Source organism: Hypanus sabinus, chromosome 4, assembly GCF_030144855.1.
Source record: "Hypanus sabinus isolate sHypSab1 chromosome 4, sHypSab1.hap1, whole genome shotgun sequence".
Lineage (NCBI taxonomy): Eukaryota > Metazoa > Chordata > Chondrichthyes > Myliobatiformes > Dasyatidae > Hypanus > Hypanus sabinus.
The window spans coordinates 84,124,594-84,411,760 of NC_082709.1; the positions used below are offsets into that span (position 1 = coordinate 84,124,594).

General features: G+C 49.1%; 2 protein-coding genes across 3 annotated transcripts; both read right to left on the reverse strand.

The window, feature by feature from the left end:
• Window positions 1-12,550: 12,550 nt before the first annotated feature.
• On the reverse strand, window positions 12,551-115,656 carry tmem198b (transmembrane protein 198b). Of its 2 annotated transcripts, XM_059967599.1 has the most exons (9): window positions 115,508-115,656; window positions 75,944-76,085; window positions 67,338-67,441; window positions 62,722-62,887; window positions 35,958-36,156; window positions 33,820-34,055; window positions 28,122-28,697; window positions 21,579-21,736; window positions 12,551-14,044 (listed from the first exon to the last, which is right to left on the reverse strand). In XM_059967599.1, exons 6-9 carry the CDS (start codon window positions 33,980-33,982, stop codon window positions 13,910-13,912), a joined length of 1,032 nt encoding a protein of 343 aa, XP_059823582.1. In that variant the 5' UTR covers window positions 33,983-34,055; window positions 35,958-36,156; window positions 62,722-62,887; window positions 67,338-67,441; window positions 75,944-76,085; window positions 115,508-115,656; the 3' UTR covers window positions 12,551-13,909. The 2 variants fall into 2 exon arrangements, with proteins under 2 accessions (XP_059823582.1, XP_059823584.1); XM_059967601.1 differs by lacking the exon at window positions 62,722-62,887.
• Window positions 115,657-141,915: 26,259 nt separating this feature from the next.
• LOC132392959 (desmin-like) lies at window positions 141,916-171,796 on the reverse strand. Its single transcript, XM_059967591.1, has 9 exons — window positions 171,219-171,796; window positions 159,633-159,693; window positions 154,677-154,772; window positions 154,162-154,323; window positions 149,176-149,301; window positions 147,887-148,107; window positions 147,037-147,080; window positions 146,847-146,932; window positions 141,916-146,072 (listed from the first exon to the last, which is right to left on the reverse strand). The coding sequence occupies exons 1-9, from the start codon at window positions 171,740-171,742 to the stop codon at window positions 146,031-146,033; spliced, it is 1,362 nt and encodes a 453-aa protein (XP_059823574.1). The 5' UTR covers window positions 171,743-171,796; the 3' UTR covers window positions 141,916-146,030.
• Between the last annotated feature and the right edge of the window lie 115,371 nt (window positions 171,797-287,167).

A 287,167-nucleotide genomic window follows, 5' to 3' on the forward strand; every position in this document is an offset into this window, starting at 1 on the left:
GCCCTAATGAGATCCCACCCCATGAATGAAATGATCTGTAATGGATGACATGGAAACTCTATGTCAGTATAAATGATTGGTTGTTGGGCATACCTGACAATAATAGATTTGTGCAGTTCAGATGATGTGAACTGCACCAAGAGACTTGTTGGGGAGAGTTTTTAAAGTGGAAAAGTGGTTACACTGGGGCAGTTCCAGTACCTTGACCACACAATTCTGGGTCCAGAGTTGCAAGTAGTTGTCACAACTGGGGTCTTCCTTGGTTGCCACAGATGACCACGACTTCCTGTGCCCTATCATGTCCTTTGTCCTCCTCAAAGCTTGGCAGAAACGTCTTCCTGGCCATCGAATCCCAAGATTGATCTCATCCAATCGGTCTGCCAGAGCTGACTTCACATGCTAGGTCAAGCATGCCCCTATATCACCTGGGCACGAGATCTGCCAGCTACTGTTTCCTGACCTAGCCTGCCTGTCAAAGAGGTTTACACTGGTGTGCCCACTGTCACATGTAAACAGCAACTTGGAGCCACAGGTGAGAGCTGACTGTCCAGTGGGGACTAAAGGTGAGTGAGCTACCCCAGAATGGACATGCTAAGCCACATCACCAGAGTTGCTACCCCTCCCTGGACATCCCAAACACGTGACAATCCAAACCTCACTATAAAACCTGCCGATAAGGGGGGAATCTGTAGTTGTCTGGCGTACTGACCTCTACCTGGCCTTGCGTGTGTGTGTGTGTGTTGTTCTGGATTCCCAGTGTCTGAAGAAGTTGCCATAGGTGCCGGAAGCAGGGCAACACTTGCGGGCTGCCCCCAGCACATCCTCGGACTGTGTTGGTCGTTGAGCACAAACGACGCATTCCACTGAATGTTTTGATGTATATGTGACAAATGAAGCTCATCTTGTGTTTAACACCAGGACATTGGCTGGAGGATGGGTGTTTCAGTTATGAAGAGACTGGATAGACCAGGATTGTTTACGCCAGAGTTAAAAGCACTGTTCCCTCCAAGCTGTGTGGGTGTGCAGCTGCACAATAACTAAAATACTCGTGCACTCACGGCCTTTGTTGTCAGGCAACTGGAATTTTCTTTTATATAAGTGCTAATAATACTTTGAAATGATGCTAATATAATTTTGAAATCTAAGTTAATAGAATTATGAAACATCCAGTAATTATGTGTTAATGAATATAATCCATGAATTTTTAAAATAATAAATGTACCACAACCTTTACTTTGAAACAACATAGAGCTTCAATGTATTTACATTGTCAGTGTTTCAAGTTACAACACTGTTACAAATTGTAACAATAAACACAGAATGGGAGTTGGCAGCTCATTGTTAATAAACTGCTGGCCCAATGAACACCTAGTCAGACCATTTTACTTTTGCCATTGCAATTGTTTTGACTGCCTGACATTGTACTTGTGTTCAGAGTTGTGCTTTGTGTTTGTTTGATGTGAAAAAATTTATATTCTGACTTTGTTGTTAAATAATTTTTCAAAAAAATCATAATCTAAAAAGAATTTTTAAATTAAAAATTGTTAGAACAAGGTTAAAAATTCATTTCTATAAAATTGTTTGCATAACTGTTATTTTATTATATTTGTAACATTTTTGACTTACCTTCTTAAGTTTATCAAATGATCATTTTTAGTTTTCTCAAATAATAATGATTACTATATTTCGTATCCTAAGGATGTCAAAATGAAAAGCAGAAGAGTTCAATGTTTTGAAGAACAAAGCTTGTACAAAATTTAAGGTAGAATGGCTTTTCCAACTCATGCTGAACTATTGTCTTTGTATCAAAAAGAAAAATTAAAAATTGATGATATTTTTACATGTCAAGATACTGACAATTCACCATTTGTGTGGAAGTGAAAGTTGGGGGTGAGATCAGTAGTAGGGAGAGAAATGGAAGCTAGATTACCTAAAATAACATCTTAACAAGAGAATTCATATAGATGCATTGACCAAATTAGGCAACTGTTAGAAGTGTAGATTTTGTGCATGTTAACTGAAACTCCAAAAGAGTGTGAAGCAAGATGAAACGAGATGTGTGAAAGAAGTCCAACTCTGATATGGTCAATGTGGTAATTGATAACACTATCTTAGCAAAATTAATACTTCTATGCAGGAAATTCACTTACATGTGGCCAGAGAGTTGTCACAGCAAGAACTTGAATTTGTTGATTGTATTAGATTTGTGCTTCACAAACAGATAATGGAAGAATTACATGAATCTGCTTTCCAAACACTAATTTCTGTACAGAAACTGTTAGTGTTGTATCTTAAGTTTCGACTGGAAAGTGAAGCTTCCTTTCAGACTGTGTTTGTGGATAGTTTGAAACTAACTGCATATGACAGTATCAATATGGTTGAAGCAATGAAAAACTTTTATATCAACAACAATCTTGATATTCAAAAGACAGTGATGTTTACATCAGACAGGGCAAATATAATGCTCAGGAAGAATAATGGTGTGGCAGCAATTCCTCGATGAGAAAGAAAGCATCTATCTGAGCAACATTGCGTTGCTCACAGAGGAGATCTGGGATTGGATGATGAATGGAAAAATGTATCAATTATTCAGGATATAGAAACACTGCTACAGTGTACACAACATTCAGCAGGTTATTGGTTAAACAAAGGAAAGCTGGAGTAGTTAGCTACTGTCACAGAATATGATTTTGTGTCATTTAGACCATAAAATGTAGGAGCAGAGTTAGGCCTTTCAGCCCGTGAAGTCTGCTCTGTCATTTCTTCATGGCTGATCCATTTTTCCTCTCAGCCCTGTTCTCCTGCCTAAGAACGTTGACCACTAAATTATGTAAAATGGCTGTCATTTTACCATTACTGCTTTACTAAGGAATTATGAAGTTTTGATCCAGTACTGCAAAGAGCAAGTTTGATGAACGTAATGATCCAATCAGCAATATGGCCTGAAGTTTTTGACCAATCTACAATAGTGATTAGCATTAACTGTCCTTAACGATGTTTTAGAAGATCTGGCATCCCCTTTGCAAGTTCCTTTCAAAAAAGCTGTTATTTCTTCAGCGATTTGTTCGGGGCACGACTGCACAAGCGCATGGACGTCAACCAGTGAGAACAGTGAGAAGAATTTAAAAGGAGACAAATTTATAGAGCGGGTGACGGAGTAGGAAAGCTTTGGCGATAGAGTCAAGGCGAGGCAGGTTGCCCGTGTAGAAAACAGACAGGAAGCGTGTGTTGAGACTGGTGTTCTGTGCTCGGTGTCAGATGTGGGAGGTCCCGGAGATGCCCAGCCTCCCAGATGGCCACATCTGCACCAAGTGCGTCGAGCTGCAGCTCCTTAGGGACCACGTTAGGGAACTGGAGATGCAGCTCGATGACCTTCTTCTGATCAGGGAAAGTGAGGTGATAGAGAGGAGCTATAGAAAGGTAGTCACTCTGAGGCCTTGGGAGACAGATAAGTGGGTAACAGTTAGGAGAGGGAAGGGCAGGAGTCAGAGGCTAGAGAATACCGCAGTGGCTGTTCCCCTTAACAATAAGTACTCCTGTTTGAGTACTGTTGGGGTAATGGCCTACCTGGGGGAAGCAACAGTGGCCATTCCTCTGGCACAGAGTCCGTCCCTGTGGCTCAGAAGTGTAGGGAAAGGAAGAGGATGGCAGCAGTGATAGGGGACTCTATAGTTAGGGGGTCAGACAGGCAATTCTGTGGACGCAGGAAAGAAACACAGATGTTATTTTGCCTCCCAGGTGCCAGGGTTCAGGATGTTTCTGATTGCGTCAACGATATCTTGAAGTGGAAAGGAGAACAGCCAGAGGTCATGGTACATATTGGTACCAATGACATAGATAGGAAAAGGGAAGAGATCCTGAAAACAGACTACAGGGAGTTCGGGAGGGAGCTGAGAAGCAGGACCGCAAAGGTAGTAATCTCGGGATTACTGCCTGTGCCACGTGACAGTAAGTATAGGAATAAAGTGAGATGGAGGATAAATGCGTAGTTGAGGGATTGTAGCAGGGTGCAGGGATTCAGATTTCTGGATCATTGGGACCTCTTTGGGGGCGGGAGTGACCTGCACGGGTTGCACTTGAATCCTAGGGGGACCAATGTCCGGGTGGGGAGGTTTGTAAAGGCTATTGGGGAGAGATTAGGATTGCTGGGGGGTGGGAACCAAACTGAATAAACGATGGATGAGGCGGTTGGCTCACAAATAGAGAAAGCTTGGGGACTGTGTGAGGGAGGATAGGCAGGTGACAGAGAAGGGATACACTCAGACTGATGGTTTGAGATGTGTCTATTTTAATGCAAGGAGTATTATGAACAAAGCGGATGAGCTTAGAGCGTGGATCAGCACTTGCAGCTATGATGTTGTGGCCATTACAGAGACTTGGATGGCTTGGGGGCAGGAATGGTTACTTCGAGCACCAGGATTTAGATGTTTCAGAAAGGATAGGGAGGGAAAAGAGGTGGGGACGTGGCACCATTGATCAGAGATAGTATCATGGCTGCAGAAAAGGAGGAAGACATGGAGGGATTTTCTACAGAGTCTCTGTGGGTGAAATTAAGAACAGGAAAGGGTCAATAACTCTACTGGGTGTATTTTTATAGACCACCCAATAGTAACAGGGATATCGAGGAGCAGATAGGGAGACAGATTCTGGAAAGGTGTAATAATAACAGGGTTGTCGTGGTAGGAGATTTTACTTCCCCAAATATTGATTGGCATGTCCTTAGAGCAAGGGTTTTAGATGGGGTGGAGTTTGTTAGGCGTGTTCAAGAAGGTTCCTTGACAATATGTAGATAAGCCTACAAGAGGAGGGACTGGACTTGATCTGGTTTTGGGAAATGAACCTGGTCAGGTGCCAGATCTCTCAATGGGAGAGCATTTTGGAGATAGAATTGTGATCACTATCTCCTTTACCATAGCATTGGAGAGGGATAGGAACAGACAAGTTAGAAAAGTGTTCAATTGGAGTAAAGGGAAATTTGACACTATCAGGCAGGAACTTGGAAGCATAAATTGGGAATAGATCTTCTCAGGGAAATGTACAGAAGAAATGTGGCAAATGTTCAGGGGATATTTGCATGGAGTTCTGCAAAGGTACATTCCAATGAGACAGGGAAAGAATGGTAGGGTACAGGAACCATGGTGTACAAAGGCTATTGTAAATCTAGTCAAGAAGAAAAGAACTTATGAAAGGTTCAAAAAACTAGGTAATGATAGAAATCTAGATTATAAGGCTAGCAAGGAGCTTAAGAAAGAAATTAGGAGAGCCAGAAGGGGCCATGAGAAGAGCAAGAGGATAAGACGTGAGAGAATGGGACCAATTGAGTGTAACAGTAGAGAAGTGTGTACGGAACCAGAGGCAATAGCAGAGGTATGTAATGAGTACTTTGCTTTAGTATTCACTATGGAAAAGGATCTTGTGATTGTAGGGATGACCTACAGTGGACTGAAAAGCTTGAGCACATAGACATTAAGAAAGAGGATGTGCTGGAGCTTTTGGAAAGCATCAAGTTGGATAAGTCACTGGGACCAGACAAGTTGTACCCAGGGCTACTGTGGGAGGCGAGGGAGGAGATTGCCCGAGCCTCTGGCGATGGTCTTTGCATCATCAATGAGAATGGGAGGGGTTCTGGAGGATTGGAGGGTTGTGGATGTTGTTCCCTTATTCAAGAAAGGGAGTAGAGGTTGCCCAGGAAATTATAGACCAAATTATTTCAGTGGTTGGTAAGTTGATGAAGATCCTGAGAGGCAGGATTTATGAACATTTGGAGAGACATAATATGATTAGGAATAGTCAGCATGGCTTTGTCAAAGGCAGGTCGTGCCTTATGAGCCTGATTGAATGTTTTTAGGATGTAACTAAACACATTGATGAAGGTAGAGCAGTAGATGTAGTGTACATGGATTTCAGCAAGGCATTTGAAATGGCTAGCATGAGAAGGCATAGTTTTAAGGTGCTTGGAAGCAGGTACGGAGGAGATTCCAGGGGTAAGTTTTTTCTTTTACACAGAGAATAGTGAGTGTGTGGAATGGGCTGCCAGCAACAGTGGTGGAGACGGATATGATACGGTATTTTAAGAGACTCCTGGGCACGTAAATGGAGCTCAGAAAAATAGAGGGCTATGGGTAACCCTAGGTAATTTAGAAACATAGAAAACCTACAGCACAATACAGGTCCTTCAGCCCACAAAGTTGTGCCGAACATGTCCCTACCTTAGAAATTACTAGGGTAATTTCTAACTTAAGGAAATGTTCGCCACAGCTTTGTGGGCCGAAGGGCCTGTGTTGTGCTGTAGGTTTTCTATGTTCTATGAATATAATTGAAGTATCGCAGTATGCAAAATCAAAAATTAACCAGTTACAGTCACAGTATCTTGGTGATACTGTTTATTGGAGTGACAAAGTGAAAGATCTGCTTGCATCTGTAAGTTCTGACGTCAATACTGTGCTATTATTTGATTCAGTTCAACGTGTGTGTAACCTCTTGGATAATAAGATTTCTTCACATTGACCCTGTTACTATTGGAAATGCAACTAATTTTGAATTTGGAAAAGAGAATGTTGTACAACTAGCAAAAAAGTATTCAGCTAATACAGACTATGATGTCAGAATTGCCTCAAAAATATTGCATCAATACTGTGATTTCAAATATGTTATTTCTGAGAAAGTTGAGACTAGCTCAGTTAAGATGTTCACTGATATGGTGAACTACCTGCTGAGAAATGAAGAGTTTGAAGAACTGTCCCTCCTTGTTGACATTAGAACATTTCAAGCTTCATGTGCTGATTGCGAATGAACGCACATTCAATTTTATGAATTCAATCAAATGCAGATCCAGAAAAACTATAAGTGGAACATTTGGATGGTCTAATAAGGATTAAGACAGATACCTTAGGGATGTTCAAGAGACTCTTGGGTAAGTCCATGGATGGTAGAAAAATGGGGGGCTATGTGGGAGGGAGAGTTAGATTGATCTTACGAGTAGCTGAAAAGGTTGGCCGAAGGGCCTGTACTGTGCTGTAATGTTTTTGTTCTTCCTCCGGATAATGCCTCCCTGAAAGTGACAAGTGGATAGGATGGTTCAGGTGGCTTGCTTGTCTTCACAGCAAGGGGCGTCAAGTATAAAAGCCAGGCGGTCAGGTTCCAACGGCAGAAAACTTGAAGTATTACATCCATTTCTGGTTGCCCTGTTACAGGTACGATGCCGAGGCTTTGAAAAGGGTGCAGACGATAGGGGTGGCACAGTAGCACAGTGGTAAACGTTACCCTATTACAGTGCTAGCAACCCAGCTTCAATTCTGTAAGGAGTTTGTGTGTTCTCCCCGTGATCGCCTAGGTTTCCGCCTGGTGCTCCAATTTCCTCCCACATTCTAAAGACGGGCAGGTTAGGAAGTTAATTGGTCACGTGGGTGTAACTGGGTGCTGCAGGCTCATTGGCTTGGAAGGGCCTGTTATTGTGCTGCATCTTGAAGTAAAGCAATAATTAAGTTTACCACGATGCTGCCTGGCTTAAGAGATGTCTGAGCTACAAACTTGGGTTGTTTTCTTTGCAGAGGCTGAGGGGAGATCTGTTAGAATTTCATAAGGTTATGAGAGGCATACAGTCTTTTTCCCAGGTAGAAATGGCAAATTGTGAAAAAAACACAAAGAAGTCTGCAGATGCTGGAAATTCAAGCAACACACACAAAATGCTGGTGGAACACAGCAGGCCAGGCAGCATCTATAGGGAGAAGCACTGTCTCAGCCCAAAACATCGGCTGTGCTTCTCCCTGTAGATGCTGCCTGGCCTGCTGCGTTCCACCAGCAAATTGTGAAGAATTTGTTCAGGCAGAAGAGATTTTGTTGAATTCAGTTTTGTGTTCAGCACAGACATGGTGGGTTGAAAGGCCTTGTTCCTGCCCTGTGCTCTATTGTATGGAAGCAGTATGGATAGGATGGCAGAGAGATGATGGGCTGAAGAGCCTGATGAAACTCAATTCCCTGCTTATAGTCTCTCATCAACCTTGTCCGCAGGGATAGCTTATTGATGGAAACACATTCCCTCCGGGAGACTCTGGAAAATGGTGAGGAGATGGAAGAGTTAAGCCTCCACCTCAGGGGGTTAAGGTGTGGGGGGGGGGGTTGTCTCCCCATCTGTGATATCACCCCTCACCCTAACCCCCTACCCATAGTCCCCACACCCTCCCCAAATTACCACCACAAGCTTCAGACTTGAGACAAGGAGGCAACAGAGTTCAAATAAATATTTAGTATTTTTCAAATGAATACGCAGCTAATGTTTTGCACCAGTTCCAATGTTTTGGCACATCCAAAAAGAGAAAGGATTCGAACACGGCTGACGGGGAAACGAGAGCGTGCAAAAACCGGAACGGCACGGCACGCCCTCAACAAGGAACATGCTGCTTTTGCTATCACAGTACCAGAGAGGTGGTAACTGGGCGGCTGGTCTCTGCACTGGGGGTGGAGGGGGGATTCTCCATTGTCAGTGGAAGGGGTGCACTGAACCACAGGGGCTCCCTCTCTCTCACAGACACACACAACCTCACAGTCTACCTCGTTATGATCTTGTCTGCACTTCCTTTGTAGCTGTTACACCTTATTCTGCATTGCTATTGTTTTACCTCGATGCACTGTGTAATGATCTGATCTGCATGAACACTTCTCATTGTACCTGTGATAATAATAAACCAATTCCAATACATGTACAGAACGAAGGGGAGAGATGGGGTGGCAGGAAAGACGCACACACACAGAGTCCAAGGGAGACCCACACAGGTGTAGGCACTCACATGTATACACACAGATGCTCACACATGCGTGCAGACACACACACACACACGTACACATACATCGCAATGTGAATAGCAGAGACACAGGAGACTGCTGAATCTGGAGCAGAAAACAAATTGCTGGAGGAAGTCAGTGGCCGGGGCAGCGTCTGTGGGCCCAGAGGGATGATGGGCGACGCTTCGGGTTGAGTCCTCGCTCCAGCGCTGAGCACATAGGGTGACGGCGGGTGAAAAGAGGTGGATGGGCAGGGTGAAGACAGGGACTGGCAGAGGATGGGTGGAACCAGGTGAGGAGGGAGATGATGGGCAGATGGAAAGGAAGGATGAGGGAATAGTTCGGAGATCTGAGCTGGTGGGAAACAGGTGGACACAGACGGGGAGAAAAGGTGCTGAGACCCACACAGCCAGTTGTACACAACACACACAGTCTGGTTAAGAAGTAAAAGGTTGAGCATAGCAAGTAGGAACAAATGAGAACAAGGAATGCAAGAGAACACTTAAAGCAATCAGGAAGGCTAAAAGGTGAGGGAGAACCCCAAGGGATCCTACAGTTACTTAAATACAGATAAATACTTAATACACATACTTAAAGAGCAAGAGACAAGTTGGTTTTCTGGAAACCCACGTGTAGAGCCGAAAGAGATGGGAGAGATCTGAAATAAACTTTTGCATCTCTATTTACTCAGGAAACTGAATCTACAGAAGTGAGGCAAAGCGACATCGACTTCATGGACACTGCTCAGATTACAGAGGAGGAGGAGTTTGCCACCCTGAGGCAAATCAGTGTGGATAAATCCCCAGGGCCTGGCAAGATGTCCCCTCAGACCCTAATGGAGGTAAGTGCAGAAACTGCCAGGGCCATAGCAGAGATATTTAAGTCATCCTGAGGGCAGGTACCGAGGATTGGAGGACAGCCGGTGTTGTTCCACTGTTCAAGCAAGGCTCTAAACAGAAACCAGTACATCATAGGCCAGCGAGTCTGACATCAGTTGTGGGAAGGTTACTGGAAGGTATTCTAAGGGATATACAAGTATTTGAACAGACACTGACTGATTAAGGATAGTCAGCAGGGCTTCATGTCTAACCGATTTTATAGAGCTTTTTGAGGAAGTTACGAGGAAAGTGAATGACGGCAAGGCAGACTTTAGCAAGGCATGTGACAAGGTCCCACGTGGGAGGTAGTAAATTGGAGTAGACATTGGCTTTGTGGGAGAAGGCAAAGAGTGGTGGTAGATGGTTACCTCTCTGACTGGAGGCCTGTGACTAGTGGAGTGCCACAAGGATCGGTGCTGGGTCTGCTGTTGTTTGTCATCTATATCATTGATCTGGATGATGGCATGGTTAACTGGACCTGCGAATTTGCAAATGTAGGGGAGAGTGAGGAAGACTATCAGAGCTTGCAGAGGGATCTGGATCAGCTGGAAAATGGCAGATGGAATATAATACAGACAAGTGTGAGCAGGACCAACCGGGTACACAGTGAACGGTAGGGCACTGAAGAGAACAAAGGGATCTGGGAACACAGGTCCGTAATTTGTTGAAAGTGGTGTCACAGGCAGCTAGGGTCATAAAGAAAACTTATGGCACATTGGATCTCATAAATCAATGCTATGAGTACAGGAGATGGGATGTTATGTTGAAGTTGTACAGGACTTTGGTGAGGCCTGATTTGGAATCTTGTGTGCAGTTTTAGTCACCGACCCAAAGGAAAGATGTAAACAAGGTTGAAAGAGCACAGAGAAAATTCACAAGGATGTTGCCGGGTCTGACGGACCTGAGTTATAAGGAAATGATTAAATAGGTAAAGACTTTATTCCTTGGAATGTAGAAGATTGAGGGGAAATTTGATAGAAGTATACACAATTATGAGGGGTATAAATAGGGTAAATGCAAGCAGCCTTTTTCCACTGACGTTGGATGTGACTACAACTGGAGGTCATGGTTAAGCATGAAAGGTGGGAAAGTTAAGGGAAACTTCTTCACTCAGAGGGTGGTGAGAGTGTGGAATGAGCTGCTGGCACAAGTGGTGCATGTGAACTCGATTTCAACACTTAAGAGAAGCCCAGATAGGTACACAGATAGTAGAGGCATGGAAGGCTATGGTCCTGGTGTAGGTCGATGGGAGTAGGCTGTTTAAATGGTTTTGGCATGGACTAGATGGGCCAAAGGGCCTGTTTCTGTGCTGTAATTTTCTGTGCCTCTATGACTCGGATTTCACACATTAGCAATGTGGGTGTACTATATATAGACAATAAGCACACAGGCATGTACAGAATACATACCGTGGCACATTTACGCATAGAACACACTCAGCACGTGTACATGTGCAATATCCACACTACAATCATGTGCACAAGCTTACACACGGAATTCAAATGCACTTACATGAGCTCTCTCTCTCTCTCACACACACACCCACGTTTGTTCATACAGCTGTCCCACACAATAATAATGTACCATGTGCACACAGCAGGGATGTGTGTGCAGTACAACAGAACACACTATTGCATCCAACACACATACAAAATGCTGGAGGAACTCAGCAGGTCAGGCAGCGTCTATGGAGGGGAACAAACAGTTGATGTTTCGGGCCAAAACCCTTCGTCAAACTGGCAGTGGAGGAGGAGGAAAACAAAATAAGAAGCTGGCAGGTGATAGGTGAGGGGGAAGGTGGGTGGGCGAGGGAGGGATGAGGAAATAAGCTAGAAGGTGATAAGTGAAGGAAGCTAAAGGCAGAAGAGGAAGGAATCTGATAGGAGAGAAGAGTGGACCATGGGAGAAAGGAACTGAGCAGAGGTACCAGAGGGAGGTGATAGGCAGATGAAGAGAAGGGATGAGAGAGGAAGCAGAACGGGGGAATGGAAAGAGAGAGAATGAGAGGGCGGGGGGTGGCAGCGGTGGAGAAATGATCGGAAGTTAGAGATATTGAAGTTCATACCATCACGTTGGAGGCCATTCGGAGTGAATATGAGGTGTTGCTCCTCAACCTGAGCTTGGCCTCATCCTGGTAGTAGAGGCGGCCATGGACAACTCCATCCCCAACTCTGCAAACCCCTCTCACAACCCTCCCCAACTCTGTAAATGTTCCCTGCACTCCTCCCCAACTCTACCTTCTCTGGCCCTTACACTCCTCCCTATCTCTGTAACCCCCTCCAGCTCCTACACCCCTGCCTGTTTCTGAAACTCCCTCTAGCCCCTACACCCCACACTAATCATAACAGTTACACGAAGCTCACTCTGGAAATGTTGGACCAACATTTCTCTGTCTTTTCCATCTTCATGTTACCTCACAGGTTGGATGAATCTCTCTACACCAACTTCTTCTTCATTTCTAGTCTCCTAGCAATGTTGCCTTCAGTCTGCTGGTCCCTAAACTATACAGAATTTAATGTTATCCCAAATGTCCTGGCTCCTTGGCCCCAAGAACTAAACTACCACATGGGGATTCATCAAGTCTGAAGTTGGAGGTTAAATTTTTCTGGGGAGAAGGTGGGAGAGTGGGGTTGAACAAAATCTGCCATGATTGGATGGAAGAGCAGACTGATAGCCGAATGGCCTATTTCTTCTGCTAGTGTATGTTCCTACGGTTCTAAACTATGTGACAGTAGTCCTGAGATGTCAAAGGTGTTTATATTAATGCTAGCTTGTTATTGGAAGCTGAGACCACCACAGACTGTGGAGATAAGCTCTATAATAACTCACATTAAGAGGAACACAGCACTGGTGCAGTGAGATTTGTCCCCCCCCCCCCCCCTCATTATGCACTCCACAGTTAGGCTAGTCAAGTTCAAGGATATTCATCCCATTGTCTCATATTGACCCACTCAGTACCAGTGGTCACCAAGCAGTTCCCCACCCTCCTCAGCCAACTGGAAACACAACTCTCTTTGGCTTATTGCCGACCTCTCTATCAGACAACTCCACACTGTGACCAATCTTCAGCTTCTTTCCAACTACTGACTGAAGTTCTCCAAGTCAAATGAAGAGTAAACCTGCTTCCCCCATTGTGATAAATCTTCCCATTAAGTTTCTCCGAAAGCAAGAGAGGACAGCAGTCTCCAATTCTGAAGAAAAACTGAGGTCAATCCAACCCTCAACAAAGGACATCTCTCCACTTCAGTCACAAGGTTCACATCCACACTCAACCTTCGGACAGTGACTGAGACATTAGGGTGAGGACTCTGGGGTTCTGATTAGTGTTCTAGTGTTAGAGTCAGGGTTAGGGCTTGGATTCAGATTTAGGGTTGTGTGTAAGGTTAGGAGTATGATCTTGGGTTCTGGTTCGGGTTAGGAGTGTAGGATTAAGGTTAGGGTTCTGGTTCGAGTAGGGTTCTCAGGCTAAGTTCAGGAGTAGGAGTGACAGATGAAGATTGCATCCTCTCCCTGTGCGAGACCAGCGTCATGACTAAAGAGGAATACATTCAGCAGTTTCTATGTAACGGTACGCGCTGCTCTTTGTGCACACACACACACAGCTCAGAAACATGCACAATATTGGCCAAAGGAAGGTTCACATTTCCTTCGAGACACTGCAGTGGGCAGCTGGTGTCTCCGGCTTGGTGAAGCAATGGCCCTGAAGAGGAAGGTGGCATTGTCCCAAGGGAAGTTTCTCTCCTTGTATAGAGCAGATGGTGACTGCAGCATCTCCTGGGAGGTGTGAAGCTAGATGGAAGTGTTTGAGAGGATTGTGTACGGAGGGAGGTGGATGTCTTAGGCACCACTTCCCCTCCCTCATCCAGCACTCCCTCCCCTCCCTCCATGAGTTTTTAACCATGAGTTAGGGTTATCATCCGCACCGAGTCCAAGGTCAGTTCCTGTGTAGTTGCTGAGAGTCCTGATCTCCTTCGCCAGTCACAGGATACAAGGGACAGTGGAATGAAATATCCCCTGGAAATGCATGTCGCCAATCTGGGAGCGTCAATCTGTAGGTTGGGAAAAGACAAGGTTGCAGAAGGGCCAAAGACCCAGTTCAGGCATAAATATATTAAATCTCTTCTGTAAATACAAGACCCTTCCCTGGGACACTGGGTTTAGGGAGACTCCCCTCCCCGCAGGTCTCCTCCTCTTCTGCTGCCCAGCAGACTGAGACCCTCCACTTTGCTCCAAAGGCCTCCCCAGTTGCCTCACACTCGGACTGCAGGGGTGGAGGAGGTGAGGGGCACCGTGGAGCCACAGTCATAGTCCACATCAATCATGGTCTGTGCATTGGCGCCTGGCGACGTTCCGGCTTGGCGCTCCCGGAAGTTCTGAATGTAGCTCTGTGAGAAAAAGGAGAGCAGAGAAAGTTGACACAGGGGGCTTCATTATTCCATTCCTGGCCTTCTCCCACCCATCACTGGAATCTCCTGTAAATACCAACACACTCCCATGAATCCCTTGTAAACACCAGCACCTTTCCCTGGATCCTCTGTAAATAGTGATACACTCCTGGGGAACCCCCGTAAACACAAACACACTAAGATCCCCTATAAGTAAAAGCACATTCCCTGAGACCCTTTGTAAATACCAACACCCTCCCTGGATCCTCTGTAAATATCAACCTAACATCTGGGACCCCCCGTAAATACCGACACATTCCCCAGGACCCCCCCCCCCCCCCCGTAAATACCGACACTCCAGGGACCCCGTAAATACCAACACACTCCCCAGGACCCCCCCCCCCCCGTAAATACCGACACTCCAGGGACCCCGTAAATACCGACACTCCAGGGACCCCGTAAATACCAACACACTCCCCAGGACTCCCCCCCGTAAATACCGACACACTCCCCAGGACCCCCCCCCCCCCCGTAAATACCGACACACTCCGGGGACCCCGTATATACCGACACACTCCGGGACCCCCCGTAAATACCGACACACTCCGGGACCCCCCGTAAATACCGACACACTCCCCGGGACCCCCCGTAAATACCGACGCACTCCCGGGACCCTCCGTAAATACCAACGCACTCCCGGGTCCCCCTCCCCCCGTAAATACCGACACACTCCCTGGGACCCCCCGTAAATACCGACACACTCCCCGGGACCCCCCGTAAATACCGACACACTCCGGGACCCCCCGTAAATACCGACACACTCCGGGACCCCCCGTAAATACCGACGCACTCCCCGGGACCCCCCGTAAATACCGACGCACTCCCGGGACCCTCCGTAAATACCGACACACTCCCGGGACCCCCTCCCCCGTAAATACCGACACACTCCCTGGGACCCCCCGTAAATACCGACACACTCCCCGGGACCCCCCGTAAATACCGACACACTCCCCGGGACCCCCCGTACATACCGACACACTCCTCGGGACCCCCCCTGTAAATACCGACACACTCCCGGGACCCTCGTACATACCGACACACTCCCCGGGACCCCCCGTAAATACCGACACACTCCCCGGGACCCCCCGTAAATACCGACAAACTCCCAGGCCCCCCCCCCCCGTAAATACCGACACACTCCTCGGGACCCCCCCTGTAAATACCGACACACTCCCGGGACCCTCGTACATACCGACACACTCCCCGGGACCTCGTAACTACCGACAAACTCCCAGGACCCCCCCTCCCCCGTAAATACCGACACACTCCCCGGGACCCCCCGTAAATACCGACACACTCCCCGGGACCCCCCGTAAATACCGACAAACTCCCAGGCCCCCCCCCCCCGTAAATACCGACACACTCCTCGGGACCCCCCCTGTAAATACCGACACACTCCCGGGACCCTCGTACATACCGACACACTCCCCGGGACCTCGTAACTACCGACAAACTCCCAGGACCCCGTAAATACCTACACACTCCCCGGGACCCCCCATAAATACCGGCACACTCCCCGGGACCCCCCGTAAATACCGACACACTCCCCGGGACCCCCCGTAAATACCGACAAACTCCCAGGCCCCCCCCCCCATAAATACCGGCACACTCCCCGGGACCCCCCGTAAATACCGACACACTCCCGGGACCCTCGTACATACCGACACACTCCCCGGGACCTCGTAACTACCGACAAACTCCCAGGACCCCCCCTCCCCCGTAAATACCGACACACTCCTCGGGACCCCCCCTGTAAATACCTACACACTCCCGGGACTCTCGTACATACCGACACACTCCCCGGGACCTCGTAACTACCGACAAACTCCCAGGACCCCGTAAATACCTACACACTCCCCGGGACCCCCCATAAATACCGGCACACTCCCCGGGACCCCCCGTAAATACCGACACACTCCCCGGGACCCCCCGTAAATACCGACACACTCCCTGGGACCTCGTAACTACCGACAAACTCCCAGGACCCCGTAAATACCGACACACTCCCCGGGACCTCGTAACTACCGACAAACTCCCAGGACCCCGTAAATACCGACACACTCCCTGGGACCTCATAACTACCGACAAACTCCCAGGACCCCGTAAATACCTACACACTCCCTGGGACCTCGTAACTACCGACAAACTCCCAGGACCCCGTAAATACCTACACACTCCCCGGGACCCCCCGTACATACCGACAAACTCCCAGGACCCCGTACATACCGACACACTCCCCGGGACCCCCCATAAATACCGACACACTCCCCGGGACCCCCCGTACATACCGACACACTCCCCGGGACCCCCCCTGTAAATACCGACACACTCCCCGGGACCCCCTGTACATACCGACACACTCCCCGGGACCCCCCCCTGTAAATACCGACACACTCCCCGGGACCCCCCCCCTGTAAATACCGACAAACTCCCAGGACCCCGTAAATACCTACACACTCCCCAGGACCCCCCATAAATACCGACACACTCCTCGGGACCCCCCCTGTAAAAACCTACACACTCCCGGGACTCTCGTACATACCGACACACTCCCCGGGACCTCGTAACTACCGACAAACTCCCAGGACCCCGTAAATACCTACACACTCCCCGGGACCCCCCATAAATACCGGCACACTCCCCGGGACCCCCCATAAATACCTACACACTCCCCGGGACCCCCCGTAAATACCGACACACTCCCTGGGACCTCGTAACTACCGACAAACTCCCAGGACCCCGTAAATACCGACACACTCCCCGGGACCTCGTAACTACCGACAAACTCCCAGGACCCCGTACATACCGACACACTCCCCGGGACCCCCCATAAATACCGACACACTCCCCAGGACCCCCCGTACATACCGACACACTCCCCGGGACCCCCCCTGTAAATACCAACACACTCCCCGGGACCCCCTGTACATACCGACACACTCCCCGGGACCCCCCCTGTAAATACCGACACACTCCCCGGGACCCCCCCCCTGTAAATACCGACAAACTCCCAGGACCCCGTAAATACCTACACACTCCCCAGGACCCCCCATAAATACCTACACACTCCCGGGACCCCCCGTAAATACCGACACACTCCCCGGGACCCCGTAAATACCTACACACTCCCCGGGACCCCCCATAAATACCGGCACACTCCCCGGGACCCCCCGTAAATACCTACACACTCCCCGGGACCCCCCGTAAATACTGACACACTCCCGGGACCCCCCGTAAATACCGACACACTCCCCGGGACCCCGTAAATACCGACAAACTCCCAGGACCCCGTAAATACCTACACTCTCCCCGGGACCCCCCATAAATACCGGCACACTCCCCGGGACCCCCCGTAAATACCTACACACACCCCGGGACCCCCCGTAAATACTGACACACTCCCGGGACCCCCCGTAAATACCGACACACTCCCCGGGACACCCCGTACATACCGACACACTCCCAGGACCCCCCGTAAATACCTACACACTCCCCGGGACCCCCCGTAAATACCGACACACTCCCGGGACCCCCCGTAAATACCGACACACTCCCGGGACCCCCCGTAAATACCGACACACTCTCGGGACCCCGTACATACCGACACACTCCCCGGGACCCCGTAAATACCGACACACTCCCCGGGACCCCCCGTAAATACCGACACACTCCCCGGGACCCCCCGTAAATACCGACACACTCCCCGGGACCCCGTAAATACCGACACACTCCCCGGGACCCCCCGTAAATACCGACACACTCCCCGGGACCCCCCGTAAATACCGACACACTCCCCGGGACCCCCCGTAAATACCGACACACTCCCCGGGACCCCGTAAATACCGACAAATTCCCAGGACCCCCCCCCCCCGTAAATACCGACACACTCCTCGGGACCCCCCCTGTAAATACCGACACACTCCCCGGGATCCCCCGTAAATACCGACACACTCCTCGGGACCCCCCCTGTAAATACCGACACACTCCTCGGGACCCCCCCTGTAAATACCGACACACTCCCCGGGACCCCGTAAATACCGACGCACTCCCCGGGACCTCGTAACTACCGACAAACTCCCAGGACCCCGTAAATACCTACACACCCCCCGGGACCCCCCATAAATACCGACACACTCCCCGGGACCCCCCGTAAATACCGACACACTCCCCGGGACCCTCCCTGTAAATACTGACACACTCCCCGGGACCCCCCGTACGTACCGACACACTCCCCGGGACCCCCCCTGTAAATACCGACACACTCCCCGGGACCCCCCGTACATACCGACACACTCCCCGGGACCCCCCCTGTAAATACCGACACACTCCCCGGGACCCCCCGTAAATACCGACACACTCCCCGGGACCCCCCGTAAATACCGACAAACTCCCAGGCCCCCCCCCACCATAAATACCGGCACACTCCCCGGGACCCCCCGTAAATACTGACACACTCCCAGGACCCCGTAAATACCGACACACTCCCCGGGACCTCGTAACTACCGACAAACTCCCAGGACCCCGTAAATACCGACACACTCCCCGGGACCTCGTAACTACCGACAAACTCCCAGGACCCCGTAAATACCGACACACTCCCCGGGACCCCCCGTAAATACTGACACACTCCCAGGACCCCGTAAATACCGACACACTCCCCGGGACCTCATAACTACCGACAAACTCCCAGGACCCCGTAAATACCTACACACTCCCTGGGACCTCGTAACTACCGACAAACTCCCAGGACCCCGTAAATACCTACACACTCCCTGGGACCTCGTAACTACCGACAAACTCCCAGGACCCCGTAAATACCTACACACTCCCCGGGACCCCCCATACATACCGACAAACTCCCAGGACCCCGTACATACCGACACACTCCCCGGGACCCCCCATATATACCGACACACTCCCCGGGACCCCCCGTACATACCGACACACTCCCCGGGACCCCCCCTGTAAATACCGACACACTCCCCGGGACCCCCTGTACATACCGACACACTCCCCGGGACCCCCCCTGTAAATACCGACACACTCCCCGGGACCCCCCCCCTGTAAATACCGACAAACTCCCAGGACCCCGTAAATACCTACACACTCCCCAGGACCCCCCATAAATACCTACACACTCCCGGGACCCCCCGTAAATACCGACACACTCCCCGGGACCCCGTAAATACCTACACACTCCCCGGGACCCCCCATAAATACCGGCACACTCCCCGGGACCCCCCGTAAATACCTACACACTCCCCGGGACCCCCCGTAAATACTGACACACTCCCGGGACCCCCCGTAAATACCGACACACTCCCCGGGACCCCGTAAATACCGACACACTCCCCGGGACCCCGTAAATACCGACAAACTCCCAGGACCCCGTAAATACTTACACACTCCCCGGGACCCCCCATAAATACCGGCACACTCCCCGGGACCCCCCGTAAATACCTACACACACCCCGGGACCCCCCGTAAATACTGACACACTCCCGGGACCCCCCGTAAATACCGACACACTCCCCGGGACACCCCGTACATACCGACACACTCCCGGGACCCCCCGTAAATACCTACACACTCCCCGGGACCCCCCGTAAATACCGACACACTTCCGGGACCCCCCGTAAATACCGACACACTCTCGGGACCCCGTACATACCGACACACTCCCCGGGACCCCGTAAATACCGACACACTCCCCGGGACCCCCCGTAAATACCGACACACTCCCCGGGACCCCCCGTAAATACCGACACACTCCCCGGGACCCCGTAAATACCGACACACTCCCCGGGACCCCCCGTAAATACCGACACACTCCCCGGGACCCCCCGTAAATACCGACACACTCCCCGGGACCCCCCGTAAATACCGACACACTCCCCGGGACCCCGTAAATACCGACAAATTCCCAGGACCCCCCCCCCCCCGTAAATACCGACACACTCCTCGGGACCCCCCCTGTAAATACCGACACACTCCCCGGGATCCCCCGTAAATACCGACACACTCCTCGGGACCCCCCCTGTAAATACCGACACACTCCTCGGGACCTCGTAACTACCGACAAACTCCCAGGACCCCGTAAATACCTACACACCCCCCGGGACCCCCCATAAATACCGACACTCTCCCCGGGACCCCCCATAAATACCGACACACTCCCCGGGACCCTCCCTGTAAATACTGACACACTCCCCGGGACCCCCCGTACGTACCGACACACTCCCCGGGACCCCCCCTGTAAATACCGACACACTCCCCGGGACACCCCGTAAATACCTACACACTCCACGGGACCCCCCCCTGTAAATACTGACAAACTCCCAGGACCCCGTAAATACCTACACACTCCCCAGGACCCCCCGTAAATACCGACACACTCCCGGGACCCTCGTACATACCGACACACTCCCCGGGACCTCGTAACTACCAACAAACTCCCAGGACCCCGTAAATACCGACACACTCCCCGGGACCCCCCATAAATACTGACACACTCCCCGGGACCCCCCATAAATACCGACAAACTCCCGGGACCCCCCGTAAATACCGACACACTCCCCGGGACCCCCCGTAAATACCGACACACTCCCCGGGACCCCCCGTACATACCGACACACTCCCGGGACCCCCCATAAATACCGACACACTCCCGGGACCCCCCATAAATACCGACACACTCCCCGGGACCCCCTGTAAATACCGACACACTCCCCGGGACCCCCCGTAAATACCGACACACACCCCGGGACCCCCCGTAAATACCAACACACTCCCCGGGACCCCCCCGTAAATACCGACACACACCCCGGGACCCCCCGTAAATACCGACACACTCCCCGGGACCCCCCATAAATACCGACACACTCCCCGGGACCCCCCATAAATACCGACACACTCCCCGGGACCCCTTGTACATACTGACACACTCCCCAATTTCTACAGGAAAACACTGTAGATATATACAAGTCTACTCGTGTAGATACCGATAGTATTATCTTGTGTCATACATCAGGTTCTTCGCGGTTAATGCTTACAGAGAAGTATTAAGGTGAGGTTTACTTTGAGTTTGATTCCTGGAGTGTGTGATGGGACAGTGTAGAGGGAGATTCACTCTGTGTCTGACCCTGGGAGTGTGTGATGGGAGCTTCATTCTGTGTTTATCTGTCCTGTTCCTACCCTGTGAGCATTGGCTTGTATGATCTAACTCTTATGAAGGTCATGCAGCCCCTGCAGATGGGATGGGAGAGGTGAACATTGGAAGATAAATCAGACTCATACAGGCCCTTCAGCCCAACTCATCTTTGCTGGCTAAAATGCCCATTTAAGTTGGTCCCATTTGCCAGCATTTAATCCACATCCCTCTCAACCTTTCCTGTCCATGTACCTGCCCAAGTGTCTTGTAGACTTTGTTCCCTTCGACATGGTGAATGAGTGAAGCCTGGAGAGGCTGACTCACCGGGGAAAGCACATCTCCATCGTAGCGGCGGACAGGGTTGGGTTTCCTGCGATACGCCTGCTCCTGGTACGTCCTCCGCTGTCTTCTCTGCTTTTTCTTGGCCTCCTTCTGTCGTATTCTCATCAGCTGTACCCGCCTCTGTCTCCTGTTAATAATGACTGGTGTGTCGTGGGATGCGATAGGAAAAGAACGGAGTGATGAGTTAGTGTCTGGTGCACTGCATCCATCATAGAAGTTAGCGTTTTACTAGGGTCACACACTCAGGGAGACCAATCCCACCAATCGCCCCGCGTTAAAGTGGGATCCCACATATTTAGAAAGTAAAACACTACGGTACAGGAAATGGCCTTTTAGCGCTCAGTGTTGTACTGAGCTAACTAAACCAGTTATTAAGCATCTAACTAAACTAATCCCTTCTGTCTCCATTTTCTGCCCAGTCGTGTAAGAGCCTTATAAATGCTCTATCATATTTGCCCGTTTCAGAAGGAAAAAAAGATAAGCTTATTTGCTACATTTACATCGAAAGCTACAGTGAAATGTGTTGTCTGCATCAAATCAAATCAGTGAGGATTGCGCTGGGCAGCCTGCAAGTGTTTCTGGTGCAAACACAGCAAGCCCGCAACTCACTAACCCTAACCTGTAGGGCTTTGGAAAGTGGGAGGAAACCGGAGCACTAGGAGAATACCCACGCATTCACGGGGAGGAAGTACAAGCTCCTTGCGCACATTTGCGGGACTGAGCCTCGATTACAGCTGGCATAAATCATTGCACAAACCGCTATGCTACCACATTCCAGACACCCACCACCCCCTGTGTAAAAAACCCTGCAAATCTCCTCCTCTTACTTTAGATGCATTCCCTGACATTTATAATAAGAAACACAATAAATACTTTGTACAAAAGTAGAATAGTGAGGTACTGTTCATGGGCTCATCAACTTCAGAAATCTGACGGTGGAGGGGAAGAAGCTGTTCCTGAATCACTGAGTGTGGGCCTTCAGTTTCCTGATGACAGTAACAAGAACAGGACTTGACTATTCTACTTAGATTAGATGAAATTAGATTCAACTTCATTGTCATTGTGTCGAGTACAGATACAAAGCCAATGAAATGCAGTTAGGATCTAACCAGAAATGCAAAGAATAGCGTTATTTACAAAATAACTGTGAACAAAAAGTAAGTGCTACAGCACACAAATATATAAGTACTGAGACAGTACAATACGGGTGCAATACCACTTAGCACTGTGATGTGAGGGTCAGCAGGGTCACAGCCTCAGGGGAGAAGCTCTTCCTGTGCCTGCTGGTGTGGGAGCGGAGGCTCCTGTAGCACCTACCGGATGGGAGGAGAGTAAAAAGTCCCCGGTTAGGGTGAAATGCATAATAACCATCTAAGCTTCTCATAATTTTATAAGCTTCTCCCTGATCTCTTTTCAGTCCCCATCACTCCAGAGAAAACAACCTCTCTTTATACCTCATAATCTCTAATTTGGACAGCATCTTAGTGAATATCTTGCACATTCTCTCCTAAGCCTCCATATCCTTCCTATCGTGGTGTGACTGCAACTGAATACAATACTCCCAAAGAGGTCTAACAATATAACTTGAATGTGAATGATGAAATTGATCTCGTTTGCAATCGAATCCTGAGGGGGAACTGACTCCTGGGCATTGCACTTTCTCCTGAACACCTTGGAAATTCAGCCAACTCCATCACAGGCACAAGCCTCCCCAGCACGGAGGACATTCTCAGGAAGGTGGCATCCATTAGTAAGGACCCTCACCATTTATGAAATGCCCACTTTTCATCAGGAACGTTAGGAAGGAGGAACAGGAGCCTGAAGAGACACACTCAAGGATTCAGGACAGATTCTTCTCCTCCGCTGTCAGATTTCGGAATGGTCCATGAACCCATGGACACGGCCTCACTATTCTTATTGTGCATTACTTCTTTATTTTATTTCTTACTATAATGTAGAAGCTGTGAAACCTGGGCCTCCATTACCCCCCCCCCCCCCCCCCTACAAATGGACCTTTGACTTTCTCACCGGGAGACCACAGTCTATATGGATCGCAAATAACATCTCCACCTCGCTGACCATCAACGCTGTTGCACCTCAGGGAGGTGTGCTTAGCCCGCTTCTCTACACCCATGACTGTGTGGTTAGGCACAGCTCAAATACCATCTCAACAACTATTGTTGGCAGAATTTCAGATGGTGATAAGCAGCGTACAGGAGCGAGATAGATCATAGACGCAAGAAATTCCAGATGCGGGAAATCCAAAGCAAAGCAGACCGAATGCTGCAGGAGTCAGCAAGACAGGTGGCATCCAAGGAAGTGAACGAACAGATTTGGGCCGAGACCCTTCTTCAAGACTGGGAAGGCAGGAGGGAGAAGGCAAGGGTAGCTGGAAGGTGATTGGTGAAGCCAGGCGACTGGGAAAGGTCAAGGGTTGGAGAGGAAGGAATCCGATAGGAGAGGAGAGTGGACCAGAGGAGAAAAGGATGAGGAGGGGACCCAGGGGGAGGTGATAGGCAGGTGAGAAGAGGTAAGAGGGCAGAGTGGGGAACAGAAGACGGAAAGGGATGGGAATTTTTTTTTTAAACCGGAAGGAGGTACTGATATTCATGCCATCAGGTTGGAGGCTAACAGAGAGAGTACAAGGTGTAACTCTTCCACCCCGAGGGTGGCCTCATCATGGACTGACATGACAGAATGGGAATTGGAATTAATATGTTTGACCATGGGTAGCTCCGCTTTTGACAGATAGAGGTGCTCTAGTCCCCCAGTTTACAACGGGTCTCACCAATGTCGAGAAAAGGCTGCATTGGGAGCGCCTGATACAACAGACAACCCAAGGAAATTCACAGGTGAAGAAATGCCTCACCTGGAAAGACTGTCTGGTTCCTGAGTGGAGGTGAATGGGCAAGTATAGCTTGCAGGGATAAACGCCGGGAGGGAGGGATTAGTGGGGAGGGATGAACGGACAAGGGAATCATGGAAGGAGCAATCCCTGCGGAAAGCAATGAGTTGGGGAGGGGGAGAGGTAAAGATGAGTTTGGTGGTAGGATCCCTTTGAAAATGGCAGAGTTTGTGGAGAATGATATGTTGGATGCGGAGACTCATGGGGTGGTAGGTAAGGGCAAGAGGAACTCTCATCACTGGGAGGATGGGTCGAGGGCGGATAGCTGGGAAATGGAGATGCAGGCGAGGGCAGCGTCAATGGAGGAGGAAGGAAACCTCATTCTTTGAAGGAGGAGGACATCACTGATGTCCTGGACAAGGGAGCCCCATCCTGGGAACAAATGCAGCAAAGACAAAGGAACTGAGAAATGAGAATGGCATTTTTACAGGAGACAGGGTAGGAAGAGGTACAAGATATACAGGGGACAGGATGGATCAGAGGAGTTCAGTTGCTCGAGTGCTGTTGCAGCAACAACCTTGCAATCAACCTCACTAAAAACCAAGGTACTGAAGTCAGGGAAACACACACCAGTCTTCATTGAGGGATTGGAAATGGAAAGGGTGAGAAGTTTCAAGTTCCTGGGTATCAAGATCTCTGAGATCCTATCCTGGGCACAACATTCTGGTGCAATTACAACAAAGGCACATCAGTAGTTATATTTCATTAGGAGCTTGAGGAGAATTGGTGTGTTACCAAGGACACTTGCAAATTCCTTTAGATATATTGTGGCGAGCATTTTAACTGATAGCATCAGTGTCTGGTATGGAGGGGCTACTGCACAGGGTTGGAAAAAGTTGCAGAAAGTTGTAAACTCAGCCAGCTCCATCATGAGCACTACCTTCCCCAGCATCCAGGACAACTTCAAAAGCTGATGCATTAAAAAGGTGGCATCTATCATTAAGGATTCCCATCACCCAGAACATGCCCTCTTCTCATTGCTACCATCAAGAAGGTGAGACAGGAGCCTGAAGACACACACTTCATCATTTTAGGTACAGCTTCTTCCTCTCTGCCATCAAATTTCTGAATGGACAATGAACCCAGGAACACTCCCTCAATATTTTTTGCACTACTTATTTATTTTAATCTACTATACAGTCGGCCCTCCTTACCTGCAGGGGATTGGTTCTGAGACCCCCCCGTGGATACCAAAAAACACGGATGCTCAAGTCCCTTATTTAACCTGTCTCAGTGTGGTGATCTTTAGGACCCAGTGAAACCCTGGACCTTATTTAACCTGTCTCAGTGCGGTGGGCATTAGGACCTGGCGGTGCAGCTCTGAATCCGCAGTGTTTCTGTTCACGAAAATAATCACGATTGAAAATAAGGTAGAAAATAAAGCGATCAGGAAGAGGTGAAATTGGAAATTGGAAAAGCGTTAGGCTACAGTCGGTCAACAATCGGCACAATTTTAATGGAGCATGAGAAAGGCCCTGCCCCGATGAAAGCTACAATTATTGCTAAGCAACGCAGTGGTTTAATTATTGAAATACATGTTTCTTAAGTGTTTTATATGCATAGAAAGGTAAAATATATACTATATACTAAGAAAAACATTTGACTCTAAATAATACCGGATGTACCTGTTCCGACTTCAAATCCAACTTAAAGATGGACTCAGGAACAAAACTAATTCATAACCCGGGGACTGCCTGTACTTTTAAGTCATTTCTAGATTGCTTATAATACCTAATACAATGTAAATGCTATGTAAATAGTTGTTATACTGTATTTTTTTTAGGGAATAATGACAAGAAAAAAATAGTCCGTACATGCTCAAACAATGAGCGCTGGAGAGAGAACTTCCGGGTTTTCCTGATCCGCGGTTGGTTGAATCTGCACATGCCGAATCCGCGGATAAGGAGGGCCGACTGTATTTGCTTTTTATTGTAATTTATAGTTGTTATTACTGTGTATTGCAATGTATTGCTGCCACAAAACAACAAATTTTATGATGTATGCAACTGATATTAAACATAATTCTGATTATAGTAATTATTTTTAATGTCTTGTACTATAATGATGCCATCAAACAATTAACTTGTGGCAGCAGTACAGAGCAAGAAGCAAAGGCGCTTCAAGTTCTGGGGTGCTGCGTGGCCTTGGTTGTGGCATGGACCAGACCTCATTCATGCCTCCGGGTTGCCTATTGTGGACACCGAGGACTGAGAGGCCAGAGCTGGCTGTGTGCCACTGGATACCATGCTGGATTGGAGGCTGGCCCGTTCCATCAGCGCTGCCCTCCGGTGTTCATTCAGTGGGACTGCATGCATGCGGCAGGCTGAAACGTGTCTCCACGACAACATCGCATGCACCATCAAACTACAAGCCATGACACTCAGAGACTTGGGTTATATTATTATTTAATTTTTTTGTGGCTATGTTTCTATGCTATTGTAATTATGTTTTGCACTCCAGCGCCAGATGAATGCTGTTTCATTTGGCTGTATTCATGGGTATGGTTGAATGATAATTAACAAACACAAGAGAATGTGCAAATACTAGAAATCCAGAGCAACCCACACAAAATACTGGAGGAACACAGCAGGTCAGGCAGCATCTATGGAAATGAATAAACAGTTGATGTTTTGGGCCGAGACCTTTCATCAGGGCTTGGAAGGAACAGGGAAGATGCCCGAATAAAAAGGTGGGGGAGAGGAAGGAGGTGCAGGTGGGTGGGAAAGCTGAGCCTACATAAATTGGCTACACTTTGTCAGGCACCTTCGCTCCAACCCGTCCACCAAAAGCAGAACTTCCCAGGGGCCAGCCATTGTCATTTCAAGCCCCATTCCTGTTCCAATTTGTTAGTCCATGCTCTCTTCTTTTGCCTCAATGAGGTCACACTCAGCGCAGAGGGGCAACACTTAATATTCCATCTAGGCCACTACTCTGTGAGCACACAAAACTGCAGAGATTTGGAGACGTGGCTCAGCACATCACAAGAATCAGCGTCCCCTCCATGGACTTCTCGCTGCCTCAGTAAAGCAGCCAACGCAAACCCACCCACCCGGCAAGGATGTGCTGGGCCTGCAGAGGGTCCAGAAGAGGTTCACAAGAATAAAAGTTGCCTGTAGGAAAGTCCACCTTGATAATGAATGTCGGATCTGACTCAAAGAACCAAATGTTTTCCTGCTGTCATTAAGTTTCTCTGTACTGTAGAGTGAAAGCCGTGATTACCCCAGACATCTTCTCTCCTCCCCTCTCTCATGAGGCAGAAGACACAAAAGCCAGGAATTACATACTAACAGGCTCAAGGGCAGATTCTATCCCACTCTTGAACCAGATGGACTCCTGGCTTCACAATCTACTCTGATGATCTTGTGCTTTATCATTTCCTACACTGTACTACTTAGGAAGCTTTTACACTTTATTCTGCATTCTGTTATCATTTTACTTTATCCCATCAATACACGGTGTCATGATTTTATCTACACCAACAGTTTTTCACTTAATTTGATAGATGTGACAATAATTAACCAATACCAAAACAATTTCATGATATACTGTATGCCAGTGATAATAAATTTAATTCCGATGCCTGGCTTGTGTTGGTTAGTACCTTAGGTTACAGCGCCTACCTTCTGTGTGTGAGTAGCCCTCTGCTGTAACCTTGAACTGCACCAGGACGCCAAGCGCTGTCAAGATGGGCCACGTGCCCAGGATCACCCAGCTATACCAGCACATGGGCTGCAGGGGGGCCACCTTGATCCTCTCATAGACGTACTGGACCAGGAGGAAAATCTCGATGAAGTAGTCCACAGTCACAGTGATGACGGCGGAACCAAACACAGACGTGGAGAGGACCGTGAAGAATCGCTGCCACTGGAGGGTCAGCACGGCGAAGAACATTCCGGCCCCCAGCAACAGTCCGATGGGCACCCAGACCGTGCGGGGGTGGTAGAACTGCTCCAGTACCACGAGGGTTGCCACGGCAACCAGCAGGCCCAGCAGCAGACCCACCATGAACAGGCCAACGCTCCGCACCAGCATGGTGACCAAGCCGCAGAGTACGCCGATGCCCAGGCCGATTCCAACGCTGGCCTCCATGCTAAGCTGGGTGTCCAGGACCCTCTCCTTGTAACACAGCATGAAGATGATGATAGAGCCAAACATCAATCCGGTGAGGAACATGATGGCTTTGAAACACCGATAGCCTTGGACAAAGAAGAGAGATGGCAACAGAGTTAGAGTGGTAGAGCAGAGAATCAGGTCCTTCACCACAACTGCTCCTTGCCATCTAAAACGTCCAACCCATCTGGTCCCACCTGCCAACATTCCTCTGAGAGAAAAATATAACAACATTGCCAGTATCTGAGGACCTGAGTTACAGGGAAAGGTTGAATAGGGTAGTATAGTACATTTTCACCTGGAATGTAGGAGAATGAGGGGAGATTTGATAGTGGTATGAAAAATTATGAGGGGTATGGACAGAGTTTAAGCAAATAGGCTTTTTAAACTGAGGTTAGGTGAGACTAAAACTAGAGGTCAGAGGTTAAGGGTGAAATATTTCAGGGGAACTTGAGGGCAAACTTCTTCACTCAGAGGGGGTGACAGCGAGGGACGAGCCGCCAGCAGAAGTGCTGGATTTAGGTTTGACAGCAACATTTAAGACAAGTTTGGATAAGTACATGGATGGGAGAGCTATGGAGAGCCATAGTCCAGGTGTGGGTTGATTGGACATGACAGAATAACAATTCGGCATGGACTAGATGGGCCTAAAGGCCTGTTTCTGTGCTGTAGTACACTGTGACCCCAAACCTCTCTGTCAATGCATCTTTTAAATGTTGTTATTCTACCCACCTCAACCACTTCCTCTGCCGACCATCCTCTGGGCAAAATTGTTTTATCTTGGGTCCCTCTGAAGTCTCTCCCCTCTCCTCTTAAACCTATACCCTTCAGTTTTTGATCCCCATTCCCTGGGAGGAGACTGCATTTACCCTGTCTGCCTCTCATGAGTTCATACACCCCAACATCTCCCAAAACAGTCCCTCCAGTCCTGGCAGCTCTCGCAAATCCTCTTTGCATTCTTTCCAGCTTGATGAGGTCTTTATGACACGCCGACCAAAACTGTCCACAATACTCCAGATGCAGCCTCACCACCATCTTGTACAACTACAACAGAACACCTCAACTTCTATACTCTGATGAAGACCAACATGCCAAATATTTCTCCGACCACTCTGCCTACTTTCGGGAAACCGTAGTACTTGCTCAGTCCTGGTTTAGTTATGCATGTAATGTGGGGAAAATGTGAAATAGTCCACTTTTGCAAGAAGGAAAAAAAAGAACTACATTGTCTATCTGGTGAGAGACTGCAGAGAACATAGAAACAGCAGAACACAGATACAACAGAGCACAGGTCCTTCGGCCCACAGTGCTGTGCTGACCTTCTAACCTGCTCTAAGATCAGTATAACCCTTTGCTCCCACATAGGCCTCAATTTCTCTTTCTTCCATGTGCCTACGAGTCTCTTAAATGCCTATAATTTATCTTCCTCCACCACACACCCACCACTCTGTGTAAAAAAAAAATCTACCTTTGACTTTACTCCAATCACCTTAAAATTATGCTCTTATGAATTAGCCATTTCCACCCTGGGGAAGTGTCTGCCTGTTCACTCTGTCTGTGCCTCTTAACATGTTCAACACCTCTATCAAGTCACCTCTCACCCTCCTCCACTGCAAAGAGAAAAGCTCTAACTCGTTCAACCCATCCTCGTAAGACATGCTCTCCAATCTAGGCATCAACTCTGCACCCTCTCTAAAACTTTCACATCCTTCCCATAATGAGGTGACCAGAACTGAACACAATACTCCAAGTGTGGGCTAGCCAGGGCTTTAAAGTGCTATAACCTTACTTGTGGCTTTTGAACCTAAACCTCCTGACAAATGTGTTGTAGTCTTTGATCCCTGATGAAGGCCAACACACTATGCTACATGACAGATAGAGGCTCGGAAGGTTAGCCTAGCCTTTAAGTGTTGAAGCTGACCACAATGTTTGTTCCGCCGTTTGCTCACTCTGCTCGTGTGTTCACACTCTCACTTGCAATTACCACAGCTCTGCGGCCAGGGCAAAATATGCACCCTGCTCTCAGCTCAGCTTCAATCGGTATTTCCCACTGGGAATTCGGGACCGCATTTCCGGGGTGGCTCCAATTAACAGCCACAGCACTGACATCTGCTGTCAGCAACACCTTCTAAACCATGCACCTTCCAGGAAATGATGGCAACATCCCGATTGCCCAATCCTTCATCATCCTTGACATGAAGGACTGGATACCAGAGAAAATAATCCAGGCTTAGAGTTATACAGCATTACAGCATAGAGAAAAGGCTCTTCAACCCATTTAGTCTATCCCTACCCGAGTCCCATCTCCACCCATACCCATTCCATCCTCGTATCTATCCGAACTTCACTTAAAAGTTAGAAACTAACCTACATCTACCACCTCCACTGGCAGCTTGTTCCACATTCGCACCTCCCTCTGAGTGAAGAAGTTTGCTCTCTGATGCACACAGCATCCTGGTGAACCTTCCCCAAAGCAGTCACACCTTTCATGTGTGGGGAAATGCAAATGCAGCCGAACCATACATATACAGCCGCACATTACACAAAGAAGCTTAACTGTTTATTCAGTTTGTCGCTCCCCAAGTTCAACCCGTTTCCCTTTCCAAACCGAGAACAGTACAGCAAGGTCTGGCGCTTGGAATCATGTACCAACCTATATCACAATCAAACTAACCCTTCTCTTCTTCATAGTCCATAATCTTCCTTTTCATCATTTATCCATGTGCCTACCCAAGAGATCTTTAAATACCCCTAATGTATCTGTCTCTCCCACCACACCTGTTCCACACACCCACCACTCTCTGTACTAAAAAACTCACCTCTGGCATCCATCCTTATACTTTCCAACACCCACTTTAAAATCATCTCCTTTTATAATAGCCACCACTTGTCTACTCTATCCATGCTTCTCGTAATCTTGTATACCTCTAAGTTGCCTCTCCATCCTCTGCCACTCTGAAGATAAAAGCCCTTCTCTGCTGCTCAGTCCAACTTGGTTTCTCCCTCTCCGGTTCTGAGGAAGGCTCTTTGCCTGAAACATGAACTGTTTCTCTTTTCACGGACTCTGCCCGACTTGTGAAGGGAACACAAACTAGGATAGAGTCTGTCCTACAACTGTACGGCGGAACATTGCAGAGCGAACTTCACAGCATCTAACTTGACCCCAGGAGTGTATGATGGGTTGGCATAGAGGGAGCATCACTCTGTGTCTAACCACGGGAATGTGTAGAGGGAGCTTCACAGTGCCTGACAGTGGGAGTGTGATGGGACAGTGTAGAGGGAGCTTCATTCTGTGTCTGACCCTGGGAGTACGTGATGGGACAGTGTAGAGGGAGTTTCACTCTGTGTCTGACCCTGGGAGTGTGTGATGGGACGGTGTAGAGGGAGCTTCACTCTGTGTCTGACCCTGGGAGTGTGTGATGGGACAGTGTGGAGGGAGCTTCACTCTGTGTCTGACCCCGGGAGTGTGTGATGGGACGGTGTAGAGGGAGCTTCATTCTGTGTCTGACCCTGGGAGTGTGTGATGGGACAGTGTAGAGGGAGCTTCACTCTGTGTCTGACCCCGGGAGTGCATGATGGGACAGTGTAGAGGGAGCTTCATTCTGTGTCTGACCCTGGGAGTGTGTGATGGGACAGTGTAGAGGGAGCTTCACTCTGTGTCTGACCCTGGGAGTGCATGATGGGACAGTGTAGAGGGAGCTTCATTCTGTGTCTGACCCTGGGAGTGTGTGATGGGACAGTGTAGAGGGAGCTTCACTCTGTGTCTGACCCCGGGAGTGCATGATGGGACAGTGTAGAGGGAGCTTCATTCTGTGTCTGACCCTGGGAGTGTGTGATGGGACAGTGTAGAGGGAGCTTCACTCTGTGTCTGACCCTGGGAGTGTGTGATGGGATGATGTTAAGGGAGCTTCACTCTGTGTCTGATCCTGGGAGTGTGTGATGGGACAGTGTAGAGGGAGCTTCACTCTGTGTCTGACCCCGGGAGTGTGTGATGGGACAGTGTGGAGGGAGCTTCACTCTGTGTCTGACCCTGGGAGAGTGTGATGGGACAGTGTAGAGGGAGCTTCATTCTGTGTCTGACCCTGGGAGTGTGTGATGGGATGATGTTAAGGGAGCTTCACTCTGTGTCTGATCCTGGGAGTGTGTGATGGGACAGTGTAGAGGGAGCTTCATTCTGTGTCTGACCCCGGGACTGTGTGATGGGATGATGTTAAGGGAGCTTCACTCTGTGTCTGACCCCGGGAGTGTGTGATGGGACAGTGTGGAGGGAGCTTCACTGTGTCTGACCCTGGGAGCACGTCATGGGATGATGTTAAGGGAGCTTCACTCTGTGTCTGCAATCATCAATGGGTCTGCAGTTGAGAGGGTGAGTAGTTTCAAGTTCCTCAGTATACACATCACCGATGATCTCAGCTGGACTGTACACACCGGCTTTGAGGCAAAAAAAGCAAAACAGTTTCTCTTCCACCTCAGGCGACTGAAGAAGTTCGGCATGAGCCCCCAAATCCTCAGGACATTCTATAGGGGCACCATTGGGAGCATCCTGACTGGTTGTATCACCGCCTGGTGCGGGAACTGCACCAACCTTGATCACTGGGCACTGCAGAGAGTGGTACAGACAGCTCAGCACATCTGTGGATGTGAACTTCCCTCCATTGAGGGCATTTACAGCAGCAGGTGGGTAAAGAAGGCCTGGAAGATCATCAGGGACACCAGTCACCCCGACCATAAACTGTTTCAGCTGCTTCTGTCTGGGAAATGGTACTGCAGCATTAAAGCCAGGACCAACAGGCTTCGGGGCAGCTTCTTTCTACAAGCCATTAGACTTAAAATTGACACGTCTGTACATTGTGACAGAGTCATAACACAAAGACTTTTATTTCCTCACATTGTGGGATGGATGTAAGATTTAAATAAATTCAAATTCAACCTCAGGATTGTGTAATGGGGTGGTGTTGGGTGAGTTCCACTCTGTGTCTGACCCCGGGGGTGTGGTGCGACTGGTGGCGCGGGGAGGGGTTTTATGTGATGAGACATTATTATTATATTATGGGAGTCCAAAGTGATGCTTCAGGAGGACACAGAAAGAAAATTAAAAGCACTAGGCCTCCGGTCCTTGCAGAGTCATCGAGAAATACAACACAGAGCCTGGCCCTTTGGGCCAATTCTTCCATGCTGACCCTGGTAGGCCTCACTCAGCCCACTTACCAAAGAAGCAGTAGATGACTCCGAAGAGGCAGCACATGGAGCAGAGCACAGAGGGCACGATGTCGTACTTCCGGTCGATCTCCTGGTCACAGGTGCGGAGTGCGCTCTGCCCCGCGCCGTGCGTCAGGAGCTGGAAGGGCAGGGTCTGCAGTGTGGACGTCATGGTTCCAAGTTGTCCGTAACAGCGCCCGTCAGAAGAGAGGTCACAGGACAGTTTCCATCCAGAGCCAGAGGAGCTGAAAAAAGCACAAGCTGACTGTGATCAGAGCTCAGAAACCGGCCCTTTGGCTCATCTCGCTGACGCTGACACTCGAATCACTGTGGATGGTCGGTTAAAGAAATTGTCACATTGCATTGAAACATACAGATAAATGTGTCATTTCCGTTATCAACCAACACAGTTCAAGGATGTGCTGCGGAGCAGCCCACAAGTGCCCATAACATATTAACACAGCGATTATTGTAAAATTAGGGACATTTAAGAAACTCTTAGATAGAAACATGAATAATAAAAATGGTCTATGTAGAAGAGAAGGGTTAGGTTGATGTTAGAGTCATTAAGAGTTTGGCACAACATCATGGGCTGAAGGGCACCAGTGTTCTCTGTTCAAGCTAACGCTTCACGTGTTGCTGTCTATGAGGAATTCTCCCCGTGACCGCTCCGGCTCCAGCTTCCTCCCACATTCCAAAGCTGTACGGTCTGGCTTAGTGAGTAGTGGGCTTGCTGCGTTGACACCGGAAGCATGGCAACGCTTACAGGCTGACCCCCCACCCCCGTACATCCTTGGACTGTATGGTTGACACAAATGATGCATTTCACTGCATGTCTTGATTTGCATGTGACAGATAAAACGAACATCTCTAATTTCCCACCTTCACTGATCCCAGTGGCTTGGTCACAGAGGGAGAGCTTAAAACCGTAGACAAAAAGACAACTGGCCCACCACTCAATCAGCGCTGATTTATTATCCCTCTCAACCTTATTTTCCTGCTTTCTCTCTCCTTCTCAATAAGCCTAAAGGAACATAGACCCACACAGTACAGAAACGGACCCTTCGGCCCACTGGATCCACAATGGATTCCAGACCTTGGATCCTTCGGTGGAGCGGTGGTGATGGGTAACGGTATGGCCATTAATGGTGTAGAATGAGTGTCCACCAGGGCAGAACTGGAGGTGCACGGAGCTCAGAGGCTCGAAGTGTACGTGCTGATAATAAATAGAACAATAAAGGTGACGAATGATGGCACAGTGGTGTCGTGGTTAGTGTGATGCGTTATGCACCAGCGATCTGGGCTCAGTTCCTGCTGCTCCTGTACCTTCTCCCTGTGACCGTGCGTGTTTCCTCCGGGTGCTCCGGTTACTTCCCACATTCCAAAGACATGAGAGTTAGTAGGTTAATTGGTCACATGGGTGGTGTGGGCTCGCTGGGCTGCAAGGGCCTGTATCTCCAAGTAAAGTAAGATGTGTTGGGTTCATCCAGGTTCTGGGCCTTCTGGCCTATGTCTTCATGCTCTCCTCTGATGCCGACCAACTTTCCCTACATTTCTCTTCCAGACAAGGAGCACTACAACAGCACAGAAACGGGCCCTTTGGCCCATCTAGTCCATGCCGAACTGTTATTCTGCTTAGCCCCATTAACCTGAACTGGGACCATATCCCTCCACACCCTTCCCATCCATGTTCTGATCCAAAGTTCTCTTAAATGTTGCAATTAAACCTGAATCCAGCACTTCCACTGGCAGCTCGTTCACCTTCTGAGTGAGGAGTTTCTCCCTCAGGTTCCTCTTAAATATTTCACCTTTCACACTTAACCTGTGACCTAGTCTCAACCAACCACAGTGGAAGAAGTTTGGTTGCATCTATCTATACCCCTCATGATTTTGTATACCTCTTTACGTTCCCTCCTTATTCTATGACCTTAACCTTTGACCTCTAGCTCCAAGAGTCTGAATATCTAGAACAGTAAATTCTCCGAGAGAAATGGGTCAAAGAGTTGGACTGTGATGAGATGGAACGGACAGCCTGCTGTACGATGCCACTGCTACAACCCGAGGACGAGTCTGACAGGAAACGCCCCCCGGGACGAGTGAGCGGCCAAGACAGAAAAGGGTCATCAGCAGTGTACATGTGCACGCACTTGTTCCGTGCCTCCAGCTGGTCCTGTCCTAGCCAGATGGCACTGCCCACTCTCACCAGACCACTGGCACGGCTCAATAGGCCTGATCCGTGTCTGCCCCTCCGTGGGCTGGGACTTCACATCCGAGAGAAAGTGACTGGGAGGGTCGAAGGTCCTACCAGCTGACAGATGCAATGGAAGATCTCAGCTCACTCCGTCCCTGGAAAATAGATTCAACAATTAGCCAGACAATCTAACATAAGGTATACGCACAGGCCATTCGGCCCAGGACGTGCCAACCTTTTAAAACTACTCCAAGATCAATCTAGCCCTTCCCTCCTACATAGCCCTCCATTTTTCTGTCAAAGAGTCTCTTAAATGTCCCCAATGTATTCGCCTCTACCACCACCCCCGGCAATGCGCGCTGTCCAATCTGTGTAAAAAAAAAACCCACTATACAGCCCTCTATACTTCACTCCAATCACTTAAAAATTATGCACTCTTGTATTAGCCATTTCCGTCCTGGGAAAAAGTCCATGGCTATTCACTCAATCTATGCCTCATATCATCTTGTACACCTCTATCAAGTCATCTCTCATTCTCCTTCACTCCAAAGAGAAAAGCCCTAGGTCACTCAAACTGTCTTTAAAAAACCTGCTCTCTAGTCCAGGCAGCTCTCTGGTAAGTCTCCTCTGCAGCCTCTCTAAAGCTTCCACATCCTTCCTTCTGAGGCAACCAGAACTAAACACAATATTCCAAGTGTGCAACACACAGAATGCTGGTGGAACACAACAGGCCGGATAGCATCTATAGGAAGAAGCACTGTTGAAATTTTGGGCCGAGACCCTTCGTCAGGACTAACTGAGAGGAAAGATAGTAAGAGATTTGAAAGTAGTGGGGGGTGGGGGGAATGCAAAATGATAGGAGAAGACCGGAGGGGGTGGGATGAAGCTGAGAGCTGGAAAGGTGATTGGCGTATGGGCTAAGAAGGGGAGGAGGGGCATTAACGGAAGTTAGAGGTCAATGTTCATGCCATCAGGTTGGCCTCCCCCTCCTACTTTCAAATCTCTTACTATCTTTCCTTTCAGTTAGTCCTGACAAAGGGTCTCAGCCCGAAAGGTCGACAGCGCTTCTCCCTATAGATGCTGCCTGGCCTGCTGTGTTCCACCAGCATTTTGTGTGTGTTGTTTGAATTTCCAGCATCTGCAGATTTCCTCCTGTTTGCTTTTTAAATTCCAGGTGTGTTCTTGTTGGGTATTGTAATTGGTGGAAACGTACATAATTCATAACCACTGACATTGAGTTGGGGTGTCACTTTAAGAGGCTGTCTGAAATTATCATATAATTATGTACCGTGCTTTGTCTTCAGTTTTTTTGGAGTTCAATAAATCAGTTGTTACGGTTTTTCTTAAACGTAAAGTGCTCCACATCTTGTTATCCGTGAAAACCTACATTGGTGACACCAATGCTCTAGCATGATTCCAGAGTTATTGAACATGTCAGCCAACGCCATCACTTTGAAACCGCTGGAGTTTTCAGAGCAAAATGCTGTTACTTTGTTCATACAGGCCAAGGCCCAATTTACACTGTGAGAAATCTCTGCCAATGACACCAAATTTTACTATGTGGTAGCATCGCTCAACACTCCACAGCTACAGGAATTCTGTAAACGCCAGTCACCTTTGACCTGCAAAAGCTGTGATTTGAGCTTCCTTGTAGGTTTGTGGATGTGAAGCAGCAAGTATTGGCCAGACAGGACGCATGGTGGAAATCCACATCAAGGAGAACGAGAGGTGTACCCGCTTGGGTTACCTGGTGAAATCGTCAGTAGCAGAACATTGCATTCGCAATGGCCGTAAGATTGACTTCCAAGGCACAAAGCTACTGTGCCTCACCAATGGCTTTTGAGATGGCCTGGTGAAGGAAGCCATTGAAATAAAACTAGAGGAAAGAATTTTAACAAAGATGATGGTCTCGCTGTAATTAAGAACTTGAATTCGATTGTAAATAAGTGGGACAGCGGAAACCTGATTGGATGAGGACTAACCAATCAGGAGAGACGGATGGTGAGGGTATAAATAGCATCGGACAAGACATGCCCGGGCAGCATCCCTGATTAAGATGGCAGAGTTTGTCATCGAAACGTCGGTAACTGTAGCCAGCTGGAAGCCCTAGACGAGTTTATTCATCTGTTGGAATTCTTTGAGGAAAGATAGCAGGATAGCCAAAGGAGGATCAATAGATGTTCCCTCTTTGTATTTTCAAGGCCGTTGACAAGGTGCCACACGAGGCTGCTAAACAAGGTAAGAGCCCACGGGATTACAGGAAAGATATTAGCATAGACAGAAGCTTGGCTGACTGACAGGAGACAAAAAGAATCTAAGGACAATCCTTTCGAAGAGAGATGAGGAGGAATTTCTTTAGCCAGAGGGTGGTGAATCTGTGGAATTCATTGCCATGGATGGCTGTAGAGGCCAAACCATTGGTATATTTGAAGAGCAGGTTGAAGATCAAAGATTACAGGAAGAAGAGAAGAGAATGGGGTTGAGATAAATCAGCCATGGTTAAATCGAGCAGACTCATTGGGCTGAACGCCCTCATTCTGCTCCTATGCCTTACGGTCTAACAAAGCTGGAAACACTGCTCAGTGCATTTAGCAGGGTTTTTTACAACAGCGTTAAATGGATCAGCAGCTAATTTTAGAAGGATGTACTGCTACTCAATGCCTGAATATCCGATTAACATGGAGAGCACAGGAGAGAGGGAGATTTACTTACTGTTTTCTTTCCAAAAGGAGAGGTTTATTTATACACACAAATTGCTGGAGGAACGCAGCAGGTCAGAGAGTACCTATGTAGGGGAACAAACAGTCAACATCTTGGGTTGACATATTTACAATCTGTACATTCCCTCAGATCCAAACTTAAAATCCAGCCACCCTTGTCGAGGATACACTCCACCCATCAGTCTCTCTCCAGGGATATCTTTCTTGTAAATATTTCTTTCTTATAAACACTGTGCATAATCTATGTTTTTCTTGTGAATGCTGTTTATATAATGCGGTGTCTGTGACACTGCTGCAAGGAAGGTTTTCATTTGCACTTGTGCATGTCACAATAAATAACACAGACGTTGATCCAGGTATAAAAATTTCTTTGGGAAAAGCAGCTGTCACCTTAGGTAGAGCCCTCGACAGCCTGTTTTCTAGCTCTGTCAATGGTTGTCCCAATTCTTCCCCCCAAAAATAAACTTATTACATGATAAAATAATCACTACTGTCCTAAATCTAGAGTCTACAATTAATCCATCTAGAAATTAAAACAAAGCCATTCTCATTCAGGACCCTCTGCAGAGGCTTGACGGAATTGTTATGATCCCAGTCCCCTCCTTTGTGAGAATTGCAAGAGCCCTAGTGAAGGAGGGGGTCAATGACCCAAGAGAAGAGAAAGATACGTGCGGTGTCCCTCGTTTCACGGCGAGGCAAAAGCTGGCGACTGTGGTCATCGTCTCTTGGAGACACCTTTGTGAATTGAGAACTGTACTACATGTATACCCTCAGGGCAACGTGGGTGGAGTGACGGAGAGAGATTGCATCATCCCAACCTGATTGACATTTCAGACCCCGTGAGCAAGGATAAAAAGGTGGACTGAAGCGGACAGGCCCTCAGCGACACAACAGGAGGAGACCCCATCACTCATCGCTCCCGTGATACCGGGAAGCTATTCGAAGCCACGTGTGGTTTCGTTCCCCTTTTGCCTGGGAAACGAGTGGCTGATAACATCGAAAAGGACTTCGAATTGACAACGGGGAACCCACGTTCCCGATTCAACGGTTTTGCGGCAAAAAGGAAGGGCAAGTTTCTTTTCTCACCACCAATCTCTTTCTCTCTCCGACACGTGAAACTCAGCGCCCCCCCCCCCCCCCAACAAAGGCAGAAAGCCTGCATGAACTCGAGAGACTTTTATATTTCCATCGGACAAGTTATTACCCCTAGACAACGATAGAGCTTATTTCTTATTGATTATTACTATACCTGCGCTTCAGATTGAGTATTGACGACGTATACTATCTAAATGTTTGCATTAACCTTATTTTTATGCCCCTTTATAAATAAAAACGTTTGAAAATAGTGCCATCAGATTTCAACGGACCTCTCTATCTTTGCTGGTAAGTGATCCAGTTACGGGATACGTAACAGAATCAATTGTGCTAAGGGGTTTGCTCATTCTCTCTGTTGTGTTACCGTGTGGGTTTCCTCCCATACTCCAAAGATATTCAAGTTAGAGCGACTGAACTGTGTTAGTGCCACAGTCATGGCAACACTTGCGGGCTGCCCCTTGCACATTCTCAGACTGTGCTGGTCAGTGATGCAAACGATGCATTTCACTGTACGTTTCAATGTTGTGATGTCCACATGACAACTAAAGCTGGTGTTATCTGGCACCTATGGTCTCAGATCTCCAAGGTGCCCAAGGGAAAGCTGGATCCCAGGAAGGGGCAGGGAGTCAGACTGAGCGGATCCCTCAATGGACTGCTATCTCCACTTGTGAATGGCCATTCCTTACCCTGGAACTGTGTGATAGGACAGTGTCGAGTGAAGGTAACTCTCTAACTTCAAGCAACACACACAAAATGCTGATGGAACACAGCAGGCCAGGCAGCATCTATAGGGAGAAGCACTGTCGACGTTTCAGGCTGAGACCCTTCATCAGGACTAACTGAAAGGAAAGATAGTAAGAGATTTGAAAGTAGGAGGGGAGGGAGGAAATACAAAATGATAGGAGAAGACCGGAGGGGGGAGAGGTGAAGCTAAGAGCTGGGAAGGTGATTGGTGAAAGTGATACAGAGCTGGAGAAGGGAAAGGATCATGGGACAGGAGGCCTCGGGAGAAAGAAAGGGGTAGTGGGGGGAGCACCAGAGGGAGATGGAGAACAGGCAGTGATGGGCAGAGAGAGAAAAAAGGGGAGGGGGAAATAAATATATCAGGGATGGGGTAAGAAGGGGAGGAGGGGCATTAATGGAAGCTAGAGAAGTCAACGTTCATGCCATCCCTCCTTTTTTTCCTCTCTCTTTGCCCATCACTCTTTGCCTGTTCTCCAGCTCTGTATCCCTTTTGCCAATCACTTCCCAGATCTTAGCTTCATCCCTTCAATGTCAACAGCACTTCTCCCTATAGATGCTGCCTGGCCTGTTGAGTTCCACCAGCATTTTGTGTGTGTTGCTTGAATTTCCAGCATCTGCAGATTTCCTCGTGTTTGCATTTTTAAATTCTGTATCTAACTTGTCCTGGTCCTGTCCCGGGAGTACAGTACTGCGTGTATATGTATATATACCTCAAACCAGTCCTCCCTGCTGCTTGAGGAGTACCCAACGACCTCGATGGCCGCATCTCAGGTGGCATTCTTCAGGTGCTCCCATTTCTTTCCCGTGTTGCAGTCTGCGCTCGGGGTGCCTTTGCTGTCTAGTTTCTTCCTCAGTTTGATCTGGACTGGTCTGATGAAAACAATGTTGAGATCTGGAACCTGCTTGAGAAGAAACACTCCTCCCATCAAGTGTTGCTGTCTGGACCCGATGACCAAGCGGCCAAGGCAGAATGCAGATCTGCATGCAGCACCCTCTGAGCCAGACTGACAGGGATCCAAAACTCCCAGTGGACTGCCCTAGCAGAATGAACGCAGAACTACACAGACACTGAGGCAACGTTCGAAACTTCTACAACTTCCTGCACGTAGTGTAGGGTCCGACCTGTCAGATTCAAGCCCATCTATGATCATCCAGCGGCTCCTGCCTGCTGACAGACAAGGAAGCCGTCACGAAGCAACGGACAGAGGACCACGAGGGCCCTTTCGAGGATAATCGTTAAGTACCAGAAGCTTCCACTGAAATGATACCCCAGCACGAGGTCGGGATTAAGCTTGATGGCCCGCCAACTCTGGATGAGGTCAAAGCCACTGTTTCCAAGTTAAAATGCCAGAAAGCTCCAGGCTTTCATGGGATCCCAGCAGAAATGTACACAATGGGATTAGGGCCATTTTCCCGAGCAAACTCACAAACCTGTTCACACTCTGTTGGGAGAAAAATTCAGTCCCAAATGACCTTCTCGACACTGTAATCTCCCTGTACAAGAACAAAGGGGAGAAATCCGATTGTTCAAACCACAGAGGCGTTACCCTGCTGTCCACCGCTGGGAATCATCCCGACCGTTACCGGTGGCAACCTCACAGAGAGTCAGTGCGGATTCAGAGTGAATAGAAGCACACCTGATGTGATTGATGCGCCAGATACAGAAGAGTTGCGAACAGACATGGGACTGTACGCAGCATTCATTGACCTGACCAAGGCCTTTGATACAGTCAGCCGTCATGGTCTCTGGAAGATTCTGTCAAAGCTTGGCTGTCCCCAGAAATTCCTAAGCATCCTGCAGCAGCTCTATGAAGGCCGAAGTGGTCAGGTTAAACACAATGGCGACCTACCTGACCCTTTCCCCTTCGGTACCGGTGTGAAGCAAGGCTGTGTTTTGGCACCAGCCCTCTTTGCCATTTTTTCAGCATGATGTTACGGGAAGCGAAAGAGACCACCTCAGGGAGCATCTACTTTCGGTTCTGCACTGACGGAAATATCTTCAACCTCCGCCGCCTTCTCACCCAAACGTAAACCGTGCAAGAGCCCATTCTCGAGCCACCATTTCCAGATGACTCTGCTCTTCTCACGCACAAAGAGGGCTACAGGCTACAGTCACTCAGTTCGCCAAGACTGAAAGGGCTTTTGGGTTCACGGTCAGTCTGAACAAAACAATGATCCTCCATCAGAAGCCCCCTCGTGGCATTTACAATCCACCCTGAACCACCATTGACGGCCACCTTCTCACCACGGTTAAGCAGTTCATCTGCCTGGGCAGCGACATCTTGAACAACACTACGGTAGAAAGGGATGTTGACAATCGATTCACCAGAGTCAGCAGTGCCTGTGGCCACCCCCAGAAACGTGTGGAAGAACCACCAGCTGGTCTGTCCACAAAAATCCAGGTGCACCGGGCTACCGACTTCACAACACCGTTATACAGCTCCGAAGCCTGGGTCTTGCACCACCAGCAAATCCAGTTGCTCGAGCGTTTCCATCAGCGCGGTCTCTGCTTCATCATGGGTATGAGCCGGTAGGATCGTATCCCCAACAATGGGGTCAACTTCCAAGCAGTGAAACCATTTTGCTGCTCAGGCAGCCCTGCTGGTCCCACATGGACAACTCCTGGTTACCGAAAGCAGTTCTCCACGGAGGACTCTCTCAGGGCAAGAGAGATCTTGGTGCCCCGCACAAGAGGTACAAAGACCAATTTGAACAGCAGCTCCCTCAGGCATGTAGAGGTCAACGAGTGGCAGCAGCCGGCCTGTGGCAGAGACCGCTGGAGAACACCGATCCATGGAGCAGCCAAGACTTCTGAGGAATCCAGACGAGCGACTGCTGAAGAGAAGAGGAGACACAGGAAGGATCAGACAACCCAAGCACCCGCATCCGAGCTGTCCCTGTGTCCCTGCTGTCGCTGAGAGCAACGGGTGTTGAGAATGTCGAGGGTAGAGAGCCACGAGAAGGCTGTGGGACAGGTGGAGGGCTGGCGCAAATGCAGACACACCCAGCCTGAGGCACCAGGCAAGGTCAACTGATCCCAAACAATCAGTTTATTGATCATTACAGAATGTCTCTCCAGTGTTTCCCATTCTCTCTCTCTCTCTCTCTCTCCCCTCTCCGTCTCCTTCCCATTCTCAGTCTACATCAGAATCAAGCTCATCATCACATCATGAAAATTGTTTCTTTTGTTGTACAGTACAGTTGAAAACAAAATTATTACTGTACTGTGCAAAGTCTCAGGCACCCTAGCTATATATATGTGCCTAAGACTTTTGCACAGTTCTGTATTTGATGGAATGTTGTCGAAGGGAGTTAGCTCTGTGTGTGACCTCAGGAGTGTGTGATGAGACACTGAGGAGGGAGTTTCACTCTGTGTCTGACCCCGGGAGTTTGTGATGAGACACTGAGGAGGGAGTTTCACTCTGTGTCTGACCCCGGGAGTGTGTGATGGGACAGTGAAGAGGGAGCTTCACTCTGTGTCTGACCCTGGGAGTGTGTGATGGGACAGTGTGGAGGGAGCTTCACTCTGTGTCTGACCCTGGGAGTGTGTGATGGGACAGTGTAGAGGGAGCTTCACTCTGTGTCTGACCCTGGGAGTGTGTGATGGGACAGTGTAGAGGGAGCTTCACTCTGTGTCTGACCTCGGGAGTGTGTGATGGGACGGTGTAGAGGGAGCTTCACTCTGTGTCTGACCCTGGGAGTGTGTGATGGGACAGTGTAGACGGAGCTTCACTCTGTGTCTGACCCTGGGAGTGTGTGATGGGACAGTGTAGAGGGAGCTTCACTCTGTGTCTGACCCTGGGAGTGTGTGATGGGACAGGGTAGAGGGAGCTTCACTGTGTGTCTGACCCTGGGAGTGTGTGATGGGACAGTGTAGACGGAGCTTCACTCTGTGTCTGACCCTGGGAGTGTGTGATGGGACAGTGTAGAGGGAGCTTCACTCTGTGTCTGACCCTGGGAGTGTGTGATGGGACAGTGTGGAGGGAGCTTCACTCTGTGTCTGACCCTGGGAGTGTGTGATGGGACAGTGTAGAGGGAGCTTCACTCTGTGTCTGACCCTGGGAGTGTGTGTTAGGACAGTGTAGAGGGAGCTTCACTCTGTGTCTGACCCTGGGAGTGTGTGATGGGATGGTGTAGACGGAGCTTCACTCTGTGTCTGACCCTGGGAGTGTGTGATGGGACAGTGTAGAGGGAGATTCACTCTGTGTCTGACCCTGGGAGTGTGTGATGGGACAGTGTAGAGGGAGCTTCACTCTGTGTCTGACCCTGGGAGTGTGTGATGGGACAGTGTAGAGGGAGCTTCACTCTGTGTCTGACCCTGGGAGTGTGTGATGGGACAGTGTAGAGGGAGCTTCACTGTGTCTGACCCTGGGAGTGTGTGATGGGACAGTGTAGAGGGAGCTTCACTCTGTGTCTGACCCTGGGAGTGTGTGATGGGACAGTGTAGAGGGAGATTCACTCTGTGTCTGACCCTGGGAGTGTGTGATGGGACAGTGTAGAGGGAGATTCACTCTGTGTCTGACCCTGGGAGTGTGTGATGGGACAGTGTGGAGGGAGTTTCACTCTGTGTCTGACCCTGGGAGTGTGTGATGGGACAGTGTAGAGGGAGCTTCACTCTGTGTCTGACCCTGGGAGTGTGTGTTAGGACAGTGTAGAGGGAGCTTCACTCTGTGTCTGACCCTGGGAGTGTGTGATGAGACACTGAGGAGGGAGTTTCACTCTGTGTCTGACCCTGGGAGTGTGTGATGAGACTCTGAGGAGGGAGTTTCACTCTGTGTCTGACCCTGGGAGTGTGTGATGGGACAGTGTAGAGGGAGATTCACTCTGTGTCTGACCCTGGGAGTGTGTGATGGGACAGTGTAGAGGGAGATTCACTCTGTGTCTGACCCTGGGAGTGTGTGATGGGACAGTGCAGAGGGAGCTTCACTCTGTGTCTGACCCTGGGAGAGTGTGATGGCACTGTGTAGAGGGAGATTCACTCTGTGTCTGACCCCGGGAGTGTGTGATGGGACACTGCAGAGGGAGCTTCACTCTGTGTCTGACCCTGGGAGTGTGTGATGGGACAGTGTAGAGGGAGCTTCACTCTGTGTCTGACCCTGGGAGTGTGTGATGGGACAGTGTGGAGGGAGCTTCACTCTGTGTCTGACCCCGGGAGTGTGTGATAGGACAGCGTGGAGGGAGCTTCACTCTCTGTCTGACCCCGGGAGTGTGTGATGGGACAGTGCAGAGGGAGCTTCACTCTGTGTCTGACCCTGGGAGTGTGTGATGGGACAGTGTAGAGGGAGATTCACTCTGTGTCTGACCCCGGGAGTGTGTGATGGGACAGTGCAGAGGGAGCTTCACTCTGTGTCTGACCCCGGGAGTGTGTGATGGGACAGTGTGGAGGGAGCTTCACTGTGTCTGACCCTGGGAGTGTGTGATGGGACAGTGTAGTGGGAGCTTCACTGTGTCTGACCCTGGGAGTGTGTGATGGGACAGTGTAGACGGAGCTTCACTCTGTGTCTGACCCTGGGAGTGTGTGATGGGACAGTGTAGAGGGAGATTCACTCTGTGTCTGACCCCGGGAGTGTGTGATGGGACAGTGTAGAGGGAGATTCACTCTGTGTCTGACCCTGGGAGTGTGTGATGGGACAGTGCAGAGGGAGCTTCACTCTGTGTCTGACCCTGGGAGTGTGTGATGGCACAGTGTAGAGGGAGATTCACTCTGTGTCTGACCCCGGGAGTGTGTGATGGGACACTGCAGAGGGAGCTTCACTCTGTCTGACCCTGGGAGTGTGTGATGGGACAGTGTAGAAGGAGCTTCACTGTGTCTGACCCTGGGAGTGTGTGATGGGACAGTGTAGAGGGAGCTTCACTCTGTGTCTGACCCTGGGAGTGTGTGATGGGACAGTGTGGAGGGAGCTTCACTCTGTGTCTGACCCCGGGAGTGTGTGATAGGACAGCGTGGAGGGAGCTTCACTCTCTGTCTGACCCCGGGAGTGTGTGATGGGACAGTGCAGAGGGAGCTTCACTCTGTGTCTGACCCTGGGAGTGTGTGATGGGACAGTGTAGAGGGAGCTTCACTCTGTGTCTGACCCTGGGAGTGTGTGATGGGACAGTGTAGAGGGAGATTCACTCTGTGTCTGACCCCGGGAGTGTGTGATGGGACAGTGCAGAGGGAGCTTCACTCTGTGTCTGACCCCGGGAGTGTGTGGTGGGACAGTGTAGAGGGAGCTTCACTGTGTCTGACCCTGGGAGTGTGTGATGGGACAGTGTAGTGGGAGCTTCACTCTGTGTCTGACCCTGGTAGTGTGTGATGGGACAGTGTAGAGGGAGCTTCATTCTGTGTCTGACCCCGGGAGTGTGTGATGGGACAGTGTAGAGGGAGCTTCACTGTGTCTGACCCTGGGAGTGTGTGATGGGACAGTGTGGAGGGAGCTTCACTCTGTGTCTGACCCTGGGAGTGTGTGATGGGACAGTGTAGAGGGAGCTTCACTCTGTGTCTGACCCTGGGAGTGTGTGATGGGACAGTGTGGAGGGAGTTTCACTCTGTGGTTGACTCTACTTTACTACTTGCTTCCCTACCTGGCCCCATCTGCCCTTCATTCCCCCTCCATACCCGGCTCCACTTATCACCTGCCAGCCCTTGCCTCACCCTCTCTTCTACCACCTATTACCCCTTTACCCTCTCAACCAGAAATGTCGATCCCCCCTCTGCCTCCATAGAGACTGTCTGACCTTGAGTTTCTTCAACAGTTTGTGGATTACATAGAGGATTTTTCATACAATTTGGGTGTGCCTCCACATTAAAGCTTCTATATAAATGCAAGTTGTGGCGATAGTAGTCAATACATTCCCATAATTAGACCAGCTGGGCTCAGGACTGTTACAAGGAAACTCACCCAGGGTTGGAGATCACTGGTGTGAGGATGCTGAACACAGAAATTCTCAGTTTCTCACTAACAATAAACCTGGGCTCCCCACCACCAGGGACATCTTCAAAAGGTTGTGCCGCAAGAAGGGACCATCCATCAAAGAACCCTCACATTCTGGGACATGCCCTCTTCCTGTTACCCCTATCGAGGAATAAGTACAGAGCCCAAAGACCCACATTTAATGTTTTAGGAATAGATTCTTTCCCCTATCAGATTTTGGAATGGTCTGTAAGTCCATGGATATGACCTCACTGCTCTTCTTTCATGCTACTGATTTAATTCTTTTTATTGTAACTAATAGTAGTTTGTTATACCTGCATTGTACCCCTGCCACAAACACCAAGTTTCATGACTGATGTCAGTGACAATAGACTTCATTCTGATCCAGCCTCCCCACCATTACCTTCAGAAAACAGGCACATTCTTGCACCTTATGGATTCAATTTCCCTCCCACCTTGCCATAGGGTCATAGAGGTTGGCCCTCTGACCCAACTCATCCATGCCAACCAATAAACTTACCTGAGCTGCTCCGAACTGCCCAGGGTTAGCCCGTAGCCTTCCAAACTAGGGGTTTTTTATGCCATGGACCAATAGCATTAAGCAAGGGGTCCACACACACCCATTTGGGAACCTCTGCTCTAAACCTTCCCTATCCATGTACCTATCCAAATACCTTTTCAATGTTGTTAATGTACCTGCCTCAGCCACTTTCTCTGGCAGCTCATTCAATACACCGACCACTCATTGGATGAAGAAGTGTTTTTTTTTTAAAAAGAGAACTTGGCTTTTTTTGTCACAGGTACATTGAAAATTGAAGTACACAGTGAAATCAGTTGTGTCTCAGGGTGTACGAGGGGTGGGTTGGGGGGTGGCAGCCCCCGAGGGTGTTGCCATAGCATACCTACATAGTTGTCACTCAGGTTCCTGTTAAACCTCTCCCCTGTCACCTTAAACCTATGCTCTCTGGTTCTTGATTCCCCAACTCCGAGAATAAAACGACTGCGCAGTGCAAGGAATTCAGGTCACATTGTGCGCAATGCAACCTCTGGGAAGATAATTCATAAAGATTTGCATAAATCTGCACAGGTTAATTAGGTACCATAATTATCCAGTCAGAGTGTCTCCTGTGAAACTGCAATAGAGATTAGCTTCCATCCACTTAATCCGCACTCTTTTCAAAGAGTAATCTTCCTGAACTCTATTTTCCTAATTTCTTGTCAGTATTTTGCGCCAGTGATCGGGGTTCAGTTCCTGTTGCTGTCTGTGGGGAGTTTGTAGGTTCTCCCTGTGACCCAATGGGTTTCCTCCCATTCTCCAAAAATGTACGGGTTAGTGGAGTAATTGATCACAAGGTTGCAATTGGGCAGCGTGGGCTCGTTGGGCTGGAACCATACTGTATCTGAACATAAAATAAAATAATTTCTGAAGAAGATTGGCGTTGCATCTCCGCTCAAAAGTCATGCAAATTAGGAGCACAACTAGGCCATTCAGCCCCTCGAGCCTGTTCCACCATACTACAAAGACTGAAGCAACCACTATGCAAAAAATTAAATAAAACAGATAAACAAATAATACAGAGAACATGAGTTGTAGAATCCTTGAAAGCGAGTCCACAGGTCTTGGAGGCGGTTCAGAGTTAAGGCGAGTGAAGTTATCCACGCTAGCTCATGAGCCTGATGGTTGAAGGGTAATAACTGTTCCTAAGCCTGGTGGTGTGGGACCCAAGGCTCCTGTACCTCCTTCCTGATGGCTGCAGTGAGAAGAGAGCATGGCCTGGATGGTGGAGGTCCTTGGTGATGGATGTTGCATTCTTGTGGCAATGTTTCTTGTTGATGCGCTTAATGGTGGAAGAGAAAACATCCCCCTCACATCTGCCGCTTCAATATCCCTTAGGACCTTATGTTTCAAGTCTCAAATAAGAATGAATTGGAACACGAGGAGGAGATAGAGGGCCCACCGACGTGGTGTCAAGAAACAACCCGTCCCTCATTGTTAACAAAGCAAAAGAGCAGGTCATTGACTTCAGAAAGGAGGGAGTTCTACAACAACAGTGTTGAGGTTGGAGCTTCAAGTTCCTACAAATATACATCACCAAGTCTATTCTGGTCCAACCAAGCTCACCAATACCTCTCCTTCCTCAGGAAGCTAAAGGAATTTGGCATGTCCCCATTTACTCTTGCCAATTTTTATCAAGGAACCACAGAAAGTAATCCGTTTGGACGCATGAAGGCTTCTATGGCAACTGTTCTGCTCGTGAGTGACGTGGCCGCAAAAAACTGTGGAGTTGTGAACACAGCTCAGCAAATCTCGAAAATTCCAATATCAGTGGTGCAAAAGGACTTGAAAATCCTCGCGCCAGATTCCCTAAAGTTTAATTCGCAGGGCAAGTAGGTGGAAAGGAAGGCAAATGCAATGTTAGCATTCATTTCAAGAGGACTAGAATATAAAAGCAAGGATGCATTGCTGAAGCTTTATAAGGCATTGGTCAGACCACACTTGGAGTATTGTGAGCAGTTTTGGGCCCCTTATCTAAGGAAAGATGCTCTGGCATTGGAGAGAGTCCAGAGGAGGTTCACAAAAATGATTCTGGGAATGAAAGGATTAATGTATGAGGAGCATTTGATAACTCTGAGCCTGTACACTCTGGAGTTTAGAAGAAAGAAGAGAGAAAAAAAATCTATTGAATATTAAAAGGCCTAGATTGAGTGGACTTGGAGAGGATGTTTCCTATAGTGGGGGAGTCTAGGCCCAGAGACACATCCTCAGAATACAGGGACATTCATTTGGAACAGAGATGAAGAGGAACTGCTTTTGCCAGAGGGTGGTGAATCTGTGGAATTCATTGGCACGGACAGCTATGGAGGCCAAGTCATTGGGTATGTAAAGCAGAGGCCAATAGGTTCTTGAACAGTAAGGGTATCAAATGCTACTGAGTAAAGACAGAAGAACCTGGTTGAGAGGGATAATAAATCAGCCATGATGGAATGGCCGAGCAGACTCGATGGGCTCAATGGTCTAAATCTGCTCCCACTGAATGTTTTATTGAAACTAGCCTCCCCTCATGGACTCTGTCTACACTTTTCACCGCCTTAGTAAAAGAGTCAGCATAATCAAAGACCCAACCCGGACATTCTTCTCCCATCAGGCAGAAGAGACAACAGCCTGAAAGCACATACTGTACCTGCAGGCTCAAGAACAGCTTCTTTCCTGCTGTTATCCGACTCTTGAATGGACCTCTTGTATGATAAGATTGACTCTTGGCCTCCTTGATAATGATGTTGCACTTTATCATTCACCTGCATTGCACCCTCAGCAGCTGTTACACTTTATTCAGCATTATTATTGTTCTACCTTGTCCTAGCTCAGAGCACTATGTAGTGATCTGATCTGTATGAATAATATGCGGCACATTTTTCACTGCATTTCAGTACATGTGACGATAATAAGCCAATTACAACACTCAGTTTACAGGTCACATTGCGCGATTGGCTCCTTGTGCAGTCTCGGTAAGGCTGGCCAAAAAGCCATTTTCATTGGCATATGCAGGAATGTCCTTCATTGAATGCATCTACAACACCCTCTATACCAGGATGATGCCTGGATTAGAGAGCGTGTCTTATGAGGAGAGGCTGACCAAGATAGGGCTTTTCTTTTTGGAGCACAGGGGATGAGAGGTGGCTTGATAAGAGTGTAAGATGATGAGGCATAGATTGAGTCGATAGTCGGAGGTGTTTTCCAGGGCAGAAATGGTTGATATGGGGGGGGGGGGGCACAATTCTAAGGTGATTAATGGAAAGTAATGAGAGCAACGTCAGAGGTAAGATTTATTTTTATTCAGAGAATGGCGGGTGCATGCAACATGCTGTCAGGGATAGTATTTCAGGCAGATACATTAGGAACACTTAAGAGACTCTTAGATAAACACATGAATAACAGAAAGATGGAGGGTTATGTAGGAGGAAGTGGTTAGGTTGATCTTCCAGTGGGCTAAAAGATCGGCACAACATCGTGGGCTGAAGGGGTTGTAACATATTCTAAGTTCTATGGACTATGTAATGTTTTGATCTGCATGAACAGTACACAAGACAAGATTTTCACTGTATCAAAACAATGACAAACCAATTCTAATACTCAGTTTACAGAGCATGGTGTGAGATTAGCTTTTTGTCTAGACCAGACAAGACTGGCCGAATAGCCTTTCTCTTGGCGATAATATCCCCTTGACTGACTGTGGCACCTGCTGGAAGTTGATTTTAATGTGTCAGTGACCTTGGACAGGCAGGTCCAACAAGCCCAGGCTGCTCCCTGTTGCCAGATTGAACCCGGGAGCCCCAGGCATTACTAAATTACCAGAATACTGCAAATTGCTAAAGGCCATTTAGACTTTGTTTTATTCCCATCAATTCAAACAAGCCACTTTGTAAATTGTTGCTGTGGAACATTAATCAGACTCACCCGGTCTGACACATGGTGGGATTAATAAGATATATTCCTTTTTAAACAAGATGTACTTTGAAAGGTCTTGTCATCTATGCCTCATTTATCTCCGCCTCCTGTGTTCTCGAACATATGTTTAACAATGTCTGGATTTTTAAACTTTGTTTTCTTGGATTTACCTCTTCCTACCTCTACAACATCCTCCGTGCCCACAGCCCAACAGAAAAAGGAAGCTGCAAAGTCTTTACTTTCTTCAGAGGTTACGTAGGTCCAGCTTATCACCAAATACTTTAAGCATACGTACTGTTGAAAGTATCCTGGCCATGGTTGTATCACAACTGGTATGGCAATTTGAATGCAGCACAGGAGTATACAGCAGGAAGCTGCAGAGAGCAGTTCACTCAGCCCAATGCATTACGGGCACATCCCACTCCACAAGCGGTCCTATCTACCGGCTCAAGAATGCATTATCAAATAACCCCATCCTCTCACAGCTACCATCGGGCAGGAAATACAGAAATTTAAAGTCCCACACCACCAGTTTCAAAAACAACTACTTCCCTTCAACCATTCAGTTTTTGCACTAACCAGCACAACCCGAATCACTACCTCAGTTTAGCAACACTTTGATCACTTTCTACAAAAATGAATCAGAATTAGGTTTATTAAATTTGTTGTTTTGAAGCGGCAGTATGGGGCAATACACAAAAAAACTATGCCATAATAAGAAATATAACAAATAAGTAGTTCAATCACAAACCTGAGAAAATCTGCAATGCTGAAAATCCAAAGCAACACATACAAAAAGCTGGAGAAACTCAGCAGGCCAGGCAGCATCAACGGAGCATAGTCAATGATTCATCAGGACTCCTCAGCAAGTAGTGCTGTTTTTGTTCACATTGTGTGCCTTCTTGCAACTTATGTACAATTTATGTTTAATTTATGCATTTCTTATGAATGTTGTGTATCTGAAACTCTGTACCTGTGACAATGCTGCACGTTTTTCAATGCACCTGTGCATACACGTACTTGTGCATTTGACAATAAACTTGAATTTCACACTTCACGTCTCCACCAACCTTCATGTCAGCTGTCAACTTACTAACTCCACTTCCTCGTCCAAGTTCTTTATAAAAATCATGGTGAGCAGAGGTTGCAGAACAGATCCCTGCGGTCACTAACTTCCAGACAGAAAATGCTCCATCAACAACTATTCTCTGCCTTCTGCGGGCAAGCTAATTCTGGATCCACACAGCAAGGTTTCCCTGGACCCGTGCCTCCTTTGTGAATGAGCCTGCCACTGGGAACTGTATCAAACTCCTTTCTAAAATCCAGTGGATATTTATCATACCACTCGGTGGTATATGACATTCGGTCCATAGAGTTTGCTCTGCCATTTCATCATGGCTGATCCAATCTTCCTCTCAGCCCCAATCTCCTGCCTTCTCCCGTACCCCTTCATGCCCTGACCAATCAAGAATCTATCAACCTCTGGCTTATACATAAAGACTTGGGCCTCCACAGCTGCCTGTGGCAAAGAATTTTTGCCTGTGGCAAAGCCACTCTGTGGCTAAAGATATTTCTCCGCTTCTCCGTTCTAAAAGAACACCTGTCCATTCTGAAGCTGTGTCCCCTGGTCTTAGACTATCCCACCATTGGAAACATTCTCCCCACATTCACTCTGTCAAGGCCTTTCACCATTCGATAGGTTTCAATTAAGTCACCACTCATTTTTCTGAATTCTGGTGAATACAGGCCCAGAGCCATCAAACATTCTTCATGTGACAAGCCATTCAATCCTGGAATCATTTTCGTATGTTTCAAGATCACATGATAAATAAATCTGAATAAGAAACATTGACTGTCCATTTCCCACAGACGCTACCTGTCCTGACGATTCCTCTGTTCAAAGTAAGTTCATTATCAAAGTAAAAATATCACCATATACTACCTTGAGATTAATTTTCTTGCAGGCATTCACAGTAGAACAAAGAAATATAATAGAATGAAGTCTGACAAACAACCAATGTGCAAAACACAAACTGCAAATACAAAATAATAATAATAAATGAATAAACGATTAAGTAATCTTGAGAGCATGAATTGTAAAGTCCTTGAAAGTGAGTCCATAGGCTGTGGCATCAGTTCAGATTTGTTGGGAGTTCAGGAGCCTGATGGTTGAAGAGTGGTGGGGGACCCAAGGCTCCTGTACCTCCTTTCCAAAGGAAGCAGTGAGAAGAGAGCGTTGCCTGGACGACGGACACTGCTTTCTTGTAGATGGCAAGCCCAGTCTCTCCAACTCCCCCATTCCAGTAACCCTCCTCTGCACTCTCTCCACTATATAATCTTCATTTCTTTTTATCAAGTCTCCAAAAAAAAAAATTGGCAAGCGATGCAGAAAAGGCTTGGAAAATGTCAGAGTCTGATGGTTGTCATAGAAACTGGCATCTTTTGCCTTTCCTGAGTAACTATATTTTTCCACAGAATTAGTCACGACCAATCCACTGACTCATGCACCCCTTCTCTGACCTGTACTCTCGCAGACAACTCAAATCCAAATCGTTGGCCCCAAGATTGGAAAGTTCATAAATCCCTCTGTTCTTCTCCTCTCAAAATGAATATTCATACTGTTTAAAATCCAGTAACTTCTGCAGGACAGCAAAGCTCTCTCTTGGAGCACTACACTGTGGGATGGGCTGTATTGAGACAGCACCACACTGTGGGAGGGAGTACTGAGGGAAAATCGTACTGTGTTGTGCCGACCTTTCAACCTACTCTAAGATCAATCTAACCCTTCCTCCCACATAGCCCTCCATGTTTCTTTCATCTATGTCTCTTAAATGTTCCCGATTTATCCTCCCCTACCAGCATGTAGTGAGTTGGGGGCATGCTATGTTGGCATGGAAGCATGGTGACTCTTGTGGGCTGGACCCCACACAGTCAGACTGTGTTGCTATTGATGCAAAGTGACGCATTTCCTTGTATGTTTCAATGCACACATGACAAACAAAGCTAATAAGACCATGAGACTGATTTATCAACCCCCTCAACCCCATTCTCCTGCTTTCTCCCCAGAACCTTTGACACCCATATTAATCAACATCCACTTTAAATATACCCAATGACTTGGCCTCTGCACTGTCTGTGGCAATGAATCCACAGGTTCAGCATCCTCCGGCTTAAGATATTCCTCCTCATCTGTTCTATTCTGAAGCTGTGCCCTCGGGTTCTAAACTTTAATCTTCCTCTTTATACAGTCGGCCCTCCTTATCCGCGGATTCCGCATGCTCGAATTCAACCAACCGCGAATCGAGAAAACCCGGAAGTGCTCTTCCAGCACTTGTTGTTCGAGCATATACAGACATTTTTTCTTGTCATTATTCCCTAAACAATGCTGTATAACAACTACTTACATATCATTTACATTGTATTAGGTATTATAAGTAATGTACAGATGATTTAAAGTATACGGGAGGATGTGCGCAGGTCATCGTGGATCGGGATCGAAAAAAATCATAAGTTCTCTTACTAAGTAAGTCGGAACAACTACATCCAGTATTATTTAGCATCAGTTAGTCAAAAATTTGTCTTAGAAAATAGTATGTATTTGACTTTCCTATGCATATAAAACACTTAAGAAACATATGTATTTCAATAATTAAACCACTGCGTTGCTTAATAATAATTGTAGCTTTCATCAGGGCAGGGCCTTTCTCACTTTATCCTTTAAAATTGTTCCGATCGTTGACTGACTGTAGCCTAACGCTTTTCCAATGACGGATGGAGTTTCACTTCTTTCTGATCGCTTTATTTCCACTTTATTTTCCAATCGTGATTGTGCTTATCTTGGTGAACAGAAACACTGCGGATTCAGAGCTCCGCCGAGTCTTAAAGACCACCGCTCTGAGACAGGTTAAATAAGGTCAGAGGTCCCACTGGGTCCTAAAGTCCACCGCACTGAAACAAGTTAAATAAGGGACTTGAGCATCCGCGTTTTTGGTATCCGCGAGGGATGGACAGTACAGTGAAAAGCTGGTCTTGCATAGAGTTCATACAGATCAGATCACAACAGTTCATTGAGGTAGAACAAAGGGAAAACAATACCAGAATCTAGAATCACACGGATCACGTATCAGTCAGACCAGGTAAGAATGGTGACATACCCCCCCGAAGGGTGTTGGTGAACTGGATGGATGTTTACAACACACAGATAGTCATCATTCCTAATGACTAGTTTATTTTTTCTTAAATAGTATCCAAATTACTAATCTTGTAACTCCCGGTTTAAGATGGCACTACTGAAGGTAAGCAATGGCTTACTGGTAGTTTGAAAGGCAAGAAGTTATAAGAGCTTTTCCGAAGTAAATTGTGGTAAACCATCACAGCAAACAATGAAGCAAGCAAGCAAATGCACAGCTGATTGGAGGGAAGAGCCGTGCTGGTGCACTGCAAAACCGAAGGGTAACGTGTTCAATACGGGGCTGCAGACAGGAGCTGGAGTGAGCGACTGGGAGAGGACAAGTCAAAGCTGAGGTACACGCTTGTATTGCTCTCAGCGCTGAGCTGATTTGGAGAGGTCAAGGGTGGCTTCGGGCTGGGCAGCAAGGCCTGGGCCCAGAGCATACTGCTGATCAGCGAAGTCCGGGATCAGAGCACGTCACTGTGGTGGGGCATGTGTGAGGCATGATCCACTCTTTGGACAATTTAAGTGCCTGCCCATATGGACTGTTAAGTCAGAACGTCAGGACTGGAGGTGAGGGTCAGGCAATTTCGCGTGGAGGCTGAGAGACTGCTTCGTGCCTGTGAGCTTAGTGGCGATTTTCCCCAGTAATATGATGAACTGAGACTGAGGCTTTGGGCCTACTTCAGGGATTCGGATCCAATCTGGTTCAGAATACTGTTGCTTGCTTCTATTGTTTGCGTGATTTTTTTAAATTCCTCTTTCTCTGCATTGGGTGCTGGTCTTTATTTATTTTTAATTGGGTTTTTTTGGGTTTCTTGTTTTGTGGCTGCCTGTAAGCAGACAAATCTCAAAGTTGTATAGTTTATACATACTTTGATAATAAACGTATTTTGAATCTTTGATTGCTCACTGAATTATTAATTGTATTTAAATTCTATATCTGCCATGGGAGAATTATTTTATTTAGGGATACACACTGTAACGTGGGAGGAAACCGGAACACCCGGAGATAGTGAGGTAGCGTCCATGTGTTCATTGTCCGTTCAGAAATCCGATGGTGGAGGGGAAGGCGCTATTCCTGAAATGATGCGCTATTCTCATCATTTCATACACCTCTATCAGGTCACCTCTCATCCTGCGTCACTCCAAGGAAAAAAGGCTGAGTTCACTCAACCTATTCTCATAAGGCATGCTCCCCAATCCAGGCAACATCCTTGTAAATCTCCTCTGCACCCTTTCTATAGTTTCCACATTGAAAGATATAGTGAAATGTATCATTTGTGTCAAATCAAATCAATAAGGATTGTGCACGCATTTCTGGCTCTAACATAGCATGCCCACACTCACTTCTCCTAACCCATTAACTTTTGAAACGTAGAGGGAACCAGAGCCAAGGGGGCATCAAAGATTATGGAGAGAAGGCAGGAGAATGGGAGTTGAGAGGGAAAATAAATCAGCCACGATGGGTCACATGGCCTAATTCTGCTCCTACAGTTTGTCTCACGGCTATGACGAGGTACACTGAGATCAAAAGTTCATTTTCAGCATGTCAGAGTCCATTCAAGAGTCTTGCAACAGTGGCACAGGAGCTTTCCTCGAGTGCGGTAGTGCGTGCCTCATTGTTCACCTCAGGACCAAAGAGGAACCGATTCATACTCAATGGACCATGAAGAAACAGAAGCATTGTCCTTTACTCAGATTGGCTCACGTAGTACACACACTCACACACAATTCCCCCTGTTGCAATCTGGATACTTTCCTCTCTAATTTGAAATGAGCCAGCTCACAATTAGCACATCAATGCTTTCTGTGTGATTAATTCTTTTTATAGAGATTGCAGGAGCTTCTTGACACTCGCATAAACATCCAGAAATCATGTCCTGATTAATTGTTCAATGGCTCCACAGGAAACCGAGTGCAAAGTCTTAACCAAACACAGCACAATGGCAAAGAGGGCAGCACAGTACCATAGCAGTTAATGGGTTCGATTTCTACCCCTCTCTGTATAGAGTTCATACATCTTTCCCCATGACCGTGTGGGTTTCCTCCCACATTCCAAAGATGTACAGCTTAGGGTCAGTGGGTGTGGCCATCCTCTGTTGGCACCAGAAGCATGGCGACACTTATCAGCTGCCAAGCACAACCCTTGATCATTTGATTTGATGTAAATGACACATTTCACTGTCTTTACCTGTCCTTTCATTGGCTACATAGAACATGTTAACTACGTAGAACAGTCCATGTTCAAAGCCTTTCCTAGTAACGCTCCCCAACTCTTCCTCCGCTACATTCGCAACTGCATCAGACTTTGCCTCCAACTTCCACCCTATCCTTTAATTCACTTGTTCCATTTCTGAGACCTCTCTCCTGTTTCTCGATCTCTGTGTCTCCATCTCTGGAGACAAACTATTGACCGAGATCTTTTATGAACCTACCGATTCCCACGGCTAACTTGACTATACCTCTTCCCACACGGTCTCCTGTAAAAATACTATTCCTTTTCTCAGTTCCTTCATCTCTGCCACAGTGCCAAACGTTACGTGGATTTTCTGGTGTAGTCTGTTTTGTCGTGTGCTTTTGTGATATCATTCTGGAGGAACGTTGTCTCATCTTTTAGCTGAATTGCATTTGTGGTTTCTAAATGACGATAAACTGAAACTGAACTGATCTGTTCCAGAATGCAGCTTTCCATTCAAGAACATCTGAGTTGTCCCTCTTCAAAGAATGAGGGCTCCCTTCCTCCACCAGTGATGCTGCCCTCATCCGCATCTCCTCCATTCCCGAACGTCTGCACCCACCCCACCTTAACTGTGACGGAGTTCCTCAACTACCTACCACCCCACAAGCCTCCACGTCCAAGACATCATTCTCCACATCTCTCCAAAAGGATCCCACCACCAAACATGTTATTAGCTCCCCCACCCTGCCCACTTTCCACAGGAATCACTCCCTCCGTGACTTCCTTATACATTCATTCCTCCTGGCACTCATCCCTCCAAGCGGCCAAAGTGCTACACCCGCCCATTCACCTCCTCCCTCACCTCCATTCTGAGTCCCAAATAGTCCTTTCAGCTGAGGCAACACCTCACCTGTAAATCAGCTGGGGTCGTCTATTGTGTCCAGTGCTCCCGATGTAGCCTCCTCTACATTGGTGAGACCTGTTGAAAACTGGGGGACCACTTTGTCAAGCAATTCTGCTCCATCCACCAAAAATGGACCTTCCTGGTGGCCATATATTTTTCATTCCAATTCCCATTCTGACATGTCGATCCATGGCCTCCTCTTGTGCCGCGATGAGGTCACCCTCGTGTGGAAAAGCAACACCTTGTATTCCGTCTGGGTAGCCTACGTACTGATGGCATGAATATTGATTTCTCTTTGCCCCCTCTCCCTACCTCCTTCTATTCCCCATTCTGGCCTATTACCTTTTCTCACCTGCCCATCACCCCCCTTCTCCTATGGTCCATTCTCCTCCATCAGATTCTGCCCTCTCCAACCGGCTTTACCCGTCAACTTTTAGCTGTCCTCCTTCCCTCTCCCCCCACCATCTTATTCAGCCATCTTCCCCCTTTCCAGAAGGTTTCGGACCGTATCATCAACTCTTTATCCCTCTCCATTGACCTGCTGAGTTCCTCCAGCATTTTGTGTCTGTTACTTCACATTTTGTTGCGTGTTTTGATGTACATGTCACAGATAAAGCTAATTTTTATAAGGCATTTGTCAGTCCACATTTGCAGTATTGTACTTTCTCTAGAAACAGTAACCCAAACACTGTATTAGGCACAGGAGCGCAGCAGTTAGTAAGTTGTGCACATGCGGTGTTGGTGACATTTCCCTACTTCACCCAGCACAATCCTCGCTGATTTGATTTGACACAAGTGTCACATTTCACTGCATGCTTCAATGTAAATGTGACAAATAAAGCTAATCTCTGAAACAAAACTCCAAACATAGGCCACTTTGACAAGTATTGCCTTAAAAAAGTGACATCCTCATTAAGGATCCCATCACCCAGGACATACTCTTTTCTCATTCTCGAGGAGGTGGCACAGGAGCCTGAAGACATACACTCAGAGTTTCAGCTTCTTCCCCACCATAATCACATTTCTGAATGGACAATGAACTCATGAACACTACCTCACTCTTTTTGCACTACTTATTGAATTTAATTCATTTCTTATTGTAATTTATAGTTTTTATTATCCACTGCACTGTACTAATTGCCACAAAACAACAAATTTCATGACATATGTCAATGATACTAAACATGATTCTGTTTCAGCTCCAGGAACAGTCATCAAAAACTGCCCTAGTTCAAGCCCAAACATCCACTGCTTTTTGTTCCCGTTATAGGGAATCCTAATGAAGCAGCAACTTTACAGTCAATCACTCTTTTCCTGCTTAATAACCACATCCCAAATATCTCATAAATAACTGAGTTATCTCATAACCCTCAAATCACCCATAAACGACATCTGAAAGTGCTCATAATTCTCATCCCAAATTACCCATAGAAAATATCACAAAGAGATCTGCACCTCGGTGTACATATGCAGCTGCTTATTAGGCCATAAGAGACAGGAGCCGAATTAGGCCATTCGGTCCATCAAGTCTGCTCTGCCATTCTATCATGGCTGATTTATTTTCCCTCTCAACCCCATTCTTCTGCCTTCTCCCCGTAACCTTTGACACCTTTAGTAATCAAGAACCTATCAACCTCCACCTTAAAAATACCCAATGACCTGCCTCCACAGACACCTGTGGCAATAAATTACACAGACTCACCACTCTCTGGCAAGAGAAATTCCTCCTCATCCTTGTAATTTGAGTCTTGTGCCCCCGGCCCTAGACTCCCCTACTATTAGAAACATCCTTTTACATATCCACTCTATCTAGCTCTTTCATATTTGGGCGGTATCAACCTCTGCTTTAAATAAACCCTGGCACCTGGACTAAATCTTCTCTGTAGCTGTGACACTTTATTCTACAAGTCTGTTGGAGGAGCTCGGCAGATCTATCTAGGCCTTGATAAGTTTCAATGAGATCCCTCTTCTTTTATTCCAAATTTAGTGAGTACACGCCTGGAACTGTCACTCTTTACATGTTAACCCTTTCTTTCCCAGGATCATCCTCAGGAACTACCTCGGCACCCTCTCCAATGCTAGCACATCATTTTGTCGATAAGAGGCCCAGAACTGCTCACAATGCTCCAAGTGTGGTCCGACTCATGCCTTTTTAAGCCTCAGCATCACATCCTTGCTTTTATATTCCAGTTTATAAATGGTATCTGTTGTTCTCCCTACCAGCCAGTGTATCAGAGACAGTATTATACAGCACAATTGTGGATTGATTTGCTGGGGGCTGAATGCTTTCAGATGTGACCTCCAGAGCCTTGTAGCCATTGTTAAATATCTGATTAAATGACTCTTGGAATCCTTCGACCCAAGGGAGTTTCTCGTTATCAGAATCTCTTTTAAACGTCATTCCAGGACATTTGAGCTGCAGAGGAATCTAAACTAAGCCAGCTCCATCAAGGGCACAGTCCTCCCGAGTTTCGAGGACATCTTCAAAAGATGACGAGCTAAAGAAGGCAGCATTCATCATTAAAGTCTCCCATCACAAGAACATGGCCTCTTCTCGTTACTACTGTCAGGGAGGTGGTACAGGAGCCTGAAGGCTCACACTCAATTTAGGAACAGCTTCTTGCCCTGATTTCTGAATGGACATGTTCTCCCCCTTTTGCACCATGTATTTATTTTTAGCCATTCAATGTCTTTACAGTGATTGCTGCCACAGAAGCCCCATATTTCCCATGTCCGTGATAATAAACCTGTTTCTGAGGCAGTAAAACAACTCGAGGTGTTTTATGTTCAAGGAGAAAAAAATAACAACTCATTTACTGAGCTCCAAAAACTGATCACGAAATGCAGAACAGAACTTCACTTAATTATGTCGTCATGTCAGACCAGCCTCTTAAAGTGAACCCCAACCCACCATCTGTGGTTGTGAATTATGTACGTTTCCACCAATTACATTGCCCTACACAGCCCCCCGCCCCCAGAATTCATGAAAACTGGCATTGTGGGCCTGTACGGAGCTCAGATGAGCCCTACTTTCCTGTATAGGCTCAGGCCATTATGTTCCATGGGTGGAGGAACAGAAGCGTCCTCTGGCTCGTCCAGAGATGTGTGGACACGCTCATGGTCATGTCGTGATGGTAGGGGCATGGCAGCAGAATCCTCCGAATCTTAGTGGGCTGGTTTAAGGCAACCCACAGAAACACATTCAGGTTTACCCCACCTACGTCTTTCCTCACTGTTCCAAAACGTGGAACAGACCATCGTAAGGGGGCCTAAGGCGATGTTGGTACACATCATGGCGACAAAACCAAGCAACCCAGGTGCTGATGAATGCCCGAGCCACGTCTGCGCCATCATCGATGCTAGAGGGACAACCTCTGGCCACCTGGTGGTACGGTCCACCATGGTAAGGAGGTGCATGAAACCACGGGAGGGGTTTAGCCAGGATGAAGTCCCATGTGTAACGTCGCCCACTGTGAAGCAGAGTGTCACCTGTCATGTCCTGTTGCCCCTGGCAGCCTCCAGCGAGGTTTCGTCGCTCCTTACCTTCTCATCAACAGGTGAAGCCGGCAGCACGCTCACTGGAGCCCCCGTGTCACACAGGAAACGTCGCCCTGAAAGGGTGTCCGTAATGAGCAGTAGACAACCCGGGCAGCTGGAACCCACGGTGTTCACAGACCTCTGATGTCCTGATGCACTGGCACTGTCGAAGCTGCAAGGCAGTCGGCACTTCGTTTGTACTAAAGCAAGCACGGTAAAAACACAGGCCCAGCACAGACTGTTCTGCACTATCAGTTAGCAAGTTCCCTATAGTCCTTCCAGGGTACATTAGCAAGAGCTAAGCGAACATGATCAGGCATTTGCTGCAGGAAGAGATCTTTTAAAAGCAAAACAAGCATGGTGATTTCCCAGAAGGTACAGCAGGTATCCCATTAGCCTGACGGCTTAGCATTGCCAGGACCGGGCAAGGAGGGGGACCGTTTGGCGCGCCCAGATTCCAGTAGTCCAAAGGCCTGTACAAGGTGAGTTTTCAGCGCTCGGTATTTATCTTGTCCAGGCGGGTGTTCTAATAGACTCACCGCTCTCACAGCCACGGAGTTGCTGAGTGACACCACCATATTAAAAAAGTTTGGTTTCCCCTGCAGAGACTTCTCACAGCGCGGCCTGGGCCTGGGTCTGCATGAACCAAGCAATGGCATTTTGCTCCCAGAACTCCGGCCATTTCAAAGCGACTGCATTGGCCCACGTGTTCAATAACCCTGGAATCACCCTGGAGTATCGGGGATACCAATGTAGCCCAATGTTCAAGGAAAACCATAACAAGTCATTTAATGAACTCCAAAACCTGAACACAAAGCATAGGAACAGAACTTCATCACACCAGACCAACCCCTTGCAGTGAACAACTCATTGTCAATGATTGTGGATTCTGCATACTTCCACCAATTACATGACCCTGCAGACTTGTGTGGATCCCTCGATGGTCAGACTCTGACCTGGGAACAGCTCCCTCTGCCAGGTCTGAGAGCAGACAGACAAGGAGGATTCCCTGACTCACTCATAGCACAGTACAGGCCTATGGCCCACGATGTTCTGCCAAGCTTTCAGCCTGCTCTCAGATCAATCAAACCCATGCTTCCCACATTGCCCCTCATTTTCCAATCATCCATGATTGACATTTAATCTGGCCCTGCATCAACCTCCACCCCCGGTAGCTCATTCCACGCACCCACCTCTCTCCGTGTACAGTGGGGACTTGTTCCACTCTGCACAAGCCTGAGCTCACGGCAGCAGATGTCGGCAACCAGAAGATGGGGTGTACTATGAGCTGATGCAAAATGTCACTACTTAAGCTGGAAGTGGTCGTAGGGAAACGGATTCTGGTCTGATACAGGAGACAGCCCTCACCCATCACAACCTTGGACCGTTTCATCAAGACCTGTGCTCCATCTGCTGTGTCAGCCAGGATCGCCCAGTGGGCAGCAGGAAGCATCACCGCTGAAATACATGGGGAGGGTTCATGCTGTGCTGCTGTTTGTGCGTGGGGGGGGGGGGTGGAGAGTGTGGCTTTGGGGTTCGAACATTTTTGTCGTTCACTCTTTGGGGTTCTTTGTCTGGGAAAAGTAAGAATTTCGGGTTGTGTACTGTATACATTCTCTGATATTAAACAGAACCATTGAACTGCCTGTTGATGGCCTCTACTACAGCCAGGCTGAGACCATGGAAATCAGAGCAACAACACCTCGTATTCCACACGAGCAGACTCCACACTGATGACATGATCACTGCATTCTCCGCTCCCCCTTTAGTTATCTTTTCCCTCTGATCCAACTGGCCCCCATCACATCTACCTCTTTTTCCATACCCACACACTCCTCACTGCAGCCCCCCATTTCCCTCCTTCCATTCCACACTCTACCATCCTACCGTATTCCGTCGTTCACAGCCCTTTGTTGCTTGCTAGCTCTTGCTCTAATCCTCCCCCCCCCACCCACTCTATAACTGGCCGTCTCCCCTCTTTCTGCCAGTCCTGATGAAGGGTCTCGACTTCAAACATCGACTGTTCATTTGTCTCCACATTGAAGCAGAATTAGGCCATTCAGCCCATCAAGTCTGCTCAACCATTCGCTCATATCTGATTCATTATCCCTTTCAACCTCATGCTCCTCCCTTTTCCCTATAACTTTTGATGCCCTTGCTTTGTATCTGCACCTGTGTCTTATCTCGTACCTCTGCCCTCTAGTTTTGAATTCCCCAATATTGGGGATATATGAAGATATTCCAGAATCAGATATAGGGAGAGGTTACCCACACCAGGACTTCATTCTTTACAGCACAGGAGACTGATGTGATCTTTTAAAGGTGTATAAAGTCATAAGGGGTGTAACGATGTCCTACACACAGCGCTGAAATAATGACACGCAGTGGGTAAGCCGCTTCGAGACGAGTTTATTCAAACTTCGCGGCACTGGCATTTAATCCCTAGCGCCCGCCCTCTCCGGGCAGAAATGACGTCAGAGGCGCATTACCGAAGTCTCCACCAGCACGCTGGCTATTTGTCAGCTGGTTCGCCTGCGCAGAAAGTGGGTCGCCACAGGGGCCCATATTTTCCCAGGGTTAGAGAATCAAGAAGTAGGGGGCATAGGTTTAAGGTGAGGGGGGTTTGAGAGGCATTTTCTTTTTGTTGAACACAGACGGTGGTATGCACGTGGACCGAGCTGCCAGAGGAAGTGGTTGAGACAGGTGCAAAAGCTTTTGGACAGTTGGACAGATGTAGGGATAGAAAGGCTAAGGGCCAAATGGGACTAGCTAGGATGGAGCATCTTGGCTGGCATGGACCAGTTGGGCCAAAGGGCCTGTTTCTGTGTGGCCTGATTGTATGACATGCAGTAAATGAAAGCTGGTCCCAGGACCAATAAAATGTAGAATATTACAGCAAAGGAACAGGCTTTTCAGCCCACAGTGTGAACTAGTCCCCACAGGATTGAGGATATCTATAAATATATATATATTTACTTTTGTACAATTTACGAGGGGTGATTGATAAGTTCATGGCCTAAGGTAGAAAGAGTCAATTTTAGAAAACCTAGCACATTTATTTTTCAATATAGTGCCCTCTGACATTTACACACTTAGTCCAGCGGTCGTGGGGCATACGGATCTTGGACCTCCAGAAAGTGTCCACAGATGGGTGATTGATAAGTTCGTGGCCGGTGTAGAAGGAGATATTAACTTCAAACTTTCCACATAATCACTCAAAAAGTTGACCTGCATGTGCATATAATGAGAGCTGTATAACTCACTTCCTTAGGCCATGAACTTATCAATCACCCCTGCTGTGGACTTCCTGGAAGTCCAAGATCTGTATGCTCCACGACCGCTGGACTAAGTGTGTAAATGTAGGAGGGGACTATGTTGAAAGACTCTGTCTACCTTAGGCCACGGACTTATCAATCACCCCTGGTATTTTCATGTACTGCACTGTACTGCTGCTGTAAAACAACACATTTCACAGCCTACGTAAGTGATGTTAAACCTGATTCTGATTCAATGTTGTGTCAAACTAATTAAAGTTAGCACCATCTAATTAAACCAATCACTTCTGCCTTTTTGTGGTTCACATCTCTCCATTCTCTGCAACATTCATGTGCCCTGGCACCCAAGAGTCTCTTAAACACCTGTTATCTCTCCCCCTGTTCCAAACACCTACCCCTCTCTCTGTAAAAGCAGCTTGCCTCACTCATCTTTCCTCCCCTCACTTTAAACACACGCCCTCTGGTATTAGAAATTTTGATCCTGGGGAAAAGATAGCAGCTGTCCACTCTATCTGGCTGGGAGAATGGGCTGCTTTTGATACAGGAAGTTCAGCCAGCTCCATCACGGGCACAACCCAACCCACCCCGTCAACGTGGACAACTCCAAAAGGCAATGCCACAGGAAGGCAGCACCTATCATGAAGGATCCTCACCATCCGGCACATGCTCATTCCCACCATCAGGGAGGAGCTACAGGAGCCTGATGACACAAACAACACATTTCACTGCGTGTTTCGATGTACCGTACGTGATAAACAAATCTGAATGTGTACAACAATCAATATCAGTTGAGAGAAAGGACAGATTTTGCTTACAACTAGTTAGCTAAAGTTAACTGGTCAGTTTTAAGAACCCACGCCACCCAGGACATGCCCTCTTCTCATTTCCATCAGGGAGGAGGTACATGAGCCCGAAGACAAACACTCAACATTTTAGGACCCACTTTCCCCCCTCTGCCATCAGATTTCTGGATGGATAATGAACCCAGGAAACAGTTGAGGCCGGTTCATTGGCTATACTTAAGAGGGAGTTAGATATGGCCCTTGTAGCTAAAGGGATCAGGGGGTATGGAGAGAAAGCAGGTACAGGGTTCTGAGTTGGATGATCAGCCATGATCATACTGAATGGCAGTGCAGGCTCAAAGGGCCGAATGGCCTACTCCTGCACCTATTTTCTATGTTTCTATGAACACTACTGCATTAATTTTTGCTCTCTTTTTGCACTACTTATTTAAATTCTGTTCATATATTTCTTATTATAATTTGTAGAATATTTTATGTATTGCACCATACTGATGATGCTAAACAACAAATTTGGTGACATAATGAACCCGATTCTGACACTCACCTCCCATCAAAGGGTTAACACTGCCGACTCAGCTCAGAACTTCCCATGACCCTGTGTTGGAGAGTATCCAAGCAAATTTCCTTTGAATTACAATGGACGGAGGCCTGTTGAGAAAAAAAGAACTAAGTCCAATTGTTTCTGGGGTTGGAATCAAGTTCAAACCAGCCACTGTCCTATTTCTGCACTGTACCTTGGTCATCTCCTACCCCTGATGTTTGTGGATTCTCCCCAACAACAGCCTTCCCCTTCAGCAGTTCACAGCTCATGTCAATGATAAGTATTCACTGTGACCCCCACCTCCCACTGTCACACTCAGCTCCAGTGACCACCCTTTCAACTCAGCCCCAACTAACAAACCACAAAGAGCTTATTGACAAACTCCTTGTGATCAAGCTTGGGTCATGAGAGAGGCTCTGGGACAGACAAAACCATCCTCTATCTGGGCCTACGCTCTGAAAAAAAATCCCCCGCAGTGTCAACTTTTGCTTAACTATGTCATTCAGCTTCTTCGGGATCTGTTTATCTACATCGGGATGTCTCTCTCATTTTTTTGTTTTCTTCTCTCACTCTCTCCCCCTCCTCCACTTCACTCCTTGTCCACCACCCTGCACAGTACATTTTCAGCCAAGTACAACAGATTAGAAACTACACAAAGAGACTGCCAGTCAAATTATTAACAACATTCAAAAGTCACTTGGACTAGTATATGGATGGAACATAGAACAGTACAGGCCCTTTGGCTCACAATGTTGTGCCAACCTTTTAACCTACAAGATCAATCTAACTCTTCCCTCCCACATAGTCCATTTCTGTTTCATCCACCTGCCTCTCTAATAATCTTGTAACTGTCCCTAATGTATCTGCCTCTACCACCACCTCTGGCAGCAAATTCCATGCACCCTCACTCTCTGTTAAAAAAAAACCTACCTCTGACATCCCCCTATACTCTCCTCCAACCACCTGAAAATTATTAGTCATTCCACCCCCCCCAGGAAAAAAATCTCTGGCTGCCCACTTGATCTATCATCTTGCATACCTCTGATAAGAAGCCTCTCATCCACTTTTGCTCCAGAGAGAAAACCCCTAGCTCATTCAACCTATCCTCATTAAACGTGCTGTCGAATCCAGGCAGCATCCTGGTGAATCTCCTCTGCACCCTGTCTAAAGCTTCCACATCCTTCCTGTAATAAGCTAACCGGAACCAAGCACAATACTTCACATGTGGTCTAAGCAGGGTTTCATAGACCAGCAACATCACACCTGTAACTCAATCCTCTCACTAATAAAGGCCAAAACACTATACGCTTTCTTAACTAGATTAAATTTTACATGAAAGAATATTCCTTTATTTGCTTAAGTGCAGGCAAATGTGAAAACAATCTCCCTGCTAGCCACAGCTGTTCCGGTGGTTGTGTTGGAGGGGGTGGTAGGAGGTCAGGGTGAGTTTACGGTACAGGTAACACCTCTGATTTACCCAACAGCAGACCAGTACTTACAAACAGTTCACAGGTTCACTTAAACACAAGGCAGCAGACAACCTTCTTAGGTGTATTACATGGTACAGGATGGCTTGGCAGGGTAGCATCCTGTAGTATTTTGCGCAAGCTCCTCACTGCCAGCTCTAAGATCAGGGTTCGATTCCCAGTGACTGCGAGGGCTTCCCCTGTGTGCTCCAGTTTCCTCCCACATTCCGCAAGCTCCTCACTGCCAGCTCTAAGATCAGGGTTCGATTCCCAGTGACTGCGAGGGCTTCCCCTGTGTGCTCCAGTTTCCTCCCACATTCCGCAACAGAGAGACTCTTACTCCCCATGTTGCGGGACAGATGCAAGAATTCAACAAATTCTAATTCAAAGACGCACAGGTTAGGGCGAGTGAGTTGAGGGCATGCTACGTTGGGCTGGAAGCGTGGTGACACTTGTGGGCTGCATGGCGTAATCCTTGCTAATTTGACTTGACACATTTTGAAGTACGGTACACGTGACAAGTAAAAGCTAATCTTTATGTTGTGCTGAACAAATTAAGCGGATGTCACCCAATCCCTTCTACTTCCACCATGTCCAGGTCCCTCCATTCTCAGCATATTCATGTGTCTTTCGAAGAGCCTCTCTGAACTGCCCCCATCATACCTGCCTGCACCACCACCCCTGGCAGTGCACTCCCAACACCCCCATACTCACCCACCCATCTCTTTCGAACCTCCCCCTCCCCTCCAATACTGGTCATTTTGATCCTGAGCAAAAGATATTGGCCATCTACTCTATTTAGGCCTCTCATAAACTTGCATCAAATCTCCTGCCCCCCCTCCGCTGCTGCAAAGAAAACAACCTTAGTTTGTCCAACTTTCCCTTTTCCCTCTAATCTAGACAGCATGTATTGCAAAAAACTACTTATGCAACACAGTACAGCCAACAGCCTACTCAAATTAGCATAATATCTAACAGACTACAGAGTTTAGTTTACAGGCCTCTGTTAGTCTCGATAGACCATGGATTTGCACCTTGGAGAGTTTCCAGGGCGCAAGCCTGGGCAGGGTTTTTTTAATGGAAGACCAGCAGTTGCCCAAGCTGCAAGTCTCCCCTCTCCACACCACCGATGTTGTCCAAGGGAAGGGCATTAGGACCCATACAGCTTGGCACCGGTGTCATTGCAGAGCAATGTGTGGTTAAGTGCCTTGCTCAAGGACACACACTCAGCCTCAGCCATTGGTGGGTCCTTAGGTGGCTGTAGAGGCCAGTCCGGATCCAGTGGGAGGGGTCTGTGGGTGATGAACAAAATGGAGTGGGAAAGAAACACAGTCACAAACACCGGAGATTGTACGGATGCTGTATATCCTGAGCAAAACACAAACACACACACACTCTCTGGAGGAACTCAGCAAGTTGGTCAGCATAAATAGAGAGAAAAACATAGTCAACGTTTCCGGCTGATATAGGAAGAACTAGGAGAACCAGGAGACAAAGGGGCAGAGGGAGCCGGTTGCTTGAAGTTGAAGAATTCAACGTTCATGCTGTCGGGTTGCTGACTATCCAAGCCGAATACAAAGCGTTGTCCCTCTAGTTTTCATTTGGCTTCACCCTGGCAGTGGAGATGGTCGAGGACAGACAGGTTGGTGTGGGTATGTGGTGGGAAATTAAAATGGCTATATCAAACAGTCTACAGAGTCTAGTTAAAAAGTAGATTACGGAAATGGACTCTACTTAAATAACATGCCCAGTCTATTTAAAACACTGCAAGCAGAACCAAAGACCATAAGAAAAGCAGGGTGAGCAGCCTCTTATGACTATCAACTGGTCGAACTCATATATACCATAATGAAGTGCTTCTAGAGGTTGGTCATGGCTAGAATCAACTCCTGCCTGAGTAAGGACCTGGTCTTCAGCAGATGCAATATCTCACTGGATCTATCCAGGGCCCAGCACACCGAGAAAATCATGAAGGTATGCCAAGAGCAATACTTTGTGAAGAGTTTGAGGAGATTTGGTGCAGTACGTCACCAAAGACACTTGTAAATTTCTATATAGAAACTTCAGAGAGGGTGCAGGGGACATTTACCAGGATGTTTGGATTAAAGAGCATGTCTTATGAGGATAATCTGATTGTGCTCAGGCTTTACTCTTTGAAGCAAAGGAGGATGAGAAATTACTTGATAGAAGTGTACAAGACAGGAGAAACAATAGAGTAGGCACACTTTTTTCCAAGAGGGCATAATTTTAAGGTGATTAGAGGAAATTATAGGGAGAATGTCAGAGGCAAGTTTCTTACTTTTTCTTCACAGAGAGTGCTGGGATTGTACAGCATGCTGCCAAGGGTGATTGTAGGAGAGATAGATTGAGGACATTGCAAAGACTCAGATATGCACATGGAAAGAAAAATTGATGGCTATGTGGGAGGGAAGAGTTAGTTTGATCTTAAAGTAGATTAAAAGGTCAGCACATCATTATGGTCTGAAGGCCTACATTCTATGTACAGTGGAAAGTGTTGTGACTGGTTGCAACAGCACCTGCTGTGGTGGTTCCAGTGCACAGGATCACAAGCGTCTGCAGTCATACATTCAGCCAGGCATGACCCCTCCTGCCATCCAGGCACCTCCAACAGGCAGTGCCTCAAGGTGGCCCCTCACCATTCAGAATATGCCCTTTCTCATTACTATCATTGAGTGGAGGTACAGGATCTTGAAGACCCACACTCAACAATTCAGAAACAGCTTCTACCCCTCCACCATCGTATTTCTGAACATCCATGAACACTACCTTGTTACTTTTTATTTAGTTTTTATAATTTATAGATCTTGTCTTCGCACTGTACTGCCGCAGAAAAACAAATTTCATGTCACACAAGTCCATTATAATAAATCAAATTCTGCCTGAAGAAAACTCCTGTAAATTTTTCCAATAAAAGTTGCATCTTCTGTGATATACAGTGAGCAGAAGATAGATAATGAAACATTTTTAATAGTCATGAAACATTTACTTAAGGGTTTCAAGTAAAATTGCCTCAGCGTCAGAGTTAGGGCTGTATATCAGTGATTGTATCACTGTCTGGTACAGAGGGGCCACTGCACAGATTTGGAAAATGCTGCAGAGGGTTGCAAACTAAGCCGCTCCATCATGAGTACTAGGTTCCCCAGCATTGAGGACATCTTCAAAAAGCAATGCCTCAAAAAGGCTGCATCCAATACCAAGGAGCCCAATCACCCAGGAACTGCCCTCTTCTCATTCCTACCATCAAGGTGGTTCACTGGAGCCTGAAGTCACACACTCAATGTTTTAGAAACAGCTTCTTCCCTCCACCGTCAGAGTTCTGAATGGAAAATGAAATGTACACTACTTCACACATGCTGGTGGACCACAGCAGGCCAGGCAGCATCTATAGGAAGAAGCACTATCGACTTTTCGGGCCAAGCCTAGTCCTGACGAAGGGTCTCGGCCCGAAACGTCAACAGTGCTTTTTCCTATAGATGCTGCCTGACCTGCTGTGTTCCACCAGCATTTTGTGTGTGTTGCTTGAATTTCAAGCATCTGCAGATTTCCTTGTGTACACTACCTCACTAGTTTTGCACTACTTATTTATTTTTAATATATTTCTTACTGCAATTTATAGCTCTTTTATCATGCACTGTATTGTACTGTACTGCAGACACTGAACAACAACTTTCATGGCATACGTCAGTGATAATAAACCTGATTCTGATCCTGATTTTGATCCAGAAATCAAAGATCAGCTCTGTGCAGACAGCTTGCGAAGTGAAACAGAAATTCTTTATTTCTTTTCCCTTCCTAGAGATCGGATCAGTTTTAAAGCTAATTATGCTGCCAAATGTGTGCAAGGTGCTGAGGAGAAATCCATTAGTGAGATTCAAATGTCAGTAGGATCTGATTTACTGGACAGATGGAGGGAAGGGGTGGGATGACGGTCCATGCACACATGCCGACAACATAAGGTTCGCAAATTTTCATGGAGGATTCCTGGAAACAGAGCTGGGCCAAAGGATAAAACGTCATGAACAAGGGGCTTGTTTTCCACACACTTTTGGATTGTGTCTGAGCTATTTCAACTAGGAGAGGGTAGGGGTGAGAGGCAGAGAGGGAGAGTGGAGCCGGGTGTGGGGAGGGGGTGAAGAGAGAGGGGATGAAGAGAGGGAGGGAGGGGTGGGAAGGGGGGACAAGATGGGCCATGTGTGGCCAGAGGGAGAGAGGGTGGGGGAGGGTGTAGCGAGAGAAAGAGAGTGTGGAGGGAGTGAGAGGGAGAGGCTGGGAAAAGGGGAGAAAGGGCATGGAGAGGGGAGAGAAAGGGGAAGTAGAGAAAGAGAAGTGAAAAATTACTTGTTTCTGTCAGAATCAGATTACCTCAGGCATGTGAAATTTGCTGTTGCGTCGCAGGTAAATCCAGAAGGTGAAGCTAGCAGACAGGGAGGTTGCACAATGTGGGAGCATTAGTCACTGTTTAGAAAGTCTTCTTCACTCTGTGGGTGTTATAATTCTGGAACTCTCCATAGAAAAAGGAGTTAAACAAAAATTCTCAGAAAAAAGTAGCTGTCGGCATTTGGCTCCAACTCTATTCCATTATTCACCAGTTCAATATTTGTATTTTGATGTAAACATCTCCATCCAGGCCAGCATTTAGCGTCCATCTCCACCCCTGGGGAGGGAGTGATGGCCAGATTTCCGGCTGACATAGAAGAAAACCATTCAGTCCACTGAATGTGTCAGCTCAAAGTGAAATCCCTTCCCCCGGCAATTTTCCCTCCAACCCATCCACTCCAACTGGCCAGCGATCCTTCCTAGATTCTATCCCTCAGCTGCACAACAGGGGGACAATTTACTGTGGCTGAATAAAGGCTAAAACAAGTGGGACTGCAATGAGAGGAAATGTCTTCACACACAGAACTTCAGAATTCTCTGCCCTGGAGACTTGTGCATTGAATTTATTCAAAATGGGTGGACAGACATCTGCACGTTAAGGAATTCATTGGTTAGTGTGGTCTAACCAGGGTTATAAAACTCTGGTTGGACCACACTTGCAGTATTGTGTTCAATTATAATTGAATTATACATAATTATGTTTGACTCATTACAGGAAGAAAGTGAAAGGTTTTGACAGGGTGCAGAGGAGAGTTAGCAGGACTGAGGTGTGGGAGGAAACCAGAGCACTAAGGCAAAACCTACATGGTCACAAGGAGAACGTGCGAACTCCACATGGACAGTGCCTGAGGTCTCTGGCACTGAACTGTGTCACTATGCTGTTCTTTTACTTACTTTACCTCATTCTCCTCTCATTTCTTACCCTCCTTTTCATAAACAAACCCTCCAAAAGTTCAAAGTATATTTATTATCAAAGTACATACTTGTCACCATTTCCTATCCTGAAATTAATTTTCTTGCAGGCATTCACTTTAAATACAAAGAAACACAATATGAGGGGTGATTGATAAGTTTGTGGCCTAAGTTAGGAAGAGTCAATTTTAGAAAACCTAGCACATTTATTCTTCAACATAGTCCTCTCCTACATTTATGCACTTAGTCTAGCAGTCTTGGAGCATACGGATCTTGGACCTCCAGAAGGAGATGAGTTATACAGCCTCTCATTACATTCAAAAGCAGGTCAACTCAGTGATTATGCAGAAAGTTTGAAGTTAATAACTCATCTCCTTCTACCTTAGTCCACGAACTTATCAATCACCACGATGAGTTATTAACTTCAAACTTTCTGCATAATCACTGAAAGAGTTGAACTTAATGTGCATGTAACGAGAGCTGTATAACTCATCACCTTCTACCTAGGCCACAAGCTTATCAATCAACCCTGCTGTGGACATTTTCTGGAGATCCAAGATCTGCATGCTCCACGATTGCTGGACCAAGTGTGTAAATATAGGAGGGGACTATGTTGAAGAATAACTGTGCTAGGTTTTCTAAAATTGACTCCTTCTGCCTTTGGCCACAAACTTATCAATCACCCCTCGTAGAGTGAATGAAACAAAACTACAAAGATGGACAAACACGCAATGAGCAAAAGATAACCAATAATGCAAATACAAAAAAAAGAACAAAATAACATTAATGGATTAATAATACTGAGAACAAGAGTTGCAGAGTATTTGAAAATGAGTCCATAGATTGTGGAACCTGCTCCATAATTTTGAATGCCCCAATTAAGAGTAGGTTACTTGGTCTCTCAAGTCTATCCCACTGCTCAATGTGATCATGGTTGATCTACCTCAAGTCAGCTCCTTCTCTCTGCCAGATCCCCAAATCCCTCAATTCCCTGATCATTCAAATAGTTATCTAGCTCCACTTTAAATATTCCAATGACCGAACCTCTACATCTCTGGAACTTCACTGGAAATTCAATCTTCTCTGGTTTAAGGGTGTCCCTCACTACTAGTTTCAGGAACTGCTACCCTCCAACAACCATCAGGTTCTTAAACCAACTTGCACAACCCTAGCCCTACCTCAACAACAGGAACATAAAGAGCTTAATTTGTCACACGTACATCAAAACATACAATAAAATGTGTCAAGTCAAATCAGCAAAGGATTGTTTTGGGTGGCCTGCAAGAGCTGCCATCATAGCATGATCACAACTCTTTACCTTAACTCACGCGTATTTAAAATATGGGAAGAAAACTGGGGCACCCGAAGGAAACCCATGTAGTCATGGGGAGAACATAAAAACTCCGTAACAACAGTGGTAGGAATTGAACCCTCATCGGTGATCGCTGGCACTATTAAGCGATTGTGCCAACCGTGACTGTGTTGTGCCACCCAATGGAACACTATGGAGCACCTCTTGCACTACCATGGACTTTGATTGTGTCTTTGATTTTTTTTTTACACTAAGATCTTGCACAGTCTATTTTTGCTCTCTAAGGTATAATTTTTTTTTAGGTACAGTTTATGTTCTGTGTGACACGTGAACCTATGTGCCAGTGATACTGCTATAAGCCAGTTTTTCATTATAGCTGTACAAACAACAACTAACTCAATGGACTGCATTTGACACTACCTGCCCCAGCCTCAAGTCCCATATTCATGCTCCCAGACTTGTGAACAACTCTCCCCAAAATCAGTATCGTTCCTTTGAATATTCAAACATTTAATTCTTACCAAGTGCCTCCATTAACCAATGTCAATGATCTTCTCGGTCCCCTCCTTTAGACAGATGATGTCGCAGGGCTTGTCAGTGGCTTGGGCCAATCACATTTCTGTATACAATGCATGATGGGCAATAATTTTATTCACTTAAAATCTGCAAAACAAAAAATAATAAATGGATTACTACATTTATAAAAATGTACATTCTTAGAACACAGAACAGTCCAGCACACCTACAGTTTCTTCAGCTCACAATGTGTTACTAACAAATTAAATTAGTAGACAAATGGCCAACTAAAATAATCCCTTCTGCCCATACATCCATGGCCATGAACACATTTCCTCTTAACCTTCCTTGATCAGAAGATACAAAAGCCTGAAAGCACAGACCACCAGACAGCAGGACACTTCCTATCACACTGTTATCAGACTTCCAAACAGACCTCTCACATGACTAACTGCATTCTTGACCTCACAATCTACCTTGTTATGATTGTGTACTTTTATAGTTTGCCTGCACTGCACATTTCTATTAGTTTTTATACTTTATTCCGCATTCTGGTATTACTTTAATTTATTCTAGATCTCCCTCCTGGCACTTATTCCCACAAGCAGAAGAGATGCTACACCTGCCCATTCACCTCTTTGTTGATGAAGGGTCTTGGCCTGAAATGTCGACTGTTTATTTATTTCTATAGATGCTGCCTGACCTGCTGAGTTCCTCTAGTGTGTTGTGAGCATTTCAATGCACCATTTAATAATTTAATCTGTATAAAAAGAAAAACACAAGAAAACTATATTTGTCATATGTACATCTAAGCATACAGCGAAATGTGTGGTTTGCATCAAATCAAATCAACGAGGATTGTACTTGTGGCACCAACATGGGATTAGTGAGTTTTGGCCACACTAACTGATATGTCTTTGGAATATAGGAGGAAACCCCTGCAAACAAAGGGAGAATGCACACACTCCTTACAGACAGCAACAGGAATTGAATCCTGGTTGGTGGTTGCTGGCCCTGTAATGAATGCATTAATCACAATGCTACCGTATCTCCCCAACTGTGCACCATAATGAATATCAGTGCATGTGACAATAAAACAAACACTCATACCATTTCTTAACCTTCACATCTCCCTAACGTTTCACTGATCTTCAGCTCTAACTTCCTCCATCGTCCCTACCCCTCTGTAACTTCCTCCAGTCCCACAGTACTGTGTTCCTCTAATTCTGACACCGTTCCCCCATCGTCCTCACCCCTCCCCATCTCTGTAACCTCCTCGTCCCACAGTACTGTTCCCCCATCGTCCTCACCCCTCCCCATCTCTGTAACCTCCTCGTCCCACAGTACTGTTCCCCCATCGTCCTCACCCCTCCCCATCTCTGTAACCTCCTCGTCCCACAGTACTGTTCCCCCATCGTCCTCACCCCTCCCCATCTCTGTAACTCCTCCAGTCCCACAGTACTGTTCCCCCATCGTCCTCACCCCTCCCCATCTCTGTAACCTCCTCGTCCCACAGTACTGTTCCCCCATCGTCCTCACCCCTCCCCATCTCTGTAACCTCCTCGTCCCACAGTACTGTTCCCCCATCGTCCTCACCCCTCCCCATCTCTGTAACCTCCTCGTCCCACAGTACTGTTCCCCCATCGTCCTCACCCCTCCCCATCTCTGTAACCTCCTCGTCCCACAGTACTGTTCCCCCATCGTCCTCACCCCTCCCCATCTCTGTAACCTCCTCGTCCCACAGTACTGTTCCCCCATCGTCCTTACCCCTCCCCATCTCTGTAACTTCCTCCAGTCCCACAGTACTGTTCCCCCATCGTCCTCACCCCTCCCCATCTCTGTAACTCCTCCAGTCCCACAGTACTGTTCCCCCATCGTCCTCACCCCTCCCCATCTCTGTAACCTCCTCGTCCCACAGTACTGTTCCCCCATCGTCCTCACCCCTCCCCATCTCTGTAACCTCCTTGTCCCACAGTACTGTTCCCCCATCGTCCTCACCCCTCCCCATCTCTGTAACCTCCTCGTCCCACAGTACTGTTCCCCCATCGTCCTCACCCCTCCCCATCTCTGTAACTCCTCCAGTCCCACAGTACTGTTCCCCCATCGTCCTCACCCCTCCCCATCTCTGTAACTCCTCCAGTCCCACAGTACTGTTCCCCCATCGTCCTCACCCCTCCCCATCTCTGTAACTCCTCCAGTCCCACAGTACTGTTCCCCCATCGTCCTCACCCCTCCCCATCTCTGTAACCTCCTCGTCCCACAGTACTGTTCCCCCATCGTCCTCACCCCTCCCCATCTCTGTAACCTCCTTGTCCCACAGTACTGTTCCCCCATCGTCCTCACCCCTCCCCATCTCTGTAACCTCCTCGTCCCACAGTACTGTTCCCCCATCGTCCTCACCCCTCCCCATCTCTGTAACCTCCTCGTCCCACAGTACTGTTCCCCCATCGTCCTCACCCCTCCCCATCTCTGTAACCTCCTCGTCCCACAGTACTGTTCCCCCATCGTCCTCACCCCTCCCCATCTCTGTAACCTCCTCGTCCCACAGTACTGTTCCCCCATCGTCCTCACCCCTCCCCATCTCTGTAACCTCCTCGTCCCACAGTACTGTTCCCCCATCGTCCTCACCCCTCCCCATCTCTGTAACCTCCAGTCCCACAGTACTGTTCCCCCATCGTCCTCACCCCTCCCCATCTCTGTAACTCCTCCAGTCCCACAGTACTGTTCCCCCATCGTCCTCACCCCTCCCCATCTCTGTAACTCCTCCAGTCCCACAGTACTGTTCCCCCATCGTCCTCACACCTCCCCATCTCTGTAACCTCCTCGTCCCACAGTACTGTTCCCCCATCGTCCTTACCCCTCCCCATCTCTGTAACTTCCTCCAGTCCCACAGTACTGTTCCCCCATCGTCCTCACCCCTCCCCATCTCTGTAACTCCTCCAGTCCCACAGTACTGTTCCCCCATCGTCCTCACCCCTCCCCATCTCTGTAACTTCCTCCAGTCCCACAGTACTGTTCCCCCATCGTACTCACCCCTCCCCATCTCTGTAACTTCCTCCAGTCCCACAGTACTGTTCCCCCATCGTCCTCACCCCTCCCCATCTCTGTAACTTCCTCCAGTCCCACAGTACTGTTCCCCCATCGTCCTCACCCCTCCACATCTCTGTAACTCCTCCAGTCCCACAGTACTGTTCCCCCATCGTCCTCACCCCTCCCCATCTCTGTAACTCCTCCAGTCCCACAGTACTGTTCCCCCATCGTCCTCACCCCTCCCCATCTCTGTAACTCCTCCAGTCCCACAGTACTGTTCCCCCATCGTCCTCACCCCTCCCCATCTCTGTAACCTCCTCGTCCCACAGTACTGTTCCCCCATCGTCCTCACCCCTCCCCATCTCTGTAACCTCCTTGTCCCACAGTACTGTTCCCCCATCGTCCTCACCCCTCCCCATCTCTGTAACCTCCTCGTCCCACAGTACTGTTCCCCCATCGTCCTCACCCCTCCCCATCTCTGTAACCTCCTCGTCCCACAGTACTGTTCCCCCATCGTCCTCACCCCTCCCCATCTCTGTAACCTCCAGTCCCACAGTACTGTTCCCCCATCGTCCTCACCCCTCCCCATCTCTGTAACTCCTCCAGTCCCACAGTAATGTTTCGGAGCCTCAGTGCCCCCCAATTCGGTTGGGGTTTGAGGAGCAGATGGGGAAGTGTGAGGATGGTGGGGAGAGCAGCTCAGCTCAGTAATTCAGCAGATTACTCGTCTGACATCGCTTTGAACAGGACGCGGTTGATTATTGTCACATGTACTGAGGACAAACCTGCCTTGTGTACTGTTCACACAGATCAAATCATTACTCGGTGCACTGAGGTAGGGCCCAGGAGATAAACAATAAGGTGTACCAGCTACAGAGAAAGTGCAGTGCAGGCAGCAGTAAGATCATAATGAGGTAGGTTTGAGGTCAAGAATCTAATTTATCGTACTAGGGATCTGTGGTCTTACAATAGTGGGGTAGAAGCTGTCCTTAAGTCTGGTGGTGTGTTGTTTCAGGCTTTTGTATCTTCTGCCTGACTGGGGGCGGGGGTGGGGGGAGAAGAGAAAATATTCGGGGTGGGTGTGATCTTTACCGAGGCAGCAAGAAGTATAGACAGAGTCCATGGAGGAGGCGGCTGGTTCCCGTGACGTTCTGAGCTGTGGCCGCAACACTGCAGTTTCTTGCAGTCACATGCAGAAGCAATTGCCATACCAAGCCATCTAGATAGAATGCTTTCTATACTGCACTGATAAGGGTCAACAGGGACAGGGCAGATTTTTTTAGCCTTTGAAGTAAAGGCGTTCTTGGCCATGACATCTACAGTACGTGACTGGACCAGGATAAGCTATTGGTGATGTTCACTCCCAGGAACTTGAAGCTCTCAACCTCAGCTCTGTCACTGTTGATGTAAATAGAAGCCTATGTACCATAACTCCCCTCCCCACTTCCACATGCACAAGATGGTTTACAGGCTGCCTGGAACCTATTATTTAAACCTCCCTGCCGCTTGCTCGGTGGGATTAATCTGCTTGCAGGCAGAGATTAGCAGGTCACATCTGTGTTAATTTTGTGTCTGGGGAGCAGAGACTAGAAACTGGATCGCACACATCAAATGGTTTGACCATTAAATTATGTCATTTGTATCAAGGCCAAACCAGGAGGAGGCAACTTGAAACAAAAATTTTAGAGACACAGCATGGAACAGGCATTTCCAGCCCAATGAGCCTCACTGCCCAGCAACCCACCTACTTATCACCAGCCTAATCACAGGACAATTTACCATGACCAACTAACCTGCTAACCAATATGTCTTTATACTGCAGGAGAAAACAGAAACGTGAAAAGAATCCAACGTAGCCACGGGGAGATCGTACACGCTGAAAAAGGATCCTGTGCTTTCCCGGCATATACGAGGAATAAACTCTTCTCAGGGTCCCAGCCAGGACAAGGAGGTCATCGTACAAACTCCTGCGGAGAGCACCAGAATTGAACTCTGAACTCCAGAGTGCCTCGAGCTATAATGATGTTGCACCAACCATGGTCCACCATTGTGCCCCAAAATCAAATCAGTGAGGATTATGCTCAGCAAGTGTCGTGGCACTGCTGGCACGACGTAGCAAGCCCATTACTCACCTACCCTAATCCGTTCGTCTATGAAAGGTGGGAGGAAATATAACACCCAAAGGAAACCCATGTGGTCACTGGGACAGCGTGCAAACTCCTTACAAACAGCAACAGGGATTGTCCCAGTAAAGTGATTGCACAAACTGCTACGCTACTGTGTCATCTGGATGAATTGTAGAGTTGATTATCTTCTATACTCAGTTATAAATGGCAAGCTCATAGCTTTCATAGGTAGAACTTCACAGTGAACTGTTGGGCCCCAGGGGGTGTTGTACAAAAGAGGGACTTTGGAGTTCAGGTAATAATGGTTCCCTGAAAGTGGTTTCATAGGTCGACAGGCTGAAGGAGGAATTCAGCAAGCTGGTCTTCATTAGTTAGGGCACTGGGCATTAAAACTGGGAGGTCACAGTGCAGTTGTACAGGGCAAACTTGGAGTATTTTGTTCCACTTTGGTTACCCTGCTACAGGAAGGATGCCATTGGAACAGAATGTCACAGTATGGACCTTCTGCCCACGATGACCTTTTAACTGCACACAAAACTCCAAAACAGGCCTCAACAACGTCTTGTTCAACTTCAGTGTAACATCCCAAATCCTGTACTCAATTCTTTGGTTTATGAAGCTCAACGTGCTTTCTTTACAACTATCTTTCATGGAATTATGGATCTGTATTCTCAGATCCCTCTGTTTGTTGCCTACGTTTCTGGAATATGCAATCTATTGTGTCGCACTCTAGTTTTTGAATTCCTTTCCCAGAGGAGAAAAACAGCACATTCACCCTAGCCGTGCCTCTCATGATTTTAAGTTCTTCTGTAAGATCATCCCTTAGTCCCCTTGCAGCACAGGCACTCGAGGCCTGGTAACATTCTCGTAAATCTTCTTTGCACTTTTAAAAGTCTCAGGTTAGGACATTGGGGAGTCGTGTCTAAGGTCAGATCAGCAACAGTTTTGGTTAAAGATTAGCTTTATTTGTCACATGTCCATCAAAACCATAGTGAAATGCATTGTTTGCGTCAATCCACACAGTCTGAGGATGTACTAGGGGAAGTCTATGCTTCCAGTGTCACCATTGCTCACGGACCCTAACCAGTAGAGTACCTGGAGGAAAGCCACATGCTTACAAGTGGAACGTACAAACTCCTTACAGACAGCGGTGAAATTGAATTCTGTAAAGTGGCTTGCTAACCGGTATGCTAGCATGCTAAAGGCCACTGACCCGAAACTCCAGTTGTTACTTCTAGAGCATCAGAGACTGAGTGGAGCCCAAAGAGGTTTTTAATTAGGAGATGGATGAAATTATAAAGGTGCTAAACAGTCAGAGTCTTTTCCCCAGGACAGAAATGTCAAATCCCAGAGGATCTATGTTTTGAAGGAAGTTAAAGGCGAATGGGGTACTGGTGAGGCAAGTAATTTAGAGGAGTTCAAGAGGCTTTCAGACAGACACATGGAAATGGAGGGATATGGGTGATAGGAGTGAGGAGGACAGTAGAACTAGGCATCAAGATTGGGTTCAGTTCTGGTCATATCATTGTAAAGGGGGTTTCTTCTTTTTCTTTGTTACTGCGTTTGTTAATCAAAATGGCTTCTTTGTTTTGTTAAAAGCAGGAATGCTTCTTTGTTGCGAGAGAGTGCTGGAAGCTTGTTTGGGTTAAAATTTACTGATAACAAGAATTGTATTCCTTTGTAAACCAATTGGGATTAATGTTTTTCTTTCTTCTGAGTCTGTAAGGTATTGTTGGCGGGCTTTTGGGGAGATCAGCGTGAGGGGGTGAGAGAGAGAGGACGCGTTGCTGTAAGCTGGGCGAGGAACGGACCCCAAGCAGGGGTCCGAGGCCAGGAGGTTCCCCGAGGAGAGGAGACGAAGATAAATGTGCTTATCTGACCACTTCAGGTGGTCCTGAGCTGCGAGTCGAGGAATTCGGAGGGAATCAAATGGTGGCCAGAAGACTTCAGTAATTGAGCTCCAACGGTTGTGCACGAAGTGGTTTGGACTTTGATAAGTTTGGCACCTTTTCTTTATTTTCTTTTCCTTCATGTATACTGTATCATTATTAATCATTTAGTTATAGTAACCTTTATAAATTGTACTCATTTAATCGCTTATGGTGTACTGTCTGTTTTTGGGCGAGGCGGGGACATCACACAGCATCGACACCAGCTGATTACCCAGTTTGGCAGGGCCGAAGGCTGCTCCCCCTAGACGAGAACAAGCTGAGCGAGCCTGAGGCAACCCAGGGGGGTTACATCAATATAGGGAGGATGTGGAAGCTTTGGAGATGGTGCAGAGATTTACCAGGATCCTGCCAGAGAGCACGTCTTTTGAGGATAGACTGAGAGAGATAGGGTTTTTCCTCTTTGGAACGGAGGATGGGAGGGATACAAGATAAGATCATAGACCAAATGGACAGCCAGAGACTTTATCCCAGGGCAGAGATGGCAACATAAGAGGGGGCATAATTTTAAGGTGATTAGAAAAAAGTATAGATGAAATATCAAAAGTAGTGTTTTTTTAAAAACAAAGAGTGGTGGGTGTGTGGAAAGCAGTACCAGGGCTGGGTTACATTAGGGACATTTAAGAGACTCTGATAGTACATGAATGAAAGAAAACAAATGGAAGGCTATGTAGGAGGGAAGCACTAGAGTGGGTTAAGGATCAGCTGAAGGGTCTGTAATGTTCTGAACTGTTCTATATGAATGCACAAACCAGGAGCAGGAGTAGGTCACTTGGTCCCACTATTCCTGATTCACCATTCAACAAGAGGGAAGTATTAAATTGATCTTAGAGTACGTTAAAACATTAGCACACATTGTGGGCTGAAGGGCCTGTAATGGACTGTCCTGTCCTATGTTCAGGCAGTTTGGAGGAGTTTAAGAGGCTGTTAGGTAGACACATGAATATGAAGGGAATGGAAGGATATGGATTACAGACAGAGGACATTTAGCAGAAATAGGGATCCATTTGGGCCAAATGGCCTGTCCATTACTGTATTGCTCTGCTAATTCCTGTTAGTCTCGTCACAGACGCTGCCTGGCGTGCTGAGTATTTCCAGCGTTCGCCAATTCCTTTCCATTACCAGATGTTATTGCCAATCTTCCTTGGAGATCCTATGGGATGTTCTACATCAATAAAGTGCCCCCTATAAATGCAAGCTGTTAGTTTTCTGATGTACCATTAGGGAAAAGAAAAAAACGTGCATTTAATCCATGACACTGTTGACCTCTGGCTACTCCAAAGCACTTTACAGCTAATGAAGAAAGCCTGAATTGCAGTTATACCAAAGTAAAGAGCTGCCAATTTAGCTAGCAGGCACCAATACGCAGAACTGAGATAATGACTAGATTCGCCATTCCCCTTCAGCGAAGAACAGTTACGCTGGTTGTTATCTCACTAGCGTCTATCTGCACTTGCTGAGAACAAATTGGCTGCTGTGTCTCATAATTCAACAAGATTCAAGTTTATTTATGAATATAAGTTATCTAATTTATGGACAACTCCTTAAGAGAATATCATACTCAACTCGAGTGAAAGGAGACATAGACAGAAAGGTTTTGGGAAAATGCCAGTAACATCATGAAGGATCCCACCTGGCTCATGAACTATTTGTCCCACTCCCGTGAGAGCAGAGGCTATGTAGTATCCACATCAAGACCACCAGAGGTAAAAACCATTACTTTCCCCCAAGCAGTAAGACTAATCAACACCTCCACCCATTATTCCACCCTCCACACCCCCAACCACCGCCACTTTACCATTTCCTGTCAATCACCTTAAATACAGACACTCCCATGCCTAGAGTCACTTTATGAACATACAATTAATGTCTGCAGACTATCTCATGTATTCATATTTATTGTGGTTATTTTATTATTGTGTTCTTTATCTTATTGTGGATTTTTTGTGCAGCTTTAGATCCAGAGTATCAGTTACTTTGTTCTCCTTTACAATTATATTCTGGATATGACATTGAACAATCTTGAATTTCAATTTGAAATGTCACGTCTGCACCAAAACATACAGTGAAGTGCGTCGTCTGCGTTAACAACCAGCACAACCCAAGCATGTGCTGGGGGCAGCCCGCAAGTGTCCCACACATTCTGACACCAGCATAGTGTGCCCAGCAGAGCAACTCAGGACACAACAAGCAACGAAACAACAACAGCAAAACAACCCCCTTTCCTCCCTCCCAGTCCTCTGACCCCAGGCCAATCTGTAGTCTTTGGTCTCCAGTGAACCCGGATTCAGATTTGGACACGTAGACATTAGGTCTTCAACTAACAACTCTGAAACAGGCCCTTCACCTAGTATGCTCATGCTGTCTTTAGAGCACAGCAACACACAGAAAGTGTAGCAGGAACTCAGGTCAGGAGGTATCTATGGAGGGGAAGAAACCGTTGACATTTTGAGCCAAAACTCTTCACCAGTTCCCACTGCTATCCATTCCAGACACTTGCCCCCCCCCCCCCCCCCATGTCACCTATAGTCCACCCTTCTCTCACCTCAAAGTATATCCTTTGGTTTTTGACAATTCTACCCTGGGGAGAAGATTCTGACCATCTCCCTCATCTATAATGTTATCTATCTCAGAATTTTAAAACCCTGTATTAGGTTACCCCCTACCCCTCAGCCTTTGACGCTCAAGGGAGAACAATCCAAGTGTCAGTTCGCTAACCTTCCATCAGAACTGATATTCTACATCTACAGTGGAGATGCTGCCTGACCTGCTGAGTTCCTCCAGCATTTTGTGTGTGTTACTCTAGATTTCCAGCATCTGCAGACCCTCTCGTGTTTACCTAGTGCCAACTAGCTCATTAGGAGCCGGAGGAGATTCAGAGTGTGACCAAAGGACATGCACGTTTGTATAGAAGTTTGGTGGAGAGCATTCTGACAGGCTGCATCACAGCCTGATATGGAAGCTTCAATGCACAAGATGGCGAAAGGCCGCAGAAGATTATAGACTAGGGCAGATCCATCACTAGCACAACCCACCCCACCACAGAGAACATCTTCAAGGGGTGGTGCCTCAGGAAGGGAGAATCCATCACTAAAGACTCTCACCTTTCAGAACTTGCCCTCTACTCATGACTATCATCAGGGAGGAAGAAAAGGATTCTGAAGATCCACACAATGATTCAGGAACAGCCTCTTCCCCTCCACCATCAGATTTGTGAATGGTTCTGAACCCATGATCACCATCTGTTTTTGTACCATTTATTTTATTTTGTAATTTATAGTAATTTTAGGTCTTTGCACTTGTGCTAACACAAAACAATAAATTTTACAATATACAAATCAGTGACTTATAAGTTGTGTACCCTAACAAACCTGATTCTCGTTCTGAATTATCCAACTATTCTAATCCCAGTAACCATAAAACCATAAGACAGAGGAACTGAATTAGGCCATTCGGCCCATTGAGTCTGCTCTGCTATTCTATCATGGTTGATTTATTCCTCCCTTTCCTGCCTTCTCCCCATAACCACTGACATTTTCAGCACTTTATCCCTAGCTCTCTATTCCCTGGTGATTCAAGAGTTCATTCAGGTGCAGTCTAGGTTGTTTACTCTGGAGTGCCGAGACTGATAGGCCTTCCTATAGAGGCACAGATGGCCAGAGTCATATACTAATGAAGATGGATTGAGGGAGGAAGGTGGGAGGTTTAATGGAGATGTGTGGGTCAGGTGTATGTTTCCACAGAGAGTGGTGGGTGCCTGCTGGTGGCGGAAGCAGAGGTATTGAAGAGGCACATGGATGAAAGAAAAATGCAGGGCTTTGTGGGTGGGAAGAGTTGGTGCGATTGTGGAGAAGGTTAAAATGTTGGGAGAACATCATGGGCCAAAGGCAGAGTACTAATCGATGTTCTTTAAGCGGTGATTGATTAGGAAACATTGTTTGGAATTGGTATTGGTTTATTATTGTCACATAGGGAAATGAAGTCTCTTCCATACTGCTCCTGCAGATCAAAGTTCATTACACAGTGCACCAAGGCAGTAAAGGGTAAAACAATAACGGTATGCAGAATAGACTGAACCCTGGCCCTTCAGCCCATTGAGTCTGTTCTGACATTCCATCATGGCTGATTTATTATCCCCTTCAACTCCATTCTCCTGCCTTCTCCCCATAAACTTTGATACCCTGACTAATCAAGAACCTATCAAACTCCGTTTTAAATTTACCCGATGACTTGGCCTCCACAGCTGTCTGTGGTAATGAATACCCAGATTAACCACCCCTACAAGGGTTGATCAAAACTGTCCAGTGCATCACTGGCACCAGCCTTTCCACCATCAAGGACATGTATACAGAAAGGTGCCAGAAAAGGCCAGTAACATCATGAAGGATTCATAGATTGTTTGTCCCATTCCCATCAGGGAGGTGGCTTCAGAGCACCCACACTAGAACCACTCGACTCAAAAACAGCTATTTCCCCCAGACAGCACGGCTGATCAACACTTCCACCCACTGACCCACCTCTCCTTTATCACTTCCTGTCAGAGCCACCCTATGTACAGACGCTCCTGTGCCTAGTGTCACTTTATGGACATATAATCAATGTATATAAGCTATTTTATGTATTTATACTTATTGTGTTCTTCATCTTATTTTATGTTGTTTTTTACTACATCAAATCCAGAGTAACATTATTTTGTTCCTCTTTACACTTGTGTACTGGAAATGCTATTAAATAATCCTGAAACTGATATGTTTGGCTGAAGAAATTTCTCTCCCCCCCCCCCCCTTGTGTTCTGAAGGGACATCCTTGCATTCTGAGGCTATGCTAAAGAGGCAGTGAGGAGCAAGGTGAAAATGAGGTAGATGTGAAGCCAGGAGTCCATCTTCTGATTCTATTTAACAGTAATAACACTGGGATGGAGTGGTCCTTGAGCCTGGTGGTCCATACCTTCAGGACTGTATCTTCTGCCCAATGTGGAAAGGGGAAGAGCCGAGAGAATGTCCTCAGGGTGGGGTGGGGAGGGTGGTTGGAGAATGGAGAGATGTAGATAAGGTAGACAGACAGAATCCTTTTACCCGAGGTAAAAGTGCCAAATAATAGAGTACGTAATTTTAAGGTGGGAGTAGTTTAAAGGAGATGTGCAGGACATTTCTTTTGAATATATATATATATTTTTTTTAAGCTCACAAAGTGTTAGGTGCCAAGAGTTGGAATTGGAAACAGGCTGCCGGGGCAGTGATGGAAAGAGATATAAAATGGTGCCGTTTAGATAGACATACGGACATGCAGGGAATGAAGGGCATGTTTCCCGTGCAGGCAGAAGGGGTTGACTTTGATTGGGTATGATGTTCGGCCTAGACCTTGTGGACCGAAGGGCCTGTTCCTGTGTTGTACTGTTCTGCTTTCAATGTTCTAAATACATCCAACATCCAGAGAGCCATCGAACACTGCAGTACAAAAACAGGCTCTTTAGCCCATCTACTCCATGCTCAACTATTACTCTGCCTAGTCCCATCAACCTGCACCAATACCCATCTCATTTGTACACCTATCCTGTGTTGAAATGTTGATAGGTCATTGAGATCTATTGAATATTGAAAGACCTAGATTGAGTGAGTGTGGAGAAGATGTTTCCTATAATGGGGGAGTCAAGGACCAAGTGCACAGCCTCAGAGTATGAGCATGTCCCTTTGGAACAGAGATGGGGAGGAATTTCTTTAGCTGGAGGGTGGTGAATCTGTGGAATTCATTGCCACAGATCACCGTGGAGGCCAAGTCATTGGGTATATTTAAAGCAGAGATTTATAAGTTCATGATTAGTATGGACATCAAAGGCTACAGGGAGAAGGCAGGAGAATGGGATTGAAAGGGAAAATAAATCAGGCATTCAAAGGATGCAGCAGACGCGATGGGCCAAATGGCCCAATTCTGCATCTTTGACTTATTTTCTGAAAGGAAGTATCCTTTGCTAGTTGCATCACAGTCTGGTATGGTAATTCATGTGTGTGGGAGCTGCAGAGAGAATTGGAATCAATACCACCACTGGAGTAGCTACAAGAGGCACTGCCTCAAAAAGGTAACATCCATCAAAGATCCTCACCATCTGGCCCATGCCACCTCCTCAAGGCCATCACTGGACAGGAGGTACAGAAGCCTTGTGTCTCACACCACCAGGTTCAGTAACAGCTGCTTCCCTTCAGCCATTCAGTTTTTGAGCCAACTGGCTCAACACTCATCATAACAAAAGCATGATAACACTGACCCCCCCCCTTGGAGTCCTGGTGAAGGGTCTCAGCCCAAAACATCGATTGTTTATTCCTCTCCACAGATACTGCCTGGCCTGCTGAATTCCTCCAGCACTTTGTGCATGTTTCTCTGTGACCACTGTACTCAATTTGCATTGAAATAAACATTTCTTTGTTTTAATTAGGTTCTTGTAAAATGTGTGCATAATTTATGCCTAATTTGTCTTCTTGTGAATGCTGATGGTGTGATGCTATTTGCCTGTGATGCTGTTGCTATAAGTATGTTTTCCCATTAACGCAAGAGATTCTGCAAATGCTGGGAATTCAGGACACCACAAAATGCTGGTGGGGCTCAGCAGGTCAGGCAGTATCAATGGAGAGGAACAAACAGTTGGTGTTTCATGCTGAGGCCCTTCATTGGGACAATTCGGATTTATCATCGCACCTGTACCTACATGCACTCGTGCAAATGACAACAAACTTGACTTTGACAGTCAAAAGAAACACGATGGGCTGAAGGGCCTGTATCAAAACTCTATGATTCTGTGAATTTGGGGACAGTTGTTAAGCCAAGCATGGTGACAGAGCAAGCTTTTGATGGATATCAAATGGGAACCGAGAGAGACGTTAAGCATTGGCTAGTGTGAAGCAAGCCCCCCCCCCACCCCCTCATTAGGGGTAAACTCCAGTCTGCTGCAACACCATCTCTCATGGAAGCCTCCAGGGCTTGAAGAGGAATTGTTTGTGGATTTCAGGGAGGGGAAGTCAGGGGGACACATGGCAGTCCTCATCGAGAGATCAGCAGTGGAAAGGGCGAGCAGCTTTAAATTCCTGATGTCAACATCTCTGGTGATCTATCCTGGGCCCAACATATTGATGCAATTACAAAAAAGGCATGTCAGGTGCAATATATCCGGAGGAGGTTGCAGAGATTTGGTATATCACCAGAGACGCTTGCAAATTTCTGCAGATGGAGAGAATTCTGACTAGTTGCATCAGAGTCTGGTATGGAGAGGCACTGCACAGGATCAAAGGGGGTTATAAACTCAGCCAGTTCTATCATGGTGACTAGCCTCCCCAGCATGAAGGACATCTTCAAAGGCAATGCCTCAAAAAGGCAGCAACCAATCTTTAAGAAACCCCTTCATCCAGCACATGTCTTTTTCTCATTCCTACCATCAGAGTGGAAGTAAAGGAGCCTGAAGACACACATTCATCATTTCAGAAACAGCTTCTTCCCCTCCGCCATCAGATTTCTGAATGGGCAATGAATCCATGAACTCTACCCCACTGCTTTATTTGCTCTTTTTACACCACTAATTTAAGAGACAACTCTTAAAGAACAAAAACAAAATGGTTAAAGTAGCTGGGATTCCCTCTGTTTATTTGGGACACTATGCTGCTTAATTGGGACAGGAGACTGTGGCTGAACTAGCATCAGTCTCATGCACTTGCATGGCCATCAGACTCCACACTGTGCTTAGAGCCATCAGTTTTTAAAGTAGCGTCAGTCGCATCTGTTTGTGTTCAAAATGCGGTGATTTTTGTCGCTGATAGTTGGCAAGAAATAAGCAGTAAGATGATTTGGACCTGTTTTGCTCATCACAGTTTCATGCATTCAGGTTTGGAAATGCCAGAAACAGTCAGAAAATGAAACGATTTCACTACTTCAACAAGTTAGGTACTATGAGGAATTTGAAGCTATCGGCAATAATCTTGAATGTTACAATGAAAGTGAAGAATTGGAGGCTGCAATTGTGTCAACCATTGTATGGAGGCAGTCCATTATCTGCAGTTAAGTGAGGGTGCTGATTTTGTTCATTTACAGTCAATCAAAATAACAGACAAATTCAATAACTATTAGGACCTAATATTGTTTTATACTACTGTACAGGTATTGGTAGTGTTCTTATTGTCCTGCATTTCACTTAACTATATTAAATTGTTACTCAGTTAAACAGTAGTTAGTCTTTTTTTTTAAATATACTTTTTAACTTTTTCCTTGAAACATCAGCTAAATTCAAGCAGCAGCTTAATTAGGCCAAAATGTACTAATTCCAATGTGTCCGCAGTAACTGGAATCCACTGTATTGTTTACTTTAACTTATAGATTTTGTTTTTATATTGCTCGGCACTGCTGCTGCAAAACAACAAACTTCAGTGATAGTGAAACGATTTTGACTAGTTAGCATGAAGACAGAGGTAAACACCAGTCCAGCAGACTGAAGAGGATCCTGATGAAAGGTCTCGGTCCGAGGCTCAAAGAGGATTGAATGAATGGATCCATTTGAGTGATGTTAAATGAAGGGAGAATATTGCCCCAGGCAGCAATGACAGAAAGCAGAGAAAGAGCGCACTCAATGGACTACATCACAAGAGCCAGGATCAATAATAAGCAGAGAATTAGCTCAGCAAATACATCTCCAATTACTTTACGCAACACACACAAAATGCAGGAGGAACTCAGCAGGTCAGGCAGCATCTATGGAAAAGTCTAAACAGTCAACATTTTGGGCAGAGACCCTTCATCAGGACTGGAAAACAAGATGAGGTCAGGTTAAGAAGCTGGGGAGAAAGTAGTACAAGGTGGAGCTGAAACCAGGAAGGGGGAGGGGAGTGAAGTAAAGAGCTAGGAAGTTGATTGGTGAAATAGATGAAGGACTGGAGAAGGGGGAAATCTCACTGGAGAGGGTAGAAGACCAGGGAAGTTGGGGGAGCACCAGAGGGAGGTGATGGGCAGGTAAGGTAAAAGAGGGAAATAGCAATGAAGAATAGGGAGAGGGGGCAATTACCAGAAGTTCAAGACTTTGATGTTCGTTCATGCCATCAGTTTGGAGGCTACCCAAGCAGAATATTGCTAGAGAAGGCTGTGGACTGACATGTTGGATTGGGAAGGGCAAGTAGAATTGGATTGGGTGGCCACTGGGAGATCCTGCTTTTTCTGGTAGGTGCTTGGCAAAGCGGTCTCCCAATCTATGTTGGTTTCACCAGTACATTGAAGGTCATTTTGGGAGCACCAGATATGGTAGATGAGCCCAACAGACTCAGAGGTGAAGTGACGCCTCACCTGGAAGGACTCTATGGGGTCATGAACGGTAGTGAGGGAGGTGGTGTAGGGGTACATACAGCACTGGTTCTGCTTGTAAGGATGAGTACCAGGAGAGTGGGGAGAGACGAATGGACAAGGGGGTCCTGCAGAAAGTGTAAAGTGGGGGGAGAGAAATGTGCTTGGTGGTGGCAGAAGTTACGGGAGATTATGTGCAGGGTGGTAGCTGAGGGCTAGGAACCCTATCCCTGGTGGTGTGGCTGGGGATGGGGGCGAGGGCAGATATTCATGAAATGGAAGAGATGCAGGTGAGGGCAGAGTTAATAGTGAAGGAAGGAAAGTTCTTTTTTTTGAAGAAGGACAACACTTAGTTCTGGAATGAGAATCATTCTGAGAGCAGACGCAGCAGGGTGGAAGACAAACTCAGCATGGGTGCAGGAAGCAGCACCAATGCAGTCATCGATGTAGCATATGAGAGTGATCCTGATGTAGGCTTGGAAAATCAAAAAGGAAGACATAACTGGGACCCATGTGAATGCGCATTAGAAAGTCCTGTTCAGACTGTTTGAATTACTTCATGTGCAGCTGTCACATCGAGGGACCACTAATATTCTATAGCCAACACTTCCCACCCAGAAATACGAAAGATTCTACAGATTCTGGAAATCTAGAGCAACTAACACACAATGCTGGAAGATCTCAGCTGGTCAGGCAGCACCTATGGAGAGCAATAATCAGTTGGCTCCTTGGCAGAGACCCTTCATTAGGGCCCTCTAGAGAAGACCATAAACTATAGGCCATGGGAGCAGAATTGGACCACTCTTGTTCATCAGGACTTGAAACGTTGACTGTTTATTCCTCTCCGTAGATGCTGCCTGATCTGCCTAGTTCCTCTGGCATTGTGTGTGCATTACTTCCTACCCTTACCAGAACCTATGCATGAAAAGAACTGAAATTGGTTTATTGTCACACGCACAAAACATGTATCACTTGTGCCAACGATCAATATAGTTCGAGGATGTGCTGGGGGCTGCTTGCAAGTGTCGCCATGCTTCAGACGCCAATATAACATGCCCACAACTTACTAACCCTAACCAGTACTTTGAAATGCGCAAGGAAACTGGAACACCCTTACCTATAGCAGCAGGAATTGAACCCAGATCAATTGATGGGAGTGTGGGAAGATTAGGTTACAGGGAAAATTACAGGTGGAAAAAAGTTATTGCTTTATGAGCTATCATAGATTCACTGAGCCGAATGGCTTTTTTTTCTCTGTGTCAAATGGAAATATTTTGACAACATTCTGAGGGGCAATTAGGAATGTGCTCCAAATGCAGGGTTGGATGTAGAGAGTTACATCAAAAGACTGGATAATGAAACTAAATTGTTGAACTTTTGAATAGTGGAATAGATTCTAGGGCCAAATACCGACAGCATTTATTTCTGAGAATTTTCTTTTTATTTAACGCCCTTTTCCGTGGTGAGTTCCAGAATTATAACACTCAGTGTGAAGACGACTTTCTGAACAGTGAGTAATGCTCCCATATTGTGCACACTTCTTGTTTGTTAGCTTTACCTTTCAAAGGAAAATTTCTTTCACTCCTCCCCTTCACTCTCTGCCTTTCTATCTTTGTCATCCTCTTTCCTTTCTCCCTTACTACCTGTTTCTCTCCCTCTTTCTCCATCCTTTCTCTCATTATTTCTTACCCTCTTCCTTTTTTCTTTCTAATTTTCACACTCTCACCATCTCTCCCCCCCTCCTTTCTCTCACCATCTTGATATCATCTTTTGCCACTTCCAGGGAACCACATACACACTTCGAAGCTTCTCTGTTCTACAATGATGTTCAGTACGCTGGCACTTACTGTGCCAGTCTGCCCTGGTTTAGCTCACCAAAATACATCAATTCACACCAGTGAGATAAATTCCAATTGCCTTCTCTTAGCCCGTGTTCCCAATTGTACGATGCTGTTGCAACCTTAGCCAATCTTTATCACTGGAAACTCAATAACCTCAAGCAGATCAGTATTACCAATTTTTATGGATGTATCGTAGAAAGTGTTTCAACTGGATGCCCAGTGGCTTGCTGTCTGTGAGCACAGGAAACAGCAGAGAGTTGAGGACACCGCTCTACACATCAGAGGACCCAGCTTCCCCTCTACGGATTCTGTCTCTACGAGAAACCCTCTACGGTTTCTTGCTGCCTCAGTAAAGCAGCCAGCATAACTAACTCACCCCAAACAAAAAGCTTCTGTACATACACATCATCAGACTCAAGACAACTTTTATCCTGTTATAAGACTACTAAACAATAAGATGGACTCTTGACTTCACAATCTACCTCATTATGATCATGAGCTTGCACTGTACTTTATCTGTAGCTGCTACATTCTATTCTGCATTCTGTTGTCACTTACCATATTGTACATCAATTCACTGTTGTAATGAATTGATCCAGACGACAGTACAAATGATGAGGATTTCACTGTAGCCCACACAAAATGCTGGTGGAACTCAGCAGGTCAGGCCTTTCATCAGGACCTGGCCCGAAATGTCGACTGTTTATTCCCCTCCATAGATGCTACTTGGCCTGCTGAGTTAGTCCAGCATTCTGTGTGTGTTGCTCTGGATTTCCAGCACCTGCAGAGACTCATGTTCAAGCTATACACTTTATTTTGGTAAATGTGACAATAATAAACATACCACTAACCACACGGGACCAAGCACCATTCCTTGCAGCACACCATTCGTCAGGAACCGCCGGACAACACTCCACCAACACCTCCCGACTCATTCCATTAGCTCACACTGGATTATATGGACCAGTCTACATGTGGGGCCTTTCTAAGTCCACATAGACAACATCTATTGCCCTGCCTCAATGCTCTTGGTCACCTTTTCCAAAAAAAATATATCAAATGTGAAAGACAGGATTATCCACACAACGCCATGCTGACCATCCCTGAACAGACCAATGAAGACCTGTTTGGTTTGATTCATTACTGACAGAGACATGGAGCACCTCAGCACAGAAATAGGCCTTTCAACCCATCAGGTCCTTTCCAGACTATTACCTTGTCTTGTCCCTGTGGTGAACTACATATACCTGTCTGGACATGCCGCCCCCCCCCCCCCCCCGCTGACTGCTCTTGTGGCTCCTCCCACAGACCCCTGTATAAAAGGCGATTGGATACACCGCCCCGGCCTCAGTCTCCAGGATGCAGTGTGGTGGTCAATTACTGCTTGTTCTTTCTTCCAGCCAATAAAAGCCTATATCTCGCCTCACGTCTCTGAGAGTTATTGATGGTGCATCAGTCCCATCGACCTGCACCTGGACCACAGGCCTCCAGGTCCCTCCCATGCACGTACTCATTCAAACTTCTCTTAAATGTTGAAATCCAGCCTGCATTCTCCACTTCCGTTGGCTTCTTGTTCCACACTCGCAAAACTTTGAATAAAGTACTTCCCCATGACATTCCTCCAAAATATTTCATCTTTCACCCTTAAAATCATAAGCTTTAGTTCTTGTCTCATTCTACCTCAGTGGAAAATGTCTGCTTGCAGTTACCCAAATTATACCCCTCATAATTTACTGTACTTCTATCACATCTCCCCTTGTTCTCCTGCACCCCAGGGGAATAAAGTCCTAACCTATTTAACCTTTCCCTACAACTCAACTCCTGGCAATATCCTTGTAAATTTTCTCTGTACTCTTTCAATCTCATTGATATCTTTCCTGTAGGCAAGTGACCAAAACTGCACACGATACTCCAAAATAAGCCTCACAAACATCTTAAACAACTTCAACATAACATCCCAACTCCTGTATTTAGTACTCTGATTTATGAAGGCCAATGTGCCAAAAGTTCTCTGCCTGATCCCATCTACCTGTGACGACACTTTCAAGGAATTATGGATCTGTATTCCAGACCCTATTGTTCTACTGCACTTTTCAGTGCCCTACCGCTAACTGCAAGAGCAACTCTGGTTTGTCTCCCAAGTGTAATACCTCATACTTGGCTGCATTAAATTCCATCTAACATTTTTCAGACCTTTTTTCTAGCTGGTCCAGATCCCACTGCAAGCTTTGACAGTTTTCCTTGCTGTCCACTGCATGCACGAAGACAGTGAAAATGCCTGTCTTGCGTACAAATCGGATCATTATGTACTATACATCTCTAATTTTCTAATTACACAGTGCACAGAGCTAGAGTAACAGAAAAAAAGCAATAACAATGCAGAATAAAGTGTCAGTGATGAAATTTCTCCTCATCTCAGTGTAATACATCATATCCTCAGACACCTGGTTCTCCAGTCCTCGCTAGGGCAAAACAACAGCTGTATTTAGCACCTTCACTCCATCCGCAAAAACCAAGTTTTCCTGCTGGCCAACTATTTCAATTCGTAGATGTGTTTAATATTTCTACAATTTATGTTTCTCTTATGAGTGTTGTGTATCTGATGTTAAGTGCTAGTGATATTGCTGCAAGTTTTATACCTGTGCACACATGGACTTGTGCGTATGACAATAAACTCAACTTTGACAGTCAAATTTTTATTACAGTGAGGCACTATTCAATGATGATTTCTTCCAGATTTATTTAATTAACAGAATACAAACTCCCAGCTGGCATGGAGGGAACTGAACTTGCATCTTCAAACCCATAAAAGGACGCCTTGACATATTTGGCCCAAGTCACAACCACTTCTCCCCCATCCTAGAGTCTCACTCCCTAATGCAGCTGTGGTATTCCTAATTAGGAAATCATTCCTCTCTTTCCCTTACGGGATTCTAGGCAATATTGAGTACTTTCTGGAAATTCTTGTGCAACATATACACAAAAAAATGCTGGAGAAACTCAGCAAATTAGGCAGCATCTACAGAGAGGAATAAACAGCCAAGACCTTTACAGTTCTGATGAAAGGTCTCTGCCTGAAACATCGACTGTTTATTCCCCTCCACTGACTTATTGAGTAGCCCCACTATTTTGTGTGTGTTGCTCCAACTCAGAGGGAGATTTGATGAGATCAAAAAGACCCAATGCACTTCACCCAGAGATGGAGCACTGCAAAAAAAAAAGTGCTTTATGTAGGAAGTGCTGCTGCCAATTTCAGCTTCATTTATTGATCTGATATACACCGAAACCACCAATGAAATGCATCATTTGTGTTCACCCAAGGATTCACGATACAGGTTTATTTATCACATCTACATTGAAGCATGCAGTGAACTGCGTGGTTTGTGTTATCAATCAGCACATCCAAAGGGTGCTGGGGGCAGCCCGCAAGTGTTGCATTCTGGCAGAATCATCATACATTATGAAATTTCGTTGTTTTGCAGCAGCAGTACAGTGCAATATATAGTAATAAAAACTGTATATATACACACAGTTCCTGAAATGACGAGCGTCTCTTCAGGCTCTTCTATCTCCTTGTCAATGGTGGTAATAAGGGGGCATGGGGGGGGGGGGGGGGGGGGGAGTCCCTCAGTGATGCAAGCCCCCTTTTTTGAGGCGTCACCTTTTGAAGGTGGCGAGACCATGATAGAGCTGGCTGAGTTTACAACTTCCTGCAGCTTTTTTCCAGCCCTGCGTAGTGGCCCCTCCTTACTAGAAGGCGATGCAACCAGTTGGAATGCTCTCCGTGGTACTGACCAATTCCACTCAAACTCCGAATGAAATATTGCCACTGTCATCCCTGCTTTGTAATTGCACCAGTAGGTTGGGCCCAGGATCGATCTTCAGAGATGTTGAGACCCAGGAACTTGAAACTGCTCACCCTTTCCGCTCGATCCCTCGTTGAGAAACAGTGTGCCTTCAACTTCCCCTTCCTGAAGTCCACAGTCAATTCCTTTGACTTACTGACGTTGTTGTGACACCACTCAACCAGCTGATCCATCTCACTCCTGTACACCTCCCCATCACCATCTGAAATTCTGACAACGATAGCTGTGTCATCGGCAAATTTATAGATGGCATTTGAGCTGAGCGCATCCACACGGTCGTGAGCGTAGAGAGAGTAGAGCACCCTCGAGGTGCGTGATCTGCAGACAGCAGGCTTCCAGGTGAGGGAGTCAAGGATCCAGATGCAGAGAGATGAAGACAGGCTCAGGCTTTGATTAGAATTGAGCACTGAGCTAACAGGCTGATGCAAGTATTCAGTGATCCAAGGCCAGTGAGACTGCATCTGTGTAAACCAACACAGCATGCCCACAATGCTTGGTGAAACAGCGAAACAAGCCTCTTTCTGCACACACACCAACTCCTCCTATCCCAGGACAGGCTGCCAGCAGACTTCTCTGGTGGACTTTCAGACTTGTAGGATCCAGGACTTCGACCATCCAGGGAAGGGAAATGTGTAGTGGCATGGCCCTGAAGCTGGTGGACCTGCCGCCCCACAACCCCAACAGTGTGGTTCGATCCTGATCCACTATGGTGTCTGGGTGGAACTTACACCTCTTTACCCCTGCCACCCCCACCCCCCATTCCACCGGTGCTCCGCCCTCATACCAAAGCCATGCAGCTCAGTGGAATAATAGTGCACTGGAATTTGCCCCTGGAGTCTGGGTAAGGGGTAGAACCTGGGGGCAGTTGATGGGAATGGGGGGGATGAAATGGGACCGTTGTATATGGGAGACTAGAGGACAGCACGTGGGTTACGCATATGGTTAAACTGCTTCATTTTTGTTCACGTTTAGTCATTCAGCCATACGCACATATACAGTAAACCAAACCAGGGTCATACAGCCAGACACAGCACATCCAGGCACAAAATAATATTAACACAAGTGTATGCCCTGAAGATTAACAGGTTTATTTATTTAAGACAGTATAATATTACTGGCACTATTATTATAAAACAAGCAGTCATATGAATACGTAAATCAGCAGCAATAAAAGATGGAAAGTGACTAGTGCAGAATGAGTGTGTGAGTTGGTGAGGAGGAGGAGATTGGCAGGGCATTCAGATTGGGTGTACATGTGTGCTGCGTGGGAGCAGGATGTTACAAAAGTCAGGGGTAAAAGAAGCATTACCCAACCTCATAGAAACACACACACACACACAATGCTGGAGGGACTCAGCAGGCCAGGCAGCATCTATGGAAAAGGACACGTCACTCTGAGACCCTTCCACAGGACTGGAGGCAAAAGGATGAGGAGTCAGAGCTCAGGAACCTGACAGTTCTGGTTCTTATGCTGCAGTGCCTTCTATCTGATGGCAGCAGCTCAAAGAGTTTGTGCAAAGGATAGGAGGGGTAACAGCCCACCATATAGATCAGATCATTACACAGTGAACTGGTAGAACAAGGGACAACAATAACAATGTACTGTAGATTAAGATGCAACAGTTACAGAGAAAGTGCAGTGCAGGCCACAATGAGAATTCATCTTTATCTTTTTAAAAGGTCCATTCAGGAGTCTCATAAGATCATTTCATTACACAGTGCAGAGAGGTAGTACAAGGGAAAACAATAACAGAATGAAGTTCAAAAGCGACAGAGAAAGTGCAGTGCAGGCAGGCCAAAAGGTGCAAGGCCATAATGAGGTAGGTAGATTGTGAGGTCAACAGTCCATCTGGTACCAGGGAACCATTCAGTTGTCTTTTAATAGAGGGGCAGAAGCTGTCCTTGAGCCTGGTCATATGTGCATTCAGGCCTTTATATCTTCTGCTCGGCGGGAGAGAAAGGAAGTCAGGAATGGGTGTGGTCTGCTGGGACATCAAGTAGTATATACACAGACAATACAGCAGACACTAAGATGCAAGGCCATAGATTGAGAGGCCAAGACTCCATCTTATCATAGTAGGGGACCATTTAATAACAGTGGGACAGAACCTATCCTCAAGCCTTGTGGTACATGATTTCAGGTTCTTGGCCTCGATAGTGTGAATGCACTTTTCAAGAACTACAGGGCACAAATTTAAGGTGAGAGGGGAAAAGACAGAAACTAGGTGCAGGAGTAGGCTATTCAGCCCTTCGAGCCTGCACCGCCATTCAGTGTGATCATGGCTGATCATCCAACGCAGAACCCTGTACCTGCTTTCTCTCCATACCCCCTGATCCCTTTAGCCACAAGGGCCATATCTAACTTCCTCTTAAATATAGCCAATGAGCCGGCCTCAACTGTTTCCTGTGGCAGAGAATTCCACAGATTCACCACTCTCTGTGTGAAGAAGTTTTTCCTCATCTCGGTCCTAAAAGGCTTCCCCTTTATCCTTAAACTGTGACCCCTCGTTCTGGACTTCCCCAACATCGGAAACAATCTGCCTGCATCTAGCCTGTCCAATCCCTTTAGAATTTTATACGTTTCAATAAGATCCCACCTCAATCTTCTAAATTCCAGTGAGTATAAGCCTAGTTGATCCAGTCTTTCTTCATATGAAAGTCCTGCCATCCCAGGAATCAATGTGGTGAACCTTCTCTGTATGGCAAGAATGTCTTTCCTCAGATTAGGGGACCAAAACTGCACACAATATTCTAGGTGCGGTCTCACCAAGACCTTGTACAACTGCAGCAGAACCTCCCTGCTCCTGTACTCAAATCCTTTTGCTATGAATGCCAACATACCATTTGCCTTTTTCACTGCCTGCTGTACCTGCATGCCCACCTCCAATGACTGGTGTACAATGACACCCAGGTCTCATTGCATCTCCCTTTTTCCTAATCGGCCACTGTTCAGATAATAATCTGTTTTCCTGTTCTTGCAACCGAAGTGGATAACCTCACATTTATCCACATTAAATTGCATCTGCCATGAATTTGTCCACTCACCTAACCTATCCAAGTCACCCTGCATCCTCTTAGCATCCTCCTCACAGCTAACACTGCCACCCAGCTTCATGTCATCCACAAACTTGGAGATGCTGCATTTAATTCCCTCGTCTAAACCATTAATATATATTGTAAACAACTGGGGTCCCAGCACTGAGCCTTGCGGTACCCCACTAGTCACTGCCTGCCATTCTGAAAAGGTCCCGTTTACTCCCACTCTTTGCTTCCTGTCTGCCAACCAATTCTCCATCCACATCAATACCATACCCCCAATACCGTGTGCTTTAAGTTTACACACTAATCTCCTGTGTGGGACCTTGTCAAAAGCCTTTTGAAAATCTAAATATACCACATCCACTGGCTCTCCCCTATCCACTCTACTAGTTACATCTTCAAAAAATTCTATAAGATTCGTCAGACATGATTTTCCTTTCACAAATCCATGCTGACTTTGTCCAATGATTTAATCTCTTTCCAAATGTGCTGTTATCACATCTTTGATAACCGACTCTAGCATTTTCCCCACCACTGATGTCAGACTCACTGGTCTATAGTTCCCCGGTTTCTCTCTCCCTTTTTTTAAAAAGTGGGGTTACATTAGCCACCCTCCAATCCTCAGGAACTAATCCAGAATCTAAGGAGTTTTGAAAAATTATCACTAATGCATCCACTATTTCTTGGGCTACTTCCTTAAGCACTCTAGGATGCATACCATCTGGCCCTGGGGATTTATCTGCCTTTAATCCAATTTACCTAACACCACTTCCCTACTAACATGTATTTCCCTCAGTTCCTCCATCTCACCAGACCCTCGGTTTCCTACTATTTCCAGAAGATTATTTATGTTCTCCTTCGTGAAGACAGAACTATAGTAGTTATTCAAGTGGTCTGCCATGTCCTTGTTCCATATGATCAATTCACATGTTTCTGACTATAAGGGACCTACATTTGTCTTGACCAATCTTTTTCTTTTCATATATCTATAAAAGCTTTTACAGTCAGTTTTTATGTTCCTTGCCAGCTTTCTCTCATAATCTTTTTTCCCTTTCCTAATTAAGCCCTTTTTCCTCCTCTGCTGGTCTCTGAATTTCTCCCAGTCCTCAGGTGTGCCTTTTTTTTTGCTAATTTATATGTTTCTTCTTTGGACTTGGTACTATCCCTAATTTCCCTTGTCAGCTACGGGTGCACTACCTTCCCTGGTTTATTCTTTTGCCAAACTGGGATGAACAATTGTTGTAGTTCAGCCATGCGATCATTAAATGCTTGCCATTGCAGATCTGATAGGAACTTGTGGGGTAACACAAGCATGGTCAGTACATGGAAGTGGTTAAGGCAGGTACATTAACAACATTTAAATATATATTCTGCACCCCGTTTTTCTTATAGTGGTACAGGTTAGGTACATCCCAAAGTTGAAGAGTTCCAAAGGGAGGATGCAACTATGGCTAACAAGGGAAGTCAAAGACAGCATAAAATGAAAAGTGAGGGCATATATTGTAGCAAAAATTAGTGGGAAGTTTGGGAGGCTTCTAAAACCAACATAAAAGAAAAAGCAAAGTAAGTAGAGAAAAGATGAAATACGAAGGTAAGCTAGCCAATGATATAAAAGAGGATACCAAAGTTTTTTCAGATATATAGATGCTACCAAAAAAAAATTTCTGATATACAAAATATAAAAGAAAGGCAAGAGTGGATATTGAACCACTGGAGAGGTAGCAATGAGAGACAAAAAAAATGGCAGGCAAACTTTAGTATTTTGTTTCAGTCGTAACAGTGGAAGACACTAGCAGTATGCCCGAAAGCTGAGAGTGCAAGGGGGCAGAAGTGAGTGTCATTGCTATTACTCAGGAGAAGATACTCGGGAAGCCGAAAGGTCTGAAGGTTGGTGAGTCGCCTGGACCAGATGGTGTACACCCCAGTCTTCTGAAAGAGGTAGCTGAAGAGATTGTGGAGAATCTCCAGATTCTGGAATGGTTCCAGGGGACTGGAAACTTGCAAAGGTCACTCCACTCCCTGAGAAGGGAGGGAGGCAGAAAAATAAAGGAAATTTAGGCTGACTTCAGTGGTTGGGAAAATGCTGGAGACACAAGATAAAAAGGGTTGAAGTCAGCATGGTTTCCTTAAGAGGTCATCTTGCCTGACAAATCTGTTAGAATTTATTGAGGAAATAACAGTCACGATAGACAAAGGAGAGTCAGTGGATTTTTTTTTAAACTTACAATTTCAGAAGGCCCATGACAAGGTGCTTAACAAAATAAGAACCCATATTATAGGAAAGATGTGAGAATGGACAGAAGACTGGCTGACTAGCAGGAGGAAATGAGGGGGAACAAAGGGAGTCTATTTTGGTTGGCTGCTGGTCACAACTGGTGTTCCACTGGGGTCACTTCTTTTCACATTATAAGTCAATGATTTGGTTGACAGAATTGATGGTTTTGTGGCCAAGTTTGCTGACAATACAAAAATAGGTAGAGGGGAAGACAGTGTCGTAGAGGCAGGGATTCTGCTGAAGGACAGATTGGAAGAAAGAGCAAAGACATGGCAGATAGAATATAGTGCAGGAAAGTGTACGGTCATGCACTTTGGTAGAAGGAATAAAGGCGTAGACAATTTTCTAAATGGGGAGAAAATTCAAAAATCAGAGATGCAAAGGGACCTGGGAATCTTTGCACAGGATTCCTTAAAGGTTAACTTGCAAGCTGAGTTGCCAGTGCAGGAAGTAAATGCATTGTTAACATTCATTTTGAGAGGACTGGAATACAAAAGCTAGAATATGTCACCAAGGCTTTATAAGACATTAGTTAGACCATACTTGGGGTATTGTGAGCAATTTTAGACCCATTATCTAAGAAAAGATGTGCTGCCATTGGAGAGGGTATAGAGGAAGTTCACAAGAATGATTCCAGGAATGAAAGGGTTAATGTGTGAGGCACACTCGATAGCTCTAGGCTTGTACTCACTGGAGTTTAGAGGAATAAGGGTGGGGGGGGGGGAAAACAGGATCTCATTGAAATCTATTGAAAGGTCTGGAGAGGGTGGATATAAAGAGGATGTTTCCTACAGTGGGTGAGGCGAGGACCAGGGTGCAGAGCATCAGTATAGAGGCTCGTCCACTTAGAAGAGAAATGAGGAGGAATTTCTTTAACCAAGGGGTGGTAAATCTATGGAATTCATTGCCACAGACAGCAATGGAGGCCAAGTCATTGAGTATATTTAAAGTGGAGGTTAATATGTTCTTGAGTAGTCAGGGTGTCAAAGGTTATGGGAAGAAGGCAGAAGAATAGGGTTGAGAGGGATAATAAGTCAGCCATGATGGAATGGTGGAGCAGATTTGATGGGCTGAATGGCCTAATTCTGCTCCTATGTCTTAAGGTCATGGATGGGAAAAATTGAGAGGGATTGAGCAAATGGGCAAATGGGACTAGCTTCAACAGGAATCTTGGTTAGCATGGAGCAGTTGGGCCAAGGGGCCTAGTTTTATTTTGTATTATTCTATATCCTGGTTAGTTTTTAGCCAGTGTAAAGTGGAGAACTCCCCTGCTTTACTGGGAACTTTCTTTATGGTGGATTATGTTCCAGTTTCACACCTCACCAGATAGACACCTTCTGCAACAGTGCATCACTCCTGATAGTTAGAGAGGACAGAAAGAGGCCCTTCAGCCCAACCCATCCATGCCAACCCTTTTACCCATCTGTAGCAATCCAATTTGCCTATATTATGACCCCGTCTTTATTTGCGTATTTAATGCCTGCCTAAACATCTTTTAAACATGGTAATTGTTTCTTATTTTTACCCTTCATTGACTCTGTCAACACTTCCCGCTACCTTGGGAAAGCAGCCAACATACTCAAGGACCCCTCCCACCCTGTTCATTGTCTCTTCATCCCCCCTCCCATCAGGCAGAAGAGAAAAAAGCCTGAAAGCATGTACCACCAGGCTTAAGGACAGCTTCTACCCTGCTGTTATAAAACTACTGAATGGTCCCCGGTATGATAAGATGGACCCTTGATCTCACAATCAATCATGACCCTGCACCTTATTGTCTGCCTGCACTGCTCTCTCTTTATTCCACATTCTGCTTTCCTTTTGTTCTACCTCGATGTACATGTGCAAGGAATAAACTGTAGTTAGGCACGAAAACAAAAGCTTTTCACAGTACTTTAGCACATGACAATAATGAACCAATCCTACCACCTCCTCTGACAGTACATTCCAGATTTCAAACCCCTGAAATTCCCTTTACACCTCCTTCCGCTCACCTTAGATCTCTGCCCTTCTATGTTTGACACCCATACTTCAGGAAAGAGAGTCCAACTATCTCCCCTCTCTCAACCTTAACTATCCACCCAACCCTCACAAAAAGTGCCTGTGGTAGAAAGAGTCATTTAGCACAATTATACACAAGACAGAGGAGCAGGATTAGGTTATTCCTTGGACCTGCTATGCCTTTCAATCATGGCTGATTTCTTTCCCCCCTCATCCCTATTCTCCTGCCTTCTCCCCATAACTTTTGACACTCTGACTCATCAGCCTCCGCTTTAAATATCTCCAATGACTTGGCCTCTATTGTCTGTGGCAATGAATTCCACAGATTCACCACCCTCTGGCTGAAGAAATTCCTCTTCATCTCTGTTCTAAAAGGATGTCCTTGTATTCTGAGGCTGTTACCTCTGGTCCTAGACTCTCCCAATATAGGAAACAGCCTCTCCAAGTCCAACAATACTTCTACTTCCAGTGATTAGTCAGAGACTAAAGACTGCAGCACCAGTAGTGGGGACAAAGAAGGTATGGTTCCTGGATGTCAACATCTCTGAGGATCTATACTGGGCCCAACATACTGATGCAGTTACAAAGAAAGCACAACAGTGGCGATATTTGATGGAATTTGGAGAGAATTGTTACGTCACCAAGACGCCAGCAAATTTCTACAATTGCACAGCCAAGAGCATTCTAATTGTTTGCATCACTGTCTACCATGGAGAGGCCACTGCACAGGACTGGAAAAAGTTGCAGAATGTTGTAGCTCCATCACGGGCACTAGCCTCCCCAGCATCAAGGACACCTTCAAAAGGCAATGCCTCAAAAAGGTGGTGTCCATAACGAGCCCAATTCATCCAGGACATGCCCTCTTAGAAACATAGAAAACTTACAGCACAATACAGGCCCTTCGGCCCACAAAACTGAGCTGTTCATGTCCTTAATATAGAAATTACCTAGTCTTACCCATAGCCCTCTATTTTTCTAAGCTCCATTTACCTGATCCAGGAGTCTCTTAAAAGACTATCGTTTCTGCCTCCACCTCTACTGCTGGCAGCCCATTCCACACACTCACCACTCTCTGGGTAAAAAACTTACCCCTGACATCTCATCTGTACCTACTTCTGAGCACCTTAAAACTATACCTTCTCGTGCTAGCCATTTCAGCCCTGGGAAAAAGCCTCTGACTATCCAAATGATCAATGCCTCTCATCATTTTGTACACCTCTATCAGGTCACCTCTCATCCTCCATCGCTCCAAGGAGAAAAGGCCAAGTTCACTCAACCTATTCTCATAAGGCATGCTCCACAATCCAGGCAACATCCTTGTAAATCTCCTCTGCACCCTTTCTATGGTTTCCACGTCCTTCCTGTAGTGAGGCGATCAGAATTGAGCGCAGTACTGCAAGTGGGGTCTGACCAGGTCCTATATTGTTACAACATTACCTCTCGGCTCTAAAACTCAATCCCACGATTGATGAAGGCCAATGCACCATGTGCCTTCTTAACCACAGAGTCAACCTGCGCAGCTGCTTTGAGTGTCCTATGGACTCAGACACCAAGATCCCTCTGATCCTCCACACTGCCAAGAGATTTACCATTAATACTATATTCTGCCATATTTGACCTACCAAAATTAACCACCTCAAACTTACCTGGGTTGAACTCCATCTGCCACTTCTCAGCCCAGTTTTGCATCCTATCAATGTCCCACTGTAACCTCTGACAGCCCTCCACACTATCCACAACACTCCCAACCTTTGTGTCATCAGAAAATTTACTAATCCATCCCTCCACTTCCTCATCCAGGTCATTTATAAAAATCATGAAGGGGGGGTTCCAGAACAGATCCCTGAGGCACACCACTGGTCACCGATTTCCATGCAGAATATGACCCGTCTACAACCACTCTTTGCCTTCTGTGGACAAGCCAGTTCTGGATCCACAAAGCAATGTCCCCTTGGATCCCACACCTCCTTACTTTCTCAATAAACCTTGCATGGGGTACCTTGTCAAAAGCCTTGCTGAAATCCATATACACTACAACTACTGCTCTACCTTCATCAATGTGTTTAGTCACATCCTCAAAAAATGCAACCAGTCTCGTAAAGCATGACCTGCCTTTGACAAAGCCATGCTGACTATTCCTAATCATATTATACCTCTCCAAATGTTCATAAATCCTGCCTCTCAGGATCTTCTCCATCAACATATCAACCACTGAAGTAAGACTTACTGATCTACAATTTCCTGGGCAATCTCTACTCCCTTTCTTGAATAAGGGAACAACACCCACAACCCTCCAATCCTCCAGAACCTCTCCCATCCTCATTGATGATGCAAAGATAATCGCCAGAGGCTTGGCAATCTCCTCCCTCGCTTCCCACAGTAGCCTGGGGTACATCCCATCCAGTCCCAGCAACTTATCCAACTTGATGCTTTCCAAAAGCTCCAGCACATCCTCTTTCTTAATGTCTATATGCTCAAGCTTTTCAGTCTGCTGCAAGTCATTCCTACAACCGCCAAGATCCTTTTCTGCAGTGAATACTGAAGCAAAATATTCATTAAGTACCTCTGCTATCTCCTCCTGTTCCATACACACTTTTCCACTGTCACACTTGATTGGTCCTATTCTCTCACGTTCTTGTTCTTCACACACTTGTAGAATGCCTTGGGGTTTTTCTTAACCTTGTCCGCCAAGGCCTTCTCTTAGCCCCTTCTGGCTCTCCTAATTTCATTCTTAAACTCCTTCCTGCTAGCCTTATAATCTTCTAGATCTCTATCATTACTTAGCCTTTTGAAACTTTGGTAAGCTCTTCTTTCGTTTTTGACTAGATTTACAACAGCCTTTGTACACCACGGTTCCTGTACCCTACCATGCTTTCCGTCTGATTGGAATGTACCTACGCAGAACCCCACGCAAAAATATCGCCTGAACATTTGCCACATTTGTTCCGTACATTTCCCTGAGAACATCTGTTTCCAATTTATGCTTCCAAGTTCCTGCCTGATAGCCTCATATTTCCCCTTACTCCAATTAAACATTTTCCTAACTTGTCTGTTCCTATTCCTCTCCAATGCTATGGTAAAGGAGATAGAATTGTGATCACTATCACCAAAATGCTCTCCCACTGAGAGAGCTGACACCTGACCAGGTTCATTTCCCAATACCAGATCAAGTACAGCCTCCTCTCTTGTAGGCTTATCTACAAATTGTGTCAAGAAACCTTCCTGAACACATCTAACAAACTCCACCCCATCTAAACCCCTCACTCTAGGGAGATGCCAATCAATATTTGGGAAATTAAAATCTCCCACCACAACAATCCTGTTATTATTACTCCTTTCCAGAATCTGTCTCCCTGTTTGCTCCTTGATGTCCCTGTTACTATTGGGTGGTCAATAAAAAGCATCCAGTAGTTATTGACCCCTTCCTATTCATAACTTCCACCCAGAGACTCCAGACAACCCCTCCATGACTTCCTCCTTTTCTGCAGCTGTGACACAATCTCTGATCAACAATCCCACGCTCCCAACTCTTTTGCCTCCCTCCCTGTCCTTCCTGAAACATCTAAATCCTGGCACTCCCAGTAGCCATCACTCCCCAGCACCATCCAAGCCTTTGTAATGTCCACAATGTCATAGCTGCAAGTTCTGATCCACGCTCTAAGCTCATCCACTTTGTTCATAATACTCCTTGCATTAAAATAGACACATCTCAAACCATCAGTCTGAGCGCGTCCCTTCTCTATCACCTGCCTATCCTCCCTTTCACACCGTCTCCAAGTTTTCTCTATTTGTGAGCCAGCCGCCTCTTCTTCCATCACTTCAGTTCGGTTTCCACGCCCCAGCAATTCTAGTTTAAACTCTCCCCAATAGCCTTTGCAAACCTCCCTGCCAGGATATTGGTCCCCCTGGGATTCAAGTGCAACATGTCCTTTTTGTACAGGTCCCACCTGTCCCAAAAGAGGTCCCAGTGATCCAGAAATCTGAATCCCTGCTCCAATCCCTCAGCCATGCATTTATCCTCCACCTCACTCATTCTATTCTTATACTCACTGTTGCGTGGCACAGGCAGCAATCCTGAGATTACTACCTTTGAAGTTCTGCTTCTTAACTTCCTTCCTAACTCCCTGGAGTCTGTTTTCAGGATCTCCTCCCTTTTCCTACCCACATCGTTGGTACCAATATGTACCACAACCTCTCACTGTTCTCCTTCCCACTTCAGGATATCGTGGACACGATTAGAAACATCCTGGACCCTGGCATCTGGGAGGCAAACTACCATTCACGTTTTTTTCCCGCATCCACAGAATCACCTGTCTAACCCCCTAACTATAGAGTCCCCTATCACTGCTGCCATCCTCTTCCTTTCCCTACCCTTTGGAGCCACAGGGCCAGACTCTGTGTCAGAGGCCATTTCCCCCAGGTAGGCCGTCTCCCCCAACAGTACTCAAACAGGAGTACTTATTGTTAAGGGGAACAGCCACAGGGGTACTCTCCAACATCTGCTTCTTGCTCTTCCCTCTCCTGACTATTACCCACTTACCTGTCTCTCCAGGCCCCGGAGTGACTACCTGCCTATAGCACCTCTCTATCACCTCCTCACTCTCCCTGACCAGACGAAGATCTTCTCATCGTTACCACCAAGGTGGTGGTACTGGAACCTGAAGACATATATTCAACATTTCAGGAACTGCTCCTTCCCTCTACCATCAGATTTCTGAATGGACGATGAAACCATGAATCATACCTCAGTAATTTTCCCCTCTCTGTGATAGTTCTGATTATGTATTACTGGTGCCACAAAACAACAAATTTCATGACGTATGCTGATGATACTAAAGCTGATTCTGACATCCACTCTATGTCTTTCAATATTTATGTTACAACAAAATCTCTCTCCTTCCTTTAAACACCAGTAGGTACAGGCTCAGAACTGGCAAGCATTAACTCTTTCATTCCTGGAATAATTCTTGTGAACCTCCTCTGGACCCTCTCCAATATCAGCATATTAAGCCCCGAGCTGCTCACAGTATTACAAGTGTGGTCTGGACCAATACCTCAGCTTTACATCCTTGCTTGTATCAGCTGGCCCTCTTGAAATGCATGCAAACATTACATTTGCCTTCCTTCCTACTGATATCCATGGCTAGTCAAGAGCTTTGTACTGAGCTGTGTATCATCAAGAACACTGCAGAAATATTGAACTGGAAACTCCTGCAATAGTAGAAACAGTTATATCCACAAGGGAATAGCAGACTGAGAAACAAAAAGCCAAAAAAAAAATGAAACGGTTGCCAGAAGTCTAAAACCAAAGCAGAAAATGTTGGAAACACTCAGCATGTCTGACAAGTGTGGTTTTGCAAAATTTGACCCAAGACCTTAACTGTTTCCCTGTCCCTACAGACACTGCCCGACCTGTTGAGTGTTTCCAGTGATTCTTTTGCAAACCTTGCTGCAGTGACTTAATCTAAAAACAGTATGGTTTACATCAAGCCCAGCAGTTCAAGCTACATGGTAATGTAATACCACAGCACGGGGCTCGCAATCAAAGTCAAAGCAGAGTTTACTGTCAGATGCTCAAGTCCATGTATCCATGGGTGCAATGAAAAAAAAAATTATTCGCAGCAGCATCACAGGTACATAGCATCAGATTAGCAGCATTCACATATATTAAACATAAACTTTACACAATCTTTACAAGAAAAAAACAGAATTAGAAAAACAAATAAAGCTCACGTCAGTGCAATGTTGCTGACTGTAAGTGATCAGGATGGTGCTGGTTGGTTCAGGAACTGAACGGTTGAAGAGAAGTAGTTCAACCCTTCATCCTGCTTCAGGAAAATAACCAACATAATTAAAAATCCCTCCCAGCCCGGACACTCTCTTTCCTCCTCTGCCCCCTCCTCAATCAAGCAGAAGATACAAAAGCCTGGGAGTATGTGACAACAGGGTCAAGGACGCCTTCTACCCCACTGTTAACAGACTCGAATGCACTTCTTATTAAATAAAGATGAACTCTTAATCTGCCAAACTATCCATTTCTGGGCCTTGCATTTTATTTGTCTATCTGCACTGGATTTTCTCTGCAAGAGCAACATTATGTTCTGTATTTGTTCTCATTCTTACTACCTCGAATTTCTCATGTACGGAATGATCTATCTGGATTGTACACAAACAAAAGCTTTTCACCATAAAAGGCAAAAGCAGCATTGCAGCACCAGTTTTAAGATCGGGCTTTAATTCAAGCCGCTGTCCGTGAGGAGTTTGTACGTTCTCCCCGCCACCGCGCGTGCTTCCTCCAGTTTCCTCCAACATTCCAAAGACGTACAGGCTAGGGTCAGTAAATTGTGGGAATGCAAGGAGCACGCTGGCATTTGTGGGCTTCCCCCAGCACAATCCTCGCTGATCTGATTTGACACAAACAACACATTTCCCTGTAGGTTTCGATTTAGTGTGAAATAGTATCAGGGCCGACAGGTTGACATCCAGAGCGGAGATAAAGGCTTGGTCAGCTGAAGGTGAAGGCACGGTGGTGTTGCAGTTAGCCTAACCTCTCACAGCACCAACTGCAAGACTGAGTTCAATTCCCGCCACTGTCTGTATGGAGTTTGTAGATTCTCCCCTTGACTGTGCAGGATTCCTCTGGGGGCTTCAGTTTTCTCCCACATTCCAAAGACGTACAGGTTAGGGTTAATTAGTTATAGGTATACTACATTGGTATCAAAAGTGTTGTGACACTCGTGGGCTAACCCCAGCACATCCTTGCACAATGCTAGTGATTAACGCAAACAATGCATTTCACTGTGTTTCAATGTACATGTGACAAATAAAGCTAACCTTTAAAAATCCCTTTAAAATCTAGTGGGAAGAGACAGAACAGAGTACGCCTACCTCCATTCTATACTTAGCCCTCCAAAATCAGACATGAACATGTAACCTTCTGACTCACAGCCCAGGGTGCAACCCCCACAGCCACGACTAAACCAGCACCTTTGGGCATTGGTTCTGTGGCCTTTTCTCCCCATACTCTATGTTGTACCTCACGATGCCACAGAAGCCCACACCTCTCTGCCACACTTAGAACAAAAAAAAAGTTCAATCATACTCACAAATGCAATATGCCAGCAGCTCTATTAGGTGTTTGAGAAGATTTGCTATGTCACCAAGGACTATCTACAAATTTGCACAGAAGTACAACATTCTCACCGATTAACGCACCTGGTATGGAGTCTGCAATGCACAGGATTGCAGGAGGATTTCAAGGTGGCAGCATTCACCATTAAGAAACCTCACCATGCCCTCTTCTCAATGCTACTATTAAAGAGGTGGTACAGGAACTACAAGGTCTCACCTTGTCAAGCAGCCTCAAGTGTGGCACCTGGTCAAAGGCCTTCTGAAAGTCCAAGTAAAACAACATCCACTGACTTTCCTTTGTTACTTCCTCAAAGAAATCCAATACGTTTATCAGGCAAGATTCTCCCACGAGGAAAACAGGCTGACTTCATGCTATTTTATAATGTACCGCCAAGTACTCAAAAATTTCATCCTTAATAGATTCTCGCCAACCACTGACGTCAGGCTAATTGTCTTCCACTTTCTTCTTTTGCCTCCCTCGCTTCTTAAGGAGTGACGCACGCCTGCACCGCATTTTCCATGCGCTGTCACTGATTCTTCTTGTACATGGAAATAAATTGATCTCGACTCAGCTATTAGCGCACCTGCTAGATAATTTGAATATATAATCAGCCAACCATGTGGCAGCAACTCAATGGGTACAAGCATGCTGACATGAAGTTCAGATGTCGTTCAGACCAAACAGCAGAATGGGGAAGAAATGTGATCCAAGTGACTTTGACCATGGAATGACTGTTGGTGCCAGTTGAGGTGATTTGAGTTTCCCAGAAACTGGTGATTTCCTGGGATTTTCACACACAACAATCTCTAGAGTTCACAGAGAATGGGGAGGAAAAACAAAACAAAAAATCCAGTGAGTGGCCATTCTGTGGGTGAAACACCTTGTTTGTGAGGGATATCAGAGGAGAATAACCAGACTGATTCAAGCTGGCAGGAAGGCAACAGTGACTCAAATAACCACGTGTTACAACAGTGGTTTGCAGAAGAGCATCTGTAAGCACACAACACATTGAACCTTGCAGTTGAAGACCACGGGCATTCACTCAATGCCCTCTTGATGAGGTACAGGAGGCATTTAACAAAGTGGCCACTGAGTGTATATCTATTTTTTTGACATACAACATGGAGTAGGCATTCTGGCCCTTCGAGCCCTACTGCTTAACAATCCCCCAATTTAATCTTAGCCTCATCATGAGACAAATTACAGTGACCAATTGACCTACCAACCAGTATGTCTTTGGACTGTGGGAGGAAACCGGAGCACCCGGAGGAAACCCACAGAGTCTCAGGGAGAACGTGCAAACTCCTTCCAGGCAGCGGTGAGACCGTATGCAGGACAAGTTTCTCCATGTGCCTTTTGACGTGACAATAATAAGCCAAGGACGACAGGCTGAACCAGTCACTCTGGCTTTCCACACAGAGTGTCCAAATCTCTCAGTCCAACACCACCTCCCAACCACCCTGGAGACCAAAACCAGGAAAATCAGTTTTTCCTCAGCCCTTTAACTTCCCCACTGATCACCTCCGAGATTCTTTCTTCATCCCCCCCCCACCTGACTTTACCTATCACCTTCCAGCTTGTACTCCTTCCCCCCTCCCCATCTCCTTCCCCCTGCCTTTTTCGTCCTGACAAAGAGTTTCAACCTGGAACATCAGCTGTTTTTTTTCCCCATTTCCATAGATGCTGCCTGAGTTCCTCCATCAGTTTGTCTGTTTTCCTCCGGGAGCATCAGTGATGCCCTCCCAACAGTCCAATGCCCAGAGACAGAGACAGGTACCGTTGGGTGAGAGGGAGCACGCGGTTCACAGGAGAAGGTCGTGGGATGGAGAGTGTTCGAACCCAGCCTGTGTCACGTAACTCCAGGGAATAACACATCCAAATGACAGACAGAGTAGTGACAACAAACAGCTCAGCACCAAAGAATAACAGGGTATTCCCCTCTCTCTCCTCCTCCCAATCCCCATCTCAAATACCCTTCTCTCCCACACATATTCTTTCCAATATCTTTCCTGTTGTTTTAATCTCTTTCTCGCACTTTCAGCTTCACGATTATTTTAATCTCCCTTCAGTCTCATCCCCTCTCCTCGATACCCCTCTGCAATGCTCCCCTTCATCCATTCTTCTTATGCTTCTCTCTCCATCCCCTTCTACCCCTCCCTTATTCTCTCTTTCCCTCCTTCCACAATTGCCCATCTTCTTCATTTCCTTTCTCACCCTCTGACTCCCTCTCCTCAGCCTCTCCAACATCTCCCTCATTCCTGTCTTTCACCTAACTTCCTCCTCCTCTCCCTTCCCTCCCTCTTTCAACCCTTTACTTTCTCATTCTCTCTTCCCTACCCTCCTCTCCTATACCTCTCCCTCCCTGAATCCCCCACCTCCCATCTCCATCTCCCTCTCCTACACCACTTCCTCCTCACTATCCACATCTCACAGTTCTGTCCTCCCATACCTCCTCTCTCCCCCACCACCCCATTTTCTCTCTTCCCTACACCTCTCCCTCTTGCCCCCTCTCCTACACCCTATCTCTGAGCAGGATGGCGTTGCTCAATACACATCCCAGCAAAGCTGACACCCGTGGCGTGCTCGGCCCCTAGGGTTACAGGGGAATCTGCCTCTCCCCCCATAGTCCTCTTTGTCGGTACCTCCCGCCTCCTCACTGATCCCAACCTTTCACCACCCCCCCACCCCGTTGCAGACTTCATTGGAGAATCCCCCATCCCCAGCCACCCTCTGCACCCCCGCACTCGCCTCACTCACTCCCCCCACCCCTCCTCTCACAACACCGGCTGTAGACAAAGGATACCGAACGGTCCCGAATCACAGCCGGACCCACATCCCACCCCTCGCCGGCACAACGGGACCCGGGGAAGCGTGGGAGGGAGTCAGTTCGCCCAACACCCCCAAAACAGAAACAGACAGTCGAGCCCCTAACCTCCCATTCAAAGAAAGACATCGCACCCTCCCCCCCGTGTATTGCTTTGAAGGCAGAAGGAAGGGTACCCACCTCGGGTTCAGCGAGCGGACCGTCCCCGTCGCCTCCGGAGTCTTTAGCCGTCTCTATTGTTTTGCTTCCATCCAGGGGCAAGTTGTTCCGAGCCTCTCGACACGGAGAGTTCCTGTATCCCTAGCCCACCCGGACCCTGGTCTCTCTCACACAGACTCTGGCAGTCCCCCACCCCCCAGCGCCAGCTGGGTACAAGCCCTCCCACCCTACCTCCCCTCCCTTCAGGGCTCACCTCCACCTCAGCTCCGAACCTCCATGGCAGCAACCACAATAAACACCCCCGCCTCCCGGCTCTGCTAAGTGTTGGGACATTACCTCACTGACAGAGCCTACCAACTCGCCGGCAGGCGGAGAGGGGCAGCCCCATCCTAATCTTAACCCCTCACATACCCTCTGCTTCTTCCCACGCCTTTGGAAAGGGGCTTCCAGGGAGGAAGGTGGGGTGGAGAGGACCGGGAACCCTTCACTTGCGGAGAAAACGGAGCCTATTATTTCACAGTTTGCCGCCCTGCGCGTTATGCAATCCAATGAACCTCTTTCTTTTTCTCTCTCTTTAAATGGATCACTCCACAACAGACACACCGGGAGACACAAGTTATTAACCATTTCCGTGCCGCTCTGTTTACACGCCAGATCCCCATCTACAGAACCAATCAACAAGCATCGATGTATTTGAACTATCTTATGTATTTATATTTACTCTTGTTTGTTTTTAATTGCTCATGTTCTTTATCTTAGTGTCTTTGTTCAATTCTCCACCGAATTCGGATTAACAATTGTTTCGTTCTCCTTTACGCTGCGCACTGGAAATGAGATTAAACAATGTAGAATCTTCAATCTTCGGCCCACAGAACTGAAACTGTCCGACAGTCACACAGAACTGAAACAGATTTGCTTTCAGATTCATTTAAGGACCCCCCCCCCCCCCCACCGCCCAGGACAGGCCCTCTTCCCATTGCTACCATCAGGAAGGAGGTACAGGAGCCTGAAGACACACACTGGGTGATTCAGAGACAGCTTCTTCCCCTCTGCCATCAGATTTCTGAACAGTCCATCAACACGACCTCACTGTTATTTTGCTCCCTTTTTGCACTACTATTTTAATTTATATATATTTTCTAGTATGTTTAGCAGCGTACAGCTGCCGCAAAACAACAAATTTCACGATGCATGTCAGTGACATGGAACCTACTTCTGATTCTGCTTTATTTATTGGTCACATCCTACTTCGAAGCATGCAGTGAGATTGCGCCAACAACCAACACAACCGAACGAAGCGCTGGGGGCAGCCTGCAAATGTCGCCACACTTTCCAGCGCCAACATAGCACGTCCACCACGTTCAGCAGAACGACGACAGCGACATGATCAGGGTTCAATTCCCAGTGCTGCCTGTAAGGAGTTTGTATGTTCTCCCCGCTGACTTCATAGGTTTCCTCCAGGAGCTCGGGTCTCCTCCTACGTTCCAGAGAAGCGCAGGTCAGGTCCCACCCCCCCCCCCCCCATCACATCCTCAGAATGCGTTGGCTGTTGGCACAAACAATACATTTCACCGTATGTTTCAATGCACATGTGAGAAGTTCAATGTAAATGGATTGTCAAAGTGCATCTCTGTCACCAGATACTCATTTGAGATTCATTTTCTTACAGGCACTCTCAATAAAACAGAAAATGCAACAGACTCCACGAAAAACTGCACACAGCAAAGACCGACAAGCAAACAAGTTGCAGATAAAAAAAGTAATTAAATATTTCTGAGAACATGAGTTGCAGAGTCCTTGAAAGTGAGTCTGTGGGTTGTGGAATCAGTTCAGAGTTGAGATGAGTGAAGTTATCCACACTGGTTCAGGAGCCTGTTGGCTGAAGGGTAGTAACTATTCATGAACCTGGTAGTGTAGGACCTAAGGCTCCTGTACCTCCTTCTTGGAGAGCATGGCCTGGAAGGTGGGGTCCTTGATGATGGATGTGCTGAGTGGTGGGGAGGGCTTTGCCTGTGATGGGCTCCCCACCATTGGGTATATCTACAAGGAGCTCTGCCACAAGACTGTAGCAGCCAACATCAAGAACCCCCATCATCCAAGCCATGTTCTCTTCTCGCTGCTGCCACCAGAAAGGAGGTACAGGAAAGGTGGTCCCACAGATAAAGCTACTCTTTATCTTTTATTTGTATGGCAATCTGAAATAAAGTGCTAGAAAATGCTGAAGTGATAATTACAGAAGAGGTAGCATTAAGGGTCAGAGAAGGTGGCACAATCACTGTGAAGGGAATGTGAATGAGGTGACTGCTTCTGAAGTTTGATAACAATGGGGGGAGAACCTGTTCTTGAGTCCGGTCATCCAGGCAACTGACCGCTCTCATTTCTCAGGTGACTCCTCCAATCAAGCCCTGGACTACAGCTCCTCTCCACTTGAGAGCCGAAGGAACAGAAGCCAGAACAGGCCACTCAGACGATTGTGCCTGCAGCCCCAACTCATCAGGTTCATTCCAGATTCACAGTACAAGATTGCTTATTGTCGTTCCTCAAGACCCAGGTGCAAAGGGGATCAAATTGATTCTTACTCTGAATATGATTCCGCTTAAAAAAGACAATAAGCACAAAGAAGACAATAAAAGCAAAAAAAACAGTATAAAAATAAGACCTTTAAAACATAATGGACAAGTAACAATTCTAGACATAGAGTGATTGTATCTACTTAAAGTGATGCTAGGTGATGGATTAATGGGTGGAGATGTTGATCAGCCTGGTGGCTTGGGGGAAGACCATAGGTGGTCTTTTACCTCAACGCCCCTGAACTGAAACCACACTAGTTACCAAACTGGGAGATGTGGGTTCAAAAATACCAGCGGGCAGATGGGGAATTTAAAACCAAGCCGTGGATTAATGGTGGAATAAATTTATATTCTCATCATGAAAATATTGATTGCTGTAAAATAAATTTGATTTATTAATCTCTCCCTTGGGGTAGAGGGAGGAGGAAGGGACAATTTAGTTCCTTTGGAGTGTGGCAGATGGAGGATTAAGAGCTTTCATGTCCATCATGGGCACAGCCCTCTCCACCACATCGACAGGAGCTGCTGACTCAAGACGGCAGCAGCTATCATCGAGGATCCTTGACTTCTCAGAGCTCCCATCGGGTAGGAGGTACACAAGCCTGAAGTCCCACACATCCCAGGTTCAAGTTGTGCTATTTCCCTTCAACCGTTCAGTTCTCGAACTGACACCTCAAGAAGGCAGCAACCATCGTTAAGTACCCTTACCATCTGTGACTTGCTCTCTTTTCATTACTACCATTGCGGAGGATTCACACACAAGGACTTAGGAACAGCTTCTTCCCCTCCACCGTCAGATTCTTGAACAGTCCATGTTCAATGACACAACATCATTATTTTTCACACTACGCATTCATTTTGTAACTGATAGTAATGTTACACCTGTATTACACTGTACTGCTGCCACAAAATGACACATTACATGATAATAAATCCAATTCTGAACTCTGAAATAGCCGAGCGGTTTTGACCCACAATGTTGACTGTCCATTTCCCTCCGCAGATGCTGCCTGACCTGCTGAGTTCCTCCAACGCTTCCCTTGTTTTTGCTCCGGATTCCAGCATTTTGCGGTCTCTTGTGGCTTCACTCAACTCTGTCCGCTCTCAGGCATCCAGTTACCTTGTCCATGTCGGGTGGCATTTATTGTCACGGCCTCCTCCTGAGCTGCAGTTGCTCTGTGAATGCACGTACGTGGACAGGAAAGGTCTAGAGGGAAATGGGACAGATGGTGGCACTAGCTCAGGAAGGCAACTTGGTTGGCGTGGATGAGTTGACCTGAAGGGCCTGTCTCTGGTCTATTTAGTGTTTGGCTCTCTGATCCTTATCAGCCTCTTAGGGCTGGCATTGTCAGTGACCCACATCCTGTGGATAAATAAACACGCATGTAGACTGGGACTGGAGAGAGTCGATCAGCAGACACAGTGGAATGAAATACGACCACGAAATGCTGCAGAGAATTGTGGACACATCACGGAAACCAGCCTCCCCTTCCTGGACTCTGTCTACACCTCTCACTGGCTGATCAGCATCATCAAACATCCACCCACCCCTGCCATTGTCTCTTCTCCCCTTTCTGACTGGGCAGGAGATACAAAAGCCTGAAAGCACACAGCACCAGGCTCAAGGCAGCTTCTAACCCATGGTTTTCAGACTCCTGAATGGATCTCTTGTACAGTAAGATGGACTCTTGATCTCACAGTCTACTTTGTTATGATCTTATGGTTCACCCCCCACTTCACTTCCCCTGTAGCTGTTCCACTTTATTCTGCATTGTCACTGTTTTACCTTGTTCTACCTCAATACACCATGTAATGATTGGATCTGTATGAACAGTAGTCAAGACAGGCTTTTCACTGTATCTCAGTACATGTGACAATAATAAAGCAATTCCAATTCCTTAAAAAGGCTCGTAAACAAGCCAGAATTTTATGTAGCTGAAAGCCATCTCATCTCAGGGTTAGTGGGCCATGGGGAGTTTCATAGCAGGACACAAGGCTGGTTTTGGATGTGTAAAACACATTGCTGACATCATTGACAACGCTCATATAGCTTTTAATGAAATCCGTTGGATCGTAGACCGAATAAGGACCAAAGTTTGCAGACTGGCCATCTCTGGGGACCATTGCAGATACTGAATTTGTTCATTCGTAAGCATATGCAAACACGGACCAGAATCGGCGTTAGATATCTTGATCCCTTGAGCCCTGACTCACTACTCCACAAGCCCATGGCTGTGTCCGTCTACCCTCAGTAACCAGTTCACCCCCAGACCCATCTAGAACCTATCTCCATCTGTCTTAACACAAACAAGAGAAAATCTGCAGATGCTAACAATCCAAGCAACACACACAAAATGCTGGAGGAACTCAGCAGGCCAAGCAGCATCTATGGAAAAGAGTACAGTTGACATTTCGGGCTGAGATCCTTCAACAGGACAGGAGAAAAAAAGATGAGGAGTAGGAGTTAGAAGGTGGGAGGAGGGGAGGGAGGTGATCTGAGAAACCAGGAAGGGGAGGGGTGAAGTAAAGAGCTGGGAAATTGATTGATGAAAGAGGCTGGAGAAGGGGGAATCTAACAGGAGAGGACAGAAGGCCATGGAAGAAAGAAAAGGGGGGAGGAGCACCAGAGGGAGGTGATGGGCAGGTAAGGAGACAAGGTGAGAGAGGGAAAAGGGGATAGGAAATAGTGAAGGGGGGGGTCTATTATTGAAAGTGCAAGAAATTGGTTTTCCTGCCATCAGGTTGGAAGCTACCCAGTTGGAACATAAAGTGTTATTCATCCAACCTAAGTGTGGCCTCATCACAAGAGTATAGGAGACCATGGGATTGACATATTGGAACAGGAGTGGGAAGTGGAATTAAAATGGGTGGCCACTGGGAGATCCAGCTTTTTCTGGCAGACAGAGCATAGGTGCTTGATGAAATGATCTCCCAATCTACATCAGGTCTCACCGATATACAGGAGGCCACACCAGGAGCACCGGACATCATTTTAAGGTGATTGGAGGAAAGTAAAGGGAGGAGGTCAGAGGTCGGTTTTATACAGAGAATGATGAGGGTGTGGAATGCGTTGCCCATGGTGGTGTTTGAAGAGTTTCTGTGGGGCATTTAAGAAACTCTTAAATAGGCACTTAGCTGAAAGAAAAACTGGGTATGTGGGAGAGAGGGTTTAGATTGATCTTAGAGTAGATTAAAACATTGGCACAATACCGTGGGTCGAAGGGCCCGTACTGTGCTGTACTGTTCTATGTACTATATGTACGCACGTACTGTATGTCTGATCACCATTCCACCAGGCTGAAGGACAGCTTTAACCCTGCAATTATAAGACTATTGAATTGTCCCCTAGCACAATAAGATGGACTCTTAGCCTCACCATCTACCTCGTAAAAGCCTTGCACCTGTCTTCCTGCCTTACACTTCCTCTGTGTGTAACACTTTATTCTACATTCTCTTATTGCTTTCCCTCCTACTACCTCAGTGCAATGAAGAGTCTCGACTCTAAACACTGACTGTTTATTCTTCTTCACACATGCCGCCTGACCTGCTGAGTTCCTCCAGTATTTTATGTGTGCTACTCTGGATTTCCAGTATCTGCAGAACCTCTTGCGTTTATCTTATAGTAATGCAAGGTAAAGTTTACTCCGTCCCTCAGTGCATAACACAGTAAAAAAAAACAACTTACCAATTCTATTTGCCATCCTTTTGGGCAGCAGAACCCAGATCATAGCACTTCACCGTACAAAAACAGATCCCCTCCAATGCTCCCACCTCTGGGTTTTTCACCAATTACCTTCTATTATTTAAAATTGAACTTTATTTCCAGATATAGCGCAGTAACTGGTCCTCCTGACAGTTACACACATAAGTTACTGGCCTGTATGTTCTTGGAATGTGGGAGGAAATCCATGCGTTCATAGGAGAACAGACGAACTCCTTACAGGATGTGACGGGAATTGAACCTAGGTTACTGGTGCTGTAACAAGGGTTACGCTATCCACTATGCTACTGGGCCACTCCCAGTTTTTTAAAGAGGAAAAACACATTTGGTGCTTTGAAGTTGAAAAATTGGGGAAATGGCTCACCATTGTGATAAAACTCATCTCTCCCTCCAACTAAAGAAATTGTATAGTGGTATATAAGCCGTATGGCATGCATCCCTTCATTGGTCAGGAAGTCACGAGGCAGCTGTATACCCAGACATGACAGAAAGGATGTGGAGGCTTCGGTGAGGGTGCAGGAAAACTTCAACAGGACTGGAGGTTATGAGCTGTAATGAGAGGTTGAAGAAATCTGTGTTATTTTCTCTGGAGAGTCGAAGGCTGAGAGGAGACATGACAAGCTTATAAAATTATGAACGATATAAATAGGGTAGAATCCTTTCAAAGATAGAAGCTACAGAAAGTTATAGAGTTAGTCAGCTCCATCATGGGTCCCAGCCTCCATAGTATCCAAGACATCTTCAAGAAGCAGTGTCTCAGAAAGGCAGTGTCCATCATTAAGGACCCCCATCACCCAGGACATGCCCTCCTCTCATGGTTACTGTCAGGAAGGAGGTACAGAAGCCTGAAGGAACACACTCAGTGATTCAGGAACAACTTCTTCCCCTCTGCCATTTGATTCCTAAATGGACATTGAAGACATGAACAATATCTCAATTTTTTTATTATTTTCTGTGGTTGCACTATTTTTAATTTAACTTATTTATACACACACACACACACAATATACACCATTTATTTTTTTCTATATTTATTGTGTGTCGCAATATACTGTTGTCACTAAATTATCAAATTTCACGAGACGTGCCCCCGGTGAAAATAAACCTGATTCTATGTCAAGTGCGAGCAGACATGCATTTAAGGTGAGAGGGGAAAGTGATGCGGGGAAAGGAGTTGAGGGAAAGGTGAAGAGTGATTGCAATGTTAGCATTCATTTTGAGAGGACTAGAGTATAAAAGCAAGGATGTGATGTTGAGGCTTTATAAGGCATTGGTCAGACCACACAGAATATTGTGAGCAGTTTTGGGCCCCTTATCTAGGAAAGATGTCAGGGTCGAGAGGAGGTTCACAAGAATGATTCCAGAAATGAAAGGGTTAACGAATGAGGAGTGTTTGATGGCTCTGGACTTGTACTCGCTGGAGTTTAGAAGAATGAGGGGGGACCTCATTGAAACCCATCCAATATTGAAAAGCTTGGATTGTGCAGGGGGTGTTTCCAATAGTTGGAGAGTCTAGGACCAAAGGGCACAGCTTCAAAGGTGCTCCTTTAGACAAGAGATGAGGAGGGATTTATTTAGCCAGAAGCTGGTGAATCTGTCCAATTGATTGCCACGGACGGCTGTGGAGGCCAAGTCATTGGGTATATTTAAAGTGGAGGTTGATAGGTTCTTGATTAGTAAAGGTGTTAAAGGTTACAGGGAGAAGACAGAAAATGAGGTTGAGAGGAATAATTTGGCCATAATGAAATGGCAGCACATACTCAATAGGCCAAATGGCCTAATTCTATTCCCATGTCTAATGGTTGAATAGTCCTAAAGAAGATGTGCAGGTGGGTTTGACACAAAGAGTGGCAGGAGCCCGAAATGTTGGGAGCTGACACAGGAGATTCCGCAGATGCTGCAAAGCTTGAGTAAAACACGGAACTCAGCAGGTCATTCAGCATCTATGGAGAGGAACAAACAGTGGACATTTTGAAACCGAGACCTTTCACCAGAACTCAGTAAGTGGTTTTAAAAAGTCATTAGATAACCATCGCAGATACAAGCGAGAAGAACCCTGCGTGAAGCACGTGGAGAGTGAGTGGGGCCCACGAGGAACGAGGAGCGCCTGGCCAGTAAATTCCTCCGCCCGGCTAATTAATACCTTTGCTATTCTTTGACTGTCCAGGAGAGTCAGGGGTACTCTGCAGGTGTGCACACAAGGTATTCCGTGTATGAATTCACGTATTAGTTAGTTTGAACAATAAAGGTAATTGTCAGTAAATACCGATCTCTCGGTCGGACGAGGTAGAAGCGGTATCTGTCTCTCTCTCTCTCCTCTCCTCTCCAACAGGACTGGCGTCCCCGGGCGGACTCGGGGTTCAATCTCTCGAGGCTCGAGCCGGGCCACGTGGGTGAGAAATCGGGGCGGGGTAACTGGTTGGTCGTTGCCCAGGATGAAGAATTTAGGGAAATAGTTTTGATTGGAGGGAATTCCTCCAGAAGTACGTATTGGGGAAATGGCCACAATACGGGGAGTGTGCTGGACACACCAGGGGTAAAGGCGGCGAAGTGTTGTTTAGAATTGCCCGAGGGAAATTGTCGGGCAAAGAATTTAAGCGACTACTGAAGCCAGTAGCAGTAGCCTGGCTTATTGAGGGATTAATAGGAAATCGGCAAAAAGCCGACGCTGAGAGAGATAAGTTAGCATGTGAAAACAAAAGAATCCGAGAGGAGTTAGAAAACGAAAACAGAATGCTCAGAAAGGAGTTACAAATCCTCAAGGGAAATTTTACAGATCTACAAGGACAAAGAAGTATGGATCAGTTTCAGCTGAAAAGCGAGAAACTCGTTAAAGAACAGAGTAAACTGGAAAAGGAAGCTAATTTAGCGAAGAGCCAAGCAGAAGAATTAAAGAAACAGTGCAGTGATTTAAAAACAACTATAAATGTGATGCAGAAATCAGTTTCCGAAAAGAGATGTAATAGTAGTGACCATACAAAGTGTTTAAAGCAGATACAAAAGCTGCAGGATCAACTCTCTGCACAGAGGGGAATAATATTCGCTGTTGGATCTGAAAGAGGGGAAGAGAGTGAGTATGTAGATATCGATTGGAACGGTTTAGTCGATGATGCGACTAGATATGGTCTTGATAATGATGAAGCGCTTTTTCCTGAGGATCCCCCGCCCGCGTACAATACTAAGGAATCGCCAGTGCAACGGCACCACTAGCCCCCGTAGTTACTATTTGAGAGGGGGCAGGAAATCAAAACCAGCATATAACATACACTACTCCGTTTGGAATATAGCAGCTCGGAGATATTGCCAAAGATATCGGAATTTGTGGGTTCGGAGATGATCCTCGGGAACTGTTTCAAGCCACTAATCATCAGAGAATAGTACACGGTCTGGATGACGCCGAGGAAAGGCAATTGATTATAATGTGTTTACATCCAAATATACACTCGGCTTTGCCAAACATACAACAACAAGGTGGGGGCACAGATGAGGAATATTGACGTTTATGGGTATTAACAGGGGCGATACTGTAGAGGCGCCAGCCGAGGTGACCATCCCACGGCGTTTGCGTCCCGTTTGTGGACGGTGTTCCAAGGAGTATATGGGACAACGGTAGATCGAGACCAGTTCGGACCAGAGCCCTTAAATAGATGGTTAAGGACATTGGTGGCTCACTCTACCGATGAATCTAAAAAGGTATTAGACATGTTTGATCCCACTGACCCTACACATAATGAGGCATGGATACTGAGGAAAATGAGTAGAACATGGGAAAAGGAGACACAAAGGCCAAATAAACCCGCTAATGGGACATTGCTGTCCGTTGGAGGTAAGGCAACTGCCTGGACAAATGAGGGTAGGGGACCCACTCCAAATATCACCCCACCACACTATCAAGTGGCTAGGAGAGCCAGAGGAAATGAAACAGTGTCCAGAACAGGGAGACTTGGAGGTGGAGTGTTTAAATGCTATAATTGTGGCCAAGAGGGACACATCAAGAGAGAATGTCCAAACCTGAGAAGTGGGAGACTAGGGCAAGGAGGTGTGACCTTGGAGGGGCCAGACAGAACAAGCCCACAAAACAATGTGGTGGAGACATTGCCATCTGGGGGATTGTTCCCCGAGCTTCAATGACGGTGTCAGGCCTCACCAACATGGGTGTGTGACACAAGGTGGGACGAAACTGGAAGACCTCTAGGAAATGGTTGGGTCAGAGGCCACCCTGTTACCTTTTTATGGGACACTGGAGGATCCCGAACCACCGTCAACACCACTAACGTAACTAACGCAAACTGGGAAATACAAGGTAAAATTATCTTGTGGATTTACAGGTCATTCACAAGTGGAACACGTGAGTGCACCCTCAGAAGTTAGAATAGGAGACGTAGCATTAGAACATTCCACAGTGCTGGTTGAATTACCCCGGGAGCAGGAACATACACTGGGGAGTGATTACATGGCCAAAGCTGGACTTTGTTTTGATCCAGTTAACTGTGTGATTTGGCGAATGCCAACTGGTATGAATGATACATGTCACAGACAAATTCCAGTAGGTGAATATCAGGATATTACCATGGGGGAAATGTGGATAAAACCAGAGGAGATGAGCAGTGACCACATGGTACAGCAAATCATTACACAAAACTCAGGGGCATTTGCACGGTACAAGCATGACTGTGGAAAGATGGCTGGCAGTGTGTGCATACAAGGTCCAGACCCCAAACCACAGAAGCAATATGGGTTTCCAAAGAAAGCTGAGGAAGATGTGGGTAAGGTAATACAGAGTTTGGTACAACAAGGGGTACTGAGACCCGTAGCATCAACTAATAACTCACCCATATGGCCCGTGAGGAAACCAGATGGTAGTTGGAGATTGACAGTAGACTATCGAGAGCTGAATAAAGTAACCCCTTTAACAGCCCCAACTGTAGCAACTAACTCAGAAACAGTAGTCAAACAGAATGAAAAAGCGCAATGGTTTACAGTTTTAGATATAAACAATGGATTTTGGTCTCTCCCATTAGAAAGAGAGTGTCAATACAAGTTTGCATTTGCCTTTCAGGGACAGCGGTATACATGGACTGCCCTCCCACAGGGGTTCCATAATTCCCCATCTATATTTCACCAGCATTTAAAGGCAGGCTTAAAGAGGTTATCAAAGCCTGATTGCTTGGTCCAATATGTAGATGATTTACTCCTGCAGACGTAAACTAAGCAGGAACATTATCAGCTATTGACAGAACTGTTGCAATTATTGCATGCATTGAGACTAAAGGTAAATCCCAAAAAAGCACAGATGATGAAACAAGAAGTTAGTTATTTGGGAATGACCTTGACACTGGGGAAAAGAGAAATTGATAAATGAAGAGTAGAGTCGGTTATGAAACTGCCTATTCCTCACGATGTGAAAGGGCTGAGGTCCTTTCTGGGGCTAATAGGCTACTGTAGGGATCACATTGATGGATTTTCCACTAAGGCAGCTCCTTTAATGGAGTTACTGAAAAAGAACATGGCGTGGGGATGGAAATCAGAACACACCCGCCCATCACAGATCTGAAGCAAGCGTTGGCCACTGCGCCTGCTCTAAAAACCCCAAATCCAAATGAGCCATTCTCATTGGAGGTGGCTACAGCTGATAGCACCCTCTCAGCAGTGCTGTTACAGGAGACACTTGGGAAGTTAAGACCAGTAGCGTATGCATCATGCACGCTCTCACCAGTAGAACAGGGTATGCTGTATGTGAAAAAACACTTGTTAGCAGTTTTCTGGGCAGGACAACATTTCAACTACATAGTGGGACTTAATCCACTTACGATATTGACAGAACATACACCCATACAATTAGATGGAAGGATTAAAGATGGCTCAGTGAGCCAAAACAGAATTGCCAGGTGGACATTGCTGTTGCAAGGGAGAAATGTAACTGTGAAACGAGTAAGTGCAACCACTTTGTTAGCTGACAACCTGGTGTACCAAGGTGGTGAACATGAGTGTCAGGTTCTGTAGCTAATGATCCCAAGGGACCATTTGTATCAAAACAACAGGAGGGGGTAGAGACAAATCAGACAAAATAATGCTTGAGACCAAAGACACAAAGGAGAAGGGAAAACCTGACTTTAAAATTTTTGTGGATGGCTCCTCATCAGTACAGGATGGTGAGAGCAGAACTGGGTGTGTGTGGCATTTACGTAGAGGATGAACAAGGACAGGAAAGGTATAGTATAGCTTTAAAGCTACCCAAAACCATGAGTGCACAAGCAGCAGAATTGGCAGCTGTAGCATACGTGGTTAGCCACCCAGAATATTTTCCACCTGGATCAGTCATACACTCTGATAGTATGTATGTTTGTAACAGCCTTACAGAACATTTGCCTCTGTGGGAAGCAAGAGGGTTTGTTTCAGCTGACAAAAAGCCCCTTCCATCTGCTGCTCTGTTGCAATATATATTTGAAGAAGCAAAGGGGAAAGAAGATGGAGTTGTAAAGGTGAAAGCTCACTCCAAATTGTCCCCTGAGGGGAATAAGAAGGCTGATGAGTGAGCAAAGCAAGGTGCTTTAAATGGGCAGGAATGGCAACCACAGATTGGGGAGATGGGAAGGCAGGAGGAAAGCAGATTAAGGTTATGGATTTATCTGAGGAGCAGAAGAAGGATAAAGAATTTTAAAAAATAATAGAAGAAGTAAGGTCAGAAATGTATGAAGAATACAAGGGTGTGCATGTTAAAGATGGAGTAGTCCTATATGAAGGAAAGTTTGTGGTTCCAGAGTCAGGAAGAAATCAGATGATCCACTGGTACCATCATTTATGGGGACACCTGGGAGCTGAAAGAACCCTGGAAAAAAATCAAGGAGGTGCGTTGGTGGCCTAGGATGAAGGAGGATGTGGAACACTATGTCAAGAATTGTTTGATTTGTGCACAATATAATCCTGATGGAAATGTAAAGAAAGGAGCCCTCCGACATACCAGACCAGTGGAAGGACCTGGGACTAATTTACAGATAGATTATGTTGGACCCTTGCCACCAACCACAGGAGGGTACAAATATATCCTTGTAGTGGTAGACACTCTCACCAAATGGGTGGAAGCTTTCCCAACTAAGACTAACACAGCCAAAGCTACTGCAAAAATCTTATTGGAAAGGGTTTTTACTCGTTGGGGATTACCTCAGAGTATAGAGTCAGATAGAGGCACACATTTTACAGCCCAGATAATGCAAGATGCCATGGCACTTTTAGGAATTAAGCAGAGATTTCATATACCCTATAGACCACAGTCTAGTGAAATTGTGGAAAGAATGAACTGAACTTTAAAAAAATGATGGCCAAAATGGTACAACAACATCGAACAACATGGCAAGCAGTTCTGCCTTATGTGTTGATGGTAATAAGGAATACAGTGGCATCTTCAACAGGTTACACCCCTTATAAACTCATGACTGGAAGAAACATGAAAGGGTTAGAGGAGTTGTTAGGGTTAGATTTGTCAGAACCTGAAATAGATGGGATTGTGTCAGAAAAGTGGGTACAACAGTTGGTAGAGACAGTGAAAGAGGTCAATTATATGGCAGCTCATCAAATAGGAAAGAAGAAGCAGCAGAGTAAAGCCTACTTTGACTCAAAAGTCTGTCCCATAGAATTAAGCCCAGGACAAAGAGTGATGATTAGAATACACCAACCCACTTCATTTTTAAATCCAATGTTTGCAGAGCCCTATGAAATCATAGACAAAACAAGTCCATCAGTATACAGGGTGCTAACTTCTCCAGATAAAAATGGATGGTACCATAACCAGTTGAAATTGAGGGCGAGAAACAGGAAAATTATCATCATCGACATGTAACAATTGATGTACATGATAGTCCCAATTTTGGAGACTTGACAATTGATGTACACAATAGTTCTGATTTGGAAGATCTGAATTTGGAATAGTTATTCCAAGAAGATGGCAACAGATCTGACCAAGGAGGAGTTTTTCCATTTTTTCAGTTTGAAAAACAGGGGAGATGTGTAAATAAAATAAGAAGGAGAAATACATTGGTTGCTGCCTCCCCTGTCTTGAAATGAAATTGGGTGAGAAAAGATAGACGACTTGAGTCCAAAGATGATTGGGAGCCTAGATTGCATGGGTTGGAATACCAGATAGAAAACATGGATTTAAAGTAATTCAAGATTGAAACTGGAAATAAGAGCAGATATTACCCTTTGTGTATTTACAGATTTAATTCAATATGAAGAGAATAATGCATTTTATGGTGATGGAATTGACCATGATTGGGTCATGAATGATCATGCTTCTGAAACATTACTGCCGATGAACTTGTCAACAACAACGTCATTATGAAGACTATTCGGTGATCAAAAGAAACTTTTCTCAATGGATACGGGTAATACGGGCACATGTGGAAGAAATGGAAGACTCGAATTTGTATTATGCTGGGGTAGATGGTTTGATGTGTGTGGATAAAACATTAAATATTCCATAGGGTACTGGGTACTTGTGATGATGATAAAGAGAGGTTTTATGTGGGTGCAGTATTCCACATTCCCCATCATGGAAATAATTTAACTTACTCTTTGAAAAGGGTTCAGAATGTAGGTAAATATCATGAGAATACTTGGATATCCTCAAGCAACCCACCAAAACATGCTATTGTTATGAATGGTATCAGAAAAGGAATAGATTTATCAAAATGTCGTGAGGGGGGAACCACTGGGCTTGTCCAAAAGAGATGACTAGACAAAAACTTGTGGATTGTGGATTTAATACTTATGAAAATTGCTCATTGTCTGTTTTGCCTGTGGGTAATGATTCTTTTCTGCAGTATGCACTGGTGGGACAAACATCAGCTATGAGTTATACCAAGGGATGGAAAGAGTGTCCTTTGGAAAGTCACAATGTTGCAACTGAGGATGTGACTTTAAATTTGACTATTGGAGGACAAACTTTGCCTAAACCAGCAGTGGAGAAGGTAGTGGAGGAAAGTCTTTCAATCCAACGAACTGATACAGATCGATATTTGTGGGACTATGTTGTCACTGAGTTGCCACCGATTCCTCATTTGACTGCAGACTGGACACAAGTGGTGGAGGAGGCAAAGGAAATAATTCATCAGTGGTCTGAACATTCAAAAGTTATTAAGACACATACTGAGAAGGCAAATGAAATGTTGAGTGACTTGGACTTTTGGGATAAATTCTGGAATCGGGGATCAAATGTTCAAATACATCCATGGGTGAGGATAATCTCACATGCTGCAGTAATATTCATTTTTTGTACACTGATGATTGTACTTAATGTGTATCAACTCAGAAGATGGAAGGCTGAAATTATGCAAAAGGTAGAGGGGAATGATTTTGCACTACTGAAAAAAGATGGCCAGTATAAAAATTCCTTGAATGTAGTAAGTAAAAGTTATAATGTAAGTGCAGCACACCTGCAGGGGTCAATAGAACAGAGGAGGATAATGATCCTAAGATAAATCTTTGGATCAAGAGGAGGGAGATGTTGGCCAGAAAGAATGACAATCTTCAAATCAGTGAATTCAAATGAATCAAGGACAGTGGAAACGGTCTTTGTTCTTGCCATGTGCTTGGGGGATGGAGGCTGCCATTTTGTGAAGACACTCGATTCTCCATTTTGTGAGCTTGACATGCTGGACTTGATTAGTGTTTTAAAGAAGGCACAAAGACTCTTCAGGTGATCTGCTGGACTGGAGGTCATTTCCAAATAAGGAGTTGTTTGTGAGGTGTTCTTTGGTTGGCTATAACATGCAGACTTGTGAATGCCTGAGGCGATTCGAGCTCATTGCTGACTGAGAACAAAGAGCCATGAGTCAGCAACTGTCCCTTGATGAGGAGAAGACAATAGACAATAGGCTGCTTTGGACCAGAGCCAATTACACCTGACCTGTGGCCAATGACACGGGAATGCGACGTTTGAATTGATAAGCAATGGATATAAAAGTGGATGCTTTGTGTGTTCCGGTGGCGGTAACTTTGAAGAATAACCATCGCAGACACAAGCGAGAAGAACCCTGCGTGAAGAGAGGCACATGGAGAGTGAGTGGGGACCACGAGGAACGAGGGGCGCCTGGCCAGGGTAAATTCCTCCGCCCGGGTAATACCTTTGCTATACTTTGACTATCCAGGAGAGTCAGGGATACTTAGCAGGTGTACGCACAAGGTATTTAGTGTATGAATTCTCGTATTTGTTAGTTTGAACAATAAAGGTAATTGTCAGTAAATACCGATCTCTCTGAGCCTCACTCAGAATCATTGGAAGAGGTAGAAGCGGTATCTCTCTATCTCTCTCTTTTTCCAACAACAGACATACGAATATGCAAGGAATGGGGGGGTTAAGATTGTGTACAGACAGAAGAGATTTAGTTTAATCTGCCATCATGGTGAGCACTGACTCAGTGGGCCGAGTGGCCTGTTCTACAGTGCGTTCTATTTCTCTTTTGCTTAGTTATACACTTCGGACTAGTTGCCAGGTACTTAGCAGGAGATCTAATCAGGAACTGGCCAGAAGGGTAATAAATTACGAAGGACTTGGCTCAATATTGACTGCTCGTGAGCAAGAATTATTCAGTTATTGAGCTACTCAGGAAATAATCATAGCTCAGTCTTCAGTGAATGAAAGGCATAATGTCTTTTCCTATTGAAAAGCTTTATCCATTGGCACCGAGCCATGCAGGTGGCATATGGAAGGGAAGAGAGTAAATAAGATCCAGTATTTATAACAGAACCTGCAAGATGTCAATAAGATTGAAAGAGTGCAAAGACAATTTACAATTATGTTGCCCGGATCTGAGGACCTGAGTAATAGGGAAAGGTTGAATAGGTTTGGACTTTATTCCCTGGAGCGTAGGAGAATGAGGGGAGATTTGATTGGTATACAAATTTATGAGAGGTATAGATAGGGTGAAAGCAGACCTTTTCTACTGAGGTTGGTTGAGACTAGAACTAAAGGTCATGGGTTAAGGGTGAAATTTGAAATGTTTAAGGGAAATCTATTCACAGTGCAAGAGTGGGATGAATTGCTGGAGGTGCTGGATGAGGGTTCATTTTCAACGTTTAAGAGAAGTTTGTATAAGTACATGGATGGGAGGGGTATGGAGGGCTATGGGACAAGGCAGTGTAGTAGTTTGGCAAGGACTAGATTGGTCAAAGGGCCTATTTTTGTGCTGTTGTGTTCTATAATTCTCGACAACTTTGTGGTAATGCTTGTTGCACTTTTGGTTTCCAGAATTTAATCAGTGGATAATTAAGCTGTCAACTTGTGCGCAGAAACGCCTCACATTTCTGTCCAAGATCATAATCGATTTTTATTTAAGGGACACATATTGTTCAAAATTAATGGGGATAAAAGTCTTTTTCCCAGGCCAGAAATGGCTAATAGGAGGGGGCATAATTTTAAGGTGATTGAAGGAAAGTAGAGGGGGGATGTCAGAGGCAGGTTTTTTACACAGAGAGTGGTGGGTGTGTGGAACCCCCTGCCAGAGGTGGTGGGAGAGACAGATATATTAGGGACATTTATAAAACTGTTAGATAGGCATATGCAAGATAGAAAAATGGAGGACTATGTAGGAGGGAAGAGTTAGATTAATCTTTGAGGAGGTTATAGGGTTGGCACAACATTGTGGGCTGAAAGGCCTGTACTATGCTGTAGTGTTCTGTGTTGTAAATTTTGTTATTGTAGTGTTATAGAATGGCTTCCAGTGATAATGGGATGGCTTGAGGAGATTTCTGAAGTGTTCTCCTCAGGATTGCTGGAGACACAGACCAAATGCCAAGATGGCGCTGAGACGCAGCTTGCACTGGCCACTCAGGAGCCGATTATCTGTTATTTGTGATGTGGGGTGCCGTGCACAATCAGAATCGGTTGAAAACGGATGTGGGAGCACGGAGGAACATTGGGAAATCTCCAGGAAGACCTTCTTCGTTGCCGCTGATGTTGTGAGGTCTGGGTCTCTGCTGGGAAGAACAGGTCCCCAGTCCTCGGGGTCGCGTTGCCGGTGGCCAGCAGCAGGGGTGATGTAGTGCACTCGGCAGAGGATGGTGCTCGGAGAGGCTGTGCCGGAGGGGATGGTCGGAGGTTAGATGGACTCGGAATCCACTGTGGTCAGGTCGCTTTCACTGTGTGCTGTGTCTGTGAGGCTGGTTTCGACAGAGCTTCCATTGTGTGCTGCGTCTGTGAGGCTGAGTCAGGCAGCACCGTGGAAGTCCATAGCGGGGGTATTCCCTTCTGCCGCTGGCATGGGATGATGAGTCTATCGGGACCCTGAGGACTTGTGAAAACTGTGTGATGGTTTCTTTCGAACTTATAGTCTTTTAACATCTTTGGACTATTTTTACTGTGCCTATGGTCTGTTTTTTTTTAATCAATTATGCTATTGTTTGCACTGTTGTAACTATGTGGTTTTGTGCAGGTCTTGTAGCTTTAGTTTTTGGTTTTGTTTTGTCAGCAGCCTCTCCGGACTCTGGATTGGGGATTGCCAAACGTTATGTGGATTTTCTGGTGTAGTCTGTTTTGTCATGTGCTTTGTTGATATCATTCTGGGGAAAGTTGTTTCATTTTTTAACTGCATGTGGTTTCTAAATGACAATAAACTGAATCTGAAATGTGTGACAACCGAGTTCCTCCAGCATTTTGTGTGTGTTGCTCTGGATTTCCAGCTTCTGCAGAGTTATGTATAAATTAAATGAGTAGTGCAGAAAGACGGATAAAGTAGTGAGATAGTGTTGATGGATTGTATCTTTGTCCGTTCTGGAATCTGACCGTGGAGGGGAGGACTGGGTGGGTGCTCAGGACTGGGGTAAGGCCATGCTGAGGTTAGGACATGAGCTCTGAAATGCTGCTGAAGGAGCTGGGACTACCACATGCTAGTCAGAGTAGAAATAGGAGGATATTTCAGATGAATACGTGGCTTGAAAAATGGTGTAAGGGGGAGGGGTATTGGAACCAGTTCTGGGGGCAGTGGGACCGGTATAAACAGGACAGTCTGCACCTGGGCTGGACTGGAACCAATGTCCTAGGGGGAGCGTTTGCTACTGCTGTTCAGGAGGCTTTAAACTAATGTGGCAGGGGGATGGGAACAAGTGCAGAGAGACAGAGGGGTGTAAAATGAGGGTATTAGCAAAAAGTAGTAAGGTGAAAAGTAAAAGTGGCAGGCAGGCAAATCCAGGGCAAAAAGCAAAAAGAGCCACTTTTCAACATAATTGTATAAGGGCTAAGAGTGTTGTAAAAACAAGCCTGAAGGCTTTGTGTGTCAATGCAAGGAGCATTCATAACAAAGTGGATGAATTGAATGTGCAGATAGTTATTATTGAATATGATATAGTTGGGATCACAGAGACATGGCTCCAGGGTGACCAAGGATGGGAGTTCAAAATCCAGGGATATTCAATATTCAGGAGGGATAGACAGGAAAGAAAAGGAGGTGGGGTAGCATTGCTGGTTAGAGAGGAGATTAACACAAAAGAAAGGAAGGACATTAGCCTGGAGGATGTGGAATCGATATGGGTAGAGCTGCATAACACTAAGGGGCAGAAAACGCTGGTGGGAATTGTGTACAGGCCACCTAACAATAGTAGTGAGATTGGGGATGGCATTAAACAGGAAATTAGAAATGCGTGCAATAAAGGAACAGTAGTTATAATGGGTGACTTCAATCTACATATAGATTGGGTGAACCAAATTGGTAAGGGAAGAGGATTTCTTGGAATGTATACGGGATGGTTTTCTGAACCAACATGTCGAGGAACCAACTATAGAGCAGGCCATTCTAGATTGGGTATTGAGCAATGAGGAAGGGTTAGTTAGCAATCTTGTCATGCGAGGCCCCTTTGGTAAGAGTGACCATAATATGGTGGAATTCTCCATTAAGATGGAGAGTGACATAGTTAATTCAGAAACAAAGGTTCTGAACTTAAAGAAGGGTAACTTTGAAGGTATGAGGCGTGAATTAGCTAAGATAGACTGGCAAATGATACTTAAAGGGTTGATGGTGGACATGCAATGGCAAGCATTTAAAGATCGCATGGATGAACTACAACAATTGTTCATCCCAGTTTGGCAAAAGAATAAACCAGGGAAGGTAGTGCACCTGTGGCTGACAAGGGAAATTAGGGATAGTATCAAGTCCAAAGAAGAAACATATAAATTAGCAAAAAAAGTGGCACACCTGAGGACTGGGAGCAATTCAGAGACCAGCAGAGGAGGACAAAGGGCTTAATTAGGAAAATGAAAAAAATTATGAGAGAAAGCTGGCAGGGAACATAAAAACTGACTGTAAAAGCTTTTATAGATATATGAAAAGAAAAAGATTGGTCAAGACAAATGTAGGTCCCTTATAGTCAGAAACATGTGAATTGATCATGGGGAACAAGGACATGGCAGACCACTTGAATAACTACTATAGTTCTGTCTTCACTAAGGAGGACATAAATAATCTTCTGGAAATAGTAGGAAACCGAGGGTCTGGTGAGATGGAGGAACTGAGGGAAATACATGTTAGTAGGGAAGTGGTGTTAGGTAAATTGAAGGGATTAAAGGCAGATAAATCTCCAGGGCCAGATGGTCTGTATCCCAGAGTGCTTAAGGAAGTTGCCCAAGAAATAGTGGATGCATTAGTGATAATTTTTCAAAACTCCTTAGATTCTGGATTAGTTCCTGAGGATTGGAGGGTGGCTAATGTAACTCCACTTTTTAAAAAAGGAGGGAGAGAAAAACCAGTGAATTATAGACCAGTGAGTCTGACATCGGTGGTGGGGAAAATGCTAGAGTTGGTTATCAAAGATGTGATAACAGCACATTTAGAAAGAGGTGAAATCATCAGACCAAGTCAGCATGGATTTGTGAAAGGAAAATCATGTCTGATGAATCTTATAGCATTTTTTGAAGATGTAACTAGTAGAGTGGATAGGGGAGAGCCAGTAGATGTGGTATATTTAGATTTTCAAAAGGCTTTTGACAAGGTCCCACACAGGAGATTCGTGTGCAAACTTAAAGCACACGGTATTGGGGGTATGGTATTGATGTGGATAGAGAATTGGTTGGCAGACAGGAAGCAAAGAGTGGGAGTAAGCGGGACCTTTTCAGAATGGCAGGCAGTGACTAGTGGGGTACCGCAAGGCTCAGTGCTGGGACCCCAGTTGTTTACAATATATATTAATGATTTAAACGAGGGAATTAAATGCAGCATCTCCAAGTTTGCAGATGACACAAAGCTGGGTGGAGGTGTTAGCTGTGAGGAGGATGCTAAGAGGATGCAGGGTGACTTGGATAGGTTAGGTGAGTGGGCAAATTCATGGCAGATGCAATTTAATGTGGATAAATATGAGGTTATCCACTTTGGTTGCAAGAACAAGAAAACAGATTATTATCTGAACGGTGGCTGATTAGGAAAAGGGGAGGTGCAATGAGACCTGGGTGTCATTGTACACCAGTCATTGAAGGTGGGCATGCAGGTACAGCAGGCGGTGAAAAAGGCAAATGGTATGTTGGCATTCATAGCAAAAGGATTTGAGTACAGGAGCAGGGAGGTTCTACTGCAGTTGTACAAGGCCTTGGTGAGACTGCACCTGGAGTATTGTGTGCAGTTTTGGTCCCCTAATCTGAGGAAAGACATTGTTGCCATAGAGGGAGTACAGAGAAGGTTCACCAGATTGATTCCTGGGATGGCAGGACTTTCATATGAAGAAAGACTGGATCGACTAGGCTTATACTCACTGGAATTTAGAAGATTGAAGGGGGATCTTATTGAAACGTATAAAATTCTAAAGGGATTGGACAGGCTAGATGCAGGAAGATTGTTCCCGCTCCAGAACGAGGGGTCACAGTTTAAGGATAAAGGGGAAGCCTTTTAGGACCGAGATGAGGAAAAACTTCACACAGAGAGTGGTGAATCCATGGAATTCTCTGCCACAGGAAACAGTTGAGGCCAATTCCTTGGCTATATTTAAGAGGAAGTTAGATATGGCCCTTGTGGCTAAAGGGATCAGGGGGTATGGAGAGAAAGCAGGTACAGGGTTCTGAGTTGGATGATCAGCCATGATCACACTGAATGGCGGTGCAGGCTCGAAGGGCCGAATGGCTTACTCCTGCACCTATTTTCTATGTTTCTATATTTCTACCACTGCCAAAGCTAGGCTGGTGTGGTAACGTAGCAGTTGACATAACATTTTACACTCCCAGCAATCTGGGTTCGATTCCTGTAAGAAGTTTGTATGTTCTCGCTGTGACCGCATGGGTTTCCTCCAGGTGCTCAAGTTTCCTCCCACATCCCAAAGACAGGGTGAGTGAATAGTAAGCATGCCATGTTGGCACTGGAAGCTTGGTGATACTTACCGGCTGCCCTCAACACGCCTCCAGACTGTGTTGCTCATTGACATAAAATAACACATTTCACTGTATGTTTTGATACGTTTTGACAGATTAAGTTTATCTTTAAATTACTGGTGGGTTCACAGTTCATACTGCTGGGTGCCACCTCCCTCTAGTGGCAAAGACTAGAACTGTACCACAATTAGCCCTTGACACCCATCAGGTAAGCAACACGCAAAATGCTGGAGGGACTCCGCAGATCAGGCAGCAATTGAGGAGGAGAATAAATAGTCAGCATTATGAACTGACACTCTTCATCAGAACCGAGGATGTGGAAATTCAGTCCACTGGGTCTCTGCCTGTATGATGTTTATAATCAGAATCAGCTTTATTATCACTGACAGATTCTGAAATCAGTTTTGCAACAGCAGTGCAGTACAAGACATAAGGATATTACTATAAGTTAGAATTAGAAAAATACAAAAATCAATATATAGTGGGAAAAGAGCAAAATAGTGTGGTAGTGTTCATGGACTGTTCAGAAATCAGATGGCAGAGGGGAAGAAGCTGTTCCTAAAACAGTGTGTGTCTTCAGGTTTCTGTAACCATTCCCCCCTCCCCAGCAAGTCTCCTGCTGCCCCCTCACAACCATCTTTTTCTCCTTGTTCTGGCCTCTAGAGGCGCAATTCATTTTGTGTGAACATTACTTCCTGTATACGAGTTGGCTTTCATACTATTTCCTGGATGGATTAGTTTTGATTTGATTTGAAGCATGTGGTAGAAAATAACACACCACCATTCACTCATTATTTGCCCTTGAAACAGCAATATCTGTGAGTTTTAAGTTTCTGTTAATGTTGGTAAAGAGTTAGCCGATAGATTTTGAAGGAAGTATTGTTTATTGTTTACTTTTAGCAAGATATTGTTGCCCCACTCTTGCTTACATGGCTTAGTTACAGAATATTGTGTATGTGTATTACCTTGGTTAACACCAGTTGTGAGAATAATCAATAGGTGCACAATGATTCTGTATTAAATTTAATACATATTTTACTTAACTTTCTGCAGGTTCACAAGGAATAGACCTCATTAAAACACTGAAGAAAGGTTCCATCTCAGGTGAATTTTGAGAAGTGGTTTAACTCATTACATAGTTGTGTACATATGCACTGTGAGGGCAGTGAACTACTTCATTCCAGTACAGAAAAACACATGGGAATGCAAGAGGCCGCAGAGAGTAGTGGACACATCACAAGCACACCCCCCATCAATGACAGCATCTACAGGAGGTACCACATCCGGGCCATACCATCTCCTTGCAGTGACCATCAGGCAAGAAGTCCCACACCAACAGGTCCAAAGGACATTTACTTCCCCTTATTTATTCAGCTCTCAAACCAACTGCTCAACCCCAATCCCTACAGTTCAGCAACACCACTTTGACCATTTTGCATTGAAGTGGATTTCCTTCTTGTTCTTGCTTGTAAATATTATATTTCTGTTTTTCTCATGAATCCTGTTTGTGTAGCGCCATGTGCCAGTGACACTGCAGCAAGCAGGTACTTCATTGTACCTGTGCACACATCCATTCCGAACTGATTTCACAACCTACAGACTCACTTTCAAGGACTCTACAACTGCTCTCAGTATTATTTTTTTTATCTGCACAGTTTATTTTCTTTTAACAGTCTCAGTCTGCTTATGTAAAGCTTTTCATAAACTAGACCTTGAGTAGAATTGGGCCATGTGGCCCATCGGGTCCACTCTACCATGGCTTAAGTATTATCCCTCTCAAATCCATTCTCCTACCTTCTTCCCATAACCTTTAATGCTTCTAATAAATTTATCGTATTTCTTTATTTTCCTGTAAATAACTGCCAGTAAATGAATATCAGGGAAGTGTATAGAGCCATTTACCATATACACTTTGAAAATACTTGACTTTGAAAAGTACATGGGTGGGAAAGATTCAGACGGATGTGGCTAAATGCAGGCTGGTACCTCAGTCAGCATGTACGAGTTGGGCTGAAGGGCCTGTTTCTGTGCTGTATGACTCGATTTATCAGTAAATGTCAGACATGGAGCAGGTACATTGTGAACAGCAACACAGGGTTTTGTGATCATGTTGACTTGTGATCCGACTCGGTTTGTTCAATTTCTTAGCATTCTAGAAGGTACAGAAGTTACTCTCCTACAGGCATTATGTTCTTGAATGGACCTGCACAACCCTCACAATGGAACTGCAGACCACCTCCATGGACTACATCTTTAGAATCAGAATCAAGTTTATTTTCACTGACAAACCTCATCAAATTTGTTGTTTTGTGGCAGCAATAAAATATGCTATAAACTAAATTAAGAAATTATAAATTATAAAAAAGTAGTGCAAAAATAGTGAACATAAACACACGAGATTCTGCAGATGCTGGAAATCCAGAGCAAATCACACCAAGATGCTGGAGGAACTCAGCCGGTCAGGCAGCGTCCATGGAGAGGAATAAGCAGTTGACATTTCGGGCTGAGACCCTTCGTTAGGAAAATAGTTCATGGACTTTCAGAAGTATGAAGAAGCTGTTCCTAAAATGATGTGTGTGTGTCTTCAGGCTCCTAAACCTCCTCCCTCATGGTTGTAATAAGAGGGCACGTACTGGGTGATGGGGGTCCTTAATGATGGATACTGCCTTTTGGAAGATGGCTAGTGCCTGTGATGGAGCTGGCTGAGTTTACAACTCTCTGCAGCTTTATCCGAGCCTGTGCATTGGAGCCTCCTTATGAGACGGTGACGTAACCAGTCAAAGTGCTCTCCATGTTGCACCTGTAGAAATTTGTCAGAATCTTGTTCTGCACAGCCTTTTTCTCTTTTTTTTTAAACCGAGTGGTATAATTTATATTCTATGTGTATTGCCTGTGATGCTGCTGCAAGTTTTTCATTTAACCTGTACCTCACCGTACTTGACAATAAACTCGATTTGAGTGGACTCCACCCAGCCTGGACATTCCCTCATTGGGAAGATGATACAAGAGCTTGAAAAGATGTACCGCCAGGCTCAAGGACAGCTTCTACCCTGCTGTTATAAGACCATTGAGTGATAAGATGGACTCTTAACTTCACAGTCTACCTTGTTAAGACCTTGCACTTCTTCAATAACTTTTATACTTTATTCTGCATTATTGTTAGTTTGCTTTATTCTGATTCGATGCATCATGTAAAGATTTGATCTGTATGAACAGAATACAAGTTATTGACTGTATCTGGATACATACTGTGTGAAAATAATAAACTAATTTACCAATCTCAATCTACAGCATCCTGACCTTGTATCTTATCGTCTCCCTGCTCTGCACTTTCTCTGCAACTGTGACACTTTATTCAGCATCCCGTTACAGCTTTTCCTTTCCACCACCGGTCATCCCAAGGCTTTACAGCACCAGCTGCAAGAGCAGGGGTTCAATTCCCACCACAGCCTGGAAGCAGTTTGGACATTTTCCTTGTGACTGTGTTGTCCCACGTTCCAGACACATAGGGGTCAGGGTTAGGGATGTGGGCGTGCTACATTGGTGCCAGAAGCAAGGCCACGGTGGTAGGCTGTTCCCAGCACATCATTGCTGCAAATGACGCATTTTACTGTACGCTTCGATGAACTTATGAAAAAAAGCTAATCACATCAGTATAATGAACTGTATGGATAACTTGCAAAACCAGGTTTATCACTATAGTTCAGTACGTATGGAATAATAAACCTATACCCTCATGCTCTACCACCAATGTGTTAACAGTATACACAGACATACAGGAAAAAGCAGAGGCAGCAGGTGGAAGTGGAGGTTTAATACAAGTGTTCACATCTACAAAAGAGAAATGGTTGTCAGAGACAGGAGGGTCACCAGGGCCGAGAGGCTGCCACAGGACCAGGTGAGTGACGGGAACCCGATTTTACCCACTGCGGCATCGCAGCCTGGAAGAATATACAGTAACAGCATAGAAGAAGAAAGAAAAGGAGGCCACTTTGTCTCTTGCAAGGGACAATCATTCAATAAAATGACTGCCCTTTCACCTGTGTCTCTTTCCGCATCTCCTAAATCCCACAACATCCAAACATTTTTTTTGACATCTGTGATTGAGGCTCCACCATTCTTCTGCACTAAGTATACAAAAGACTCACTGTACTCCAGATGAAGAAACTCCATCCATTTCTGTCTGAATTTTGAGTCAGTGGCCCGTTACTGTTGACGACCAGGTCATTAGCTCCACCTCTAACCCCTCAGGCTCTGTCAGAATTCATTTCAATGGGATCACAATATGTTCATCTGAAGTCAGAGTATAGACCCCATCTCTCTCGTCCTGGAACAGACAGAAGGGTCACCAGGACAGAGAGACCACTGAGTTAAAATACGACGCAACAAAAATCCATCCAGTGAAACTCCATTTCAAGGAGCCAAATTGGGATGGCACCAAGATTAGCATAACATTATTACAGCGTCGTGACCCAGGTTCAATTCCTGTCACTGCCCCCGGACCATGTAGGTTTCCTCCCACATCCCAAAGACAGGCAGGTTAGTAGATCAATTGGCCATGTGTGTAATTGGGTGGCATGTTTGGATAGAAGGGCCTGATAATGTGCTGTGTCTCTAAATAAAATAAAAATCCAAGAGGAACTTCAACAGGACCTTGTTAAGAGACCAAACTTTCATAGATGAGAAGAAAGATCTTAGAGCAGACAAAGAGGCCATCTCTTTCAAACAGACTTGATGGGCTGGAAAAGACTTCTGCATTAAATGCTCACCTTTTCTACTAAAATAACTATACAAAGTTTTTATACACCTGCTCTACCCTGAAACCACTGCCTATAAATGGTAAGAAAATGTAATTTTCCAAGAAATTTTATTCAGATACTTTTAACTCCTTGAATTTTGGTGCAATGATATAGTTGGCTGGTGTACCATCACACCCTGAATGGAGGTAGTACAGAAGGGATTTACCAAGTTGCTGCCTGGATTAGAGAGCATGTCTTATGAGGGCGAGTCAAGTGAGGTTAGACATTTCCCTTTGGGGTGAAGGAGGGTGAGAGGTGGCTTGACAAGGGCGCACAAGATAATAAGAGGCATGGATAGAGTGGCAACTTTTACCCAGGGCAGAAACAGCAGATAGGAGGGGGCTTACTTTTAATGTGTTTGGAGAAAAGCATAGGAGGGGTGATGTTAGGGGTTTTTAAACACAGAGTGGTAGGTATGTGGAACACCCTGCCAGGTGTGGTGGTTGAGGCAAATACATCTGAGGCATTTAAAAGACTCCGAGATACACACATGGGATGATAGAAAAATACTGATTATGTGTTAGATTGATCTTAGAATAGGTTTAATGGTCAGCACAACACTGTGGGCTGAACGGCCTGTATTGTTCTATGTTCTAATAAATGATGGAAAATGACCCTTCTCCAGGCCTGGTGAAGGGTAATAGGTGTGGGTGTGCAGAGGTGACTCAAGACAAATGGAACCAGTAACCCACCAACTCAGTTCATGGTTGGTGCTTGGTCTGGGGTCAGGGGGGAGGGGGTTTCTTGATCAAGGTATTTTGATTAGTTGGCTTGTCTATTGGCAGGTTGGTGTTGATGGTACTGCAGGAGTAGACCTCGGGGGGGGGGGAATAGACCAGCACTCACCTCCCCCAAACCCCCAGTGTCCCAGCCCACATCAAGTCCTGTTCGCCCACCCCCTACTCCTGACCCGCACCGATCCTTGGTCTCGCCCTCCTTTGCTGTCCATGCCCCTCCCTTCCTCTGTAGCCTCCTCTTGCCCCTACAACCCTTCACAGTTCCTACTCTCCTCCAATCCAGGGCAGCATAGCAGCCTAGATGCTTTACAGTGTCAGAGTTCAGGGTTCAATTCAGTTGATCTTTAAAGAGTTTGTGCGTTTTCCCCAAATCTGCGCGAGTTTCCTCCCACATTCCACTGAGGTACAAGTTAGGGTTAGTGAGGTTGGGCATGCTATGTTGGTGCTGGTAGCTTGGCGACACTAGAACATCTTCAGACTGTGTTGGCCATTGAAGCAAAACACCGCATTTCACTGTAGGTTTCCATGTACATGTGACAATGTATAATGTACCTCTACCCTGGACAGGCTGATTTCTACAACTCTTCCACTATCTCCCTTCGCGATCTTTACTCCCATCGAGTCCTGGCCTTTGGCTCTTCCCCGGGTTCGGTCACTGTCCTTTGGTGGCTGCATCTCCGGCTGACAGAGCCTCGAACCCCGGCATTCCCTTGTTTCTCCATCCCCTTAAAGCCCACCCTGCTTCAGCTATTCCCCTGAGGGAGCCAGACGCGGGCCGATGACTGAAAGAGTTAAAGGGAACCTTCTTCACTCAGGTGGTGCAAGAGTGGAGCAAGCTGCCGGCTAAAAGCAGATGCAGGTTCAACTGCAGCATTTAGGAGAAGTTTGGATGAGTACATTGATGGTGGGTGGGGGGGTGGGGGGAGGGATAGGATACAGTCTCGTTTTTTTAGTAGAGAGAGAGCGGTGCTGAAAACAGTTGGTGTTTCGGGCCGAGACGTTTCATCAGGACTGGAAAAAATATGGCTGAAGGCAGAATAGGAACACAAGATATTCTGCAGGTGCTGGAAATCTTGAGGCAGAATAAGAAAGTAGGAGTTAGGGGGAGGATTACAAGCTGGCAGGTGGTAGGTGAGACCAAGTGAGGAAGGAAGATGGATAGGTGGGGGAGGAGTGACAAAGTGAGAAGCTGGGAGGGGATAGGGTGATAGAGGTACAGAGCTGAAGGAGGAATCTGATATCAGAGCACCTTGGACCACGGAGTAAAGAGGAGAAGGAGATGTGATGGGCAGGTAAAAAGAGAGGGGTGAGAAGGGGACCAGAATGTGTGATGGAAAAAGAGAGAAGGAGGGAGGGGTAGAGATTGCCAGAAGTTGGAGAAATCAATTTGCAGTTTGGAGGCTACCTAGATAGAATATGAAGTGATGCGTATGAACAATATTTGAGACTAGCCTTTAACTCTACCTCAGTACATGTAATAATAAATCAATTCCAATGCCGATAGCAGTGGAATGGGAATCAATGATGGCTTCTTTAGGCAAAGGGTGGTGAATCTAATTGCTGCAGAATGCTGTGGAAGCCATGTCAATGGGCATATTTAAAGCAGAGGCTGACAGACTCTTATTAGTAATAGTGTCAAAGGTTACAGGGAGAAGGCAGGCAAATGGGGTTGAGAGGGGTAATAAGTCACCCATGATGGAATGTCAGAGCAGATGATTGGCCTAATTTGGCTTCTATATTTTATGGTCTTATGGCAGGATGATCGGAGTCTTCCTCTGGTCCATCCCGATTTCCCCTTGGGAAATCCAGGAATGGCTTCTGTGCTGAGGAAGAAATGGGGGTCCATCAGATGCTGTTGGGTGTTTCCCCACCAATCCTCACACTGTCCCATACCCCTGCACACTCTCGTCCAATTCTTGATACGTTATCGACATGGGAGGGGCTGCTTGATTGGGTGCGGTGGAGCCTCCATCACTGAGGGCGTTTAAGGCAGACAGGTGGATAAATGTAAAAATCCGGAACCTCGAGTTCGGGCAGACCTGGGGGCAGACAAGGCCTTCCTGAAAGAGTCTCTCATTGCTGAGATGGTCAAGTCCTCTATACCTCTGCTCTTAGACAGGTGTTGTGAAATCGGACCGTCTCTTTCCCTTGGTCTTCGAAGCCACACAACGTGTGACTCTCCACTAACGTTGGCCGACAGCTCCCTTCGGCTGGGTTCTAAGGCATGTTGTCGCTGTCCCGTCCTGTGCTCGCGTGTGTGTGTGTTGTTGCTGTTAACCTGGTAGATGGCTGGTGGTGGGATGAGGTAGGGGTGTGGGAAGGTGTGGCAGGGAATCCAAGGTCAGGTGACACATCTGGTACATCTCTCGCTCTGGGGTTTAAGACAGCTCCTGTTGCTGCTGTGACGACTCACTGATCAGCTGGTGGGGTGAGAAAGGGAGAGAACAACACATTAGTGGTTGGAACAGGGTGGAGTGGGGAGGGGTGGAGAGAGTTGTACATGTGACAAATAAAACTAATTTAATATAATCTAGTCTCTTCTGTCCATATCCCTTCATTCTCTACATATTCATGTGCCTATCCAAGAATATTAAACTCCTCCATTGGATTACCCTCCAGCACTACTGTCAGCAAATGCCACACACCCACCCACTGTGTTTAAACATTCTTTCCCTTCATATCTCCTTTTCAGCTGCTCCCTCCCTTACCTTAAATGCACATCCCCTAATATTTGACATTTTGACCGTGGGATCATAGGTACCAGCTCTCTAGTCTATCTATGCCTCTCATGATTTTCTAATCCTCTTATCAGGTCTCCCCTCAGCTTCAGACACTCCATAGAAGGTAACTCAATTTTATCCACATGGTCCAAAACATCTAGGACTCCCTGTAGTAACAAGAGGGTCATACAATTTCAAGCTCTTTTAAAAAAAAATCTGTATTTTTGACTGTTTTGTCTTCCTCTCTGCTTCTTTCTTCTGCCTCTCACTTCTTTCCCTCTCACACTTTCCATCTTTCTCTCCCCCTCCCTTTCTCTCACTTGCTTCCTCTTTCCTTCCTCTATTGCTTATTTTCTCTATTCCCTCTCCCCATTTCCCTCACTTTCTCCCTCCATCCCTCTCTCACTTTCTCTCTTTTCTTCCCCGTCCTGCTCTTCTTTTTCTCTCTCCCTCCAAACACACCATGATGCTCACCTCTCCGTCTCTGGTCTCGTAAGTCTTGATGGTCACTGTCTTTTTGGTGTGGAGCTCCGCATGGCGAGGCTGCTCAGGACTGGTCTCTGGAACGGAATGAATCTCAGGTTTACTGCCACATCCCTGACTTGTTGACAGTAACAGCCATAGGAATGAAGCTCATACCGTTAGGACCGGGAGATTAACATACCTCTGAAACTCAGACTTGAAAACGACTGGATAGGCATCACGATCCTAAAATAAAATCCAATAACAAGAGATCACAAAGACTACCAGGCCAGGGAACTGACACACTGTCAGAGGAACTGAACTGAGGGAAGGGCTGGACTTGTGCATTTAATATTTCAGTAATATTGTAAACATATTGTTTGACCAAGCATTCTTTGTTTACATAACTCATTACAGGTTACACGTAAAAATACGAGAATGGCATACGTCATTACGTCACCAAGTCATAAGTGTGCACCTCACTAAAGTAAAAACTGAGTTACCCCCGGCTTCATGTTTTTCTTTCAATTAGTTTTAAGTTTTTGATTAACAGAACATAACAGTACTGGAGGGGCAGGGGGAGGAGGTGGTCACAATATGGGACGGGCAGGGGAGGAGGAGATCACAATATGGGAGGGGCAGTACTGAGGGAGCGTCACACTGTGCAAGGGGTGGTACTGAATGTCCTGGTAGGCTTGCTGCTGGGCCTGGCCAAGATGGCCGTTCATGGGTCGAGACAGCGGGCTGTCAAGGGCACTGCCCAAACCAACTGCCTGCCCCCCTTCAGGGGCTACAATTGTGCTAGGGTATCCTTAGAGAGGGAGCATGCGAGGATGGGGTATATCCTTGAACAGTGGGCCTCCCAGAGAAATGAGTTTGTTATAGATGGCAATAACTCAATTTTAATTTGAATTCCTTAACTGTATTGTAACCCATAATATTTGTATGAGATTCATATTTGAATAAAGTTTTATATATTTGTAAACAAAAAGGGACAGTATGAGGGAGGGTCACACTACGGAGGGACAGGAATGCCAACACCATGGACCCACCTGCTCTCTTCTCCCTCCAGCAGCTTCCTGTAGGTAGCAATCTCCACATCCAGCGCCATCTTGACATTGAGGAGGTCCTGGTACTCTCGAAGATGCCTGGCCATCTCGTCCTTCAGATGACGGATCTCCTCCTCCAGCCGCGCGATCGTGTCTGTGTAGCCTGCTGCCTCATTAGCAAACCTGTCCTCCATCTCCCTCAACTGGCGCATCAGCGATTCGTTCTGCAGGGAAGAGGTCGGAATCAGAAACAGAACTAGCAGGAGAATCAAAATCAAAATCAGAAACACAAAGACATTCTGCAGATGCTGGGAATCCAGACCAACACACACACACACACGGGCACACACTCAATGCTGGAGGAACTCAGCAGGACAGGCTGCATCTATGGAGAGGAATAAACAGTTGGTAAGTACATGGATGGGAGCAGTATAGAGGGTTATGGTCCAGGTCAGATAGGTGGGACAGAGTAATAGCTTGGCATGGACTAGATGGACAGAAGGACCCGTTTCTGTGCTGTATGTTGGACCAGCGTAAATAGGTGGCAATGGTCAGTAATGAGGCTGTAGGCCAAAGGTTCATTCCCATGCTGTATCTCTCCGTGGCTCAAGATGATTGAGTGACACTTGGCTTGGAACTGTGAATGAATTAAAAATAACTCATCTATTTGCAGAGAGTTTGCCAAGTAACTATAAACATAAGAGGTTCTACAGTTGCCGGAAATCCAGAGTAACACACACACAAGATGCTGGAGGAAGCCAGCAGGTCAGGGAGCGTCTACAGGGAGGAATAAAGAGGCAACGTTTTAGGCCAAGACCCTTCCTCAGGATCAGTTACCAGGTAATTACTTCCCAGAAACTGAGTGGTGCCACAGACTGCTTCAACCTTCATCTTGTGGCCTTTGAATTGTGAAATTCTAAGGTAGTGAAAAGTTTAGATAGTGAAAAAAAGGGCAGGACAGAGCAACAGAAGCTCCAAAGACATTCTTGGGAGAGGAAGGATCTAGGAGAAAGGGCTGCATCTGGGGATGACCTGAAAGTCTGGCCCAGGACAGAGGGCTCTGTCCAGTTGCTGTTGGTGGTCCATGCCCCAGTAGGGGTGATGGGGTTAAGTAAGCGAGCAAGTGTGGGATGTCCCTATGTGCCTACAGGTTGCCACCGTTTCTCTGAAATGCCGACTTTACTCAGTGTCGCAGCTCGGATCTCTCACCAGCTGGTGAAGTGTGGTGTGGAGGTGCATGGGTTTGTGGTAGAGCACTCGGTGACGGGAGGGAGAAACCAGCAGATACTCACGGATCCCTTGAGGGAGTCGATCTCACAGGTGTAGGTCTGGATCTGGTGACGGAACTCCATCGCCTCCTGCTTTGCCTGGCGCAAGGCATCATTGTTCTTGGCCGCACTCTGATTCAGATCTGCTACCTGCGACCAGAGACGAGGGAGGGCAGGCAGTGAATCATGGTGGTCCGCCTCAAACTCTGACCCTCTTCTCCCATCATACAGCAGCCCCTCCTTATGGAAGTAGCACCCTCCTATCACCACCCACACTCTGACACTGTATTGAATCCAGCCATGATCGGAAGCTTATTTTGATGTACATACACCGATGGACCCCCTTACCCAGGCCAGGCTGCCATCAGGAAGAAGGTGTGGAAACCTCAGGACTCTCACCAGCAGGTTCAGGGACAGTTATTCCCCTCAACCATCAGACTCTTGAAGCAACTGGGATAACTTCACTCAGCTTCACTCGCCCCATCACAGCACTGTTCCCACAATCTATGGGCTCACTTTCAGCAACTCTTCATCTCATGTTCTCGATAATTATAATCTCCTTTTTTCATTTGTATTTGCACAGCTCATTGTCTTTTGCCCATGGGTTGTTTGTCCATCCTTTTGGGTGTGGTCTTTCATTGCTTCTGTGGATTTACTTGGTATGAGCACAATAAGTGAATGTCAGGGTTGTATATGGTCATATATTTCTACTTTGACCATGTGACAAATAAATTAATTTTTTAAAAACCTGCATTGCTCGTTTTCTGACTGTAGCACTATATTCTGCATTCTATGTTTCTTGTTACTCTTGGTGGATGTATATGGAATGATGTGTCTGGATGGCACACAGACAAAAGCATTTAGACCACAAGACCAAGGAGGAGAGTCCGGCCATTCAGCCCAACATGTCTGCTCTATCATTCCATCATGGCCCATCATCCCTCTCAACCCCATTCTCCTGCCTCCTCTTCGTAACATCTGACACTCATACTAATCAAGAATCTATTAACCTCCACTTTAAATATACCCAGTAACTTCAGCCTCAGACTAAATAATCTCCCCCTTATATCTGTTCTAAAGAGCCATCCTTCTTTTCTAAGGCTATGCCCTCTGGTCCTAGGCTTTCACACTACAGGAAACATCCTTCCCACATCCACTAGCTAGGCCTTCCAAAACTGCTCACAATAATCCAAGAGCAGCCTGACCAGTGATTTATAAAGCCACACATCACACCTTTGCTTTTACAAGGGATGATTGATAAGTTTGTGGCCTAAGGTAGAAGGAGCCAATTTTAGAAAACCTAGCACATTTATTTTTCAACATAGTCCCCACCTACATTTACACACTTAGTCCAGCAGTTGTGGAGCATACGGATCTTGGACCTCCAGAAAGTGTCCACAGCAGGGGTGATTGATAAGTTTGTGGCCTAAGGTAGAAGATGAGTTATACAGCTCTTGCTACATGCACGTGAAGTTCAATTCTTTGAGTGATTATGCAGAAAGTTTGAAGTTGATAACTCATCTCCTTCTACCTTAAGCCACAAACTTATCAATCACCCCTGATGAGAGCAGGCCCACAGCCTGAGCGTCAGTGCAGCAAAGAGCAGAATAAACATCACAAAGCAGCAAGCAGAACCATCCCAATCCCGACACGCAGCCTTTTCAATCCACCTAGGCCCATACCATTCCTCTCTCTAGGAATAAGAAATATATGTATATCATTAAATTAAACTAGTGCAAAAAGAGAGCCAGAGAAAAGATCCGATTAGAATGCCTTCTCTGGCACAACTACAGAACTTAGCGAGATCATGAAACTGCGAATAAAGGATCTGTATATGGCCCTTTCACTTCAATATGTTTTGGGCCCGGACCCAGCCACCACGTTTTGGTCCATACAGACATTTCCAAATCAGCCGGACACTTAGATCAATCAAACCTTGCTTCCAGTTCAGGTGGATAGGCTCCAAAACTACTCCAATCTGCTCACTCCAGCTCAGACACCATCCTGAACATGCCTCAGCCTCACTCCCATGCACGTTGTGACCCTCAACCAGCTTTTACTCACCTCTTTATTGTTCGCAATGAACATTGACCATAATTATTTACAGAAAAAAGTTTTAAAGTACTTAGTTGGATATCTTGCTTTGAAAACCACCAGTAAGTTGTCACTCATCCTCAGTAGCGCCATCTTAAACCGGAACTATATTTGCCATATACGGATCCTTTATTCGCAGTTTCATGATCTCGCTAAGTTCTGCAGTTGTGCCAGAGAAGACATTCTAATCGGATCTTTTTTGTGGCTCTCTTTTTGCACTACTTGTTTAATTTAATTATATTGTTACGAAGGATGAACAACTCTGATGGGCAGAAGGGTGCAGAGTTGCCCATGTCCCCACCCCGGGAGAATCACAAACTGTTACTGTTTCGATGCTGCCAACTTTTACTAAGACAAAAGGAAACAGGCCAGGACATCTGTTACTGATAACTCTCTCTCAGGCTTATCCACCATGTTATGACTCCCGAAAGACTTATGGCTGCGGGGAGGGCTGTTTACGTGGTACCATCCTGCTCATTGAAATCCCTCAGTGGACAGCCAGAGTGGGCCGGTTTGATGGGTTAAGCCATTCAAAACTGATTGACACCGGAGACCCCGTGAGTGGGGATAAAAGTGAGGTCTGGGGTGACGCACCAGGAGACACACTAGTGAGCATCAGAAACCCACGAGAAGGTGTGGGGCATCGGGGACTGAACAAAGGATCGGTCAGTTTAACCCAGTGTTATAGCAGGGCCGGAGGGAGCTTGTGTGTGTGTGTCCACCCTTGCCTGGGTGACGAGTCCACCACGGAAGAACGGTCTAGCTAAAGGACAGAGGGGTCATACCTGAATGGCCACAACAACACATCGACGGATCAAGATCGTAAAGGAATGTTTGCAAGACAATAGCTGTCACTGTTTGATCGCCCTCTCTCTCTCTCCAACAATTACAACACATCGACCAACAACTACCTCAACCTGCATGAACTGACCTTTATATTTCCATATGACAATTCATTATCCCCTAGACAATGATAGAGCTTGTTTATTATTAATTATTATTATACCCACACTTTTAGGTTTAGTATTGCTAACGTGTATTATCTGTATATTTGCATTGATATTGTTTTGTATATTTTTACTAATAAACACTGTTGAAAATAGTACCACCAGACTCCAACGGATTCTTCTTTCTCTGCTGGTTAGACACCCAGTTACGAGGTACGTAACAATATACATGTATTTCTTATTGTAGTTTACGGCTTTTTATTATTATGTATTGCAATGTGATGGTTGTCCGTCGAATCCGATGACAGGAGACCGGTGCAGGAGGGTTGTTAAAATGGAAAAGCTGTTTTGACCTTGGAAATTTGCATCCAGTTGTACGAGCAGTTACCACAGACTGGGGAGTTCTTTGGTGACTAGGATGACCATCACATCTTCTGTGCCTTGTCATGCCCTTCACTCCCCAGGAAGTGTTGCAGAACGGCCTTCCTGGCCGTTGGATCTCACAGCTATCTCATTCACCCAGTCCACCGTGGCTGACTTCACACGCTAGGACAGGCATATCTCCATCTCACTGGGGTATGAGGCCCGCCGGCTGCGCTCGCCTGGTTTAGCCCGCCTGTTGGAGTGACGTACCGGGGTGTGGCCGCTGTCGCATGCCAACAGGCCACAGGCGAGAGCTGGGAGCTGTACTGGTGGGGCTCAAAGGTGAATGAGCTGCCCCAGAATGGACACAAGCCCCTTCACCAGAGATGTTACCCCTCCCTGGTCACCTCAGGCACCCGCAAAACAACCAGTTTCGCAACACAGTGCCAGTGATATTAAACCGGGTTCTCATTCAGTTGAAGGAAGGTCAGAGAAACCTTGGTAGGCAAAGGAAATGTTTCAAAGATAACTTCAGAAATTGGCCTGATGGAACTCGACGTTACATCTAAAAACTGGGAAGACATTCAATTGATACACCCAGAGGAAATCTGTTCTGGGGGAACTGTGCTACTTGAGAACGACCTTTGCTGTATTGCAGAGAACAAGTGGCAGCTGTGAGAGACTGAGCAACCAAAAGACCCAACCAGTAATCACTGCCCCACTTTGCACCAGAATACGTGGATCCCACATTGGCCTCTGCAGCCCCCGAGCAAGTGCCAATAGATAATCCATCACACTCAACTCCGGTGATTGCCTATTATTAGGAGTTTGCTGTGCTGTTGGGCATTACATGCAACAAAAACAGCAATCAACAACTATAAAGATTAAGGAATTGTATAAAGAACAAAGGAATGAATTGTATACAAATAAAAACGCTCAAAAAAGTTAAAAGTTAAAGGACTGATGTTGAATAAAATTTGCATGAGTACATCAATACCAGGAAGTATTTACAATGAAAACAGCATTATAAAAAGTGGTTTAGAGCATTTACAGTACTGTGACTGAGGTAATAGAGGGGGGTGGGGAGGGCCAACTAGAATGGTTGATCAGATTAAGTGTCCAGGGGAAGAAACTCAAGATGGTGTGAAGGTTTTGTTTTAAGAGACCTATAGCGCTTTTCAGAAGGGAGTTTTTAGGAGAGTCACTTTACAGTGCGAGTTGTGACTGTAATAATTTCCCTGCCTGCTTCTGGACACACACAAGTCCTGCAGTGACGCTGAACTGCAGCCAATTACCTTCTCTGCTGACCTGACCGTTCACTGCAGTTTTCAAGTATTGTGAGAGGATGCGGCACCAAACCAGACAGTAATGGCTGTCAGTAATTGATTCAGACAGAAGGAAACCATTCAACCCATCAGTTGGCATCATCCACCAATAATCCAACACAACAGGTGGAGAGTTGCAACCTTGACCCCACACCCCCTCACTGGCAAACTGACCACCACCCTCCCACCCATTCCATCATTGGAGCTCCTCCCCCACCGAATGACACAGCGAGCCCACCCCAACCCCTCCTTCTCACCCTGCTACCTTCCGCCACACCAACCTTGGACTTGTACCACTCCTCGGCCTCCTGGACATTTTTGGCTGAGATGGACTCGTACTGTGCACGGATATCACGCAGGGCGGCTGTGAGGTCTGGTTTGGCCATGTCGATGTCCACTTGGACCTGCTGCTCCTGGAGCTGAGCCTGAAGTTCCCGCAGTTCCTGCAGGAAGGAGGAAGGAGGGGGAAGAGATGGTTAGAGAGCAAATCCCCAACCCTTTTCTTGGAGCTCCCTCACTCTCAACTCAAGGTTGAGTCAAGAACTGTAGGTCATGGGTGAAGGGTGAAAGGTGAAATATTTAAGGGGAAAATCTTCACTCAGAGGCTGGTGCAAGTATGGAATGAGCTGCCAGTGGAGTTGGAGGATGTGGGTTCAGATTATGATTCATTTATTTATAATACGCACTTCAAAACATACACTGAACAATGTCAATAGGGTTGAAAGAGTACAGAGAAAATTTACAAGGGTGTTGTCAGGAAGGGAGAGAGTGACAAATAGCAAAGCCTCAGACTCACCTCCTCATGCACCTTTTTGAGGAATGCGATCTCCTCATTGAGGGACTCGATCTTCCGCTCAAGTTCCAAACGGGCCAGTGTGGCTGCATCCACATCCTGTGAGAAGGAGAGGCAGCTGCCTTGATTAACTCTGTTGCTCAGTAAGTTGACACCAACTGCCAGCTGTCTTAAGCACATTCAAAAATAACATAGCCAGCATCCATATACTGACCCTGGGAAAACAAGGCCACCCAGGGACACATTTCAGTGCCATTACACCACAAGATAGGAGCAGAATTGGGCTATTTGTCCCATTGAGTCTGCTCTGTCATTCCATAATAGCTGATTTATTATCTCGCTCAACCCCCTTCCCTTGCCTTCTTCCCATAACCTGTGACTCCTTTACGAATCAAGAATCTATCGACTTCCGCTTTAAATATACCCAATGATATGGCCACCACAGGTGTCTGTGGCCATGAATTCCACAGATTCATCATCATCTGGCTAAAGAAATTCCTCCTCAACTCTGTTCTGAAAGGAAGTCCTTTGCTCTGAGGGTGTGCCCCCAGTAATAGACTCCACCACTATTGGAAACATCCTCTCCACATGCACTCTATCCTTTCAATATTCAATAAATTTCAATCAGATCCGTCCACCATCTCATTCTTCTAAACTCCAGCAAGTGGAGGTCCAGAGCCATCAAACATTAACTTTTTCATTCCTGGAAATGTTCTCCTGAACCTCCCCTGGACCCTCTCCATCACCAGACATCCTTTCTTAAATAGGGGGCCCAGAACTGTTCACAATGCTCAAGTGCAGTCTGACCATTGCTTCAGCCATTGGCAGGACAAGCCTCATTTCCTGTTGACCCATTTCACACCAGCATCTCCGTAGCAGTGAAGGACTTTATTTTAAGAAATTTAATACATAAAATTGATTAAAATTCATACAAGAAATAATTTCATGGTGATTGGAGGAGAGTATCGGGGAGATGGCAGAGCAGTAGGTGCATGAATCACCCTGCCAGGAGTGGTGGTAGAGGCAGGTACATTAGGAACAGTTAAAAGAACAACATCGAAAGGTACAGCACAGGAACAGGCCCTCTGGCCCACAATGTTGTGCCAAATCAATTAGATCAGTAATCAAATGGTCAATTAAACTAATCTCTTTTGCCAACACAATGTCCAGATCCCTCCACTTTCCTGGCATTCAGGTGCCTATTTAAACGTCTCGTAAAAGGAATCTACCTCCACCACCACACAGGCAATGCATTCCTGGGGTGAAACTCATGTACGAAAGAAAAATTAAGGGCAATGTAGGAGAGAAGGGTTAGGTTGATATTAAAGTAGGTTAAAGGTAAGAACATTGAGCCAAAAGGCCTGGACTGTTCTAAGTTCTATATTCTAAATTGAAAACGAGTTCACTTCCAGTTGCCACATTTTAGGAAGGATGTAGAGGCTTTGAAGAGGGTTTAAAGGCTTTGGAACAGGTGCAGGATGTTGGAGAGCAGATGCTGGAAGTCTGGAGCAACACAAAGGATCTCGGCTGAAACATCGGCGGTATACTCCTCTCCACAGAAGCCGCCAGACCTGCCAAGTTCCTCCAGCATTTTTCATGTGCTGTTCTGGATTTCCAGCATCTGCAGAATTTCTTGTGTTTACATGGAGGTGTAGGAGATTTCAGTCCAGATGAAGGGCCTCAACCTGAAACACAGACTGTTCGTTTCCCTCCATAGATGCTGCTTGATCTGCTGAGTTCCTCCAGAGTCCTTGTGTGCTGTTACTAGGATACCACCTGAACTAGAGGGCATGTGTTACAAGCAGAGTCTGAACAAAGTTGTCTGGTTTTCTCTGGAGCATTGGTGGCCAAGAAAAGCTCATAAAATTATATGAGGCATAGGTCATAAGGGACAGGAGCAGAATTAGGCCTTTCAACCCATTAAATCTGCTCTGCCATCATGGCTGACTTATTATCCCTCCCAACCCCATTCTCCTGCCTTCTCCCTGTAACTACTAATTGGCATAAATAATCAAAAACCTATCAACCTCCTCTTTAAATATTCACACTGATTAACCTCCATGCCTGACTGGCAATGAATTCGACAGTTTCACCACTTCCCAGCTAAAGAAATTCATGCTCATTTCTGTTCTAAAGGGACATCCTTCTATTCAGAGGCCCTGGCCTCTGGTCCTAGACTCCCCCACTAATAAAGATATATAGGGTAGACAGCAGGTACCTTTATCCCAGAGATGAAATGTCTTATTTCAGAGGCCATTCATTTAACAGGAGAGAGGGAAAGTTCAGATGAGATACGTGCGGGACAAGTTTTCTTTTTCTATAGAGAGTGTGGTGGGTGCCTGGAATCCAGTGCCAGTGGCGGTGATGGAGGTGTTCAACAGGCCTCTCAAGTAGGCCCATGGAAATGGGGGGGGGGGGGGTATGGACATTTTGAAGGCAGAGGGATTAGTTTAATTAGGATTCATTAGCTTGTTTAGCACCACACAGCATTGTGGGCTGAAGGGCCTGTTTTGATGAATGGCTTTCTTTACTTTCAGTGCTGTTCTGTACCCTCACAGGGCAATCAGTTCTGTGTGCTTGCAGTGTTAGCACCTTTAGAGTACCACAAACATCTGCTACTCATGTGCCCTCCTCGGACAATACAAACTTGTAGGCTTTCAGAGGCTTCTACACGGGCTTGGCCTCTCAATGTCTGAAGGTGGAAGGACATGATCTCTTCTCCCCTCTCCCCCTGGGCAGAAGATAGACAAATCTGAAAGCACGTACCACCAGGCCAAGGACAGCTTCCACCCCCCCCCCCCCAAGCTGGTATAAGGCTTTTGAACAGACCTCTTGTCTGATAAAGCTGACCTCACAAACTACCTGGCATGACCTTTGCACCCTGTTATTTACCATTGGACTTTCTCTGTAACAATGCACACAGTGCCAACTTTATTAGGTACACCAGTACACCTGCTCATTAATGCAAATATTGAATCAGCCAATCATGTGGCAGCAACTCAATTCATAAAGGCACGCAGACATGGCCAAGGGGTTCATTTGTGGTTCAGACTAAACACCTGAATGGGGAAGAAATGTGATCTGAGTGGCTTTGACCGTGGAATGATTACTGGTGTCAGGCAGGATGGTTTGAGTATCTCAAAAACTGCTGATCGCCTGGAATTTTCACACACAACAGTCCCAAGAGTTTATTGAGAATGGTGTAAAAATCAAAATAAAACATCCAGTGAGCAGAAGTTCTCTGCACAAAAATGCCTTGTTAGTGAGAGCAGTCAGAAGAGAATGGGCAGAATGGTTCAAGCTGACAGGAAGCTGAATGCAGCTCAGGTAACCACTCCTGACAACAGTGATGTGCAGGAGGGCATCTATGAATGCATCACACACCGAACCTTGAAGCAGATGGGCTGCAGGAGCAGAAGACAACGAGCATACACTCAATGGCCACTTCATAGGGATACTTAAAGTATAGGGATACAGTGAAAGTATATTCTGCATTCTGTCATTGCTTTTCCCTTTGAACCACCTCAATGAATGTGCTGAGGTATGGCATGCAAAATGAAGGTTCTCACTGTTATATTGGTAGATGTGACAATAAATCAATAATAATATTATATCAGTTATAAATCAACACTAATGTCCTTCCCCATAAAGCTTTAGCTTTGGCTGCAACACCATTCAGCACGTACTCCTGCAGCCTGGAACGTACCAGTTGTCAGCCCTCCCTTGTGGACATCTCACTGTGCTGGGAGACCAACAAGATTCGTCCACAAACTTGACTTTGTGGCCAAGTTTGTGGAAGATACAGAAATCAGTTGAGGGGCAGGTGACATTGAGGAAACGGAGTCTGCGGAAGGACTTAAACAGAATAGGAGGATGGGCAAAGAAGTGGCAGACGCAGTAGAGTAGTAGGGAGGTATATGGTCATGCACTTTGGTAGACGAAGTAAAGATCAAGTTTTTCTAAACAGGGAGCAGTCAGAAATCAGAAGTGCAGAGGGACCAGAAAGTCCTCGTTCAGGATTCCCTAAAGGTTGAGTCAGTGGTGAGGAAGGCAAATGCAATGTCAGCATTCATTTCGAGAGGAATATAAAAGTAAGGATGTGATGCTGTGGCACATAAAGCATTGGTCAACCACACTTAGAGTATTGAGCAGCTCCGAGAGCCTTATCTAAGAAAAGACGTGTTGGCATTGGAGAGAGTCCAGAGGAGGCTCATGAGAGTGATCCAGGAATGAAAAGGTTAACATACAAGGAGTGTTTGATGGCTCTAGACCTGTACTCACTGGAGTTTAGAAGAATTGGGGGGGGGGGGTGGAGTGGAAATCTCATTGAAATCTATCAAATCTTAAAAGGCTTTGATAGGTTGAACATGGAGAGGATGTTTCCTATAGCAGGAAGTCTCGGTCCAGTAGACACAGCCTTCCATGACTTATGGTCTAAGTTTCAGGCAAAGTGAAATGTACCCTGGGAATCAGTAAGCAGTGACAGTGTGGACACCTTTCAGGGAACAGGTTGTGGGAGAGGCAGCCAGCAAAGTGAAAGAGCTTCCTCACACTGGACCACTACAGGCTCATGGTGAGAGGTGGAGGGAAAAGATCTCCAAGAGTCTATCCAAACCCAACCACTAAACACTGAACACCCTCGAGCTGGTGCCTGGAGCACTTCATTGCATTGCTCTTCCAAGATGCCCACTGATCCCATGCCCTTCCATTAGCCAATCAAAGCAGCAGTTGCTAGAAGAGCATAATAGGTCATTTGACCCAATGAGTCTGCTCTGCCATTCAGTCATGGCTTGTGTCAGGAGATGAATGATTATCGTAGGATCACCAGTTTCTGTCCTGTTCTGGTTGCCATGGTATTCACCCAACAACCAAGTTAACCAGCTTCCTCTCCATTTCTGCAACGGTTCCTATAACAAAAAAGCTATGAGGTTCAGGGGCACGATCAGATGCAGGACTTACATGTCGGAAAGCAGCCAGGTTATGCTCTGCCTCCTCCTTGAGTTGAATCTCCTCCTGTAATCTGCAAGAGAAGAAAAAGTCCAGGTCATTACCACCCGAGATAGTCTCTGTCTGCCCCCTCTAGCCTGACAAAATGTTCAGTAAATTATGTAGGGCACTGATAGGGTAGACAAACTCTCCTTCGCGAGGTAGAAATGTCAGGTACAGAAGACACGGTAATTCAGGTGAGGGGGAAATTTTGAAGGAAGCGTGTGAGCAAAGATTATTTATATAGAGAATGTTGGGACTCTGGAAAGTGCTGGAAAGAACAGCATTGACTGTTAGATAGACACATGAATACACTGGGAATGAGGGATTTTGATCTTGAGTAGGCTAAAGAGAATTAGTCTAATTCAGCATCACATCAAGTGCAGACTTTGTGGACTGAAGGGCTGCCGTCTGTTTTGTACGGTTTTTAAAAAAATATTTTTACTTAGAGATGCAGGAAGGTAACCGCTCCCCTCTGGCCCACAGTGCTCAATTACACCCATGCGACCAATCAGCTTCAGAGATGGGAGCACAATTAGCCCATTCAGCCCACAGAGTCTGCTCCAGGATTCTGAATGGGTTTGGGACGTGGGAGGACCCTGGAACACTTAGAGGAAATACACATGGTCACTGTGAGAATGTACATGCTGCTTTCAGACAGTGGTGGAACGGAATGGGAGTCGCTGGTGTTTTAGTAGTGTTACACTAATTGCTACACTCTCATGCCACCCTATATTCTGTTTATGTTCTGATCCTCATTATGCTGATCTGAAAGACTCACTGGGTCAATTCGGACAGCAGTTAAGGGTCAGTCATACAGTGCACCTGGAGTCATAGAAGCAGGTTATTTGGTAGTTAGCCTGGAGCCAAACACCAGTGTACAAACACCCGAGTTATGGACACTGCTACTTACCAACAAGCTCCTGCAAGGTAATTCATTTTAAAGACAAACATATGAATGTATATACACCTGTCCACCCCTCTCTCCCCTCCCACCTTCTCCCTTTCCCTCCCACCTTCTCCCTTTCCCTCCCTCTCCATTACTTGCTTTTGATGCTGTTTATTATGATACCGATGAGATACTAGTAATTACAGACAGTGGAATCTGGAGCCACAAACAGACTGCTGAAGGAACTCAACAAGTTGAGCAGCATCTATGGGGAGGGGTGAAGGTGTTGTTGACATTTTTGGGTTGAAACCCTGCATCAGGACTTAATTCCAAACTGTGTACAACTCCTACCCCCGCCCCCACCCCACTTCAGAACCTGAGTAAAAAGGGAAAAGTAGTTTAGATTAGGACTTCATTTCCTGGAGCAAAGGAGAATAGAGGAGAGATCTTATCGGCATGTACAAAATTATGAGGGGCATAGATTGGGTAAATGATTGCAGGATTTTTCCTCTCGGGTTGGGTCAGACTAGAACCAGAGGGCATAAGTTAAGGTTGATAGGTGAAATATTTAAGGGAAACCTGAGGGGGAACTTCTCGATTCAAAGGGTGGTGAGAGTGTGGAACAAGTTGCCAGCGGAAGTAGTGGATGCAGGTTCAATTAGACCACAAGACCTTAAAATATCAGAGCAGGACTAGGTCATCCAGAAACTTTGCTGCCCTGACTAATCAAGAGCCTATCAACCGCTGCTTTAAATATACCCAATGACTTGGCCTCCACAGCCACATGTGACAATGAATTCCACAGATTCACCACCCTTTGGTTAAAGGAATTCCTCCTCATCTCTGTTCTAAAGGGGCACCCCTCTATTCCTAGGCTGTGCCCTCTAGATTCCCCCACTATAGGATACACCTCCATGTCCACTCTATCTAGACCTTTCAATATTCGATAGGTTTCGATGAGATCCCCCCCCCCCATTCTTCCAAGCTCCAGCAAGTACAATCCCAGTCCCATCAAATGCTCCTCATGCATTAAACCTTTTCATTTCCCTAACATACAAGTGAAGTTTGGAAAGGCACATGGATGAGAGGGATACAGATAGACAGATACTTTATTGATCCCAAAGGAAATTACGGTGTCACAGTAGCATTACAAGTGCACAGGTACAAATATTAGAAGAGAAGAAAGAAGAAAGAATAAAAATAAGTTACCTTAAAAATAAGATGTACAAGATTTACAAGTCTAAGATTACAAGGTCATTTCCTCGGCTGTAGGTTGACTCATTATAAAGCCTGAAGGATGAGGGCAAGAATGGCCTCAGAGCACTCGGAGCAGCACAGTTGTCCTAGTCCGTTACTGAAAGGGCTCCTCTGTTCAGCCAAGGTGGTGTACAGGAGGTGAGGAGAGTGCAGTTAGGTAGAAATAGGCGGAATATCAGGCCAGCATGGATTAGATAGACCCAAGGGCTAGTTTCTGTGGTGCTTTATGATTCTATGTCTCTACAAACTCCAAAAGCTCATTAAAAGTACAAGGTCCTGTCCTGGAATTCTACCCTCTCTCTTCTTTTAAGATCTCAATAACTGGATTCCAGGCCTCTTGACAGATGGGCAGGTCCAGTTATTTTTGATCACCACTTGCTAATTCATTCAGTTGCAACATTCCCCTGGCATTCCTGATGGAATTAGTTCGTGAGCCCTTGCTGGCGCCCTGGAAACTGGCCCTATTTTTGCCCTTGCTCCCACCAGTCCTTGTCTCAGCTGTCCACAGCCTTGGGTCCTCGCTATCTTATCTTCTCTGTCAGTCACTCTTTGTGCAACTGTCTCTTTTTATGTCCTTCTTAATGCACCATGGTGCCCAGTAACTAAGTCTCCAGCTCCTGTCTGTGTAGATTCAGGTGCCCAGTGCATGGGCTGGTGTATTATTTCTTTATTTGGAGAGAGAGAGAGGCCCTTCTGGCCCAACGAACTGCACCATTCGAACCCACTGACTTCAGTCTAATCACAGAACATTTTACAATGAAAAACTTACCAGCATGATTTTGGACTGTGGGAGGAAACCTCCTGGGTTCACAGGGAGAACATGCAACCTTGCTTATAGAAGACACCTGAATTGAATTCCATACTCTTGGCGCCCTGAGCTGTGCTAGTGTTGTACACTAGTGTACCATGTGTACCAAGTCATACACAGAATGCAGAGCTGTGCTGAAAAGTGGCAGATGGATTCCAAAAAAAGTGTGAAGTGATTCACTTTGGAAGATCCAATTAGAAGAGAATGGGCATGAGAGGGAAAATAAATCAGCCATGTCCAAACAGCAGAGGAGACGCTTAATTGAATGGCCTAATTCTTCTCCTTTGTCTTATGGTTGTAATGGCAGGATTCTTAGCAGGTGGAGGAATAAATAAATCTTGGGGTCCACGCCCATAGATTCCTCAAAGTTGTCACGCAAGTTGATGTGTTGGTTAAGAAGGCATATGGAGTGTGGGCCTTCATTAGTCAGGGGACTGAGTTCAAAAGCCATGAGGTAACGTTCAAAGTTAATTTATTATCAAAGTACATATACATCACCATCTACAACCCTGAGATTCATTTTCTCGAGGCATACTCAATAAATACAAAATAGAATAATAATAGTAATAGAATCAATGAAAGACCACACAAATTTGGGTTTTCAACCAGAGTGTAAAAGACAACAGAGTGTGAAAGTACCAAAAGAAAGACTTATTGAGAACATGATAAGAATAGTCCTTGAAAGTGAGTTCATAGATTATGGAAACATTTCAAGTGAAGTTGTCTCCTTCGGTTCAGGAGCCTGATGGTTGAGTGATAACTGATCCTGAACCTTGTGGTGTGAGTTGTGAGCCTCCTGTACCTTCTTCCTGATGACAGCAGCGAGAAGAGAGCATGACCTAGGTGCTGGGGGTCTGTGATGTTGGATGCTGTTTTCCTGTGACAACGTTTTTATAGATATGCTGGATGGTGGGGAAGGCTTGACTTGTGATGGACTAGGCTGATCTACTACTTTTCGTAGGATTTTCCATTCAAGTGCTTTGGTAGTTTCCATACCAGGCTGTGATGTGGCCAGTCAATATACTGTCCACCACATATCAAGATTGTCAAAGTTTTAGATGTCATGTTGAATCTTTACAATCTCCGCCCCCTTTGTGCTATTTCAAGGGAGGTGACTGGTAGTATGCCTCAGGGGTGGTGTTAGAACCTTTGTTATTCATTATTTATACAAATAACAGACGGAAATACACAAGGCTTGATCAGCAAGTTTGCAATTGACACAAAATTATGAGGGATTGTTGACAGTCAAACGTTATTGTGGATTTGCAGGGAGATCATGATCAGTTAGGGAAGTGGAATGAAGAGTGGAAAATAGATTTCAATGCAGGTGCATGCAAGGTGATGAATTTTGGAAAGTCAATCCGCTGTAGGATTTATACTGTGAATGGAAGGGCACCAGGGAGTGTAACGGAACAGAGCGACCAAGAAGTACAAGTTCATAGTTCTTCAAAAACAAGTGGACAGGGTGGTGAAAAGGGCTTTTAGCATGCTGGCCCTCAGTCAGGCCATTGAGTAAACTAGTTTGGGACATTATGCTGCAGTTGTACAGGTCATGATGGGGAGAAGGTAGGACATTTGGAGTGAAAAATGGATCAGCCATGATGAAAAGGCAGAACAGTCTCGTTGGGCCAAATGGCCTAATTTTGCTCCCATATCTCCTGGTCTTAAAGCCATTGGTGAGGCTGCACCTGGAGTACCGTGTACCATATGGCCATATGGTCACCCTGCTATGTGGCTAAACAGGAGAGACTGCAGAAAAGATCTATGAGGATATTGCCAGATCTAGAGGGCCTGAGTTACAGGGAAGGGATGGCCAAACCAGGTCTTTTATTCCTTGAAATGTTGGAGAACGAGAGGCTACCTTACAGAAATTCTTGAAGTTATGAGCGGCATCGATGAGGAGGATGGCAAGATGCTTTCCCTAGGGTAGGGGAGTCCAAAACTAGGGGCAGAGGGGAAATTTTAAAAAAAAAAGGACCTGAGGGACAACTTTTCATCCAGAGAGTGGTGTGAGTATGAACCAAGATGCTGGAGAAAGTGGCTGTGGCAGGTACAAGAGCATCTTTGTGGGAGAGGTGGAGCTTAGAGGCAAATGGCCCGAACACATGAGATTGGGGTTAGCTGGGTGGATAATGTGGTCAGTACAGACTGACTGTGCCAGAGGGCCTGTACGTGGAACATTATACTGCAGTATAGGCTCTTCAGACCTTGATGTTGTTCCAACCTCTTAATTCACTCAAAGATCAATCTAGCCCTTCCTTCTGCATGGCCTTCCATTTTTCTTTCATCCATGTGGCTATCAAAGAGTCTCTTAAGTACCCCTAATGTACCTGCCTCTACTGCCACCCCAGCAGGGGTTCCACAAACCTCCACTCTCTGTGCAAGAAGTCTACCTCTACACCCCACCCCCCCTATACTTCCCTCCAATCAGCCTGAAATGATGCTTCCATGAATTAGCCATTTCCACCATGGGAAAAAGTCTCCAGCTGTCCACTCCTTCTATGCCCCTTATCATCCTGTACACCTCTGTCCGGTCACCTCTCATCCTCCTTCACTCCAAAGAGGAAAGCCCTAGCTCACTCCACCTATTCTCATAGGACATGCTTTCCAATCCAGGCATCATCTTTGTAAAACTCCTCTGCACCCTCTCTGAAGCTTTCACATCTGTCCTATAATGAGGCGACCAGAATTGGGCACAATACTCCAAGTGTGGTCTAACCAGGGCTTTAAAAGAGTTATAACATTACTTTGCAGCTCCTGAACTTAATCCCCGACTAAAGTGTTGCAGGTCACCCCGGCACGCCACCAAACTCTCTGCGAAGAACTTGCCTCTGACATCTCCCCTATACATTTCTCTAATCACCTTAAAAGGCTGAGACCTTTCAAGGCTGCATGAAATTTTGTGTATGATTAAATAGAAGATTAGCTTTATTGGTCACATGTAACAATGAAACATACAGTGAAATACGTCATTTGTCAAATCAGCAAGGATGTGCTGGGGGCATCCCACAATTGCCACCATGCTTCTGGTGTCAACGTAGCATGCCCACAACTCACAAAAGCCTGACCTATACCTCTTTGGAATGTGGAAGGAGACCAGAACACTCCGAGAAACCCCACATGGTTATAGCGGTGAGAAGGCATCGGGAATGTTTTATTATTAAGCAGGGGCTGGTGGATCAAGACAGAATTGGACAAGTTTTCAAATAAGCCAGAGTCACAGTGCATGGACTGACACAGTGCAGCCTATCAGACAGGCTCATGTAACTTTATCGCAGACACTATTGTAAGCAGACAGGCAGGAGGCAAGAGGAGAACAACAGACGGTTGTTCCAGCTATCCCTGCAGCACTTGTCCTAGAGAGGAAATGTCAGGTTATTTCTGACGAGCCATATAAAGCCCTCCAGTCAGTCTGGTTTACCATATATAGGGAACTGGCTGGAGGAGAAGAGGGAGGAAGGAGAGAAGAGAGATTCCATCAGATAACAGAGGCTCAGAAAATAAAACCACTCAAATGAATCAGAGTCTGAAGTTGTATCGCAACCAGAGATCTGAAACTTAGAACAAAGAAAAGTGCAGTACAGGATCAGGTCCATCAGAAAACAGCATTGATGACTAATCCCATTTTGGGATTAAAATCTCAGATCTTAAAATAAGGGAATTTAATCCCAAAAGCTAGTAATAATCCCTAAACAAGATACAAGGGATAAATTTTATCAGAGTACGTTAACAGGCATCGACCAAGTGGACAGCCAGATACTTCTCACCCAGGGTGGAAGTAGATAATTCTAGGGGCGTAATTTTAAGGAGATTGGGGGAAGAAAAGGGGAGGTTAGAGTTTGGTTTTAAAAAAATATACACAGAGAGTGGTGAGCACATGGAACACGCTGGCAGGAGTGATGGTAGAGTTAGATACATTGGGGACATTTAAGAAATTCTATGCACATGGATGATTGAAAAATGGAGGGCTATGGGGGAGGGAAGGGTTAGATTGATCTTAGGGTAGATTAAATGGTTGGCACAATATCCTGGGTCGAAGGACCTGTACTGCGCAGTACAGTTCCAGCTTCTAGCTTGGGTTTGAGGATCTGCTAATTTATAATTCAGAGATGCGAGAGGCTGCAGAAGCCGGAATCTGGAGCAAAGAAAAGATCTGCTGCAGGAACTCAGAGTCAAGCAACATCTGTGGGAAGAAGAATGGTCAATGTTCAGGTGGAAAAATGCATAGGAACCATCATGCAGCCTCCACAGATGCTGCCTCAGCCAGAGTCCCTGCAGCAGATCGTATTTTATTCCAGAATTCAAAGGAGTTTGGTGTGAGATACATCTGCTGCCTCTTCCTGCTTACATTCATTTACAGCAGGCCATGAGATCTCTCCTCCATACCACCCAAACAGATCCTTGGGATTAGAACCAGTGTTGCATGGCACAGAAACAGGTCCTCCAGCCCACCTGTCCAGGCTGTCCTCTCGAGCTGGTCCTACTTCCCCAAATTTGGCACATATCCCCCATATCCTTCTAAACCTTTCCAATCCATGTACCTGTCCAAGGGTATTTTTAAACATCGTAATTTTACCTGTCTCTACCACTTCCTCTGGCAGCTCTTTCTGTATCCCAATACCCTCTTATGAAAATAACTCTTATCAAAAATTAGTTTTATTCATCAGGTGTACATCAAAACATACAGTTAAATGTCTCGTTTGCATTAACAACCATCATTATCCTAGGGTGTGCTAGGATACACTTCCAGCACCAACACAGCAAGCCCACAACTTACTAACCCTGACCTGTATGCGTTTGGAAAGTGGGAGGACGCCCACACAGTCATGGGGAGAATGTACGAACCCCTCACAAACAGTGGCAGGAATTGAACCCCGATTGTTGACCATTGGTGCTGTAAAGCATGATGCTAGCCACTATTGTGTGTGTCTTGTCAGTGTGCCTTGAAGAAGTCTCACAGTGGAGATGTACGAGGGAGACAAAAGAGACCACAGATGTTGGAATCTGGAGTAAGAAACAATCTACTGAATGAGTTCAGTGGGTTGAGCCACATCTGTGGACAGGGAAGGGTTTGGGCTGAAACAGTCTGGATGAAGGCCTTGTCCATTTCCCTCTACAGATTCTGCCCGACCCATTGAATTGGTCCAGCATCTTGTTTGTTGCTCCAGATTCCAGCATCTGCAGTCTCTTGGGAATGGACAGCAGACTGCCTTCACTTACCATACATTAGTTGTCCAGGTGGGTTCATACAACCATCTAGTACAGGCATTTCCAACCTGGGGTCCACAGACCCCTCAGTTAATGGTAGGGGTTCATGACATAAAACCCTGATCGAGTACTTTCACGATCTAATTCCTGATTTATTCAATGCCAGGGAGCCCAGATCAGTATACTGAATCTTGTCTGTTGGTGCAGTAACATAACCAGCTACATCTTCCTGGGGCAATGTATGAACAGAATGAAGAGAGAGCACAGAAGGCCAGTCCCCAGCAGAAAAGGTTCACTATAATATTTACTGATGGATAAACAACCTTCGGGCCTAGACTCAACACTAACCCTGAACTGAGTAAAAATGTACCACAGAACAGTAGTGCAGCCCAACACCGTACAGAAACAGCGATCTACGACTGGGGTTCAATTTCCCCTGCTGTCTGTACGTTCTTCCCGTGACCATACGGGTTTCCTCCAGTTGCTCTGGTTTCCTCCCACAGTCCAAAGGCCTACACATTAGGGTCTGTGTGTTGGCGCTGGAAGAATGGTGACACTTGCAGGCTGCCCCCAGTGCAGACTGTGTACGTCATTGACACAAATGATGCATTTCGCTGTACGTCTTGATATATATAGGACAGATGAATCTAACCTTTATGGGCTTGTATGTCTTGGCTGAGCCAATAACTACAGAGCACTGTTGCTGCCAACGTTCACTCTAGAGAAGAGCTGTGCCGACCAACCATTCCTCTGAGCAAGAATTATTTATTTATTTTAAAAACTGCATGGCACTTTAATTTTTTGGTAATATTTAGAAAGAAAATTGAAAATCACATACTTTTGATTTGAGTTATTAATTGAATGGCATAATGAAATACAGTACAAAGAAACTTTCACATTTCATAGCTTTTACTTGCCCGTCTTTTTTTACAAATCCATTGTCTACACTGTCCAGATTAATTTTGCGGCTTGATGAAAGAAACATCTTAATCCTCACTGGATCATCCAAATGTTCCACTTCTGGTTTGTTTCTGGATTTACAGTTGATGCAATTCATAATAGTAAATCCACATTTGCAGTCAGCACTAGAAGCTTGATCATTACAGTTCTATAGAAACATAGAAAGTAGGTGCAGGAGTAGGTCATTTGGCCCTTCGAGCCTGCACTGCCATTCAGTATGATCATGGCTGATCATCCAATGCAGAACCCTGTAGCTGCTTTCTCTCCATACCCCCGATCCCTTTAGCCCCCAGGGCCGTATCTAACTCCCTCTGTTCTAATGATGTCCACAAGTTTCTTTGTTTCTGAGCAATAGTTCAGCATATCATTGAATGTCTTAACTGAACCAGTCTCAACTTCTTCAGAAATGACAAATTTGAAATCACAGTATTGCTGCAATTTTCTTAAGATTATATTAACATTATAAAAGGAAAATGCCAGCTGCATGCCAAGGAAGGCTATGTGCTCAGGGCATTTCGGTTACTGTGTGGCTGCAGCTTAGTGACTGCTGCAAGAAATGCTGACCCTCCCTCTGCCTCCACGGATGCTGCCCAACCCACTGCGTTCCGCAAGCAGTTGATAGAGTAAAGTCACCGAGGACTACAGCCCTTCAATCCACCTGATCGAAGCCAATTTGACCTTTTGCCTAGTCCCATCTACCTGTACCACACCACAGTCATGGAATCAGAGCAGTCATTTGGCCCATCTAGTTTATGCTGAACTGTTATTCTGCCCAGTCTCACTGACTCGATGGGCCGAAGGGGCTGTGTCTGTGCTGTAGTGTCGATCACTCCATCTGCTTGCAAAGCAGAGCTGAGGACAAGATGAAACAGTTTTGATGGAATTGGACCTTTGCTGTACGTGTGAGTGAGTCAGACACCTATTATATCAACGTAATCGTATCAGGTGTACAGTGAGACGTGTCCATTCCAGATGTACAACACATCACCTTCCAAGAATGAGACCAGCTCACTAGAGACACCCGGAGACCTTTTGATGGCGGCATGGTCTCACAAGAGTTCCTGTTCTTCCGCCATTACTTGTTGTCTGATATGAGAGGCAGAGGGGCCGGGGGCGGCAGTAGAGGCAGAGGCATTAGGGCCATTTAGATAGGCAGATGAAAGAGAAATGGAGGGCTATGTGGGAGAGAAGGATCCGATTGATCTTGGAGCAGGTTAAAGGGTCAGCACAACCCAGTGAGCTGTAGGGCCTGTACTGTGCTGCATTAACGATAGTCACAGTGACTTTGAGAGGGGTTCCCGGAGCTAAGTTCCTGTATAACCAGATGCAGGGGTGGTACAGTGATACAGCGGGAAGAGCCACTCCCTCTGTTCTGGAGACCTGGGCTTGTTCCTGACCTTGGCCGCTGTCTGTGTGGAGTGTGTATGTTCTCCCAGTCGCTGTGTAGGTTTCCCCGGAACGTTCTCGTTTCCTCCCATATTCCAGAGGCTTGCTAATGGATAGGTCACTTGCCTCCGAGTGTGCAGGTGAGGGATAGGATCTTGGGAAGGGGGCAGCTGAGGGAATGTGGATAGTATAAAATGTGCAGGATCAATTTGACGCCCATTGCTGAACAGAACAGAAACAGGCCCTTCAGCCCTACTCTGTTGCTGATTTAAAGATTAGCTTTTTGTCACGTGTACATTGAACTTTGCCCCTTTTGCATCATTTACCAACACAGCCCGCAAGTGATATCTTGCTTCTGGTCCCGACGTAGCATGTCCGCGTCTGTAACCTGTACATCTTTGGAGTGTGGGAGGAAACCGAGCAGAAAAGGGCAGAATCCTTACACACAGCGACGGGAACCGGAGCCTGATGGCAGACACCGTAAAGCGTTACACTCACTGCTAGGCTACCGAGCCAAGCTGGAGGGGGGGACAGGTATCGTCTCGCATTAGGGTAACGTCCTGTTGCCCGCAGTGTGCGCTATGTTCTATGGCTGTGGTCCGTACGCGGTGCTCCAAGCTCAATCATAACTTACTTATAGCGCACTTTTCATACACACTATGTAGTTCAAAGTGCAAAATTCAACATGCAAAAAAACATGAAAATAAAAGACGTACAGGCATTAGTTAAGAGCAAGGTAAAATAAATAGCTTTTGAGCTGGAGTTGAAAAGTGTTAACGGAGTCTGCGTGTCGTTTATAGTTTTAAGTATTAAGTTCCTCAGTTTAGTACTGTAGTTAAAAAAAATGATCTGCCAAATACCTTTTGAGGGAGATTATTTTAATTTAAGAGACTTGCGAAAGAAGACCCGCGAGCGGAAGCAGGATTATAAAACGAAAATAACTTGTGATGCTTTCTGGTCCCAGACCATGAACAGAACCGAGTGTCCAGTGGGGACCAAAGGCGAGTGAGCCGCCCCAGACAAGTGAAGATTAGAATCAATGCCCCCTTACCTCTGCTTGAGTTTCTCCAAGTCGTCCGCCAGGTTGTCCCTCTCCACCTCCACCCGCACCTTCTCGTTGGTCAGGGCGTCGATCTGGCGGCGAAGCTCCCTCATCTCCTGCTCGAAGAGATCATTGACCCTGCCGGGCTCCTGCCCCTTGAGCCGGTTCATCTCGGCGACCAGCACCTTGTTCTGCTGCTCGAGGAAGCGCACCTTCTCGATGTAGCTGGCGAAGCGGTCGTTCAGATGCTGCATCTCCGCCTTCTCGTTGGTGCGCGTCTGGATGAACTCCTGGTTCAGGGCATCCGCCAGGTTGAAGTCTACCACCTCATAGCCGCGGTTTGGCGCCTTGACCCGGTAGATGCCGCCGTAGGAGGGCATGGAGCTGGTCTTGGAGATGTGAACCCTGGAGCTCAGGTTCCCTCCGCTGAAGCGCCCGCTGGAGTAGGAAGCCCGGCTTAGCTGCGGGGACCCCAGGACATTCCCACCGAAGGCCCTCCTGTAGGAGCTAGTACTAGTGGACGAGAAAGCCATGGTGCCTAGCTTCTACCCCCTGCACTCTCTCCCCTCTCCCTACCGCTCCTTCAGCAGTCGCTCCAAGGATCTGACCAGGTTCCCCAGCGAGCCTCCACTTTTAATAGGCGGCTGAGCGAACGCCGCAGGCAACTCCTGGGTCCTAGTGCTCCTCGGCTCTAGACATGCCCCCCGACATCGCTATAAACAAATGGTTCGGTCATTGTCACACGGTGGTGGGAGGGAGTAACGCGGAGAGGAGAGAGGGAAGGGAGGGGGAGCAGAGGGGTTGGCTGCTGTATTTCCAGAAGCCCATAAGAGATAGGAGCAGAATTGGGCCGTTCATTCATGGAGTCTGCCCCAACATTCCATCATGGATAATTTTTTTATCCCTCTCAACTCCAGTCTCCTGCCTTCTCCGCATAACCTTTGACACCCTTACTTCTCAACTTCCGTTTTAATTATACCCAAAGACTTAACCTCCACAGCCATCGGTAGTAATGAATTCCACAGATTCGCCACTAAAGAAATTCCTCATCTCTGTTCTAAAGGAGCGTCCTTGTATTCTGAGGCTGTGCCCTCTGGTCCGAGACTGCCCCACTATAGGAAACATCCTCTCCACATCCACCCTATCTGTGCCCTCTGGTCCGAGACTGCCCCACTATAGGAAACATCCTCTCCACATCCACCCTATCTGTGCCCTCTGGTCCGAGACTGCCCCACTATAGGAAACATCCTCTCCACATCCACCCTATCTGTGCCCTCTGGTCCGAGACTGCCCCACTATAGGAAACATCCTCTCCACATCCACCCTATCTGTGCCCTCTGGTCCGAGACTGCCCCACTGTAGGAAACATCCTCCCCATGTCCACTCTAGCTGTGTCCTCTGGTCCGAGACTGCCCCACTATAGGAAACATCCTCTCCACATCCACTCTATCTATGCCGTCTGGTCCAAGACTGCACACTACAGGAAACATCCTCCCCATGTCCACTCTAGCTGTGTCCTCTGGTCTGAGACTGCCCACTATAGGAAACATCCTCTCTATCATAGCCTTTCAATGTTCAATAGGTTTCAATGAGATTCACCTGGGGGGTGGGGGGGGGGGTAAAACTCCAGCCAGGAGCTACTGCACTATCAGGCAACACTTCATTATTCTGGCTCCTTCCCCCTTCGGTTTCCAGTCCCATACTTGAACCAAACGGCAGAACCAGAATCACTACAAATTAGACCTGTCCAAGATCTTACACAACTTCAACATAACATTCCAGCTCCTCAGTATTTTGATTTATGAAGGCAAATGTGCCAAGAGTTCTGTTTACAAACCATCCACTGTACCTGTGACGCCACTTTCATGGAATTTTGGATCTGTATTTCCAGATTCCTTTGTTCCGCTGCACTCTCCAGTGCCCCTAATGTTCTTCGTGTAAGTTCTACCTTGGTTTGTCCTCCCCAAGTCACACTTGTCTGCATTAAATTCCACCTGCCATTTTTCAGCCCATTTTTCCAGCTGGTCCAGATCCTGCTGCAAGCTTTGATAGTCTTCCTCAATGTCCACTGCACTCCCAATCTTGTCATCTGCAAATTTGGTGATCCAGTTTAACACATTATCATCCAGACCATTGATATGGATGACAAACATCAACCGACCCAGCACCAATCCCTGTGTCACACCACTAACTACAGGCCTCCAGTCAGAGAGACAACCACTCTCTGGCTTCTCCTGTGAAGCTAATGTCTAATCCAATTTACTACCTCATCCCGAGCGTCAAGCAATTTATTATATTATCCTACGTATGAAACTCCAAATGCCTTTACTTGAGCCATTTCTGTTTACATTTTAGAGTCATTCTCTCACATGTAGTTTGTCACTTTAGAATAAATTAATTTCTAATCCACTGAGTAGTGAAACTAAATATTTTTGCAGAATCTTGGCCAGCACCCTGGCACAGTGGGTAGAGCCACTGCCTCACAGCTGCAGAGAGACAGGTTCGATCCCAGCCTCCGGGGCTGTCAGTGTGCGGAGTTTGCACGTTCCCCCTGAGACCACGTGGGTTACCCCCAAGTGTTCCTGTTTCCTCCCACGTCCAAAAGCCAAGAGGTTGGAGGTTAATCGGCCGTAGTAAATTCACCCTCAGTGTGTGGGTGAGGGGTGGAATCTGAGGGAAGTGGATGAGAATGGAGGGAAAATAAAATGGGTTTAGTGTAAATGGGTGGTTGATGGTCAGCTGAAGGGCCTGTTTCTGTGCTAATTCTTAGACTTTCTCTTCATTCCCATCCACTGATTGGTGGCCTCTGGTTGATGTGAGAAGGTGTTCAGGAACACAGAGCTTGCTTTTGGAGGTGGCGCAGCTCCAGCGATAAGGAGTTTTCAATAAGGAGTTCATACCTGCTCCCTGTGACCGCATGGGTTTCCTCCAGGTGCTCCAGTTCCTCCCCGCATTTCAAAGTAGGCCAATTGCTTACATGGGTGTAATTGGTCAGCGTGGGCTCAGAGGGCCAGAAGGGCCTGTTACCTTGCTGGATCCCTAAATAAATTGTATTTCTAAATTCACTTCAGGCTGGGATAGGGAAAGTTTAAAGGAGGTGTGTGGGACAAGCTTTTACATGGGGGTGGTGGGTGCCACGAGGAGTAATGGGCACAGATATGACAATGGTACTTCAGAGGCATTTAGACAGGCACATGAATGTGCAGGGTTAGAGAGATCAGGGTCTTGTGCAAGCAGAAGGGATTTGGTTTCATCTGGCATTGTGTTCAGCACAGATATTGTGGGCTGAAGGACCTGTTTCTGTGCCGTCCTGTCCCACTCACTGAGTGCTTTATCACTTACCTCCTTTCATAATACATTGCCGTTTACATTCCAGAGTCACTCTGTCTCATGTAGTTTGTTATCTGAGTATAAATTAATTTATAATCCTCTGATTGTAGAACTAAATATTTACGTAGAATCTTGGCTGGCACAGTGGCACAGTGAGTAGCACACCATCGTACCAGTCCGGACTGGAGAGCAGCGGGTCTGTCTTGGGTTTACTATCCCTGTCTCAAATTCCCCGGGGCTCCCTGTGCTGTCAGGTAGTGACTGAGGAACTGTCATGGACCCTGCAGCTTTGTGCTCCTGTATTTGTTAATCATTATGAGTGAATCTGCAGAGTGCTCTGCCACAGACTGCGGTGGAGGCCATGGGTGTATTTAAGGCAGAAGTTGATAGTTTCCTGGTCGATCAGGGCATCAAAGGATATGGTGAGAAGGCAGGTGTATGGATCAACCATGATGGAATGGTGGAGCAGACTCGATGGGCTGAATGGCCTGATTCTGTTCCTACGTTTTATGCTGTTATGGTTGTCTTATCTGGAGTCGTTAAGCCCTTGTGCTTTCTGCTTAACCTTGCCAAGTTTATCTTAAGGGGCATGAGTTTTCTGCATTCTGTGACTAGTCAAATCGGACTCACTATTAGCGCTTATTGTGGGGTCCTTGTGTTTCAAGAATGGTTCATCTCGTGGTGACACTCGGTCAAGTTCTGGTGGAATTTCTAAGAATAAACTCGTGTTGCTGTCTGTACAAAGGAGTCTGTCGTTTCTCCACACCTGGATTCAGTCATCTGTCAGCGTACACCATGACACTGAACTGCATCAGAATCAGAATCACTGACGAACGTCATGAAATCTGTTGTTTTGTGGCAGCATTGCAGTGCAGTACATTAAAAATTATGACTATAGGTTACAATATGAAATATAAAAATCAATAAACATTATGGAAGGAGAGCAAACTAGTGAAGTAGTGATCATGGGTTTATGGACTGTTCATAAAGAGTCATAAAGCATTATAGCATAAATAGGCCCATGCTGAACTGTAATTCTGTCCAGTCCCATTGCCCCGCACCTAGACCACAGCCCTCCATACCACTGGCTATCCATGTACTTATCACATTTCTCTTAAATATCGCAATCAAAGCCACATCCACCACTCCATCTTGTTCCACACTCGCACCTTCCTCTGAGTGAAGAATTTCTCCCTCAAAATTCAAGATTCAATGTAAACTTATTATCAAAATTCATACATTCCTCCATAAACAACCCCGAGATTCATTTTCTTGTGGGCATTCACAGTAAATTGAAAGGAGCACAACAATGAAAAACTCACACAACAGAGATGGGCAAATAACAAATGTACAAAAGACAACGGACTGCAAATACAAAAAGGAAATAAAATATAATAATTAATAATAAAGAAATAAATAGATGGATAAATATCAAGAACACAAATTGGAGAGTCCTTTAATGTATTCCACTGGCAGTGGAATCAGTGGAGTGTTGGTGAGTGCAGTTGTCCCTCAGATTCCACTTAAATATTTTACTGTTCACCCTTAACCCATGACCTCTGGTTCTAAACTCACCCAACCTCAGTGGAAAAGGTCCACTTGCATTTACCCTCTCCATACGCTTTGTAATTTTGTATACCTCCATCAAATCTCCCCTCATTCTACAATGCTTTAGGGAATAAAGTCCTAATCTGTTCAGCCATTCTCTATAACTCAGGACTTCAAGTCCTGTCAATGTCCTTTTAAATTTCCTCTGTATTCTTTCAATCTTAGTGACATGGAGCTAGGTGACCATAACTTCACACAATACTCCAAATTTGGCCTCATCTAAGGTCTTATACAACTTCAACATAACATCTCAACTCCTGTTATCAATACATTGATTTATGAAGGCTAATGTGCCAAAAGCTTTCTTTACAACCCTACCTTCTTGTGATGCCACTTTCAAGGAATTATGGACCTGTATTCCCAGATCCCTCAGTTCTTCGGCACTCCTCAGTGCCCTACCATTCACTGTGTAAGTCCTACCCCTGTTTGTCCTTTCTCCAATTTAGAATCACAACCCAAGGACCAGACCTATCCTTCTCCATAATTGTGTTGAAATATATGGCATTATGATCACTAGATGCAAAGGGCTCCCCTACACAAATTTCTGTCACCTGTCCTGTCTGATCCGCTAACAGGAGATCTAGTATCACACTCCTGCTAGTTGAGAACTCTATGTACTGATTAAGCAAACTTTCCTGAACACATTTGACAAACCTCTATCCTGTCCAACCTTTTTGCTGTATGGGAGTTCCAGTCAATATGTGAAAGATTAAAATCACATACTATCACAACCTTATGTTTCTTGCAATAGTCTGCAATCTCTCTACAAATTTGCTCCTCTAAATCCTGTGGAGTTTGTGGTCTATAATATAATCCCATTAACATGTTCATCCCTTTCTTATTCCTCAGCGCCACCCATAAAGCCTCCAGTCTGTCCTGACTGAGCACTTGTGACATTTTCCCTGACTAGTAATATCACCCCTCCCCCTTTAACCCCTCCCATTCTCTTACGTCTACATCAATGGAACCCTGGAACATTAATCTGCCAGTCCTGCCCCTCTGCAACCAAAGTTTACTAATGGCTACAATGTCATAATTCCACGTGCAGATCTATGCCTTAAACTCAGTAACCTTTCCTACAATACTCCTAGGGGTTAAGCATAACTTAACTGTTGTAACTTTGTAGGTCACATCTGGAGTGTTGTGTACATTTCTACTCGCTCCACTGTAGGAAGGATGATAAGGGTTTGGAGTGGTTGCAGAAGAGGTTTACCACTGTGCTGCCTGATTTAGGGAGCATGTGCTATAACGAGAGGTTGGATAAACTGACGAAGGGTCTTGGCCCGAAACGTCGACAGTGCTTCTCCTTATAGACGCTGCCTGGCCTGCTGTGTTCCACCAGCATTTTGTGTGTGTTGCTTGTATTTCCTGCATCTGCAGATTTCCTCGTGTTTGCTGGATAAACTTGGGTTGTTTTCTCCGTAGCGCTGGAGGCTGAAGGGAGAGCTGATGGTGGTTTACAAGATTATGAGAGGCATAGATAGAGTGGACAGGGAGTATCTGTTTCCCAGGGTCGAAATGCCTAATACCAGAGGACATGCATTGAAGGTGAGGGGGTAGGTTCAAGAGGGTTAAATATTTCACTCAGAGAGTTGTGGACGCCTGTGGTGGTGATAAAGACAAATACAACAGAGGCTTTTGAGAGTCGTTTGGATAGAAACATGGATGTAAAGAAGGCGGAGGGATATGGACGTGATGTAGGTAGGAGGGATTAGTGTTTGGGTGTTTTTGATTTGCTTTTCAGCTGGTTCGGCACAACATTGTGGGCCGAATGGTCTATTCCTGTGCTGAACTGTTCTATGTACAATACTTGTTGAAGGACTGTTCTGACCTCAAAGACACCTACAGAGTCAACATGATATGTTGCACAGGGAACACTGGTGCCAGAATGAATGGAATCAGTTTGAAAAATTAATGGGATTGATTCAGAAAGTGTCTTGGATAAAATGCCAGCCCTTGTAAAAGCCTTTGAAATCTACTGCTTATATGTCTCTACACACAGACATATAAACTAGGAACAGCGATGGGCCACTTACTTTCCCATGTCTGATCTAACTGTAACCCCAGTTCTACATTCCTGTCTGCCCAAGTAACCTTTCAACCCATTGTTTATCAATAATTGAACCCCCCCCGCCTTAAAAATATTCAAAATCTCTGCTTCTCTTTTCTTTGAGGAAGAAAATTCCAAAAACTCACAACCCTCTGAGAGAGATAAAAATATAATTTCATCTCTGCCTTAAATAGGCAATCCCACAGTTTTAAACAGTGACTCCTAGCTCTGAAGCAACACACAATCTGCTGGAGGAAACAGAAGGTCAGACAGCATTGGAATGTTCGATGAGATTTACCAGACTAGAAGGCATGCCTTATGAGGACACGTTGAGTAAGATAAGGGATTTTCTTTTTGGAGCGAAAGAGAATGTGAGGTGACTTGATAGAGGTGTACAAGATGATAAGAGGCGTAGGTAGAGAGGACAACCAGAGATTTTTTTTCCCAGGGTGGAAATGGCTAATATGAGAGAGCACGATTTTAAGGTGGCTGGAGGGAAGTATAGGGGAGATGTCAGAGGTAGGTTTTTATTACAGAGTGGGTGCGTGGAATGTGCTGCTAGGGATTGTGGTAGAAGCAGATACATTAGGGGTATTTTAGAGGCTCCTAGGCATATACAGTAGGTGAAGGAATGCTAGAGCACTATGTGGGAGGGAAGGATTAGATTCATCATTGGATAGGTTATACGGTTGGCACAACATTGTGGGCCAAAGGGTCTGTACTGTGCTGTACTCTTCTATGTTCTTTATTTTATTTACTTAGTTATTTTGCTTAGAGTTACAGCTCAGACAGGCCCTTCCAGCCCAATGAGCCAGACCACCCAGCAACCCAACTATTTAACACTCGTCTAATCACAGGACAACTTACAATGGCCAACTAACCTACAAGCTGGTACGTCTTTGGACTGTGGGAGGAAACTGGAGCACCCAGAGGAAACCCACACAGTTCATGCGGAGAACGTACAAACTCCTTATAGGTGGTGCCAGAATTGAACTCCAAACTCCAACTCCAACAGCCTGAGCTGTAATAGTGTCGTACTGAGCACTACACCACCGCGGTGCCCAGCACATGAACATATGGACACTCTAGCAGAGAGCAAACCTGCTAACCACAGTCCCCACGTATTCTTGCCCACAGTGCGCCAGAATGTGTGGATCCCGGATCAGTCTCGACAACGTCCTGAGGACCCATCGGTAGACAACCTATCAGGGGAGCATCGTACTCAGTTCAAGTGATCACACTAGTACAACTATGTTCTGTAAACTGAAATGTTCACTATCCTTCCCTCCCCACATACGCTGCTCAACCTGTTGAGTTATACCAGCAGATTTTTTGTTACTCCAGACTCCAATAGCAGTCTCTGATGTCTCCTCACTCTGGTTCCCACAATCCCTGCTGAGGTACAGATCCCCAATAACAACTGACCAGAGTCCTCTGTCTTGGGCCAATAAAAGCTTGATCAGTCTTGTACCTTACGACTTCATATGCCTTCTAGGCAAAGATCCTTTCTCTCCCAGGAATGAGGTCTTTAGAGTTTGTGCTGGTGTTTCTGTAGCTCCAGGCTTCTACGGGATGAGGTTGCAAGCCCCGTGCCAAACTCTCCTCCTTTCACAGACAGGCTTGGGATCGCCCATGGAAAAGGTCAGACTGGTTCTCCCACAGGAGAAAACATCTGCTCCACACCCACTGCTCAGGATCTTGTGTCTCAACCTTCCAAACCCCGTCTGAGCAACATACACGCAATACCGAAGGAAGTCAGCAGGTCAAGCAAAATCAATCAAGGGAATAAACAGTTGATGATAGTACAATACAATTTTTTTACGACAAAAAATAAATAGATTAAACCCAAATTTATCTGACCAATGTTTCCGATGTAATCAAGAAATTGGTACTTTTTTACACTCTACTTGGTCTTGTTTTAAAATTCAACCTTTTTGGATAAATCTAAGACTTTTACTGGAACAAATTATTGGAATACAACTCCCACATAGTCCAATATTATTTTTATTAGGCGATATTGAAGGGATAATACCAAAACCTGAATTGAAAATAAATATCAGAAAAAATTTATAAAAATTGCATTAGCAGTAGCCAAAAAAGCTACTGCAGTTACTTGGAAATCAGATTCATATTTAACTATGGACCATTGGAATAATGAAATATATAGCTGCGTTCCACTTGAAAAAATTACTTATTATTTAAGAAATGAATATGATATATTTTTGAAAATTTGGCACCCCATCTACAAAAGATATGATTAAATATATAGGTCCTGTGAAGATAAAATTATTAGTTATTTGGGGAAAAAATAAAGATATGTACTAAAGTTATTTTGAACTCCATGGAGCATGTGGGGATCCTCCGATATCCAGGCAATCTTACTTTCGTCTTTCTTCCTTTTTTTTCTTTTTTCTTTTTTTTTAGACAGGGATGTTAAGGGGGAAGGGTTAAGGGGAGGGGGAGGGCTAATATTAATTTTCATTACTCTATTATTCTATTCATTTTATGTAACTCTCTTAAAATTGACGGTTCGGGCCGAGACCCTTTGTCAGGACTGGAAGGGAAGGGGAAAGAAGCCAGAATAAGAAGTTGGGTGAAGGGAGAAGGAGTACAAGCTGGCAAGTGATAGGTGAGACCAGGTAAGGGGAAAGGTGTGTGGGTGGGCAAGGGAGGATGAAGTAAGAAGCTGGATGGTGACAGGTGGAAGAGGTAAAGAGCTAAAGAAGAAGAAATCTGATATGAGAGGCAGTGGACCATGGGACAGTGACCATTTTCCAGGAGATAGCCAACCATGGATCTCTGATTTACAGTATATAACAGAAATAGAGACACAAGAGATTCTGCAGATGCTGGAAATCCAGAGCAACCCATACAAAATGTTGGAGGAACTCAGCAGGTCAGGCAGCATCTATGGAGAGGAATAAAGAGTTGACGTTTCAGGCTGAAACCCTGCATGGAATCATAGAACACTACAGTACAGAAACAGGCCAGACTTATTCTGCCTACTCTCATCAACCTGCACCTGGATCACAGCCCTCCATATCCCTCCCATCCATGTACTTATCCAAATGAAGCTCACATCCACCACCTCCGCTAGCAACTCGTTCCACATCCTCACCACCCACTGAGTGAAGAAGTTCCTCCTCAGGTTCCCGATAACATTTCACCCTTCACTTTAATCTATGACCTCTAGTTCTCCTCAGGATGCAAGCCTTATCTGTTCAACATTTTACCATAATTTTCCCATCCAATCAAGGTATCAACTTAGGAAACAGTCTCTGAAATGCTTCCAATGATTTAGCAACATTTCAGATTCAGATTTAGACTCCGATTTCGATTCAGGTTCAGATTTGTTTATCACACTTTCATCAAAACATGCAGTGAAATGTGTCAATTACATTAACAACCCGATGCTGTGCTGGCAGAAGCCCGCAAATGTTGCCACACATTTAGGCACCAATATAGCATGCACACAGTGATCAGCAAAGCAACACAGAACAGAACAAGCAACAAAACAACCCCCATTGCTCCTCCCACCGCCCACCACACACACAAATGGACAGTCCTCCAGGCTCCAGTCCCCAGTCCCCAGTCCCCAGTCTCCAGTCTCCAGTCTCCAGTTCCCCAGTCCCCAGTCTCCAGTCTCCAGTTCCCCAGTCCCCAGTCTCCAGTCCCCAGTCCCCATTCCCCAGTCCCCAGTCCACAGTCCCCAGTCTCCAGTTCCCCAGTCCCCAGTCTCCAGTCCCCATTCCCCATTCCCCAGTCTCCAGTCTCCAGTCCCCAGTCCCCAGTCTCCAGTCTCCAGTCCCCAGTCCCCAGTCTCCAGTCTCCAGTTCCCCAGTCCCCAGTCTCCAGTCCCCAGTCCCCAGTCTCCAGTTCCCCAGTCCCCAGTCTCCAGTCCCCAGTCCCCAGTCTCCAGTCTCCAGTCCCCAGTCCCCAGTCCCCAGTCCCCAGTCCCCAGTCTCCAGTCTCCAGTCTCCAGTCTCCAATCACCAGTCTCCATTCTCCAGTCTCCAGTCTCCAGTCTCCAGTCTCCAGTCCCCAGTCTCCAGTCTCCAGTCTCCAGTCTCCATTCTCCAGTCCCCAGTCCCCAGTCTCCAGTCTCCAGTCTCCAATCACCAGTCTCCAGTCTCCAGTCTCCATTCCCCAGTCCCCAGTCTCCAGTCTCCAGTCTCCAATCACCAGTCTCCATTCTCCAGTCTCCAGTCTCCAGTCTCCAGTCTCCAGTTCCCCAGTCCCCAGTCTCCAGTCTCCAGTTCCCCAGTCCCCAGTCTCCAGTCCCCAGTCCCCATTCCCCAGTCCTCAGTCCCCAGTCCCCAGTCTCCAGTTCCCCAGTCCCCAGTCTCCAGTCCCCAGTCCCCATTCCCCAGTCTCCAGTCTCCAGTCCCCAGTCCCCAGTCTCCAGTCTCCAGTCCCCAGTCCCCAGTCTCCAGTCTCCAGTTCCCCAGTCCCCAGTCTCCAGTCCCCAGTCCCCAGTCTCCAGTTCCCCAGTCCCCAGTCTCCAGTCCCCAGTCCCCAGTCTCCAGTCTCCAGTCCCCAGTCCCCAGTCCCCAGTCCCCAGTCCCCAGTCCCCAGTCTCCAGTCTCCAGTCTCCAGTCTCCATTCTCCAGTCCCCAGTCCCCAGTCTCCAGTCTCCAGTCTCCAATCACCAGTCTCCAGTCTCCAGTCTCCATTCCCCAGTCCCCAGTCTCCAGGCTCCAGTCTCCAGTCTCCAATCACCAGTCTCCATTCTCCAGTCTCCAGTCTCCAGTCTCCAGTCTCCAGTCCCCAGTCCCCAGTCCCCAGTCCCCAGTCCCCAGTCCCCAGTCCCCAGTCTCCAGTCTCCAGTCTCCAATCACCAGTCTCCATTCTCCAGTCTCCAGTCTCCAGTCTCCAGTCTCCAGTCCCCAGTCTCCAGTCTCCAGTCCCCAGTCCCCAGTCCCCAGTCCCCAGTCTCCAGTCTCCAGTCTCCAATCACCAGTCCCATCTCCAGTCTCCAGTCCCCAGTCTCCAGTCTCCAGTCTCCAGTCTCCATTCTCCAGTCCCCAGTCCCCAGTCCCCAGTCCCCAGTCTCCAGTCTCCAGTCTCCAATCACCAGTCCCATCTCCAGTCTCCAGTCCCCAGTCTCCAGTCTCCAGTCTCCAGTCTCCAATCACCAGTCCCATCTCCAGTCTCCAGTCTCCAGTCTCCAGTCTCCAGTCCCCAGTCTCCAGTCCCCAGTCTCCAGTCTCCAGTCCCCAGTCTCCAGTCTCCAGTCTCCAGTCTCCAGTCCCCAGTCTCCAGTCTCCAGTCTCCAGTCTCCAGTCCCCTGTCTCCAGTCCCATATCCAGGCTCCAGATTCCAGTCCCATCTCCAGTCTCCATTCTCCAGTCCCCAGTCCCCAGTCCCCAGTCCCCATTCCCCTGTCTCCAGTCCCCTGTCTCCAGTCTCCAGTCCCCAGTCCCCAGTCTCCAGTGTCCAGTCTCCAGTCCCCATTCCACAGTCTTCAATCCCCATTCCCCTGTCTCCAGTCCCCTGTCTCCAGTCTCCAGTCCCCAGTCTCCAGTCCCCAGTCTCCAGTCTCCAGTCCCCAGTCTCCAGTCCCCAGTCCCATCTCCAGTCTCCAGTCCCCAGTCCCCATTCCCCAGTCTCCAGTCTCCAGTCCCCATTCCACAGTCTTCAATCCCCATTCCCCTGTCTCCAGTCCCCTGTCTCCAGTCTCCAGTCCCCAGTCTCCAGTCCCCAGTCTCCAGTCTCCAGTCCCCAGTCTCCAGTCCCCAGTCCCATCTCCAGTCTCCAGTCTCCAGTCCCCAGTCTCCAGTCTCCAGTCTCCAGTCCCATCTCCAGTCTCCAGTCTCCAGTCTCCAGTCCCATCTCCAGTCTCCAGTCCCATCTCCAGTCTCCAGTCTCTATTCCCCATAGTCTAATCCCCAGTCTCCAGTCTCCAGTCTCCAGTTCCATCTCCAGTCCCATCTCCAATCTCCAGTCTCCATTCCCCAGTCCCCAGTCTCCAGTCTCCAGTTCCATCCCCAGTCCCATCTCCAATCTCCAGTCTCCATTCCCCAGTCCCCAGTCTCCAGTCTCCAGTCTCCATTCCCCAGTCCCATCTCCAATCTCCAGTCTCCATTCCGCAGTCCCCAGTCTCCAGTCTCCAGTTCCATCTCCAGTCCCACCTCCAGTCTCCAGTCTCCATTCCCCAGTCCCCAGTCTCCAGTCTCCAGTCTCCATTCCCTAGTCCCAACTCCAGTCTCTGGTCTCCAGTTTCTATCCCTAGTCCCCAGTAACAAATCTCCAGTCTCTAATTTCCAGTTCCGTCTCCAGTCTTTATTCCCCAGATCTAATCTCGAGTCCCGTCTCCACTCTATTCCCCACTTTCCAGTTTCCAACTCCAGTCTCCAGTCTCTATTCCCCAGAGTCTAATCCCCAGTCTCCAGTTCTCAGTCTCCAGTCCCCTGTCTCCAATCCCAACTCCAGTCTCCAGTCTCCAGTCTCCAGTCGCCAGTCCCCAGTCCCCAGTCCCCATTCCCCTGTCTCCAGTCCCCTGTCTCCAGTCTCCAGTCCCCAGTCCCCAGTTTCCAGTGTCCAGTCTCCAGTCCCCATTCCACAGTCTTCAATCCCCATTCCCCTGTCTCCAGTCCCCTGTCTCCAGTCTCCAGTCCCCAGTCTCCAGTCCCCAGTCTCCAGTCTCCAGTCCCCAGTCTCCAGTCCCCAGTCCCATCTCCATTCTCCAGTCCACAGTCCCCATTCCCCAGTCTCCAGTCTCCAGTCCCCATTCCACAGTCTTCAATCCCCATTCCCCAATCTCCAGTCTCCAGTCTCCATTCTCCAGTCCCCAGTCCCCAGTCTCCAGTCTCCAGTCTCCAATCACCAGTCTCCAGTCTCCAGTCTCCATTCCCCAGTCCCCAGTCTCCAGTCTCCAGTCTCCAATCACCAGTCTCCATTCTCCAGTCTCCAGTCTCCAGTCTCCAGTCTCCAGTTCCCCAGTCCCCAGTCTCCAGTCTCCAGTTCCCCAGTCCCCAGTCTCCAGTCCCCAGTCCCCATTCCCCAGTCCTCAGTCCCCAGTCCCCAGTCTCCAGTTCCCCAGTCCCCAGTCTCCAGTCCCCAGTCCCCATTCCCCAGTCTCCAGTCTCCAGTCCCCAGTCCCCAGTCTCCAGTCTCCAGTCCCCAGTCCCCAGTCTCCAGTCTCCAGTTCCCCAGTCCCCAGTCTCCAGTCCCCAGTCCCCAGTCTCCAGTTCCCCAGTCCCCAGTCTCCAGTCCCCAGTCCCCAGTCTCCAGTCTCCAGTCCCCAGTCCCCAGTCCCCAGTCCCCAGTCCCCAGTCTCCAGTCTCCAGTCTCCAGTCTCCATTCTCCAGTCCCCAGTCCCCAGTCTCCAGTCTCCAGTCTCCAATCACCAGTCTCCAGTCTCCAGTCTCCATTCCCCAGTCCCCAGTCTCCAGTCTCCAGTCTCCAGTCTCCAATCACCAGTCTCCATTCTCCAGTCTCCAGTCTCCAGTCTCCAGTCTCCAGTCCCCAGTCCCCAGTCCCCAGTCCCCAGTCCCCAGTCTCCAGTCTCCAGTCTCCAATCACCAGTCTCCATTCTCCAGTCTCCAGTCTCCAGTCTCCAGTCTCCAGTCCCCAGTCTCCAGTCTCCAGTCCCCAGTCCCCAGTCCCCAGTCCCCAGTCTCCAGTCTCCAGTCTCCAATCACCAGTCCCATCTCCAGTCTCCAGTCCCCAGTCTCCAGTCTCCAGTCTCCAGTCTCCATTCTCCAGTCCCCAGTCCCCAGTCCCCAGTCCCCAGTCTCCAGTCTCCAGTCTCCAATCACCAGTCCCATCTCCAGTCTCCAGTCCCCAGTCTCCAGTCTCCAGTCTCCAGTCTCCAATCACCAGTCCCATCTCCAGTCTCCAGTCTCCAGTCTCCAGTCTCCAGTCCCCAGTCTCCAGTCCCCAGTCTCCAGTCTCCAGTCCCCAGTCTCCAGTCTCCAGTCTCCAGTCTCCAGTCCCCAGTCTCCAGTCTCCAGTCTCCAGTCCCCTGTCTCCAGTCCCATATCCAGGCTCCAGATTCCAGTCCCATCTCCAGTCTCCATTCTCCAGTCCCCAGTCCCCAGTCCCCAGTCCCCAGTCTCCAGTCTCCAGTCTCCAATCACCAGTCCCATCTCCAATCTCCAGTCCCCAGTCTCCAGTCTCCAGTCTCCAGTCTCCAATCACCAGTCCCATCTCCAGTCTCCAGTCTCCAGTCTCCAGTCTCCAGTCCCCAGTCCCCTGTCTCCAGTCTCCAGTTTCTAGTCTCCAATCACCAGTCTCCATTCTCCAGTCTCCAGTCTCCAGTCTCCAGTCTCCAGTCTCCATTCTCCAGTCCCCAGTCCCCAGTCCCCAGTCCCCAGTCTCCAGTCTCCAGTCTCCAATCACCAGTCCCATCTCCAGTCTCCAGTCCCCAATCTCCAGTCTCCAGTCTCCAGTCTCCAATCACCAGTCCCATCTCCAGTCTCCAGTCTCCAGTCTCCAGTCTCCAGTCCCCAGTCTCCAGTCCCCAGTCTCCAGTCTCCAGTCCCCAGTCTCCAGTCTCCAGTCTCCAGTCTCCAGTCCCCAGTCTCCAGTCTCCAGTCTCCAGTCTCCAGTCCCCTGTCTCCAGTCCCATATCCAGGCTCCAGATTCCAGTCCCATCTCCAGTCTCCAGTCTCCAACCCCATTCTCCAGTCTCCAGTCTCCAGTCGCCAGTCCCCAGTCCCCAGTCCCCATTCCCCTGTCTCCAGTCCCCTGTCTCCAGTCTCCAGTCCCCAGTCCCCAGTCTCCAGTGTCCAGTCTCCAGTCCCCATTCCACAGTCTTCAATCCCCATTCCCCTGTCTCCAGTCCCCTGTCTCCAGTCTCCAGTCCCCAGTCCCATCTCCAGTCTCCAGTCCCCAGTCCCCATTCCCCAGTCTCCAGTCTCCAGTCCCCATTCCACAGTCTTCAATCCCCATTCCCCTGTCTCCAGTCCCCTGTCTCCAGTCTCCAGTCCCCAGTCTCCAGTCCCCAGTCTCCAGTCTCCAGTCCCCAGTCTCCAGTCGCCAGTCCCATCTCCAGTCTCCAGTCTCCAGTCCCCAGTCTCCAGTCTCCAGTCTCCAGTCCCATCTCCAGTCTCCAGTCTCCAGTCTCCAGTCCCATCTCCAGTCTCCAGTCCCATCTCCAGTCTCCAGTCTCTATTCCCCATAGTCTAATCCCCAGTCTCCAGTTCCATCCCCAGTCCCATCTCCAATCTCCAGTCTCCATTCCCCAGTCCCCAGTCTCCAGTCTCCAGTGTCCATTCCCCAGTCCCATCTCCAATCTCCAGTCTCCATTCCGCAGTCCCCAGTCTCCAGTCTCCAGTTCCATCTCCAGTCCCACCTCCAATCTCCAGTCTCCATTCCCCAGTCCCCAGTCTCCAGTCTCCAGTCTCCATTCCCTAGTCCCATCTCCAATCTCCAGTCTCCAGTCTCCAGTTCCATCTCCAGTCCCAACTCCAGTCTCCAGTCTCCAGTCTCCAGTCTCCAGTTCCATCTCCAGTCCCATCTCCAGTCTCCAGTCTCCAGACCCCAGTCTCCAGTCCCCAGTCTCCAGTCTCCAGTCCCCTGTCTCCAGTCCCCAGTCCCATCTCCAGTCTCCAGTCTCCAGTCCCCAGTCTCCAGTCTCCAGTCTCCAGTCCCATCTCCAGTCTCCAGTCTCCAGTCTCCAGTCCCATCTCCAGTCTCCAGTCCCATCTCCAGTCTCCAGTCTCTATTCCCCATAGTCTAATCCCCAGTCTCCAGTCTCCAGTCTCCAGTTCCATCCCCAGTCCCATCTCCAATCTCCAGTCTCCATTCCCCAGTCCCCAGTCTCCAGTCTCCAGTCTCCATTCCCCAGTCCCATCTCCAATCTCCAGTCTCCATTCCGCAGTCCCCAGTCTCCAGTCTCCAGTTCCATCTCCAGTCCCACCTCCAATCTCCAGTCTCCATTCCCCAGTCCCCAGTCTCCAGTCTCCAGTCTCCATTCCCTAGTCCCATCTCCAATCTCCAGACTCCATTCCCCAGTCCCCAGTCTCCAGTCCCAACTCCAGTCTCTGGTCTCCAGTTTCTATCCCTAGTCCCCAGTAACAAATCTCCAGTCTCTAATTTCCAGTTCCGTCTCCAGTCTTTATTCCCCAGATCTAATCTCGAGTCCCGTCTCCACTCTATTCCCCACTTTCCAGTTTCCAACTCCAGTCTCCAGTCTCTATTCCCCAGAGTCTAATCCCCAGTCTCCAGTTCTCAGTCTCCAGTCCCCTGTCTCCAATCCCAACTCCAGTCTCCAGTCTCCAGTCTCCAGTCTCCAGTTCCATCTCCAGTCCCATCTCCAGTCTCCAGTCTCCAGACCCCAATCACATCTCCAGTCTCCAGTCCCCAGTCCCAACTCCAGTCTCCAGTCTCTATTCCCCAGAGTCTTATCCCCAGTCTCCAGTTCTCAGTCTCCAGTCCCCTGTCTCCAATCCCAACTCCAGTCTCCAGTCTCCAGTCTCCAGTTCCATCTCCAGTCCCATCTCCAGTCTCCAGTCTCCAGACCCCAATCATCTCCAGTCTCCATTCTCCAGTCTCCATTCCCCAGTCTCCATTCACCAGTCTCCAGTTCCCCATCTCCTATCCCGTCTCCAGTTTTCAGTCTCCAATCTGCAGTCACTGGTTTCCAGTCTCCAATCTCCAGATTCCAGTTTCAGTCTCCAGTCTCTAGTCCCCAGTCTCCTTGTCCCCAGTCTCCAGTCTCCAGTCTCCAGTCTCCAGTCTCCTTGTCCCCAGTCTCAAGTCTCCAGTCTCCAGTCTCCAATCACCAGTCCCATCTCCAGTCTCCAGTCCCCAGTCTCCAGTCTCCAGTCTCCAGTCTCCATTCTCCAGTCCCCAGTCCCCAGTCCCCAGTCCCCAGTCTCCAGTCTCCAGTCTCCAATCACCAGTCCCATCTCCAGTCTCCAGTCTCCAATCTCCAGTCTCCAGTCTCCAGTCTCCAATCACCAGTCCCATCTCCAGTCTCCAGTCTCCAGTCTCCAGTCTCCAGTCCCCAGTCTCCAGTCCCCAGTCTCCAGTCTCCAGTCCCCAGTCTCCAGTCTCCAGTCTCCAGTCTCCAGTCCCCTGTCTCCAGTCCCATATCCAGGCTCCAGATTCCAGTCCCATCTCCAGTCTCCAGTCTCCAGTCCCCATTCTCCAGTCTCCAGTCTCCAGTCGCCAGTCCCCAGTCCCCAGTCCCCATTCCCCTGTCTCCAGTCCCCTGTCTCCAGTCTCCAGTCCCCAGTCCCCAGTCTCCAGTGTCCAGTCTCCAGTCCCCATTCCACAGTCTTCAATCCCCATTCCCCTGTCTCCAGTCCCCTGTCTCCAGTCTCCAGTCCCCAGTCCCATCTCCAGTCTCCAGTCCCCAGTCCCCATTCCCCAGTCTCCAGTCTCCAGTCCCCATTCCACAGTCTTCAATCCCCATTCCCCTGTCTCCAGTCCCCTGTCTCCAGTCTCCAGTCCCCAGTCTCCAGTCCCCAGTCTCCAGTCTCCAGTCCCCAGTCTCCAGTCCCCAGTCCCATCTCCAGTCTCCAGTCTCCAGTCCCCAGTCTCCAGTCTCCAGTCTCCAGTCCCATCTCCAGTCTCCAGTCTCCAAGCTCCAGTCCCATCTCCAGTCTCCAGTCCCATCTCCAGTCTCCAGTCTCTATTCCCCATAGTCTAATCCCCAGTCTCCAGTCTCCAGTCTCCAGTTCCATCCCCAGTCCCATCTCCAATCTCCAGTCTCCATTCCCCAGTCCCCAGTCTCCAGTCTCCAGTCTCCATTCCCCAGTCCCATCTCCAATCTCCAGTCTCCATTCCGCAGTCCCCAGTCTCCAGTCTCCAGTTCCATCTCCAGTCCCACCTCCAATCTCCAGTCTCCATTCCCCAGTCCCCAGTCTCCAGTCTCCAGTCTCCATTCCCTAGTCCCATCTCCAATCTCCAGTCTCCATTCCCCAGTCCCCAGTCTCCAGTCCCAACTCCAGTCTCTGGTCTCCAGTTTCTATCCCTAGTCCCCAGTAACAAATCTCCAGTCTCTAATTTCCAGTTCCGTCTCCAGTCTTTATTCCCCAGATCTAATCTCGAGTCCCGTCTCCACTCTATTCCCCACTTTCCAGTTTCCAACTCCAGTCTCCAGTCTCTATTCCCCAGAGTCTAATCCCCAGTCTCCAGTTCTCAGTCTCCAGTCCCCTGTCTCCAATCCCAACTCCAGTCTCCAGTCTCCAGTCTCCAGTTCCATCTCCAGTCCCATCTCCAGTCTCCAGTCTCCAGACCCCAATCACATCTCCAGTCTCCAGTCCCCAGTCCCAACTCCAGTCTCCAGTCTCTATTCCCCAGAGTCTTATCCCCAGTCTCCAGTTCTCAGTCTCCAGTCCCCTGTCTCCAATCCCAACTCCAGTCTCCAGTCTCCAGTCTCCAGTTCCATCTCCAGTCCCATCTCCAGTCTCCAGTCTCCAGACCCCAATCATCTCCAGTCTCCATTCTCCAGTCTCCATTCCCCAGTCTCCATTCACCAGTCTCCAGTTCCCCATCTCCTATCCCGTCTCCAGTTTTCAGTCTCCAATCTGCAGTCACTGGTTTCCAGTCTCCAATCTCCAGATTCCAGTTTCAGTCTCCAGTCTCTAGTCCCCAGTCTCCTTGTCCCCAGTCTCCAGTCTCCAGTCTCCAGTCTCCAGTCTCCTTGTCCCCAGTCTCAAGTCTCCAGTCTCCAATCCCCGGTCACTGGTCTCCAGTCTCCAGTTCCGTCTCCAGCCTCTAGTCACCAGTCTGCAGTGCACATCTCCAGTCTCCAGTCCTCAGTCTCTATTCCCTAGAGTCCAGTCCCCTGTCTCCAATCTCCAGTCCCCAGTCTCCAGTCTCCAGTCTCCAGTCTCCAATCACCAGTCCCATCTCCAGTCTCCAGTCTCCAGTCTCCAGTCTCCAGTCCCCAGTCCCCTGTCTCCAGTCTCCAGTTTCTAGTCTCCAATCACCAGTCTCCATTCTCCAGTCTCCAGTCTCCAGTCTCCAGTCCCCAGTCTCCAGTCTCCAGTCCCCAGTCCCCAGTCCCCAGTCCCCAGTCTCCAGTCTCCAGTCTCCAATCACCAGTCCCATCTCCAGTCTCCAGTCCCCAGTCTCCAGTCTCCAGTCTCCAGTCTCCATTCTCCAGTCCCCAGTCCCCAGTCCCCAGTCCCCAGTCTCCAGTCTCCAGTCTCCAATCACCAGTCCCATCTCCAGTCTCCAGTCCCCAGTCTCCAGTCTCCAGTCTCCAGTCTCCAGTCTCCAGTCTCCAGTCCCCAGTCTCCAGTCCCCAGTCTCCAGTCTCCAGTCCCCAGTCTCCAGTCTCCAGTCTCCAGTCTCCAGTCCCCAGTCTCCAGTCTCCAGTCTCCAGTCTCCAGTCCCCTGTCTCCAGTCCCATATCCAGGCTCCAGATTCCAGTCCCATCTCCAGTCTCCAGTCTCCAGTCCCCATTCTCCAGTCTCCAGTCTCCAGTCGCCAGTCCCCAGTCCCCAGTCCCCATTCCCCTGTCTCCAGTCCCCTGTCTCCAGTCTCCAGTCCCCAGTCCCCAGTCTCCAGTGTCCAGTCTCCAGTCCCCATTCCACAGTCTTCAATCCCCATTCCCCTGTCTCCAGTCCCCTGTCTCCAGTCTCCAGTCCCCAGTCTCCAGTCCCCAGTCTCCAGTCTCCAGTCCCCAGTCTCCAGTCCCCAGTCCCATCTCCAGTCTCCAGTCCCCAGTCCCCATTCCCCAGTCTCCAGTCTCCAGTCCCCATTCCACAGTCTTCAATCCCCATTCCCCTGTCTCCAGTCCCCTGTCTCCAGTCTCCAGTCCCCAGTCTCCAGTCCCCAGTCTCCAGTCTCCAGTCCCCAGTCTCCAGTCCCCAGTCCCATCTCCAGTCTCCAGTCTCCAGTCCCCAGTCTCCAGTCTCCAGTCTCCAGTCCCATCTCCAGTCTCCAGTCTCCAGTCTCCAGTCCCATCTCCAGTCTCCAGTCCCATCTCCAGTCTCCAGTCTCTATTCCCCATAGTCTAATCCCCAGTCTCCAGTCTCCAGTCTCCAGTTCCATCTCCAGTCCCATCTCCAATCTCCAGTCTCCATTCCCCAGTCCCCAGTCTCCAGTCTCCAGTTCCATCCCCAGTCCCATCTCCAATCTCCAGTCTCCATTCCCCAGTCCCCAGTCTCCAGTCTCCAGTCTCCATTCCCCAGTCCCATCTCCAATCTCCAGTCTCCATTCCGCAGTCCCCAGTCTCCAGTCTCCAGTTCCATCTCCAGTCCCACCTCCAGTCTCCAGTCTCCATTCCCCAGTCCCCAGTCTCCAGTCTCCAGTCTCCATTCCCTAGTCCCATCTCCAATCTCCAGTCTCCATTCCCCAGTCCCCAGTCTCCAGTCCCAACTCCAGTCTCTGGTCTCCAGTTTCTATCCCTAGTCCCCAGTAACAAATCTCCAGTCTCTAATTTCCAGTTCCGTCTCCAGTCTTTATTCCCCAGATCTAATCTCGAGTCCCGTCTCCACTCTATTCCCCACTTTCCAGTTTCCAACTCCAGTCTCCAGTCTCTATTCCCCAGAGTCTAATCCCCAGTCTCCAGTTCTCAGTCTCCAGTCCCCTGTCTCCAATCCCAACTCCAGTCTCCAGTCTCCAGTCTCCAGTCTCCAGTTCCATCTCCAGTCCCATCTCCAATCTCCAGTCTCCATTCCCTAGTCCCATCTCCAATCTCCAGTCTCCATTCCCCAGTCCCCAGTCTCCAGTCCCAACTCCAGTCTCTGGTCTCCAGTTTCTATCCCTAGTCCCCAGTAACAAATCTCCAGTCTCTAATTTCCAGTTCCGTCTCCAGTCTTTATTCCCCAGATCTAATCTCGAGTCCCGTCTCCACTCTATTCCCCACTTTCCAGTTTCCAACTCCAGTCTCCAGTCTCTATTCCCCAGAGTCCAAACCCTAGTCTTCAGTTCCCAGTCTCCAATCCCTAGTCTCTAATCTACAGTTTCCAACTCCAGTCTCCAGTCTCTATTCCCCAGAGTCTTATCCCCAGTCTCCAGTTCTCAGTCTCCAGTCCCCTGTCTCCAATCCCAACTCCAGTCTCCAGTCTCCAGTCTCCAGTTCCATCTCCAGTCCCATCTCCAGTTCCATCTCCAGTCCCATCTCCAGTCTCCAGACCCCAATCATCTCCAGTCTCCATTCTCCAGTCTCCATTCCCCAGTCTCCATTCACCAGTCTCCAGTTCCCCATCTCCTATCCCGTCTCCAGTTTTCAGTCTCCAATCTGCAGTCACTGGTTTCCAGTCTCCAATCTCCAGATTCCAGTTTCAGTCTCCAGTCTCTAGTCCCCAGTCTCCTTGTCCCCAGTCTCCAGTCTCCAGTCTCCAGTCTCCAGTCTCCTTGTCCCCAGTCTCAAGTCTCCAGTCTCCAATCCCCGGTCACTGGTCTCCAGTCTCCAGTTCCGTCTCCAGCCTCTAGTCTCCAGTCTGCAGTGCACATCTCCAGTCTCCAGTCCTCAGTCTCTATTCCCTAGAGTCCAGTCCCCTGTCTCCAGTTTGCAGTCCCCAGTCTCCATTCCCCACTCTACAATCCCCAATCTCCAGTCCCCAGTCTCCGGTTTCCAGTCTCCACTCCCCAGTCTCCAGTCTCCAATCTCTGGTCACTGGTTTTCAGTCTGCAGTCTCCAGTTTCAGTCTCCACTCTACATTCCCCAGTCTCCAGTCTCCAGTCTCCAGTCTCCAGTCTCCGGTTTTAAGTCTGCAGTGTCCAGTGTCCAGCCCCCAAATTCCAGTTTCAGTCTCTACTCCCCAGTCTCCAGTCCCCAGTCCTCATTCCCCAGTCTCCAGTCCCAGTCCCCAGTCCCCAGTCCTCATTCCCCAGTCTCCAGTCCTAGTCCCAGTCCCCAATCTCCAGTCTCCAGTTTCCATCTCCAGTCTCCAGTCCCCAGTCTCCAGATTCCAGTTTCGGTCTCCATTCTCCAGTTTCCAGTTTCAGTCTCCATTCTGTAGTCCACAGTCCCCTTGTCCCCAATCTCCCGTCTCCAGTCCCATCTCCAGTCTCCAGTCCCCAGTCTCCAATCTCCAGTCTCCAGATTCCAATTTCGGTCTCCATTCTCCAGTTTCCAGTTTCAGTCTCCATTCTGTAGCCCCCAGTCCCCTAGTCCCCAATCTCCAGTCTTCAGTCTCCAATCTCCAGTCACTGGTCTCCAGTCTCGAGTCTCCAATCTCCGGTCACTGGTCTCCAGTCTCCAGTCCCATCTCCAGTCTCCAGTCTCTATTCCCCAGAGTCCAATCCCCCTATTTTCAAACCCCAGTCTCTAATCTCCAGTATCCTGTCCTGTCTCCAGTCTCTAGTCTCCGGTCTCCAGTCCCATCTCCTGTCTCCAGACCCCAGTCTCCAGTTCCATCTCTAGTCCCATCTCCAGTCTCCAGTCCCCAGTCTCCAGTTCCATCTCTAGTCCCATCTCCAGTCTCCAGTCCTCAGTCTCTATTCCCTAGAGTCCAGTCCCCTGTCTCCAGTTTGCAGTCCCCAGTCTCCATTCCCCACTCTACAATCCCCAATCTCCAGTCCCCAGTCTCCAGTCTCCAGATTCCAGTTTCAGCCTCCAGTCTCCAGTCCACATTCTCCATTCCTCAGTGTCCAATCCCTAGTCTCCTGATTCCAGTTTCAGAATCCAGTCTCCGGTTTCCAGTCTCCGGTTTTAAGTCAGCAGTCTGCAGTCTCCAGTCTCCGGTTTTAAGTCTGCAGTCTGCAGTCTCCAGTGTCCAGCCCCCAAATTCCAGTTTCAGTCTCTACTCCCCAGTCTCCAGTCCCCAGTCCTCATTCCCCAATCTCTGGTCACTGGTTTTCAGTCTGCAGTCTCCAGTTTCAGGCTCCAGTCTCCAGTCTCCAGTCTCCGGTTTTAAGTCTGCAGTCTGCAGTCTCCAGTGTCCAGCCCCCAAATTCCAGTTTCAGTCTCTACTCCCCAGTCTCCAGTCCCCAGTCCTCATTCCCCAGTCTCCAGTCCCAGTCCCCAGTCCCCAGTCCTCATTCCCCAGTCTCCAGTCCCAGTCCCCAGTCCCCAGTCCTCATTCCCCAGTCTCCAGTCTCCAATCTCCGGTCACTGGTTTTCAGTCTGCAGTCTCCAGTTTCAGGCTCCAGTCCCCAGTCCTCATTCCCCAGTCTCCAGTCCCAGTCCCCAGTCCCCAGTCCTCATTCCCCAGTCTCCAATCCCAGTCCCAATCTCCAGTTTCCATCTCCAGTCTCCAATCCCCAGACTCCAATCCCCAGTCACCAGATTCCAGTTTCAGTCTCCATTCTGTAGTCCCCAGTCCCCTAGTCCCCAATCTCCAGTCTCCAGTCTCCAATCTCCAGTCACTGGTCTCCAGTCTCCAGTCTCCAATCTCCGGTCACTGGTCTCCAGTCTCCAGTCTCTATTCCCCATTCCCCAGTCTCCAGTCTCCAGTCCCCAGTCTCCAGTCTCCAGTCTCCAATTCCCATTCTCCAGTCCCCTGTCTCCACTCTCCAGTTTCTAGTCTCCAGTGTACAGTCTCCAGTCCCCATTCCCCAGTCTCCAGTCCCCTGTCTTCAGTCTCCAGTCCTCATTCCCCAGTCCCCTTGTCCCCAATCTCCAGTCTCCAGTCCCATCTCCAGTCTCCAGTCCCCAGTCTCCAATCTCCAGTCTCCAGATTCCAGTTTCGGTCTCCATTCTCCAGTTTCCAGTTTCAGTCTCCATTCTGTAGTCTCCAGTCCCCTTGTCCCCAATCTCCAGTCTCCAGTCTCCAATCTCCGGTCACTGGTCTCCAGTCTCGAGTCTCCAATCTCCGGTCACTGGTCTCCAGTCTCCAGTCCCATCTCCAGTCTCCAGTCTCTATTCCCCAGAGTCCAATCCCCCTATTTACAAACCCCAGTCTCTAATCTCCAGTATCCTGTCCTGTCTCCAGTCTCTAGTCTCCGGTCTCCGGTCTCCGGACTCCATTCTCCAGTCTCCAGTCCCCAGTCTCCAGTCTCCAGTCTCCAGTCCCCAGTCTCCAGTTCCATCTCCAGTCCCATCTCCTGTCTCTAGTCTCCAGTCTCCAGTCCCCAGTCTCCAGTCTCCAGTCCCATCTCCAGTCTCCAGTCCCATCTCCAGTCCCATCTCCTGTCTCCAGTCTCCAGTCTCCAGTCCCCAGTCTCCAGTCCTATCTCCTGTCTCCAGTCTCCAGTCTCCAGTCCCAACTCCAGTCTCCAGTATCCAGTCCCATCTCCAGTCTCCAGTCCCCAGTCCCCAGTCTCCAGTCTCCAGTCTCCAGTCCCATCTCCAGTCTCCAATCTCCAGTCTCCAGTCCCATCTCCAGTCTCCAGTCCCCAGTCTCTAATCTCCAGTCTCCAGATTCCAGTCCTCATTCCCCAGTCTCCAGTCCTAGTCCCAGTCCCCAGTCTCCAGTCTCCAGTCCCCAGTCTCCATTCCCAATCTCCAATCCCCAGACTCCAATCCCCAGTCTTCAGATTCCAGTTTCGGTCTCCATTCTCCAGTTTCCAGTTTCAGTCTCCATTCTGTAGTCTCCAGTCCCCTTGTCCCCAATCTCCAGTCTCCAGTCTCCAATCTCCGGTCACTGGTCTCCAGTCTCCAGTCTCCAGTCTCCAGTCCCATCTCCAGTCTCCAGTCCCCAGTCTCCAGTCCCATCTCCAGTCTCCAGTCTCTATTCCCCATAGTCTAATCCCCAGTCTCCAGTCTCCAGTTCCATCTCCAGTCCCATCTCCAATCTCCAGTCTCCATTCCCCAATCCCCAGTCTCCAGTCTCCAGTCTCCATTCCCCAGTCCCATCTCCAATCTCCAGTCTCCATTCCGCAGTCCCCAGTCTCCAGTCTCCAGTTCCATCTCCAGTCCCACCTCCAATCTCCAGTCTCCATTCCCCAGTCCCCCGTCTCCAGTCTCCAGTCTCCATTCCCTAGTCCCATCTCCAATCTCCAGTCTCCATTCCCCGGTCCCCAGTCTCCAGTTTCCAGTCTCCATTCCCCAGTCCCCAGTCTCCAGTCCCATCTCCAATCTCCAGTCTCCATTCCGCAGTCCCCAGTCTCCAGTCTCCAGTTCCATCTCCAGTCCCACCTCCAATCTCCAGTCTCCATTCCCCAGTCCCCAGTCCTCATTCCCCAGTCTCCAGTCCTAGTCCAGGTCCCCAGTCTCCAGTCTCCAGTTTCCATCTCCAGTCTCCAGTCCCCAGTCTCCAGTCTCCAGTTTCCATCTCCAGTCTCCAGTTCCCAGTCTCCATTCCCAATCTCCAATCCCCAGACTCCAATCCCCAGTCTCCAGATTCCAGTTTCGGTCTTCATTCTCCAGTTTCCAGTTTCAGTCTCCATTCTGTAGTCCCCAGTCCCCTTGTCCCCAATCTCCAGTCTCCAGTCCCATCTCCAGTCTCCAGTCCCCAGTCTCCAGTCTCCAGTCTCCAGTCTCCAGTCTCCAATCCCCAGTCTCCAATCTCCATTCTCCAGTTTCCAGTTTCGGTCTCCATTCTGTAGTCCCCAGTCCCCTAGTCCCCAGTCTCCAGTCTCCAGTCTCCAATCTCCGGTCACTGGTCTCCAGTCTCGAGTCTCCAATCTCCGGTCACTGGTCTCCAGTCTCCAGTCTCCAATCTCCGGTCACTGGTCTCCAGTCTCCAGTCCCATCTCCAGTCTCCAGTCTCTATTCCCCAGAGTCCAATCCCCCTATTTTCAAACCCCAGTCTCTAATCTCCAGTATCCTGTCCTGTCTCCAGTCTCTAGTCTCCGGTCTCCAGTCTCCAGTCCCATCTCCTGTCTCCAGTTCCATCTCTAGTCCCATCTCCAGTCTCCAGTCCCCAGTCTCCAGTTCCATCTCCAGTCCCATCTCCAGTCTCCAGTCCCATATCTAGTCTCCAGTCCCCAGTCTCCATTCTCCAGTCTCCAGTCCCCAGTCTCCAGTCTCCAGTCTTCAGTCCCATCTCCAGTCTCCAGTCCCCAGTCTCCAGTTCCATCTCCAGTCCCATCTCCAGTCTCCAGTTCCATCTCCAGTCTCCAGTCCCATCTCCAGTCTCCAGTCTCTATTCCCCAGAGTCCAATCCCCCTATTTTCAAACCCCAGTCTCTAATCTCCAGTATCCTGTCCTGTCTCCAGTCTCTAGTCTCCGGTCTCCAGTCTCCGGACTCCATTCTCCAGTCTCCAGTCTCCAGTCCCATCTCCTGTCTCCAGACCCCAGTCTCCAGTTCCATCTCTAGTCCCATCTCCAGTCTCCAGTCCCCAGTCTCCAGTTCCATCTCTAGTCCCATCTCCAGTCTCCAGTCCTAAGTCTCTATTCCCTAGAGTCCAGTCCCCTGTCTCCAGTTTGCAGTCCCCAGTCTCCATTCCCACTCTACAATCCCCAATCTCCAGTCCCCAGTCTCCAGTCTCCAGATTCCAGTTTCAGCCTCCAGTCTCCAGTCCACATTCTCCATTCCTCAGTGTCCAATCCCTAGTCTCCTGATTCCAGTTTTAGAATCCAGTCTCCGGTTTCCAGTCTCCACTCCCCAGTCTCCAGTCTCCAATCTCTGATCATTGGTTTTCAGTCTGCAGTCTCCAGTTTCAGGCTCCAGTCTCCAGTCTCCAGTCTCCGGTTTTAAGTCTGCAGTCTGCAGTGTCCAGTGTCCAGCCCCCAAATTCCAGTTTCAGTCTCTACTCCCCAGTCTCCAGTCCCCAGTCCTCATTCCCCAGTCTCCAGTCCCAGTCCCCAGTCCCCAGTCTCCAGTCTCCAATCTCCGGTCACTGGTTTTCAGTCTGCAGTCTCCAGTTTCAGGCTCCAGTCCCCAGTCCTCATTCCCCATCCAGTCCCAGTCCCCAGTCCCCAGTCCTCATTCCCCAGTCTCCAATCCCAGTCCCAGTCTCCAGTTTCCATCTCCAGTCTCCAGTCCCCAGTCTCCATTCCCAATCTCCAATCCCCAGACTCCAATCCCCAGACTCCAATCCCCAGTCACCAGATTCCAGTTTCAGTCTCCATTCTCCAGTTTCCAGTTTCAGTCTCCATTCTGTAGTCTCCAGTCCCCTTGTCCCCAATCTCCAGTCTCCAGTCTCCAATCTCCGGTCACTGGTCTCCAGTCTCCAGTCTCCAATCTCCGGTCACTGGTCTCCAGTCTCCAGTCCCATCTCCAGTCTCCAGTCTCTATTCCCCAGAGTCCAATCCCCCTATTTTCAAACCCCAGTCTCTAATCTCCAGTATCCTGTCCTGTCTCCAGTCTCTAGTCTCCGGTCTCCGGTCTCCGGACTCCATTCTCCAGTCTCCAGTCCCCAGTCTCCTGTCTCCAGTCTCCAGTCCCCAGTCTCCAGTTCCATCTCCAGTCCCATCTCCTGTCTCCAGTCTCCAGTCTCCAGTCCCCAGTCTCCAGTCTCCAGTCCCATCTCCAGTCCCATCTCCTGTCTCCAGTCTCCAGTCTCCAGTCCCAACTCCAGTCTCCAGTCTCCAGTCCCATCTCCAGTCTCCAGTCCCCAGTCCCCAGTCTCCAGTCTCCAGTCTCCAGTCCCATCTCCAGTCTCCAGTCTCCAGTCTCCAGTCCCATCTCCAGTCTCCAGTCCCCAGTCCCCAGTCTCCAGTCTCCAGTCTCCAGTCCCATCTCCAGTCTCCAGTCTCCAGTCTCCAGTCCCATCTCCAGTCTCCAGTCCCCAGTCTCCAGTCCCATCTCCAGTCTCCAGTCTCTATTCCCCATTCCCCAGTCTCCAGTCTCCAGTCCCATCTCCAGTCTCCAGTCTCTATTCCCCAGAGTCTAATCCCCAGTCTCCAGTTCCCAGTCCCCAGTCTCCAGTCCCAACTCCAGTCTCTGGTCTCCAGTTTCTATTCCTAGTCCCCAGTAACAAATCTCCAGTCTCTAATTTCCAGTTCCGTCTCCAGTCTTTATTCCCCAGATCTAATCTCGAGTCCCGTCTCCACTCTATTCCCCACTTTCCAGTTTCCAACTCCAGTCTCCAGTCTCTATTCCCCAGAGTCTAATCCCCAGTCTCCAGTTCTCAGTCTCCAGTCCCCTGTCTCCAATCCCAACTCCAGTCTCCAGTCTCCAGTCTCCAGTCTCCAGTTCCATCTCCAGTCCCATCTCCAGTCTCCAGTCTCCAGACCCCAATCCCATCTCCAGTCTCCAGTCCCCAGTCCCAACTCCAGTCTCCAGTCTCTATTCCCCAGAGTCTAATCCCCAGTCTCCAGTTCTCAGTCTCCAGTCCCCTGTCTCCAATCCCAACTCCAGTCTCCAGTCTCCAGTCCGCAGTCTCCAGTTCCATCTCCAGTCTCCAGACCCCAATCCCATCTCCAGTCTCCAGTCTCCAGTCTCCAGTCTCCAGTTCCATCTCCAGTCCCATCTCCAGTCTCCAGTCTCCAGACCCCAATCCCATCTCCAGTCTCCAGTCTCCAGACTCCAGTCTCCAGACCCCAATCCCATCTCCAGTCTCCAGTCTCCAGTCCCCAGTCCCATCTCCAGTCCCCAGTCTCCAGTCTCCAGATTCCAGTTTCAGCCTCCAGTCTCCAGTCCACATTCTCCATTCCCCAGTGTCCAATCCCTAGTCTCCTGATTCCAGTTTCAGAATCCAGTCTCCGGTTTCCAGTCTCCACTCCCCAGTCTCCAGTCTCCAATCTCCAGTCACTGGTTTTCAGTCTGCAGTCTCCAGTTTCAGGCTCCAGTCTCCAGTCTCCAGTCTACATTCCCCAGTCTCCAGTCTCCGGTTTTAAGTCTGCAGTCTGCAGATTCCAGTTTCCATCTCCAGTCTCCAGATTCCAGTTTCAATCTCCAGTCTCCACTCCCCAGTCTCCAGTCTCCAATCTCTGGTCACCGGTTTTCAGTCTGCAGTCTCCAGTCTCCAGATTCCAGTTTCAGGCTCCAGTCTCCAGTCTCCAGACTCCAGTCACCACTCTACATTCCGCAGTCTCCAGTCTCCAGTCTCCACTCTACATTCCCCAGTCTCCAGTCTCCAGTCTCCAGTCTCCGGTTTTAAGTCTGCAGTCTGCAGTATCCAGTGTCCAGCCCCCAAATTCCAGTTTCAGTCTCTACTCCCCAGTCTCCAATCCCCAGTCCTCATTCCCCAGTCTCCAGTCCTAGTCCCAGTCCCCAGTCTCCAGTCTCCAGTCCCCAGTCTCCATTCCCAATCTCCAATCCCCAGACTCCAATCCCCAGTCTTCAGATTCCAGTTTCGGTCTCCATTCTCCAGTTTCCAGTTTCAGTCTCCATTCTGTAGTCCCCAGTCCCCTTGTCCCCAATCTCCAGTCTCCAGTCCCATCTCCAGTCTCCAGTCCCCAGTCTCCAGTCTCCAGTCTCCAGTCTCCAAACCCCAGTCTCCAATCTCCAGTCTCCAGATTCCAGTTTCGGTCTCCATTCTCCAGTTTACAGTTTCAGTCTCCTTTCTGTAGTCCCCAGTCCCCTAGTCCCCAATCTCCAGTCTCCAGTCTCCAATCTCCGGTCACTGGTCTCCAGTCTCAAGTCTCCAATCTCTGGTCACTGGTCTCCAGTCTCCAGTCTCCAATCTCCGGTCACTGGTCTCCAGTCGCGAGTCTCCAATTTCCGGTCACTGGTCTCCAGTCTCCAGTCCCATCTCCGGTCTCCAGTCTCTATTCCCCAGAGTCCAATCCCCCTATTTTCAAACCCCAGTCTCTAATCTCCAGTATCCTGTCCTGTCTCCAGTCTCTAGTCTCCGGTCTCCAGTCTCCAGTCCCATCTCCTGTCTCCAGTTCCATCTCTAGTCCCATCTCCAGTCTCCAGTCCCCAGTCTCCAGTTCCATCTCCAGTCCCATCTCCAGTCTCCAGTCCCATATCTAGTCTCCAGTCCCCAGTCTCCATTCTCCAGTCTCCAGTCCCCAGTCTCCAGTCTCCAGTCTTCAGTCCCATCTCCAGTCTCCAGTCCCCAGTCTCCAGTTCCATCTCCAGTCCCATCTCCAGTCTCCAGTTCCATCTCCAGTCTCCAGTCCCATCTCCAGTCTCCAGTCTCTATTCCCCAGAGTCCAATCCCCCTATTTTCAAACCCCAGTCTCTAATCTCCAGTATCCTGTCCTGTCTCCAGTCTCTAGTCTCCGGTCTCCAGTCTCCGGACTCCATTCTCCAGTCTCCAGTCTCCAGTCCCATCTCCTGTCTCCAGACCCCAGTCTCCAGTTCCATCTCTAATCCCATCTCCAGTCTCCAGTCCCCAGTCTCCAGTTCCATCTCTAGTCCCATCTCCAGTCTCCAGTCCTAAGTCTCTATTCCCTAGAGTCCAGTCCCCTGTCTCCAGTTTGCAGTCCCCAGTCTCCATTCCCACTCTACAATCCCCAATCTCCAGTCCCCAGTCTCCAGTCTCCAGATTCCAGTTTCAGCCTCCAGTCTCCAGTCCACATTCTCCATTCCTCAGTGTCCAATCCCTAGTCTCCTGATTCCAGTTTTAGAATCCAGTCTCCGGTTTCCAGTCTCCACTCCCCAGTCTCCAGTCTCCAATCTCTGATCATTGGTTTTCAGTCTGCAGTCTCCAGTTTCAGGCTCCAGTCTCCAGTCTCCAGTCTCCGGTTTTAAGTCTGCAGTCTGCAGTGTCCAGTGTCCAGCCCCCAAATTCCAGTTTCAGTCTCTACTCCCCAGTCTCCAGTCCCCAGTCCTCATTCCCCAGTCTCCAGTCCCAGTCCCCAGTCCCCAGTCCTCATTCCCCAGTCTCCAGTCCTAGTCCCAGTCCCCAGTCTCCAGTCTCCAATCTCCGGTCACTGGTTTTCAGTCTGCAGTCTCCAGTTTCAGGCTCCAGTCCCCAGTCCTCATTCCCCATCCAGTCCCAGTCCCCAGTCCCCAGTCCTCATTCCCCAGTCTCCAATCCCAGTCCCAGTCTCCAGTTTCCATCTCCAGTCTCCAGTCCCCAGTCTCCATTCCCAATCTCCAATCCCCAGACTCCAATCCCCAGACTCCAATCCCCAGTCACCAGATTCCAGTTTCAGTCTCCATTCTCCAGTTTCCAGTTTCAGTCTCCATTCTGTAGTCTCCAGTCCCCTTGTCCCCAATCTCCAGTCTCCAGTCTCCAATCTCCGGTCACTGGTCTCCAGTCTCCAGTCTCCAATCTCCGGTCACTGGTCTCCAGTCTCCAGTCCCATCTCCAGTCTCCAGTCTCTATTCCCCAGAGTCCAATCCCCCTATTTTCAAACCCCAGTCTCTAATCTCCAGTATCCTGTCCTGTCTCCAGTCTCTAGTCACCGGTCTCCGGTCTCCGGACTCCATTCTCCAGTCTCCAGTCCCCAGTCTCCTGTCTCCAGTCTCCAGTCCCCAGTCTCCAGTTCCATCTCCAGTCCCATCTCCTGTCTCCAGTCTCCAGTCTCCAGTCCCCAGTCTCCAGTCTCCAGTCCCATCTCCAGTCCCATCTCCTGTCTCCAGTCTCCAGTCTCCAGTCCCAACTCCAGTCTCCAGTCTCCAGTCCCATCTCCAGTCTCCAGTCCCCAGTCCCCAGTCTCCAGTCTCCAGTCTCCAGTCCCATCTCCAGTCTCCAGTCCCCAGTCTCCAGTTCCATCCCCAGTCCCATCTCCAGTCTCCAGTCCCCAATCTCCAGTCCCCAGTCTCCACTTCCATCTCCAGTCTCCAGTCCCCAGTCTCCAGTTCCATCCCCAGTCTCCAGTCCCCAGTCTCCAGTTCCATCCCCAGTCCCATCTCCAGTCTCCAGTCCCATCTCCAGTTCCATCCCCAGTCTCCAGTTCCATCTCCAGTCTCCAGTCCCATCTCCAGTCTCCAGTCCCCAGTCTCCAGTCCCCAGTCTCCAGTTCCATCTCCAGTCTCCAGTCCCCAGTCTCCAGTTCCATCCCCAGTCCCATCTCCAGTCTCCAGTCCCCAGTCCCATCTCCAGTCTCCAGTCCCCAGTATCCAGTTCCATCCCCAGTCTCCAGTCCCATCTCCAGTCTCCAGTCTCCATTCCCATCTCCAGTCCCCAGTCTCCAGTTCCATCTCCAGTCTCTAGTCCCCAGTCTCCAGTTCCATCCCCAGTCTCCAGTCCCCAGTCTCCAGTCCCCAGTCTCCAGTTCCATCCCCAGTCCCCAGTCTCCAGTTCCATCTCCAGTCTCCAGTCCCCAGTCTCCAGTTCCATCCCCAGTCCCATCTCCAGTCTCCAGTCCCCAGTCTCCAGTTCCATCCCCAGTCCCATCTCCAGTCTCCAGTCCCCAATCTCCAGTCCCCAGTCTCCAGTTCCATCCCCAGTCTCCAGTCCCCAGTCTCCAGTTTCATCCCCAGTCCCATCTCCAGTCTCCAGTCCCCAGTCTCCAGTTCCATCTCCAGTCTCCAGTCCCATCTCCAGTTCCATCCCCAGTCTCCAGTCCCCAGTCTCCAGTCCCCAGTCTCCAGTTCCATCCCCAGTCCCCAGTCTCCAGTTCCATCTCCAGTCTCCAGTCCCCAGTCTCCAGTTCCATCCCCAGTCCCATCTCCAGTCTCCAGTCCCCAGTCTCCAGTTCCATCCCCAGTCCCATCTCCAGTCTCCAGTCCCCAGTCTCCAGTTCCATCCCCAGTTTCCAGTCCCCAGTCTCCAGTCCCCAGTCTCCAGTCCCATCTCCAGTCTCCAGTCTCCAGTCCCATCTCCAGTCCCCAGTCTCCAGTTCCATCTCCAGTCTCCAGTCCCCAGTCTCCAGTTCCATCCGCAGTCCCATCTCCAGTCTCCAGTCCCCAGTCTCCAGTTCCATCCCCAGTCCCATCTCCAGTCTCCAGTCCCCAATCTCCAGTCCCCAGTCTCCACTTCCATCTCCAGTCTCCAGTCCCCAGTCTCCAGTTCCATCCCCAGTCTCCAGTCCCCAGTCTCCAGTTCCATCCCCAGTCCCATCTCCAGTCTCCAGTCCCATCTCCAGTTCCATCCCCAGTCTCCAGTTCCATCTCCAGTCTCCAGTTCCATCTCCAGTCTCCAGTCCCCAGTCTCCAGTTCCATCTCCAGTCACCTCTCCAGTCTCCAGTTCCATCTCCAGTCCCATCTCCAGTCTCCAGTCCCATCTCCAGTCTCCAGTCCCCAGTCTCCATTCTCCAGTCTCCAGTCCCCAGTCTCCAGTCTCCAGTCTTCAGACCCATCTCCAGTCTCCAGACCCCAGTCTCCAGTCCCATCTCCAGTCTCCAGTCCCCAGTCACCATTCTCCAGTCTCCAGTCTCCAGTCCCCAGTCTCCAGTCTCCAGTCTCCAGTCTCCAGTCTCCATTCTCCAATCCCCAGACTCCAATCCCCAGACTCCAATCCCCAGTCTCCAATCCCCAGACTCCAGATTCCAGTTTCGGTCCCCATTCTCCAGTTTCCAGTTTCAGTCTCCATTCTGTAGTCCCCAGTCACCTAGTCCCCAATGTCCAGTCTCCAGTCCCCAATCTCCAGTCACTGGTCTCCAGTCTCGAGTCTCCAATCTCCGGTCACTGGTCTCCAGTCTCCAGTCCCATCTCCAGTCTCCAGTCTCTATTCCCCAGAGTCCAATCCCCCTATTTTCAAACCCCAGTCTCTAACCTCCAGTATCCTGTCCTGTCTCCAGTCTCTAGTCTCCGGTCTCCAGTCTCCGGACTCCATTCTCCAGTCTCCAGTCTCCAGTCTCCAGTCCCCAGTCTCCCGTCCCCAGTCCCCAGTCTCCGGTCACTGGTCTCCAGTCTCCAGTCCCATCTCCAGTCTCCAGTCTCTATTCCCCAGAGTCCAATCGCCCTATTTTCAAACCCCAGTCTCTAATCTCCAGTATCCTGTCCTGTCTCCAGTCTCCGGTCTCCGGTCTCCAGTCTCCGGACTCCATTCTCCAGTCTCCAGTCTCCAGTCCCATCTCCTGTCTCCAGTCCCCAGTCTCCAGTTCCATCTCTAGTCCCATCTCCAGTCTCCAGTCCTCAGTCTCTATTCCCTAGAGTCCAGTCCCCTGTCTCCAGTTTGCAGTCCCCAGTCTGCAGTTCCATCTCTAGTCTGATCTCCAGTCTCCAGTCCTCAGTCTCTATTCCCTAGAGTCCAGTCCCCTGTCTCCAGTTTGCAGTCCCCAGTCTCCATTCCCCAGTCTCCATTCCCCACTCTACAATCCCCAATCTCCAGTCCCCAGTCTCCATTCCCCACTCTACAATACCCAATCTCCAGTCCCCAGTCTCCAGTCTCCAGATTCCAGTTTCAGCCTCCAGTCTCCAGTCCACATTCTCCATTCCCCAGTGTCCAATCCCTAGTCTCCTGATTCCAGTTTCAGAATCCAGTCTCCGGTTTCCAGTCTCCACTCCCCAGTCTCCAGTCTCCAATCTCCGGTCACTGGTTTTCAGTCTGCAGTCTCCAGTTTCAGGCTCCAGTCTCCAGTCTCCAGTCTCCAGTCTCCAGTCTCCGGTTTTAAGTCTGCAGTCTGCAGTGTCCAGTGTCCAGCCCCCAAATTCCAGTTTCAGTCTCTACTCCCCAGTCTCCAGTCCCCAGTCCTCATTCTCCGGTCTCCAGTCCCAGTCCCCAGTCCCCAGTCCTCATTCCCCAGTCTCCAGTCCTAGTCCCAGTCCCCAGTCTCCAGTCTCCAGTTTCCATCTCCAGTCTCCAGTCCCCAGTCTCCATTCCCAATCTCCAATCCCCAGACTCCAATCCCCAGTCTCCAGATTCCAGTTTCGGTCTTCATTCTCCAGTTTCCAGTTTCAGTCTCCATTCTGTAGTCCCCAGTCCCCTTGTCCCCAATCTCCAGTCTCCAGTCCCATCTCCAGTCTCCAGTCCCCAGTCTCCAGTCTCCAGTCTCCAGTCTCCAGTCTCCAATCCCCAGTCTCCAATCCCCAGTCTCCAATCTCCATTCTCCAGTTTCCAGTTTCGGTCTCCATTCTGTAGTCCCCAGTCCCCTAGTCCCCAATCTCCTGTCTCCAGTCTCCAATCTCCGGTCACTGGTCTCCAGTCTCCAGTCTCCAATCTCCAGTCACTGGTCTCCAGTCTCCAGTCCCATCTCCAGTCTCCAGTCTCTATTCCCCAGAGTCCAATCCCCCTATTTTCAAACCCCAGTCTCTAATCTCCAGTATCCTGTCCTGTCTCCAGTCTCTAGTCTCTGGTCTCCAGTCTCCGGACTCCATTCTCCAGTCTCCAGTCTCCAGTCTCCATTCCCAATCTCCAATCCCCAGACTCCAATCCCCAGTCTCCAGATTCCAGTTTCGGTCTTCATTCTCCAGTTTCCAGTTTCAGTCTCCATTCTGTAGTCCCCAGTCCCCTTGTCCCCAATCTCCAGTCTCCAGTCCCATCTCCAGTCTCCAGTCCCCAGTCTCCAGTCTCCAGTCTCCAGTCTCCAGTCTCCAGTCTCCAGTCTCCAATCACCAGTCTCCAATCTCCATTCTCCAGTTTCCAGTTTCGGTCTCCATTCTGTAGTCCCCAGTCCCCTAGTCCCCAATCTCCAGTCTCCAGTCTCCAATCTCCGGTCACTGGTCTCCAGTCTCCAGTCTCCAATCTCCAGTCACTGGTCTCCAGTCTCCAGTCCCATCTCCAGTCTCCAGTCTCTATTCCCCAGAGTCCAATCCCCCTATTTTCAAACCCCAGTCTCTAATCTCCAGTATCCTGTCCTGTCTCCAGTCTCTAGTCTCTGGTCTCCAGTCTCCGGACTCCATTCTCCAGTCTCGTCTCCAGTCTCCAGTCCCATCTCCTGTCTCCAGTCCCCAGTCTCCAGTTCCATCTCTAGTCCCATCTCCAGTCTCCAGTCCCTAGTCTCCAGTTCCATCTCTAGTCCCATCTCCAGTCTCCAGTCCTCAGTCTCTATTCCCTAGAGTCCAGTCCCCTGTCTCCAGTCCCCAGTCCCCAGTCTCCATTCCCCACTCTACAATCCCCAATCTCCAGTCCCCAGTCTCCAGTCTCCAGATTCCAGTTTCAGCCTCCAGTCTCCAGTCCACATTCTCCATTCCCCATTGTCCAATCCCTAGTCTCCTGATTCCAGTTTCAGAATCCAGTCTCCAGTTTCCAGTCTCCACTCCCCAGTCTCCAGTCTCCGGTCACTGGTTTTCAGTCTGCAGTCTCCAGTTTCAGGCTCCAGTCTCCAGTCTCCAGTCTACATTCCCCAGTCTCCAGTCTCCAGTTTGCAGTCCCCAGTCTGCAGTTCCATCTCTAGTCCGATCTCCAGTCTCCAGTCCTCAGTCTCTATTCCCTAGAGTCCAGTCCCCTGTCTCCAGTTTGCAGTCCCCAGTCTCCATTCCCCAGTCTCCATTCCCCACTCTACAATCCCCAATCTCCAGTCCCCAGTCTCCATTCCCCACTCTACAATCCCCAATCTCCAGTCCCCAGTCTCCAGTCTCCAGATTCCAGTTTCAGCCTCCAGTCTCCATTCCCCACTCTACAATCCCCAATCTCCAGTCCCCAGTCTCCATTCCCCACTCTACAATCCCCAATCTCCAGTTCCCAGTCTCCAGTCTCCGGACTCCATTCTTCAGTCTCCAGTCCCCAGTCTCCAGTCTCCAGTCTCCAGTCCCCAGTCTCCAGTTCCATCTCCAGTCCCATCTCCTGTCTCCAGTCTCCAGTCTCCAGTCCCATCTCCAGTTTCCAGTCTCCAGTCTCCAATCTCCGGTCACTGGTTTTCAGTCTGCAGTCTCCAGTTTCAGGCTCCAGTCCCCAGTCCTCATTCCCCCGTCTCCAGTCCCAGTCCCCAGTCCCCAGTCCTCATTCCCCAGTCTCCAATCCCAGTCCCAGTCTCCAGTTTCCATCTCCAGTCTCCAGTCCCCAGTCTCCATTCCCAATCTCCAATCCCCAGACTCCAATCCCCAGTCACCAGATTCCAGTTTCAGTCTACATTCTCCAGTTTCCAGTTTCAGTCTCCATTATGTAGTCTCCAGTCCCCTTGTCCCCAATCTCCAGTCTCCAGTCTCCAATCTCCGGTCACTGGTCTCCAGTCTCCAGTCTCCAATCTCCGGTCACTGGTCTCCAGTCTCCAGTCCCATCTCCAGTCTCCAGTCTCTATTCCCCAGAGTCCAATCGCCCTATTTTCAAACCCCAGTCTCTAATCTCCAGTATCCTGTCCTGTCTCCAGTCTCTAGTCTCCGGTCTCCGGTCTCCGGACTCCATTCTCCAGTCTCCAGTCCCCAGTCTCCAGTATCCAGTCTCCAGTCCCCAGTCTCCAGTTCCATCTCCAGTCCCATCTCCTGTCTCCAGTCTCCAGTCTCCAGTCCCCAGTCTCCAGTCTCCAGTCCCATCCCCGTCCCATTTCCAGTCTCCAGTCCCATCTCCAGTCCCATCTCCTGTCTCCAGTCTCCAGTCTCCAGTCCACAGTCTCCAGTCCCATCTCCTGTCTCCAGTCTCCAGTCTCCAGTCCCAACTCCAGTCTCCAGTCTCCAGTCCCATCTCCAGTTTCCAGTCTCCAGTCTCCAATCTCCGGTCACTGGTTTTCAGTCTGCAGTCTCCAGTTTCAGGCTCCAGTCCCCAGTCCTCATTCCCCAGTCTCCAGTCCCAGTCCCCAGTCCCCAGTCCTCATTCCCCAGTCTCCAATCCCAGTCCCAGTCTCCCGTTTCCATCTCCAGTCTCCAGTCCCCCGTCTCCATTCCCAATCTCCAATCCCCAGACTCCAATCCCCAGACTCCAATCCCCAGTCACCAGATTCCATTTTCAGTCTCCATTCTCCAGTTTCCAGTTTCAGTCTCCATTATGTAGTCTCCAGTCCCCTTGTCCCCAATCTCCAGTCTCCAGTCTCCAATCTCCGGTCACTGGTCTCCAGTCTCCAGTCCCATCTCCAGTCTCCAGTCACTATTCCCCAGAGTCCAATCGCCCTATTTTCAAACCCCAGTCTCTAATCTCCAGTATCCTGTCCTGTCTCCAGTCTCTAGTCTCCGGTCTCCGGTCTCCGGACTCCATTCTCCAGTCTCCAGTCCCCAGTCTCCAGTCTCCAGTCTCCAGTCTCCAGTCCCCAGTCTCCAGTCTCCAGTCCCATCTCCAGTCCCATTTCCAGTCTCCAGTCCCATCTCCAGTCCCATCTCCTGTCTCCAGTCTCCAGTCTCCAGTCCCCAGTCTCCAGTCCCATCTCCTGTCTCCAGTCTCCAGTCTCCAGTCCCAACTCCAGTCTCCAGTCTCCAGTCCCATCTCCAGTCTCCAGTCCCCAGTCCCCAGTCTCCAGTCTCCAGTCTCCAGTCCCCAGTCTCCAGTCCCATCTCCAGTCTCCAGTCCCCAGTCTCCAGTCCCATCTCCAGTCTCCAGTCTCTATTCCCCATAGTCTAATCCCCAGTCTCCAGTCTCCAGTCTCCAGTTCCATCTCCAGTCCCATCTCCAATCTCCAGTCTCCATTCCCCAGTCCCCAGTCTCCAGTCTCCAGTTCCATCTCCAGTCCCATCTCCAATCTCCAGTCTCCATTCCCCAGTCCCCAGTCTCCAGTCTCCACTCTCCATTCCCCAGTCCCCAGTCTCCAATCTCCAGTCTCCATTCCCCAGTCCCCAGTCTCCAGTCTCCAGTCTCCATTCCCCAGTCCCATCTCCAATCTCCAGTCTCCATTCCGCAGTCCCCAGTCTCCAGTCTCCAGTCCCATCTCCTGTCTCCAGTCTCCAGTCTCCAGTCCCCAGTCTCCAGTCTCCAGTCCCATCTCCAGTCCCATTTCCAGTCTCCAGTCCCATCTCCAGTCCCATCTCCTGTCTCCAGTCTCCAGTCTCCAGTCCCCAGTCTCCAGTCCCATCTCCTGTCTCCAGTCTCCAGTCTCCAGTCCCAACTCCAGTCTCCAGTCTCCAGTCCCATCTCCAGTCTCCAGTCCCCAGTCCCCAGTCTCCAGTCTCCAGTCTCCAGTCCCCAGTCTCCAGTCCCATCTCCAGTCTCCAGTCCCCAGTCTCCAGTCCCATCTCCAGTCTCCAGTCTCTATTCCCCATAGTCTAATCCCCAGTCTCCAGTCTCCAGTCTCCAGTTCCATCTCCAGTCCCATCTCCAATCTCCAGTCTCCATTCCCCAGTCCCCAGTCTCCAGTCTCCAGTTCCATCTCCAGTCCCATCTCCAATCTCCAGTCTCCATTCCCCAGTCCCCAGTCTCCAGTCTCCACTCTCCATTCCCCAGTCCCCAGTCTCCAATCTCCAGTCTCCATTCCCCAGTCCCCAGTCTCCAGTCTCCAGTCTCCATTCCCCAGTCCCATCTCCAATCTCCAGTCTCCATTCCGCAGTCCCCAGTCTCCAGTCTCCAGTTCCATCTCCAGTCCCACCTCCAATCTCCAGTCTCCATTCCCCAGTCCCCAGTCTCCAGTCTCCAGTCTCCATTCCCTAGTCCCATTTCCAATCTCCAGTCTCCATTCCCCGGTCCCCAGTCTCCAGTTTCCAGTCTCCACTTTCCAGTCTCCATTCCCCAGTCCCCAGTCTCCAGTCCCAACTCCAGTCTCTGGTCTCCAGTTTCTATCCCTAGTCCCCAGTAACAAATCTCCAGTCTCTAATTTCCAGTTCCGTCTCCAGTCTTTATTCCCCAGATCTAATCTCGAGTCCCATCTCCACTCTATTCCCCACTTTCCAGTTTCCAACTCCAGTCTCCAGTCTCTATTCCCCAGAGTCTAATCCCCAGTCTCCAGTTCTCAGTCTCCAGTCCCCTGTCTCCAATCCCAACTCCAGTCTCCAGTCTCCAGTCTCCAGTCTCCAGTTCCATCTCCAGTCCCATCTCCAGTCTCCAGTCTCCAGACCCCAATCCCATCTCCAGTCTCCAGTCCCCAGTCCCAACTCCAGTCTCCAGTCTCTATTCCCCAGAGTCTAATCCCCAGTCTCCAGTTCTCAGTCTCCAGTCCCCTGTCTTCAATCCCAACTCCAGTCTCCAGTCTCCAGTCCGCAGTCTCCAGTTCCATCTGCAGTCTCCAGACCCCAATCCCATCTCCAGTCTCCAGTCTCCAGTCTCCAGTCTCCAGTTCCATCTCCAGTCCCATCTCCAGTCTCCAGTCTCCAGACCCCAATCCCATCTCCAGTCTCCAGTCTCCAGTCTCCAGTCTCCAGACCCCAATCCCATCTCCAGTCTCCAGTCTCCAGTCCCCAGTCTCCAGTTCCATCTCCAGTCCCATCTCCTGTCTCCAGTCTCCAGTCCCCAGTCTCCAGTCCCATCTCCAGTCCCATTTCCAGTCTCCAGTCCCATCTCCAGTCCCATCTCCTGTCTCCAGTCTCCAGTCTCCAGTCCCCAGTCTCCAGTCCCATCTCCTGTCTCCAGTCTCCAGTCTCCAGTCCCAACTCCAGTCTCCAGTCTCCAGTCCCATCTCCAGCCTCCAGTCCCCAGTCCCCAGTCTCCAGTCTCCAGTCTCCAGTCCCATCTCCAGTCTCCAGTCTCCAGTCCCATCTCCAGTCTCCAGTCCCCAGTCTCCAGTCCCATCTCGTCTCCAGTCTCTATTCCCCATAGTCTAAACCCCAGTCTCCAGTCTCCAGTCTCCAGTTCCATCTCCAGTCCCATCTCCAATCTCCAGTCTCCATTCCCCAGTCCCCAGTCTCCAGTCTCCAGTTCCATCTCCAGTCCCATCTCCAATCTCCAGTCCCCAGTCTCCATTCCCCACTCTACAATCCCCAATCTCCAGTCCCCAGTCTCCAGTCTCCAGATTCCAGTTTCAGCCTCCAGTCTCCAGTCCACATTCTCCATTCCCCAGTGTCCAATCCCTAGTCTCCTGATTCCAGTTTCAGAATCCAGTCTCCGGTTTCCAGTCTCCACTCCCCAGTCTCCAGTCTCCAATCTCCGGTCACTGGTTTTCAGTCTGCAGTCTCCAGTTTCAGGCTCCAGTCTCCAGTCTCCAGTCTCCAGTCTCCAGTCTCCGGTTTTAAGTCTGCAGTCTGCAGTGTCCAGTGTCCAGCCCCCAAATTCCAGTTTCAGTCTCTACTCCGCAGTCTCCAGTCCCCAGTCCTCATTCTCCGGTCTCCAGTCCCAGTCCCCAGTCCCCAGTCCTCATTCCCCAGTCTCCAGTCCTAGTCCCAGTCCCCAGTCTCCAGTCTCCAGTTTCCATCTCCAGTCTCCAGTCCCCAGTCTCCATTCCCAATCTCCAATCCCCAGACTCCAATCTCCAGTCTCCAGATTCCAGTTTCGGTCTTCATTCTCCAGTTTCCAGTTTCAGTCTCCATTCTGTAGTCCCCAGTCCCCTTGTCCCCAATCTCCAGTCTCCAGTCCCATCTCCAGTCTCCAGTCCCCAGTCTCCAGTCTCCAGTCTCCAGTCTCCAGTCTCCAATCCCCAGTCTCCAATCTCCATTCTCCAGTTTCCAGTTTCGGTCTCCATTCTGTAGTCCCCAGTCCCCTAGTCCCCAATCTCCAGTCTCCAGTCTCCAATCTCCGGTCACTGGTCTCCAGTCTCCAGTCTCCAATCTCCGGTCACTGGTCTCCAGTCTCCAGTCCCATCTCCGGTCTCCAGTCTCTATTCCCCAGAGTCCAATCCCCCTATTTTCAAACCCCAGTCTCTAATCTCCAGTATCCTGTCCTGTCTCCAGTCTCTAGTCTCTGGTCTCCAGTCTCCGGACTCCATTCTCCAGTCTCCAGTCTCCAGTCTCCAGTCCCATCTCCTGTCTCCAGTCCCCAGTCTCCAGTTCCATCTCTAGTCCCATCTCCAGTCTCCAGTCCCCAGTCTCCAGTTCCATCTCTAGTCCCATCCCCAGTCTCCAGTCCTCAGTCTCTATTCCCTAGAGTCCAGTCCCCTGTCTCCAGTTTGCAGTCCCCAGTCTCCATTCCCCACTCTACAATCCCCAATCTCCAGTCCCCAGTCTCCAGTCTCCAGATTCCAGTTTCAGCCTCCAGTCTCCAGTCCACATTCTCCATTCCCCAGTGTCCAATCCCTAGTCTCCTGATTCCAGTTTCAGAATCCAGTCTCTGGTTTCCAGTCTCCACTCCCCAGTCTCCAGTCTCCAATCTCTCATCACTGGTTTTCAGTCTGCAGTCTCCAGTTTCAGGCTCCAGTCTCCAGTCTCCAGTCTCCGGTTTTAAGTCTGCAGTCTGCAGTGTCCAGTGTCCAGCCCCCAAATTCCAGTTTCAGTCTCTACTCCCCAGTCTCCAGTCCCCAGTCCTCATTCCCCAGTCTCCAGTCCCAGTCCCCAGTCCCCAGTCCACATTCCCCAGTCTCCAGTCCTAGTCCCAGTCCCCAGTCTCCAGTCTCCAATCTCCGGTCACTGGTTTTCAGTCTGCAGTTTCCAGTTTCAGGCTCCAGTCCCCAGTCCTCATTCCCCAGTCTCCAGTCCCAGTCCCCAGTCCCCAGTCCTCATTCCCCAGTCTCCAAACCCAGTCCCAGTCTCCAGTTTCCATCTCCAGTCTCCAGTCCCCAGTCTCCATTCCCAATCTCCAATCCCCAGACTCCAATCCCCAGTCACCAGATTCCAGTTTCAGTCTCCATTCTCCAGTTTCCAGTTTCAGTCTCCATTCTGTAGTCTCCAGTCCCCTTGTCCCCAATCTCCAGTCTCCAGTCTCCAATCTCCGGTCACTGGTCTCCAGTCTGGAGTCTCCAATCTCCGGTCACTGGTCTCCAGTCTCCAGTCCCATCTCCAGTCTCCAGTCTCTATTCCCCAGAGTCCAATCCCCCTATTTTCAAACCCCAGTCTCTAATTTCCAGTATCCTGTCCTGTCTCCAGTCTCTAGTCTCCGGTCTCCGGTCTCCGGACTCCATTCTTCAGTCTCCAGTCCCTAGTCTCCAGTCTCCAGTCTCCAGTCCCCAGTCTCCAGTTCCATCTCCAGTCCCATCTCCTGTCTCCAGTCTCCAGTCTCCAGTCCCCAGTTTCCAGTCTCCAGTCCCATCCCCGTCCCATTTCCAGTCTCCAGTCCCATCTCCAGTCCCATCTCCTGTCTCCAGTCTCCAGTCTCCAGTCCCCAGTCTCCAGTCCCATCTCCTGTCTCCAGTCTCCAGTCTCCAGTCCCAACTCCAGTCTCCAGTCTCCAGTCCCATCTCCAGTCTCCAGTCTCCAGTCTCCAATCTCCGGTCACTGGTTTTCAGTCTGCAGTCTCCAGTTTCAGGCTCCAGTCCCCAGTCCTCATTCCCCAGTCTCCAGTCCCAGTCCCCAGTCCCCAGTCCTCATTCCCCAGTCTCCAATCCCAGTCCCAGTCTCCAGTTTCCATCTCCAGTCTCCAGTCCCCAGTCTCCATTCCCAATCTCCAATCCCCAGACTCCAATCCCCAGTCACCAGATTCCAGTTTCAGTCTCCATTCTCCAGTTTCCAGTTTCAGTCTCCATTATGTAGTCTCCAGTCCCCTTGTCCCCAATCTCCAGTCTCCAGTCTCCAATCTCCGGTCACTGGTCTCCAGTCTCGAGTCTCCAATCTCCGGTCACTGGTCTCCAGTCTCCAGTCCCATCTCCAGTCTCCAGTCTCTATTCCCCAGAGTCCAATTGCCCTATTTTCAAACCCCAGTCTCTAATCTCCAGTATCCTGTCCTGTCTCCAGTCTCTAGTCTCCGGTCTCCGGTCTCCGGACTCCATTCTCCAGTCTCCAGTCCCCAGTCTCCAGTCTCCAGTCTCCAGTCCCCAGTCTCCAGTTCCATCTCCAGTCCCATCTCCTGTCTCCAGTCTCCAGTCTCCAGTCCCCAGTCTCCAGTCTCCAGTCCCATCCCCGTCCCATTTCCAGTCTCCAGTCCCATCTCCAGTCCCATCTCCTGTCTCCAGTCTCCAGTCTCCAGTCCACAGTCTCCAGTCCCATCTCCTGTCTCCAGTCTCCAATCTCCAGTCCCAACTCCAGTCTCCAGTCTCCAGTCCCATCTGCAGTTTCCAGTCTCCAGTCTCCAATCTCCGGTCACTGGTTTTCAGTCTGCAGTCTCCAGTTTCAGGCTCCAGTCCCCAGTCCTCATTCCCCAGTCTCCAGTCCCAGTCCCCAGTCCCCAGTCCTCATTCCCCAGTCTCCAATCCCAGTCCCAGTCTCCAGTTTCCATCTCCAGTCTCCAGTCCCCAGTCTCCATTCCCAATCTCCAATCCCCAGACTCCAATCCCCAGACTCCAATCCCCAGTCACCAGATTCCAGTTTCAGTCTCCATTCTCCAGTTTCCAGTTTCTGTCTCCATTATGTAGTCTCCAGTCCCCTTGTCCCCAATCTCCAGTCTCCAGTCTCTAATCTCCGGTCACTGGTCTCCAGTCTCCAGTCTCCAATCTCCGGTCACTGGTCTAAAGTCTCCAGTCCCATCTCCAGTCTCCAGTCTCTATTCCCCAGAGTCCAATCGCCCTATTTTCAAACCGCAGTCTCTAATCTCCAGTATCCTGTCCTGTCTCCAGTCTCTAGTCTCCGGTCTCCGGTCTCCGGACTCCATTCTCCAGTCTCCAGTCCCCAGTCTCCAGTTCCATCTCCAGTCCCATCTCCTGTCTCCAGTCTCCAGTCTCCAGTCCCCAGTCTCCAGTCTCCAGTCCCATCTCCAGTCCCATTTCCAGTCTCCAGTCCCATCTCCAGTCCCATCTCCTGTCTCCAGTCTCCAGTCTCCAGTCCCCAGTCTCCAGTCCCATCTCCTGTCTCCAGTGTCCAGTCTCCAGTCCCAACTCAAGTCTCCAGTCTCCAGTCCCATCTCCAGTCTCCAGTCCCCAGTCCCCAGTCTCCAGTCTCCAGTCTCCAGTCCCCAGTCTCCAGTCCCATCTCCAGTCTCCAGTCCCCAGTCTCCAGTCCCATCTCCAGTCTCCAGTCTCTATTCCCCATAGTCTAATCCCCAGTCTCCAGTCTCCAGTCTCCAGTTCCATCTCCAGTCCCATCTCCAATCTCCAGTCTCCATTCCCCAGTCCCCAGTCTCCAGTCTCCAGTTCCATCTCCAGTCCCATCTCCAATCTCCAGTCTCCATTCCCCAGTCCCAGTCTCCAGTCTCCACGCTCCATTCCCCAGTCCCCAGTCTCCAATCTCCAGTCTCCATTCCCCAGTCCCCAGTCTCCAGTCTCCAGTCTCCATTCTCAGTCCCATCTCCAATCTCCAGTCTCCATTCCGCAGTCCCCAGTCTCCAGTCTCAGTTCCATCTCCAGTCCCACCTCCAATCTCCAGTCTCCATTCCCCAGTCCCCAGTCTCCAGTCTCCAGTCTCCATTCCCTAGTCCCATCTCCAATCTCCAGTCTCCATTCCCCGGTCCCCAGTCTCCAGTCTCCAATCTCCGGTCACCGGTTTTCAGTCTGCAGTCTCCAGTCTCCAGATTCCAGTTTCAGGCTCCAGTCTCCAGTCTCCAGTCTCCAGTCTCCAGTCTCCGCTTTTAAGTCTGCAGTCTGCAGTGTCCAGTGTCCAGCCCCCAAATTCCAGTTTCAGTCTCTACTCCCCAGTCTCCAGTCCCCAGTCCTCATTCTCCAGTCTCCAGTCCCAGTCCTCAGTCCCCAGTCCTCATTCCCCAGTCTCCAGTCCTAGTCCCAGTCCCCAGTCTCCAGTCTCCAGTTTCCATCTCCAGTCTCCAGTCCCCAGTCTCCATTCCCAATCTCCAATCCCCAGACTCCAATCCCCAGTCTCCAGATTCCAGTTTCGGTCTTCATTCTCCAGTTTCCGGTTTCAGTCTCCATTCTGTAGTCCCCAGTTCCCTTGTCCCCAATCTCCAGTCTCCAGTCCCATCTCCAGTCTCCAGTCTCCAGTCTCCAGTCTCCAGTCTCCAATCCCCAGTCTCCAATCTCCATTCTCCAGTTTCCAGTTTCGGTCTCCATTCTGTAGTCCCCAGTCCCCTAGTCCCCAATCTCCAGTCTCCAGTCTCCAATCTCCGGTCACTGGTCTCCAGTCTCCAGTCTCCAATCTCCGGTCACTGGTCTCCAGTCTCCAGTCCCATCTCCAGTCTCCAGTCTCTATTCCCCAGAGTCCAATCCCCCTATTATCAAACCCCAGTCTCTAATCTCCAGTATCCTGTCCTGTCTCCAGTCTCTAGTCTCTGGTCTCCAGTCACCGGACTCCATTCTCCAGTCTCCAGTCCCCAGTCTCCAGTTCCATCTCTAGTCCCATCTCCAGTCTCCAGTCCCCAGTCTCCAGTTCCATCTCTAGTCCCATCCCCAGTCTCCAGTCCTCAGTCTCTATTCCCTAGAGTCCAGTCCCCTGTCTCCAGTTTGCAGTCCCCAGTCTCCATTCCCCACTCTACAATCCCCAATCTCCAGTCCCCAGTCTCCAGTCTCCAGATTCCAGTTTCAGCCTCCAGTCTCCAGTCCACATTCTCCATTCCCCAGTGTCCAATCCCTAGTCTCCTGATTCCAGTTTCAGAATCCAGTCTCTGGTTTCCAGTCTCCACTCCCCAGTCTCCAGTCTCCAATCTCTCATCACTGGTTTTCAGTCTGCAGTCTCCAGTTTCAGGCTCCAGTCTCCAGGCTCCAGTCTCCAGTCTCCAGTCTCCGGTTTTAAGTCTGCAGTCTGCAGTGTCCAGTGTCCAGCCCCCAAATTCCAGTTTCAGTCTCTACTCCCCAGTCTCCAGTCCCCAGTCCTCATTCCCCAGTCTCCAGTCCCAGTCCCCAGTCCCCAGTCCACATTCCCCAGTCTCCAGTCCTAGTCCCAGTCCCCAGTCTCCAGTCTCCAATCTCCGGTCACTGGTTTTCAGCCTGCAGTTTCCAGTTTCAGGCTCCAGCCCCCAGTCCTCATTCCCCAGTCTCCAGTCCCAGTCCCCAGTCCCCAGTCCTCATTCCCCAGTCTCCAAACCCAGTCCCAGTCTCCAGTTTCCATCTCCAGTCTCCAGTCCCCAGTCTCCATTCCCAATCTCCAATCCCCAGTCACCAGATTCCAGTTTCAGTCTCCATTCTCCAGTTTCCAGTTTCAGTCTCCATTCTGTAGTCTCCAGTCCCCTTGTCCCCAATCTCCAGTCTCCAGTCCCCAGTCTCCAGTCTCCAGTCCCATCCCCGTCCCATTTCCAGTCTCCAGTCCCATCTCCAGTCCCATCTCCTGTCTCCAGTCTCCAGTCTCCAGTCCCCAGTCTCCAGTCCCATCTCCTGTCTCCAGTCTCCAGTCTCCAGTCCCAACTCCAGTCTCCAGTCTCCAGTCCCATCTCCAGTCTCCAGTCTCCAGTCTCCAATCTCCGGTCACCGGTTTTCAGTCTGCAGTCTCCAGTTTCAGGCTCCAGTCCCCAGTCCTCATTCCCCAGTCTCCAGTCCCAGTCCCCAGTCCCCAGTCCTCATTCCCCAGTCTCCAATCCCAGTCCCAGTCTCCAGTTTCCATCTCCAGTCTCCAGTCCCCAGTCTCCATTCCCAATCTCCAATCCCCAGACTCCAATCCCCAGACTCCAATCCCCAGTCACCAGATTCCAGTTTCAGTCTCCATTCTCCAGTTTCCAGTTTCTGTCTCCATTATGTAGTCTCCAGTCCCCTTGTCCCCAATCTCCAGTCTCCAGTCTCCAATCTCCGGTCACTGGTCTCCAGTCTCCAGTCTCCAATCTCCGGTCACTGGTCTCCAGTCTCCAGTCCCATCTCCAGTCTCCAGTCTCTATTCCCCAGAGTCCAATCGCCCTATTTTCAAACCCCAGTCTCTAAACTCCAGTATCCTGTCCTGTCTCCAGTCTCTAGTCTCCGGACTCCATTCTCCAGTCTCCAGTCCCCAGTCTCCAGTCTCCAGTCTCCAGTCCCCAGTCTCCAGTTCCATCTCCAGTCCCATCTCCTGTCTCCAGTCTCCAGTCTCCAGTCCCCAGTCTCCAGTCTCCAGTCCCATCTCCAGTCCCATTTCCAGTCTCCAGTCCAATCTCCAGTCCCATCTCCTGTCTCCAGTCTCCAGTCTCCAGTCCCCAGTCTCCAGTCTCCAGTCCCATCCCCGTCCCATTTCCAGTCTCCAGTCCCATCTCCAGTCCCATCTCCTGTCTCCAGTCTCCAGTCTCCAGTCCCCAGTCTCCAGTCCCATCTCCTGTCTCCAGTCTCCAGTCTCCAGTCCCAACTCCAGTCTCCAGTCTCCAGTCCCATCTCCAGTCTCCAGTCTCCAGTCTCCAATCTCCGGTCACTGGTTTTCAGTCTGCAGTCTCCAGTTTCAGGCTCCAGTCCCCAGTCCTCATTCCCCAGTCTCCAGTCCCAGTCCCCAGTCCCCAGTCCTCATTCCCCAGTCTCCAATCCCAGTCCCAGTCTCCAGTTTCCATCTCCAGTCTCCAGTCCCCAGTCTCCATTCCCAATCTCCAATCCCCAGACTCCAATCCCCAGTCACTAGATTCCAGTTTCAGTCTCCATTCTCCAGTTTCCAGTTTCAGTCTCCATTATGTAGTCTCCAGTCCCCTTGTCCCCAATCTCCAGTCTCCAGTCTCCAATCTCCGGTCACTGGTCTCCAGTCTCGAGTCTCCAATCTCCGGTCACTGGTCTCCAGTCTCCAGTCCCATCTCCAGTCTCCAGTCTCTATTCCCCAGAGTCCAATCGCCCTATTTTCAAACCCCAGTCTCTAATCTCCAGTATCCTGTCCTGTCTCCAGTCTCCAGTCCCCAGTCTCCAGTCTCCAGTCTCCAGTCCCCAGTCTCAAGTTCCATCTCCAGTCCCATCTCCTGTCTCCAGTCTCCAGTCTCCAGTCCCCAGTCTCCAGTCTCCAGTCCCATCCCCGTCCCATTTCCAGTCTCCAGTCCCATCTCCAGTCCCATCTCCAGTCCCATCTCCTGTCTCCAGTCTCCAGTCTCCAGTCCCAACTCCAGTCTCCATTCCCCAGTCCCCAGTCTCCAGTCTCCAGTCTCCATTCCCTAGTCCCATCTCCAATCTCCAGTCTCCATTCCCCGGTCCCCAGTCTCCAGTTTCCAGTCTCCAGTTTCCAGTCTCCAGTCTCCAGTCTCCAGTCTCCAGTTCCATCTCCAGTCCCATCTCCAGTCTCCAGTCTCCAGACCCCAATCCCATCTCCAGTCTCCAGTCCCCAGTCCCAACTCCAGTCTCCAGTCTCTATTCCCCAGAGTCTAATCCCCAGTCTCCAGTTCTCAGTCTCTAGTCCCCTGTCTTCAATCCCAACTCCAGTCTCCAGTCTCCAGTCCGCAGTCTCCAGTTCCATCTCCAGTCTCCAGACCCCAATCCCATCTCCAGTCTCCAGTCTCCAGTCTCCAGTCTCCAGTTCCATCTCCAGTCCCATCTCCAGTCTCCAGTCTCCAGACCCCAATCCCATCTCCAGTCTCCAGTCTCCAGTCTCCAGTCTCCAGACCCCAATCCCATCTCCAGTCTCCAGTCTCCAGTCCCCAGTCTCCAGTTCCATCTCCAGTCCCATCTCCTGTCTCCAGACTCCAGTCCCCAGTCTCCAGTCCCATCTCCAGTCCCATTTCCAGTCTCCAGTCCCATCTCCAGTCCCATCTCCAGTCTCCAGTCCCCAGTCTCCAGTCCCATCTCCTGTCTCCAGTCTCCAGTCTCCAGTCCCAACTCCAGTCTCCAGTCTCCAGTCCCATCTCCAGTCTCCAGTCCCCAGTCCCCAGTCTCCAGTCTCCAGTCTCCAGTCCCATCTCCAGTCTCCAGTCTCCAGTCCCATCTCCAGTCTCCAGTCCCCAGTCTCCAGTCCCATCTCCAGTCTCCAGTCTCTATTCCCCATAGTCTAATCCCCAGTCTCCAGTCTCCAGTCTCCAGTTCCATCTCCAGTCCCATCTCCAATCTCCAGTCTCCATTCCCCAGTCCCCTGTCTCCAGTCTCCAGTTCCATCTCCAGTCCCATCTCCAATCTCCAGTCTCCATTCCCCAGTCCCCAGTCTCCAGTCTCCACTCTCCATTCCCCAGTCCCCAGTCTCCAATCTCCAGTCTCCATTCCCCAGTCTCCAGTCTCCAGTCTCCAGTTCCATCTCCAGTCCCACCTCCAACCTCCAGTCTCCATTCCCCAGTCCCCAGTCTCCAGTCTCCAGTCTCCATTCCCTAGTCCCATCTCCAATCTCCAGTCTCCATTCCCCGGTCCCCAGTCTCCAGTTTCCAGTCTCCAGTTTCCAGTCTCCATTCCCCAGTCCCCAGTCTCCAGTCCCAACTCCAGTCTCTGGTCTCCAGTTTCTATCCCTAGTCCCCAGTAACAAATCTCCAGTCTCTAATTTCCAGTTCCGTCTCCAGTCTTTATTCCCCAGATCTAATCTCGAGTCTCGTCTCCACTCTATTCCCCACTTTCCAGTTTCCAACTCCAGTCTCCAGTCTCTATTCCCCAGAGTCTAATCCCCAGTCTCCAGTCCCCTGTCTCCAATCCCAACTCCAGTCTCCAGTCTCCAGTCTCCAGTCTCCAGTTCCATCTCCAGTCCCATCTCCAGTCTCCAGTCTCCAGACCCCAATCCCATCTCCAGTCTCTATTCCCCAGAGTCTAATCCCCAGTCTCCAGTTCTCAGTCTCCAGTCCCCTGTCTCCAATCCCAACTCCAGTCTCCAGTCTCCAGTCCGCAGTCTCCAGTTCCATCTCCAGTCTCCAGACCCCAATCCCATCTCCAGTCTCCAGTCTCCAGTCTCCAGTCTCCAGACCCCAATCCCATCTCCAGTCTCCAGTCTCCAGTCCACAGTCCCATCTCCAGTCTCCAGTCTCTATTCCCCAGAGTCTAATCCCCAGTCTCCAGTTCCCAGTCCCCAGTCTCCAGTCCCAACTCCAGTCTCTGGTCTCCAGTTTCTATTCCTAGTCCCCAGTAACAAATCTCCAGTCTCTAATTTCCAGTTCCGTCTCCAGTCTTTATTCCCCAGATCTAATCTCGAGTCCCGTCTCCACTCTATTCCCCACTTTCCAGTTTCCAACTCCAGTCTCCAGTCTCTATTCCCCAGAGTCTAATCCCCAGTCTCCAGTTCTCAGTCTCCAGTCCCCTGTCTCCAATCCCAACTCCAGTCTCCAGTCTCCAGTCTCCAGTCTCCAGTTCCATCTCCAGTCCCATCTCCAGTCTCCAGTCTCCAGACCCCAATCACATCTCCAGTCTCCAGTCCCCAGTCCTCATTCCCCAGTCTCCAGTCCCAGTCCCCAGTCCCCAGTCCTCATTCCCCAGTCTCCAATCCCAGTCCCAGTCTCCAGTTTCCATCTCCAGTCTCCAGTCCCCAGTCTCCATTCCCAATCTCCAATCCCCAGACTCCAATCCCCAGTCACTAGATTCCAGTTTCAGTCTCCATTCTCCAGTTTCCAGTTTCAGTCTCCATTATGTAGTCTCCAGTCCCCTTGTCCCCAATCTCCAGTCTCCAGTCTCCAATCTCCGGTCACTGGTCTCCAGTCTCGAGTCTCCAATCTCCGGTCACTGGTCTCCAGTCTCCAGTCCCATCTCCAGTCTCCAGTCTCTATTCCCCAGAGTCCAATCGCCCTATTTTCAAACCCCAGTCTCTAATCTCCAGTATCCTGTCCTGTCTCCAGTCTCCAGTCCCCAGTCTCCAGTCTCCAGTCTCCAGTCCCCAGTCTCAAGTTCCATCTCCAGTCCCATCTCCTGTCTCCAGTCTCCAGTCTCCAGTCCCCAGTCTCCAGTCTCCAGTCCCATCCCCGTCCCATTTCCAGTCTCCAGTCCCATCTCCAGTCCCATCTCCAGTCCCATCTCCTGTCTCCAGTCTCCAGTCTCCAGTCCCAACTCCAGTCTCCATTCCCCAGTCCCCAGTCTCCAGTCTCCAGTCTCCATTCCCTAGTCCCATCTCCAATCTCCAGTCTCCATTCCCCGGTCCCCAGTCTCCAGTTTCCAGTCTCCAGTTTCCAGTCTCCAGTCTCCAGTCTCCAGTCTCCAGTTCCATCTCCAGTCCCATCTCCAGTCTCCAGTCTCCAGACCCCAATCCCATCTCCAGTCTCCAGTCCCCAGTCCCAACTCCAGTCTCCAGTCTCTATTCCCCAGAGTCTAATCCCCAGTCTCCAGTTCTCAGTCTCTAGTCCCCTGTCTTCAATCCCAACTCCAGTCTCCAGTCTCCAGTCCGCAGTCTCCAGTTCCATCTCCAGTCTCCAGACCCCAATCCCATCTCCAGTCTCCAGTCTCCAGTCTCCAGTCTCCAGTTCCATCTCCAGTCCCATCTCCAGTCTCCAGTCTCCAGACCCCAATCCCATCTCCAGTCTCCAGTCTCCAGTCTCCAGTCTCCAGACCCCAATCCCATCTCCAGTCTCCAGTCTCCAGTCCCCAGTCTCCAGTTCCATCTCCAGTCCCATCTCCTGTCTCCAGACTCCAGTCCCCAGTCTCCAGTCCCATCTCCAGTCCCATTTCCAGTCTCCAGTCCCATCTCCAGTCCCATCTCCAGTCTCCAGTCCCCAGTCTCCAGTCCCATCTCCTGTCTCCAGTCTCCAGTCTCCAGTCCCAACTCCAGTCTCCAGTCTCCAGTCCCATCTCCAGTCTCCAGTCCCCAGTCCCCAGTCTCCAGTCTCCAGTCTCCAGTCCCATCTCCAGTCTCCAGTCTCCAGTCCCATCTCCAGTCTCCAGTCCCCAGTCTCCAGTCCCATCTCCAGTCTCCAGTCTCTATTCCCCATAGTCTAATCCCCAGTCTCCAGTCTCCAGTCTCCAGTTCCATCTCCAGTCCCATCTCCAATCTCCAGTCTCCATTCCCCAGTCCCCTGTCTCCAGTCTCCAGTTCCATCTCCAGTCCCATCTCCAATCTCCAGTCTCCATTCCCCAGTCCCCAGTCTCCAGTCTCCACTCTCCATTCCCCAGTCCCCAGTCTCCAATCTCCAGTCTCCATTCCCCAGTCTCCAGTCTCCAGTCTCCAGTTCCATCTCCAGTCCCACCTCCAACCTCCAGTCTCCATTCCCCAGTCCCCAGTCTCCAGTCTCCAGTCTCCATTCCCTAGTCCCATCTCCAATCTCCAGTCTCCATTCCCCGGTCCCCAGTCTCCAGTTTCCAGTCTCCAGTTTCCAGTCTCCATTCCCCAGTCCCCAGTCTCCAGTCCCAACTCCAGTCTCTGGTCTCCAGTTTCTATCCCTAGTCCCCAGTAACAAATCTCCAGTCTCTAATTTCCAGTTCCGTCTCCAGTCTTTATTCCCCAGATCTAATCTCGAGTCTCGTCTCCACTCTATTCCCCACTTTCCAGTTTCCAACTCCAGTCTCCAGTCTCTATTCCCCAGAGTCTAATCCCCAGTCTCCAGTCCCCTGTCTCCAATCCCAACTCCAGTCTCCAGTCTCCAGTCTCCAGTCTCCAGTTCCATCTCCAGTCCCATCTCCAGTCTCCAGTCTCCAGACCCCAATCCCATCTCCAGTCTCTATTCCCCAGAGTCTAATCCCCAGTCTCCAGTTCTCAGTCTCCAGTCCCCTGTCTCCAATCCCAACTCCAGTCTCCAGTCTCCAGTCCGCAGTCTCCAGTTCCATCTCCAGTCTCCAGACCCCAATCCCATCTCCAGTCTCCAGTCTCCAGTCTCCAGTCTCCAGACCCCAATCCCATCTCCAGTCTCCAGTCTCCAGTCCACAGTCCCATCTCCAGTCTCCAGTCTCTATTCCCCAGAGTCTAATCCCCAGTCTCCAGTTCCCAGTCCCCAGTCTCCAGTCCCAACTCCAGTCTCTGGTCTCCAGTTTCTATTCCTAGTCCCCAGTAACAAATCTCCAGTCTCTAATTTCCAGTTCCGTCTCCAGTCTTTATTCCCCAGATCTAATCTCGAGTCCCGTCTCCACTCTATTCCCCACTTTCCAGTTTCCAACTCCAGTCTCCAGTCTCTATTCCCCAGAGTCTAATCCCCAGTCTCCAGTTCTCAGTCTCCAGTCCCCTGTCTCCAATCCCAACTCCAGTCTCCAGTCTCCAGTCTCCAGTCTCCAGTTCCATCTCCAGTCCCATCTCCAGTCTCCAGTCTCCAGACCCCAATCACATCTCCAGTCTCCAGTCCCCAGTCCTCATTCCCCAGTCTCCAGTCCCAGTCCCCAGTCCCCAGTCCTCATTCCCCAGTCTCCAGTCCCAGTCCCCAGTCCCCAGTCCTCATTCCCCAGTCTCCAATCCCAGTCCCAGTCTCCAGTTTCCATCTCCAGTCTCCAGTCCCCAGTCTCCATTCCCAATCTCCAATCCCCAGACTCCAATCCCCAGTCACTAGATTCCAGTTTCAGTCTCCATTCTCCAGTTTCCAGTTTCAGTCTCCATTATGTAGTCTCCAGTCCCCTTGTCCCCAATCTCCAGTCTCCAGTCTCCAATCTCCGGTCACTGGTCTCCAGTCTCGAGTCTCCAATCTCCGGTCACTGGTCTCCAGTCTCCAGTCCCATCTCCAGTCTCCAGTCTCTATTCCCCAGAGTCCAATCGCCCTATTTTCAAACCCCAGTCTCTAATCTCCAGTATCCTGTCCTGTCTCCAGTCTCCAGTCCCCAGTCTCCAGTCTCCAGTCTCCAGTCCCCAGTCTCAAGTTCCATCTCCAGTCCCATCTCCTGTCTCCAGTCTCCAGTCTCCAGTCCCCAGTCTCCAGTCTCCAGTCCCATCCCCGTCCCATTTCCAGTCTCCAGTCCCATCTCCAGTCCCATCTCCAGTCCCATCTCCTGTCTCCAGTCTCCAGTCTCCAGTCCCAACTCCAGTCTCCATTCCCCAGTCCCCAGTCTCCAGTCTCCAGTCTCCATTCCCTAGTCCCATCTCCAATCTCCAGTCTCCATTCCCCGGTCCCCAGTCTCCAGTTTCCAGTCTCCAGTTTCCAGTCTCCAGTCTCCAGTCTCCAGTCTCCAGTTCCATCTCCAGTCCCATCTCCAGTCTCCAGTCTCCAGACCCCAATCCCATCTCCAGTCTCCAGTCCCCAGTCCCAACTCCAGTCTCCAGTCTCTATTCCCCAGAGTCTAATCCCCAGTCTCCAGTTCTCAGTCTCTAGTCCCCTGTCTTCAATCCCAACTCCAGTCTCCAGTCTCCAGTCCGCAGTCTCCAGTTCCATCTCCAGTCTCCAGACCCCAATCCCATCTCCAGTCTCCAGTCTCCAGTCTCCAGTCTCCAGTTCCATCTCCAGTCCCATCTCCAGTCTCCAGTCTCCAGACCCCAATCCCATCTCCAGTCTCCAGTCTCCAGTCTCCAGTCTCCAGACCCCAATCCCATCTCCAGTCTCCAGTCTCCAGTCCCCAGTCTCCAGTTCCATCTCCAGTCCCATCTCCTGTCTCCAGACTCCAGTCCCCAGTCTCCAGTCCCATCTCCAGTCCCATTTCCAGTCTCCAGTCCCATCTCCAGTCCCATCTCCAGTCTCCAGTCCCCAGTCTCCAGTCCCATCTCCTGTCTCCAGTCTCCAGTCTCCAGTCCCAACTCCAGTCTCCAGTCTCCAGTCCCATCTCCAGTCTCCAGTCCCCAGTCCCCAGTCTCCAGTCTCCAGTCTCCAGTCCCATCTCCAGTCTCCAGTCTCCAGTCCCATCTCCAGTCTCCAGTCCCCAGTCTCCAGTCCCATCTCCAGTCTCCAGTCTCTATTCCCCATAGTCTAATCCCCAGTCTCCAGTCTCCAGTCTCCAGTTCCATCTCCAGTCCCATCTCCAATCTCCAGTCTCCATTCCCCAGTCCCCTGTCTCCAGTCTCCAGTTCCATCTCCAGTCCCATCTCCAATCTCCAGTCTCCATTCCCCAGTCCCCAGTCTCCAGTCTCCACTCTCCATTCCCCAGTCCCCAGTCTCCAATCTCCAGTCTCCATTCCCCAGTCTCCAGTCTCCAGTCTCCAGTTCCATCTCCAGTCCCACCTCCAACCTCCAGTCTCCATTCCCCAGTCCCCAGTCTCCAGTCTCCAGTCTCCATTCCCTAGTCCCATCTCCAATCTCCAGTCTCCATTCCCCGGTCCCCAGTCTCCAGTTTCCAGTCTCCAGTTTCCAGTCTCCATTCCCCAGTCCCCAGTCTCCAGTCCCAACTCCAGTCTCTGGTCTCCAGTTTCTATCCCTAGTCCCCAGTAACAAATCTCCAGTCTCTAATTTCCAGTTCCGTCTCCAGTCTTTATTCCCCAGATCTAATCTCGAGTCTCGTCTCCACTCTATTCCCCACTTTCCAGTTTCCAACTCCAGTCTCCAGTCTCTATTCCCCAGAGTCTAATCCCCAGTCTCCAGTCCCCTGTCTCCAATCCCAACTCCAGTCTCCAGTCTCCAGTCTCCAGTCTCCAGTTCCATCTCCAGTCCCATCTCCAGTCTCCAGTCTCCAGACCCCAATCCCATCTCCAGTCTCTATTCCCCAGAGTCTAATCCCCAGTCTCCAGTTCTCAGTCTCCAGTCCCCTGTCTCCAATCCCAACTCCAGTCTCCAGTCTCCAGTCCGCAGTCTCCAGTTCCATCTCCAGTCTCCAGACCCCAATCCCATCTCCAGTCTCCAGTCTCCAGTCTCCAGTCTCCAGACCCCAATCCCATCTCCAGTCTCCAGTCTCCAGTCCACAGTCCCATCTCCAGTCTCCAGTCTCTATTCCCCAGAGTCTAATCCCCAGTCTCCAGTTCCCAGTCCCCTGTCTCCAATCCCAACTCCAGTCTCCAGTCTCCAGTCTCCAGTCTCCAGTTCCATCTCCAGTCCCATCTCCAGTCTCCAGTCTCCAGACCCCAATCCCATCTCCAGTCTCCAGTCCCAACTCCAGTCTCTGGTCTCCAGTTTCTATCCCTAGTCCCCAGTAACAAATCTCCAGTCTCTAATTTCCAGTTCCGTCTCCAGTCTTTATTCCCCAGATCTAATCTCGAGTCCCGTCTCCACTCTATTCCCCACTTTCCAGTTTCCAACTCCAGTCTCCAGTCTCTATTCCTCAGAGTCCAAACCCTAGTCTTCAGTTCCCAGTCTCCAATCCCTAGTCTCTAATCTACAGTTTCCATCTCCTTTCTCCAGTCTGCAGTCCCCAGATTCCAGTTTCAATCTCCAGTCTTTAAATCCTAGTCCTCAGTCCCCAATCCCCCGACTCCAGTCTCCAGTCTCCAATCTCTGGTCACTAGTCTCCAGTTTTCAGTCCTGTCTCCAATCTCTGGTCTCCAGACTGCAGTAACCATCTCCAGTCTTCAGTCTATATTCCATGGCAGCCAATTTCAGTCTCCAGTCTCAAGTTTCCAGTCTCCAGTTTCCATCTCCAGTCCCCAGTTCCCAGTCTCCAATCTCGTCTCCAATTGCCAGTCCCGACTCGAGTCACCAATCTCTATTCCACAGATCTAATCTCTACTCTCCAGTCACTGGGTTCCCGCCACCAGTCTCCATTCTCCAGTCTCCATTCACCAGACTCCAGTTCCTCATCTCCTATCCCATCTCCAGTTTCCAGTCTCCAATCTCCAGATTCCAGTTTTAATCTCCAGTCTCTAGTTCCCAGTCTCCTTGTCCCCAGTCTCCAGTCTCCAGTCCCCAATCCCCGGTCACTGGTCTCCAGTCCGCAGTGCACATCTCCAGTCTCCAGTCCTCAGTCTCTATTCCCTAGAGTCCAGTCCCCTGTCTCCAGTTTGCAGTCCCCAGTCTCCATTCCCCAGTCTCCATTCCCCACTCTACAATCCCCAATCTCCAGTCCCCAGTCTCCAGTCTCCAGTCCCATCTCCAGTCCCATTTCCAGTCTCCAGTCCCATCTCCAGTCCCATCTCCTGTCTCCAGTCTCCAGTCTCCAGTCCCCAGTCTCCAGTCCCATCTCCTGTCTCCAGTCTCCAGTCTCCAGTCCCAACTCCAGTCTCCAGTCTCCAGTCCCATCTCCAGTCTCCAGTCCCATCTCCAGTCTCCAGTCTCCAGTCCCATCTCCAGTCTCCAGTCCCCAGTCTCCAGTCCCATCTCCAGTCTCCAGTCTCTATTCCCCATAGTCTAATCCCCAGTCTCCAGTCTCCAGTCTCCAGTTCCATCTCCAGTCCCATCTCCAATCTCCAGTCTCCATTCCCCAGTCCCCAGTCTCCAGTCTCCAGTTCCATCTCCAGTCCCATCTCCAATCTCCAGTCTCCATTCCCCAGTCCCCTGTCTCCAGTCTCCACTCTCCATTCCCCAGTCCCCAGTCTCCAATCTCCAGTCTCCATTCCCCAGTCCCCAGTCTCCAGTCTCCAGTCTCCATTCCCCAGTCCCATCTCCAATCTCCAGTCTCCATTCCGCAGTCCCCAGTCTCCAGTCTCCAGTTCCATCTCCAGTCCTACCTCCAACCTCCAGTCTCCATTCCCCAGTCCCCAGTCTCCAGTCTCCAGTCTCCATTCCCTAGTCCCATCTCCAATCTCCAGTCTCCATTCCCCGGTCCCCAGTCTCCAGTTTCCAGTCTCCAGTTTCCAGTCTCCATTCCCCAGTCCCCAGTCTCCAGTCCCAACTCCAGTCTAAGGTCTCCAGTTTCTATCCCTAGTCCCCAGTAACAAATCTCCAGTCTCTAATTTCCAGTTCCGTCTCCAGTCTTTATTCCCCAGATCTAATCTCGAGTCCCGTCTCCACTCTATTCCCCACTTTCCAGTTTCCAACTCCAGTCTCCAGTCTCTATTCCCCAGAGTCTAATCCCCAGTCTCCAGTTCTCAGTCTCCAGTCCCCTGTCTCCAATCCCAACTCCAGTCTCCAGTCTCCAGTCTCCAGTCTCCAGTTCCATCTCCAGTCCCATCTCCAGTCTCCAGTCTCCAGACCCCAATCCCATCTCCAGTCTCCAGTCCCCAGTCCCAACTCCAGTCTCCAGTCTCTATTCCCCAGAGTCTAATCCCCAGTCTCCAGTTCTCAGTCTCCAGTCCCCTGTCTCCAATCCCAACTCCAGTCTCCAGTCTCCAGTCCGCAGTCTCCAGTTCCATCTCCAGTCTCCAGACCCCAATCCCATCTCCAGTCTCCAGTCTCCAGTCTCCAGTCTCCAGTTCCATCTCCAGTCCCATCTCCAGTCTCCAGTCTCCAGACCCCAATCCCATCTCCAGTCTCCAGTCTCCAGTCTCCAGTCTCCAGACCCCAATCCCATCTCCAGTCTCCAGTCTCCAGTCCCCAGTCCCATCTCCAGTCTCCAGTCTCTATTCCCCAGAGTCTAATCCCCAGTCTCCAGTTCCCAGTCCCCAGTCTCCAGTCCCAACTCCAGTCTCTGGTCTCCAGTTTCTATTCCTAGTCCCCAGTAACAAATCTCCAGTCTCTAATTTCCAGTTCCGTCTCCAGTCTTTATTCCCCAGATCTAATCTCGAGTCCCGTCTCCACTCTATTCCCCACTTTCCAGTTTCCAACTCCAGTCTCCAGTCTCTATTCTCCAGAGTCTAATCCCCAGTCTCCAGTTCTCAGTCTCCAGTCCCCTGTCTCCAATCCCAACTCCAGTCTCCAGTCTCCAGTCTCCAGTTCCATCTCCAGTCCCATCTCCAGTCTCCAGTCTCCAGACCCCAATCACATCTCCAGTCTCCAGTCCCAACTCCAGTCTCTGGTCTCCAGTTTCTATCCCTAGTCCCCAGTAACAAATCTCCAGTCTCTAATTTCCAGTTCCGTCTCCAGTCTTTATTCCCCAGATCTAATCTCGAGTCCCGTCTCCACTCTATTCCCCACTTTCCAGTTTCCAACTCCAGTCTCCAGTCTCTATTCCTCAGAGTCCAAACCCTAGTCTTCAGTTCCCAGTCTCCAATCCCTAGTCTCTAATCTACAGTTTCCATCTCCTTTCTCCAGTCTGCAGTCCCCAGATTCCAGTTTCAATCTCCAGTCTTTAAATCCTAGTCCTCAGTCCCCAATCCCCCGACTCCAGTCTCCAGTCTCCAATCTCTGGTCACTAGTCTCCAGTTTTCAGTCCTGTCTCCAATCTCTGGTCTCCAGACTGCAGTAACCATCTCCAGTCTTCAGTCTATATTCCATGGCAGCCAATTTCAGTCTCCAGTCTCAAGTTTCCAGTCTCCAGTTTCCATCTCCAGTCCCCAGTTCCCAGTCTCCAATCTCGTCTCCAATTGCCAGTCCCGACTCGAGTCACCAATCTCTATTCCACAGATCTAATCTCTACTCTCCAGTCACTGGGTTCCCGCCACCAGTCTCCATTCTCCAGTCTCCATTCACCAGACTCCAGTTCCTCATCTCCTATCCCATCTCCAGTTTCCAGTCTCCAATCTCCAGATTCCAGTTTTAATCTCCAGTCTCTAGTTCCCAGTCTCCTTGTCCCCAGTCTCCAGTCTCCAGTCTCCAATCCCCGGTCACTGGTCTCCAGTCCGCAGTGCACATCTCCAGTCTCCAGTCCTCAGTCTCTATTCCCTAGAGTCCAGTCCCCTGTCTCCAGTTTGCAGTCCCCAGTCTCCATTCCCCAGTCTCCATTCCCCACTCTACAATCCCCAATCTCCAGTCCCCAGTCTCCAGTCTCCAGTCCCATCTCCAGTCCCATTTCCAGTCTCCAGTCTCATCTCCAGTCCCATCTCCTGTCTCCAGTCTCCAGTCTCCAGTCCCCAGTCTCCAGTCCCATCTCCTGTCTCCAGTCCCCAGTCCCCAGTCTCCAGTCTCCAGTCTCCAGTCCCATCTCCAGTCTCCAGTCTCCAGTCCCATCTCCAGTCTCCAGTCCCCAGTCTCCAGTCCCATCTCCAGTCTCCAGTCTCTATTCCCCATAGTCTAATCCCCAGTCTCCAGTCTCCAGTCTCCAGTTCCATCTCCAGTCCCATCTCCAATCTCCAGTCTCCATTCCCCAGTCCCCAGTCTCCAGTCTCCAGTTCCATCTCCAGTCCCATCTCCAATCTCCAGTCTCCATTCCCCAGTCCCCTGTCTCCAGTCTCCACTCTCCATTCCCCAGTCCCCAGTCTCCAATCTCCAGTCTCCATTCCCCAGTCCCCAGTCTCCAGTCTCCAGTCTCCATTCCCCAGTCCCATCTCCAATCTCCAGTCTCCATTCCGCAGTCCCCAGTCTCCAGTCTCCAGTTCCATCTCCAGTCCTACCTCCAACCTCCAGTCTCCATTCCCCAGTCCCCAGTCTCCAGTCTCCAGTCTCCATTCCCTAGTCCCATCTCCAATCTCCAGTCTCCATTCCCCGGTCCCCAGTCTCCAGTTTCCAGTCTCCAGTTTCCAGTCTCCATTCCCCAGTCCCCAGTCTCCAGTCCCAACTCCAGTCTAAGGTCTCCAGTTTCTATCCCTAGTCCCCAGTAACAAATCTCCAGTCTCTAATTTCCAGTTCCGTCTCCAGTCTTTATTCCCCAGATCTAATCTCGAGTCCCGTCTCCACTCTATTCCCCACTTTCCAGTTTCCAACTCCAGTCTCCAGTCTCTATTCCCCAGAGTCTAATCCCCAGTCTCCAGTTCTCAGTCTCCAGTCCCCTGTCTCCAATCCCAACTCCAGTCTCCAGTCTCCAGTCTCCAGTCTCCAGTTCCATCTCCAGTCCCATCTCCAGTCTCCAGTCTCCAGACCCCAATCCCATCTCCAGTCTCCAGTCCCCAGTCCCAACTCCAGTCTCCAGTCTCTATTCCCCAGAGTCTAATCCCCAGTCTCCAGTTCTCAGTCTCCAGTCCCCTGTCTCCAATCCCAACTCCAGTCTCCAGTCTCCAGTCCGCAGTCTCCAGTTCCATCTCCAGTCTCCAGACCCCAATCCCATCTCCAGTCTCCAGTCTCCAGTCTCCAGTCTCCAGTTCCATCTCCAGTCCCATCTCCAGTCTCCAGTCTCCAGACCCCAATCCCATCTCCAGTCTCCAGTCTCCAGACCAGTCTCCAGACCCCAATCCCATCTCCAGTCTCCAGTCTCCAGTCCCCAGTCCCATCTCCAGTCTCCAGTCTCTATTCCCCAGAGTCTAATCCCCAGTCTCCAGTTCCCAGTCCCCTGTCTCCAATCCCAACTCCAGTCTCCAGTCTCCAGTCTCCAGTCTCCAGTTCCATCTCCAGTCCCATCTCCAGTCTCCAGTCTCCAGACCCCAATCCCATCTCCAGTCTCCAGTCCCAACTCCAGTCTCTGGTCTCCAGTTTCTATCCCTAGTCCCCAGTAACAAATCTCCAGTCTCTAATTTCCAGTTCCGTCTCCAGTCTTTATTCCCCAGATCTAATCTCGAGTCCCGTCTCCACTCTATTCCCCACTTTCCAGTTTCCAACTCCAGTCTCCAGTCTCTATTCCTCAGAGTCCAAACCCTAGTCTTCAGTTCCCAGTCTCCAATCCCTAGTCTCTAATCTACAGTTTCCATCTCCTTTCTCCAGTCTGCAGTCCCCAGATTCCAGTTTCAATCTCCAGTCTTTAAATCCTAGTCCTCAGTCCCCAATCCCCCGACTCCAGTCTCCAGTCTCCAATCTCTGGTCACTAGTCTCCAGTTTTCAGTCCTGTCTCCAATCTCTGGTCTCCAGACTGCAGTAACCATCTCCAGTCTTCAGTCTATATTCCATGGCAGCCAATTTCAGTCTCCAGTCTCAAGTTTCCAGTCTCCAGTTTCCATCTCCAGTCCCCAGTTCCCAGTCTCCAATCTCGTCTCCAATTGCCAGTCCCGACTCGAGTCACCAATCTCTATTCCACAGATCTAATCTCTACTCTCCAGTCACTGGGTTCCCGCCACCAGTCTCCATTCTCCAGTCTCCATTCACCAGACTCCAGTTCCTCATCTCCTATCCCATCTCCAGTTTCCAGTCTCCAATCTCCAGATTCCAGTTTTAATCTCCAGTCTCTAGTTCCCAGTCTCCTTGTCCCCAGTCTCCAGTCTCCAGTCTCCAATCCCCGGTCACTGGTCTCCAGTCCGCAGTGCACATCTCCAGTCTCCAGTCCTCAGTCTCTATTCCCTAGAGTCCAGTCCCCTGTCTCCAGTTTGCAGTCCCCAGTCTCCATTCCCCAGTCTCCATTCCCCACTCTACAATCCCCAATCTCCAGTCCCCAGTCTCCAGTCTCCAGATTCCAGTTTCAGCCTCCAGTCTCCAGTCCACATTCTCCATTCCCCAGTGTCCAATCCCTAGTCTCCTGATTCCAGTTTCAGAATCCAGTCTACGGTTTCCAGTCTCCACTCCCCAGTCTCCAGTCTCCAATCTCCGGTCACTGGTTTTCAGTCTGCAGCCTCCAGTTTCAGGCTCCATTCTCCAGTCTCCAGTCTCCAGTCTACATTCCCCAGTCTCCAGTCTCCAGTTTTAAGTCTGCAGTCTGCAGATTCCAGTTTCCATCTCCAGTCTCCAGATTCCAGTTTCAATCTCCAGTCTCCACTCCCCAGTCTCCAGTCTCCAATCTCCGGTCACCGGTTTTCAGTCTGCAGTCTCCAGTCTCCAGATTCCAGTTTCAGGCTCCAGTCTCCAGTCTCCAGTCTCCAGTCTCCAGTCTCCGCTTTTAAGTCTGCAGTCTGCAGTGTCCAGTGTCCAGCCCCCAAATTCCAGTTTCAGTCTCTACTCCCCAGTCTCCAGTCCCCAGTCCTCATTCTCCAGTCTCCAGTCCCAGTCCTCAGTCCCCAGTCCTCATTCCCCAGTCTCCAGTCCTAGTCCCAGTCCCCAGTCTCCAGTCTCCAGTTTCCATCTCCAGTCTCCAGTCCCCAGTCTCCATTCCCAATCTCCAATCCCCAGACTCCAATCCCCAGTCTCCAGATTCCAGTTTCGGTCTTCATTCTCCAGTTTCCGGTTTCAGTCTCCATTCTGTAGTCCCCAGTCCCCTTGTCCCCAATCTCCAGTCTCCAGTCCCATCTCCAGTCTCCAGTCCCCAGTCTCCAGTCTCCAGTCTCCAGTCTCCAGTCTCCAATCCCCAGTCTCCAATCTCCATTCTCCAGTTTCCAGTTTCGGTCTCCATTCTGTAGTCCCCAGTCCCCTAGTCCCCAATCTCCAGTCTCCAGTCTCCAATCTCCGGTCACTGGTCTCCAGTCTCGAGTCTCCAATCTCTGGTCACTGGTCTCCAGTCTCCAGTCTCCAATCTCCGGTCACTGGTCTCCAGTCTCCAGTCTCCAGTTCCATCTCCAGTCCCATCTCCAGTCTCCAGTCTCCAGACCCCAATCCCATCTCCAGTCTCCAGTCTCCAGACCAGTCTCCAGACCCCAATCCCATCTCCAGTCTCCAGTCTCCAGTCCCCAGTCCCATCTCCAGTCTCCAGTCTCTATTCCCCAGAGTCTAATCCCCAGTCTCCAGTTCCCAGTCCCCTGTCTCCAATCCCAACTCCAGTCTCCAGTCTCCAGTCTCCAGTCTCCAGTTCCATCTCCAGTCCCATCTCCAGTCTCCAGTCTCCAGACCCCAATCCCATCTCCAGTCTCCAGTCCCAACTCCAGTCTCTGGTCTCCAGTTTCTATCCCTAGTCCCCAGTAACAAATCTCCAGTCTCTAATTTCCAGTTCCGTCTCCAGTCTTTATTCCCCAGATCTAATCTCGAGTCCCGTCTCCACTCTATTCCCCACTTTCCAGTTTCCAACTCCAGTCTCCAGTCTCTATTCCTCAGAGTCCAAACCCTAGTCTTCAGTTCCCAGTCTCCAATCCCTAGTCTCTAATCTACAGTTTCCATCTCCTTTCTCCAGTCTGCAGTCCCCAGATTCCAGTTTCAATCTCCAGTCTTTAAATCCTAGTCCTCAGTCCCCAATCCCCCGACTCCAGTCTCCAGTCTCCAATCTCTGGTCACTAGTCTCCAGTTTTCAGTCCTGTCTCCAATCTCTGGTCTCCAGACTGCAGTAACCATCTCCAGTCTTCAGTCTATATTCCATGGCAGCCAATTTCAGTCTCCAGTCTCAAGTTTCCAGTCTCCAGTTTCCATCTCCAGTCCCCAGTTCCCAGTCTCCAATCTCGTCTCCAATTGCCAGTCCCGACTCGAGTCACCAATCTCTATTCCACAGATCTAATCTCTACTCTCCAGTCACTGGGTTCCCGCCACCAGTCTCCATTCTCCAGTCTCCATTCACCAGACTCCAGTTCCTCATCTCCTATCCCATCTCCAGTTTCCAGTCTCCAATCTCCAGATTCCAGTTTTAATCTCCAGTCTCTAGTTCCCAGTCTCCTTGTCCCCAGTCTCCAGTCTCCAGTCTCCAATCCCCGGTCACTGGTCTCCAGTCCGCAGTGCACATCTCCAGTCTCCAGTCCTCAGTCTCTATTCCCTAGAGTCCAGTCCCCTGTCTCCAGTTTGCAGTCCCCAGTCTCCATTCCCCAGTCTCCATTCCCCACTCTACAATCCCCAATCTCCAGTCCCCAGTCTCCAGTCTCCAGATTCCAGTTTCAGCCTCCAGTCTCCAGTCCACATTCTCCATTCCCCAGTGTCCAATCCCTAGTCTCCTGATTCCAGTTTCAGAATCCAGTCTCCGGTTTCCAGTCTCCACTCCCCAGTCTCCAGTCTCCAATCTCCGGTCACTGGTTTTCAGTCTGCAGCCTCCAGTTTCAGGCTCCATTCTCCAGTCTCCAGTCTCCAGTCTACATTCCCCAGTCTCCAGTCTCCGGTTTTAAGTCTGCAGTCTGCAGATTCCAGTTTCCATCTCCAGTCTCCACTCCCCAGTCTCCAGTCTCCAATCTCCGGTCACCGGTTTTCAGTCTGCAGTCTCCAGTCTCCAGATTCCAGTTTCAGGCTCCAGTCTCCAGTCTCCAGTCTCCAGTCTCCAGTCTCCAGTCTCCGCTTTTAAGTCTGCAGTCTGCAGTGTCCAGTGTCCAGCCCCCAAATTCCAGTTTCAGTCTCTACTCCCCAGTCTCCAGTCCCCAGTCCTCATTCTCCAGTCTCCAGTCCCAGTCCTCAGTCCCCAGTCCTCATTCCCCAGTCTCCAGTCCTAGTCCCAGTCCCCAGTCTCCAGTCTCCAGTTTCCATCTCCAGTCTCCAGTCCCCAGTCTCCATTCCCAATCTCCAATCCCCAGACTCCAATCCCCAGTCTCCAGATTCCAGTTTCGGTCTTCATTCTCCAGTTTCCGGTTTCAGTCTCCATTCTGTAGTCCCCAGTCCCCTTGTCCCCAATCTCCAGTCTCCAGTCCCATCTCCAGTCTCCAGTCCCCAGTCTCCAGTCTCCAGTCTCCAGTCTCCAGTCTCCAATCCCCAGTCTCCAATCTCCATTCTCCAGTTTCCAGTTTCGGTCTCCATTCTGTAGTCCCCAGTCCCCTAGTCCCCAATCTCCAGTCTCCAGTCTCCAATCTCCGGTCACTGGTCTCCAGTCTCGAGTCTCCAATCTCTGGTCACTGGTCTCCAGTCTCCAGTCTCCAATCTCCGGTCACTGGTCTCCAGTCTCCAGTCTCCAGTTCCATCTCCAGTCCCATCTCCAGTCTCCAGTCTCCAGACCCCAATCCCATCTCCAGTCTCCAGTCTCCAGACCAGTCTCCAGACCCCAATCCCATCTCCAGTCTCCAGTCTCCAGTCCCCAGTCCCATCTCCAGTCTCCAGTCTCTATTCCCCAGAGTCTAATCCCCAGTCTCCAGTTCCCAGTCCCCTGTCTCCAATCCCAACTCCAGTCTCCAGTCTCCAGTCTCCAGTCTCCAGTTCCATCTCCAGTCCCATCTCCAGTCTCCAGTCTCCAGACCCCAATCCCATCTCCAGTCTCCAGTCCCAACTCCAGTCTCTGGTCTCCAGTTTCTATCCCTAGTCCCCAGTAACAAATCTCCAGTCTCTAATTTCCAGTTCCGTCTCCAGTCTTTATTCCCCAGATCTAATCTCGAGTCCCATCTCCACTCTATTCCCCACTTTCCAGTTTCCAACTCCAGTCTCCAGTCTCTATTCCCCAGAGTCTAATCCCCAGTCTCCAGTCCCCTGTCTCCAATCCCAACTCCAGTCTCCAGTCTCCAGTCTCCAGTCTCCAGTTCCATCTCCAGTCCCATCTCCAGTCTCCAGTCTCCAGACCCCAATCCCATCTCCAGTCTCCAGTCCCCAGTCCCAACTCCAGTCTCCAGTCTCTATTCCCCAGAGTCTAATCCCCAGTCTCCAGTCCCCTGTCTCCAATCCCAACTCCAGTCTCCAGTCTCCAGTCTCCAGTTCCATCTCTAGTCCCATCTCCAGTCTCCAGTCCCCAGTCTCCAGTTCCATCTCTAGTCCCATCTCCAGTCTCCAGTCCTCAGTCTCTATTCCCTAGAGTCCAGTCCCCTGTCTCCAGTTTGCAGTCCCCAGTCTCCATTCCCCACTCTACAATCCCCAATCTCCAGTCCCCAGTCTCCAGTCTCCAGATTCCAGTTTCAGCCTCCAGTCTCCAGTCCACATTCTCCATTCCCCATTGTCCAATCCCTAGTCTCCTGATTCCAGTTTCAGAATCCAGTCTCCGGTTTCCAGTCTCCACTCCCCAGTCTCCAGTCTCCGGTCACTGGTTTTCAGTCTGCAGTCTCCAGTTTCAGGCTCCAGTCTCCAGTCTCCAGTCTACATTCCCCAGTCTCCAGTCTCCGGTTTTAAGTCTGCAGTCTGCAGATTCCAGTTTCCAGCTCCAGTCTCCAGATTCCAGTTTCAATCTCCAGTCTCCACTCCCCAGTCTCCAGTCTCCAATCTCTGGTCACCGGTTTTCAGTCTGCAGTCTCCAGTCTCCAGATTCTAGTTTCAGGCTCCAGTCTCCAGTCTCCAGTCTCCAGTCTCCAGTCTCCACTCTACATTCCCCAGTCTCCAGTCTCCAGTCTCCAGTCTCTGGTTTTAAGTCTGCAGTCTGCAGTGTCCAGTGTCCAGCCCCCAAATTCCAGTTTCAGTCTCTACTCCCCAGTCTCCAGTCCCCAGTCCTCATTCCCCAGTCTCCAGTCCCAGTCCCCAGTCCCCAGTCCTCATTCCCCAGTCTCCATTCCTAGTCCCAGTCCCCAGTCTCCAGTCTCCAGTTTCCATCTCCAGTCTCCAGTCCCCAGTCTCCATTCCCAATCTCCAATCCCCAGACTCCAATCCCCAGTCTCCAGATTCCAGTTTCGGTCTCCATTCTCCAGTTTCCAGTTTCAGTCTCCATTCTGTAGTCCCCAGTCCCCTTGTCCCCAATCTCCAGTCTCCAGTCCCATCTCCAGTCTCCAGTCCCCAGTCTCCAGTCTCCAGTCTCCAAACCCCAGTCTCCAATCTCCAGTCTCCAGATTCCAGTTTCGGTCTCCATTCTCCAGTTTCCAGTTTCAGTCTCCATTCTGTAGTCCCCAGTCCCCAAGTCCCCAATCTCCAGTCTCCAGTCTCCAATCTCCGGTCACTGGTCTCCAGTCTCGAGTCTCCAATCTCCGGTCACTGGTCTCCAGTCTCCAGTCTCCAATCTCCGGTCACTGGTCTCCAGTCTCCAGTCCCATCTCCAGTCTCTATTCCCTAGAGTCCAATCCCCCTATTTTCAAACCCCAATATCTAATCTCCAGTATCCTGTCCTGTCTCCAGTCTCTACTCTCCTGTCTCCAGTCTCCGGACTCCATTCTCCAGTCTCCAGTCTCCAGTCTCCAGTCCCATCTCCTGTCTCCGGTCCCCAGTCTCCAGTTCCATCTCTAGTCCCATTTTCAGTCTCCAGTTCCATCTCTAGTCCCATCTCCAGTCTCCAGTCCCCAGTCTCCAGTCCCCAGTCTCCAGTTCCATCTCCAGTCTCCAGTCCCCAGTCTCCAGTTCCATCTCCAGTCTCCAGTCCGCAGTCTCCAGTTCCATCCCCAGTCCCATCTCCAGTCTCCAGTCCCCAGTCTCCAGTTCCATCCCCAGTCCCATCTCCAGTCTCCAGTCCCCAGTCTCCAGTTCCATCCACAGTCTACAGTCCCCAGTCTCCAGTCCCATCTCCAGTCTCCAGTCTCCAGTCCCATCTCCAGTCCCCAGTCTCCAGTTCCATCTCCAGTCCCATCTCCAGTTCCATCCCCAGTCTCCAGTCCCCAGTCTCCAGTTCCATCTCCAGTCTCCAGTCCCCAGTCTCCAGTTCCATCTCCAGTCTCCAGTCCCCAGTCTCCAGTTCCATCTCCAGTCCCATCTCCAGTCTCCAGTTCCATCTCTAGTCCCATCTCCAGTCTCCAGTCCCATCCCCAGTCTCCATTCTCCAGTCTCCAGTCCCCAGTCTCCAGTCTCCAGTCTTCAGTCCCATCTCCAGTCTCCAGTCTCCAGTCTCCAGTCCCATCTCCAGTCTCCAGTCTCCAGTCCCCAGTCTCCAGTCTCCAGTCTCCAGTCTCCAGTCTCCAATCCCCAGACTCCAATCCCCAGACTCCAATCCCCAGTCTCCAATCCCCAATCTCCAGTCTCCAGTCTCCAATCTCCGGTCACTGGTCTCCAGTCTCGAGTCTCCAATCTCCGGTCACTGGTCTCCAGTCTCCAGTCTCCAATCTCCGGTCACTGGTCTCCAGTCTCCAGTCTCCAATCTCCGGTCACTGGTCTCCAGTCTCCAGTCCCATCTCTAGTCTCCAGTCTCTATTCCCCAGAGTCCAATCCCCCTATTTTCAAACCCCAGTCTCTAACCTCCAGTATCCTGTCCTGTCTCCAGTCTCTAGTCTCCGGTCTCCAGTCTCCGGACTCCATTCTCCAGTCTCCAGTCCCCAGTCTCCAGTCTCCAGTCTCCAGTCCCCAGTCTCCCGTCCCCAGTCCCCAGTCTCTGGTCACTGGTCTCCAGTCCCCAGTCCCATCTCCAGTCTCCAGTCTCTATTCCCCAGAGTCCAATCGCCCTATTTTCAAACCCCAGTCTCTAATCTCCAGTATCCTGTCCTGTCTCCAGTCTCTAGTCTCCGGTCTCCAGTCTCCGGACTCCATTCTCCAGTCTCCAGTCTCCAGTCCCATCTCCAGTCTCCAGTCCCCAGTTTCCCGTTCCATCTCTAGTCCCATCTCCAGTCTCCAGTCCTCAGTCTCTATTCCCTAGAGTCCAGTCCCCTGTCTCCAGTTTGCAGTCCCCAGTCTCCAGTTCCATCTCTAGTCCGATCTCCAGTCTCCAGTCCTCAGTCTCTATTCCCTAAAGTCCATTCCCCTGTCTCCAGTTTGCAGTCCCCAGTCTCCATTCCCCAGTCTCCAGTCCCCACTCTACAATCCCCAATCTCCAGTCCCCAGTCTCCATTCCCCACTCTACAATCCCCAATCTCCAGTCCCCAGTCTCCAGTCTCCAGGTTCCAGTTTCAGCCTCCAGTCTCCAGTCCACATTCTCCATTCCCCAGTGTCCAATCCCTAGTCTCCTGATTCCAGTTTCAGAATCCAGTCTCCGGTTTCCAGTCTCCACTCCCCAGTCTCCAGTCTCCAATCTCCGGTCACTGGTTTTCAGTCTGCAGTCTCCAGTTTCAGGCTCCAGTCTCCAGTCTCCAGTCTCCAGTCTCCAGTCTCCGGTTTTAAGTCTGCAGTCTGCAGTGTCCATTGTCCAGCCCCCAAATTCCAGTTTCAGTCTCTACTCCCCAGTCTCCAGTCTCCAGTCTTCATTCCCCAGTCTCCAGTCTCCGGTTTTAAGTCTGCAGTCTGCAGATTCCAGTTTCCATCTCCAGTCTCCAGATTCCAGTTTCAATCTCCAGTCTCCACTCCCCAGTCTCCAGTCTCCAATCTCCGGCAACGGTTTTCAGTCTGCAGTCTCCAGTCTCCAGATTCCAGTTTCAGGCTCCAGTCTCCAGTCTCCAGTCTCCAGTCTCCAGTCTCCGCTTTTAAGTCTGCAGTCTGCAGTGTCCAGTGTCCAGCCCCCAAATTCCAGTTTCAGTCTCTACTCCCCAGTCTCCAGTCCCCAGTCCTCATTCTCCAGTCTCCAGTCCCAGTCCTCAGTCCCCAGTCCTCATTCCCCAGTCTCCAGTCCTAGTCCCAGTCCCCAGTCTCCAGTCTCCAGTTTCCATCTCCAGTCTCCAGTCCCCAGTCTCCATTCCCAATCTCCAATCCCCAGACTCCAATCCCCAGTCTCCAGATTCCAGTTTCGGTCTTCATTCTCCAGTTTCCGGTTTCAGTCTCCATTCTGTAGTCCCCAGTCCCCTTGTCCCCAATCTCCAGTCTCCAGTCCCATCTCCAGTCTCCAGTCCCCAGTCTCCAGTCTCCAGTCTCCAGTCTCCAGTCTCCAATCCCCAGTCTCCAATCTCCATTCTCCAGTTTCCAGTTTCGGTCTCCATTCTGTAGTCCCCAGTCCCCTAGTCCCCAATCTCCAGTCTCCAGTCTCCAATCTCCGGTCACTGGTCTCCAGTCTCGAGTCTCCATTCTCTGGTCACTGGTCTCCAGTCTCCAGTCTCCAATCTCCGGTCACTGGTCTCCAGTCTCCAGTCCCATCTCCAGTCTCCAGTCTCTATTCCCCAGAGTCCAATCGCCCTATTTTCAAACCCCAGTCTCTAATCTCCAGTATCCTGTCCTGCCTCCAGTCTCTAGTCTCTGGTCTCCAGTCTCCGGACTCCATTCTCCAGTCTCCAGTCTCCAGTCTCCAGTCCCATCTCCTGTCTCCAGTCCCCAGTCTCCAGTTCCATCTCTAGTCCCATCTCCAGTCTCCAGTCCCCAGTCTCCAGTTCCATCTCTAGTCCCATCTCCAGTCTCCAGTCCTCAGTCTCTATTCCCTAGAGTCCAGTCCCCTGTCTCCAGTTTGCAGTCCCCAGTCTCCATTCCCCACTCTACAAACCCCAATCTCCAGTCCCCAGTCTCCAGTCTCCAGATTCCAGTTTCAGCCTCCAGTCTCCAGTCCACATTCTCCATTCCCCATTGTCCAATCCCTAGTCTCCTGATTCCAGTTTCAGAATCCAGTCTCCGGTTTCCAGTCTCCACTCCCCAGTCTCCAGTCTCCGGTCACTGGTTTTCAGTCTGCAGTCTCCAGTCTCCAGTCTACATTCCCCAGTCTCCAGTCTCCGGTTTTAAGTCTGCAGTCTGCAGATTCCAGTTTCCAGCTCCAGTCTCCAGATTCCAGTTTCAATCTCCAGTCTCCACTCCCCAGTCTCCAGTCTCCAATCTCTGGTCACCGGTTTTCAGTCTGCAGTCTCCAGTCTCCAGATTCTAGTTTCAGGCTCCAGTCTCCAGTCTCCAGTCTCCAGTCTCCACTCTACATTCCGCAGTCTCCAGTCTCTGGTTTTAAGTCTGCAGTCTGCAGTGTCCAGTGTCCAGCCCCCAAATTCCAGTTTCAGTCTCTACTCCCCAGTCTCCAGTCCCCAGTCCTCATTCCCCAGTCTCCAGTCCCAGTCCCCAGTCCCCAGTCCTCATTCCCCAGTCTCCATTCCTAGTCCCAGTCCCCAGTCTCCAGTCTCCAGTTTCCATCTCCAGTCTCCAGTCCCCAGTCTCCAGTCTCCAGATTCTAGTTTCAGCCTCCAGTCTCCAGTCCACATTCTCCATTCCCCAGTGTCCAATCCCTAGTCTCCTGATTCCAGTTTCAGAATCCAGTCTCCGGTTTCCAGTCTCCACTCCCCAGTCTCCAGTCTCCAATCTCCGGTCACTGGTTTTCAGTCTGCAGTCTCCAGTTTCAGGCTCCAGTCTCCAGTCTACAGTCTACATTCCCCAGTCTCCAGTCTCCGGTTTTAAGTCTGCAGTCTGCAGATTCCAGTTTCCATCTCCAGTCTCCAGATTCCAGTTTCAATCTCCAGTCTCCACTCCCCAGTCTCCAGTCTCCAATCTCCGGTCACCGGTTTTCAGTCTGCAGTCTCCAGTCTCCAGATTCCAGTTTCAGGCTCCAGTCTCCAGTCTCCAGTCTCCAGTCTCCAGTCTCCGCTTTTAAGTCTGCAGTCTGCAGTGTCCAGTGTCCAGCCCCCAAATTCCAGTTTCAGTCTCTACTCCCCAGTCTCCAGTCCCCAGTCCTCATTCTCCAGTCTCCAGTCCCAGTCCTCAGTCCCCAGTCCTCATTCCCCAGTCTCCAGTCCTAGTCCCAGTCCCCAGTCTCCAGTCTCCAGTTTCCATCTCCAGTCTCCAGTCCCCAGTCTCCATTCCCAATCTCCAATCCCCAGACTCCAATCCCCAGTCTCCAGATTCCAGTTTCGGTCTTCATTCTCCAGTTTCCGGTTTCAGTCTCCATTCTGTAGTCCCCAGTCCCCTTGTCCCCAATCTCCAGTCTCCAGTCCCATCTCCAGTCTCCAGTCCCCAGTCTCCAGTCTCCAGTCTCCAGTCTCCAGTCTCCAATCCCCAGTCTCCAATCTCCATTCTCCAGTTTCCAGTTTCGGTCTCCATTCTGTAGTCCCCAGTCCCCTAGTCCCCAATCTCCAGTCTCCAGTCTCCAATCTCCGGTCACTGGTCTCCAGTCTCGAGTCTCCAATCTCTGGTCACTGGTCTCCAGTCTCCAGTCTCCAATCTCCGGTCACTGGTCTCCAGTCTCCAGTCCCATCTCCAGTCTCCAGTCTCTATTCCCCAGAGTCCAATCGCCCTATTTTCAAACCCCAGTCTCTAATCACCAGTATCCTGTCCTGCCTCCAGTCTCTAGTCTCTGGTCTCCAGTCTCCGGACTCCATTCTCCAGTCTCCAGTCTCCAGTCTCCAGTCCCATCTCCTGTCTCCAGTCCCCAGTCTCCATTTCCATCTCTAGTCCCATCTCCAGTCTCCAGTCCCCAGTCTCCAGTTCCATCTCTAGTCCCATCTCCAGTCTCCAGTCCTCAGTCTCTATTCCCTAGAGTCCAGTCCCCTGTCTCCAGTTTGCAGTCCCCAGTCTCCATTCCCCACTCTACAATCCCCAATCTCCAGTCCCCAGTCTCCAGTCTCCAGATTCCAGTTTCAGCCTCCAGTCTCCAGTCCACATTCTCCATTCCCCATTGTCCAATCCCTAGTCTCCTGATTCCAGTTTCAGAATCCAGTCTCCGGTTTCCAGTCTCCACTCCCCAGTCTCCAGTCTCCGGTCACTGGTTTTCAGTCTGCAGTCTCCAGTTTCAGGCTCCAGTCTCCAGTCTCCAGTCTACATTCCCCAGTCTCCAGTCTCCGGTTTTAAGTCTGCAGTCTGCAGATTCCAGTTTCCAGCTCCAGTCTCCAGATTCCAGTTTCAATCTCCAGTCTCCACTCCCCAGTCTCCAGTCTCCAATCTCTGGTCACCGGTTTTCAGTCTGCAGTCTCCAGTCTCCAGATTCTAGTTTCAGGCTCCAGTCTCCAGTCTCCAGTCTCCAGTCTCCAGTCTCCACTCTACATTCCCCAGTCTCCAGTCTCCAGTCTCCAGTCTCTGGTTTTAAGTCTGCAGTCTGCAGTGTCCAGTGTCCAGCCCCCAAATTCCAGTTTCAGTCTCTACTCCCCAGTCTCCAGTCCCCAGTCCTCATTCCCCAGTCTCCAGTCCCAGTCCCCAGTCCCCAGTCCTCATTCCCCAGTCTCCATTCCTAGTCCCAGTCCCCAGTCTCCAGTCTCCAGTTTCCATCTCCAGTCTCCAGTCCCCAGTCTCCATTCCCAATCTCCAATCCCCAGACTCCAATCCCCAGTCTCCAGATTCCAGTTTCGGTCTCCATTCTCCAGTTTCCAGTTTCAGTCTCCATTCTGTAGTCCCCAGTCCCCTTGTCCCCAATCTCCAGTCTCCAGTCCCATCTCCAGTCTCCAGTCCCCAGTCTCCAGTCTCCAGTCTCCAAACCCCAGTCTCCAATCTCCAGTCTCCAGATTCCAGTTTCGGTCTCCATTCTCCAGTTTCCAGTTTCAGTCTCCATTCTGTAGTCCCCAGTCCCCAAGTCCCCAATCTCCAGTCTCCAGTCTCCAATCTCCGGTCACTGGTCTCCAGTCTCGAGTCTCCAATCTCCGGTCACTGGTCTCCAGTCTCCAGTCTCCAATCTCCGGTCACTGGTCTCCAGTCTCCAGTCCCATCTCCAGTCTCTATTCCCTAGAGTCCAATCCCCCTATTTTCAAACCCCAATATCTAATCTCCAGTATCCTGTCCTGTCTCCAGTCTCTACTCTCCTGTCTCCAGTCTCCGGACTCCATTCTCCAGTCTCCAGTCTCCAGTCTCCAGTCCCATCTCCTGTCTCCGGTCCCCAGTCTCCAGTTCCATCTCTAGTCCCATTTTCAGTCTCCAGTTCCATCTCTAGTCCCATCTCCAGTCTCCAGTCCCCAGTCTCCAGTCCCCAGTCTCCAGTTCCATCTCCAGTCTCCAGTCCCCAGTCTCCAGTTCCATCTCCAGTCTCCAGTCCGCAGTCTCCAGTTCCATCCCCAGTCCCATCTCCAGTCTCCAGTCCCCAGTCTCCAGTTCCATCCCCAGTCCCATCTCCAGTCTCCAGTCCCCAGTCTCCAGTTCCATCCACAGTCTACAGTCCCCAGTCTCCAGTCCCATCTCCAGTCTCCAGTCTCCAGTCCCATCTCCAGTCCCCAGTCTCCAGTTCCATCTCCAGTCTCCAGTCCCCAGTCTCCAGTTCCATCCCCAGTCCCATCTCCAGTCTCCAGTCCCATCTCCAGTTCCATCCCCAGTCTCCAGTCCCCAGTCTCCAGTTCCATCTCCAGTCTCCAGTCCCCAGTCTCCAGTTCCATCTGCAGTCTCCAGTCCCCAGTCTCCAGTTCCATCTCCAGTCCCATCTCCAGTCTCCAGTTCCATCTCTAGTCCCATCTCCAGTCTCCAGTCCCATCTCCAGTCTCCAGTCCCCAGTCTCCATTCTCCAGTCTCCAGTCCCCAGTCTCCAGTCTCCAGTCTTCAGTCCCATCTCCAGTCTCCAGTCTCCAGTCTCCAGTCCCATCTCCAGTCTCCAGTCTCCAGTCCCCAGTCTCCAGTCTCCAGTCTCCAGTCTCCAGTCTCCAATCCCCAGACTCCAATCCCCAGACTCCAATCCCCAGTCTCCAATCCCCAATCTCCAGTCTCCAGTCTCCAATCTCCGGTCACTGGTCTCCAGTCTCGAGTCTCCAATCTCCGGTCACTGGTCTCCAGTCTCCAGTCTCCAATCTCCGGTCACTGGTCTCCAGTCTCCAGTCTCCAATCTCCGGTCACTGGTCTCCAGTCTCCAGTCCCATCTCTAGTCTCCAGTCTCTATTCCCCAGAGTCCAATCCCCCTATTTTCAAACCCCAGTCTCTAACCTCCAGTATCCTGTCCTGTCTCCAGTCTCTAGTCTCCGGTCTCCAGTCTCCGGACTCCATTCTCCAGTCTCCAGTCCCCAGTCTCCAGTCTCCAGTCTCCAGTCCCCAGTCTCCCGTCCCCAGTCCCCAGTCTCTGGTCACTGGTCTCCAGTCCCCAGTCCCATCTCCAGTCTCCAGTCTCTATTCCCCAGAGTCCAATCGCCCTATTTTCAAACCCCAGTCTCTAATCTCCAGTATCCTGTCCTGTCTCCAGTCTCTAGTCTCCGGTCTCCAGTCTCCGGACTCCATTCTCCAGTCTCCAGTCTCCAGTCCCATCTCCAGTCTCCAGTCCCCAGTTTCCAGTCCCCAGTTTCCAGTTCCATCTCTAGTCCCATCTCCAGTCTCCAGTCCTCAGTCTCTATTCCCTAGAGTCCAGTCCCCTGTCTCCAGTTTGCAGTCCCCAGTCTCCAGTTCCATCTCTAGTCCGATCTCCAGTCTCCAGTCCTCAGTCTCTATTCCCTAAAGTCCATTCCCCTGTCTCCAGTTTGCAGTCCCCAGTCTCCATTCCCCAGTCTCCATTCCCCACTCTACAATCCCCAATCTCCAGTCCCCAGTCTCCATTCCCCACTCTACAATCCCCAATCTCCAGTCCCCAGTCTCCAGTCTCCAGGTTCCAGTTTCAGCCTCCAGTCTCCAGTCCACATTCTCCATTCCCCAGTGTCCAATCCCTAGTCTCCTGATTCCAGTTTCAGAATCCAGTCTCCGGTTTCCAGTCTCCACTCCCCAGTCTCCAGTCTCCAATCTCCGGTCACTGGTTTTCAGTCTGCAGTCTCCAGTTTCAGGCTCCAGTCTCCAGTCTCCAGTCTCCAGTCTCCAGTCTCCGGTTTTAAGTCTGCAGTCTGCAGTGTCCATTGTCCAGCCCCCAAATTCCAGTTTCAGTCTCTACTCCCCAGTCACCAGTCTCCAGTCTTCATTCCCCAGTCTCCAGTCTCCGGTTTTAAGTCTGCAGTCTGCAGATTCCAGTTTCCATCTCCAGTCTCCAGATTCCAGTTTCAATCTCCAGTCTCCACTCCCCAGTCTCCAGTCTCCAATCTCCGGTCACCGGTTTTCAGTCTGCAGTCTCCAGTCTCCAGATTCCAGTTTCAGGCTCCAGTCTCCAGTCTCCAGTCTCCAGTCTCCAGTCTCCGCTTTTAAGTCTGCAGTCTGCAGTGTCCAGTGTCCAGCCCCCAAATTCCAGTTTCAGTCTCTACTCCCCAGTCTCCAGTCCCCAGTCCTCATTCTCCAGTCTCCAGTCCCAGTCCTCAGTCCCCAGTCCTCATTCCCCAGTCTCCAGTCCTAGTCCCAGTCCCCAGTCTCCAGTCTCCAGTTTCCATCTCCAGTCTCCAGTCCCCAGTCTCCATTCCCAATCTCCAATCCCCAGACTCCAATCCCCAGTCTCCAGATTCCAGTTTCGGTCTTCATTCTCCAGTTTCCGGTTTCAGTCTCCATTCTGTAGTCCCCAGTTCCCTTGTCCCCAATCTCCAGTCTCCAGTCCCATCTCCAGTCTCCAGTCTCCAGTCTCCAGTCTCCAGTCTCCAATCCCCAGTCTCCAATCTCCATTCTCCAGTTTCCAGTTTCGGTCTCCATTCTGTAGTCCCCAGTCCCCTAGTCCCCAATCTCCAGTCTCCAGTCTCCAATCTCCGGTCACTGGTCTCCAGTCTCAAGTCTCCAATCTCTGGTCACTGGTCTCCAGTCTCCAGTCTCCAATCTCCGGTCACTGGTCTCCAGTCTCCAGTCCCATCTCCAGTCTCCAGTCTCTATTCCCCAGAGTCCAATCGCCCTATTTTCAAACCCCAGTCTCTAATCTCCAGTATCCTGTCCTGCCTCCAGTCTCTAGTCTCTGGTCTCCAGTCTCTGGACTCCATTCTCCAGTCTCCAGTCTCCAGTCTCCAGTCCCATCTCCTGTCTCCAGTCCCCAGTCTCCAGTTCCATCTCTAGTCCCATCTCCAGTCTCCAGTCCCCAGTCTCCAGTTCCATCTCTAGTCCCATCTCCAGTCTCCAGTCCTCAGTCTCTATTCCCTAGAGTCCAGTCCCCTGTCTCCAGTTTGCAGTCCCCAGTCTCCATTCCCCACTCTACAATCCCCAATCTCCAGTCCCCAGTCTCCAGTCTCCAGATTCCAGTTTCAGCCTCCAGTCTCCAGTCCACATTCTCCATTCCCCATTGTCGAATCCCTAGTCTCCTGATTCCAGTTTCAGAATCCAGTCTCCGGTTTCCAGTCTCCACTCCCCAGTCTCCAGTTCCATCCCCAGTCCCATCTCCAGTCTCCAGTCCCATCTCCAGTTCCATCCCCAGTCTCCAGTCCCCAGTCTCCAGTCCCCAGTCTCCAGTTCCATCCCCAGTCCCATCTCCAGTCTCCAGTCCCATCTCCAGTTCCATCCCCAGTCTCCAGTCCCCAGTCTCCAGTTCCATCTCCAGTCTCCAGTCCCCAGTCTCCAGTTCCATCTCCAGTCTCCAGTCCCCAGTCTCCAGTTCCATCTCCAGTCCCATCTCCAGTCTCCAGTTCCATCTCCAGTCCCATCTCCAGTCTCCAGTCCCATCTCCAGTCTCCAGTCCCCAGTCTCCATTCTCCAGTCTCCAGTCCCCAGTCTCCAGTCTCCAGTCTTCAGTCCCATCTCCAGTCTCCAGTCCCCAGTCTCCATTCTCCAGTCTACATTCCCCAGTCTCCAGTCTCCAGTCTTCAGTCCCATCTCCAGTCTCCAGACCCCAGTCTCCAGTCCCATCTCCAGTCTCCAGTCCCCAGTCTCCATTCTCCAGTCTCCAGTCTCCAGTCCCCAGTCTCCAGTCTCCAGTCTCCAGTCTCCAGTCTCCAATCCCCAGACTCCAATCCCCAGACTCCAATCCCCAGTCTCCAATCCCCAGACTCCAGATTCCAGTTTTGGTCCCCATTCTCCAGTTTCCAGTTTCAGTCTCCATTCTGTAGTCCCCAGTCACCTAGTCCCTAATCTCCAGTCTCCAGTCCCCAGTCTCCAGTTCCATCTCCAGTCCCATCTCCAGTCTCCAGTTCCATCTCCAGTCCCATCTCCAGTCTCCAGTCCCATCTCCAGTCTCCAGTCCCCAGTCTCCATTCTCCAGTCTCCAGTCCCCAGTCTCCAGTCTCCAGTCTTCAGTCCCATCTCCAGTCTCCAGTCCCCAGTCTCCATTCTCCAGTCTCCAGTCCCCAGTCTCCAGTCTCCAGTCTTCAGTCCCATCTCCAGTCTCCAGACCCCAGTCTCCAGTCCCATCTCCAGTCTCCAGTCCCCAGTCTCCATTCTCCAGTTTCCAGTCTCCAGTCCCCAGTCTCCAGTCTCCAGTCTCCAGTCTCCAGTCTCCAATCCCCAGACTCCAATCCCCAGACTCCAATCCCCAGTCTCCAATCCCCAGACTCCAGATTCCAGTTTTGGTCCCCATTCTCCAGTTTCCAGTTTCAGTCTCCATTCTGTAGTCCCCAGTCACCTAGTCCCCAATCTCCAGTCTCCAGTCCCCAATCTCCAGTCACTGGTCTCCAGTCTCGAGTCTCCAATCTCCGGTCACTGGTCTCCAGTCTCCAGTCCCATCTCCAGTCTCCAGTCTCTATTCCCCAGAGTCCAATCCCCCTATTTTCAAACCCCAGTCTCTAACCTCCAGTATCCTGTCCTGTCTCCAGTCTCTAGTCTCCGGTCTCCAGTCTCCAGACCCCAGTCTCCAGTCCCATCTCCAGTCTCCAGTCCCCAGTCTCCATTCTCCAGTCTCCAGTCTCCAGTCCCCAGTCTCCAGTCTCCAGTCTCCAGTCTCCAGTCTCCAATCCCCAGACTCCAATCCCCAAACTCCAATCCCCTGTCTCCAATCCCCATTCTCCAGTCTCCAGTCCCCAGTCTCCAGTCTCCAGTCTCCAGTCCCCAGTCTCCCGTCCCCAGTCCCCAGTCTCCGGTCACTGGTCTCCAGTCTCCAGTTCCATCTCCAGTCTCCAGTCCCCAGTCTCCAGTTCCATCTCCAGTCTCCAGTCCCCAGTCTCCAGTTCCATCTCCAGTCCCATCTCCAGTCTCCAGTTCCATCTCTAGTCCCATCTCCAGTCTCCAGTCCCATCTCCAGTCTCCAGTCCCCAGTCTCCATTCTCCAGTCTCCAGTCCCCAGTCTCCAGTCTCCAGTCTTCAGTCCCATCTCCAGTCTCCAGTCTCCAGTCTCCAGTCCCATCTCCAGTCTCCAGTCTCCAGTCCCCAGTCTCCAGTCTCCAGTCTCCAGTCCCATCTCCAGTCTCCAGTCCCCAATCTCCAGTCTCCAGTCCCCAATCTCCAGTCACTGGTCTCCAGTCTCGAGTCTCCAATCTCCGGTCACTGGTCTCCAGTCTCCAGTCCCATCTCCAGTCTCCAGTCTCTATTCCCCAGAGTCCAATCCCCCTATTTTCAAACCCCAGTCTCTAACCTCCAGTATCCTGTCCTGTCTCCAGTCTCTAGTCTCCGGTCTCCAGTCTCCAGACCCCAGTCTCCAGTCCCATCTCCAGTCTCCAGTCCCCAGTCTCCATTCTCCAGTCTCCAGTCTCCAGTCCCCAGTCTCCAGTCTCCAGTCTCCAGTCTCCAGTCTCCAATCCCCAGACTCCAATCCCCAGACTCCAATCCCCTGTCTCCAATCCCCATTCTCCAGTCTCCAGTCCCCAGTCTCCAGTCTCCAGTCTCCAGTCCCCAGTCTCCCGTCCCCAGTCCCCAGTCTCCGGTCACTGGTCTGCAGTCTCCAGTTCCATCTCCAGTCTCCAGTCCCCAGTCTCCAGTTCCATCTCCAGTCTCCAGTCCCCAGTCTCCAGTTCCATCTCCAGTCCCATCTCCAGTCTCCAGTTCCATCTCTAGTCCCATCTCCAGTCTCCAGTCCCATCTCCAGTCTCCAGTCCCCAGTCTCCATTCTCCAGTCTCCAGTCCCCAGTCTCCAGTCTCCAGTCTTCAGTCCCATCTCCAGTCTCCAGTCTCCAGTCTCCAGTCCCATCTCCAGTCTCCAGTCTCCAGTCCCCAGTCTCCAGTCTCCAGTCTCCAGTCTCCAGTCTCCAATCCCCAGACTCCAATCCCCAGACTCCAATCCCCAGTCTCCAATCCCCAATCTCCAGTCTCCAGTCTCCAATCTCCGGTCACTGGTCTCCAGTCTCGAGTCTCCAATCTCCGGTCACTGGTCTCCAGTCTCCAGTCTCCAATCTCCGGTCACTGGTCTCCAGTCTCCAGTCTCCAATCTCCGGTCACTGGTCTCCAGTCTCCAGTCCCATCTCTAGTCTCCAGTCTCTATTCCCCAGAGTCCAATCCCCCTATTTTCAAACCCCAGTCTCTAACCTCCAGTATCCTGTCCTGTCTCCAGTCTCTAGTCTCCGGTCTCCAGTCTCCGGACTCCATTCTCCAGTCTCCAGTCCCCAGTCTCCAGTCTCCAGTCTCCAGTCCCCAGTCTCCCGTCCCCAGTCCCCAGTCTCTGGTCACTGGTCTCCAGTCCCCAGTCCCATCTCCAGTCTCCAGTCTCTATTCCCCAGAGTCCAATCGCCCTATTTTCAAACCCCAGTCTCTAATCTCCAGTATCCTGTCCTGTCTCCAGTCTCTAGTCTCCGGTCTCCAGTCTCCGGACTCCATTCTCCAGTCTCCAGTCTCCAGTCCCATCTCCAGTCTCCAGTCCCCAGTTTCCAGTCCCCAGTTTCCAGTTCCATCTCTAGTCCCATCTCCAGTCTCCAGTCCTCAGTCTCTATTCCCTAGAGTCCAGTCCCCTGTCTCCAGTTTGCAGTCCCCAGTCTCCAGTTCCATCTCTAGTCCGATCTCCAGTCTCCAGTCCTCAGTCTCTATTCCCTAAAGTCCATTCCCCTGTCTCCAGTTTGCAGTCCCCAGTCTCCATTCCCCAGTCTCCATTCCCCACTCTACAATCCCCAATCTCCAGTCCCCAGTCTCCATTCCCCACTCTACAATCCCCAATCTCCAGTCCCCAGTCTCCAGTCTCCAGGTTCCAGTTTCAGCCTCCAGTCTCCAGTCCACATTCTCCATTCCCCAGTGTCCAATCCCTAGTCTCCTGATTCCAGTTTCAGAATCCAGTCTCCGGTTTCCAGTCTCCACTCCCCAGTCTCCAGTCTCCAATCTCCGGTCACTGGTTTTCAGTCTGCAGTCTCCAGTTTCAGGCTCCAGTCTCCAGTCTCCAGTCTCCAGTCTCCAGTCTCCGGTTTTAAGTCTGCAGTCTGCAGTGTCCATTGTCCAGCCCCCAAATTCCAGTTTCAGTCTCTACTCCCCAGTCACCAGTCTCCAGTCTTCATTCCCCAGTCTCCAGTCTCCGGTTTTAAGTCTGCAGTCTGCAGATTCCAGTTTCCATCTCCAGTCTCCAGATTCCAGTTTCAATCTCCAGTCTCCACTCCCCAGTCTCCAGTCTCCAATCTCCGGTCACCGGTTTTCAGTCTGCAGTCTCCAGTCTCCAGATTCCAGTTTCAGGCTCCAGTCTCCAGTCTCCAGTCTCCAGTCTCCAGTCTCCGCTTTTAAGTCTGCAGTCTGCAGTGTCCAGTGTCCAGCCCCCAAATTCCAGTTTCAGTCTCTACTCCCCAGTCTCCAGTCCCCAGTCCTCATTCTCCAGTCTCCAGTCCCAGTCCTCAGTCCCCAGTCCTCATTCCCCAGTCTCCAGTCCTAGTCCCAGTCCCCAGTCTCCAGTCTCCAGTTTCCAGATTCCAGTTTCGGTCTTCATTCTCCAGTTTCCGGTTTCAGTCTCCATTCTGTAGTCCCCAGTTCCCTTGTCCCAAATCTCCAGTCTCCAGTCCCATCTCCAGTCTCCAGTCTCCAGTCTCCAGTCTCCAGTCTCCAATCCCCAGTCTCCAATCTCCATTCTCCAGTTTCCAGTTTCGGTCTCCATTCTGTAGTCCCCAGTCCCCTAGTCCCCAATCTCCAGTCTCCAGTCTCCAATCTCCGGTCACTGGTCTCCAGTCTCAAGTCTCCAATCTCTGGTCACTGGTCTCCAGTCTCCAGTCTCCAATCTCCGGTCACTGGTCTCCAGTCTCCAGTCCCATCTCCAGTCTCCAGTCTCTATTCCCCAGAGTCCAATCGCCCTATTTTCAAACCCCAGTCTCTAATCTCCAGTATCCTGTCCTGCCTCCAGTCTCTAGTCTCTGGTCTCCAGTCTCCGGACTCCATTCTCCAGTCTCCAGTCTCCAGTCTCCAGTCCCATCTCCTGTCTCCAGTCCCCAGTCTCCAGTTCCATCTCTAGTCCCATCTCCAGTCTCCAGTCCCCAGTCTCCAGTTCCATCTCTAGTCCCATCTCCAGTCTCCAGTCCTCAGTCTCTATTCCCTAGAGTCCAGTCCCCTGTCTCCAGTTTGCAGTCCCCAGTCTCCATTCCCCACTCTACAATCCCCAATCTCCAGTCCCCAGTCTCCAGTCTCCAGATTCCAGTTTCAGCCTCCAGTCTCCAGTCCACATTCTCCATTCCCCATTGTCCAATCCCTAGTCTCCTGATTCCAGTTTCAGAATCCAGTCTCCGGTTTCCAGTCTCCACTCCCCAGTCTCCAGTTCCATCCCCAGTCCCATCTCCAGTCTCCAGTCCCATCTCCAGTTCCATCCCCAGTCTCCAGTCCCCAGTCTCCAGTCCCCAGTCTCCAGTTCCATCCCCAGTCCCATCTCCAGTCTCCAGTCCCATCTCCAGTTCCATCCCCAGTCTCCAGTCCCCAGTCTCCAGTTCCATCTCCAGTCTCCAGTCCCCAGTCTCCAGTCCCATCTCCAGTCTCCAGTTCCATCTCCAGTCCCATCTCCAGTCTCCAGTCCAATCTCCAGTCTCCAGTCCCCAGTCTCCATTCTCCAGTCTCCAGTCCCCAGTCTCCAGTCTCCAGTCTTCAGTCCCATCTCCAGTCTCCAGTCCCCAGTCTCCATTCTCCAGTCTACATTCCCCAGTCTCCAGTCTCCAGTCTTCAGTCCCATCTCCAGTCTCCAGACCCCAGTCTCCAGTCCCATCTCCAGTCTCCAGTCCCCAGTCTCCATTCTCCAGTCTCCAGTCTCCAGTCCCCAGTCTCCAGTCTCCAGTCTCCAGTCTCCAGTCTCCAATCCCCAGACTCCAATCCCCAGACTCCAATCCCCAGTCTCCAATCCCCAGACTCCAGATTCCAGTTTTGGTCCCCATTCTCCAGTTTCCAGTTTCAGTCTCCATTCTGTAGTCCCCAGTCACCTAGTCCCTAATCTCCAGTCTCCAGTCCCCAGTCTCCAGTTCCATCTCCAGTCCCATCTCCAGTCTCCAGTTCCATCTCCAGTCCCATCTCCAGTCTCCAGTCCCATCTCCAGTCTCCAGTCCCCAGTCTCCATTCTCCAGTCTCCAGTCCCCAGTCTCCAGTCTCCAGTCTTCAGTCCCATCTCCAGTCTCCAGTCCCCAGTCTCCATTCTCCAGTCTCCAGTCCCCAGTCTCCAGTCTCCAGTCTTCAGTCCCATCTCCAGTCTCCAGACCCCAGTCTCCAGTCCCATCTCCAGTCTCCAGTCCCCAGTCTCCATTCTCCAGTCTCCAGTCTCCAGTCCCCAGTCTCCAGTCTCCAGTCTCCAGTCTCCAGTCTCCAATCCCCAGACTCCAATCCCCAGACTCCAATCCCCAGTCTCCAATCCCCAGACTCCAGATTCCAGTTTTGGTCCCCATTCTCCAGTTTCCAGTTTCAGTCTCCATTCTGTAGTCCCCAGTCACCTAGTCCCCAATCTCCAGTCTCCAGTCCCCAATCTCCAGTCACTGGTCTCCAGTCTCGAGTCTCCAATCTCCGGTCACTGGTCTCCAGTCTCCAGTCCCATCTCCAGTCTCCAGTCTCTATTCCCCAGAGTCCAATCCCCCTATTTTCAAACCCCAGTCTCTAACCTCCAGTATCCTGTCCTGTCTCCAGTCTCTAGTCTCCGGTCTCCAGTCTCCAGACCCCAGTCTCCAGTCCCATCTCCAGTCTCCAGTCCCCAGTCTCCATTCTCCAGTCTCCAGTCTCCAGTCCCCAGTCTCCAGTCTCCAGTCTCCAGTCTCCAGTCTCCAATCCCCAGACTCCAATCCCCAGACTCCAATCCCCTGTCTCCAATCCCCATTCTCCAGTCTCCAGTCCCCAGTCTCCAGTCTCCAGTCTCCAGTCCCCAGTCTCCCGTCCCCAGTCCCCAGTCTCCGGTCACTGGTCTCCAGTCTCCAGTCCCATCTCCAGTCTCCAGTCTCTATTCCCCAGAGTCCAATCGCCCTATTTTCAAACCCCAGTCTCTAATCTCCAGTATCCTGTCCTGTCTCCAGTCTCTAGTCTCCGGTCTCCAGTCTCCGGACTCCATTCTCCAGTCTCCAGTCTCCAGTCCCATCTCCTGTCTCCAGTCCCCAGTCTCCAGTTCCATCTCTAGTCCCATCTCCAGTCTCCAGTCCTCAGTCTCTATTCCCTAGAGTCCATTCCCCTGTCTCCAGTTTGCAGTCCCCAGTCTCCATTCCCCACTCTACAATCCCCAATCTCCAGTCCCCAGTCTCCATTCCCCACTCTACAATCCCCAATCTCCAGTCCCCAGTCTCCAGTCTCCAGGTTCCAGTTTCAGCCTCCAGTCTCCAGTCCACATTCTCCATTCCCCAGTGTCCAATCCCTAGTCTCCTGATTCCAGTTTCAGAATCCAGTCTCCGGTTTCCAGTCTCCACTCCCCAGTCTCCAGTCTCCAATCTCCGGTCACTGGTTTTCAGTCTGCAGTCTCCAGTTTCAGGCTCCAGTCTCCAGTCTCCAGTCTCCAGTCTCCAGTCTCCGGTTTTAAGTCTGCAGTCTGCAGTGTCCATTGTCCAGCCCCCAAATTCCAGTTTCAGTCTCTACTCCCCAGTCTCCAGTCTCCAGTCTTCATTCCCCAGTCTCCAGTCTCCGGTTTTAAGTCTGCAGTCTGCAGATTCCAGTTTCCATCTCCAGTCTCCAGATTCCAGTTTCAATCTCCAGTCTCCACTCCCCAGTCTCCAGTCTCCAATCTCCGGTCACCGGTTTTCAGTCTGCAGTCTCCAGTCTCCAGATTCCAGTTTCAGGCTCCAGTCTCCAGTCTCCAGTCTCCAGTCTCCAGTCTCCGCTTTTAAGTCTGCAGTCTGCAGTGTCCAGTGTCCAGCCCCCAAATTCCAGTTTCAGTCTCTACTCCCCAGTCTCCAGTCCCCAGTCCTCATTCTCCAGTCTCCAGTCCCAGTCCTCAGTCCCCAGTCCTCATTCCCCAGTCTCCAGTCCTAGTCCCAGTCCCCAGTCTCCAGTCTCCAGTTTCCATCTCCAGTCTCCAGTCCCCAGTCTCCATTCCCAATCTCCAATCCCCAGACTCCAATCCCCAGTCTCCAGATTCCAGTTTCGGTCTTCATTCTCCAGTTTCCGGTTTCAGTCTCCATTCTGTAGTCCCCAGTCCCCTTGTCCCCAATCTCCAGTCTCCAGTCCCATCTCCAGTCTCCAGTCCCCAGTCTCCAGTCTCCAGTCTCCAGTCTCCAGTCTCCAATCCCCAGTCTCCAATCTCCATTCTCCAGTTTCCAGTTTCGGTCTCCATTCTGTAGTCCCCAGTCCCCTAGTCCCCAATCTCCAGTCTCCAGTCTCCAATCTCCGGTCACTGGTCTCCAGTCTTGAGTCTCCAATCTCTGGTCACTGGTCTCCAGTCTCCAGTCTCCAATCTCCGGTCACTGGTCTCCAGTCTCCAGTCCCATCTCCAGTCTCCAGTCTCTATTCCCCAGAGTCCAATCGCCCTATTTTCAAACCCCAGTCTCTAATCTCCAGTATCCTGTCCTGCCTCCAGTCTCTAGTCTCTGGTCTCCAGTCTCCGGACTCCATTCTCCAGTCTCCAGTCTCCAGTCTCCAGTCCCATCTCCTGTCTCCAGTCCCCAGTCTCCAGTTCCATCTCTAGTCCCATCTCCAGTCTCCAGTCCCCAGTCTCCAGTTCCATCTCTAGTCCCATCTCCAGTCTCCAGTCCTCAGTCTCTATTCCCTAGAGTCCAGTCCCCTGTCTCCAGTTTGCAGTCCCCAGTCTCCATTCCCCACTCTACAAACCCCAATCTCCAGTCCCCAGTCTCCAGTCTCCAGATTCCAGTTTCAGCCTCCAGTCTCCAGTCCACATTCTCCATTCCCCATTGTCCAATCCCTAGTCTCCTGATTCCAGTTTCAGAATCCAGTCTCCGGTTTCCAGTCTCCACTCCCCAGTCTCCAGTCTCCGGTCACTGGTTTTCAGTCTGCAGTCTCCAGTCTCCAGTCTACATTCCCCAGTCTCCAGTCTCCGGTTTTAAGTCTGCAGTCTGCAGATTCCAGTTTCCAGCTCCAGTCTCCAGATTCCAGTTTCAATCTCCAGTCTCCACTCCCCAGTCTCCAGTCTCCAATCTCTGGTCACCGGTTTTCAGTCTCCAGTCCCCAGTCTCCAGTTCCATCTCCAGTCTCCAGTCCCCAGTCTCCAGTTCCATCTCCAGTCCCATCTCCAGTCTCCAGTTCCATCTCTAGTCCCATCTCCAGTCTCCAGTCCCATCTCCAGTCTCCAGTCCCCAGTCTCCATTCTCCAGTCTCCAGTCCCCAGTCTCCAGTCTCCAGTCTTCAGTCCCATCTCCAGTCTCCAGTCTCCAGTCTCCAGTCCCATCTCCAGTCTCCAGTCTCCAGTCCCCAGTCTCCAGTCTCCAGTCTCCAGTCTCCAGTCTCCAATCCCCAGACTCCAATCCCCAGACTCCAATCCCCAGTCTCCAATCCCCAATCTCCAGTCTCCAGTCTCCAATCTCCGGTCACTGGTCTCCAGTCTCGAGTCTCCAATCTCCGGTCACTGGTCTCCAGTCTCCAGTCTCCAATCTCCGGTCACTGGTCTCCAGTCTCCAGTCTCCAATCTCCGGTCACTGGTCTCCAGTCTCCAGTCCCATCTCTAGTCTCCAGTCTCTATTCCCCAGAGTCCAATCCCCCTATTTTCAAACCCCAGTCTCTAACCTCCAGTATCCTGTCCTGTCTCCAGTCTCTAGTCTCCGGTCTCCAGTCTCCGGACTCCATTCTCCAGTCTCCAGTCCCCAGTCTCCAGTCTCCAGTCTCCAGTCCCCAGTCTCCCGTCCCCAGTCCCCAGTCTCTGGTCACTGGTCTCCAGTCCCCAGTCCCATCTCCAGTCTCCAGTCTCTATTCCCCAGAGTCCAATCGCCCTATTTTCAAACCCCAGTCTCTAATCTCCAGTATCCTGTCCTGTCTCCAGTCTCTAGTCTCCGGTCTCCAGTCTCCGGACTCCATTCTCCAGTCTCCAGTCTCCAGTCCCATCTCCAGTCTCCAGTCCCCAGTTTCCAGTCCCCAGTTTCCAGTTCCATCTCTAGTCCCATCTCCAGTCTCCAGTCCTCAGTCTCTATTCCCTAGAGTCCAGTCCCCTGTCTCCAGTTTGCAGTCCCCAGTCTCCAGTTCCATCTCTAGTCCGATCTCCAGTCTCCAGTCCTCAGTCTCTATTCCCTAAAGTCCATTCCCCTGTCTCCAGTTTGCAGTCCCCAGTCTCCATTCCCCAGTCTCCATTCCCCACTCTACAATCCCCAATCTCCAGTCCCCAGTCTCCATTCCCCACTCTACAATCCCCAATCTCCAGTCCCCAGTCTCCAGTCTCCAGGTTCCAGTTTCAGCCTCCAGTCTCCAGTCCACATTCTCCATTCCCCAGTGTCCAATCCCTAGTCTCCTGATTCCAGTTTCAGAATCCAGTCTCCGGTTTCCAGTCTCCACTCCCCAGTCTCCAGTCTCCAATCTCCGGTCACTGGTTTTCAGTCTGCAGTCTCCAGTTTCAGGCTCCAGTCTCCAGTCTCCAGTCTCCAGTCTCCAGTCTCCGGTTTTAAGTCTGCAGTCTGCAGTGTCCATTGTCCAGCCCCCAAATTCCAGTTTCAGTCTCTACTCCCCAGTCACCAGTCTCCAGTCTTCATTCCCCAGTCTCCAGTCTCCGGTTTTAAGTCTGCAGTCTGCAGATTCCAGTTTCCATCTCCAGTCTCCAGATTCCAGTTTCAATCTCCAGTCTCCACTCCCCAGTCTCCAGTCTCCAATCTCCGGTCACCGGTTTTCAGTCTGCAGTCTCCAGTCTCCAGATTCCAGTTTCAGGCTCCAGTCTCCAGTCTCCAGTCTCCAGTCTCCAGTCTCCGCTTTTAAGTCTGCAGTCTGCAGTGTCCAGTGTCCAGCCCCCAAATTCCAGTTTCAGTCTCTACTCCCCAGTCTCCAGTCCCCAGTCCTCATTCTCCAGTCTCCAGTCCCAGTCCTCAGTCCCCAGTCCTCATTCCCCAGTCTCCAGTCCTAGTCCCAGTCCCCAGTCTCCAGTCTCCAGTTTCCATCTCCAGTCTCCAGTCCCCAGTCTCCATTCCCAATCTCCAATCCCCAGACTCCAATCCCCAGTCTCCAGATTCCAGTTTCGGTCTTCATTCTCCAGTTTCCGGTTTCAGTCTCCATTCTGTAGTCCCCAGTTCCCTTGTCCCCAATCTCCAGTCTCCAGTCCCATCTCCAGTCTCCAGTCTCCAGTCTCCAGTCTCCAGTCTCCAATCCCCAGTCTCCAATCTCCATTCTCCAGTTTCCAGTTTCGGTCTCCATTCTGTAGTCCCCAGTCCCCTAGTCCCCAATCTCCAGTCTCCAGTCTCCAATCTCCGGTCACTGGTCTCCAGTCTCAAGTCTCCAATCTCTGGTCACTGGTCTCCAGTCTCCAGTCTCCAATCTCCGGTCACTGGTCTCCAGTCTCCAGTCCCATCTCCAGTCTCCAGTCTCTATTCCCCAGAGTCCAATCGCCCTATTTTCAAACCCCAGTCTCTAATCTCCAGTATCCTGTCCTGCCTCCAGTCTCTAGTCTCTGGTCTCCAGTCTCTGGACTCCATTCTCCAGTCTCCAGTCTCCAGTCTCCAGTCCCATCTCCTGTCTCCAGTCCCCAGTCTCCAGTTCCATCTCTAGTCCCATCTCCAGTCCCCAGTCTCCAGTTCCATCTCTAGTCCCATCTCCAGTCTCCAGTCCTCAGTCTCTATTCCCTAGAGTCCAGTCCCCTGTCTCCAGTTTGCAGTCCCCAGTCTCCATTCCCCACTCTACAATCCCCAATCTCCAGTCCCCAGTCTCCAGTCTCCAGATTCCAGTTTCAGCCTCCAGTCTCCAGTCCACATTCTCCATCCCCCATTGTCCAATCCCTAGTCTCCTGATTCCAGTTTCAGAATCCAGTCTCCGGTTTCCAGTCTCCACTCCCCAGTCTCCCGTTCCATCCCCAGTCCCATCTCCAGTCTCCAGTCCCATCTCCAGTTCCATCCCCAGTCTCCAGTCCCCAGTCTCAAGTCCCCAGTCTCCAGTTCCATCCCCAGTCCCATCTCCAGTCTCCAGTCCCATCTCCAGTTCCATCTCCAGTCTCCAGTCCCATCTCCAATCTCCAGTCCCCAGTCTCCATTCTCCAGTCTCCAGTCCCCAGTCTCCAGTCTCCAGTCTTCAGTCCCATCTCCAGTCTCCAGTCCCCAGTCTCCATTCTCCAGTCTACATTCCCCAGTCTCCAGTCTCCAGTCTTCAGTCCCATCTCCAGTCTCCAGACCCCAGTCTCCAGTCCCATCTCCAGTCTCCAGTCCCCAGTCTCCATTCTCCAGTCTCCAGTCTCCAGTCCCCAGTCTCCAGTCTCCAGTCTCCAGTCTCCAGTCTCCAATCCCCAGACTCCAATCCCCAGACTCCAATCCCCAGTCTCCAATCCCCAGACTCCAGATTCCAGTTTTGGTCCCCATTCTCCAGTTTCCAGTTTCAGTCTCCATTCTGTAGTCCCCAGTCACCTAGTCCCTAATCTCCAGTCTCCAGTCCCCAGTCTCCAGTTCCATCTCCAGTCCCATCTCCAGTCTCCAGTTCCATCTCCAGTCCCATCTCCAGTCTCCAGTCCCATCTCCAGTCTCCAGTCCCCAGTCTCCATTCTCCAGTCTCCAGTCCCCAGTCTCCAGTCTCCAGTCTTCAGTCCCATCTCCAGTCTCCAGTCCCCAGTCTCCATTCTCCAGTCTCCAGTCCCCAGTCTCCAGTCTCCAGTCTTCAGTCCCATCTCCAGTCTCCAGACCCCAGTCTCCAGTCCCATCTCCAGTCTCCAGTCCCCAGTCTCCATTCTCCAGTCTCCAGTCTCCAGTCCCCAGTCTCCAGTCTCCAGTCTCCAGTCTCCAGTCTCCAATCCCCAGACTCCAATCCCCAGACTCCAATCCCCAGTCTCCAATCCCCAGACTCCAGATTCCAGTTTTGGTCCCCATTCTCCAGTTTCCAGTTTCAGTCTCCATTCTGTAGTCCCCAGTCACCTAGTCCCCAATCTCCAGTCTCCAGTCCCCAATCTCCAGTCACTGGTCTCCAGTCTGGAGTCTCCAATCTCCGGTCACTGGTCTCCAGTCTCCAGTCCCATCTCCAGTCTCCAGTCTCTATTCCCCAGAGTCCAATCCCCCTATTTTCAAACCCCAGTCTCTAACCTCCAGTATCCTGTCCTGTCTCCAGTCTCTAGTCTCCGGTCTCCAGTCTCCAGACCCCAGTCTCCAGTCCCATCTCCAGTCTCCAGTCCCCAGTCTCCATTCTCCAGTCTCCAGTCTCCAGTCCCCAGTCTCCAGTCTCCAGTCTCCAGTCTCCAGTCTCCAATCCCCAGACTCCAATCCCCAGACTCCAATCCCCTGTCTCCAATCCCCATTCTCCAGTCTCCAGTCCCCAGTCTCCAGTCTCCAGTCTCCAGTCCCCAGTCTCCCGTCCCCAGTCCCCAGTCTCCGGTCACTGGTCTCCAGTCTCCAGTTCCATCTCCAGTCTCCAGTCCCCAGTCTCCAGTTCCATCTCCAGTCTCCAGTCCCCAGTCTCCAGTTCCATCTCCAGTCCCATCTCCAGTCTCCAGTTCCATCTCTAGTCCCATCTCCAGTCTCCAGTCCCATCTCCAGTCTCCAGTCCCCAGTCTCCATTCTCCAGTCTCCAGTCCCCAGTCTCCAGTCTCCAGTCTTCAGTCCCATCTCCAGTCTCCAGTCTCCAGTCTCCAGTCCCATCTCCAGTCTCCAGTCTCCAGTCCCCAGTCTCCAGTCTCCAGTCTCCAGTCTCCAGTCTCCAATCCCCAGACTCCAATCCCCAGACTCCAATCCCCAGTCTCCAATCCCCAATCTCCAGTCTCCAGTCTCCAATCTCCGGTCACTGGTCTCCAGTCTCGAGTCTCCAATCTCCGGTCACTGGTCTCCAGTCTCCAGTCTCCAATCTCCGGTCACTGGTCTCCAGTCTCCAGTCTCCAATCTCCGGTCACTGGTCTCCAGTCTCCAGTCCCATCTCTAGTCTCCAGTCTCTATTCCCCAGAGTCCAATCCCCCTATTTTCAAACCCCAGTCTCTAACCTCCAGTATCCTGTCCTGTCTCCAGTCTCTAGTCTCCGGTCTCCAGTCTCCGGACTCCATTCTCCAGTCTCCAGTCCCCAGTCTCCAGTCTCCAGTCTCCAGTCCCCAGTCTCCCGTCCCCAGTCCCCAGTCTCTGGTCACTGGTCTCCAGTCCCCAGTCCCATCTCCAGTCTCCAGTCTCTATTCCCCAGAGTCCAATCGCCCTATTTTCAAACCCCAGTCTCTAATCTCCAGTATCCTGTCCTGTCTCCAGTCTCTAGTCTCCGGTCTCCAGTCTCCGGACTCCATTCTCCAGTCTCCAGTCTCCAGTCCCATCTCCAGTCTCCAGTCCCCAGTTTCCAGTCCCCAGTTTCCAGTTCCATCTCTAGTCCCATCTCCAGTCTCCAGTCCTCAGTCTCTATTCCCTAGAGTCCAGTCCCCTGTCTCCAGTTTGCAGTCCCCAGTCTCCAGTTCCATCTCTAGTCCGATCTCCAGTCTCCAGTCCTCAGTCTCTATTCCCTAAAGTCCATTCCCCTGTCTCCAGTTTGCAGTCCCCAGTCTCCATTCCCCAGTCTCCATTCCCCACTCTACAATCCCCAATCTCCAGTCCCCAGTCTCCATTCCCCACTCTACAATCCCCAATCTCCAGTCCCCAGTCTCCAGTCTCCAGGTTCCAGTTTCAGCCTCCAGTCTCCAGTCCACATTCTCCATTCCCCAGTGTCCAATCCCTAGTCTCCTGATTCCAGTTTCAGAATCCAGTCTCCGGTTTCCAGTCTCCACTCCCCAGTCTCCAGTCTCCAATCTCCGGTCACTGGTTTTCAGTCTGCAGTCTCCAGTTTCAGGCTCCAGTCTCCAGTCTCCAGTCTCCAGTCTCCAGTCTCCGGTTTTAAGTCTGCAGTCTGCAGTGTCCATTGTCCAGCCCCCAAATTCCAGTTTCAGTCTCTACTCCCCAGTCACCAGTCTCCAGTCTTCATTCCCCAGTCTCCAGTCTCCGGTTTTAAGTCTGCAGTCTGCAGATTCCAGTTTCCATCTCCAGTCTCCAGATTCCAGTTTCAATCTCCAGTCTCCACTCCCCAGTCTCCAGTCTCCAATCTCCGGTCACCGGTTTTCAGTCTGCAGTCTCCAGTCTCCAGATTCCAGTTTCAGGCTCCAGTCTCCAGTCTCCAGTCTCCAGTCTCCAGTCTCCGCTTTTAAGTCTGCAGTCTGCAGTGTCCAGTGTCCAGCCCCCAAATTCCAGTTTCAGTCTCTACTCCCCAGTCTCCAGTCCCCAGTCCTCATTCTCCAGTCTCCAGTCCCAGTCCTCAGTCCCCAGTCCTCATTCCCCAGTCTCCAGTCCTAGTCCCAGTCCCCAGTCTCCAGTCTCCAGTTTCCATCTCCAGTCTCCAGTCCCCAGTCTCCATTCCCAATCTCCAATCCCCAGACTCCAATCCCCAGTCTCCAGATTCCAGTTTCGGTCTTCATTCTCCAGTTTCCGGTTTCAGTCTCCATTCTGTAGTCCCCAGTTCCCTTGTCCCCAATCTCCAGTCTCCAGTCCCATCTCCAGTCTCCAGTCTCCAGTCTCCAGTCTCCAGTCTCCAATCCCCAGTCTCCAATCTCCATTCTCCAGTTTCCAGTTTCGGTCTCCATTCTGTAGTCCCCAGTCCCCTAGTCCCCAATCTCCAGTCTCCAGTCTCCAATCTCCGGTCACTGGTCTCCAGTCTCAAGTCTCCAATCTCTGGTCACTGGTCTCCAGTCTCCAGTCTCCAATCTCCGGTCACTGGTCTCCAGTCTCCAGTCCCATCTCCAGTCTCCAGTCTCTATTCCCCAGAGTCCAATCGCCCTATTTTCAAACCCCAGTCTCTAATCTCCAGTATCCTGTCCTGCCTCCAGTCTCTAGTCTCTGGTCTCCAGTCTCTGGACTCCATTCTCCAGTCTCCAGTCTCCAGTCTCCAGTCCCATCTCCTGTCTCCAGTCCCCAGTCTCCAGTTCCATCTCTAGTCCCATCTCCAGTCCCCAGTCTCCAGTTCCATCTCTAGTCCCATCTCCAGTCTCCAGTCCTCAGTCTCTATTCCCTAGAGTCCAGTCCCCTGTCTCCAGTTTGCAGTCCCCAGTCTCCATTCCCCACTCTACAATCCCCAATCTCCAGTCCCCAGTCTCCAGTCTCCAGATTCCAGTTTCAGCCTCCAGTCTCCAGTCCACATTCTCCATCCCCCATTGTCCAATCCCTAGTCTCCTGATTCCAGTTTCAGAATCCAGTCTCCGGTTTCCAGTCTCCACTCCCCAGTCTCCCGTTCCATCCCCAGTCCCATCTCCAGTCTCCAGTCCCATCTCCAGTTCCATCCCCAGTCTCCAGTCCCCAGTCTCAAGTCCCCAGTCTCCAGTTCCATCCCCAGTCCCATCTCCAGTCTCCAGTCCCATCTCCAGTTCCATCTCCAGTCTCCAGTCCCATCTCCAATCTCCAGTCCCCAGTCTCCATTCTCCAGTCTCCAGTCCCCAGTCTCCAGTCTCCAGTCTTCAGTCCCATCTCCAGTCTCCAGTCCCCAGTCTCCATTCTCCAGTCTACATTCCCCAGTCTCCAGTCTCCAGTCTTCAGTCCCATCTCCAGTCTCCAGACCCCAGTCTCCAGTCCCATCTCCAGTCTCCAGTCCCCAGTCTCCATTCTCCAGTCTCCAGTCTCCAGTCCCCAGTCTCCAGTCTCCAGTCTCCAGTCTCCAGTCTCCAATCCCCAGACTCCAATCCCCAGACTCCAATCCCCAGTCTCCAATCCCCAGACTCCAGATTCCAGTTTTGGTCCCCATTCTCCAGTTTCCAGTTTCAGTCTCCATTCTGTAGTCCCCAGTCACCTAGTCCCTAATCTCCAGTCTCCAGTCCCCAGTCTCCAGTTCCATCTCCAGTCCCATCTCCAGTCTCCAGTTCCATCTCCAGTCCCATCTCCAGTCTCCAGTCCCATCTCCAGTCTCCAGTCCCCAGTCTCCATTCTCCAGTCTCCAGTCCCCAGTCTCCAGTCTCCAGTCTTCAGTCCCATCTCCAGTCTCCAGTCCCCAGTCTCCATTCTCCAGTCTCCAGTCCCCAGTCTCCAGTCTCCAGTCTTCAGTCCCATCTCCAGTCTCCAGACCCCAGTCTCCAGTCCCATCTCCAGTCTCCAGTCCCCAGTCTCCATTCTCCAGTCTCCAGTCTCCAGTCCCCAGTCTCCAGTCTCCAGTCTCCAGTCTCCAGTCTCCAATCCCCAGACTCCAATCCCCAGACTCCAATCCCCAGTCTCCAATCCCCAGACTCCAGATTCCAGTTTTGGTCCCCATTCTCCAGTTTCCAGTTTCAGTCTCCATTCTGTAGTCCCCAGTCACCTAGTCCCCAATCTCCAGTCTCCAGTCCCCAATCTCCAGTCACTGGTCTCCAGTCTCGAGTCTCCAATCTCCGGTCACTGGTCTCCAGTCTCCAGTCCCATCTCCAGTCTCCAGTCTCTATTCCCCAGAGTCCAATCCCCCTATTTTCAAACCCCAGTCTCTAACCTCCAGTATCCTGTCCTGTCTCCAGTCTCTAGTCTCCGGTCTCCAGTCTCCAGACCCCAGTCTCCAGTCCCATCTCCAGTCTCCAGTCCCCAGTCTCCATTCTCCAGTCTCCAGTCTCCAGTCCCCAGTCTCCAGTCTCCAGTCTCCAGTCTCCAGTCTCCAATCCCCAGACTCCAATCCCCAGACTCCAATCCCCTGTCTCCAATCCCCATTCTCCAGTCTCCAGTCCCCAGTCTCCAGTCTCCAGTCTCCAGTCCCCAGTCTCCCGTCCCCAGTCCCCAGTCTCCGGTCACTGGTCTCCAGTCTCCAGTTCCATCTCCAGTCTCCAGTCCCCAGTCTCCAGTTCCATCTCCAGTCTCCAGTCCCCAGTCTCCAGTTCCATCTCCAGTCCCATCTCCAGTCTCCAGTTCCATCTCTAGTCCCATCTCCAGTCTCCAGTCCCATCTCCAGTCTCCAGTCCCCAGTCTCCATTCTCCAGTCTCCAGTCCCCAGTCTCCAGTCTCCAGTCTTCAGTCCCATCTCCAGTCTCCAGTCTCCAGTCTCCAGTCCCATCTCCAGTCTCCAGTCTCCAGTCCCCAGTCTCCAGTCTCCAGTCTCCAGTCTCCAGTCTCCAATCCCCAGACTCCAATCCCCAGACTCCAATCCCCAGTCTCCAATCCCCAATCTCCAGTCTCCAGTCTCCAATCTCCGGTCACTGGTCTCCAGTCTCGAGTCTCCAATCTCCGGTCACTGGTCTCCAGTCTCCAGTCTCCAATCTCCGGTCACTGGTCTCCAGTCTCCAGTCTCCAATCTCCGGTCACTGGTCTCCAGTCTCCAGTCCCATCTCTAGTCTCCAGTCTCTATTCCCCAGAGTCCAATCCCCCTATTTTCAAACCCCAGTCTCTAACCTCCAGTATCCTGTCCTGTCTCCAGTCTCTAGTCTCCGGTCTCCAGTCTCCGGACTCCATTCTCCAGTCTCCAGTCCCCAGTCTCCAGTCTCCAGTCTCCAGTCCCCAGTCTCCCGTCCCCAGTCCCCAGTCTCTGGTCACTGGTCTCCAGTCCCCAGTCCCATCTCCAGTCTCCAGTCTCTATTCCCCAGAGTCCAATCGCCCTATTTTCAAACCCCAGTCTCTAATCTCCAGTATCCTGTCCTGTCTCCAGTCTCTAGTCTCCGGTCTCCAGTCTCCGGACTCCATTCTCCAGTCTCCAGTCTCCAGTCCCATCTCCAGTCTCCAGTCCCCAGTTTCCAGTCCCCAGTTTCCAGTTCCATCTCTAGTCCCATCTCCAGTCTCCAGTCCTCAGTCTCTATTCCCTAGAGTCCAGTCCCCTGTCTCCAGTTTGCAGTCCCCAGTCTCCAGTTCCATCTCTAGTCCGATCTCCAGTCTCCAGTCCTCAGTCTCTATTCCCTAAAGTCCATTCCCCTGTCTCCAGTTTGCAGTCCCCAGTCTCCATTCCCCAGTCTCCATTCCCCACTCTACAATCCCCAATCTCCAGTCCCCAGTCTCCATTCCCCACTCTACAATCCCCAATCTCCAGTCCCCAGTCTCCAGTCTCCAGGTTCCAGTTTCAGCCTCCAGTCTCCAGTCCACATTCTCCATTCCCCAGTGTCCAATCCCTAGTCTCCTGATTCCAGTTTCAGAATCCAGTCTCCGGTTTCCAGTCTCCACTCCCCAGTCTCCAGTCTCCAATCTCCGGTCACTGGTTTTCAGTCTGCAGTCTCCAGTTTCAGGCTCCAGTCTCCAGTCTCCAGTCTCCAGTCTCCAGTCTCCGGTTTTAAGTCTGCAGTCTGCAGTGTCCATTGTCCAGCCCCCAAATTCCAGTTTCAGTCTCTACTCCCCAGTCACCAGTCTCCAGTCTTCATTCCCCAGTCTCCAGTCTCCGGTTTTAAGTCTGCAGTCTGCAGATTCCAGTTTCCATCTCCAGTCTCCAGATTCCAGTTTCAATCTCCAGTCTCCACTCCCCAGTCTCCAGTCTCCAATCTCCGGTCACCGGTTTTCAGTCTGCAGTCTCCAATCTCCAGATTCCAGTTTCAGGCTCCAGTCTCCAGTCTCCAGTCTCCAGTCTCCAGTCTCCGCTTTTAAGTCTGCAGTCTGCAGTGTCCAGTGTCCAGCCCCCAAATTCCAGTTTCAGTCTCTACTCCCCAGTCTCCAGTCCCCAGTCCTCATTCTCCAGTCTCCAGTCCCAGTCCTCAGTCCCCAGTCCTCATTCCCCAGTCTCCAGTCCTAGTCCCAGTCCCCAGTCTCCAGTCTCCAGTTTCCATCTCCAGTCTCCAGTCCCCAGTCTCCATTCCCAATCTCCAATCCCCAGACTCCAATCCCCAGTCTCCAGATTCCAGTTTCGGTCTTCATTCTCCAGTTTCCGGTTTCAGTCTCCATTCTGTAGTCCCCAGTTCCCTTGTCCCCAATCTCCAGTCTCCAGTCCCATCTCCAGTCTCTAGTCTCCAGTCTCCAGTCTCCAGTCTCCAATCCCCAGTCTCCAATCTCCATTCTCCAGTTTCCAGTTTCGGTCTCCATTCTGTAGTCCCCAGTCCCCTAGTCCCCAATCTCCAGTCTCCAGTCTCCAATCTCCGGTCACTGGTCTCCAGTCTCAAGTCTCCAATCTCTGGTCACTGGTCTCCAGTCTCCAGTCTCCAATCTCCGGTCACTGGTCTCCAGTCTCCAGTCCCATCTCCAGTCTCCAGTCTCTATTCCCCAGAGTCCAATCGCCCTATTTTCAAACCCCAGTCTCTAATCTCCAGTATCCTGTCCTGCCTCCAGTCTCTAGTCTCTGGTCTCCAGTCTCCGGACTCCATTCTCCAGTCTCCAGTCTCCAGTCTCCAGTCCCATCTCCTGTCTCCAGTCCCCAGTCTCCAGTTCCATCTCTAGTCCCATCTCCAGTCTCCAGTCCCCAGTCTCCAGTTCCATCTCTAGTCCCATCTCCAGTCTCCAGTCCTCAGTCTCTATTCCCTAGAGTCCAGTCCCCTGTCTCCAGTTTGCAGTCCCCAGTCTCCATTCCCCACTCTACAATCCCCAATCTCCAGTCCCCAGTCTCCAGTCTCCAGATTCCAGTTTCAGCCTCCAGTCTCCAGTCCACATTCTCCATTCCCCATTGTCCAATCCCTAGTCTCCTGATTCCAGTTTCAGAATCCAGTCTCCGGTTTCCAGTCTCCACTCCCCAGTCTCCAGTTCCATCCCCAGTCCCATCTCCAGTCTCCAGTCCCATCTCCAGTTCCATCCCCAGTCTCCAGTCCCCAGTCTCCAGTCCCCAGTCTCCAGTTCCATCCCCAGTCCCATCTCCAGTCTCCAGTCCCATCTCCAGTTCCATCCCCAGTCTCCAGTCCCCAGTCTCCAGTTCCATCTCCAGTCTCCAGTCCCCAGTCTCCAGTTCCATCTCCAGTCTCCAGTCCCCAGTCTCCAGTTCCATCTCCAGTCCCATCTCCAGTCTCCAGTTCCATCTCCAGTCCCATCTCCAGTCTCCAGTCCCATCTCCAGTCTCCAGTCCCCAGTCTCCATTCTCCAGTCTCCAGTCCCCAGTCTCCAGTCTCCAGTCTTCAGTCCCATCTCCAGTCTCCAGTCCCCAGTCTCCATTCTCCAGTCTACATTCCCCAGTCTCCAGTCTCCAGTCTTCAGTCCCATCTCCAGTCTCCAGACCCCAGTCTCCAGTCCCATCTCCAGTCTCCAGTCCCCAGTCTCCATTCTCCAGTCTCCAGTCTCCAGTCCCCAGTCTCCAGTCTCCAGTCTCCAGTCTCCAGTCTCCAATCCCCAGACTCCAATCCCCAGACTCCAATCCCCAGTCTCCAATCCCCAGACTCCAGATTCCAGTTTTGGTCCCCATTCTCCAGTTTCCAGTTTCAGTCTCCATTCTGTAGTCCCCAGTCACCTAGTCCCTAATCTCCAGTCTCCAGTCCCCAGTCTCCAGTTCCATCTCCAGTCCCATCTCCAGTCTCCAGTTCCATCTCCAGTCCCATCTCCAGTCTCCAGTCCCATCTCCAGTCTCCAGTCCCCAGTCTCCATTCTCCAGTCTCCAGTCCCCAGTCTCCAGTCTCCAGTCTTCAGTCCCATCTCCAGTCTCCAGTCCCCAGTCTCCATTCTCCAGTCTCCAGTCCCCAGTCTCCAGTCTCCAGTCTTCAGTCCCATCTCCAGTCTCCAGACCCCAGTCTCCAGTCCCATCTCCAGTCTCCAGTCCCCAGTCTCCATTCTCCAGTCTCCAGTCTCCAGTCCCCAGTCTCCAGTCTCCAGTCTCCAGTCTCCAGTCTCCAATCCCCAGACTCCAATCCCCAGACTCCAATCCCCAGTCTCCAATCCCCAGACTCCAGATTCCAGTTTTGGTCCCCATTCTCCAGTTTCCAGTTTCAGTCTCCATTCTGTAGTCCCCAGTCACCTAGTCCCCATTCTCCAGTCTCCAGTCCCCAATCTCCAGTCACTGGTCTCCAGTCTCGAGTCTCCAATCTCCGGTCACTGGTCTCCAGTCTCCAGTCCCATCTCCAGTCTCCAGTCTCTATTCCCCAGTGTCCAATCCCCCTATTTTCAAACCCCAGTCTCTAACCTCCAGTATCCTGTCCTGTCTCCAGTCTCTAGTCTCCGGTCTCCAGTCTCCAGACCCCAGTCTCCAGTCCCATCTCCAGTCTCCAGTCCCCAGTCTCCATTCTCCAGTCTCCAGTCTCCAGTCCCCAGTCTCCAGTCTCCAGTCTCCAGTCTCCAGTCTCCAATCCCCAGACTCCAATCCCCAGACTCCAATCCCCTGTCTCCAATCCCCATTCTCCAGTCTCCAGTCCCCAGTCTCCAGTCTCCAGTCTCCAGTCCCCAGTCTCCCGTCCCCAGTCCCCAGTCTCCGGTCACTGGTCTCCAGTCTCCAGTCCCATCTCCAGTCTCCAGTCTCTATTCCCCAGAGTCCAATCGCCCTATTTTCAAACCCCAGTCTCTAATCTCCAGTATCCTGTCCTGTCTCCAGTCTCTAGTCTCCGGTCTCCAGTCTCCGGACTCCATTCTCCAGTCTCCAGTCTCCAGTCCCATCTCCTGTCTCCAGTCCCCAGTCTCCAGTTCCATCTCTAGTCCCATCTCCAGTCTCCAGTCCTCAGTCTCTATTCCCTAGAGTCCAGTCCCCTGTCTCCAGTTTGCAGTCCCCAGTCTCCAGTTCCATCTCTAGTCCGATCTCCAGTCTCCAGTCCTCAGTCTCTATTCCCTAGAGTCCATTCCCCTGTCTCCAGTTTGCAGTCCCCAGTCTCCATTCCCCACTCTACAATCCCCAATCTCCAGTCCCCAGTCTCCATTCCCCACTCTACAATCCCCAATCTCCAGTCCCCAGTCTCCATTCCCCACTCTACAATCCCCAATCTCCAGTCCCCAGTCTCCAGTCTCCAGGTTCCAGTTTCAGCCTCCAGTCTCCAGTCCACATTCTCCATTCCCCAGTGTCCAATCCCTAGTCTCCTGATTCCAGTTTCAGAATCCAGTCTCCGGTTTCCAGTCTCCACTCCCCAGTCTCCAGTCTCCAATCTCCGGTCACTGGTTTTCAGTCTGCAGTCTCCAGTTTCAGGCTCCAGTCTCCAGTCTCCAGTCTACAGTCTCCAGTCTCCAGTCTCCAGTCTCCAGTCTCCGGTTTTAAGTCTGCAGTCTGCAGTGTCCAGTGTCCAGCCCCCAAATTCCAGTTTCAGTCTCTACTCCCCAGTCTCCAGTCCCCAGTCCTCATTCTCCAGTCTCCAGTCCCAGTCCCCAGTCCCCAGTCCTCATTCCCCAGTCTCCAGTCCTAGTCCCAGTCCCCAGTCTCCAGTCTCCAGTTTCCATCTCCAGTCTCCAGTCCCCAGTCTCCATTCCCAATCTCCAATCCCCAGACTCCAATCCCCAGTCTCCAGATTCCAGTTTCGGTCTTCATTCTCCAGTTTCCAGTTTCAGTCTCCATTCTGTAGTCCCCAGTCCCCTTGTCCCCAATCTCCAGTCTCCAGTCCCATCTCCAGTCTCCAGTCCCCAGTCTCCAATCTCCATTCTCCAGTTTCCTGTTTCGGTCTCCATTCTGTAGTCCCCAGTCCCCTAGTCCCCAATCTCCAGTCTCCAGTCTCCAATCTCCGGTCACTGGTCTCCAGTCTCGAGTCTCCAATCTCCGGTCACTGGTCTCCAGTCTCCAGTCTCCAATCTCCGGTCACTGCTCTCCAGTCCCATCTCCAGTCTCTATTCCCCAGAGTCCTATCGCCCTATTTTCAAACCCCAGTCTCTAATCTCCAGTATCCTGTCCTGTCTCCAGTCTCTAGTCTCTGGTCTCCAGTCTCCGGACTCCATTCTCCAGTCTCCAGTCTCCAGTCTCCAGTCCCATCTCCTGTCTCCAGTCCCCAGTCTCCAGTTCCATCTCTAGTCCCATCTCCAGTCTCCAGTCCCCAGTCTCCAGTTCCATCTCTAGTCCCATCTCCAGTCTCCAGTCCTCAGTCTCTATTCCCTAGAGTCCAGTCCCCTGTCTCCAGTTTGCAGTCCCCAGTCTCCATTCCCCACTCTACAATCCCCAATCTCCAGTCCCCAGTCTCCAGTCTCCAGATTCCAGTTTCAGCCTCCAGTCTCCAGTCCACATTCTCCATTCCCAAGTGTCCAATCCCTAGTCTCCTGATTCCAGTTTCAGAATCCAGTCTCCGGTTTCCAGTCTCCACTCCCCAGTCTCCAGTCTCCAATCTCCGGTCACTGGTTTTCAGTCTGCAGCCTCCAGTTTCAGGCTCCAGTCTCCAGTCTCCAGTCTCCAGTCTCCAGGCTCCGGTTTTAAGTCTGCAGTCTGCAGTGTCCAGTGTCCAGCCCCCAAATTCCAGTTTCAGTCTCTACTCCCCAGTCTCCAGTCCCCAGTCCTCATTCCCCAGTCTCCAGTCCCAGTCCCCAGTCCCCAGTCCTCATTCCCCAGTCTCCAGTCCTAGTCCCAGTCCCCAGTCTCCAGTTTCCATCTCCTGTCTCCAGTCCCCAGTCTCCATTCCCAATCTCCAATCCCCAGACTCCAATCCCCAGTCACCAGATTCCAGTTTCAGTCTCCTTTCTCCAGTTTCCAGTTTCAGTCTCCATTCTGTAGTCCCCAGTCCCCAAGTCCCCAATCTCCAGTCTCCAGTCTCCAATCTCCGGTCACTGGTCTCCAGTCTGGAGTCTCCAATCTCCGGTCACTGGTCTCCAGTCTCCAGTCCCATCTCCAGTCTCCAGTCTCTATTCCCCAGAGTCCAATCCCCCTATTTTCAAACCCCAGTCTCTAATCTCCAGTATCCTGTCCTGTCTCCAGTCTCTAGTCTCCGGTCTCCAGTCTCCGGACTCCATTCTCCAGTCTCCAGTCTCCAGTCCCCAGTCCCATCTTCAGTCTCCAGTCTCCTGTCTCCAGTCTGCTGTCTCCATTCTCCAGTCTCCAGTCTCCAGTCTCCAGTCTCCAGTCCCATCTCCTGTCTCCAGTCCCCAGTCTCCAGTTCCATCTCCAGTCCCATCTCCAGTCCCATCTCCAGACTCCAGTTCTCAGTCTTCAGTCCCCAGTCCCCAGTCTCCAGTCGTCTGTCTCCTGTCTCCAGTCTCCAGACTTCAGTCTCTGTTCTCTAGCTCTAGCCTCATATTATTTAAATTTGGACAACAACGTGGTAGTCTGTGTGCCATGGGTATGATCTCACCAATGCCCGCAATAACTGTCTGTACCTTCACCTTCCGTTCAACTCTCAATCAACAATGACTAGGTAATTTCCTAATTGTTTGGTGTACCAGCATAACGTCTTCTGCAAATCTTGGATTATACAACTCAGATTACTCTTCCTTTCAAAGCTTCTCTTGTAAAAAATAGGCCAGGACATTAGTCAATGGAGGATAGGAAACCTTGTAGAGATTTATAAACTGTTAGGGTGACTGCACACATTCTTGTTCAAGATTTATGATGAGGGGGTATAGGTTTAAAACCATAAGACCATAAGGCCTAGGAGCAGAATTAGGCCATTCAGCCCATCAACTCAGCTCAGCCATTCTATTATGATTGGTTCATTGTCCCTCTGAACCCCATTCCCCTGCCAAGAACCTATCAACCTCCGCTTTAACTATACTCAAGGACTTGGCCAACACAGTTGTCTGTAGCAATGAGTTCCACAGGATCACCATCCCCTGGCTAAAGAAATTCTTCCTCATCTCTGTCCTTCTATTCTGAGGAGGTCCCTCTGCACCTAAACTCCTCCATGATAAGAAACATTCTTTCCACATCCACTCTATCTAGGTCTTTTAATTTTTGATATGTTTCAATGAGATCCTGTTTCATTCTTCTAAACTCCAGTGAGTACAGGCGCAGAGCCATCAAACATTCCTCATACATAAATCCTTCCATTCCTGGAATCATCCTCGTGAATCTCCTCTGGACCCTCTCCAATGCCAGCACATTCTTTCTTAGATAAGGGGCTCAGAACTGCTCACAATACTCCGTGTGGTTTGACCGATGCCTTATAAAGCTTCAGCATTGCATCCTTGCTTTCGTATATTCCGATTTAATAGAAATCTGAGAGACCACTTTTTCAGGCAGAGTGTGGTCTGTTTATGGAACAAGCAGCCAGAGGAAGTGGTACAAGAACAACATTTAAAAGATGCTTGGACAGGTGTGTGGATAAAAAAGGTTTAGAGGGATTTAGGCCAAACACGGCAAATGGGAGCAGCTTAAATGGGCAACTTGGCTGGCATGGGCAAGTTGAGGTGAATTGGAATTGGAATTGGTTTATTTTTGTCATAGTTTTGTAACATCTTGCCAACTGTTCATACAGATCAAATCATTACACAGTGCACTGGGGTAAAACAATGCTGAACAAAGGGTAACAGCACAGGAAAAGTACAGTGCGGGTAAACTATGGAGCCTGAATCAAGTTTATTATCACTGATATTTGTCTCGTAATGTGTTGCTTTGCAGCAGCAGAATATTGCAATGCATAAAAATACTGTAAGATACAATGAGAAAAATAAAAAATAAATTAGTGCAAAAAGAGCAAAATTAGTGAGGTAATGTTCATGAATTCATGGATCTTGCCAAAGTATGATTGCAGATGTGAAGAAGCTGTTCCTAAAATGTTGAGTCTGTGTCTTCAGGCTGAGCTCCCCCAGCATTCTGTTCCTGGATTTCTAGCATCTGCAGACTCCTCTATTTATGAAGAGCAAAGGAAACCCTCAGCTAGTTCTTGGGCCAGCATTTATCACTCATTAACACCAGAGTCATGTTGTTCTGCGTGTCTCCGTGTGAATTCATTGCTGTGTTGTAGCAAGAACCACACTAGATTATCACAGTTGTTAAATAGTTTGGAACATCGCGCAAGGTCCTCTAGAATTGCAGAATCTATTGGGTTCTATTTTTGATGATCAATGCCAGACCAGTGTCTTAGCTATGCACTCAGTGGCCAGTTTATTAGGTACCTCCTGTGCCTAATAAAGTGAGCACTGACTGTATGTTCATGGTTTTCTGCCATTGTAACCTATCCACTTCAAGGTTTGATGTACTTTGTATTCAGAGAAGCTCTTCCACATTCCGCGGTTGTAACACTTGGCTATCTGAGTTATTGTCGACTTCCTGTCTGCTTAAACCAATATGACCATTCTCCTCTGACCTATCTCATTAACAAGGTGATTTTGCCCACTGAACTGCCACCCACTGGATATATTTTGGTTTTCACATCATTCCCCGTGAACTTGAGAGACTGTTCTTGAAAATCCCAGGAGATCAACAGTTTCTCAGATACTCAAACCACCCTGTATGGCACCAACAATTATTCCATGGTCAAAGTCACACAGATCACATTCCTTCCCCATTCTGATGTTTGTTCTGAACAACAGCTGAACCACATTGGCATGCTTTTATGAACTGAGTTACTGCCACATGATTGGTTGATTAGGTATTTGCATTAATGAGCAAGTTTACCCATGTACCTAATAAAATGGTAATTGAGCGTAGTCACACAACACAGAAAAAACATTCAACCCTCTATCATGCCCCCACAAGCAGTAATCTGATTTATTCTCCCCTCATCCCCATGAACTCAGCCCAGACTCTACCACTCACCTACATTCGAGTGGGAATATAAGAACAATGATTAATGTAGCAACCTGTGGGTTGTGGGAGGAAACCAGAGCACCCAGAGGAAAGCTACAAGCCACAGGGAGAGTGTGTGAACTGCAGACAGACAGTGCTCGAGGTGGGGATTGAACCTGGGTTGTTGAAACTATAAGGCAGCATGACAGTCACTGACCCAACATTTCAGACCTTTATCTACAGTTGAGAAACTTGTCCCCAGTCTGTTTCTCCAGCTCTCTTCAGCCTCTTTGAAATTCTTCCAGCCTTTAATGGTGCCAGTTAAAGTAGTTTGCGGGAAAGACATCGTGTGAGGCTTTCTGGAGCTCAGTTCTGATGCAGAAGCACTACCCTGGAATGTGCAAAAGCACACGTGCATATTTTTTACATCTACACTCAGTGGCCACTTTATTAGGTACATCTCTACACATGGTTGTTAATGCAAACTTCTAATCAGCCACAGATGCCAGACAACGTTTTCGGAATCAGAATCAGGTTTTTTATCTCTGACACACAGTATGTTGTGACATTTATCGTCTTGCGGCAACAGTACAGTACATAGTGACAGAGAATTATAGAACACCACAGCACAGAAATGGGCCTTTCAGCCCATCCAGTCTGTGCCTAACTGTTAGTCTGCCTAGTCCCATCAACGTGCACCTGGACCATGACCCTCCATACTCCTCTCATCCATGTACTTATCCAAGCTTCCCTTAGATGTTGGAATTGAATAAAAATACTATAAGGTACAATAAGAAACATAAACATAAATTAAAAGTTGCAATTCTTAATAAAATACTATAAGTTACAATACAAATATATAAGTAAATAAATAGATAGATAAGTACTGATCCAGTTGCCTACAGTACTTTCTACAACCCTAGTTTGGCCAACCTCTCCTCATAGCTCATGGCCTCTAATCGAGGCAGCACCAAGGTGAACTTCTACTGCACCTCTCCACATCCTTCTTGTAATGGGGCGACCAGAACTGAATGAAATACGCCAAGTGAGACAGCAAGTGACTTCCCGACTTGGGTACTCAATGTCCTGACCAATGAAGCCAGGCACGTCTACACTGACCAGGATGCAAATCCTCATCCCTCTGAACATTTCCTATCTATGAACTTGTCCAAGTGTCTTTTCAATGTTCTATTTGTACCCACCTCTACCACTTCCTCTGGCAGCGCGTTCCCCCCTCGGTGTGAAAAACTTGCTCCTCAAATCTCTTTTCAATATTCCCTCCATAAAAGATCAGGAGCCACGAGGTAATGTTGAGGCTCTGTAAAACCCTGCTTAGACCCGAGGTCAGTTCGGGCCTTCAATAATCCGATAGCAGCGACTGACCCACTGAAGCAAACTGGTGCATAAATTAGGGTGGCACGGAAACGTAGCGGTTAGCCCAACACTTTACAGTGCCAACAGTTAGGGTTCAATTCCCACCGCCGCCTGTAAGCAGATTGTAATTCTACCCACAACTGCATGGGTTTCCTTTCCATACTCCGCTTTCCTTCCACCTTCCGAAGGCCAGGGTTAGTAAGTTGTGGGCCTATTGCTTTGGTGGCGGAAGTGTGGCGAATCTCGTGAGCTTCCCCCAGCACGTTCTCGGACCGGCCTGGCCGTAGGAGGAAATGATGCACTTCCTGATGAATCACTTCAATGATGGTTAGGCCACAATTAGACCCCCTCCAGTTCGCCTATCAGCCTCGACTAGGAGTTGAGGATGCCATCGTCTACCTGCTGAACCGTGTCTACGCCCACCTGGACAAGCCGGTGAGCACTGTGAGGGTCGTGTTTTTTGACTTCTCCAGTGCGTTCAACACCATCCACCCTGCTCTGCTGGGTAAGAAGCTGACAGTGATGCAGGTGGATGCTTCCCTGGTGTCATGGATTATTGATTACCTGACTGGCAGACCACAGTACGTGCGCTTGCAACACTGTGTGTCAGACAGAGTGGTCAGCAGCACTGGGGCTCCACAGGGGACTGTCCTGTCTCCCTTTCTCTTCACCATCTACACCTCGGACTTCAACTACAACACAGAGTCTTGCCATCTTCAGAAGTTTCCTGATGACTCTGCCATAGTTGGATTCATCAGCAAGGGAGAAGAGGCTGAGTACAGGGCTACGGTGGGAAACCTTGTCACATGGTGTGAGCAGAATCATCTGCAGCTTAACGTGAAAAAGACTAAGGAGCTGGTGGTGGACCTGAGGAGGGCTAAGGCACCGGTGACCACTGTTTCCATCCAAGGGGTCAGTGTGGACATAGTGGAGAATTACAAATACCTGGGGATACGAATTGACAATAAACTGGACTGGTCAAAGAACATTGAGGCTGTCTACAAGAAGGGTCAGAGCCGTCTCTACTTCCTGAGGAGACTGAGGTCCTTCAACATCTGCCAGACGATGCTGAGGATGTTCTCCGAGTCTGTGGTGTTGTGGGGGTGGGACTGGGCTCTCTGATGGTGGTGTCTGAAAAGAGAATGCCATCTTGGACAATGACTCCCATCCATTCCATAATGTACTGGTTAGGCACAGGAGTACGTTCAGCCAGAGACTCATTCCGCCGAGATGTAACACTGAGCGTCATAGGAAGTCATTCCTGCCTGTGGCCATCAAACTTTACAACTCCTCCCTCAGAGAGTCAGACACCCTTAGCCAATAGGCTGGTCCTGGACTAATTTCCACTTGGCATGATTAACATATAATTATTTAATTATTTATGGTTTTATATTGCTATATTTTTTCACTATTCTTGGTTGGTGCGGCTGTAATGAAACCCAATTTCCCTCGGGATCAATAAAGTATGTCCGTCCGTCTGTCTGTCTATTCACAGTGTGTTTCAATGTGTCGTACAGGTGGCAAATAAAACAAATCTTTCAAAGTACTCACTGGTAATCAGGAGGGCATTAGGACCCTGAGTGTCTCTACAGATCCTCTTCCCTCCCTTCCCCCAGCACAGCTGACCTGATATTTAATGACCAGTCAGGACATTCCAGCCCCTCGAGCCAAAATAAAGCTTTCAAACTTAACCTCGGAGGCCAGGCTGAGCTCTGGAATCTTCGTGTCAGGCTGTTATTTTGGGGCCATCGACATCAGTAGATCCAGATATATCTAGTCGCCCTCCCACACACACTACCGGGAAACAACCTCCCACGGGCTGTAATAGAGACACATGCCAGCCACTCCGTCCTTACTCAGTGCAACCACGCCCTGGAGTCGAGTTCCAGTGAGTCAGTAGCAGAGTACAACCAGCGAGGGACGTGAGCAGATACTCTGATAGACATGACGAAGACATAGGAATAGAGTGAAACCAATCAACCCATCGAGTCTGCTCCACTATTCCATCATGGCTGATTTATTTTACCTCTCAACCCCACTCTCTTGCCTTCTCTCTGTTATCTTTGATGTCCTTATTGAGCAAGACTCTGTCAACCTCTGCCTTAAATGTACCCAATGACCTGACCTCCATAGCCAACTGAAGCAATGAATTTCACAGATTCACCACTCTTGGTTAAAGAAATTCCTCCTCATCTCTATTCACAGCCCCTTTATTCTGATGCTGTCCCCTCTGGTCCTAGACCCCCCCACTATAGGAAACATCCTCTCCACATCCACTCTATCTGTATCCTCTGGTCCTAGACTTCCCACGATAGGAAACATCCTCTCCACATCCACTCTATCTGTATCCTCTGGTCCTAGACTTCCCACAATAGGAAACATCCTCTCCACATCCACTCTATCTGTATCCTCTGGTCCTAGACTTCCCACAATAGGAAACATCCTCTCCACGTCCACTCTATCTGTATCCTCTGGTCCTAGACTTCCCACAATAGGAAACATCCTCTCCATGTTCACTCTATCTGTATCCTCTGGTCCTAGACTCCCCCACTATGGGAAACATCCTCTCCATGTCCACTGAGTGTGAACCTTTCAGAGCTCCTCTATGGGGACTGGGAATCAGAATCAGAATCGGGTTATTTATCACTGATGTATGAACTGCAATCTGATGTTCAGTGACATAACTACAGTGCAAAGACCTAAAAATTACCATAATTTGCTAACTAAATAGTTCAATAGAAAAGCAATAATGAAGGTAGTGTTTGTGCTTTATGGACTGTTCAGAAATCTGATGGTGGAGGGAAAGAAGATGTTTCTGAATCATTGAATGTGGCTTCAGTCTCTTGTAACTTCTCTCTGATGGGAGCAATGAGAAGAGGGCATGTCCCAGATGGTGAGGGTCCTTAATGATGGATGCTGCCTTTTTGAGGCACTGCCTCTTGATGATGTCCTCAGTGGTGGGGAGGGTTGCGCCCGTAATGGAGCTGGCTGAATCTACAACCCCTCTGCAGCTTTTTTCTGATGCTGTGCATTGGAGCCTCCATCCTAAACAGTCAGAATGACTCCAGGGTACATCTGTATAAATTTCCGAGTCTTTAGTGACATACCAAGTGTCCACAGATTCCTAATGAAGTAGAGCCACTGGCAAGCCTTCTTCATGAACGTCTCGAAGTGCTGGGCCCAGGATAGCTCCTCTGAGATGTTGATGCCCAGGATCGTGAAGCTGCTCACCCTTTCCACCCCTGACCTCTCGATGACAACTGGGTGTGTGCTCCCCCAATTTTCCCTTCCTGAAGTCCACTATCAATTCCTTATCCTTATTGAGCGTGAGGACGTTGTTGCGACACCGCTCAACCAGACTGTCCTGTGTACCTCCTTGTCAGCATCTAAAACTCTACAGATAACAGTGATAGAGTTTATGGTTGGCATTTGAACTTGCTGCATAACAATCGACTAACTGAGTAAAGAAACATCTCATAGAGTCATGCAGTTATTCAACACAAATACAGTCCTTCAGCCAAGGGGCCTTCTGGAGCCTGTCACATTTCCCCACAATTGTTCTGCATCCCTCTAAACCTTTTCTGTACATGTACCTGTCTAAGCATCCTTGAAACGTTGTCATTGTACCCAGCTTCCTCCGGAACCGAGGAGCAGCTTTATTCACCATTATACATTTACATGTATTAGGAATTTGTTGGTCAGAGAGAGACATGCAACAAAAAAGAACAATTATAAAGAACAAAGAATTATATAAAAGTAATTACACATAAGAAAGGGCTAATAAGCTCAAATGTGCTAATATAGAATGAAACGTGCATGAATACATAAATGTCAGCATTTTCACAATGTAAACCGCATTATAAAAACTTGTTTAAGGTGTTTACAGTGCAGTGCAGGGGTAATAGATAGAGGAGGATGGAGAGGGGCTAACTGAAATGGTGGATCAGATTAACGGACTGAGGGCAGAAACTTTTAAGATGGTGTGGGTTTTTGTTTTAATAGCCCTATAGCACTTTCCAGAGGGAGTTTTTGGAAAAGGCAGTTTGCAGGGTGGCTAGAGTCCATATGGATTTTTCCTGCCTGTTTCCCTGTCCTGGACACAGACAAGTCCTGCAGTGATGGTGCGATGAGCATGTGGAATGAACACTGGCTGCTTCTTCCACCTACCCTTCACATACCCTTCAACTTTTGTGTGAAACACTTGTCCCTCAGGTCTTTTAGTCTTTCCCTTCTCACCTTAAACTTTGACTCCCCTACCCCAAGGAATAGACTGTGACCACTCATTTCATCTACAAATTCATCACTTTATCAACCTCTGCAAAGTCACCCCTCAGCTTCCTTCACCTCAGGGAAAGCAGTCCCAGCCTGTCCAGTCTCTCCTTATAGCTCAGGGGGAGGGAGGGGTTAAATTAATCAGTAGGTTCAGATTTATTTATCTGAACATCAAAACATACAGTAAAATGTGTTATTTGCATTAACAACCAACACACCCAAGCGCACACAAGTGTTGCCACAGATTCAGGCACCGACACACCATGCCCACAATGCTTGGCAGAACAACTCTGAACACTATGAAACAGAACGTGCCAAGCAGCAAAGTAAGACAAGCACGGTTCCTCCCTCCCAATCCTACTCCACACACAGAAAGTACTCCAGCTCTAGGGCAGGCCTGCAGTCCCCAGGCTTCGCTCATTGGGCTTTGACTTCCAGACTTCTGATTGGCCGTTGGGCTTCGACTTCCAGACTTCTGATTGGCTGTTGAGCTTTAACTTCCAGACTTCTGATTGACCATTGGGCTTTGACTTCCAAACTTCTGATTGGTCGTTGGGCTTTGATATCCAGACTTCTGATTGGTCATAGGGCTTTGATCTTCGGTATTGACTCCCAAACTCCAAGCACGCTGACTGACTAGCCCTCATGGCTCCTTGATCTTATCCCAGGATCCACTGCCCTGGGTTAAAGGGTTAACACAATATTGTGGGCCAAAGAGCCTCTACTGTGCTTTACTGTTCTATGTTTTAAGCACTCCAAACCCAGTAACATTCTTTGGGACACTGCAGTCCTTCAGGAGGCAAAATCTGATGTCCTTTACCAAGTTGGACCACAAGTGACTCCAGTCCCACCCAGTAATGTTGACATTTAACTGTCTCCTCAGTTTCGCAGAGGTTAGGAACGGACACCAAATGCAAATGCAGACAATCATCCTCTAATGCCACAGACAAAGAAAGAGACAGATGCATAGTGGTGTAGCAGGTTCAAAGTTCAAAGTTCAACTTTATTATCAAAGTATATATGAGTGAGGCCTTTGTTAGACAGGGTCAACTATGGATATTGCATCCCAGCTGTGTAGATATACAAGCCTGGGCAGTATGATACGTGCAGCAAGCTGTTGCCCATGGAGCAAGCTGCCACTCTCCTTATATCTGATGAACCCAAAGGAATGGCAGAAACCAACACAGTCTGGTACCAGCAGCGTTTCAGGAGTTGCCAGTCAGCATTGAACTCGATGTAGGACTGTCTTAGGAACTCCAGCTCTGGATCTTTCCCTTGGGGTCTACTCCCGAAGCCCTCCCCATGAGTGGGTACAGCTGTAAGGCTGCGGAGGTTTGTGATCAGAGTTTTCCTTGTCTTAGATGAGCTGCCGACTGCGGCTGACAAGCCCTATCTGTCAGAAGCGACTGGCCTTAAGGCACCAGTAACCCACCTTTGCCCCCTCTCCTGTCAGTAAAGATGGTTTTGCTGGGCTTAATAACTAAACCACACGTGGCCAGGAAGCGGACTTGGTTGTTAGAGGCTATTGGAGGCACACACCATTGGGAGCACTTACTAGGTAGTGGGAGCTTGTCCCCATTACCACCCCCTGGCTATAACAACCTTCAGGACCAAGGTATATATATGTTACCATACCCTGACATTCATTTTCTTGCAGGCATCCACATAGATACAAAGAATACAATGGAATCAATGAAAAACTGCAGACAAAGACCGACAAACAACTGATGTGCAAAAGAAGACAAGCTGGCTAATACAAATTAATTAATTAATAATAAATAGTATTGAGAATATGAGTTGTAGAGTCCTTGAAAGTGAGTCCTTCGGTTGTGGAATCAGTTCAGTTTTGAGGTGAGTGAAGTTATCCACGCTTGTTCAGGGGGCCTGAAGGTTGTAGGGTGATAACTATTCCTGAAGCTGGTGGTGAGGGATCTAGTACCTCCTTCCTGATGGTAACAGGGAGAAGAGAGCATGGTCTGGATGGAGGGGATCCTTGATGATGAATGCTGGTTTCTTGTGACAGCGTTCTATGTAAAGGTGCCAAATGGTGGGGAGGGGTTTTCATCTGATGGTCTGGGTTGCATCTACTACCTTTTGTAAGCTTTTCCTACAGGACAGGGTGATGGAAAAAGGCATTTAACACACAGGCCTTCATCAGTCAGGGCTCTGCGTACAGGAGAGTTGGGATGTCCTGTTGTGCTGCATTAGTTATTGGTGGGCCACACTCAGAGTACTGTGTACAGTTTTGGTCTGCACCATAACTCACTGTTCTGCACTCTAAACCCCACTGCAATACCGAATAAGGTGAATGTTGTTGAATCAACTCTATATGATGATGTCAGTTAATTCCTAAGTCAGCTACCAGTACAAGAAATCATTCCTAATAAGCTGATAATTTGCAAAGGAGAATGAGTTATCTACTTAATTTTGTGTCTCCTGTAATGTATACAGATTTAGAAGCATAAGAGTCATGGAATGACACAGCAGAGAGGGAAACATCTCAGCTCACTGAGCAAAGACTGGTTCTTTGATACATAGGCCAATTAATTCACCCCCTGCACTATCCACACAGTCAGATTCAGATTCGTTTATCAAATGTACGTTGAAACATACAGTGAAATGTGGCATTTGTCCCAAGGATGTGCTGGGGGCAGCCAGTAAATGTCACCACACATTCCGGCACCAACAGAGCAACCCAGAAAACAGTAAAACAGAACGCACAAAGCAACAATATGACAGCAATGAAACAAGGCCCGTTCCTCCCTCCCTCCCACCCACACACATGTACTCAGCTCCCTAACACCAGGCAGGCCGACTTCAGCCCCCGGCCCCCAGCAGACTCGTGGATTTGCAGACACCGGGCCCTCACTTCCCCAGTGCACTAGCAGAGATTCAGAGACTGTGGGGCTCTGGCCACTGGGCCCTGAATGGGCTTCTGATATACCTTCAGGCCTCGGCCTGGACCTCTGATTAGCCATTGGACTTTGATTCAGACCTGCAGACTCTGATCTTTGGTACTGATCCACGATTTGCAGCTGATGATGAACGAGTGCCCTGGACAAGAGCCCAAACTCCAGGCCTCGAACGCTGGATTTGCCAGTGACGGGACCCTGAAAACTATGCCTCAGACTCCAGTTAGCACACACTGCTGGCCTCCAAATGCAGAGTGGAGACTTAGGGTTAGACTTAGACTGCAGCCTGTTCTCTGGTTCCCCCACATCTCTCTCCCTAAACCCTACCTGACCCCTAACTCCACCTTCTGTCCCCAAAACCATCCCTATGAAGTGAAAAAAAATGTTCTGCAATCCTGAAAGTTTCCTCCAGGCCTTAACTAATACTCTTTCAGAAGTTCTTGTTGAATTAAATCCCAATCACAGCAACTCACTGTGTAGAAGGACGCTCTGATCTGGTGCTGGGGGGGGGGGGGTTGGCAACTGGGGTGGGGAAAGAAAGTGTTGTGATTTTGACATGGGTTGAAATTCAGCATCAGGACTCAAAACTCCACCTCACTGGAACCCATTCAGGGACATTTTTCTTATGATTGCAAGACCTTGTTGGATGTTGGTAATGTAGGTAACCGCACTGCAACCTACAGGGGGAGCTACAGTGATCAGGTCTCTGGCACTGAGTCTGGTGCTGTGGCTCAGAGAAGAGCATTGCAGTGGTGATAGCCAAGACTCAGTGGGTGGATAGAGACGTCCTGATGGTATGTTATCTCCTAGGTGCCTGGGTCAGGAATGTCCATGGCATTCTAAAGGGGGAGGGTGAGCAGCCAGATGTCTTGGTGGACATTGGCACCAATGACAGAGGTAGAAAAGGTGAGGAGGTCCTGAAGAGAGATTTTTAGGGAGCTATGAAGAAGGCTGAAAAGCAGGAGTTCCAGGGTAGTAATCTCTGTAGTAATCATTGCAATCGGTAGCACACACCAGTAAGGGCAAGAATAGGATGAATTGGCAGATGAATGTGTGGCTGAGCAACTGGTGCAGGGGGGTGGGTTTCAGATTTATGGATCATTGAGATCTCTTCTAGGGAATGTATGAACTGTACAAAAGGGACAGATTACACCTGAACCGGAGAAGGACCAACATCCTCGCGGGACGTTTTGCTAGAGCTGTTTAGGAGGGTTTAAACTAATTTGGCAGGAAGTTGGAAACTAGAGTGTTAGGGCTGAGGGTGGGGTAATTGGTTTACAAACAGAGGCAGTGTGTAGTGAAACTGTTAGCAAGGAGAGGGTGATGATAGGTCAAGATTGCAGTCAATGGGATGAGTTGTAATGCAAAAGGAAGATAAAGTTGAAAAGGATGGATACAGGACTGAAGGTGTTATACTTGAATGCGCACAGTATGCGGAATAAGGTAGATGAACTTGCAGCACAGTTACAGATTGGCATGTGTGACATTGTGGGCATGACTGAATCATGGCTGAAAGAAGATTATAGCTGGGAGTTTAATATCTAAGGATACACATTGTATTGAGAGGACAGGCAGGTAGGCAGAGAGGTTGGAGTTACTCTGCTGGTAAAAAGTAAAATCAAATAATTAGTAAGAGGGGACATAGGATCAGAAGGTATAGAATTGTTGTGGATAGAGCCAAGAAAATGCAAGGGTAAAAAGAACCTGATGGGGGTTATATACAGACCCCCAATCAGTAGTAAAAATATGGTCTACAAATTACAATAAGAGATAGAAAATTCATGTCAAAAGGGCAATGTTAATGATAGTCATGAGGGATTTGAATATGCAGGTAGATTGGGAAAATCAGGTTGGTGCTGAATCCCAAGTGGGGGGATTTCTAGAGTGCCTATGAGATGGCTTTTTAGAGCAGCTCATGGTTGAATGCACTAGGGGATCAATTATTCTGGATTGGGTGTTGTGTGATGAACCAGAAAGATAAGAGAACCCTTAGGGGCCAGTGATCATAATATGAAATAAATCACCCTGCAATCTGAAAAGGAGAAGCTAA

Coding starts and splice junctions, on each gene's coding strand:
- tmem198b (XM_059967601.1), bottom strand. CDS start 33,982: ATGACGTCCACACTGCAGACCCTGCCCTTCCAGCTCCTGACGCACGGC. Junction 28,698..33,819: donor AGTCATCTACTGCTTCTTTG/GTAAGTGGGCTG, acceptor TCTTTGTCCAAG/GCTATCGGTGTTTCAAAGCC. Junction 14,045..21,578: donor ATGGAGATGTGCTTTCCCCG/GTGAGTCAGCCT, acceptor TTTTTCTCACAG/AGCTACATTCAGAACTTCCG.
- LOC132392959 (XM_059967591.1), bottom strand. CDS start 171,742: ATGGCTTTCTCGTCCACTAGTACTAGCTCCTACAGGAGGGCCTTCGGT. Junction 154,773..159,632: donor ACCTGGCTGCTTTCCGACAT/GTAAGTCCTGCA, acceptor TCCTTCTCACAG/GATGTGGATGCAGCCACACT. Junction 148,108..149,175: donor TCGACTCCCTCAAGGGATCC/GTGAGTATCTGC, acceptor TCTTCCCTGCAG/AACGAATCGCTGATGCGCCA.